Here is a 288,358-nt window from a genome sequence, read left to right as displayed (position 1 = left end):
ATCCCATGGGAAGTCTCCCTACTCACCCAAGTGACTCAAGAATATAGACAGCACATACGTAAGTGACATTTACACAAACAGGGCAATAAACAACATACCCAAGAAATATCATAACAACATAATATTATAGGATTTAATACCTGAAACCTAAATGTTCCAACAGAAAAAGATTGCAATATACATCTACCTAGTCTGTAGACATGTTATAAAACAAAGTTATGGCTAGTAGGCTAAGATATAAATTTGATTAAGTTATTATAGAAACAAAAACTGATATAATATGTATTAGGTTCCTATCTAAAGTTCACCTTGCTAGCAAAGTTATGAATAGTTACTATAGAAAGAAAAATTCTGTACTCACATGCTTTCTAATGAAACCCCAAACTTAGATACTGTCTATTGATATCTATTAAAAAAAGTTTAAACTGAAGAACCATTAAAAATCTACATCATGTAAAAGAGTATAAATCCCAAAAGTTGGCTAACTATAGCCAGAACAGCTACCGTAATTTAGCCTATAACTAGCCTAGCGCATATTGCTGACCAAAAAGGCTAAATAAAGCCGATAATAGAGTATAAGGCACAATAGTGTCACTACACCCTACAATAACAATCGTAGCAACCAATACATATAACAACAAATGTAAACAAGTGTCTATTAACGTTAAGAAACGATAAGCTGACATTAGCAGCTAAGTTTAGCTAATTATACCCCACTTCTCCCTGTTTATTAAAAAAATGGTTAGTATATATTCACAACCATAAAGCGTACAAGATATAATTACCGCAGTGAAAGGATACAGAGGTAGAATAGCTCCCGGCTAAGAAAAGCTCAGGGCTGGCGGACGCAGTGACATGTATATCTACTTTTACATTTATATTCTGGTGTGTCAAGCATGCAGCGGATGCTTTGGCCCTCTGATGCCTTTCATTTATTACTTCCGCCAAGGAGGTTATGTTTTCGGTCGTGTCCGTTTGTTTGTTGGTTGGTTGGTTTGTTAGCAGGATTACTCAAAAAATCCTCAACGGATTTCAATGAAATCTTTTACCAGGGGTGTATCTTGGCCTAACTTAGAAGTCATTAAATTTTGGTAATGATCAGGAACACGATCAGTAATTTTTTTAAAAGATTCTTTATCATTGTAGGATAGGTCCAGTTTCAACATTTTTGCATCTAACTTCATGAAGACGGGTCACAAAGGCTGAACAAAAATTAAGTTACGACACAACAATAATTTAGCATTTGTTTCTCCTCATTGAGTAAACTTATTAGAAAATAAAAAAAACTTGTGTAGTTCATGAGGTTTCTCTTTATAAATACATCTGCTGAAGATCTAAGGGTTTAACCACTGAATCTGAAACATGACAGTAGATGCGTCAAACGACGTAGAATAAGTCTCTTTGCCAAAGGTTATTCCATGTGACGTCAGTGACCCTATGGCCTTGGCAGAGGTTTACGCGCTCTGAGTGCTTCTAGTTTAGAGATGGTTCTTAACTGAGGGAAGAGTAAAAGGTTTAATTTCCCTTAAACCTTTAGTCTTTGAGAAACTTGTAGAGAAAGTAGCTCAGTGGGATAAGGAGTTGGGGTTCCAATTAGTAGACCTGGGTTTGATTCCAGGTCATGCTACCTATCGTTATCCTTGGAGAAGACACTTCATTGCATTGTCTCAGTCCACCTTGACTAGGGGGGAAAAACCTGGAAACCTTTCCTGGATGAGTCGTAGACTCTCACCTGCTTCATGCTACGGAATCCAGTGCTGACAAAGGAACAGACATACTACTAGAAGGTGGTTCCAGTCACTTAAAATTTACCCTTTGTTCGAATTGGAAATCGGATTATAGGCAAATAAACCATGTTGAAATGAAACAGATTGCACATTTTCTGGGGGAAACATAAGGTCGGGTGAAGTAAGGTACCTGTGCCACAGCGGCTGTGTTGCACAGCTTGTGCGAGGCAGGGATAACCACCCTCAGGGATTTGACCGCCTTACACCTAACCTAGCAGTACTTGATATTATTCTACTACTTAATGCATGCAAAATTACAGACACCGAGCACACCAACACGGGCAAACAAGCATACAAAGAGCAGAGAAGTGGATGGGGGGTGGAGACTCGGGGAAAGGTGAGTGAAAGAAGAGGCATGGCACGAAAGAAACTGCTGCTTCTTGTGTAAATTGGCTGATGCTGCCTCCTCTTTGCCAGATTAACTCCACAGGGCAAGAAAGAAAAAAGGAGAGAAAAACGAGTGGGGGGCTGGGTTCAGTCCTTTCATCAAAGGCCTTCTTTCCGCCTTCTCCTTCTTTCTCCGTGAGGGAGTGCCAGCTCCAGACTGGGCAATCCATTCTGTGATAGCATGTCAAGAAGTAAAAGCTGCACTTTACACACTGGAAATCACACCTGACAGAAATAACAAGCTTTGCAAAACATTATGCATCAATCACAGCACCATCGCACCCGCCATTCGGCTCAACAAAAGCAGGCAGCACGTCGGGGAGTCCAACCGGCAAGCGTGCTCAAAGCAAAGGCAGAGCACTGGAATAACACTACGTCTCATCCTCCTGTCCTATTATTCTAATTCCAGCCGCTGCATCTTGTGTTTGGCCGTTTGCTTTCCAGGACCTGGAGCCAGGATGTTTTAATCATTTGTGGCTGGCCCGGGGCCATGAGGCCGACCCGAAGCCCTGAGAGACAGCTCTGTTGACACTCCTCAGACCTCCATTGTGAGGCTGTCACATCCTTCTCTCAAATCCTCAGCCCACTTCTGTCTGCTTCTCTGCTCTGAGTGGATGTAATTACATTAAGGAATCAATCTCAGCTCAACCTCCTTCACACTGATCTCTACCTACTGCTCATTTCAACATTAACTTTTTGCATCATCCTGACCTGAGGTGATAATAAAGACCTATGCAAATGAAGCTGCCGACCTCTACAAACAAGCACGTCCCGTCTCACCTGTTTGACAGGTAACAGCATGTAGCGTCTGGAAGCAGTTCAGTTATTCAATAATTGGCTACTCCAATGATGCTCATTGCCAGCTCGGGAAAGGGTGGGGAGGGGTGTTTGTTTTAGCAGGGCTACGGATTTTACGAGGGCTGTCAATAAAGTATAGGTCCTTTTTATTTTTTTCAAAAACTATATGGATTTCATTCATATGTTTTTACGTCAGACATGCTTGAACCCTCGTGCGCATTCGTGAGTTTTTCCACGCCTGTCGGTGACGTCATTCGCCTGTGAGCACTCCTTGTGGGAGGAGTCATCCAGCCCCTCGTCGGAATTCCTTTGTCTGAGAAGTTGCTGAGAGACTGGCGCGTTGTTTGATCAAAATTTTTTCGAAACCTGTGAGACACATCGAAGTGGACACGGTTCGAAAAATTAAGCTGGTTTTCAGTGAAAATTTTAACGGCTGATGAAAGATTTTGAGGTGATTCTGTCGCTTTAAGGACTTTTCAAGGTGCGAGACGTCGTGCAGCGCTCTCAGCCGCCGTCGTCAGCCTGTTCAAGCTGAAAACCTCCACATTTCAGGCTCTATTGATCCAGGACGTCGTGAGAGAACAGAGAAGTTTCAGAAGAAGTCGGTTTCAGCATTTTATCTGGATATTCCACTGTTAAAGGAGATTTTTTTAATGAAAGACGTGCGGACGGGTCCGCACGTCTTTCATTAAAAAATGACGCAGCCGACGCGGTGCGGCGGCACAGGAAAAACACCTCCGTGTTGATAACCATTTGTTAAAATCCAGGTGGCTTTTGATGGCTTTCAGTGGAGTGAGTATATGAGAAATTGTTTAACAGCAGGACATGTTCCAACTTGTCCTTAAGGCTTCCAACAGAGGTGTTTTTCCTGTGGCGGAGCGTCGCGGCGACGCGCGGACCCGTCCGCACGTCTTTCATTAAAAAAAAATCTCCTTTAACAGTGGAATATCCGGATAAAATGCTGAAACCGACTTCTTCTGAAACTTCTCTGTTCTCTCACGACGTCCTGGATCAATAGAGCCTGAAATGTGGAGGTTTTCAGCTTGAACAGGCTGATGACGGCGCCTGAGAGCGCTGCGCGACGTCTCGCACCGTGGGAAGTCCTTAAAGCGACAGAATCACCTCAAAATCTCTCATCAGCCGTTAAAATTTTCACTGAAAACCAGCTTAATTTTTCGAACCGTGTCCACTTCGATGTGTCTCACAGGTTTAGAAAAAATTTTGATCAAACAACGCGCCAGTCTCTCAGCAACTTCTCAGACAAAGGAATTCCGACGAGGGGCTGGATGACTCCTCCCACAAGGAGTGCTCACAGGCGAATGACGTCACCGACAGGCGTGGAAAAACTCACGCATGCGCACGAGGGTTCAAGCATGTCTGACGTAAAAACATATGAATGAAATCCATATAGTTTTTGAAAAAAATAAAAAGGACCTATACTTTATTGACAGACCTCGTATAGTAAATTACCAAAATATACATTTTAATGTAATTTTCAAGTTCCTAATCCTTAAATTTTGTTCATTCTCACATACGGTTCACACAGAACAAACAACAGCTGTTTAAAAAACAGTCACCTTTCCAACAGGAGAAGGAAATGGTAGAATTCCATTTTTCTTCATGGTTGTTGTTGTTGTTTTGCTCCCGTTTTGAGCAGGGTTGCCACAATGGATCAAGCACAAATCCGCATTGGGATTTGGCACAAGTTTTACATCACATGCCCTTCGCATGAAGCTTTATCCGAAGAAACACACACAGTCCCTAGTCTTTCTATGAGGTCTCCCACCCAAATACTAACCAGGACCCATTCTGCTTAGCTTCTGAGATCTGACAGGATCAGGCTTACACAGAGCAGAAATATGTCCTCTATTTTTAATCATGCTACCATATTTGAAATAAAGTCAACTCTGGGAGTATGCAATGGTAGTGTTTCCTTGTCCTTTTCCTGTTTCTGGGGTCCTCAACATGGGATCACAAAGCAAATGATGCTTCTCATCAAAGTTGGTCCAGTGGCACCGAAGGATCCTCTGAGGAAACCTACTATCAAAGACATCTAGTCCTCTCTTTAGGTCACAGGTTCACGTCCAAGTCTCAGAAACATATAGTAAGATGCAACTCACCACAGCCCTAAAAACAGAGACCTTCATTCTCCTCCAAAAGTATCAACGTCACCAAACACCTGCATCCAGTGTCCTCATTAATCAATAAACTCTATTTTATGTCACTTAATCTTAAATACCCAGAGACTTGAAAATCCTTGCTGAGATAAGTGAATCTCTCAGCAAGTTCAACACTGACTGCATGCAGATACACTTTGGTCCGAGCACAGGAAATCATTGAAAGCCTAGATCTTAGTCTTGATCCAGGACAAATGCAAACCTAGGCACTCGGACGCCTCACTTGGTTTCTCCAGTGCTGCAATCACAGTATCCGTCAATTCCACAAAGATCACAACATCATCAGCAAAGAGAAGTTCAGTAAATCTTTCCTCGCCAACTTTGCTGTGGACACGTTAACATCAGAAGCTGAGTTCAACCAACTGCTGTAACGAGTGACATAAATTATTTTAGCCATTTGTCTGTGGTAATAATGCATCAAATTTTAAAGTAATAACATATTTCTACTCAATGAAATCTCAAAATACTCTTCATGTGCCAAGATTTCAGCTTCTGTTAATCAAATCATACATTGGCTTCAGGTAAAGGAAGAGGCTCTGCTAATGTCATGACATCTGATACGATTAACTTACCTTGAGGACAGCACCAGCCTGATTTGATCTGTACATGCCAGATTATATTTGGGAGCTTGGGGATTTTGGGTTTTGGACCAAGTTGCACTCCAACGTTGCACTCCAATACATCCCCTTTGTGTTGTACATTGGTTTGGTATATACAGTGCACCCAAAAAGTATTCACAGCGCATCTCTTTTTCCATAATTATTTTAACCTAAAACATCTACTCACAATACCCCATAATGACAACATGAAATGTTTTTTTTTTTAAATGCAATTCTTTAAAAAATAAAAAACTAAGAAATCAGGAGTATATAAGTATTCACACCCTTTGCTCAATACTTGGTTGATGTACCTTTGGCAGAAATTACATACTCATCATACTCATTACTTGAGTATGATACCACAAGCTTGGTGCACCTATCTTTGGGCAGTTTTGCCCATTCCTCTTTGCAGCATCTCTCAAGCTCCATCAGGTTGGATGGGGAGCTTCAGTGCACAGCCATTTTCAGATGTCTCCAAAGATGTTCAATGGGATTCAGGTCTGGGCTCTGGCTGGGCCACTCAAGGACATTCATAGAGTTGCCCTGAAGCCACTGCTTTGATATGTTGGCTGTGTGCTTAGGGTCATTGTCCTGCCTAAACCGTCACCCCAGACTGAGGTCAAGAGTGCTCTGGAGCAGGTTTTCATCCAGGATGTCTCTGTACATTGCTGGAGTCATCGTTCCTTCCTTGTATCATGCAAAGTTTCTGATTAAAACTGATTTTAGTTTCCCATGAAAAGTGAGTTGTTTCAAGAAAGGGTTAGTGTTAGGGTGGCATAACTATTGAGAGGGGCTGGGCACTGTATTAGGTGGATGTAAATTCTATGTAAATGTTATGGTTACACTTATGACAATAAATTGTGATGAATGATACAAGTTTTGTTCCTGAGGGTTTTTTCCACTGGGGTTTTTATCCTACACCCCTGAAAAACATCCCCACGGCATGATGCTGTGAATACTTATGCACATGTGATTTCTTAGTGTTTTATGTTTAATAAATTTGCAAAAATCTCATAATACATTTTTCACATTGTCATTATGGGGTATTGTGTATATAATTTTGAGGGGAAATGAATTTCATCCATTTTGGAATAAGGCTGTAACATAAACAAAATGTGGAAATAGTGAAGTGCTGTGAATGTCGTGCTTGACCCTGGCTCTGGGTTTAGGTCAGGGTTTTGACTTTATGTCCTCTGTGGTTTTCTGGTTTTTGTTTTCAGGTGTTTATTCTTTCTCTTATAAATCTCAGTTTGGTTCTGTTTATTGCTTTGCTTTGCTTACTACGTAGTCTCTGGTTCCATTCTTTATCTTATCATTTTGTTTCACATTTATTTATTCTATAGTTGGTTTTTGTATTTGTTCAGTCATGGTCCTGTAGGTTTCTTTCATCTTAGTTTTGTTCTGTTTATCGCATTTACTATATAATGCTTATTTTCAGGTTGTTGTTATTATTTGTCTTTGATGTTGCTTATCAGATTACGTTACATTTGTCGTTTATTGTGTTATTCAGTTGTCACCGGTTTTGCTTTCTGTTCAATCAGTAGTTTGTTTTTCTGTTTTTATTGTACCAGTTTCTTGGTTTCCCCTTTTTGACTTCTCATGTTAGCTCTTAGGTTTGCCCCTTTTGTTTTGTTCACATTTATTAGTTGAGCATGTCATGTTTCTCAGTTAGTTTTTTGGTCACTCACTTCTCTTGTTTTGCACTGCTTTGTTTTGCCCTCCCGCACTCTCTTGCCTTTCTTCTCTCTTCTTTGTTCACTTAACCACACCCCTTTCCAGAACTTTCCACACACCTGCTTCACATCAACCTGATTAGTTTGTTCCTCATTAAAACCCTCACAGTTCCACAGCTCACTGCCTGATTGTTGACTTCGTTCACTTTCTCGCCTCTCGTTTTTGTCCAGTTTGCTCTTGTGTATTTTGACCTTGCTTTTGTGCGCCGACCTCCGCCTTGCCGTATCCCGAACTCCACCTGTATTTTGACTCTGCCTTTGTTTTTGCCTGCTTTATACCTCGACACCGTGTGAACGAACACTGCCTGGTTTATGGACCACGTCCCAGCCTGTACCATGTCTAATACCTCTGCTCCAATGTCTGACTACCTGTGTACCAAACCCAATGCCTGGTTTCAAGATAAAGCCTTTTATTCATCTAAACCAACCATGCCTGTGAGTCTGCATTGGTCTCCTATTGCTTCCGGTTCCAGCCCACCACGAGTCCTGACAGTGAATACTTTCTGGATGCACTGTAATCTGGTTTTTGCAATTCCTGAAGCTGTTGTGACTTAGGATCTTATCAAATGTCGTCTGCTAATACCTGTACAGTTCCAGCACAAGAAAATAAAAGAACAGATTGAACACTGTGTTAAAGAGGGATTTAAAAAAATAGATTTCAGACTGTCAATGGGAAAGGCAAGAGGAGGCGATGTGATGCTCCTTATACATAAATTACATCTGATTAAATTCAGAGGGGTTGAAGTTCACCAACCTAATCTGATTTGGGAATATTTACTCTTCTTGATAATTGTCTTAACACCCAATGTGTAGTTGTAATTACATCACTTTGTTAATATCAGCATTCAGCTATTGTGTTAATCTAATTCAGTGTGAAGTGGGTGAGCATTGTTCTGAAGCTGTCTTAATTGAGTTTCAGGCGATCATTTTCAGTGAATTTGTCCGGATCTGCTGCTTTAAATGGATGGTTTGGCGGAATTCAAAGTCCCTGAGGAAATTGGACCTGATCGGACATGAAACCAAAGTGACAGGATCGACGGATCAAAGGAAAACATCAATCATTTGGCTTTACAGCTACTACAATTGTAGCATAGAGTATGAATAATGTCCTCTTTGTTCTCGTCTTGACATGGCTTAATAGAAATTGAGTGCATTTGTTGCGTTCAGCAGCACCCTTTAATTTGTCACGCAATAAATTTGCACCAGTTTGACAATAACAGTTTGATGCATTTAGTTTATCCTCTGCAATTTATGCTGCTCTGATGTTCAGGTGGAGCATAGAGTTGGAACTTTTTCCATATCGTGTTAATTATATCTGTTTTAATAGAAACAAGAGCAATCAGATTTCTGACATCTGCCAGTCCAGATCTGGATCACCTCCAAAATGCAGTGGAGTCTTCCATGCCCTAATATCTGTGGTGCAAATTTGGTGAGAATCCATGAAGTAGTTTTGACGTAATACTTTAAAGCCTATATAAAGTGATATCTTGATCCAATATCTGGATCCAGATCTCTTCCAAAATTCAGTGGAGTCTTCCATAGGCTAATATCTGTCTGTGGTTCAAATTTTAGTGACAATCCATGAAGTAGTTTTCACATAATCCTTCAAAGTGTATATAAAGTAAAACTTGATCCAGAATCGGGATTCAGATGTTGCCTCCAAAATTTAATGGAGACTTCTATGGCCTAATATGTGTCCATGGTGAAAAATGTGGTGAGAATCCATGAAGTACTTTTGAGGTAATCCTTCAAAGCCTATATAATGTGAATCTGATCCAGAATCCGGATCTGGATCCGGATCACCTCCAAAATTCAGTGGAGTCTTCCATGCCCCTAAGATCTATCTGTGTTGAAATTTAGTGAGAATCCGTGAAGTAGTTTTGACGAAATATTTTAAAGCGGCTATAAAGTGAAATCTTGATCCAGAATCTGGATTCAGATCCGGATCACCTCGAAAATTTAATGGAGTCTTCCATGGCCTAATATGTATCCACGGTGAGAATTCGTGGAGTAGTTTTGACGTAATCCTTCAAAGCCTATATTAAGTGAAATGTGATCCAGAATCTGGATCCGGATCCAGATCGCCTCCAAAATTTATTGGACTCTTTCATGGTCTAATATCTATCTGTGTTGAAAATTGTGTCCAACTCTGTGCAGTAGTTTTGATGTAATCCTGCTAACAGCAATCCTTCAAAGCCTATATAAAGTGAAACTTGATCCAGAATCCAGATCTGGATCCAGATCAACGCCAAAATTTAATGGGTTCTTCCATGGCCCAATATCTATCTGTGGTGAAAATTTCATTAAAATCCGTGCAGTAGTTTTGACGTAATCCTGCTAACAGACAGATAAATAAACGCAGGTTATTTTATGATGTCCTTGGTGGATGTAAAAATAAGCTAAGAATTACACTGAATACTATGAAATATCTTTGATTTTTCATCAGAGAAGGCTTTTTTCAATAATGCTCAATCAGTCTTTGCTGGATTAGGACTGAGATCAATATTTCAGCCATCGGCTCTGTATTGCTGTAGTTGTGGGACGAGAAGAACTGAGCTAAGACATTCCTCTTGTAGAGATGCTGCATGCTTCAAAATATTTATCTATGCCTCATGGCTGCGCAGGGTAAAAACAATGAATTTTACATGGCTTCTCTCCAAAGACAAAATTGGCAGCATTCTAAGGAGTGCTGGCACACTGTGGTGCCCTCAGAATCCACTCCAGACCCCCTACAAGGAACCTCCTCTGAAGTTCCTTTGAGGAGAGAGGTATGTCTGCCTCATCCCTGTCCTGCTACATAGTCATGGGAGGTTTGGGGGACTGGGGGAGTTGGAACACTCATGAAATGTTCCAAAAAGTCCAACTGAAAGTATTTCCCGTTTTTTGTTTTTTTTGTTTTTTTAAATGATGGGTTTTATAATGTTGTTTGGCCGTGTTGTCATGGAAAAAATACAAAAAATATGACACATACCACAGCGTTTTCCTTTTTTGGTGGAGAGAATTTCATTCATGTTCTGTTGCTGATCTCGTTTTGAATAATCATAAAAAACATGTTGCTCTGATTTTGTGCACTCCAGGCATATTTTGCTTGTTTTGTTTTGTTTTCGACCAAATGGACATACTGCCACAAGGACCATGTCCATTAGTGTTTAGCTTCAGTGCACAAAGATCACAGTAACATTTTTTTTATTCCTTGTCTTTAAAAAAGAGTAACTAAATGAGTTCATCCCCTCCCACTTGTTTAGAGCTAGTCCACAGGATGCCATTCTACTACGATCACCTACAATCCAACAAAGTGCAAAAAATGGGATGAAACGACCTCATCCGGCTTCTTTATAAAGTGCAGAGTAGACCTGGCAACCCACCTCAAAACGAAAGTAAGGAGCCGCAATTTCAAGGATCAGGAGGAAATTTTTGAACAGCTCAAAAATTAGATCCAGATTTTAAATCTGGTGCCAGTGGCAGCCATAATTACAATCTATACCAAGTTTGTTCAAGATTGACAACGATGGTTCAAGAAGTTGCTTTAAAATGCACCTCAATTTGCTATTTGGGATTAAACGGGAAGGACTGGCGCTCTGTGGAATAGCCCCATTGCACAATAATACATAAACAACAAGAGTAATATGCGATTTCTGATGTTCACTAAGAGCTGACGAGGACTCAAAATAACAGATATGCGATTCACATCATGACCCGGACTTTATGGGTCCAACTGATCAAGATGTTGCAATGTGATATTTAATTCACAAGATGAAACAGAATAGCGTGTTCCTGATCTTAGTTTTACATCGCAATGTCGTATGCATGAAGTGGTAAGTCTACAAAGTGAAATCCTGGTCCAGGATCCAGATACAGATCACCACCAAAATTTAATGGAGACTTCCAAGCCCTAAAACCAATGTGTGGTAAAAATTTGGTGAAAATTCATTAAGTAGTTTTGACATAATACTCAAAATTCGACAAAGTGAGGCCCACAAATTGAAATCTTGATCCGGTGTAGCAGACCAAACGTTCCCCCCCTAAAAATCGGACCGCCTTTAGCATCCGTGCATGCATCATTTTCGAGTCTATTCACCCAAAGCAATCAAATGGATTAAAGGGATTATTAACCATCAGATGATGAATGTAAAACCTCTTAAATCATTCTAAAGTCAATTTTAAGCAGAAACAAGGCTGTTTTAAGCAGAAACGAGGTGAAATTCCATGATGCTTTGAAATGTCCGACACGCCGTGAATGCATCAGCTAGCAGCTTGTTTAGCAGCGGCGCTCTGATCGCTTCTGTCGCCTTTTATGATGAAATAATGCTTAATTTATGTGGAAATGATTGTTGTAGAAAAGCTTCAGATATCTGTTGCTGAGATAGGTGATGACTGGAGTGCAGTTTGAAGCGGAAATGAAGTGATAATCTGTGAACCATGTCATCAGGGGGTCCGATTTTTAGGAGGACCTTTCGGTCGGCAACACCAGATCACCTCCAAAATGTTCTTCCATGGCCTAATATCATCTATCTGTGGTGAAAATGACATCAAAATCTGTGCAGTAGTTTTGATGTAATCCTGCTAACAGACAGACAAATAAACACTGATGATTTTATTACATCCTTGGCTGATGTAAAATAAAAAGGCTACTTTAGGAGAACAAACCTATAGTGGGGGGGGGGGGGTATTTTGAATTTTTTTAAATTTTATTTTATTTTTTTTATTATTTCGAGCAATACAGTGATTAGCACTATTACCTTACAGCAAGAAGGTTCCAGGTTTGCTTCCAACCTGGTCCTTTCTGTGTGGAGTTTGTTCTCTGCATGGTTATGTGGGTTCCCTCCAGGTGTTCCAGTTTCCTCCCATTTCCAGAGCATGCAGTTTAGGTGAATTGGTGACCATAAATTCACTGTACATGTGACTGTTTCTTTGTCTGTATGTGTCGTCCCTTTGATAGACTGGTGGCCCATCCAGGGTCTAACCCACCTTTTGCCCAATGGCTTGCTTTCTCATAATTTCTTATCTGATCATATCAGAATCAGAATCAAATTTATTGCCAAGTTCTCACATACAGGGAATTTGATCTGGTGTCATTGGTGCATACACTACTTTTAGTCTTGACCTATTGCATTGTGGTTTCTCATAAAAGACAATAAGAAGAAGTCAGTCTTATGTAGGCCCTGTGGCCCGTTAGTGCTGATCTCTGGATTCCTTAGTGTAAATTGGTTGACAGTCTACGACTCCCCCGTACATGGCACTGGTCCATCGCAGACTATTTCTCCAGCCAAGGTTGGTACCCATTTGAAGCTGGATGTACTGGGACAATGCAGATGAAGAGTCTTGTCCAAGGACACAGACGGGTAGTGACCATTAGGGGTGTAACAATTCACCTGTATGAACTGGAAGACTGTTTCAAAGTAACTATGCAACTACATCGGTTTACAGACCTCTGGATTGACCTAAATGCACTATGAACTGATGGCCCAATTTTAACCTCATCAATCAGTTGCTACGTCGACATCTTAAAACTGTTGTAAAAGTTTAAGGTCTGCACAAGACGCTTGTGGGTTCAGACTGGAAAAGTCAGTTAAGTGCTTGTTAAATGTCATGGGGTTTTTTTGTCCTGTGATGCTGTACATCTGTGTTGCACCACTGCTTTGTCTCTGCTGCATGATGTTCTTGAATCTCAACAAAACAAAGAAGAAAAGAGCTTCAAACATCAAAAAATGCAGATGAATTTCAGCAAAAAGGAATTTAGTGTATACTAACAGGCTTTTTTTCTGGGCTTCCTCTGTGATGTATTTTCTGCTACTGTTTGTGGTGCTGCCCCTAGTAGTGAGCAAAAGTGAACAGAGGCAACTCCAATACGCTGCACCATCCATCCATCCATCCATTTTCTTCCGCTTTATCCGGAATCGGGTCACGGGAGCAGCAGCTCAAGCAAAGCCACCCAGACCTCCCGATCCACATACACCTCCCCCAGCTCCTCTGGGGGAACCCCAAGGCGTTCCCAAGCCAGCCGAGAGATGTAGTCCCTCCAGCGTGTCCTGGGTCTTCCCCGGGGCCTCCTCCCAATGGGACGTGCCCGGAACACCTCTCCAGCGAGGCATCCAGGGGGCATCCGGAAAAGATGCCCGAGCCACCTCAACTGACTCCTTTCGACGTGGAGGAGCAGCGGCTCGACTCCGAGCTCCTCCCGAGTGACCGAGCTCCTCACCCTATCTCTAAGGGAGCGCCCAGCCACCCTGCGGAGGAAACTCATCTCGGCCGCTTGTACTCGCGATCTCGTTCTTTCGGTCATGAGCCAAATCTCATGACCATAGGTGAGGATTGGAACGTAGATCAATCGGTAAATCGAGAGCTTTGCCCCCCTACTCAGCTCTCTCTTCACCACGAAGGTCCGATACAGCGACCGCATCACTGCAGATGCTGCACCGATCCGTCTATCGATCTCACGCTTCATCCGTCCCTCACTCGTGAACAAGACCCCGAGATACTTAAACTCCTCCACTTGAGGCAAGGACACTCCACCGACCTGAAGGGGGCAAAGCACCTTTTTCCGGTCGAGAACCATGGCCTCGGATTTGGAGGTGCTGATTTTTCAATCAGCACCTCCAAATACACTGCACCACAATAGTAAAAATCCGAAGAAGAATCCTTTTTATGAAATATATATCTGAAAGTAAGCATTCTAATGTATAATAAAAAAGGCACTCAGAGTTCATACCTCTGACATATTGCTCAAAACCTCTTCTGGATCCAACACTAGCTGAGATATGAATCATTAGTCGATCATGTCTTCATGCTCTTAACTGTAGAAAACAAGTAACATGTTCCTTTGTACTCTACGTGGTGTGTTTTGACTGGATGATGTGATATGTATGTTATTAGTTTTGCCCCATGTACATATACCATTTTTTTCTGGCTGCTAGCATCTTTTTTCAATTGCTTTATGTGAGAACAGAGCACATACTGCTGCATGCAGCTGCCTTCAGAAAAAAAAATGCAGCACCCAGCGTCTTCAAAGCGGACCGCTGAGCACTTTATTTTGAAAATCCCTGGCCTTTTCAGAAACATGATGTAATGTTACTGCAGTGTCTTTTAGGTTTGTTTTTGCTGCTGTGTCACTCAAAAGAGACATACAACAGATTGGACACAGGCTTGGTTCTTGCTGAGGGTGAGTACTTTTTATCACTGTACATTATGACCTAGTTGTTTTGTTTATTGATGTCATAGAAACATATCCCACATGTAGGCTTTTTTTCCCCCACCAAAACCAGTGGGATGAAGCATTTGTGGGCGTGGTCTCAGCGCTTTTCTGCCAGAAAAAAATGCTATATGGACATGGAACCTGATGTTGCACTGTTGGAAAACACTGCATTCAAATCAAGTTTTCGTTTTGTTCAGTTGAGTGCTATCTGCAACGCAAAACAGAAGACCATGGCTCAACAGTCTCAAACCGACCATCTATTCATCTGTCAGATTTCTACTGAGGAGCACAGACAGATAGTTTTTAACAGATGACGTTCTGCACTGAGCTTCACGGCTGCTTTCGTCAGAAAGGAGCTGAAAGCACCTGGCATCTGACAGACTGCGAAAAAGCCCTCAGTGCTCAGTCCAGCTGTTTTAAACACATTGCGCTTTTAATCCCGTCGTCCTCTTATCTTCAGAAGAAAGAAGGCGGAGGACAGATACATTTTTAACAAAAGGATATCTGGTCACATGCATTGGACCAATTTGACACACGTTCCATTCAAAGTCCGTATTGTGTTTGGGGATTGATCGCTTATTTCTATCATCGTGCTTAAAAATCATGACAGACCCAGTGGAACCGTGTGCCACACAGCGGAGAACAGCGGGTGCTGAGACTTTAATGTGTGCCTCATCTTTCTATTAGAAAACGTGTCTTTCCTCCTCAGAGCTGAGGAGTCGGAGTCTTCTATGAGTCTATTGCAGCTGTGCACGAGTGCCTGTCAACACCTCAGCCAAGATAAACTGTGTATGAGTGGAGCCGCATTCACACTTGTCACATGAGACATTTTAGGCTGTTATCGTGACGACACAACTGCAAAGCCACATAGCATCAAATCGAAGTGCGCGACATGCAACTCCCCAATAGCCCTCTGCTCAGGAAATGTTTGTCTTCGTGACTCCTGCTCGTTGTTATCATGTTACATTTCTTATCAGACCATTTGGAGGTTTTATGTTGATGTGATTTATGTGGGCTTGTGGCATGTTAATGATGCCAGGGAGCTGTGCCTGCCATCCATATTCATGAACAACTGTGTTTGGGGAGCTGTGGAGATGGAAGGAGGAGGAGAAGGAGGAGGAGGACCCGCCACACGTCCGCCAAAAGTCTCCCGAGCGCAAAGTCTGGATAGCGGTGCTGCTGAGGCCTTGAGTTCACATGCCTGCAGGCACAGTCCCACCTGTTCATCCAGACTCATCGCATTCCCAGAGAGCAGATCAATGGTTATGAATGAACAAAGAGACAACATGTTCAGATCTGGATATTCAATGCACAACCCCAAAATTTAATTTTTTGCCACGTTATCAGCATATTTTACTGTAATGAACATTCATTTCTAAGGGGAGTGTAATATTTTACAAAATTAGAAGAAAAAATCAAGATACAGTGTTGTGTAAAATTGAAAAGATGCCAAATCACCTAAGTGATGAAAAATATAGAACGTAATGCTAAACTACCCTTGGCCATATGAGCATGTAATTGTGTCCCACAAATACTCCTTGTGAATTTGAAGACCCTCACAGTAATAGGACTGGAGTTATGCTGAGTGTGTAGAAAGAATGTGACCTTTTGACCCCTCAGAATAGGTCAAGGTTAGTCTTCTTTGAACTTGTCCAAGGTCCGTGTCCCAAGTATGCTCCCTGTGAATTTGAAGACCCTGGCCATAATAGGACTGGAGTTATGCTGAGCACAGACAGAGGGACAAACGGACGCAAAGTCTTCACAATACCCAATGGCGATATATTGGCCTCGGGTAACTAAAATCTAAATGTATAATTTTCAAGTAATGAATGCTTATTAGTGCAAAATTAATATTTGCATGAGTTCAGTTTAACATTCAAACTTTGAACAAATTAAATTATTCTTTCCATTGCACAAATGGAGAACATTCATTATTTGTTTTATATGACACTTAAATAGATGCTTCCTGAAAATTAGGCATTTCTTTTCAGGAAGCAGTGTAGAGACTCTACATCTCCACATAATAGTTCACTCCACTTGGCAGGTGAGCCGCCGGAACGCTGCTGAGCACAGCGAGAAATGCTGAGGATGAAAGTGGAGCATGTGGAAGCTTGTCTGATTTCCTTAATCCAAGAAAAAAAAAATACACAATAGGAACTTGTCTAGTTTGTCATATGACAGCACTTCTATAGCCACTTCTAGCTTCTAACCTATTTATGGCGTACTGGATTTATCTTCCTCATACGAATGCATTTTGTGAAAATGCATTAAAGTCATTCTTTTAAGTGAAATGTATGTAACCAAAATGAACAGTAAAATGAACCAGATTGCACGAAAAATGACATCAGTCATACAATGTGCTATTTTAATGTAGATCAATGTCATGCAATACACCCTCACTGGCTACTTTATTAGGTACACCTGTTCAATTGCTTGTTAACACAAATAGCTAACCAGCCAATCACACGGTAGCAACTCGCTGCATTTAGGCATCTAGACGTGGAGAAGATGACTTGTTGAAATTCAAACTGAGCATCAGAATGGGGAAGAAAGGGGAATTTGGTGACTTTGAACATGGCATGGTTGTTGGCACCAGACGAGGCTGGTCTGAGTATTTCAGAAACTGATGATCCACTGGGATTTTCACACACCAACATCTCTAGGGTTTACAAAGGATGGTCCAAAAAAGAGAAGATAACCAGTGAGCGGCAGTTGTGTGGACAAAAATGCCCTGTTGATGTCAGAAGACAGAGGAGAATGGACAGACCGGTTGAATGGGCGACTATATGATGCCGTCAGGTCAGTATGGACCAACATCTCTGAGGAATGTTTCCAACACAATGTTGAATCTACACCAAGAAGAATTAAGGTAGTTGTGAAGACAAAAGGGGGTTCAACAAAGCATAGTGTACCTAATAAAGTGGCCGAGTGTACAATCCACCAAACAAATAAGGATCTGTTTAGGCATCATATAAATTGTAATATGCATAAATAAAAGTTTGCACCTGTCAAACTACCTGAGATATTTGGGTTGTATTTAATTAGATTTTTATAATCATTTTATAATTGAGTTTTCATGGATGATTGTGTGTTATAATGAACTGCACTGACTGCTGTATATTTAAAATCAGCATTTTCCTCCAGTTTGTCACACGGGGCCTAGTCTTAATATTTGCTAATTAGCAGCAGCCCACATTTTTCAGGAGACAGGTTAATAATGTGTCCTGTATCTATATAATTTGAAGCCTGTTTTTCTGAGGGCTTCTGCATCACACAGAGCCTAAATTTGGCACAATTACAGCTGATAGTTCCGACTGGACCATAGAGGAAAGCGGTTGGATGAAGACAGATGAGAAACGACACACAAAGTGTTGCTATTTTGTACAATAATTGTCAGCACAAATGCCGTACGAATCACACGAATTAGCATTGGGGTGCAGAGCAGGCTTGAATGATTCGTGCAGATGTCATGCGGCATAAATAACTGCAATGTTCTTATGTGCATTTAATTTAAAAAGTCTCTTATGTAGATCTAGCGTGTTGCCATGGGGATTCTAGATTGGTAGTTTTCATAAAATAGGTAGCTGACATTTTTCAAGGGTGGCAGTAAATTTTGCAAAATTTCTATAATGATTTGGAATGGTGTGCAAGTCCAGAATGTAGTTATGAGCATCCATTGTTCACTGTTACGTAATATTCGTAATTTCTCCAAAAATATTAGTCCCATCAACGGTCCGTTTTTGCATCGTTCATCCTTGACCCAAAATTCATAAGTATACCAAATGGCAAATGTCAGCTCTCTCCAGTTTGTGTGTGATCGAAGTTATACACACCCACGCATGCACACACACACGCATACATGTACACTAGACGTGAATCTCATCACTGACAACAATTCGATACACACCTCGATACGATACATATAGCGATACATGACAATACTGATGATACAATTCACCGCTGTTCCCGATTCGGTGTGATTCAATATGTATTTGATGGCGAATCACTTCTTCGCAATACGATGCAATGTGGTGCAATACTATTAATGATGGGTATTGATAAGATTTTATCTATCGATGCCATTATCGAGTCCACTTATTGATCTGATTCTTTATCGATTCCCTTCTCGATACCTATTGTGAATTTTCTGTGTACTAAAAGTAGGCTTTACAGGTTTTCTGTGTCAGCAATATTTTATTGAGTCTTAAAGTAAATAAATATGAAATTGGTCACTGGATTGTTGATCTCTGGACAGAAATAGAGATAAACAATCTGTAGTTTTTTGTCAAAAGTTTCCTTTCAGATATTAATGACACATATGTAACTCTGTAGACTCTGAGTTGAGCTCTTCAGCCAGCTGTGCTGCACATCAGGATGTAATTCATAAGAAATGAAGGACGTCTAATTTTGGAGCTGTGCACTTAGTCCCACAAAACAGAGGATATTATTATTATTTCCGTTACCTGACGGACAACTTTAGGCCTAGTTCAAAAATAATGAAGCCTAACTGCTGATTTGCATTGCATTTGTCATGAACAAGACATTATTTTATTTAGCACCATCCAGATTTATCTGTGAGTTGCCTATAGTCTCTTTGACAGGTACTGAAAATTTAATGGAAAAATTCCACACGGTTCCAAAGATATGCATGAACTTTTCCCCAAAAATAGCACTTTTTTCATCAATTTTGTGTGACATTGATATTAGTTTGTTTGTGCTTCATACACTCAACAAAAATATAAACGCAACACTTTTGGTTTTGCTCTCATTTTGTATGAGATGAACTCAAAGATCTAAAACTTTTTCCACATACACAATATCACCATTTCCCTCAAATATTGTTCACAAACCAGTCTAAATCTGTGATAGTGAGCACTTCTCCTTTGCTGAGATAATCCATCCCACCTCACAGGTGTGCCATATCAAGATGCTGATTAGACACCATGATTAGTGCACAGGTGTGCCTTAGACTGCCCACAATAAAAGGCCACTCTGAAAGGTGCAGTTTTGTTTTATTGGGGGGGATACCAGTCAGTATCTGGTGTGACCACCATTTGCCTCATGCAGTGCAACACATCTCCTTCGCATAGAGTTGATCAGGTTGTCAATTGTGGCCTGTGGAATGTTGGTCCACTCCTCTTCAATGGCTGTGCGAAGTTGCTGGATATTGGCAGGAACTGGTACACGCTGTCGTATACGCCGGTCCAGAACATCCCAAACATGCTCAATGGGTGACATGTCTGGTGAGTATGCCGGCCATGCAAGAACTGGGACATTTTCAGCTTCCAAGAATTGTGTACAGATCCTTGCAACATGGGGCCGTGCATTATCCTGCTGCAACATGAGGTGATGTTCTTGGATGTATGGCACAACAATGGGCCTCAGGATCTCGTCACGGTATCTCTGTGCATTCAAAATGCCATCAATAAAATGCACCTGTGTTCTTCGTCCATAACAGACGCCTGCCCATACCATAACCCCACCGCCACCATGGGCCACTCGATCCACAACATTGACATCAGAAAACTGCTCACCCACACGACGCCACACACGCTGTCTGCCATCTGCCCTGAACAGTGTGAACCGGGATTCATCCGTGAAGAGAACACCTCTCCAATGTGCCAAACGCCAGCGAATGTGAGCATTTGCCGACGAACTGGAGTCAGGTCGAGACCCCGATGAGGACGACGAGCATGCAGATGAGCTTCCCTGAGACAGTTTCTGACAGTTTGTGCAGAAATTCTTTGGTTATGCAAACCGATTGTTTCAGCAGCTGTCCGAGTGGCTGGTCTCAGACGATCTTGGAGGTGAACATGCTGCATGTGGAGGTCCTGGGCTGGTGTGGTTACACGTGGTCTGCGGTTGTGAGGCTGGTTGGATGTACTGTCAGATTCTCTGAAACTCCTTTGGAGACGGCTTATGGTAGAGAAATGAACATTCAATACACGAGCAACAGCTCTGGTTGACATTCCTGCTGTCAGCATGCCAATTGCACGCTCCCTCAAATCTTGCGACATCTGTGGCATTGTGCTGTGTGATAAAACTGCACCTTTCAGAGTGGCCTTTTATTGTGGACAGTCTAAGACATACCTGTGCACTAATCATGGTGTCTAATCAGCATCTTGATATGGCACACCTGTGAGGTGGGATGGATTATCTCAGCAAAGGAGAAGTGCTCACTATCACAGATTTAGACTGGTTTGTGAACAATATTTGAGGGAAAAAGTTTTAGATCTTTGAGTTCATCTCATACAAAATGGGAGCAAAACCAAAAGTGTTGCATTTATATTTTTGTTGAGTGTACTAACACACAGTGATACATTTTTGTAAAGGTAGAAATGTAATTTCCTAGAAAAAAACATCATGTTTCTAAAGCAAAGTAAAACTGTTGCAAGTGTAACGCTGAGAATAAGTCCTTGATTTATTTGTGTCAAAACCTTAGCTATATCTCCTACTCTGCTTCAATAGAATAATTATATTACTTGTTCAATAATACCAGGAATTAATGGACAGAATTTATTTGTTTCAGGCTTCTGCAGACTAAAGAAGATACCTCCAACTGTTGTAGTATATATGCACTAAGTTCTAGCAATGACTGAACCGAGACCAACAGAAATGTTGAAACTGATATATAGCTATACCTAAAATGATAACATTTCACATAAAAGACCACTTTTAAATTTTGATGGTTATGTCACACTTTGGCTTCATTATTTTTGAACTAGGCCTTTAGTTTACGCACCAGTTAGTGCTCACGCCAGTGAACCATTGTGTAAAACTCTGTTGTGGAATGGAGGATGACTCTTGTTTCTTGCCCACAACAAGACAAGAGTCCCAGTTTGTGACTTTAATCCACACAAAGATGACTCACGATTGACATCTTTAAATGGATTTGGGGGGGTTAATGAAGACATTGCAGACCTGCCGCTGGAAGTGAAGCAGAGAACCAGCGAACAGCGAGTCGAAGCGCTGCTTCGTTGCATCAAGCTTCAAGTAGACCTGCTGCAGTCTGCAATCAACATAGAAATGATCATTTCCTCATAAACACCCTCAAAAACCAGTTTCCAGAACTGAAGGACTGATAAGGGAATTGTTAAGCAAAAAGGCTATTTATGTCGTCATTTTTATTGTGGTAGAAATGTGCTTTCTGGCTTCCGTCCATGGTGCAATCAATGTGCGTTGGAAAAAAAATTCGATATAAGCAGGTAGCAAGCGATCCATTGCGATTTCTCCCGTCAATTGAATCGATGCACACTGAATGAATGAATGCACTCGCATCGTGCACGTTTGTATCTAGATACTGATTCATATCGATTAATCCCCTATGCCTAATGTACACCGAGGCCACTTGGCTTTTAATATATAGATGATTTACTGCCCCCTGCTGGAATGACATGTGAGTCCAGAATTTAATGTCCATTGTTCACTGTTGTTAATTAATATCCCTAATTTTTCCAAAAATATTAGTCCTATCAAGTTTCTGTTTTTGCTGCGTTCATCCTTGACCCAAAACACATAAGCATACCAAATGGCACATGTCAGCTCTCCCCAGTTTGTCTGTGATCGAAGCCATACACATGCATGCATACATACACGTACACAGAGGCCATTTGGCTTTTAATATATAGATCACGGAAAGAAAAAATCTCAAAGTGCGTGAACTCCCTTCAACCATCCCTTAAAATACAGGAACAATGCAGCATACTAAGATACTATGCCATTTGCCCTGTTGGACAGAAAACAATATGATGGCCAAATGGAAGACATCTACAGTGGCAAAAGATAGAAAGAGACATAATCATCAAGAAAGAGTAAATACCCAATAAATAAATGTAGACATATTAACAGATGAACCATTTTATGAGGCACTTGGTTTAAAATTTATCATCAAAGATTATAATTCACTGAAAGTGCTGAAACTGAATCTTAGTAAAAATGTCACCATTCCATTTGGCGTGATTTTAGGGCCCATTATCTATTTGTCTTTTCAAGTCTTAAACTGTGCACTCTGGTGCCGTTTAAAAACCCCCCATTCATTGTGCTCTCTATCAATATAGAAGGCGGCAGGATTTCACGTCCTATTAGCGATCATGACCTAATCAATGAGCTGTGCCTTAAAACAGCTGACAGCTAATTATGAGGGTAGCTCCGTGCGCGCCACACCGTTCAGGTAACCAGCAGTAATTAAAGAGGAGGAAGAAATATCTGCCAAATGTTGCTCGTCGCCAAACAGAAGCAGCGCGGAGCTGATTGCATGGACACTCGGGGGCGAGGCCTAATTTGCTTCTGAGCAAATCAATAAAACCATTTCATCTCGGTTGCTATGGAACAACATATACTAAAACACAATGAACATTACCGTGGGGAAATTGGCACCAGAAATAATCTCACAGCTGTTACTTTGAACAAAGTCTTGCTGCTTTTGGAGCCAAAGAGGCAGTGTGTTGTCAAGGACATTATTCTGTCCTCAGATTGGTTTCCGTCTAGTTTCATTACTGTAATAACAAGAAGAACCAAAGTCATATTAGTTCTGTCAGGAAAAAAACATGCTTTTGGTGGAAAAAGGATTCAGGACACAGCTAACAACAGAATAACATCAATCATAAAAACGAGGGCGGTTACAGTGATTTTAGTACAATAGGGTATCTGCAGAACTGTGCTGTCATCCATATGGGACCCATATAGAAATATAAAACAAAATAATTAGCGGCAGCCTCCTGGAGTATAAAAGTCGGCCATGAATCTTTTCACGTGCGTGCATTTAAACGTGCATCATAACTTTTTGCTCCGGTGGAGACCAGGGTTGCAGTGTCTTCAGGAGGGTAACGGAGAAGCTGCCATATGGTTTGTTTGTTTTTACAACTCAATTCTTTTTCTCCTCTAACTTGCCCATAATGAGTCACTTCACAAATCTGAGCTGTATTTTAGCACTTCTGCTCATTGCAGAGGGCGTTAAAGGTTCAAAACATAGACATTATAAAGAGTAGACGTCGCATTGGTTGATGAGGTGCAAGAAATGCATGCAAATTACATTACTTACATTAATTCAAATTACAAAAATAGTTGACTTTACTGCCAGTCTCTGCTTCTCTATCATATGTGTATATATGATAGAGAAGTGTATATATATATATATATATATATATATATATATATATATATATATATATATATATATATATATATATATATACACTCAACAAAAATATAAACGCAACACTTTTGGTTTTGCTCCCATTTTGTATGAGATGAACTCAAAGATCTAAAACTTTTTCCACATACACAATATCACCATTTCCCTCAAATATTGTTCACAAACCAGTCTAAATCTGTGATAGTGAGCACTTCTCCTTTGCTGAGATAATCCATCCCACCTCACAGGTGTGCCATACCAAGATGCTGATTAGACACCATGATTAGTGCACAGGTGTGCCTTAGACTGCCCACAATAAAAGACCACTCTGAAAGGTGCAGTTTTATCACACAGCACAATGCCACAGATGTCGCAAGATTTGAGGGAGCGTGCAATTGGCATGCTGACAGCAGGAATGTCAACCAGAGCTGTTGCTCGTGTATTGAATGTTCATTTCTCTACCGTAAGCCGTCTCCAAAGGCGTTTCAGAGAATTTGGCAGTACATCCAACCAGCCTCACAACCGCAGACCACGTGTAACCACACCAGCCCAGGACCTCCACATCCAGCATGTTCACCTCCAAGATCGTCTGAGACCAGCCACTCAGACAGCTGCTGGAACAATCGGTTTGCATAACCAAAGAATTCCTGCACAAAAACCGTCAGAAACCAGAAACTCAGAAACCGTCTCAGGGAAGCTCATCTGCATGCTCGTCGTCCTCATCGGGGTCTTGACCTGACTCCAGTTCGTCGTCATAACCGACTTGAGTGGGCAAATGCTCACATTCACTGGCGTTTGGCACATTGGAGAGGTGTTCTCTTCACGGATGATGCGAAGGAGATGTGTTGCACTGCATGAGGCAAATGGTGGTCACACCAGATACTGACTGGTATCCCCCCCAGTAAAACAAAACTGCACCTTTCAGAGTGGCCTTTTATTGTGGGCAGTCTAAGGCACACCTGTGCACTAATCATGGTGTCTAATCAGCATCTTGGTATGGCACACCTGTGAGGTGGGATGGATTATCTCAGCAAAGGAGAAGTGCTCACTATCACAGATTTCGACTGGTTTGTGAACAATATTTGAGGGAAATGGTGATATTGTGTATGTGGAAAAAGTTTTAGATCTTTAAGTTCATCTCATACAAAATGGGAGCAAAACCAAAAGTATTGCGTTTATATTTTTGTTGAGTATATATATATATATATATAGTGACAAAGTGACAAAGTTTTTTAATTCGGCACACAAAATATTCAAATAGAAAAAAATGAACAATTCCACAAACAAACACAGACAAAACTAGTGAGTCCGAAAGGGTGTGGGCTGAAGCAAAGCTTATTAGCGCCCACCCCTGCTAGTACAAGTCCAACAATTCTAATCAGTCATATTTACATAAATATAAATTCACTACTACATGTCGACACACAGACATACACATCAATATACTATTCACTTATATTTATATAGTACCAGATCATATATATATATATATATATATATATATATATATATATATATATATATATACAGTATATATATATATACAGTATATAAAATGTGTTTACAGTACGTGTCTACAGTCTAGGCTGTATCAGAATATTCTGATTGTTAATTCCACCATGAACATTAAAATACGGATGAGCCATTTGTCCTGTATCATAGCTACATGTATAACATTTGCAGGAAAAAAAAAACCCTGTGAAAATCAGTTTAGTATTCAGAGAGCTATGATGGATTAAATGCACCGCGCCTGCCACACAGCACTGAGTAGAGCGGGCCAGATGATCGGTCTAAGTTGGTGGCACCACGACTCGTCAGCACCAACAGAGTTTTGTATTTAAGTGTCAGTACTAAGACTGGGGGAATGCCCTGTGCCATTAATATTTGTTTAATCCAGTTATAAATGACAAAAACAGCTGAGTATCCAACCAGAACCCATCAAGAATCAAACCCTTGCCTGGCAGAACAGTTGCCTGATTCCTCAAACAGATGGCCACCAACCTGTCGATCATATAACAGATCTTCGTTAAGTGGATTGTGAAACATGGCGTGCATGACATCGCATTACTAAACAACTGCAGTCACACACATATTTTGTATATCATTTGGTCTTCATCCAACCATCAATCCAACCATCCGAGATAGTTTCAGAGCGGGAACATGCGGGTTGTAGATGGGAACTGTTGAGATACAGAGTGTGCCCATGGGTTGGGGACCATCATGTGGGAAAAAACAAAAAATTTGGTAATGTACTCTTTAATGACAGATCTGGCGTCAGTACAAAGGATTGCTCTGTCTCAATTCAGAGGTCGCATCCTTTTAAGGCTGCATCTGCCAGCTTTCTTTCCACTGAAAATGAAAGTTACAACTGGTGCATCTTTCACGGCCCAAACAATCCTAAGCGCAATTGCACAATTTTTTAAGACAAAGTGGTGGGAAATTTAGAAGAAAAGCTCCATGGACAATTATAAATAAGTAATGTGTGCATGAAAATTGTAAATAAGCATTAAAAAACTTATTGCTAAACTACAGGTTACACACACTACGCTAGCTCGTCGTGTGCAGCTGTCAAGATTGCTTGGTGGCATGGGGTAGGGGTGAAGCTAATACAGGTTGGTGTATTTTTATGAAGAAAAAGGAAGTAAATCCTATGTAAGCTCTGAGGTCCACTGGTGCCCATGCATATCTACAGATTCCATATCATGAAACGGATGAGAGTCAACAACTCCCTCTGGATGGGATGCCAGTCCAATACAGGTTACATCCTCAGCTAAGGCCAGTACCTATTTATATCTGGGTGAACTGAGACGATGCAGACAAAGTGTCTTGTCCAAGAAGAGAGGGTGTTGGGGAATCAAACCCAGATCATATTCACTAAGCTACCTGCTCGACACTGTGTTTTCTTGGAAAGAATTGAGTTATTTTGGCGTTTCTACACATGGCTGAGAATCTTTTGTTGAGTTGAATACAATGAAGATCAATCTGAGGCATCGTGTCACAATCTCCAAAACGGCTTTTATTATCTCTTTTTAAACGGTGAAGTATTTTAAGACATCCTTCAACTGAATGTGGCTGATTTTGGAGGAAACTGAACCAACATTGGAATTGTATGCATGGACCCTGTTGGTAATAATAATGAAATGTTCATATGTATAAATGCTCAAGTTACTTAGATTTTTTTTTTTAATTTCATGTTCAATTAAACATATGTCGTGTAGTTCTTCCTTTGACAGTTAATTAAAAAAGTTACTGTATTTTCTAGAGCAGGGGTAGGCAACCTGTTCCAGAAAGAGCCATGAGGGTGCAGGTTTTCTTTGCAGCCGCTGACTCCACCAGGTGATTTCACTGATTAACTGATTCCATCTGCTCAAAGTGATATTAATCAGTAAAATCACCTGGTGGAGTCAGCGGCTGCAAAGAAAACCTGCACCCTCATGGCTCTTTCTGGAACAGGTTGCCTACCCCTGTTCTAGAGTGTAAGTCACTTTTTTCACAATTTGGGAGGTCCTGTGACTTATACTCCAGTGTAACTTATATACTGGTATATAAGTGCGATTTATATACCAGCAACTTATACCGGGGCGGCAAATAGCTCAGTTGGTAGAGTGGATCGTCCTATGACTGAAAATTCAGCAGTTCAAATCCAGGCTCCCAAAAAGTAAAAAATCTGCATATTGCCAATCCTGCCATTGTGTCTTTGGGCAAGACACTTAACCCACCTTGCCTATGCATGAATGTGCACCATGAATGTACGAGTGAATGGAAAATGCAATTTGTGAAGTGCTTTGGGTATCTTGAAAGGTGCTCTATAAATCCAAGTTATTAATATATACCCCAAATAATATCAAACTTTCCAATGAATCAAAAGGGGAGGTGATGGTCTAGTGCAGGGGTGGCCAGGTTCAGTCCTCGAGAGCCACCTTCCTGACACACCTGAATCCAATGAAAGGCTCATTAAAAGTCTGCTAACGAGTCTTTCATTGGATTCAGGTGTGTTGGAGCAGGGAGACAACTAAGAGTGTCAGGAAGGGCGCTCCCGAGGACCAAACTTGGCCACCCCTGGCCTAGTGGTTAAGCATTGGGCTTGAGACCAGAAGATCCTCTGTTCAAATCCCACCCTGACCGGAAAATCACTAAGGTCCTAAATCCCCTAGTTGCTCCCGGTGTGTCGTGAGCGCCTTGTATGGCAGCAGCCTCACAGCGGGGTGAATGTGTGGCATCGATACGTAAAGTGCTTTGAGCATCTGATGCAGATGGAAAAGCGCTTTATAAATGCAGTCCATTTATCTAAACATGAAACAAAATAAACTCCAGTGATAAAAGAATAAATAGCAAAAATAAAATTCACAAAATTCCAAATTAAAGAGCTGATAATACAAAACAAAAGCACGTGGTTTTTCTTTTTTCCTCTTCTGCTTTTTTATGACAGGTGCCTCTTATATTCTGAAAAATACATTGTGTATTAATAAATAAATAAATACAATACAGACTATTGAAGCAGGAGCCAGACGGGTCTGAATGATCCAGTCCTCCAGCTGATCAGACGTTCATTCTCAGCCCTTTTTTTTTATTATTTAACTGTGAATAGCTGTAGAAGTGAGGGGACTGTACCAGCCTGCCAGCCAACTCAAACCAGCGAACAGCAGGATGTTCTGTCCCTGCCAGACACGCTATCTCGGCAACTGTTACCACGGCAGAGCTGTCGGCCCACGTTTGTTTGATTACCGAGCGTCTCGGATGCAATTGGCTTGGGGATGAATGGCGAGACAAAGACGGGTCTTAAATGTTGTGTAATTAACCTCTTCGAATGCACATATTCCACTTCAGACATGACAACTAAGTGACAGGCTCCTGTCAGGAACCTGCACCAATCGAGCTCTAATCTGTGAGGCGGCGGCGGGGGGGGATACAAAGACGGTGTTTGGGCTGTCACAGCCACGGCGCCGCTGCAACTGTCTGAGACAATGCACAGAATGTCAGTGTTGACAGCGCCAAGGCCCCTTATTGCTGCATTTGAAGCACCTGACGCAAAAATAAATAAAACCCTCACAGAAATAATCATTATCTAAATCTTAAACTAAAAACAGCAGACAGTGGGAAGGAAGTGTGAGCGAGGTACAGATGACGATGGAACAAGCCTTTGTCTGACTGGAGTTCTTTTTCACAATGGTAAGAATAATTTGAAACATGCCGACTTCACCAAATCACCAAAAGTAGAACATATTTTGCACATCCTACTGTCGTTTTTTTTAAGAATAGATAAAACTGGAAGGATGTTCAACAGACAATATAACATCAAGACCTTCTATGTGTGCAGTAGTTCTGTATCTTTTGTTTGTTTGCAGTCAAATTCAGTGATGTGATTGCTAGACAGTCACCCAGCGACTATCAGACCTGAATCTGATTGAACATCTCTGGAGAGATCTGAAAATGGCTGTGCACCGACACTCCCCATCCAACCTGATGGCGCTTGAGAAGTGCTGCAAAGAGGAATGGGCAAAGCTGCCCAAAGATAGGTGCACCAAGCTTGTGGTATCATATTCAAGAAGACTTGAAGCTGTAATTGCTGCCAAAGGTGCATCAACAAAGCATTGAGCAAAGGGTGTGAATACTTATGTGTGATTATGTATGTGTGAAAAAAACAGCTTTTTATGTTGTCATTATGGGGTGTTGTGAGTAGAATTTTGAGGGGAAATATGAATTCGCTCCATTTTAAAATAAGGCTGTAACATAACAAAATGTTGGAAAAAGTGAAATGATATTAATACTCTCAGGATACACTGTAAATGCCAATAATAAAAATACACTACCGCAATACACAAAATCCTAAAATTAAAGAGACGATAATACACAAAAAATGTGTGACTTGCACTGCAAGAATATGCTAATAACTTCTTACCAGACCTTCTCCCTCACTGCATGCAGAAAAGGAATGAAGCCAAGCCTCTGCATGAAAGGACATTTTCTAACCAGCATTCTGGAACTGTGGGTGTTCTCCCTGTGTTTCCATGGGTTCCCTCCAGGTTCTCCAGCTTCCTTCCGCATCCAAAGGCATGCAAGTTGGGTGGATTGGAAACTTTAAAATGTCCATAGGTGAATGTGTTAGATTAATAGATTGGTGTCCTGTCTAGGGTGTACCCCACTTTACACCCTATGACTGCTATAGGCTCCAGAACCCCCCCAACCCCATGACCCCTATTTGGAGTAAGCGGGTATAGAAAATGGATGGATGGATTCTGGAATCACCATCACAACCTGGCACATAGCACTAACATATTGACAATGCTAGCGCTTGTCAGACATGCTTTTTATTTTATTATTTGTCTGTGTTGTATTTCCTGTGTCTAAAAATAGAATTATTTGAATGAACTGTGTTTATCTGGGATTAACCAGAGTTCATATGGAGCTGGTCTAGCTGAAGGAGATCCAGCAGGAATTGGTCCGATAGGCCAACTTGGCTAAATTCATCACTTACATCCGCACCATTGGAAGGGTCCACATGCAAGATGTATTTTATTAGGGAATAATCCCAGAAAACATCACATCAAAATCTGCAAATAACATGAAAGACATAAACAACAAACAGTTATACAAAAAAATCTGCTGAACTTTCTCACAGCTGTGGTGTTGCACCATGTATCTCCCCATGTATGTCCATGGGGCATTAGTTCTTCTATCAAACTTTACAGTACCTCAGTCTTGCCTGAAGACTGAATCCTGACAGATTTAATTTGTTCTTCAGCAGTCATGATTACAAAGCAACTATCCGACATTGGCAAGAACAGCCTGTCTTCGGTAATAACAGTTACAGTTGTATTTACTTTTATGTTAACTTTTTACGTACATCTTCTGTTGAGTGCCTGAGGCCTGCAATCTACAAAAGATTGCATTTAAGTGTCGCCAATTTCAGAGTGAGCCAAACAAATGGTTGGTTTTATTAAGATATTGCTTAAGAGTCATGCCTGAATGTTTAACTGGATAAATCTCGTGTTCTCAGAGGGGAAAAATACAGTAGCTGAACTCAGGGGAAACACATTTCTGAGAAAGTATTTAAGCCCACAAAATCAGATTAACTTGTTCAAGAAAATAGTTTTAAATGAAGTCAAACACTTGGGAATAGACTAAAATCCATTTTTTCTTACTGTGGCCATCATTGTGGCAATCCTTCAGTGGCAAGAAAGCTTGTCTCTTGATCGATTCGCAGGCACTCTGTGGAAAATCTACATCCAGGGTTGATCTAGAGATGCCTGTGCATGGGTTTGTTTATACTGGTTGCACGCTGACAAACACACAGATCACCTCCTCTGCCTGATCTGCCATTGTGTACTTCTTGTTTCACCAGAGCCTCATTAGCCATTTTGTGTTAATGGTTCCTGTTGGACCTTCATGGTCACCATAGTGGCCAGAGGGCACACGAGGTCCCCACCGTATTTCACCCTAAGGGGCAGTCTCCTACTTGATGATACCCCTTGGTATCACAACACGGACGAGGGGTTGGATTGCACCCTTATGGCCCTCTGTGCCCATAACTGGTTCCTAAAACATTAACTTTTGTATTTCAAGGGTTCATCAAAGGCTTAGAATGAAGAATTTAGTGGTGCACTTCAAACTCGTTTTGATCCAGCCACCAAAATGTGCAGGTTGTAAGATAAATAAGATGCCAATCAAGCAAACTGAGTATGAAATCATCAGCGTAGAAAGAAGATGCTTTACAGTCACGCTCTGAAATGCATCCTGCAATCTGCTGATGCAAACTTTTTTTCATGCAGCTCTTCAGAATACAATCCCTCGGTGGTAATCTCTCTGAAAGGAGATGCTATAAAATTACAAACATCTGTTTTTACTGAAGTAAAGCGGTCGCGAGAGAGAAATTTGATTAGATTTGTAAAGCTGGGATAGTACCCTGGGGTTGATTTTTGAAATAGGGTCCAATAAACCTTGCAGGTCATTTAGATAGGAACAGTTGCAGTGCTGCGCTTATCATTTTACTCATGCATGTGGATCCACAATCACAGCAACAGCCCTCACTTTCGCTACCATTTCGCCATTATGTTCCTCTGGGCCTGGTTGCTGGTTTGATTTCCAATTCCACCACAGAATACAAAGGTGTGAGTGGTGCAACAATTTACTGCTGAATCAACAACATCGACAGTACGTTTTCTGGACAAACCCTCCTTGACGTCACCTATAGATTTTCTGAAGAGTGGGTTTGAAGTTCAAGCAAGGCAGACCCAAATTTCGCCATCCTGACAGTGCCCAACTCCACCTAACCTCCAGCAAACCTATAAAGAGGGAAAAGAAGGGGAGTGTGGACAAGACCAGTGTGGATTTGGTGGTACAAATGAAGTCCCTGTACACAGTTGTGCCGTGAGATCTGCTCTCTCCCCGAGTCTTGGCAATTAAATTATCCCATGCCACACAGAAATAAAACAAAATAATGTTAAAATTAGTCTGTTTTGTTTGTGTTGAGTGGACAGTAGCAGTGTAACCTCCAAAGTGAACCTGAACTACACTACCCACAATACTCCGGCGACCGGCCAATCACGTCTTGCGCTTAATGATGATGTCATCAGCAAACAACATCCAGTCTGCCATAATCCACTGATCTACACATGACAGGCATTAAAATGTTTGATTTTAGGGTTTGCAAATGTTTTGACTGTTTTGACTGTTAAACTTTGCTCACTTTACCAGCAAAATAAATGTTAGTGGACTGAATGTTATCGGAGCTAAATTTATCTGAAGATAATTGGTCCGATGATGATTTTAAAACCTATCTGAAAAGCTAATCTGCTAACAAAAACTTCGATAGTTGGCTTCGATAATTCTAAGTTATCGGATTAGCTGAACTGTGTTCACCACTGTCGAGTCCACAGCAGCTAGCATCTACTGCTTGCAGGGCACTAACTCTGGCATATAGCCATCACTTTTAGCCACCACGCCCCTTGTTACTCATCACTTTATGGCTCAAAATTGCTTAACCCTCTGGGGCCGACGCCGTCGTATACGATGGCTAAGACCAAGCTTTACTAGTAAGTCCCTTTGGCTGCTTCCTTGTTTGCACGCGGGGTCACCACAGCAAATCCAAGGTGGATCTGCATGTTGAATTGGCACAGGTTTTACGCCGGATTCCCTTCCTGACGCATAACTTTTTAATGATATGAGATAGAAACATACTTTTTTTGCTGAAAAGTTAACTCCGCAGACTTTTGAGCCAGCCATCGGCCATCTTTGTACTCCTCATAGAAGCTGTGTGATGACATGTGCAATGTGTGTCCAATCGGAATTGGTTCACCGTCACATGGTTTTCCAAAATCCAATTGTAGGGCAGATTTACTTCACGTGAAAAGCCAAAGATCATTTTCAGGAGTGATATGTTACTAGTTGGCCCGTTTGAATAGCCCCCTGGGTGCTGCAATGAGTACATACTATTAGTTCATACTCAGTGCGCCCTGCACCATTACGCACAGGGCGCACTGAAAGCAGAGGAGCAGACAGAGAGCCTCTGATGACAATCGCACATGCTCAAACAAAGAGTGTGTAACTATCAGGATTGCTCCAATACTTTGCATGTGAATGTTACTGGATAACTCTGTTGCTTTCTCTGCGTAAAGCACTGTTTACCATATCAGTGGACAACAAACCGCATAGACCATTTTTTTATATATTGTTCAAAATGTGCATTTGTGTTGTTTGAACTTTTTTGTTGTACAGTCTTTCACACAAGACCTCAAATTACCTTTATAAAGTGTCAAAACAGTTGTTTATTATAGTTTGCTGTGTGTTTTTGAGTAAATGTGTGGAAAATTATTTTTCGCTTTATTTTTTCATTGCCTATTTTTGATTGTAAACCTTTATTACACTTATAAAACACAACAAAAACACATATATTCTGAAAGCACAGGTTGTCCTGAAAAAAGAGACATAAAACCTGATTGTGGGATGCAGGGAGAGCTGTTAACAGCAATAATAAAACATTTATGCCAGGTGAGTGAACTGTCCAAAAAATGCCCTTGGACCCCAGAGGGTTTAAACTGATGAGTTCTATTAAAAAAAATTCCCCTAGTACACTTATCATGAAGAGGGAAACTAATAGCAGGCTGTAAGCATGTTTAGTTATGCTGTAAAGATGGAGATTTTAACATGAAGCTGTCAAAGGTTGAATTGCTTGAGCCAGCCTCAAGTGGCCAATTGATGAACTGCAACATTTGACACTTTCGCACTGGCATCATTTTTTTTTTTTTTTAGGCATTGGAGGTTTTCGCTTGAATAAATCAGACTGATGGTCTTTCAGCTTGAGCCTTTTGTTTGTGGCCTCCGGCACAGTGTCGGCTCAGAGGAACGGGAGAACCACCCTGTAAAGTCCGGTTCTGCTTTCTACCAGATGGTATCTGCTGGGAGCCTGCCTGGTGTCCACAGAAACTTAAATGTAAGAGGGGGGCTGATCCGTTATTAACACACACGTTCAGACACACTCATTAAAAAGCTCTTTTTTTATATCACGCCTGCCCATCTGTTAGAAGAGCTCAAACGGATGGAATGGTTGGCCAGTTAGCTGCTATATCTCGGTGAGCACCTTTTTGGGAATTGCATTTTTTTTTAAGTTCTTCTCTGGGAATAATAATGCATTTATAGCGGCAGTCTTCTGAGTGCCGTTTGAAGAGCGGGATGCTTTATCAAACTAAAGACCTGCGTGACAACACCAAGTCATTAACCTGCCTGTATTGTACTGTGACCAATCCAACACCTGATCTACTCCAGCCCGTCACGCCGCGTAGTTTGTTTCTGCATAATTGTGTAGAACTTCTTCTCAACACTCATGAATATTCATTGCACATTATCTCATCACATCAGTATTCCAAAAACATTTTGAAAGAGGTGTTTCCAAAAGCACCTAATTTATGTAAATTAGAGGTTTATCACAAGCAATCTAGATCGAGTGACTCCAGGACAACAGATCGAACAAGGTCAGCGCACGTGGTTCAGGAAAAAGCTCTTCTCATCTGACAAGGTCGGAGCATCAAACAAGATAAGTTGTGCGCTGCAGCCAGTCGATTCCTTTGCATCTGCAACAAATGTATAAATATAAAGGGTTGTTTTGGGGGGGGGTTTGCAAGAAAAATGAAACATTTCCAGCATCAGCTGCATAATAAACAGGATGATGCTGCCAGCTCACAGAGGAGCAGCGTCTTTCTTCATTAGCATGCCAACAGGCCATCTGAACCCATGACCCGCATCCTGCTCCTCATTACTGCCCAAAGCAAAGAGCACGAGAGCCGAGGGATCTCAGTGACAGTCATACAAGACGAGATGATTTATGTTCCAGTTTGTACCATGAACGTGCATTTATTATCTATATTTGTAATGTCTTCTCAGCAGACTCACTTAAACCCACTGTTTTCCAGATTAACACAGTAACTCAAGCTAATTTAATGGAAATAGAAACTTGGGGTCCCTGAGTAATTTACTCAGATGTTACAGATCTGCAGTGGTGAATTTCTGAAAGTAAAAATCACATTTTCAGGAAAAATGTTCAACTTGGGGTCCCTGAGGAATGCAGCGCAACGTGTCTCTATCCTCCGTGGTTACAGAGCGACAGGGGTCACGCTGTGAACAAAGGTTTCTTTTCATTCATTAATTTTCTGCAGCTTCTCCAGCTTGTGGTGGCAGGAGACCAAGCAGTTCATCTTATGCCACCTTGGCACTTGCACGAATGTGATCCCTGCACTGGCGCGCAGTCTTACGTGCCAGTGAGTAAACTTGTAAACTGTGCGTCAACTGTGCGCGGCTGCATACCAGTGCACAAAGAAAATTTTGAAATGTTCAATATTTCTGGCAAGCATTAATTTTGTGCCAATCGTGTGAAGTAGTCGTGAACATTATGCAACCTGTCCAAGAACACTGTGTCACTATGTGCCACTGCGTGCTACTGCGTGCCACTGTGTGCCACTACACACAGGGCATCTGAACCTGATATTAGATTATGACGAGATGTTACAGCTACAATAAACATAACTTTACAGATACATTATCTAACTCATAAGAAGGAATGAAAATGCAACTGTTTTACTATATATATATATATATATATATATATATAGTAAAAAACTGCCTTTGAGACGAGATTCCAAATTCTTCCTACATCACATGATGAACACGAGACAACCTGTAGCTGTAGATAAGTTCTCTGTGATTCTGGGAGATATGAGAGGATGGTTTCATCATCAAGTTCGCTGGCTATGAAATGATATGGCACAGGCTTTATTTTGAATAGTGTGCCATCAAGTGAGACAAAGCGGGACGCACTGGCATGACTAATTGCACGGCAGTGCGGGGATAAAATTTGTGCAAGTGTCAAGGTGCCTTTGCACTTCCCTAACCTCAGCCAATTCCATCCAAAGGCATTCCCAAGCCAGCTGGGAAATATAGTTCCTCTAGCTTGATCCAGGTCTTCCCTGGGGCCTCCACCAAGTTGGACGTGCCTGGACAACCAGTGGATATCCTCACCAGATAACTGAACTACTTCATGCAGTGGCTTTTACAACGTTGTTGTGTTTTTGACTCATCCCACTCGCTCTCCTCGGAATGCAAACTCTCAATCTGCAGCATGGGAGGCGGACGCGCTGTCCAGTCAGCTAAAACCGGACCTGAGTATCCTTGTGGCTGTAAGGGGAGTGAGGCCCATTGACACTATTGCACAGTGTCTCCGTCACACTCAGCTGCCTCTTTCCAATGCATAGAAGTAGCGGCTCTACTCTGAGTCACTCCCAGATAGTTGAGCATTTCCAGACACTGGGGTCCTCAAAACTGTCCTCAATAAGTCTCTGTCTTTAATTGGGTGATTTTATCCTTTGAATTTTAAACAGACATTCCATTGCTATTCATTCTCAGGAAAAAAATATCATTTGGAGAAAATGGAAAGCTGTGCTCTCAAGCCTCAATGGTTACAGATTTATAGTCATAATTTTATCATTTTTAGCATCGTAAAAATTCAAAACTGGCAATTCCAGTCAGTCAGTCAGGAAAAATAGTCAACATTAGAAAATGGGAACTTGGGGTCCCTGACTAATGCAGCCCAGCATGTCTCTGTCCTCAATGGTTACAGAGCTACAAAGGTGTGTACAAAGTGAAAATAAACATTTCTAGTCATTGTCAGGAAAAAAAGGTCAATCAAGAGAAAATGGAAACTTTGGGTCCCTGAGTAATTTAGCACAACATGTGCTCTCCAGTCTCAGTGGTTACAGATCCACAGTCATGATTTTATCAAAGTGACTGGCAGGAAAAATCTTCAGTTGCATCCAATAGAAATTTGAGTTTCTGTGTAATTTAAGACCAAAATCTGCCCTCTAGATTTTGTTGGCCGTCTCCGTGGTGCCACTTCATTTTCTGACTGGTTTCCACTAAAGCCTATAGAAACCTTTATATTTCTATGAATGTACCACCAAAATTAAGACCAGATGACCAACATTTCCTGAGATATGACTGTGGAAGCGTGCACAGAAATGGAATTTCTCCTTTAACTAAATGCATTTTTTTTTATTCCACCTTCAATCTAATTTTTTTGTTGGTGCAGGAGTCGTGCAATGAGGTTCTCTGTGGTCTATCATTCCAAGTTGTCTCTGGAAGGTTAATTAATTGACTTTGGTGCTATAGATTGGTGTGGTTTGATTTAGTGCACGTAGTGTTATCTCGGCTCGGAGGCACACTGTTGGAGTTGTACGGCCACACATCCGGAATTTACAGTGCATGTGTGCAGGAAAGCCTTCAGGACTCTACCTCTTAAAGCTTTCTGTCTTGGTGCAAAACTCCTCACAATCAGTTTTGGGGCTGGAGATGTCAATAGTTACGACCTCCCCGGAGCACAAACATGCAGGCGCAGAATGTGTTCGAGTCTTAGATCTCGCCGAGCCGCTGATAATTTAAGGACCGTTCTCCACTCCAGCTTGTTTTAATTACTGAGAATAAGTGGCAGCATTTGGTCAGGTTTATGGGTCTTCTTCAAAAAGCAAGCTTGGTTCAGGCAGACCAATCTGTGGGCCTGCAAAGCTGTAAATCCAAAAATGAGCAACTACTGCAGCTAATAACGCAGAGGGCAGACGTTGGGTAGCTAGAGCCGGGCCACAGGGAGGGTCTGAAAACGTATGTCAGCCGAAAACTGACTTTACAGAGTAACTCCTCAAATATTGTAAAAACACCATAAAAATGTTCATGGGAAATGCAGCTTTGTGGAATTTGTTTCAGTAATCAAAGGATTTAAATCATCTGAAATGGAAAAATCATGAAACTCAAATAAAAGGTACTTTGTGTAGGATTTAGGGGAGTTTATTACCAGAAATGGAATGTGGTGTTCACAACAGGTAAATCCGCAAACTGAAAAGTTAATTGGAATGATGCTAAACTAATAAACCGCTACCACATTTTGAAGCTAACACTAACATTAACGTTAGTGCTAGCACCTCCATCTCCTCCAGGTGGTGCTTGTTGATTTTGCTCATTGGATTATGGAATAAACTCCATCACCAACAAATGTATTTTTTAGGGTTTACAAATGTATTTAACTATTAAACTTTTTTTTAAGTTAGCTTTGGTAATTAGCAAAGCTAACTAGATTGTGGCCACCACTGAATGTTATTCAAAAAGTGTTAGCTGACTTAAAGTTAGCCGAAATAAATTGAATGGAAGATAATTGGTCTACTATTGGTTTTCAAAATTATCTGAAAAGTTAATCCCTGAATTAAAAAATTTGCTTTGCTAATTAGCTGTTAGCTGTTTAACTAGACTGTGGCCACCATTGAATGTTATTCAGAAAGTGTTAGCTGACTTAAAGTTAGCCGAAACAAATTGAGTGGAAGAAAATTGGTCTACTGTTCGTTTTCAAAATTATCTGAAAAGTTAATACCTAAATTTATATAAATAGCTTTGCTAATTAGCTGTTAGCTGCTTAACTAGACTGTGGCCACCCACCACTAAATGTTATTCAAAGAGTGTTAGCTGGTTTAAAGTTAGCCAAAATAAATTGATTTGAAGATAACTGGTCTACAACTGGATTTCATAATTGGCTTTTAGTTGATTAGCTGGACTGTGGCCACCACTAAGCTTTATTATAAAAAAAAAAATAATAATTTGTTGACTTTAAAAGAAAAAGAAATCAGTTTCTCTATTATGCTCGTACATGGTCTACAGGTTGCTAGTGCAAGCTAACAAGTTTAAGAAGCCTCACTTATGTGAACTGCAGGACCATAAATAATGTTTATCACAAGAAAAGGCAAGGCAGCATGAATCTCTGTCACCAAAGAAGCAAAAATGGGAAAATAAACAAAATTGTGACTAGTGACAATGTACAACCTCACCACTAGATGACACTAAATCCTACACACTGTAGCTTTAAATGTACAATATGCTCGGAGTCAGTTATCAATATAGACCCTCTTCCAGAGTGCAAACACTAAAATCTAATGAGATAATAATGGTATCTAAAGACACAAACAAGTCAAAGATATCAAAGAGAATTCGAGTGGATTTAAAGTTTAAAAGGCTGCAAAAGAAAAATTGGAGAGAAATTAGAAATGCATGAAGAGGAAATGGCCTTGAGAGCCAGCGGTGGATGAGGACATGGAGAGGAGCAGAGGGTCAGTGAGGAGGAGAAATCCTGATTCCTCAGTGAGCTCATTTATTCATCCAAATGCACTAATGATGAGCGCGCCCTGAGGCAGACAGGCCTGGGACCGACTGGCATGACTCAGAACACTCAGCAGCCATCAGATGTCCGCAGCCAAATGGTTCCACTCAGACAGCAACTTCCTGAAAGGGACGAGGTACAGTCAGAGCTGACACGCTCCAGAATCAGTTGTCAAAAGGCTTTTTACCATCTGTCAATCAGTGCAGACGGAACAACTACTGAAAACGAAACAAAAAAATAAATAAATAAATAAATAAACAGTTTTTCACTGGTCAGGGTCCTGTTTACACATTTATTTACTGTAGAATATTAACTGTATGTACATCTTAATTTTTATTTTTTGTTCTATGTAACACTTGCTTTGTAAACATGTTTCCCATGTCAATAAAGCTCCATTGAAATTGAAAATTTAAATTGAAGTGTGGGATGAGCTGCAAGGTCCTCTGCCATACAGACCTGAACCCGGATAGGCGGCAGAAAATGAATGACAGTTGACCCAGATGAAATCATCCCTCTTTATTTTTGTAACCACTTAGAGAGCAAAGTTTGGTCTTAATTAAACAGAGACCCAAATTTTGTATTTGCACACATTTTCTCCAGAAATGACCATAAAGAGGTGTTTCGAGTTTGGTCCTGCTGAAATGGATCCTTTGACAGACTAACACTAGGGAGCAGATTGTGGGCTTTAATTGCGAATAGACCCCAACTCAAATGTGCTTCATTGAAGAATGACACTCAACAGGAACCTAAAGAATCAAAGTTCACTTCCCATCTTTCAATTTACTTTGATTTAAAGCAGAAAGGAAGTCATTTTGTATGATGTTGGAAATATGTGCAAACCAAATCAAGACTATAGAACAAGACCAAAAACATGCTTAGATTAGAATAGATTACATTAGATATAATTTTTTATTAATCCCTTGGGAAGACTCCCTCAGGGAAATTGAGGTTCCAGCAGCATTGTATAGCAGCACACAGGGTAAGAAGCACACAGAGTATCAAAAGTAGAAACGAAAAACTGTTTGCAAAATGTAAATACAAATAAAAATACCAGAAGTACTGCTCGCTACTGGCTTACTCGCTACTACTGTTCCTCTCCTTCCCGTCTCCTGTCTTCCTGTTGCTCCTCGTCCCCCCAAGTGAGGATTTGTACAGTCTGCCGGTACCAATCTACATGCCAGCTTGGGGCTGGCCTGCAGCTTTTAGTCGGTCAAACACAACAGGAAGACTTTGTCTGGTGTTACACCTTGTGTTATGAGAAAGTCGCTTCTATACATCAAAGACGACCAGAAACCAATAAAACCCAAAACAAAATCAGCTCGCCAATATGATGCCAAATAAAATGACCATCCAGCTGGTCTTGCAAGCTCACCAAATTAACCTTTTTATCCAAACAAAATTAGCAAGGGGAGCCAAAATGTTATTACACAGCATGGATTAAATTCTGGCCGTACGCATCTACTCATTCAGAGTATATTACACAACAGGACGTCCCGAATCACACTGAGCACAAACGCTTCATGACACACGGTGTAATTAATCATGTTTGACTTGTAGTGTCGAAGACTAAAATCCACTAGGTGGGAAAAAAAATTCAGCCATGAAAAATTAGTAAGAAGTAATGTTTTATTTACAGGGACTGTAAAACACAAGCTGCCATATCATACATTTGTACAGAGGGATTGAAAATCCTTTACAAAAACAAAGATTTTCAAAAATATGAGTTTGATATGAAATATGACATTACATAGAATAGAAAAAAAGGTCTCCGTTTGGTAATAATTGCTGTATTTAATCCATGAGCCCAACCCCCACATCAGTGAAAACTGAATTTATTGTAAAAAATCAGAATGGTAAAAATGGAGTAGAAATCATTCTTAAAAATGACTTAGAAGTCTCATGCAGCATCTTCAGAGAGGGCCTGAGAAAGTACATCTTTGTAAAAGACAAACAAAAAAAAAAGTCATATTTGTCATTGATATAGAAATCTAACACGCTAAAATACAACAAATCCAGTTTGTTTTTCTTAATCATTTTCACCAAACATCTCCGCGTGTCAGCTGTTTGATTCGTAATAAGCACATTCCGGGCAGCCACAAAGAGCTGACATCATGATTGATTCTGCTCAACAATAACGCCACCGTTTGTTGTGTTCTGACGACGTCGTTTCACAGAAATCCAACGCCGCTCATGTCTTCTCGAGACACTGCATCCGTTTTGTGAATTTGTGTTCCCATGTGACAAAAACAGTAGTAGGGGATGAAAGAGGGCAAACTGTATTGTGCCTGTAGGTCGGGATTGAGGTTTTTGTAGGAATTGTGAGAAATGTATAGACAGTTTTCACTCAGCATCACCAATCACATGATCTGTTGTGTGGCTGCCATTACACAGGTTTGCGTTTTGTTTTGTTATAAGCTAAGAAACTGAAGGTGGGTAATTATAAAACTCAGTTGCTCAATGAAATCAGTCAACAGATGATGGAATCAAAAGGTGTCACTGTGAAACCCAAGGAGCTATCAAGTCAAGTGAAATCCAGTATTGGGCACAGTTCCGCTAATCTGCTAACTGCTAATTAGCAAAGTGAAGATTTTCATTAGCAGATTAGCTTTTCAGATAACTTTGAAAACCATCAACGGTCCAATTAGCTTCCGCTGAATTTAGTTCATCTAACTTTCAGTTCCACCAACATTTTTTTTGCTGGTAAAGTGAGTGAATTTAACAGTTAAAAAGATTTGTAAACCCTAAAATCATACATGTTCCTGTTTTTAAATTCAGAGAACTAGCTAACACTAGAGGTGGGCGGATTGATCCTAATATCGATAATATCAATACCAACGCTGGTATTGATATTCAACGATCCTCATATAAAAAGATCAATACTCAAGCTTTTTTCCTGTCCCGCACGCACTGACTGCTGCGCACGCAGATTCATCAAAGTCTACTCTCTGTCTGTAAAAGCAGCGCTGCGCTGTGTCACACAACACAGCGCGCGCACCCTCCCCCCTCTGGTCTTTTGTTATTGCGCCATCACGTGGCTCAGCGGCACCAGCCAATTTTGTTGTGGTGTGTTAATTTTGTTGTATTGTGGTTTGTCAGCCCTCTACCTCAGGATATTTTGTTTTAAGTTGGTTTGAGTGATTTTTTTTAAACAAAAATGTTGATTGTGGTAATAAAGTATTTTGTTGTCACATACAATGTTTGGCGAAATTCTATCCTAGGTCTTTTGGATCCTTTGGAACTATGAAGCTTAAATATAAAAAAGTATCGGTATCAATATCGGCAATACTGGGCCTGTATTCCCGGGATCGCCCACCTCTAGCTAATACTTCCGGTTCACAGATGGAAGCACGCAAGCACTGGTAAGAAGACAAGAAGTTACACTGTGGACAAAAACACTATGTAAGCAGCTCAAAAGTCAGTATTTTTATTTATTTCTTTTTCGTGCATTTGTTTTGTGTTTGTGAACACAATACAGGTGAGCCATAGCTCCATTAATGGTTTATAAATATATAGAGATAAACTGGAACTTCTAGTACTGCGATTTACTAGTAAGACCCTTCGGCTGCTCCCTTGTTTTCACTTGGGGTCCCCACAGCAGATCTGAGGTGGATCTGCATATTGATTTGGCACAGGTTTTACGTCGGATGCCCTTCCTGATGCAACTCCACATTACATGAAGAAATGTGGCAGGGGTGGGATTTGAACTGGGAACCTGACGCACTGAAACCAAGCGCACTAACCACTTGGCCACCACCCCTGCTAATACTGCGACTTACTGCTTTATTTATTTTATTTATCTATTTTTTTTGTGTTTGTTTTGTGTTTGTGATCACTTTTGAATTTACTCAGCAACGCTTGCGGCACTTAAACTCAAAACTGGCTTATCAGTAGCTGAGACTGTACCGGGTCAATAGTAAAAGTTAGCGGTTAGGGGTAACTTCTGCTAACTTTTTTTTAGCATTTTTTTTAACAGTTAACTTTTCAGTTATTGTTTTAAATGGTTATCGAAGCCAACTTTTTGGTTAGCTGTGCCCACCACTGGTGAAATCTGAGAACATGCCCCAATGTTGCACGTCACCGCATCCTCAACACCATTGAACTGTCTTGGGTCCTTGATGGGCAGCCACACAAGTAGACAACAGGTCCATTCCTAAATATCGAAAGTAATCATCTATTTACTGCAAGCAGGTGAAAAGTCCATCCCCTTGGGTTTCTCCACCCACTGAGGTCCTCAGCACTGCGCCACATGGCCATAATGTCAATGGTGACCCACACTCACATTGTAAGTGATACTCCTCATCTGAGTCCCACTAAGTAACCTTTCGCTTGACAAAAAGTCATTCCTGTGGTACCCAAGGATCCTCTGAAAAGACCTGGTGCCAAAAACATCTAGTCGTCAATTTGGCTCACAGTTTAGCATCCAAGTCTCATAACAATACAGTAAGAACAGTTCTTCCAGGAAATCGAGAGTCTGGATCTTAGCCTTGATCCAGGACAATCATGCACCCAGACACATTGATTCCTCACTCAGGTTCTAAAGTGCTGCAATCAAGATATCCACTGATTCCGCAAAAAGCATTGTCTGTAAAGTCATGGTCCTCACCAACAAAACCATCCAAGTTTCTGGTTTCCATAACACCCACTTCCAAGCATGCGTTGAACACAATAGGAGCTATCAAAACCGGACCCGGCGCCACGAGGGGGCGTTTGGGGGCGACGCCCCCTCACATCATCAATCCTGCCCCCTCGGATGTGAAAGTTATCAAAAAAATAATAAGAAAAAAGAAAGAAAAAGAAATACTGGAAAATATAGCAAAATATTAGTTATTCAATATTATTATCACTTTACTGGGGCGTTGCTGGGCCGGTATCGTAGATTTATGTCGACGGTACCTGGCTATACCCGCCCGCTATGCGTAAAGAAATGATGTCATAGCGCACACGCAGCCCAAGAACTGTCCGCAGAGGAAAAGATGAAAATGCGAGAAGTGTGTTTTGGTCCCAATATGGATATTCTGGATGATTTTCTCATGGATAGTACGACAATGAACAGCAGCTAAAGCAGCCAGCTTGATGAGGACGCACTGGGTAAATTGGAGAGCAGCGCGCCAGCTAGCCGAGAGCCGACACAACAAAAGTTAAGTGAGCCAACTTTTTATGTACGTGTTACGTGTTGTGTATCTCAGTAAAAAGTGATAATAATGCAAATAACATGCTGTTGTCGTGCGGTATGCATTTTCTTAGTCCCTCCGTTCACGTCCAGTCGCCCGCAATGACAGATATTAAAGTTATGTATTGTTGTAAATATATCTACATGAAAGGTTTATCTTTGACCCGTTGTGTGACTGTCATGCCCAATTGCGCTGTGTTGGAGGGCTGTATGTGGGGTTAATCTACTGTCTCGTGTCATTTCTCAGATCAGTTGTTGGTTTGGTTTTGTGGTATGCAGATCACTTGACCGAGGGTCTATACATTCAAATAATAATTAAAAAATACTGTCATCACTCTTTACTCTTACTCAGTCAGTCTCTTACAACGGTGTAGCCTAAATACACGAGCTTTCCAGGAGCGCACCCAGTTCATTACGCATGCTCAGAGGCACGTCCCCTCTGGTGCGCACTTTTTTTTGGGGGGGGGGGGGGGGTGTGCCCCCTGTGATAAACTCATCGCCCCCTTAATTTTTTTTTTCTGGCGCCGGGCCTGATCAAAACTACGAAAAGTTTGAAATTTTTGTGCCATTCAGAACAGGTAGGAGCAACTACATATTTAGAACTTTTTACTTTCCATATATTTACACTGTGCATGCACGATTTTGCATGTGCTAATAACTGAAAGGCATAATGCGCTTTACAGCCCTGTGCTCCTCGAGGAATCAATAAGAACCACACTAAGAATAATCAAAAAAGACAATTGATTTTGGTGATGCATAGATAACTTTTGGCATTCATGCAGTGTGCTTATATGAGCAGCTAGCAGGCTTATTTGATAGTCAGATCAGGTCTAGAAACATGCTGGTGCTGCACATCGCCACATCCACCGTATCACGGAACTACCTTGTGTCCTCGATGGTGTTAGATAATTCTTTATTTTATGTTAGTTATCAAATATTTGCCTTTGCTATTTGATTGGAAGTCTCTGGGATCTGGTTTAACGTATAAACATAAGAGTTAAGTTTCACTTCCATCACTCATGTCTAAGTTTTAGATACAGGGAGGGCTCCCCCTATCTGTGAGAGCCAGTAACATTAGAAATGTGAGACTAAACCACACCCACTGTAAATACCCACGTTGTATGCTGCTCCCCTCCACAGCATGTCTTTTTCCTGGTTCTCTCCCTCAGCCCCAACCAGTCCCAGCAGAAGACTGCCCCTCCCTGAGCCTGGTTCTGCTGGAGGTTTCTTCCTGTTAAAAGGGAGTTTTTCCTTCCCACTGTCGCCAAGTGCTTGCTCACAGGGGGTCGTTTTGACAGTTGGGTTTTTCTGTAATTATTGTATGGCTTTGCCTTGCAATATGAAGCGCCTTGGGGCAACTGTTTGTTGTGATGTGGCGCTATATAAATGAAACTGATTTGATTTGTATAAAAAATGGTGTATAACCCATTTTCTGGGCCTTTCACAAGATGGACACTGTCTGTGAGGGATCCCGGTCTGGTTTTCATTGTGACCTTTAATAAATCCAAAATGAGGAATACAGTGGTTTGGTTCTTGGTAAGGGGCAGTAAATTACATAAAAAGCCGGGAGAAATTACAACGGGAACCACTCAGGTAGCCAATGTTCCCTCACCATTCAACTGATACCCCTCATCTGAGTCTCCCTAAGTAACCATTCGTTTAACTAAGTCATGGTACCCAAGGATCCTCCCAGTAGACCTAGTACCAAAGACATCCAGTTATCGGCTTAGTTCACTATTAGCATTCAACTCACAACCATACGGTACGATAGGAAACACCAAGACCCTAAGGACTTGGACTTTCATTCTCCTGCACAGATGACATCACGAAACACCTCTGTCCAGAGAACCCATTGCAGCCATAGTGGTGTATCTATCTGATATCTTCTAACGCTGTCGGGTCACTCTCTGTGTCCACCTATACTACACTTGTCAACTAAGTTGTATCAAAGTCAACTCTTTCTTTAAATGTTTTCTACAAATTCACAATTTTGTATGTGACTTCCTATGTGTCAAGTCTAAAATTACTAGGGGACTATGACCACTACCTTTGCACCCCCCAGGACTAAACCAAACCAACTTTTTAGGTTCCTTAGATGACCCCAAAACACAATCAGGATGTTCCCAAAATAAAAACTGGTCTCAAGCCAGTTATCCAAGATGGTGTCCAAGATGGCCACCAAAATGGGGTTTTTCACTAAAACACCTTTAAACAACATATAAGCAACTTAAATATCGCTGAAATTCAATGGGAAGACCATTGTAGGTCACAGCAAACTCATTTGTGCCTAAACTAAATTCATTCATGGGTTTAAAATTCAAAATGGCGCCCAAAATGGCAGCCAATAGACCCTTATCATTAAAATACATAGTAGAAGTTGTTTATATGGTGTTTAAAGGTGTTTTAGTGAGAAAAACCCTATTTTGGTGGCCATTTTGGATGCCATCTTCGATAACTGGCTTGAGGCCAGTTTTTATTTTTGGGTACATCCTGATTGTGTTTTGGGGTCATCTAAGGAACCTAAAAAAGTTGGTTTGGTTTAGTCCGGGGGGGGGGGGGGGGTGCAAAGGTAGTGGTCGTAGCTCCCCTAGTAAATGCTTGCTAACATCACTTGCTCTTGAACAATCCATCTTAGAACATGAGTCTGTATGATGGTATGTTAGTGGTATTTTATGGAACAAGATTCCACGTTCCACCGTTAAAGTCTTGGAATTTCTTGTCGTGTTAAGTTTATTTCACCTGCCGTCTCACTGGACCTGTGTAATAGCAGCCTGGTTACCAGTGATGATGGTGCAAACTATCTAATGGAATGCATAGACCTTCACCGCACTTGCACTTGAAAGAGTACTGCGTTGGCGATCAGTAGTTTTTGTGCGTTCTCTGTTTGCATTTTGGTTTTATTGTGTGTAACTCGCGCCCCGTTCAAGCCCATTTGTAAAGAAAGTGGGCTGAAGGAGCAGCGCTATCGATGCTTTTCCATTCATTATGCTATCCTCATAGGCAAGCATCGGGAACAGTTGGATCTCTCAGGGTTGCGCGAGCGCATCCTGAAGCACCAGAGAGAATGGCTAATCCAGAAATAATCACAATCCATCACAGTGGCCCCTCTGATTGATATGTTTTGGCTTTATCACTCGTCTTGAAACACGGGTAAGCTTAAATACACTCTCTGTCCCCCGAATAACCGCCGCTCCACCTCAGTACATCTGCTGAGACCGTTTTTCGATCAAGGCAACTGGAGGGAGAAAACACTCACTCAACCCCGCGAGCCTGCGCAGGCCAGCTGGCAGGAGATGAGCGACGACGGCAAAACACATGCAGTAACACAGTCCAGTTTGAAAATCCTAGAAAAACTACACAACCAGAGAGAACAAATAAGGCGCAAGAGGCTGAATGAACATGGATAAAATGCTGACTGAGGTTTGAAAGGAGAGAAAAGGCAAAGTCGGGGAGCGCAATAACATTAGCTTATTGCTTTTCTTTTTTCCCCCCTCTTTTATTTTTTTTTTTTTTACACACCAAATAGTCATATAAATACACTATACAATGCAATATAAAATATTTTTTCTTAAAAGCAATATGTTCATGGTTCGCATCGGTATGTTAACCTGCACCATATGAAAAATGACGACTCAAACAAAGAGAATAATAAAGGCACTTCCAGGTGTTGCTCATTGACTCTTGGGTAAATGATGGCCACTGTCGTGCCGTACGGGCAACAGCACTTGTGCTCACGTTTTGTTTCTCTCCCATTCAAACAAGTTCTGGACAAGGAGGCACTGTTAGCTCGGTGGTTTTAAGGTTACCTTTGTATTCGTGCACTGTTCTGGACTCTCATTTCATCCGTCTTTTGTCTCTTTGTTCCAGCAATATCTGTAAACTGGTTGCTACATTTCCACCACCCTTCCGTCATCTCACGTCCACATTTCTTCACCTTCTACTTTCTTCTGTCTTCAAACTTCGACTTCACGCAGTCCCTCCTGAGTGCCAGACGTCGGCATGCTGATGTCGAAGCAGGTTACCATCATGACACGGGACTTGCAGAGGTTGACGCAGAATTCCAGCTCCTCTGTGACCTGTGCCAAAGCCTCCAGGTACTCCACGGAATCTTTATCCAAACTCTGATCCACCTCGACTGTTGTAAAGGATGAGATGGGTTTGTCATGTAAGATCTTTTGAAATTCAGGCAGACTAATAGCAGTCGCATAGTGACTTACACTCTCCTCTCCACTTGCTGGGTTCCATCATTAGTCGGGACTTGGTATCTTCCAGCTCCTCCAACAACACCTCATGCTTTGCTCTCAGCTCTCTCACTTGCTGTTGCCTTCTCTCCAGCATCTTCAACTTACTGTTAAAATACAGCAGGCCCTGACCAAAAACAAACAAAGAAACAATAATTTATATATACAAGGTCTATTAGAAAAGTATCCGACCTTATTATTTTTTTCAAAAACCATATGGATTTGAATCACGTGTGATTACATCAGACATGCTTGAACCCTCGTGGGCATGTGAGAGTTTTTTCATGCCTGTCGGTTACGTCATTCGCCTGTGGGCAGTCTTTGAGTGAGGAGTCGCCCACCCTCTCGTCGATTTTTTTCATTGTTTAGGAATGGCTCAGAGACTGCTGCTTTGTTTGATCAAAATTTTTTCAAAACTGTAAGGCACAACTGAGTGGACACCATTCAATAAATTCAGCTGGTTTTCAGTAAAAATTTTAACGGCTGATGAGAGATTTTGGTCTGGTAGTGTCGCCGTAAGGACGGGCCACGGCGCCTGACGGCGATCTGCGCTTCAAGGCGGCAGCGTCTCGCCGTTTCAAGTTGAAAACTTCCACATTTCAGGCTCTGTTGACCCAGTAAGTCGTCAGAGAACAGAGAACTTTCAGAAGAAGTCGGCATGAGGAGTTTATTCGGACATTCCATTGTTAACGGTCATTTTGTAATGAAAGAACGTGCGGGCAGAGTCGCATGTCGGGCTGGACCCGACCGCGGGGGGTCGCGACAGGAAAAACACCTCCGTTGGAAACCTTAACGGGCAAGTTGGAACATGCCCAAGCTGTTAAACAATTTCTCAGTTACTCACTTGTTGAAAGCCATCAAAAGCCGCCTGAATTTTACAAATGGTTTTCAACACGGAGGTGTTTTTCCTGTTGCGGCGCACACAGATTCACCGAGTCGTCACGGAAACGACTCTGCGACTTTGCGCGCACGTCTTTCATTAAAAAATGTCCTTAAACAGTGGAATGTCTGCATAAAGTCCTCATGCTGGCCTCTTCTGAATCTTCTCTGTTCTCTCATGACATCCTGGGTCAACAGAGCCTTAAATTAGGATGTTTTTAGGTCAAAACAGGCCGACGACGGCGCCTGGAAGCGCTGCATGATGTCCCGCTCCGTGGGAAGTCCTTACAGCGACAGAAACACCCCATAATCTCTCATCAGCCATTAAACTTTTCACCGAAAACCAGCTGAATTTCTCAAATAGTGTCCACTCGGATATTCCTCACAGGTCCAGAAAAAAGTTTGATAAAGCAACGCGCGCCATCTCGAGCAGTGTGTGAAACAAAGAATTCAGCCGAGAGGGCTGAACCACATCTCACTCAAGGCCTGACCACAGGGAAATGACGTCACCGACACACGTGAAAAAACTCACGCATGCGCACGAGGGTTCAAGCATGATTGGTGTAATCGCATGTCATTCGAATCCATATAGTTTTTTTTTTTTATAAAACTGCTGGTTAGTTTTATAAGATACCTCGTATAAAATAAAATATCTAATCATCTCAAGGAGCCGAAAATAAACTGGCTATTCCACGATCTTTAAAAAATTCTACATATATGAGAACGAGATGGACCTGGGCAGATGGATGCTACATACAACCATTGACAGGATCAGTTGAATGGACTACTGGTTTCATCTGACATCACAATGCCCCAGTTTCTATGTGTTAAACACAACCCAGTCTCACGTTTTTTTGTCGTCCTCCCATCACGAAATGATTCAAATTTTGGTGGCTGTGTTTTTTTTTTAAACTAACTATTACTAAACCCGCCGGCTGCACCATTAATTACGTGCACCCGTCACGGAATGAATTAGAATACATTTATGCTCCCGTGATGAAAACTTTGCACTTTTCGTGACAATATGACGGACCAATAGATTAATGTATATTTTGTGCTGCTGAATCACGACATGCCGTGACACTGGGTTGGTTAAACATAAGCAAATTGCTAAAGGTTCCCCCATCCAACCCTCCTCCCAGATATTTAATGTATCAATCGTCATTTTGGTGAGCGATTTTTAACTTATTTCACACCTGGAGCAGTTGCAGACTCACTATGCACAAAGGGATTTATGCTGTTTTCAGGGCAGAGTGATGCCGTGGGGTTACACCGCGACACAAGCACTCACTATAGAGTTATGGTACTTTTATGTGCACATATTCCTCTTCATGCACACCACAGTGCCATCAAATGTCCTAAGGACCTAGTTCTTCAACAGATCTATCTACACAGGGGGAAAAAAAAATGCGCTTTGTAGTTGCATAACTGACGGAGGAGATATATATATATATATATATATATATATATATGGTGACAGGCCTTGTCTTGTTCTATATATATAGTGTGGCCAGGAATCTAACCCAGGTTCACATATTGATAGCTCAACTCCTATCCCACTGAGCTACCTGCTGTGCAGTATAATTTATTATATAACGACTGAATGGATCCTTGTCATTTGATTGGTAGTTTGTATGCCATGTGACATGGATTATTCTTACCATTTACCATGCAATAGTGCTTTTTAGCGTGCACTTTTTGTTGGGAAAGTGTAGGAACACGGACCCACAACAGGGGGCGCAAATGAACGGACAATGGAGGAAGTCAAATAACAACACTTTACTGTTGTGAATAAGCACAACAAACACAACAGATTACAACAATAGACAAAGAAGTCAATTCACAAAATGTGTCACATGGGCAGGCTCGAAGATAAGAGACGTCTGTCCAAAGCTTAACCGGAACCATACGATTTCCTCCGCCACCGAACCCCGGGAATACTGGAGCCGCCAAGTCCCGAACTCCCAGGTGGCCACTGCCTCCGCGTGTCGGATCTGGTACTGCTGGCGAGGAACAAAAACAGTTAAATGTGGGTGCGTTTGCACCCAGCAACCCGTATGGCGGGAAAACCACCTCCACCTCTCGTCGGAAGAATGTCTGCTATTTAACGCACAAAGTAACAAAGTGTTAATGTCAAAAAGACAACACAGTCGGCTGAGTACTGTACCTCCTAGGTAGAGCGATATCTCGGCAAAGAGGTGGAGATGTCGTCTTGCTGATATACCACTGCTGATCAGATGATTGGTGACGGCTGTCGTAGGCGATAAGTGACAGCTGTCACCCCGGCTGCTCCTGTGAGGCGGCAGCGCCCTCTGGTGCCTGGAGCCCGCACTCCAGACAGGGCGCCCTCTGGTGGTGGTGGGCCAGCAGTACCTCCTCTTCAGCGGCCCACACAACACTTTTGCTACTATATGAAATGTGCTATTGCATGCCCCGACCACCACGCGCGCTCAGACTACCGGGGATGGCGTTTAGCTAAACATGGTGGAGTTTGTTTTGCTGGTGGACAACGATTTGAAGGAGCTAACTGACGGTGCTAATTCTTCTAACACAAAAAACAAATCCACTTTGCTGTAAGCAGTCTGGAGACATGAAGAGCTGTTAGGATGAAGAGGATGAAGTTAAGATGAAAAGCTGGACAAATTTCTGATGCGATTTTTCGCTGGAGTGAGGGAAGCGCAGACGGCAGTCTGTACACGACGTCAGCGCACGGCATCACTGACTACATCATCAGGATAGTTTTTTGCAAGTTGACTGAGAACAATTTTGGACTCATAAAGTTTGTGTTCGACGGCTGACGTCAAAGCACCAGTGATACCAAAATGTAAGTCTTTTTTTCTGTTTATAAATGAATAAAATATCAAATGACAAGGATCTATTTCTGCCATAAAATAAAATACATAATGAATGTTTTTACATTTTTTCAATGGAATGAATATTTCATTTGGTGAAAGATGGGACGTACCATTCAACGAGCGAAATATTAGTACCATTGAACTCATAAACATTCATTATTTGTGTACTATAGCACTGCCCTTACAATAAAAAAGTAACTGCATTCTGCTTCTTCTATAAAAATTCCTATAATTAAATATTGGACTTGTAGTTGTGCCTCAGTCATGAGTAAAAATGAGCTCACCTTGTCAACATCCTGGAATGGGTACTGAAGACAGGATTGGGAGAAACACGACAAAATAAAAGTTAGCATTTTGCAAAGGTGAGGTAAAATCAGTGATGGGCACAATCCAGCCAACCAGCTAACAGCTAATTAGTAAAGCTAACGTATTCATTCGTGGATTTGTCTTTCCGCTAACTTTGAAAACCATTAGTAGACCGATTAGCATCCAGAAAATTTAGTTTTGCTAATTTTAAGAGAAATCAAAGCTAACTTGTAGGTTAGTTGTGTCCACCACTGGTTACACTTGTGATTGAAATAGACAAAATGTTACACAAAAACTCAATGACATTACAAAGTTACTACATGTGACTATGCACAAAGGCCTAAAATTCTAGTACGACTGATAAAATTGTGCAGCAAAACAATTAAGCACTTGTCATTCAGGCAGGAAAGGCTGTCAGGGAGCGATTAAAGGTAGATTTGCCAAATTAAAAGTAAGTCACACCACCATTCAGCTGATTTAATATCTTCTCTTAACGAATCCCTCTCGGGCTGCCCCTAACGTGCCGCGGCAGTTAATGATTCATAGACTATAAAAAGCGATTGGCGTCAGTGATGAGCACTGGCATTGGGGTTACGCACCCTCACATTCATCACACTTCATTCAACCAACCTGCCCATGTTGAACCACCAACATCAGCAGTCATAGCTAAACTACTTAACCCTTGTCCAAAGTGCCTCTTGATCTCATGGCATTCTTGGCGAGCCTCCCAAAATACTGAGCTTGGGGAATCCTTCAAGACATTTTCACTTCTGCATTTGCCACTCAGCAAAGTGAAGGTCAGGCGTCTGAGACATATTATTCCTGTCTGGGCTTTAAAAAGAAACTGAAAAGACATGAGCTAAGACCTGCCCACAACATTGAGGCATGTGGCACATTTTGAGAATGTGCACGATCTGTGTCGCACATGCAAAACATTGCTGAGGGCTGGCAGTGTGAAGGAACCTTGACCCAGAGCGTGCAGACACTGAAATAAGTTCATCATCATGTAGAACGTGTAGAGTGACCCTCCGCTCACCTCTGTGGTTTCCTCCTGACGATGCCTATGAAGCCGCTCCACGTCGTCAATCTCATACACCTTGATCTCAAAGGGTTCTTTCATCGGGCCTGACATAGGGGGCAAGTCCACCCACTGGCCTGCTGTGGCCACCTTCTTCCCCAGGGAAGAAGTGTCTGGCAGAGGCGCCGGAATAAGCCGTCTTCTCTGGAAACCTGCATACCCAATGTGGACAGTCTCAAAGGTACCAGTTACACCAATAACTACCAGTACAACAGCAGCGTTCTGTGGAATCTCTGAGTAAATATGTATGAGTCTCACTCTGAGATGCAAAGTGATGCAAATCTTTATACAGGCCGTACAGCTGTGGTGACTGCATATTTATAAGGCCTTCACAAGTTACTATTCTGAACATTCACAGCACAAATCCATTTTAAAGGTTGGTCTAACCACCCATGAATTCAAATGGATGTATATACCAGGTTACTGTCCCTCATGTTCAATTCATCTCTTTTGATCATAACTGAGTTTGAAGTCACCTTGGTCAAAGCATTCATTACTATTTTCCCGCATATGTATGAATAATGTATGCTGCTGATTCAGAGGGAGAGAAAATCTAATGAAATTCCAATACATGAATGCAATAAGAGCAGATTCATAAAATTATATGGTTCTTTTCTTGGGGTGGGGGGAAGCACCAACTGGGTGCAGTTTGACTTCCAAGCACATTCTGATAGATCTATACAGTCCACCAGTATGACATACACCAGTGGAAATATCTTGGAGAAACCATTGATATGCGTTGGTCTGTGTAGAAAAACTCAAGGCGGTCTATCCAACAAGGAAAACAAGGTTCTTACTATTTTTTCATCTCCAGCATCTTCAACTTACTGTTAAAATACAGCAGGTCCTGATCACAAACAAACAAAGAAACAATAATTTATATGTATACATTTAAAAAAATCATCTCATGGAGCCTAAAATAAACAGGCTATTCCATGATCTTTAAAAATTATACATATACTGTAACTAGATGGACTATTGTGCTACGTAAAACTATTGACTGGATTGGGTGGTTAGTCTAGATGACCGGATCAGTTGAGTGGAGTATTGGTTTAATCTCATATCACAATGCCCCAGTTGCTACGTGTTAAACATTAGTAAACTGCTAAAGGTTCCCCCTCCAAATCTCCTCCCAGATATTTAATGTATCAATCATCATTTTGGTGAATGATTATTAACTTTGTTCACACCTGGAGCAGTTGTAGACTCACTATGCACAAAGGGATTTATGCTGGTTTCAGGGCAGAGTGATGCCGTGGTAAACCCTTGATATTGTGTTGGTCTGTGTAGAAAAACTCAAGGCGGTCTATCCAACAAGGAAAACATGGTTACTATTTTTTTTATCCCAAAGAACTTTGATTTATGGCAAGATTTCACTGAAATCTAAGTATGCACTCTTCAATGCTGAAGTAAAGCTGTGTGCCAGATTTCAAGAAGATGCATCATACAGGAGTGACGTTGGACTACGGAACCCTATACAGTAGATCTAACATGGGAAAAGTGGGGTTTTGCAATTCTTGGTATGCCCTGACCAACAAAGCAGTAAATCTATCTGCTAAAATTTCCAGGAGGTGCATTATGCAGGAGAAATGTGGGGCATTGGACAACTACGCATTCTATCTAGGATCTATAGGGGAAAAGTTAATTAAAGCTAAGACTTAGATGGGCCCTGAGGTCCGTTGTTGCCCGTACTCATCCCCGGATTCCATAGCACAAGGTGTATAAGAATGTAGGATCCCCGAGGGCAGGACAACAGTCCAACACCGAGTTAAAGCTGTTTACTAATTTCAAGGTGATGAAGTGATGGATCATACAAGAGAGAAGTGGAACTCCAGAAACTTATGCTTTGAGATAAGAATGCTGAATTCTGGAAAGATCTCAGTGAAACTTAATGATGTGCTAGCTAACATTGAGGTAAGGCTTTGTGCCAGATTTCAAGTAAATGCATCATACTTGAGTGAAGTTGATTTTCAGATGTACAGCATGTCTAATAGGTTCAAATGCTGCTGCCAGACTTTTAACAAGAAGCAAAAAGTTTGACCACATTACACCCATTTTGGCATCTCTTTACTGGCTTTCTGTCCCTGTGAGATCAGATTTTAAGGTTCTGCTACTAGCCTATAAAATTGTTCACGGACTGGCACCTCCCTACCTAGCTGACCTAATTAACCCTATGTACCGGCCCGGGCTTTGCGTTCTCAGGGTTGCAGGACTACTTCACCCTAGGGTGAATAAAAGTCTGCAGGTCACAGAGCTTTCTCTTATCATGCCCCTGTTCTGTGGCATGATCTCCCTGCATCAATAAAAAAGATTCTGTGGAGACTTTCAAGTCCAGACTTAAGACGCACTTATTTTCCCTTTCGTATGGCTAGCATACTGGCATAGTATAGTTCTGCACGTTTTACTATTTTAATTCATTTTATTAGGAAACGGAGCATGCTGCGGCCTCAACTTTACCTAAATTCTGGGTCTTTTAGTGAAGCTTAGGGCTAGTGGCCGGCGATGACCTTAGTATTTCTTGTTTTTCTTGTTGATTAATGCTGGCAAACTATACTGTATTTCTTGTCTTTCTGATGTCTGATTCTGTTTTTTCTCTCTGTTTAAGGTTCTGTAGAGACTTTTAAGTCCAGAAGACGCACTTATTTTCCCTTTCGTATGGCTAGCATACTGGCATAGTATGTTACTATGGTTTTTACTCTTTTAAATTCATTTTATTAGGAAATAGAGCAGGCCACTGCCTCAACTTTATATAAATTCTGGGTCTGTTAGTGAAGCTTAGGGCTAGTGGCCGGCGATCACCTTAGTATTTCTTCTGATTTCTGTTGCTTAATACTCACAAATGACACTGTATTTGTTGTCTTTCTGATGCCTGATTCTGTTTTTTTCTTTTCTCTCTGTTTGAGGTGCAGCTCCATCCAGAGATGGGTGTGGTAGCTGTTCCTGAAACCCTCCTGTCCTGTGCACCGGCAGCATTTCCTGTATATTCATTTAGTGAATTGTTTTGTAACTTATGTCTGTAGCATGGCAAAGCAGAGGGTCACCCCTTTGAGTCTGGTCTGCTTGAGGTTTCTTCCTCAGAAGGGGTTTTCCTTACCACTGTCACCTGTGTGCTTGCTCTAGGGATTAGTAAGGTTAGAACTTACTTGTGTGAAGCGCCTTGAGGCAACTTTGTTGTGATGTGGCACTTTATAAATGAAATAAATTGAAATTGAAAGTGGATTTGCCCAACTTGCAATAACTTTTAGTCTTTCAGGTTGGTTTCCAGGATATAGGAAATTTGTACAACCAACAATTCCAAGCTGAGGAAATTCTCACCATTGACTCTTTTTTTTGGGCACTTGGAGCTCCTTGTCCTGCCCGAAGACGACAAGCCGCTCTCACTCATGGAGTCGTGTGCAGAAGACGCACTGCCTGTGGCTTCACTGTCACGGATCATGCTTTCATACCCACTGCTGCCACCACTGTGGTAGAAAAGAGCTGTGCGGCCCATAGCAGGAGGCAGCTCCCCGCTCAGCACACTGCTGTTGTCACTGCCATGGCCGCTGCTGTAGCGCTGAGGCCGCCTGGGTGCTGTAATTTTGCTGTAAGGAGAGGGAAGCATGGTGATGGAGGATTTCTCCTCACTCACGTTCACACCACTGTCATTACCACTGTCGGAATCTCCTGAACCTCTTGTGTGTTTTCCTGATGCATTGCCTGTTGCCAGTTCGCTCACGCGGCTGTTGGCAGCTCTCATGGCCTGTTTAGTACCCATGATAGTTCCTCTCGCCGGTTTACTACTGACTGCAGCAGTGGCACGTGGAGCTGATGGTCTTCCTGAAGGAGGGAGGTTAGCATTGGTATTCCTAGCTGCAGGAGTAGCTAGAGATTTGGTGGAGGAACTAAGGCCCTTGGAGTTGTTGGCTGATAGTGAACGAGCCTTATTGCCAGTGACTGCTCCCAAAGCTCGGGAATTTACTGAAGCTTTAATCTGTCCAGGTTTGCTGATGCTTCCTCCACATGGAGAGGATGGGCAGGTAGCAATAGGAGAGCTGGAGGAATTAGGAATTCCAAATCTTGGAATGGACCGGCTTGATTTACCACTGCTACTCCCGAGACTTGCCCCACTATTTTCCCGACTAAGTGCAGCTCTGGAACCAGATAAGGACAGGCTTTCACACCTCTCTAGGGACATTTGACTCCCATAATGCTGACCAGCCTCACCTTTAGGGCCTCTAGCCTTCAGACTGGAGGTAACTTTGGCTGTGGTGAGGTCAGATTTGAGGCTGGATGTTTTGAAACTGGTAGAGTCCACTCTGTGTCGTACCTCAAGCTCATCCTCTGATAGGGTTCCTCTTGCTCCACATATCCTCCCTCCATCTCCATATGCTGACTTTAAGGCACTTTGGGGCAGCAGTGTCTTGTTCTTATGGTCAAGACTGGATTTTCTCACTGGAGGAAGAGGAGGTGAGGCACTGTCAGATTTAGGGAGACTGTTCACTTTCTGTGAGTTGGCCTTGTTTTTCCCCAGAGATGAGAAATTAAGGCTTGCTGCAGTAATATCTTGGGTTCCCTTGGACTCTGTTGATGAATGGATAACAGGCACCGTTCCCAGTGTGGTGGCACCTCGTCTCAGCTGAGGCATTTTGCTGGGTCGGTCAAAATTCTTACTGGCTGATTTCTCACAGCCATCAACCACCCTCTGAGATGAGGTAGACGCCTGCACCTTTGGTGGGCGAGGTACACTGTTGCTGTTGCTGGACAGTTTACTTGAAGGGATACCACTTGGGATATTTCTGAGAAACTTGCTGGTGTTGCTGGAGTCAGAAAACTGAGGTTCTGAGTGTTTGTCCATGCAATGCCAAGGATCCTCCTGCTTTGCTTCTTGTCTTGTTTGCTCTTTACTACTGCTGATGCTACTGCTGCTACTATGGGAGATGGATGAGGTAGGTTTAATCTTCCTGGGAAGACTGGTGTGATCTATGGATGGGCACTGTGGTAGTTGAGAGGAGCTAATGGACTGAGCTTTAGTTAATTTTGATGTGAATCTGAGGGAAGCTTTAGCTGATTCCGGAGATGGGGGGTACTTTGTCAATGATAGTTTGCTTGAGGCAGCACTGTCACTATCCTGTTCGGAAAAACTAAATCCGCTATCATTTAAAGAGTTCTTGTTTTCTCTGGAAGAGGATACACAATGAAACAGATCCAAAGATTCAAAGTAAAAGGTAGCCTCTTGTCCCATGTGTTTGACCGGTGGAAGAAAGACATCTGTGGAATGAGTTCCTTCACTCTCCAATGTGCAGACGCTTGCCTCACTAAGCCAAGAGCTGACAGATGAACCCCGGCTAGCTATGTCCTCCATCGCCCCTTCTTGGAGGGGTGTGACCACCGCAATGTTGACTTCTGATCCTCCCATGGCTGAGGTGTAGGCATCAAATTCATCATTGATGCTGCTAATGATACTGACAGGCCGGGAGCCAGAGGCCAGAGCCTGAAGGGAACAGTCACTGTTAAAGCTGACAATGCTCGATGGCCGACCTTTATCTACAATACTGCCTATAGACAACTCCTCCACCACAGTGAACACCAGCTCATCCTCCCCATTCAGCTCCACTGGTTGCTGTAAGGTCACAGTAGCTCTAAGAATGTCCCGATCCATACACCTTTCCCTCAGTGTAGGTCGTACTTGACATACCTCCACTGGAGCTCTGACCATAGGGGATAGACAAGGATCCCTCCGTTTCACAGCTTGGTGACTCATTCCAACAGGAGGCATTCTTGTGCTCGATCTTCCCTCATCTGTACTTTGCTTGCCAAAGTCTTTCTGTTGTGAAGGAGGAAGGGCTGTTTTAGGCAAAGATTTCTTGTTGAAATAGACCTTCTCCCTCACCACAGGTTCAGAGTTAGGTGCTGCAACAGTTCGTAGTTTGTTTGTGCTAACTCTACAATCAGTTGTCAGGGCCTTCTCGCCATCTGCGCTGGTTCTGCAGATGTTCCGAATAGTGTCCGATGGTGGTTTTTCTGCAGGTGTGCATTGTCTTTTGCTGCTGTCTAGTATAGATTTAGAATTGGGACTGCAGGATGGCTGAATGGCAACCGATTTAGGCGATGGTCTTGGTGAGAGGCCATCTTGGGGGTAAGAAATATTTGCTACACTCTTTGGTGAAACAGAGCCTTGGCTCTCCTTATATTTGTCCATCTTGGGGCTCATTTGGATCCGCTTGCCCTCACCAACAAAGGCGGTGGGCTCTTCACTGCCATCTATACATTCCAGTCTCTCCTGAAGCTCAGCAAATGTGTTGCATTTGAAGAAATGGTCTTTGTCCAGAGGGCCCTCTTTTGCGGACTTCTTCTTATTCAGAGAGGGGATGATTGGAACAAAGGCAGGTGGGCCTTCATTGTCACTGAGCTCCCTGTCTGAGATCGCAGTTCCCCCGGGGCCCACATAAATCACAGTGTCACAAGACTGTTCACTACTTGAGGAGTACTCAGGATCACTGAGTAGAGAGGGCAGGTCTGGGTCCAGCGCTACTGTCCGAGGGTGGAAGGGTCTGAGATGGGGTGGCCGGCGGATCCTCCCTTCCTCGCAAGAACTTTCCCCCCCGGAAGAACTGGATGCATACTACAAAGCACAGAGATATCAAGGTCTTTTGTAAAATAATAAAAAAGATGCATTTATGTTTTGACATTCATACCAGGATAATCATAGAACAAGTTATATACGCTTTCCACTTCCTAATGAATCAGGCTTGAAGCAAATAATTCCTATAAAATTCATGTTAATACTGTATATATCAAAAGATTACAAATGCAGCAGTCACAGAAATTAATAATGTGAATTATTGTGTGAGGAATGTATTATAATTAGGACCAGTAACAAATAAATACACGCTGTCATTCCGCCTAATTATCTGGATCATATATTTCCCTAATATGGGGAAATGCATTATACACATCCTTGGGCACTAATATTGATTACATGATTATGTGTCAAGGAGCTGAGAAAAACTAGCTCTGATGTATTACACTAACAATTTTTCATTTGCAGAAGCATTCACACAATCATTTGCTTAATAACTCCAAAACTGAATTAGGAAGAAAAATGAAAAATATAAGGATTTTAGTCATGCTATGATACATGATGAATACAATCAAAGCTGCACATGCACATACCACTTTAATTACTTACAACAGCAATAATTTACATTAAATAACAAGTAATCTGTGTTCATCAGTGTCATGCAACATCACATTTCATACATTCCTCATTTATATTATATACACATTTTTTCCCCAGATGGTACCTTAGATTTCTTTTTTCTCATGCGGTGGATACGGGAGGCAAGCTGGATAGTGTTGAGTGAGTCCGCGTAGTTTGCAGGAGAATCTGAGATATGGGCAATCATAGTGGTTCTGCAGTTGATGTTCCCAAGAGACTCCCTCAGCAACATTGTCAATTTGCTGTCCCTACGTGGCATAATTACATCATGAGCGAATAACGCAGTCATATGTCAAAAATGACAACAACTTGTTGCAAATAACCTCAAATGTTAAAGTCACAGATCGTTTCATAGTTGCGTAACTGTAATACATCCTTATGCAACACAAGTGAAAGCTACTGAACAAACTAGTCACACAGCAAACCTGCCGCGACCTGCCTGATGCAATTCCATATCGTCATAAAACTGTAGAAAGCTAATGGTCTGTTACCTGTAAGGTACGTGTTTTGCTCCATTCGTTAAAGTCATGATGACGTTTCCCAGAGCATTTAGAGAAAGACACAAGCCTCCCCCTCCATCTCGACTTTTGCTCAGAATCTTTTCGCAACTGCCCAGGTCAATGAGGTGGAGCCTGCTCCGTCCGCCCGACACTATGCCAATGACAGAGGAAAAACCAGGTGAGGTTATAGCGTGGCTCAGACACTCCCTCGCGGAAACCAGTTCCTGTCTATGTGTGAAGATAACAGGAGAGGCACCACTCAAACCAGACTATAAGAATCACATAGAGGTGACTCAAGCTGAATCAGGCTGCTCAACCGCCTACAGATGTATAAATCATAGCATCAACAGTGAAGAGTTCTTTTGTTGCACAAAAACAAAACAGCTGGTCACTAAAACCGCAAACACCATGACTATGGAGACTTGCATGCTCATCTTCTGGCAAAGGTATCTGCATTGCCACACACCTCCTTCCACTGGCCTAATGACAGTGTTAACCAGAGGTAATTACACAGTTGTGGCTAATAATTGTAAAACACTCATTCACCAAATGAGTCTTAATTGGAATTTGACTTTTTAATGGAGTTTAATTGACTTTATCAGCCATATGTTATTGTGAACATCCCCTATAGTGAATATGAACATTGAGTTATCTGTGTGCTTTGCATTTTAACATTTATTAATAACACTGTCATATTGGGGAATATCTCTGAAATTGATTCACATGATTGAGGGTCCAGTCACACCGGGGGTTACCACCACTCTGCCACAGGTTCTTGACAAAATGTCACAGGAGTGCACACCACAGTCTCGAATATTGCAGAAAAAAGTGAGTGTTGTGATGCGTCACAGGCAGGTAATCAGTCCCAGAGCATATCTTGAACATGTTCAAAATATGCTCGGTAAGTCTAAAATGCAGCGACTGGTTTTTAAGAAGTGCATCACTGTGGGCCTGAGATGCATATGTTGGTGCCTTTTGGTGGGAAAAACAGCCTTATGGCATAAGTACAACAGTCTTGCCACAGTCATTTGATTTCAGAAAAAGGAAGATGGTCTTATAAATTCGTGACACACATGCACAACCATCCCACAACAGTGGTGCCACCATCACGCATACATATTATACATATGATGTGTCACAGTGCCTTTGCAATCATTATCTCAATCATTGTCTTATGTGACTGCAACTTAATTTTTTTTCCCCAAAACAACAGCAACCATATTGTTGAGGGAGCTGTGACGGAGACTGTCGGCAACTCTCCTAAATCACCAACAGTATTATCTTCCTGTGACTGGGGTTTATACTGATCAGTAATGTAGCAGCATTGATTTTAGAGAACTGATTGACCTGTAGAGGAGAATGTGTTGATGCTGTTTATGCACCCACCACCTCACAGAACTGGTTTGGGTTCCAACTGGAAACCACCCAAAGAGATCTGTGGTGCATCTTTGGCATCACATGTGCAAGGACAAATTCGACATGGACACAGGCAGCCTGTTGTCCTGCTCCAATCACTGGAGTTATGAGCAATGATGCACTTGGATCACGCTCAAGACAACACGCCAAATGGCTGTAATTGTGCAGCAGATAGGCAAAATAATTTTGCATTTTTGTGACTATTTGGCACACATATTCTAAATTAACTGTTTATTTTCAGATGGAGCCATCCTGGAGTTGACCTCTAATGACCTACAGGGGTCAATGAAGAATTACACAGGGGCCAAAATTTAAGTGTTCCAATCATATTGAAAGGTATATCATATTGTGTGTCTGATCATAATGATTCCAAAAAGGTATAGTTTAGACGATCTTTGACTGTTATGGAATTATGGGGTAAAAACAGCAAAAACAATGACAAAGGTCAATTTCAGTATTCAGTTTGTACAGGGACCAAAAGTTAAATCTGCTCCAATTTTGGCAATAAAGTGATGCAAACTATTGGTTGAGCTAGTAGGCTTCATAAATGGAATAGTTTTGTCTGTGTTGAATGTTTGGTCTCCAAAGTAAAGGTCAAACAATGTTAACATCCATTGGATTCTATGACATATGACATAAGTTACGCCCGTAACGTGACAACTAAGCATGGCAGATGGTGAAAACTATACATTTTGAAAACTCTTTTAACTCAACTTGTAATTTGCATCACTTTATTGCCAAAATTGGAGCAACTTTAACTTTTGACCCTTGCACAAACTGAAATTGACCTTTGTCATCCTTTTTGCTGTTGTTTTTACCCCATAACTCTATAACATTCAGTCACAGATAGTCCAAACTATACCTTTTTGGAATCTTTATGATCAGGCAAACAATGTGGTATACCTTTCAATATGATTGGAACATTTTTCAATTTTGACCCCTGTGTAATTCTTCATTGACCCCTGTAGGCCATTAGAGGTCAGCTCATGGATGCCTACTCATCTGAAAATAAACATGACTAAATTTAGAATATGTGTGCCAAATGTGGTGCTTTAGTCACAAAATAAGCAACTGTTATGGAAATTTCAGTTAAGCTGCACCACTATAAGTATGGCAGCTGATGCTCCCTGAGGATAATAGTCCTCATCACAGTCTCCATAAGTAACACTCATATGACACAAAGTCATTCAAACGATACAAAAGAGATTTAGCACTAAAGACATCCAGTCATCATTTTAGATTGCTAGTTAGCATCTATGTCTCACAGCTGGTCACTTAAACTGCAAACACCATGACTATGAAGACTTGCACGCTCATCTTCTGGCAAAGGTATGGTCATTGCCACACACCTCTTTCCACTGGCCTAATGAATCTCTCAACACGTTCAGTGCCCTCCTCACATATAGAAAAACACAACTGATGGCTGAGTCCAAGAAATTGTTGACAGCCTGAGTCCAGGAAGCTGTTGACAACCTGGATCTTGGCCAGAACTCCTGGAAGACTCGACATTCTGTCTCCTCGCTCAGCCTCTTTAGAGCCACAGCCAGGACATCCATTGATTGTGTATTCCATTGGTGCATGTAGTGCTGGTTGGAAATAACTGCCACCCTGCAGTCGCATATGTTTAAAAGCTTTACATTCTGACAAGCACAGTCAAAGGGGCAGTCTTCCAACAAATTGTTTTTGGGTGGGATGAAACACACTGTGATATTGGTCCACAGTTTCAAGAGCTTCCTCATCATTGTGGTCCTTTTACATTATTGTCTTGTGTGCATCTCTGTCATGAAGAATATCAATAAAGTTGCAGACAGGCGTGGAAGAGAGACAAACATACACACACACACACACAAAATGCACCCAGCCCCCTAATGCACCGGCACATATGGAAAATCAACACACAAGACTGTTGCAGCTGTTGAGTTGTCAAAATAGAAAGTTACAAGTTCTATCCGTTAGTATTGTCACAATGAGACGTTTTGGTCCTTTTCCGTAATTACGTCCACCAAGGACACAATAAAATCATCTGCGTTTATTTATTTGTCTGTCTGTCTGTCTGTCTGATTTTCACCACAGATAGATATTAGGCCATGGAAGACATATTCTGGAGGTGATCTGGATCCAGATTCTGGATCACGTTTCACTTCATATAGGCTTTAAAGGATTACTTCAAAACTACTTCACGGATTCTCACCAAATTTTCACCACAGATTGTATTAGGGCATGGAAGATTCCACTGAATTTTGGAGGTGATCTGAATCTGGATTCTGGATCAAGATTTCACTTTACATTTGCTTTGAAGGATTACGACAAAACTACTTCACAGATTTTCACAAAATTTTCACCACAGATAGATATTAGGGTATGGAAGACTCAGATGCATTTTGGATGTGATCAGGATCCATATTGGCGGACGTCAGAAATCTCTGATTCCTCTTGTTTTGATCAGCAGTCAATTGAAGTAAACCCTAGGCTAAGGATTCAGTGTGTGGTGGTAATATGTACTGCATAGTATTTTAAGCAGTATAGTAATACTAACTTCCACCCTTGCCACTCTTCTCCATGCGGTACTGGTAAATGTGCAGTGTGAACAGCATGTGAGAGTTGCGCCGATCTTCCTCGTCCGCGCTGGACCTGCTTGTGCTGCGTGCGGCGATGGCTGCATCCAAGAAGAAAGCGGCTTTGTCAGCTGTCGGGGCGCGAAGCTCACTCTGATTCTGAAGCTGTGGGAGAGGAAGGGATGGAGAACAAGGTGAGGGCCAGAAAGAGGACAGATGTGAAAAAGATCCACAAGGCGAGCCAGTTAATTGGACCCCAACACACAATTGTTGCCCATTAGACTGGGTCTCGGGGGCAATTAATGCCTGAGATATGCACGCAGAGGGAGGAGGATTAGGAGAGGTAACGGTGGGGCAGGAAGCAGGGGCACTTCTCTCAGCATGGATGTGATGATGGTGCAATGGAGGAAGACAGGAAGGGGGGAGCAGGAGGCAGAAGAGAGAGAGAGAGAGAGAGAGAGCAGGAGTGTAGGTGGGGGGGATTTGTGAAGCGAGCCCACATGTGGCTGCTGTGAGGAAAAGCACGAAGGAGGTTCACAGAGCTGCACAGCCTTTGAAGTTGGAGTCCATATAGACCCCTACCCTCCCACCCCCACAACCAAAAGCAACATCTGACAGCAACACCTGTGAGCATCTACAGACTTCCACCATCCCCCAGTTATAGTACGCCTCCATTGTGCCAGCACAGGGTAATAAACGCTGACAGATGCTGACACAAGAGTCAATACAAAGGTAGGAAGAAAGCCATCAATACCACAGATGGGTTTGGTGGAAATATAAAGAAAAAAATTCAGAGGCCGGTGTGACAGAGCAAGATAGACTCTGTAATCCTGGGACACTAAAAACGAAACAAAAAAACCATAAAGAGCAAACATCTTTAGGATGGGAAGAGGTAGATCATAGAGAGAACGAGATCAATACCCAGGTGCAGTAATACTGCATAAGCCCCAGAGAGAATGGAAGGATCAGCAAACAAAGGAAGCGTGGAAAGGTGGAATGCCATCGACCTCCTGTGTGTTCTCACCTGAGTGCCACAGATGGGATCCTCTCTCAGATAGATACCAGGGGACTGGCCTTCCTGCAGGCTGCCCGAGGACACTTCAGACAGCAGGTCCGTCAACTCCTCATCTTTCCCGTGGATTTCCACCGCGGACACACGGACGGAGAACCGTGTGCCTGTCTTCTCCTTGCGCTCGTTGATGAGCTTGAAGAGCCAGGAAATGGCACAAGGTACGATGCCAAGGCTCTGAGTGGAGCTGTCTTTGCCAATCATGGTGTATGTCTTCCCTGGAGATGTGCAAAAGAAAAAAGGGATGAAAATTGAATATTGCCATGTGTCTCAAAGGTAGCTGCAGTCAGGTCTATAATAATTGGACAGTGATACAATGTTTGTATTTTTGCCTCCCTACGCAACCACAGTGGAGATGAATTGAAACAATCAGCTTGTGTTTACAGTGTTGACTTTCAGTTTTAATTCAAGAAAGAAATGAGTCCCATAAAGGCCCTGATGCCCATTGATGTCAGTGCTTATCACTGGATTCCATGGCATTAGAGTCTACAACTCCCCCTGGATGAGATGCCGGACTGACACAAGTTACTTCCCAAACCAAGGCTGGTACACATTTACAGCTGGGTGGATGAGGACAATGCACACAAAGTGCTTTCTCCAAGATAATTTGTCCAAGGTAACTGGTTCCCTGTTACATTGTATCTATCTATATTATAAGAGCCAAGTGGCCTCTATTTGCATGTATGTGTGTGTGCATGTGTGCGTGTGTATGGCTTATGTGGAGAAACTGGGGAGAGCTGACATTTGCTGCATAGTGTGCTTCTGTATTTTGGGTCAAGGATGGACGCTGCAAAAACAGAAAGTTGATGGGACTAATATTTTTGAAGAAATTAGCAATTTTAGATAACCACGAAACAATGGATGTTGTGCTGCAATGCACCATGGGAGTTCGAGGTTTTGTGGTTTTAAATGTTATTGTGGCTCATGTTAGTTTAACAGTGTTGTTAGTGTTATTGATTTATTGTGTTTTGTAGTTCAATTGGTTTAGTCAGTTTAGCTAAGTGTCATGTTGCCGTTACCATGAGTGAGAAGTGTATTCCATTTCATGTCTACCGCCACCGACTCTGTTTGTGCATATCTAAAAATAGAAGCACCTGCTTGCGGCAGAATGTGGAAAAGATAAAAATCAGGGTGTTGCCATGCAAGGCGCTCACTACACACGGGAAGCAACTTGGGGATTAAGGACCTTGCCCAAGGGCCCTTCGCAATTTTCCGGTCAGGCTGGGGTTTGAACCGAGGATCCTCTGGTATCAAGCCCAACGCTTAACCACTAGACCTCCCCACAGGGAGGTGATTGCTTGCTAACAGGGAAGCAAACCCAGATCTAAATATTGGTAACCCAACTCCTTATCCCACTGAGCTACTTGATATGTCCATTTGTACACATAGTCCCTCTATTTTAAGAAGCCTTTGGACAAACTGAATATGTGTTACTGTTAATGCAAATCATCACTCATGCCATCAGATTTCTTTAGACAATTTAGAGAATGGATACATGAAGACTTTAAAGTCACTGAATGTGTTGGATTTCTTTTACATCAATCACTTCTCCATCCAACAATGGTACCCACTGACATTTGAATGGACTGGGATAATTCAGATGGAATGCACAAACCTGGAATTGAATCCCTATCTAGATATTGGTAATCCAACTCTTTTCCCTTGACCCACCTACAGTGCAGAACAAGGGCTGTATCTACTGGCCTCTCTTCTAGACCTGTTCCACATGGCTAAAGTTGATTCCTCAGATTTTAATTACAGACTGAACTCTAGATGCCTGATGCAGAACTTCCAACCTCCACCCCAGGCACGCCAACGTTCCTTCAATCTCCCACTTCCTAACTCACGCCACTGCACTTCTAAGCCAACTGTGGACATCAAGTCCAGTTAACAAAGGCTTTGAGATAGTAGAGAAGCTTGAATCTTCGACTGGACTGGGTTGCTTGACATGAGGACGTTTCGCTTCAAATCACAGAAGCTTTCTCAGCTAAAATTCTTGCTCTGGTAGTCTGACTTCTGTCTTGACTCTTGTGGAGAAGAATAAACCAGAAGCCAACAAAAGCTGGAGTTTTTAACCTAACCAGACCCCTCCTACCGAGAGGCCGACTGCTATAGGCTAGTGACTAAACAACAGCTCTAATTAGCACCTATTGTGCACTCTCCTAATGATGGGATGGAAGCCTCCCCTGATGGCTCCGTTGACGACTCTCCTGATGACGTGAATGACTCATTACCATGAACAAAAGACTGAAACTGCTTAGACCTGAGTACCCCATTGTAAACAGGGGACAAAGCGTGTCTGAGACCCGCCCCCCGGTTAAGGCTGGGTTTCAACTGTTTTACAAAGAATGCTTCCTTGACACCTCTCTCAAACCATTTCTTCTCTCTGGCTAAGATTTTAACTTCCTTGTCCTCAAACGAGTGGTTAGTGTCTTTCAGGTGGAGATGAACTGCAGACTGAGGTCCACTGGCGACCTCTCTGCGGTGCTGGTATAGCCTCTTGTTTAAAGGTTGCTTAGCCTCACCTATGTAGTGTTCATTATAGTTTTCCTGACATCTGATATAATACACTACATTGCTCTGTTTGTAACTAGGGATCCTGTCCTTAGGGTGAACTAATTTTTGTCTCAAGGTGTTAACCGGTTTAAAGTAAACTGGGATTTTGTGCTGTCTGAAGATCCTCTGTAGTTTTTCCCCTACTCCTGCTAAATAAGGGAGAGACACTCCTCTTCTTCTTGTCTCCGTCTCCTGTCTATCTGGTCTCTTTGTTTTCTGGGACTTCATTGTTTCATCTGCCTTGGATGAAACTATGGTGTCATTTGATGTGACTTCGTTGTTCACCTGCATCCCCACCGCTGAGGCCATCTCAGCTGTGAGGCAGAGACTGCTGGAGGATGTGTCTCTAGCTGAAAGGACCAAACTCACACCAGACCACATCTGCCAACTCTTGGAGATCTGTCTTAACACCACGTATTTCCTGTTTAGGGGGAATTACTACAGGCAGATCCATGGTTGTGCAATGGGGTCCCCGGTATCCCCCATTGTGGCCAATCTGTACATGGAGCGAGTGGAGAAGACAGCCTTGACGTCGTTCACGGGCATCTCTCCCAGTCACTGGTTCAGATATGTTGATGACACATGGGTTAAAAATCAAGCAACAGGAGGTCGAGGACTTTACAGAAGACATCAATTCGGTGGATTCCAATATCAAGTTCACACGTGAGGATGCCAGAAACAACCATTTAGCCTTCTTGGACTGTGATGTTACGATTGGAGAGAACAGGCAGCTCCAGACAGGTTTACAGAAAACCCACTCACACTGACCAATATCTGCTCTTTGGCTCAAACCACCCCCTTGAACACAAGCTCAGGGTGATCAGGACTCTTCAACACAGAGCCCTACAGGTGCCCACAACTGCAGAGGGAAGGACTAAAGAACAACAACTTGTACGGAAAGCCCTCACAGTATGTGGGTACCCACGATGGTCCCTGGACAAAGTGCAGAAGTCCCAGAAAACAAAGAGACCAGATAGACAGGAGACAGAGACAAGAAGAAGAGGAGTGTCTCTCCCTTATTTAGCAGGAGTAGGGGAAAAACCACAGAGGATCTTCAGACAGCACAAAATCCCAGAGCAAGAATTTTAGCTGAGGAAGCTTCTGTGATTTGAAGCGAAACGTCCTCACGTCAAGCAACCCAGTCCAGTCGAAGATTCAAGCTTCTCTACTATGGAAACCACCTGGACAACTGAGAGCCTACACAGAAACGCTTTGAGAGTTTTCTTTGGCTAAGAAAGGCTCTTGTTTAATCTCTTCCCAGTTGAGGGGCTTACCAAGCTTGACATGGCCGAAGCAGAAGATGCAACCATCTGCACCGTTCACCACCGACTGAATGACCTCAGCCACTGTCCCTGAGCACACCTCAGCCTGCAGAAAACACACAAAGACACAAAGATGTTCACACCTAATTCATATTTCAGGCACATTGGAGAAATAATAACATCTTACCAAGAACAATGAATCCAAAAATAGCATTGTATAAACTAAAGGGTTATTTGCAGTTGGTTACACCAAATCATATTAAAGGTTTAAATATTTTTTATCACCAGGGAGGGTATGAGTTAATGCGTTCGTGTGTTGCAACGTGTGCTTCATTTTTACAATCTGTTTCAGCATGGGTCCTCTGGGGGCGAGGCTTCTGCAGCAGAGGCCCCATCCCATACATCACCCAGCAAACAAGGCCTCTAACAGCGGAACAGCTTGCTATTACTGTTAGCCACCAGCAGCGACGTCCCAGCGGCGCAATCGAGCAGCTCGGCCACGGCTCTTCAACAGCAACATTCAGGCTTCGGTTATCAGCAGCTTTGGAGGAAACACTCAAACGGTGAAAAACTCAAAGCAGCTTTTCATCAGTGCTTGAGGGGGTTCCCTCAACGTTCCTCCAGAGTCTGGAAGTACCTGATACCACTTCAGGAGCAGGAGTGTGAACCTTTTCGCACTAGCGATGGTTAAATTTCCCTTTTTGCTTTAGAGTAAAAACTTGGCAACTATTTTCAAAATCATAAAGTTGAAATGATGTTGCTTTTATCTGCTTGTCATGAGTGCCGTTAGCATCAGTGCGTTCTGTCGCGACGTGAAACTCAATGCGCTGATACTTGAAACAGTCTTCAGAGGGGTAAATCATCATAGAAACCAATGTGTCTGATGATATATTTTTATTCCTAATGCACATCTATTATATGTGCTGCTCTAAAAGTCTGGCAAAAGAGGCTCAATGTAACGGTTCAAGGAACAAGAATGAAACCTGAAACTTTATATAGTTTAATGTGCTTGAACAGAATCATTTATGGGAAACACTTGTAATGGAAAGGTTATATTATGATTTTCTTATTACAAATTTGACTAGTTTCTGCTGATAATAACTTGGTGCTGAGGTCACTTCTTGTCTTACAATGAATGTCATTTACGTCTTTGAACGGTGGAGAAACATTTACCAATAGCGGGCAATTAAAATAAAATGTGGTGTGACCTCACGGGTTCCAACCACAGGATGTAAATATTGTGTTATCTGCCTTATAAATGTTGGTCGATGACTTCAACTTCATCAATTAATTGACAGGCTAGGTAAAGAGAAATAATGTACAGAAATAGCTAGCTAGCTCCAGCTAGCACAGCCTAGCATGTTAACTGCAGCATTAGTGACTTACTATAAAGTAAAATATAGCCTGTATCAATATACATTTTATCTAAAAGATATATATTATGTCACACAGATTAACCAGCGTTTCTTTTGGTTCTAACCTGTTCAGGAAAAATAATTTTAAGGTGTAAAATCGATTGTGTTCAGAATCAACCAGCTGGAAAAAAGTTTTGGCTAGAAGCCTTTTATTCAGTTCTTTTTGTGAATCTGTTTGATGATTGCTGTTATTCTGCGTTCAGTTTCCAAATGTGACTCTAATGCAGGTTAATGTGAATGTTGTGTAGTGTTTTTACCAAAACCAGTGCTAGCATCAGTTCAGCTGTTTGTTTTGCATTGCTAGACATTGTTCACTCCAAGTAAACAGCTAAACAAGATTAGACATTCAGAGAATTTCTGCTCCTTAATTATTTCACTATGTTTGCTCTAAATTGGATCAAATCTCTTTAAGTTGGTCATACATTGGATGGACAGACGCACAGTGCACATAGGGCTAAATTTGTGCATGAAGAGAAAGCTTTAGCCATATTGTTTTCTATGATGGGTTACTTCTGAGAATATTATTTCAAGTATCAGCAAGTGGGTTTTAATCAAGTCTAGTTTGGGAGCATGTGCTAGTGTCCTGCATTGACACATCCACCGTGCCAAGGAACTGCTGTCCTGGATGGCAACCAACCAGGCAGACAACCAGTCCATCCCTACTTCTCAAAAGTAGCCATCTATCTGCTGCAAATAGGTGAAATGTGGGAGTTCCCTTGATCTTCTTCAGATGCTGATGTCCTCAACAATGAGGCACCTACATGCTGAATCATATAAAAGAGAAATGTGCCACATGGCCATAATGTTGAAGCTGATGTTCATCCACAATGCAAATAGTGCTCCTCTTCTGAGCTCTATCACCAAAGACATCCAGTCGTGGTCTGAGGTCACTGGTTAGTGTACAGGTCTCACAACCAAACAGTAACACAAGAAGTACCAGGACCCTAAAAACCTGGACCTTCATTCTTTTGGAAAGAAATCAACATCACCAAACATCTCTGTCCAGCGACCTCTTGACTCCATAAGCTCTTTCCAGGTATCCAGCCTAGATTTTAATTTTGATCTAGGACAATTGCAAACCCGACTGAAATGAGTTGAAGCCAACTGCACCCTTACAGTTTTATGGTTTGGAACACTTCACAGAAACATACATTATAGTTCCATATTTCTGCTCAAATGTCAAAATGAATGGTACTATTCTTTATTGGGACACTCCATCTTTAATAAAGACCAAAATGGTGCTAAAGCATGTAGCTGAACACTAAGATCTGGAGGTACTTTTTTGCACTTGAACCTTTATGTGAAGCAGAACATCCCTTTAAGTCACTGTAAACGTGTACGTGACCTGTTTGATCTCAGCGGGTAACGCCGGCTGCAGACAAAGCTGTGCTATGAAAGTAGAGGTTCGATATAACTGGAGTGGATTCACATCATTCTCCAGAGAGCTTAAAAGGCCCAGCTGGTTGGCTCACACGGGTAAGAATGCCCCCTGACCCAGCGCAGACATTTTTTCTTTAATCCTCCAGACACGCACTGCCGGCAAAAAAGACATCCCTCTGTCCTTGAGATGCAACACCTTAAAAACACAACATACATCACACACGGAGGCATTGCACACATGCAGATAATGACCGGGACCGGTTCTTACTTGTGAGGCATCCTGGGTAAACACGGCGTCAAAGGCGAATATCTTTGGGACGGCCACTGTGGCAGATTTCCTGTTCCCTGAACTGGAGTGCGGTGGGCTCGACGCGGGGTCGTAGAGGGTCAGCTGCTTTTTCCGACTGTCCACTTTCAAAAAGGACTGAGACTCCGAAGAATCTGCATCCTCCAGGGACGGGCAGATACGCATCATCACTTTTACCTGAGAGATGCAGACAAGGTGGGATGGAAAATGAGGCCATCAGAAAATATTAAAACATCGTTTTAAAAATAAAAAACAGGATAAGCCTCAACTTTGCCCCATGACTTCAGACCCCATGGCTGAGCATTTTGCACTAACATCACATCCTCTATATTAGAACTGATGGACACTGAGTGTTGCTATGGAAACACCCAGTCTCCCATTGACTGGTGAAGTCGATGAGTCAACACATTATCTCACGTCACTGAGAGGTGGCAAGGTGGGCACTGAAAGTCGTAGCAGAAAATGGTGGAATTATCGTGTGTGAAGCACTGTGATGAGCGATTACTAAGCCAGTGGGTTGATTTTTGGACCAAAAGTAGAGGGCCAGCATGGGAGTGCAAGACTGTGTGCAACCTCCCCTTAGCCCTCTGAATCAGTTGTTCTCCTGCTCCCCATTGCCAGTCTTTGCACCCTGTTACATTCTGTGGTTTGACTTCCATCATGTAAGCTTGAAACTTTATGACTCATATCGTCAATGCCCCATAATTCTCGTCTAAACAAATTACACCCTGCCACGAGCTAAATGATGTCTGTTTTTAACTTTCTTCCATATCTGAATTCATGCTGGCTCTTGGAGACATACCCACTGTGCCAGTGCAGGACACCCCCGCAGCAGAGTGGGTGTGGCCAGCAGCAGCTTCTCTTCTTTTAAAGTGACAGGAACACAAAAACAGGCTGCTTCTTATTTTCCTGATTTTGCTTAGTCGGCTTTAAGCTTTTAAGCAGGGGTGGTGAAGTGGTTAGTGCACTTGGTTAGAGTGCGGAAGGTTCCTTGTTCAAACCCCACCCCCTGCCACATTTCTCCATGTAATGTGGAGCTGTGTCAGGAAGGGGATCCGACGTAAAACATTTGCCAATTCAACATGCAGATCTGCTGTGGCAACCCCAAGTGCAAACAAGGGAACAGCCGAAGGGTCTTACTTTCCTCTTTATTCAGCTTTAATGTATGTCTGTAGTTTTTAGTAGTAGTAGTAGTATTGTTGTTTGCTGCAGGATGCATCACCTGTGACATTTGGACTACAAAATCTAGCATCTATTTTTCATAGAACATCATATCTATTATTTAAAAAAAAAAAAACTAAAATTCCTAATTTGTTAAATTTAACATGTTGCGTGTGCGTGCTGGTCCTGATGAAGCACCTTTTCAGATATTTGACAACTCTCTATGGCAGTATAACCTGATCTACTGTTTCTCCAGAACGTGCTTTGGGAAGTGATTGACAGGCGGCATAAACAGGTCTTAGAATATTTATAGCAGTCCCTGTAAACTCCCAGAGTGTTTAGTGTTACACCGAACATTACACATCTGAACAGCTTCTCCATCCGATACTAGACAGGAAACCCAATCCAGAACCCTTTCCCCAGCCTCCAAACACTGCCTGTTATCCCTCACGGACAATGAAATTAAAAACAAAAAAGACTCTGCCACCCTACTGTTCTTTGATAGTGGACTATTTCAGTCTCTCACACCTACACAAAGGGTCCATTCTTTCTTTCACTTATGGATAAACATTGGTGCAGATCCAGGCTCCAGGACTCTGAAACAATGTCACTGGAATTACATTCTTTCAGTGAGCAAATTTATCTTGGATTCCACGGGCCAAGTGGAAACTGTCTTCATACTCCACAGGGGGCCGTTATCATGACTGACATGTGCACATGTTGAGTAAATCACTTTTGCAATGACCTTTAAACTGGACTTACTCATACGACTGCAGACCCTCTTGTCTCGAAGATAGAGACTACCAGGCGAGTTAAGTCTGGGTTTTATTTATGCTGGCATAGATCGGACAGTACAGGCCGCAGACGACTGGCTGAAGTATTTTCACACCTCTGACTCCTGCACTCATGGCCCCTGTTTTCTGTCCCTTGATTCCCCCCAAACCACCACCACACACACACAAATCCATTAGTAGGACTTGGCATTTCTCCATCCACTCCACTGCCTACGCCTTAAGAGCCAAGTGGAGGTCAAAGGTGGAAGTGGAAAATTGATATAATGGTGTATATGGAAAAGGCACACGCGAAGGTTAAAGCTTGTCAACTAATAATGTGAAGCACTTAGTGTCCTCTACACATCAAATTATTGTTAAAATTATTGTGAATAATGGTGCTGGAGGACACACAAGAGAAGGACTGGACAACTGGTGAAATCTAAGAGTGCACATCTGTCCAAACCAAGCAATCATGGAATTGTGAATTTGAATAATATTACATTTTTGTAGCCCTTTTTCTTTCCAGATCTGCATGAAATTCTACTTTTTATTGTCTGCCAAGGTATATGAATGACATTGGCTTCATGAAGATCAATACATTACTTTTTAAAGACATTTATCATGGGTAAGGATTTGAGCTACTTATATGTAGACCTGGGTTTGATTCCCAGTCACTCTTTGTCCTTGCACAAGACCTTTAATCTGCACTGTCCCAGTCCAAAGCCAAGTCAAGTCTGGGAGTATGTCCTGGTGTCACCCATCATCACATCCACCACACCATGGAACCATCATGGGCTCTGGGTGACAACCACCCATCCCCAACTCTTGAAAGTAAGTATCCATCTACCACACATGGGTAAAGCTTGGACATTTCCTTGGCCTTCTCCAAGTGCTAGGGTCCTCAACACTGAGGCACCTGTGAGCTGGATCATGCATAGATAAATGGCAATAATGTTGACGTTGACCCTCCCTCATAATGTAAGTGATACTGCGCATCCTCCAAAACAGTTGATCCTAAAGGCTTGAACTTTCGTTCTCCTGCAAAATTATTGGTATCACCAAACACCTCTGTCCAGTGATGTTATAACTCCATCAGCTCTTCTCAGGCATCTCTCACCCTTTAAAACCAAAGACGGAGACCGGAGACATCAATGCCACGGCCAAGATAAGTAATTGTCTCTTTAAGTTCAACTCTTCGTTGCATACAAGTACACTTCTGATGGCGGACTCTAGGCAGCCATTGAAAGCCTGGATCATAGTCTTGGTCCAGGGCAATCACAAACCCACTCCACCCAGCTGTAAATGGGAACCAGCCTTGGCTGTGGAAGTAACCTGCAGACTGGGGTCCCATCCATGTGGAGTCATAGACCCTCAACCACTTCACACTATGGAATCCAGAAATACGCACTGGTACCAATGGGCCTCAGGACGTACATAGCACTACTTCTACTTCTTTCATTCCAAGTTTCGCAGAAAATGTTTGATACTCACGGCTGACGTAATAAGTAAAGCAGAAAAACTGGCATCATAGACTGAAAACAACATCATAAATCACAATTTTCCCTTTCAAGCAGCACAGCTGTACAGTCATCCTCAGATGTGGGCTTGATGAAGCTTGTTAAATACACAGATTTTTATCATGTTTTGTGTGTCATGGCAGATTTACAACACATGACACAATCCAGACCGTCTGGATACCTGGTAACAGAAGCCAGCGCTTCCTATCCAGATAGGATCCAATGTTGTGGGGAGACTTCTTCATCTTAATAAATACAGGATGTCAGCCCAGACAAACAATACCCAATAAACCACAAAGGAAGAGCTGTGTGTTTAGACAGCTTTGTTTAATGACCGTGCTCCCGCTATCAGCCTAACTCGTCCTCACACACTGAATCAGGAGTCCTACTGTAACGTAAGAGCAGATTTGTGATTTAGAGCTCTCACTGTGTTTCAGTATTCAGGAAGAGGAACGCTGATCTAACAGAACAAATTCATCACATTCCAGCTCGCTTATCTGACTGCATCAGCACGGGTTGGATTAGACGGCATGACTGGTGGCTGGAGGCGGCTAGAAATTTAGGTCGCCCTTACCCAACCCACCAGAAAACTGTCATCTGCCATTCAGGATCCTTTTCCATGTTTTGTCATCAACCATAACGTAAGGCATTGCGACGCAGCGGCGGTCTGTGCGTCCGCAATTGTTGGGAGAGTTCCAGTTTGAGTTTACCTTGATGTGGATTCACATTTTCAATGCTACACAGTAAAATCACCAGTGTAAAACTAACACTGACAGTGTTAAATTAACATGGCCAGTGTATGTATGGTCCTACTCTGGTCAGAGTGGGACCATACGTACACTGTCAGTGTTAATTTAACGAAATTGTTGGTGACAGTTCCAATTTGAGTTTACATTGATGTGGATTCACATTTTCAATGCTACATAGTAAAATCACCAGTGTAAAACTAACATTACAGGTGTTACCAGTGTAAATGATGATAATTGATCAACATATTGATTTATTCTGCCTTACAGAAACATGGTTACAGCAGGATGAATATGTTAGTTTAAATGAGTCAACACCCCCGAGTCACACTAACTGCCAGAACGCTCGTAGCACGGGCCGAGGCGGAGGATTAGCAGCAATTTTCCATTCCAGCGTATTAATTAATCAAAAACCCAGACAGAGCTTTAATTCATTTGAAAGCTTGACTTTTAGTCTTGTCCATCCAAATTGGAAGTCCCAAAAACCAGTTTTATTTGTTACTATCTATCGTCCACCTGGTCGTTACTGTGAGCTTCTCTGTGAATTTTCAGACCTTTTGTCTGACTTAGTGCTTAGCTCAGATAAGATAATTATAGTGGGCGATTTTAACATCCACACAGATGCTGAGAATGACAGTCTCAACACTGCATTTAATCTATTATTAGACTCAATTGGCTTTGCTCAAAATGTAAATGAGTCCACCCACCACTTTAATCATGTCTTAGATCTTGTTCTGACTTATGGTATGGAAATTGAAGACTTAACAGTATTCCCTGAAAACTCCCTTCTGTCTGATCATTTCTTAATAACATTTACATTTACTCTGATGGACTACCCAGCAGTGGGGAATAAGTTTCATTACACTAGAAGTCTTTCAGAAAGCGCTGTAACTAGGTTTAAGGATATGATTCCTTCTTTATGTTATCTAATGCCATATACCAACACAGTGCAGAGTAGCTACCTAAACCCTGTAAGTGAGATAGAGTATCTCGTCAATAGTTTTACATCCTCATTGAAGACAACTTTGGATGCTGTAGCTCCTCTGAAAAGAGAGCTTTAAATCAGAAGTGCCTGACTCCGTGGTATAACTCACAAACTCACAGCTTAAAGCAGATAACCCGTAAGTTGGAGAGGAAATGGCGTCTCACTAATTTAGAAGATCTTCACTTAGCCTGGAAAAAGAGTCTGTTGCTCTATAAAAAAGCCCTCCGTAAAGCTAGGACATCTTACTACTCATCACTAATTGAAGAAAATAAGAACAACCCCTGGTTTCTTTTCAGCACTGTAGCCAGGCTGACAAAGAGTCAGAGCTCTATTGAGCCACGTATTCCTTTAACTTTAACTAGTAATGACTTCATGACTTTGTTTGCTAATAAAATTTTAACTATTAGAGAAAAAAATTACTCATAACCATCCCAAAGATGTATCGTTATCTTTGGCTGCTTTCAGTGATGCTGGTATTTGGTTAGACTCTTTCTCTCCGATTGTTCTGTCTGAGTTATTTTCATTCGTTACTTCCTCCAAACCATCAACATGTCTATTAGACCCCATTCCTACCAGGCTGCTCAAGGAAGCCCTACCATTAATTAATGCTTTGATCTTAAATATGATCAAGCTATCTTTATTAGTTGGCTATGTACCACAGGCTTTTAAGGTGGCAGTAATTAAACCATTACTTGAAAAGCCATCACTTGACCCAGCTATCTTAGCTAATTATAGGCCAATCTCCAACCTTCCTTTTCTCTCAAAAATTCTTGAAAGGGTAGTTGTAAAACAGCTAACTGATCATCTGCAGAGGAATGGTCTATTTGAAGAGTTTCAGTCAGGTTTTAGAATTCATCATAGTACAGAAACAGCATTAGTGAAGGTTACAAATGATCTTCTTATGGCCTCAGACAGTGGACTCATCTCTGTGCTTGTTCTGTTAGACCTCAGTGCTGCTTTTGATACTGTTGACCATAAAATCTTATTACAGAGATTAGAGCATGCCATAGGTATTAAAGGCACTGCGCTGCGGTGGTTTGAATCATATTTATCTAATAGATTACAATTTGTTCATGTAAATGGGGAATCTTCTTCACAGACTAAGGTTAATTATGGAGTTCCACAAGGTTCTGTGCTAGGACCAATTTTATTCACTTTATACATGTTTCCCTTAGGCAGTATTATTAGACGGCATTGCTTAAATTTTCATTGTTATGCAGATGATACCCAGCTTTATCTATCCATGAAGCCAGAGGACACACACGAATTAGCTAAACTGCAGGATTGTCTTACAGACATAAAGACATGGATGACCTCTAATTTCCTGCTTTTAAACTCAGATAAAACTGAAGTTATTGTACTTGGCCCCACAAATCTTAGAAACATGGTGTCTAACCAGATCCTTACTCTGGATGGCATTACCCTGACCTCTAGTAATACTGTGAGAAATCTTGGAGTCATTTTTGATCAGGATATGTCATTCAATGCGCATATTAAACATATATGTAGGACTGCTTTTTTGCATTTGCGCAATATCTCTAAAATTAGAAAGGTCTTGTCTCAGAGTGATGCTGAAAAACTAATTCATGCATTTATTTCCTCTAGGCTGGACTATTGTAATTCATTATTATCAGGTTGTCCTAAAAGTTCCCTGAAAAGCCTTCAGTTAATTCAAAATGCTGCAGCTAGGGTACTGACAGGGACTGGAAGGAGAGAGCATATCTCACCCATATTGGCCTCTCTTCATTGGCTTCCTGTTAATTCTAGAATAGAATTTAAAATTCTTCTTCTTACTTATAAGGTTTTGAATAATCAGGTCCCATCTTATCTTAGGGACCTCATAGTACCATATCACCCCAATAGAGCGCTTCGCTCTCAGACTGCAGGCTTACTTGTAGTTCCTAGGGTTTGTAAGAGTAGAATGGGAGGCAGAGCCTTCAGCTTCAGGCTCCTCTCCTGTGGAACCAGCTCCCAATTCAGATCAGGGAGATAGCTCCCTCTCTACTTTTAAGATTAGGCTTAAAACTTTCCTTTTGCTAAAGCTTATAGTTAGGGTTGGATCAGGTGACCCTGAACCATCCCTTAGTTATGCTGCTATAGACTTAGACTGCTGGGGGGTTCCCATGATGCACCCAGTGTTTCTTTCTCTTTTTGCTCTGTATGCACCACTCTGCATTTAATCATTAGTGATTGATCTCTGCTCCCCTCCACAGCATGTCTTTTTCCTGGTTCTCTCCCTCAGCCCCAACCAGGCCCAGCAGAAGACTGCCCCTCCCTGAGCCTGGTTCTGCTGGAGGTTTCTTCCTGTTAAAAGGGAGTTTTTCCTTCCCACTGTTGCCAAGTGCTTGCTCACAGGGGGTCGTTTTGACCGTTGGGGTTTTTCCGTAATTATTGTATGGCCTTGTCTTACAATATAAAGCGCCTTGGGGCAACTGTTTGTTGTGATTTGGCGCTATATAAATAAAATTGATTTGATTTTTTAACACTGACAGTGTTAATTTAGAGAAATTGTTGGGAGAGTTCCAGTTTGAGTTTACCTTGATGTGGATTCACATTTTCAATGCTACACAGTAAAATCACCAGTGTAAAACTAACACTGACAGTGTTAAATTAACAGACAGTGTTAAATTAATATGGCCAGTGTACATATGGTCCCATTCTGACCAGAGTAGGACCATATGTACACTGTTAGTGTTAATTTATCACTGACAGTGTTAAATTAACACAGCCAGTGTACATATGGACCCACTTTGGGTCCTACTCTGGTCAGAATGGGACCATATGTACACTGTCAGTGTTAATTAACACTGGTGATTTTACTGTGTAATAATTGCTATTTTAAGATCATCAAGGCTGGGGAGACTGTCAGTAAGGCTAACTGCAGCTGTCAGTTTTGTTTTCTTTGAGTACTCAAGGAATGACCACATTAACTCTGGGAAAAGAGCACAGCACCAAACTGGAATTTTTTCCAACGATTTTGCGCACATAGTACACTGTTATGTAGTTATATGGAAAATTACAGGTAGTGACAAAATAAAATAGTAGGTGTGCTTGTGTTGATCGCCCATAGACGTGTTGATCATGAAATTAGGCATGGTCAGGTCTAGAGGCGTGGTCAGGTGTAGAGCCAGGCGGATTGCGATCATGAGGCAACAGACTACAAATGCACCCATATGCCACCAAAAATCTGACTGAAAGTTGATCGCAAAGTTTTCCTGTAATTTATACACTCCAGTTTTTTAGGTACGCCTTACACAGGTGGGTACACAATGCGCGTACACCCTGCATGTCCACAAGGGAGCGCATTAGTGCTCATTATCATCAATCATCAAACTCTAATAAACCTGAAATGAAAAGAAAAATATACAAAAGCACAATCTTGTAAAAAAAAAGACAGCATTTCTGCAAACTGTGCAATATGTAGATGGACACACCCCAAATTCATTTGCATAATGTGCAGCAGGATTGTTAGATTGTATTTGTTTGTTTAATATGTATTTTGCTTTGGCATTAAAAATGAATCCTTGCCCAAACAATTCAATCCAAGAACCAGAACCTCAGGGAAATGACGGATAAACATTCAGAAAGAGTAAAGAAGAATAGCGCCACCTAAAGGCAACCTTAACTCTGCCTGTTTGTTGTGAACTAGAAGATTTGTTGTTGTCCTTGTAATTTTTTTTTTTTCCTTTCAAATTCATATTTGTGTCCTTTCAGACATGATTTTTAAATGCAAATTTGTACATTTTGTACTAAAGATTTTGTTGCCATACTCCTAAATAACTGTGCCTCTACCGAGCCCCACTCAGAAGAAATCAGCCAGAGCCAACGCTGGGACCCGCACAATATTCTCCCCTTGAAATAAAAGTCTATGTGTTTGGGTGTGAACTTTCTACGTGTGTCTGTATCTTACCTTTCCCATCCCTGGGTTCTCTTTGACTTTGGACACAGCCCGCAGCAGGCATGGCGGGGCAGGTGGTGGCGAGACCTGCAGGATCCCGCTGAAGTTGGTGGGGTAGATGGGAGGGTTCTTGAGGGTGGATCAGTGAAGGCTGCTGCTTCTTTCGCTTGGAGGACAGATTCAGCTTCTGAGCTGCCCTGGAAGAGATTTAAAAAAGAAAAGTTTTGAAGGTTGAGTGAAGCTTAGAACCAAACAGTGAGCCAAAAATCTGTCTGCATAAGGAACCTTTTTTTGTTTGTTTGTTTGCTCCAAAGTTAGCCTGACCATTTTTCAGCATATGCTGCAAACCCTTCGAAATCACACAGTGAAAGTATAATATAAAGGTTAACAAGCTCCTTTGAGTTTGCCAAAGCAAACAAAGTCAGCAGGAAAGCTGCTCTTCGCCAAGACTTCCGACCATTACTCGCTCCAAATCTGCTTTCTTCACCAACTCCCAGCTCGCGCTCCCCTACCAGGCCGGCTAATGCTGCAGCCTCCATCCTCTCCACACAAACTCCACAACTACCCTCAGCCTCGTCACGCGTCCAGTACAACTCGTCGGGATAGAAATGCACAACAAATGCATGAATTCTGCTTGAAAATATGCAAAAGTGTCACAGACAGATGAAGACTGCTGCAGCAGGAACGTCAGTCGTGTCGGGAAGTAAATCTGCATTACGACTCGCTGCCATATGTTTGCTTTAAGATCATTGTTGAGTTCTCACTGGTTGATGGTGGTGCACTCTCTCGAGATCTTATTGGTCTATAGTGGGACAAACGGCTGGCTGAGCACTCCTGCCTTGCTGACATCTTGTAACTGAATCCAGTTTTTTTGCCAGGCCTCTCATTAAAATCCGCTGCCATCCTGCTCTCTTTTGTTCTAGAGTTGCGGCTGAGAAGACAAGGACTTGGTCACAGAGCCAAATGTGCCATTTCCTCCTCCATGGCAGCAGTACCTCTCCCTCAGCCTGCAGGGAATCCAGCCAGACTTGGTTCCAGGTAAGGCATCGCCCGGGATCAGTTACCGCTTCGCCTCATGGAGATATTCAAGGTCATGGAGGAAAGTAATACTGCAATGAATTTCAAATGCTCTCAGAGAAATACACCAGGGGAAACAGAGTGACACAAAGAATGGGGGAAGAAGAAAAAAATTGGCCTGAGTGAACAATAGTGGCACAGAAAGAGATTTGAGAAAGAAAAGAAGCAGACCACATTTTAAAAAAAGGAAAGATCGACATCACTGGGCATCTTGATGTGAGCTGATGATGGCATTTCCACGAAAGCAGAACTGTTCCAATTCAGAAATGCCATTTTTCTTACTACTTCTGCACGTTTCTGATGCAGTGAGGAGGTTTCTCACTACCAACCACACCTGCTCCTAATTCATCATCAATCTTGCATCCACTAACCATCCAGCAGGTGGCATTTATCTGATTATATGCCAGTTTATTTTTGATGAGTTATACGTAGGATTGCATGGTATCACATTTGTATGTCCAATGCAATACAGATACTGAAATCTTCAGTATTTGCGGATAGCGCTACCAATCTGATACATTTTTTCCTATCTTAAATCAACTACTATATTTTCAAAAAAATGCAGCATGATGTGGGAATATATATATATATATATATATATATATATATATATATAATATATATAGTATATATATATATATATATATATATATACACACACACACACACACTCAACAAAAATATAAATGCAACACTTTTGGTTTTGCTCCCATTTTGTATGAGATGAACTCAAAGATCTAAAACTTTTTCCCTCAAATATTGTTCACAAACCAGTCTAAATCTGTGATAGTGAGCACTTCTCCTTTGCTGAGATAATCCATCCCACCTCACAGGTGTGCCATATCAAGATGCTGATTACACACCATGATTAGTGCACAGGTGTGCCTTAGACTGCCCACAATAAAAGGCCACTCTGAAAGGTGCAGTTTTGTTTTATTGGGGGGGGATACCAGTCAGTATCTGGTGTGACCACCATTTGCCTCTCCTTCGCATAGAGTTGATCAGGTTGTCAATTGTGGCCTGTGGAATGTTGGTCCACTCCTCTTCAATGGCTGTGCGAAGTTGCTGGATACTGGCAGGAACTGGTACACGCTGTCGTATACGCCGGTCCAGAGCATCCCAAACATGCTCAATGGGTGACATATCGGTGAGTATTCCGGCCATGCAAGAACTGGGACATTTTCAGCTTCCAAAAATTGTGTACAGATCCTTGCAACATGGGGCCGTGCATTATCCTGCTGCAACATGAGGTGATGTTCTTGGATGTATGGCACAACAATGGGCCTCAGATCTTGTCACGGTATCTCTGTGCATCCAAAATGCCATCAATAAAATGCACCTGTGTTCTTCGTCCATAAGAGACGCCTGCCCATACCATAACCCCCACCGCCACCATGGGCCACTCGATCCACAACATTGACATCAGAAAACTGCTCACCCACACGATGCCACACACGCTGTCTGCCGTCTGCCCTGAACAGTGTGAACCGGGATTCATTCGTGAAGAGAACACCTCTCCAACGTGCCAAACACCAGCAAATGTGAGCATTTGCCCACTCAAGTCGGTTACGACGACGAACTGGAGTCAGGTCGAGACCCCGATGAGGACGACGAGCATGCAGGTGAGCTTCCCTGAGACAGTTTCTGACAGTTTGTGCAGAAAATCTTTGGTTATGCAAACCAATTGTTTCAGCAGCTGTCCGAGTGGCTGGTCTCAGACGATCTTGGAGATGAACATGCTGGATGTGGAGGTCCTGGGCTGGTGTGGTTACACGTGGTCTGCGGTTGTGTTGCTGGTTGGATGTACTGCCAAATTCTCTGAAACGCCTTTGGAGATGGCTTATGGTAGAGAAATGAACATTCAATACACGAGCAAACAGCTCTGTTTGACATTCCTGCTGTCAGCATGCCAATTGCACGCTCCCCTCAAATCTTGCGACATCTGTGGCATTGTGCTGTGTGATAAACTGCACCTTTCAGAGTGGCCTTTTATTTGTGGGCAGTCTAAGGCACACCTGTGCACTAATCATGGTGTCTAATCAGCATCTTGATATGGCACACCTGTGAGGTGGGATGGATTATCTCAGCAAAGGAGAAGTGCTCACTATCACAGATTTAGACTGGTTTGTGAACAATATTTGAGGGAAATGGTGATATTGTGTATGTGGAAAAAGTTTTAGATCTTTGACTTCATCTCATACAAAATGGGGAGCAAAACCAAAAGTGTTGCGTTTATATTTTTGTTGAGTGTGTGTGTGTGTGTGTGTGTGTGTATATATATATATATATATATATATATATATATATATATATATATATATATATATTGCATTGGAATCTAAGCTGCATTTATTTTTGAAGCTCATATTTCAGAAGAATTCAAGAAAACATTTTGTAACAGTATGGAAACACCATTCAGCCACTTGCTTCCCTAAAGAACATAGGCTAAATATCATCAATGTAGCATTTGTTTCCACTACACTGAAAACGTGCTGTGATTTTTGTTGTTTTTGTTTGTTTGTTTGTATGTTTTGTACCATTAACATATTTCAGAATATACGTCATAGGACTTCCCAAACTAGTTTTTTTTTTTTTACTGGATTAATACTCAAGAAATAGTATAAAAAAATAATATCAAAATACTTTGATAGCCAAGCTGTCTAACAAAATGTCAACTCAAACAGCAAAATAAATACTCTGCATGTCTGATGGAAAACATGCAAAGACCACAACACCACCCTGATGTCCAATAGATCAGAATTTGTTTCTTTGTTTGTTTGTTTTTCCCAATATTTGATCCAGTAACCAGTGTGACCAATATTGGGACTGATACCAATCCAAAAATCCCTATTCACAAGATGACGGCATTCATGTTTTTGCGTACTGTGTTGATAAATTGGAAGGGATGGACTCCTCTGTCTATCTGTTGTTTATCTGTCTGTCTGTTTCTCCTCTACCTGTCTGTCATCCTGCAATCACATTTTACAAGGTGCATTACAATAAGGCACAAGACTTCAGCATGTTCAGTGTTACTGTCCTGTCTGGATGAAGACGCCACAGGAGCTTTTCTTTCTTTTCAGCCAGTGCACCGTCCCTGCTATGCCTGTGCACGGTTACTTCAACCTGAAACTTGGCCTCGCTCAGTTGGCTGTGACAACGTTCGAAACTGTTGGACAGCCAACAACCGCCCGTATGTCTGCGTGTTTTAATGATCAGCAGCAGCATCGATTTTCATGTGTTGCATGCAGGTGCAGCACACACACACAGTGCATAAACACCACATACGTAAGTAAGAGTGAAATAAAAGGCTTTTCTTGCAATTTGGTGAAACTGACACTTTGGTTTGCATGTTGAAACGAAGGTGCACGAACGGTGAACCAAACGATGCAATTAGTGATCAGAGCCTGAGCTAGCTTGTTAGTCCGGTCTAGGCTCCTGCAGACAGAACTGGCGGACTGCTGCCTAAAAGCAACCCTCCCATACCTCCCCTCATCCCTGCATCCTGGAGTGACAACCCCTCCACCCCTCCTCTCCACTGCAACGCCCCCCCTGCAGCGACAACCCAAGCGCAAAATCAGGGAACACACTGTCGCTGATGGAATAATTATTACGACCAAGGAGGCTACGGGGAGCTTCTCCCCGGGGAGGCTGCCGAGGTGTGGATAGCATGTGACTGAAAGAAATAAGGCGAATGGAGAGAAGAGGACCTAATGCAGAGCGCACGTGGCCGTGCAACAGTGTGAATTCACATTTATGGGGAGCATCCACAGCACATTTATTTCATGACAAGGTTTGTGTTTTCTGCACCTCAGCAAAGACACAGAAGAAGCATAAAATGAAAGATGAGTAAGAGCTCGAGATTTGATTCACGTTTGTGAATCAAGGCGTAAAAGCAAAGTAGAAAAAAGGATTATGTTGCTGTTTTGCCACTTTCATGCTCTCTCTCTCTCTCTCTCTCTCTCCTCTCTGCCTCACCCAGCTACTACTCGCACAAATTAGAAAAATGCACAGATGTTCCTGTTTGTTGCACACTTGAGTTGCATTCAGTTTTCTACATTCTGGTATTTTGATGCTTAAACAAAAGCAACATGCACCAAAAGGAAAACACTGCAGTGTACTTACAGCTCTTTCCAATCCATTATCTAGTTCATAGTCAAAAACCACACAACTGATGGAGTCCAGCTTTGTGATCCTGGTGCGTCGCTGCTGCCGCTGTCCATCACTTCCACGCTGGATACGCCGGCACAGTCGCCGAGACCGGGGGGCGAGGCGGGGCTGCTTCACGAGTCCAGGCACGGGGGGTCCTTTTTGCTGTGGGCACAATCATCGAGGTTCCACTTGATTTCACAGTGGTTTGTAAGAAGCTGGAGAGCTGGAAGGAGGAGGAGGAGGAGGAGGAGGCGTGGGAGTCGCCGGATGGAGGTACTAGAGAAGAGGAGCAGGAGTAATGACAGCTTCTTAGGATGAGGAGAGGGAGGAGCTCACCCTCTGATCTTCTCCTCACCAGCAAAACTTCAGCAGCAACAGCTTGTTCTCCGGCTCTCCTGCTTTCCTCTTTTCTGTCTCGTCCAGTTGTGCATTCATGTTTTCATCCGCTGTGACAGCTGCGGGTTCTCCCCGGAATCTCCGCAAGCTTCCAGCCAGGAGTCAGAGATGGAGAGGAGGAGAACCGGCACCCCTGGTTGGTCTTGAAGACTTTCCCCGGTGTAGGCTGAGAAGGAGGAGTATTCCTACTCCTGCTCCACCTCCATCAGAGAAATGCTGGCAGGCGCATTCCCTCTCTCTCTCTCTTTCTCTCTCTCTCTCTCTTCCCCCCACCCAGTCCCCTTTTCCCTCCAACGACCAGACGAGGTGTCGATTGCTGGCTGCTCGCGTGCAATTTGCCAACGCTCCCTATCTCTGTGTACGCACGCTCGTGCGCGCCCTGGCGCACGTCACATGAATACTTAATGCGTGCAGGAGCCCTCTCTTCTTTTAGGGCCCCGCACTTCAAACAGATTTGTTAGTATGCCTATAGTGCACACGTGCACGAGCCCTACGTGCACGGCGGGGTTGTGGCCTTTGTTGGAAGATGTAATTAGGCAGATAAATGATTATTAATCAGGAGTGGCAAGCAGATAAGGAAGGATATACTTAAGAGATTGAGCAGGAAGGTTTTAAAAAAAAAGGAGAGAGGGAGAGCAGACAATGAACAGATCCTCAGATTGATGCTCAGCCAGTAAGAAAGAGTGCAGTCAGTCATTGGTCAAGGGTAAAAAGGGGAATGAAAGGCATGTGAGTAGGCGAGCACCGGGGTGAGAGCAGCCTGTATTCCCCGGGCTGCCAATTTACCAGTAAAGCCCTTTCAGCCCGTGATCATCCAGCCTTGTTTGAAAGGCTGCTGCTCGGGCTGCAGAGCGCCGACTGCAACACAGCAGCAGACAGAGTGGGTGTGAGACTCCAACAGATGAAAGTGCATTCAGCACAAACACACTGCGCGCTCTCTCAGCCTCTGCTTCTGGCACAGTGCCCCTCATGTGAACTCTGCTGCATTCAATTCTGAGGCAAAAAAAAAAAAAAAAAAAAAAAACAACCAACAAACCAAACCGAACAGCGCCTACCACTTTGGAATCCGCAGTACAGTAATGAAGCAGTTTGATAGATCACATGACCTTTACCTTCGTCCTTCTGCACGCTTAGCTCTGCTGTTTTTTTTTTGCAGTATAAATTGTGCCTGGGGTGGGCTTGTTGTTTAAAGTGCACGAGCCAAACTCCCGATGCTCGCCTTGTCGTGTCCCGAGTCCCTTTGCATCAACCACCTGCGACTGTCAAAGAGGACAGAACGGGTTTTGAAATCTGCAGTATTCCCACAAAAAAATATACAAATGCGCATCCTGACAAAAGTTTAATCTGCCTCAGCAATGCTGCAAATTTGATTTTGTGTGGTTGAGCCCAATTAAAACCCTTTAAGTAAAATTCACATTCTATTTGTAACATTGAAATATTGCGAGGACTGCAGTATTCAGGGGTTTCCCACATCTTGCATTCTACACAATTTTTTATGTAGTGATTAAAGATGCCCCAAATTGTACAAATTTTACTGCTGATTGATGGAGGCGGCAAAATATCTAAATATAAATAAAAATAGATGCAGCCGATGAGGACATACTACACACATCAGGGTCCAGCAGTATTGTATCAGAAATGGTACCAAAGTGATTTGATTTTAAGACCTCGATTTTTTCCTTTTCCTCCATTTTGTGCTCCAGCTTTAGAGGCAAAATGCAATTATAGAACGTGCATGTCTTCCGTCCACCTGGGCAAGATCTCAATAACTGCCCAGTAGATTTCCTGTACTTCAAGTATGTTAGCACCAGATCCTGGAATGAGTTCGTCATAAGAAGTTAGTCACAACAGTGACTTTCTCAGCTCATGTTAGAACCTTTGTTTCTGTTGTGATATGTGACCACACACCATGTCAATTGTAAGGTGGTTGAAAAATTATATACTGGTTGCTTTAACACAGGATACAAATCTGATCAGATATATCTGATCATATATCAGGGAAGGTGATGGTCGAGTGGTTAAGGCGTTGGGCTTGAGACCAGAAGATCCTCGGTTCAAATCCCAGCCTGACTGGAAAATCACTGAGGGCCCTTGGGTAAGGTCCTTAATCCCCTATTGCAGCACCCTCACATATGAATGTGAGGCATTATTATAAAGTGCTTTGAGCATCTGGTGCAGGTGGAAAAGCGCTATATAATGCAATATTAAATCTGTATAATATCAAGTCAATTTTACAATTTTGGTATCAACAGTTGCAGAAACAAGTTTTTTTTTTTTTCTCTCTTTTGCAGATTCTTCTTCTTCAAATTGTAAAATTGTAAAATTGTAACTTACACATGGGTCAAAAATTTAAAACGCTCCAATCATGTTGAAAGCTATACCACATTATTTTTCTGATCATAACGATTCCAACAAGGTATATTTTGGACAATCTATGACTGAATATCTGAAGTTATGGGATAAAAACAGCAAAATGGTGACAAAGGTCAATTTCAGTTTGTACACGGGTCAAAAGTTAAAGTTGCTTCAATTTTGTTAAAAGGTGATGCAAATTATTGGTTGAATAAAAGGATTAATAAATTGAATAGTTCTGACTGTGTTGAATGCTTCTGACTGTGTTGAATGCTTGGTCTCCAAAGCAAAAGTCAAACAAGGTCGGTGTCCATTGGATTCTATGATGTATGACGTATGTTACCCTGTAACATGATAACAGCATGATACATGGTGCAAACTACTCCTTTTAAAAATGCTATTAATTTAACCAATAATTTGCATAATTTGTTACCAAAATTTTAGTTTAATTTTTGACCCCTGTACAAACTGAAACTGAACTCTGTCACCATTCTTGTTGTTTCATAGATAGTCCAAACTATACATTTTTGGAATCTTTACAATCAGACAAATAATGTGGTATAATTTTCAATATGACTGGAACATTTTTATATTTTGACCCCTATGTAATTCTTCAATTGACCCCTATGTGGCTGCCTATTGAAACTTCAAGTGGCCCGTCGGTTTTTTCAAAAGAGTAATATCTATGGTGTACTTTGCCAAATTTGGTGCTTGTATCACCATTTGAAGGATTCCTCCGTAAATATTCTGTTAACTGCTGCACTAATAGACATTCTGACAAATGTGGGTGATTGTGGTGGATGTTTTGTCAGGTCCAGCTGAGATTGTGGTGGTTTCTCACAAAGCTGCTGCATTGTACATTGTAGTAACAGCGCTGCAGTGGGTGTCGTGACTACGTGGTCAAATCATCATGGCGGTTCACCTTATAAATTTTGGAAACCATTGGCGAGAGAAACTGGATGCCACAACATTTGATGTAGTTGGTGGCTATTTCACATCCATGGTTGGACCAGCCTCCTTCATATGAACAAGGTCAGACCATCCACCCACAACCATTACACTTTGGAGAGGTTATTGATTATTGGTCAGTTTGCATCCAGATATATCTTCCAACTGATGATGATCATTGTAAGGTTTACTTCAGACTCTAGGATCATTAGGAAAACTGATCCTGAGATTAAGTTATAAGGAAAGCCATCCTCAGTCATAGGCCTAGAAGACAATGCTAATGTGAACATTGGTCACCCCGACGCTTGTTTTTGTCATGCCTTTTGCTGCCTTTCACCGCGAGTCGTTCCTTTATTTATCAAAATGAAACAGTAACAGGGAACAGATGGGTTGGAACTGTGCAGATAGCCCTTCAGCTCCATCACTGCCCTCCTTTGAACAGACTGCTCAGACAGATAATGATTGAAATATGAATAATAAGCTAAAGGGAGACAAGTATTGTGTTTTTTAAAAAAAGAAAATCTAGATTTTGACCTCATCTATGGTGAAAGTGAGGGAGGAAGACAAGAGAAAGGAGGAGGAGGGACAATCTTCAAAGCTTCTCTTTGGCCGGCTGTCAATAAAGGCTTTGCGAGCTTTGTCAAACTAACAAGAGAAATAACTACACCCCAGAGAATTATTAGTCAGTGCATCCATTAGTTTGTGCAAATTTGTCTCTGTGCACTGCACCAACACCACAGGTCTTTAGGTATGACTGCTCTGTGGCTAATTACCATGTTGGCCACATTTACTAGCCTTGACATTTCCATTCTGTGAGTCCCCTTTTTTTGTCCAGAGACAAGATACGGCTGCTCTGGCCGTACGTGCAGTGATCAGATCACTGGGTCTGATATCGCACTGCCTCCCACTTTACACCCCCCCCACCCCCCCCTTCCCAACACACAGTGTTTCTGCTGCACACTGTTGCTGATTAGGGGTGAGCGGAGCTCTTCATTAATGGAGGTGGGAATACTGGACTCCAGCCAGCTTCAGCGCCAAGCAGTGATGATGAATACAGCACAATGAGACTGGCGGGCAACTGAACATTTCAGGAATGCACAACCCACATGCTAAACTGACTAATTCATCATCCCAAGTAACCAACTTGACTAGGAAGAAGTCGTGATGCATAGTGGACTATCCATCCATGAATGTGTCAGCAGCCATTATGCCATATCACAGGAACCACTGGTGGTACTGTCTTTATTTTGGTGTCAAATTACAATCCAGATGTATGCTTCTATAGGCTGTACTGAGCATTACTAGCGTAATAGCTGAAAACACAAAGGAAATTCTCCATGCCTCTGATCAGTGACCTCAAGTGTCTATTTGCTCCAGAAACACACTGCTTGAAAATGACCCCAGATCCTTGTTTTAACTTTTCATTCCAAATGAAATGAGCACTGGCTGTATCTCAAGAACTACTAAAACTAGAAACCAAATGCCCAAGTTTCTATTTGATCCAATTGAAAGTTTTTCCTGAAAATATCCAAAAATTATCCAGATTTGCGCTTTTATACCAAATGACCGATCGCTGCATTTCAGGTCCACTGAAGACATAAACTTAAAGGTGCAATTAATGACTTTTGCCACAAGATAAAATAAAGCTTCCCTCCTCGGCCACTCCTCTTCAACCCTCCGTCCTCTGCATCGAAAATCAAGTACATAGACTCTGTGGGCTCTTTGCAACATGTGTTGTTGGGAAAATTTACCTGAATGGGAATTGTGTGATAGTTTGAGTAGATACAAACACATGACACATCAAAGGAAAAATCTGAATTAGTGCATTGAGAAAGACAGTCAACGCCCTCATCCACAGGTGTCACTGAATGGTTTGATGACTATGAAAGTGATTAATCCCATGCTATGTTCTTTACAGTCACCAGATCACAACCCTGTGGAACACCTGTAAGAGATTTGGACCCACATGTTAGACACCACCATTATCAAAACACTAAACTAACTTCCACCCTTGCCACTCTTCCATGCGGTACTGGTAAATGTGCAGTGTGAACAGCATGTGAGAGTTGCGCCGATCTTCCTCGTCCGCGCTGGACCTGCTTGTGCTGCGTGCGGCGATGGCTGCATCCAAGAAGAAAGCGGCTTTGTCAGCTGTCGGGGCGCGAAGCTCACTCTGATTCTGAAGCTGTGGGAGAGGAAGGGATGGAGAACAAGGTGAGGGCCAGAAAGAGGACAGATGTGAAAAAGATCCACAAGGCGAGCCAGTTAATTGGACCCCAACACACAATTGTTGCCCATTAGACTGGGTCTCGGGGGCAATTAATGCCTGAGATATGCACGCAGAGGGAGGAGGATTAGGAGAGGTAACGGTGGGGCAGGAAGCAGGGGCACTTCTCTCAGCATGGATGTGATGATGGTGCAATGGAGGAAGACAGGAAGGGGGGAGCAGGAGGCAGAAGAGAGAGAGAGAGAGAGAGAGCAGGAGTGTAGGTGGGGGGGATTTGTGAAGCGAGCCCACATGTGGCTGCTGTGAGGAAAAGCACGAAGGAGGTTCACAGAGCTGCACAGCCTTTGAAGTTGGAGTCCATATAGACCCCTACCCTCCCACCCCCACAACCAAAAGCAACATCTGACAGCAACACCTGTGAGCATCTACAGACTTCCACCATCCCCCAGTTATAGTACGCCTCCATTGTGCCAGCACAGGGTAATAAACGCTGACAGATGCTGACACAAGAGTCAACAAAGGTAGGAAGAAAGCCATCAATACCACAGATGGGTTTGGTGGAAATATAAAGAAAAAAATTCAGAGGCCGGTGTGACAGAGCAAGATAGACTCTGTAATCCTGGGACACTAAAAACGAAACAAAAAAACCATAAAGAGCAAACATCTTTAGGATGGGAAGAGGTAGATCATAGAGAGAACGAGATCAATACCCAGGTGCAGTAATACTGCATAAGCCCCAGAGAGAATGGAAGGATCAGCAAACAAAGGAAGCGTGGAAAGGTGGAATGCCATCGACCTCCTGTGTGTTCTCACCTGAGTGCCACAGATGGGATCCTCTCTCAGATAGATACCAGGGGACTGGCCTTCCTGCAGGCTGCCCGAGGACACTTCAGACAGCAGGTCCGTCAACTCCTCATCTTTCCCGTGGATTTCCACCGCGGACACACGGACGGAGAACCGTGTGCCTGTCTTCTCCTTGCGCTCGTTGATGAGCTTGAAGAGCCAGGAAATGGCACAAGGTACGATGCCAAGGCTCTGAGTGGAGCTGTCTTTGCCAATCATGGTGTATGTCTTCCCTGGAGATGTGCAAAAGAAAAAAGGGATGAAAATTGAATATTGCCATGTGTCTCAAAGGTAGCTGCAGTCAGGTCTATAATAATTGGACAGTGATACAATGTTTGTATTTTTGCCTCCCTACGCAACCACAGTGGAGATGAATTGAAACAATCAGCTTGTGTTTACAGTGTTGACTTTCAGTTTTAATTCAAGAAAGAAATGAGTCCCATAAAGGCCCTGATGCCCATTGATGTCAGTGCTTATCACTGGATTCCATGGCATTAGAGTCTACAACTCCCCTGGATGAGATGCCGGACTGACACAAGTTACTTCCCAAACCAAGGCTGGTACACATTTACAGCTGGGTGGATGAGGACAATGCACACAAAGTGCTTTCTCCAAGATAATTTGTCCAAGGTAACTGGTTCCCTGTTACATTGTATCTATCTATATTATAATAGCCAAGTGGCCTCTATTTGCATGTATGTGTGTGTGCATGTGTGCGTGTGTATGGCTTATGTGGAGAAACTGGGGAGAGCTGACATTTGCTGCATTTTGGGTCAAGGATGGACGCTGCAAAAACAGAAAGTTGATGGGACTAATATTTTTGAAGAAATTAGCAATTTTAGATAACCACGAAACAATGGATGTTGTGCTGCAATGCACCATGGGAGTTCGAGGTTTTGTGGTTTTAAATGTTATTGTGGCTCATGTTAGTTTAACAGTGTTGTTAGTGTTATTGATTTATTGTGTTTTGTAGTTCAATTGGTTTAGTCAGTTTAGCTAAGTGTCATGTTGCCGTTACCATGAGTGAGAAGTGTATTCCATTTCATGTCTACCGCCACCGACTCTGTTTGTGCATATCTAAAAAGAAGCACCTGCTTGCGGCAGAATGTGGAAAAGATAAAAATCAGGGTGTTGCCATGCAAGGCGCTCACTACACACGGGAAGCAACTTGGGGATTAAGGACCTTGCCCAAGGGCCCTTCGCAATTTTCCGGTCAGGCTGGGGTTTGAACCGAGGATCCTCTGGTATCAAGCCCAACGCTTAACCACTAGACCTCCCCACAGGGAGGTGATTGCTTGCTAACAGGGAAGCAAACCCAGATCTAAATATTGGTAACCCAACTCCTTATCCCACTGAGCTACTTGATATGTCCATTTGTACACATAGTCCCTCTATTTTAAGAAGCCTTTGGACAACTGAATATGTGTTACTGTTAATGCAAATCATCACTCATGCCATCAGATTTCTTTAGACAATTTAGAGAATGGATACATGAAGACTTTAAAGTCACTGAATGTGTTGGATTTCTTTTACATCAATCACTTCTCCATCCAACAATGGTACCCACTGACATTTGAATGGACTGGGATAATTCAGATGGAATGCACAAACCTGGAATTGAATCCCTATCTAGATATTGGTAATCCAACTCTTTTCCCTTGACCCACCTACAGTGCAGAACAAGGGCTGTATCTACTGGCCTCTCTTCTAGACCTGTTCCACATGGCTAAAGTTGATTCCTCAGATTTTAATTACAGACTGAACTCTAGATGCCTGATGCAGAACTTCCAACCTCCACCCCAGGCACGCCAACGTTCCTTCAATCTCCCACTTCCTAACTCACGCCACTGCACTTCTAAGCCAACTGTGGACATCAAGTCCAGTTAACAAAGGCTTTGAGATAGTAGAGAAGCTTGAATCTTCGACTGGACTGGGTTGCTTGACATGAGGACGTTTCGCTTCAAATCACAGAAGCTTTCTCAGCTAAAATTCTTGCTCTGGTAGTCTGACTTCTGTCTTGACTCTTGTGGAGAAGAATAAACCAGAAGCCAACAAAAGCTGGAGTTTTTAACCTAACCAGACCCCTCCTACCGAGAGGCCGACTGCTATAGGCTAGTGACTAAACAACAGCTCTAATTAGCACCTATTGTGCACTCTCCTAATGATGGGATGGAAGCCTCCCCTGATGGCTCTCGTTGACGACTCTCCTGATGACGTGAATGACTCATTACCATGAACAAAAGACTGAAACTGCTTAGACCTGAGTACCCCATTGTAAACAGGGGACAAAGCGTGTCTGAGACCCGCCCCCCGGTTAAGGCTGGGTTTCAACTGTTTTACAAAGAATGCTTCCTTGACACCTCTCTCAAACCATTTCTTCTCTCTGGCTAAGATTTTAACTTCCTTGTCCTCAAACGAGTGGTTAGTGTCTTTCAGGTGGAGATGAACTGCAGACTGAGGTCCACTGGACCTCTCTGCGGTGCTGGTATAGCCTCTTGTTTAAAGGTTGCTTAGCCTCACCTATGTAGTGTTCATTATAGTTTTCCTGACATCTGATATAATACACTACATTGCTCTGTTTGTAACTAGGGATCCTGTCCTTAGGGTGAACTAATTTTTGTCTCAAGGTGTTAACCGGTTTAAAGTAAACTGGGATTTTGTGCTGTCTGAAGATCCTCTGTAGTTTTTCCCCTACTCCTGCTAAATAAGGGAGAGACACTCCTCTTCTTCTTGTCTCCGTCTCCTGTCTATCTGGTCTCTTTGTTTTCTGGGACTTCATTGTTTCATCTGCCTTGGATGAAACTATGGTGTCATTTGATGTGACTTCGTTGTTCACCTGCATCCCCACCGCTGAGGCCATCTCAGCTGTGAGGCAGAGACTGCTGGAGGATGTGTCTCTAGCTGAAAGGACCAAACTCACCACCAGACCAACATCTGCCAACTCTTGGAGATCTGTCTTAACACCACGTATTTCCTGTTTAGTGGGGAATTACTACAGGCAATCCATGGTTGTGCAATGGGGTCCCCGGTATCCCCCATTGTGGCCAATCTGTACATGGAGCGAGTGGAGAAGACAGCCTTGACGTCGTTCACAGGGGCATCTCTCCCAGTCACTGGTTCAGATATGTTGATGACACATGGGTTAAAAATCAAGCACAGGAGTCGAGGACTTTACAGAAGACATCAATTCGGTGGATTCCAATATCAAGTTCACACGTGAGGATGCCAGAAACAACCATTTAGCCTTCTTGGACTGTGATGTTACGATTGGAGAGAACAGGCAGCTCCAGACAGGTTTACAGAAAACCCACTCACACTGACCAATATCTGCTCTTTGGCTCAAACCACCCCCTTGAACACAAGCTCAGGGTGATCAGGACTCTTCAACACAGAGCCCTACAGGTGCCCACAACTGCAGAGGGAAGGACTAAAGAACAACAACTTGTACGGAAAGCCCTCACAGTATGTGGGTCCCCACGATGGTCCCTGGACAAGTGCAGAAGTCCCAGAAAACAAAGAGACCAGATAGACAGGAGACAGAGACAAGAAGAAGAGGAGTGTCTCTCCCTTATTTAGCAGGAGTAGGGGAAAAACCACAGAGGATCTTCAGACAGCACAAAATCCCAGAGCAAGAATTTTAGCTGAGGAAGCTTCTGTGATTTGAAGCGAAACGTCCTCACGTCAAGCAACCCAGTCCAGTCGAAGATTCAAGCTTCTCTACTATGGAAACCACCTGGACAACTGAGAGCCTACACAGAAACGCTTTGAGAGTTTTCTTTGGCTAAGAAAGGCTCTTGTTTAATCTCTTCCCAGTTGAGGGGCTTACCAAGCTTGACATGGCCGAAGCAGAAGATGCAACCATCTGCACCGTTCACCACCGACTGAATGACCTCAGCCACTGTCCCTGAGCACACCTCAGCCTGCAGAAAACACACAAAGACACAAAGATGTTCACACCTAATTCATATTTCAGGCACATTGGAGAAATAATAACATCTTACCAAGAACAATGAATCCAAAAATAGCATTGTATAAACTAAAGGGTTATTTGCAGTTGGTTACACCAAATCATATTAAAGGTTTAAATATTTTTTATCACCAGGGAGGGTATGAGTTAATGCGTTCGTGTGTTGCAACGTGTGCTTCATTTTTACAATCTGTTTCAGCATGGGTCCTCTGGGGGCGAGGCTTCTGCAGCAGAGGCCCCATCCCATACATCACCCAGCAAACAAGGCCTCTAACAGCGGAACAGCTTGCTATTACTGTTAGCCACCAGCAGCGACGTCCCAGCGGCGCAATCGAGCAGCTCGGCCACGGCTCTTCAACAGCAACATTCAGGCTTCGGTTATCAGCAGCTTTGGAGGAAACACTCAAACGGTGAAAAAACTCAAAGCAGCTTTTCATCAGTGCTTGAGGGGGTTCCCTCAACGTTCCTCCAGAGTCTGGAAGTACCTGATACCACTTCAGGAGCAGGAGTGTGAACCTTTTCGCACTAGCGATGGTTAAATTTCCCTTTTTGCTTTAGAGTAAAAACTTGGCAACTATTTCAAAATCATAAAGTTGAAATGATGTTGCTTTTATCTGCTTGTCATGAGTGCCGTTAGCATCAGTGCGTTCTGTCGCGACGTGAAACTCAATGCGCTGATACTTGAAACAGTCTTCAGAGGGGTAAATCATCATAGAAACCAATGTGTCTGATGATATATTTTTATTCCTAATGCACATCTATTATATGTGCTGCTCTAAAAGTCTGGCAAAAGAGGCTCAATGTAACGGTTCAAGGAACAAGAATGAAACCTGAAACTTTATATAGTTTAATGTGCTTGAACAGAATCATTTATGGGAAACACTTGTAATGGAAAGGTTATATTATGATTTTCTTATTACAAATTTGACTAGTTTCTGCTGATAATAACTTGGTGCTGAGGTCACTTCTTGTCTTACAATGAATGTCATTTACGTCTTTGAACGGTGGAGAAACATTTACCAATAGCGGGCAATTAAAATAAAATGTGGGTGACCTCACGGGTTCCAACCACAGGATGTAAATATTGTGTTATCTGCCTTATAAATGTTGGTCGATGACTTCAACTTCATCAATTAATTGACAGGCTAGGTAAAGAGAAATAATGTACAGAAATAGCTAGCTAGCTCCAGCTAGCACAGCCTAGCATGTTAACTGCAGCATTAGTGACTTACTATAAAGTAAATATAGCCTGTATCAATATACATTTTATCTAAAAGATATATATTATGTCACACAGATTAACCAGCGTTTCTTTTGGTTCTAACCTGTTCAGGAAAAATAATTTTAAGGTGTAAAATCGATTGTGTTCAGAATCAACCAGCTGGAAAAAAGTTTTGGCTAGAAGCCTTTTATTCAGTTCTTTTTGTGAATCTGTTTGATGATTGCTGTTATTCTGCGTTCAGTTTCCAAATGTGACTCTAATGCAGGTTAATGTGAATGTTGTGTAGTGTTTTTACCAAAACCAGTGCTAGCATCAGTTCAGCTGTTTGTTTTGCATTGCTAGACATTGTTCACTCCAAGTAAACAGCTAAACAAGATTAGACATTCAGAGAATTTCTGCTCCTTAATTATTTCACTATGTTTGCTCTAAATTGGATCAAATCTCTTTAAGTTGGTCATACATTGGATGGACAGACGCACAGTGCACATAGGGCTAAATTTGTGCATGAAGAGAAAGCTTTAGCCATATTGTTTTCTATGATGGGTTACTTCTGAGAATATTATTTCAAGTATTAGCAAGTGGGTTTTAATCAAGTCTAGTTTGGGAGCATGTGCTAGTGTCCTGCATTGACACATCCACCGTGCCAAGGAACTGCTGTCCTGGATGGCAACCAACCAGGCAGACAACCAGTCCATCCCTACTTCTCAAAAGTAGCCATCTATCTGCTGCAAATAGGTGAAATGTGGGAGTTCCCTTGATCTTCTTCAGATGCTGATGTCCTCAACAATGAGGCACCTACATGCTGAATCATATAAAAGAGAAATGTGCCACATGGCCATAATGTTGAAGCTGATGTTCATCCACAATGCAAATAGTGCTCCTCTTCTGAGCTCTATCACCAAAGACATCCAGTCGTGGTCTGAGGTCACTGGTTAGTGTACAGGTCTCACAACCAAACAGTAACACAAGAAGTACCAGGACCCTAAAAACCTGGACCTTCATTCTTTTGGAAAGAAATCAACATCACCAAACATCTCTGTCCAGCGACCTCTTGACTCCATAAGCTCTTTCCAGGTATCCAGCCTAGATTTTAATTTTGATCTAGGACAATTGCAAACCCGACTGAAATGAGTTGAAGCCAACTGCACCCTTACAGTTTTATGGTTTGGAACACTTCACAGAAACATACATTATAGTTCCATATTTCTGCTCAAATGTCAAAATGAATGGTACTATTCTTTATTGGGACACTCCATCTTTAATAAAGACCAAAATGGTGCTAAAGCATGTAGCTGAACACTAAGATCTGGAGGTACTTTTTTGCACTTGAACCTTTATGTGAAGCAGAACATCCCTTTAAGTCACTGTAAACGTGTACGTGACCTGTTTGATCTCAGCGGGTAACGCCGGCTGCAGACAAAGCTGTGCTATGAAAGTAGAGGTTCGATATAACTGGAGTGGATTCACATCATTCTCCAGAGAGCTTAAAAGGCCCAGCTGGTTGGCTCACACGGGTAAGAATGCCCCCTGACCCAGCGCAGACATTTTTTTCTTTAATCCTCCAGACACGCACTGCCGGCAAAAAAGACATCCCTCTGTCCTTGAGATGCAACACCTTAAAAACACAACATACATCACACACGGAGGCATTGCACACATGCAGATAATGACCGGGACCGGTTCTTACTTGTGAGGCATCCTGGGTAAACACGGCGTCAAAGGCGAATATCTTTGGGACGGCCACTGTGGCAGATTTCCTGTTCCCTGAACTGGAGTGCGGTGGGCTCGACGCGGGGTCGTAGAGGGTCAGCTGCTTTTTCCGACTGTCCACTTTCAAAAAGGACTGAGACTCCGAAGAATCTGCATCCTCCAGGGACGGGCAGATACGCATCATCACTTTTACCTGAGAGATGCAGACAAGGTGGGATGGAAAATGAGGCCATCAGAAAATATTAAAACATCGTTTTAAAAATAAAAAACAGGATAAGCCTCAACTTTGCCCCATGACTTCAGACCCCATGGCTGAGCATTTTGCACTAACATCACATCCTCTATATTAGAACTGATGGACACTGAGTGTTGCTATGGAAACACCCAGTCTCCCATTGACTGGTGAAGTCGATGAGTCAACACATTATCTCACGTCACTGAGAGGTGGCAAGGTGGGCACTGAAAGTCGTAGCAGAAAATGGTGGAATTATCGTGTGTGAAGCACTGTGATGAGCGATTACTAAGCCAGTGGGTTGATTTTTGGACCAAAAGTAGAGGGCCAGCATGGGAGTGCAAGACTGTGTGCAACCTCCCCTTAGCCCTCTGAATCAGTTGTTCTCCTGCTCCCCATTGCCAGTCTTTGCACCCTGTTACATTCTGTGGTTTGACTTCCATCATGTAAGCTTGAAACTTTATGACTCATATCGTCAATGCCCCATAATTCTCGTCTAAACAAATTACACCCTGCCACGAGCTAAATGATGTCTGTTTTTAACTTTCTTCCATATCTGAATTCATGCTGGCTCTTGGAGACATACCCACTGTGCCAGTGCAGGACACCCCCGCAGCAGAGTGGGTGTGGCCAGCAGCAGCTTCTCTTCTTTTAAAGTGACAGGAACACAAAAACAGGCTGCTTCTTATTTTCCTGATTTTGCTTAGTCGGCTTTAAGCTTTTAAGCAGGGGTGGTGAAGTGGTTAGTGCACTTGGTTAGAGTGCGGAAGGTTCCTTGTTCAAACCCCACCCCCTGCCACATTTCTCCATGTAATGTGGAGCTGTGTCAGGAAGGGGATCCGACGTAAAACATTTGCCAATTCAACATGCAGATCTGCTGTGGCAACCCCAAGTGCAAACAAGGGAACAGCCGAAGGGTCTTACTTTCCTCTTTATTCAGCTTTAATGTATGTCTGTAGTTTTTAGTAGTAGTAGTAGTATTGTTGTTTGCTGCAGGATGCATCACCTGTGACATTTGGACTACAAAATCTAGCATCTATTTTTCATAGAACATCATATCTATTATTTAAAAAAAAAAAACTAAAATTCCTAATTTGTTAAATTTAACATGTTGCGTGTGCGTGCTGGTCCTGATGAAGCACCTTTTCAGATATTTGACAACTCTCTATGGCAGTATAACCTGATCTACTGTTTCTCCAGAACGTGCTTTGGGAAGTGATTGACAGGCGGCATAAACAGCTCTTAGAATATTTATAGCAGTCCCTGTAAACTCCCAGAGTGTTTAGTGTTACACCGAACATTACACATCTGAACAGCTTCTCCATCCGATACTAGACAGGAAACCCAATCCAGAACCCTTTCCCCAGCCTCCAAACACTGCCTGTTATCCCTCACGGACAATGAAATTAAAAAACAAAAAAGACTCTGCCACCCTACTGTTCTTTGATAGTGGACTATTTCAGTCTCTCACACCTACACAAAGGGTCCATTCTTTCTTTCACTTATGGATAAACATTGGTGCAGATCCAGGCTCCAGGACTCTGAAACAATGTCACTGGAATTACATTCTTTCAGTGAGCAAATTTATCTTGGATTCCACGGGCCAAGTGGAAACTGTCTTCATACTCCACAGGGGGCCGTTATCATGACTGACATGTGCACATGTTGAGTAAATCACTTTTGCAATGACCTTTAAACTGGACTTACTCATACGACTGCAGACCCTCTTGTCTCGAAGATAGAGACTACCAGGCGAGTTAAGTCTGGGTTTTATTTATGCTGGCATAGATCGGACAGTACAGGCCGCAGACGACTGGCTGAAGTATTTTCACACCTCTGACTCCTGCACTCATGGCCCCTGTTTTCTGTCCCTTGATTCCCCCCAAACCACCACCAACACACACACAAATCCATTAGTAGGACTTGGCATTTCTCCATCCCCTCCACTGCCTACGCCTTAAGAGCCAAGTGGAGGTCAAAGGTGGAAGTGGAAAATTGATATAATGGTGTATATGGAAAAGGCACACGCGAAGGTAAAGCTTGTCAACTATAATGTGAAGCACTTAGTGTTCCTCTACACATCAAATTATTGTTAAAATTATTGTGAATAATGGTGCTGGAGGACACACAAGAGAAGGACTGGACAACTGGTGAAATCTAGAGTGCACATCTGTCCAAACCAAGCAATCATGGAATTGTGATTTGAATAATATTACATTTTTGTAGGCCCTTTTCTTTCCAGATCTGCATGAAATTCTACTTTTTATTGTCTGCCAAGGTATATGAATGACATTGGCTTCATGAAGATCAATACATTACTTTTTAAAGACATTTATCATGGGTAAGGATTTGAGCTACTTATATGTAGACCTGGGTTGATTCCCAGTCACTCTTGTCCTTGCACAAGACCTTTAATCTGCACTGTCCCAGTCCAAAGCCAAGTCAAGTCTGGGAGTATGTCCTGTGTCACCCATCATCACATCCACCACACCATGGAACCATCATGGGCTCTGGGTGACAACCACCCATCCCCAACTCTTGAAAGTAAGTATCCATCTACCACACATGGGTAAAGCTTGGACATTCCTTGGCCTTCTCCAAGTGCTAGGGTCCTCAACACTGAGGCACCTGTGAGCTGGATCATGCATAGATAAATGGCAATAATGTTGACGTTGACCCTCCCTCATAATGTAAGTGATACTGCGCATCCTCCAAAACAGTTGATCCTAAAGGCTTGAACTTTCGTTCTCCTGCAAAATTATTGGTATCACCAAACACCTCTGTCCAGTGATGTTATAACTCCATCAGCTCTTCTCAGGCATCTCTCACCCTTTAAAACCAAAGACGGAGACCGGAGACATCAATGCCACGGCCAAGATAAGTAATTGTCTCTTTAAGTTCAACTCTTCGTTGCATACAAGTACACTTCTGAGGGCGGACTCTAGGCAGCCATTGAAAGCCTGGATCATAGTCTGGTCCAGGGCAATCACAAACCCACTCCACCCAGCTGTAAATGGGAACCAGCCTTGGCTGTGGAAAGTAACCTGCAGACTGGGGTCCCATCCATGTGGAGTCATAGACCCTCAACCACTTCACACTATGGAATCCAGAAATACGCAATGGTACCAATGGGCCTCAGGACGTACATAGCACTACTTCTACTTCTTTCATTCCAAGTTTCGCAGAAAATGTTTGATACTCCACGGCTGACGTATAAGTAAAGCAGAAAAACTGGCATCATAGACTGAAAACAACATCATAAATCACAATTTTCCCTTTCAAGCAGCACAGCTGTACAGGTCAATCCTCAGATGTGGGCTTGATGAGCTTGTTAAATACACAGATTTTTATCAATGTTTTGTGTGTCATGGCAGATTACAACACATGACACAATCCAGACCGTCTGGATACCTGGTAACAGAAGCCAAGCGCTTCCTATCCAGATAGGGATCCAATGTTGTGGGGAGACTTCTTCATCTTAATAAATACAGGATGTCAGCCCAGACAAACAATACCCAATAAACCACAAAGGAAGAGCTGTGTGTTTAGACAGCTTTGTTTAATGACCGTGCTCCCCGCTATCAGCCTAACTCGTCCTCACACACTGAATCAGGAGTCCTACTGTAACGTAAGAGCAGATTTGTGATTTAGAGCTCTCACTGTGTTTTCAGTATTCAGGAAGAGGAACGCTGATCTAACAGAACAAATTCATCACATTCCAGCTCGCTTATCTGACTGCATCAGCACGGGTTGGATTAGACGGCATGACTGGTGGCTGGAGGCGGCTAGAAATTTAGGTCGCCCTTACCCAACCCACCAGAAAACTGTCATCTGCCATTCAGGATCCTTTTCCATGTTTTGTCATCAACCATAACGTAAGGCATTGCGACGCAGCGGCGGTCTGTGCGTCCGCAATTGTGGGAGAGTTCCAGTTTGAGTTTACCTTGATGTGGATTCACATTTTCAATGCTACACAGTAAAATCACCAGTGTAAAACTAACACTGACAGTGTTAAATTAACATGGCCAGTGTATGTATGGTCCTACTCTGGTCAGAGTGGGACCATACGTACACTGTCAGTGTTAATTTAACGAAATTGTTGGTGACAGTTCCAATTTGAGTTTACATTGATGTGGATTCACATTTTCAATTGCTACATAGTAAAATCACCAGTGTAAAACTAACATTACAGGTGTTTACCAGTGTAAATGATGATAATTGAATCAACATATTGATTTATTCTGCCTTACAGAAACATGGTTACAGCAGGATGAATATGTTAGTTTAAATGAGTCAACACCCCCGAGTCACACTAACTGCCAGAACGCTCGTAGCACGGGCCGAGGCGGAGGATTAGCAGCAATTTTCCATTCCAGCGTATTAATTAATCAAAAACCCAGACAGAGCTTTAATTCATTTGAAAGCTTGACTTTTAGTCTTGTCCATCCAAATTGGAAGTCCAAAAACCAGTTTTATTTGTTACTATCTATCGTCCACCTGGTCGTTACTGTGAGCTTCTCTGTGAATTTTCAGACCTTTTGTCTGACTTAGTGCTTAGCTCAGATAAGATAATTATAGTGGGCGATTTTAACATCCACACAGATGCTGAGAATGACAGTCTCAACACTGCATTTAATCTATTATTAGACTCAATGGCTTTGCTCAAAATGTAAATGAGTCCACCCACCACTTTAATCATGTCTTAGATCTTGTTCTGACTTATGGTATGGAATTGAAGACTTAACAGTATTCCCTGAAAACTCCCTTCTGTCTGATCATTTCTTAATAACATTTACATTTACTCTGATGGACTACCCAGCAGTGGGGAATAAGTTTCATTACACTAGAAGTCTTTCAGAAAGCGCTGTAACTAGGTTTAAGGATATGATTCCTTCTTTATGTTATCTAATGCCATATACCAACACAGTGCAGAGTAGCTACCTAAACCCTGTAAGTGAGATAGAGTATCTCGTCAATAGTTTTACATCCTCATTGAAGACAACTTTGGATGCTGTAGCTCCTCTGAAAAAGAGAGCTTTAAATCAGAAGTGCCTGACTCCGTGGTATAACTCACAAACTCACAGCTTAAAGCAGATAACCCGTAAGTTGGAGAGGAAATGGCGTCTCACTAATTTAGAAGATCTTCACTTAGCCTGGAAAAAGAGTCTGTTGCTCTATAAAAAAGCCCTCCGTAAAGCTAGGACATCTACTACTCATCACTAATTGAAGAAAATAAGAACAACCCCTGTTTCTTTTCAGCACTGTAGCCAGGCTGACAAAGAGTCAGAGCTCTATTGAGCCACGTATTCCTTTAACTTTAACTAGTAATGACTTCATGACTTTGTTTGCTAATAAAATTTTAACTATTAGAGAAAAAAATTACTCATAACCATCCCAAAGATGTATCGTTATCTTTGGCTGCTTTCAGTGATGCTGGTATTTGGTTAGACTCTTTCTCTCCGATTGTTCTGTCTGAGTTATTTTCATTCGTTACTTCCTCCAAACCATCAACATGTCTATTAGACCCCATTCCTACCAGGCTGCTCAAGGAAGCCCTACCATTAATTAATGCTTTGATCTTAAATATGATCAAGCTATCTTTATTAGTTGGCTATGTACCACAGGCTTTTAAGGTGGCAGTAATTAAACCATTACTTGAAAAGCCATCACTTGACCCAGCTATCTTAGCTAATTATAGGCCAATCTCCAACCTTCCTTTTCTCTCAAAAATTCTTGAAAGGGTAGTTGTAAAACAGCTAACTGATCATCTGCAGAGGAATGGTCTATTTGAAGAGTTTCAGTCAGGTTTTAGAATTCATCATAGTACAGAAACAGCATTAGTGAAGGTTACAAATGATCTTCTTATGGCCTCAGACAGTGGACTCATCTCTGTGCTTGTTCTGTTAGACCTCAGTGCTGCTTTTGATACTGTTGACCATAAAATCTTATTACAGAGATTAGAGCATGCCATAGGTATTAAAGGCACTGCGCTGCGGTGGTTTGAATCATATTTATCTAATAGATTACAATTTGTTCATGTAAATGGGGAATCTTCTTCACAGACTAAGGTTAATTATGGAGTTCCACAAGGTTCTGTGCTAGGACCAATTTTATCACTTTATACATGTTTCCCTTAGGCAGTATTATTAGACGGCATTGCTTAAATTTTCATTGTTATGCAGATGATACCCAGCTTTATCTATCCATGAAGCCAGAGGACACACACGAATTAGCTAAACTGCAGGATTGTCTTACAGACATAAAGACATGGATGACCTCTAATTTCCTGCTTTTAAACTCAGATAAAACTGAAGTTATTGTACTTGGCCCCACAAATCTTAGAAACATGGTGTCTAACCAGATCCTTACTCTGGATGGCATTACCCTGACCTCTAGTAATACTGTGAGAAATCTTGGAGTCATTTTGATCAGGATATGTCATTCAATGCGCATATTAAACATATATGTAGGACTGCTTTTTTGCATTTGCGCAATATCTCTAAAATTAGAAAGGTCTTGTCTCAGAGTGATGCTGAAAAACTAATTCATGCATTTATTTCCTCTAGGCTGGACTATTGTAATTCATTATTATCAGGTTGTCCTAAAAGTTCCCTGAAAAGCCTTCAGTTAATTCAAATGCTGCAGCTAGGGTACTGACAGGGACTGGAAGGAGAGAGCATATCTCACCCATATTGGCCTCTCTTCATTGGCTTCCTGTTAATTCTAGAATAGAATTTAAAATTCTTCTTCTTACTTATAAGGTTTTGAATAATCAGGTCCCATCTTATCTTAGGGACCTCATAGTACCATATCACCCCAATAGAGCGCTTCGCTCTCAGACTGCAGGCTTACTTGTAGTTCCTAGGGTTTGTAAGAGTAGAATGGGAGGCAGAGCCTTCAGCTTTCAGGCTCCTCTCCTGTGGAACCAGCTCCCAATTCAGATCAGGGAGATAGACTCCCTCTCTACTTTTAAGATTAGGCTTAAAACTTTCCTTTTTGCTAAAGCTTATAGTTAGGGTTGGATCAGGTGACCCTGAACCATCCCTTAGTTATGCTGCTATAGACTTAGACTGCTGGGGGGTTCCCATGATGCACCCAGTGTTTCTTTCTCTTTTTGCTCTGTATGCACCACTCTGCATTTAATCATTAGTGATTGATCTCTGCTCCCCTCCACAGCATGTCTTTTCCTGGTTCTCTCCCTCAGCCCCAACCAGGCCCAGCAGAAGACTGCCCCTCCCTGAGCCTGGTTCTGCTGGAGGTTTCTTCCTGTTAAAAGGGAGTTTTTTCCTTCCCACTGTTGCCAAGTGCTTGCTCACAGGGGGTCGTTTTGACCGTTGGGGTTTTTTCCGTAATTATTGTATGGCCTTGTCTTACAATATAAAGCGCCTTGGGGCAACTGTTTGTTGTGATTTGGCGCTATATAAATAAAATTGATTTGATTTTTTAACACTGACAGTGTTAATTTAGAGAAATTGTTGGGAGAGTTCCAGTTTGAGTTTACCTTGATGTGGATTCACATTTTCAATGCTACACAGTAAAATCACCAGTGTAAAACTAACACTGACAGTGTTAAATTAACAGACAGTGTTAAATTAATATGGCCAGTGTACATATGGTCCCATTCTGACCAGAGTAGGACCATATGTACACTGTTAGTGTTAATTTATCACTGACAGTGTTAAATTAACACAGCCAGTGTACATATGGACCCACTTTGGGTCCTACTCTGGTCAGAATGGGACCATATGTACACTGTCAGTGTTAATTTAACACTGGTGATTTTACTGTGTAATAATTGCTATTTTAAGATCATCAAGGCTGGGGAGACTGTCAGTAAGGCTAACTGCAGCTGTCAGTTTTTGTTTTCTTTGAGTACTCAAGGAATGACCACATATAACTCTGGGAAAAGAGCACAGCACCAAACTGGAATTTTTTCCAACGATTTTGCGCACATAGTACACTGTTATGTAGTTATATGGAAAATTACAGGTAGTGACAAAATAAAATAGTAGGTGTGCTTGTGTTGATCGCCCATAGACGTGTTGATCATGAAATTAGGCATGGTCAGGTCTAGAGGCGTGGTCAGGTGTAGAGCCAGGCGGATTGCGATCATGAGGCAACAGACTACAAATGCACCCATATGCCACCAAAAATCTGACTGAAAGTTGATCGCAAAGTTTTCCTGTAATTTATACACTCCAGTTTTTAGGTACGCCTTACACAGGTGGGTACACAATGCGCGTACACCCTGCATGTCCACAAGGGAGCGCATTAGTGCTCATTATCATCAATCATCAAACTCTAATAAACCTGAAATGAAAAGAAAAATATACAAAAGCACAATCTTGTAAAAAAAAGACAGCATTTCTGCAAACTGTGCAATATGTAGATGGACACACCCCAAATTCATTTGCATAATGTGCAGCAGATTGTTAGATTGTATTTTGTTTGTTTAAATATGTATTTTGCTTTGGCATTAAAAATGAATCCTTGCCCAAACAATTCAATCCAAGAACCAGAACCTCAGGGAAATGACGGATAAACATTCAGAAAGAGTAAAGAAGAATAGCGCCACCTAAAGGCAACCTTAACTCTGCCTGTTTGTTGTGAACTAGAAGATTTGTTGTTGTCCTTGTAATTTTTTTTTTTTCCTTTCAAATTCATATTTGTGTCCTTTCAGACATGATTTTTAAATGCAAATTTGTACATTTTGTACTAAAGATTTTGTTGCCATACTCCTAAATAACTGTGCCTCTACCGAGCCCCACTCAGAAGAAATCAGCCAGAGCCACCGCTGGTGACCCGCACAATATTCTCCCCTTGAAATAAAAGTCTATGTGTTTGGGTGTGAACTTTCTACGTGTGTCTGTATCTTACCTTTCCCATCCCTGGGTTCTCTTTGACTTTGGACACAGCCCGCAGCAGGCATGGCGGGGCAGGTGGTGGCGAGACCTGCAGGATCCCGCTGAAGTTGGTGGGGTAGATGGAGGGTTCTTGAGGGTGGATCAGTGAAGGCTGCTGCTTCTTTCGCTTGGAGGACAGATTCAGCTTCTGAGCTGCCCTGGAAGAGATTTAAAAAAGAAAAGTTTGAAGGTTGAAGTGAAGCTTAGAACCAAACATGAGCCAAAAATCGTCTGCATAAGGAACCTTTTTTTGTTTGTTTGTTTGCTCCAAAGTTAGCCTGACCATTTTTCAGCATATGCTGCAAAACCCTTCGAAATCACACAGTGAAAGTATAATATAAAGGTTAACAAGCTCCTTTGAGTTTGCCAAAGCAAACAAAGTCAGCAGGAAAGCTGCTCTTCGCCAAGACTTCCGACCATTACTCGCTCCAAATCTGCTTTCTTCACCAACTCCCAGCTCGCGCTCCCCTACCAGGCCGGCTAATGCTGCAGCCTCCATCCTCTCCACACAAACTCCACAACTACCCTCAGCCTCGTCACGCGTCCAGTACAACTCGTCGGGATAGAAATGCACAACAAATGCATGAATTCTGCTTGAAAATATGCAAAAGTGTCACAGACAGATGAAGACTGCTGCAGCAGGAACGTCAGTCGTGTCGGGAAGTAAATCTGCATTACGACTCGCTGCCATATGTTTGCTTTAAGATCATTGTTGAGTTCTCACTGGTTGATGGTGGTGCACTCTCTCGAGATCTTATTGGTCTATAGTGGGACAAACGGCTGGCTGAGCACTCCTGCCTTGCTGACATCTTGTAACTGAATCCAGTTTTTTTGCCAGGCCTCTCATTAAAATCCGCTGCCATCCTGCTCTCTTTTGTTCTAGAGTTGCGGCTGAGAAGACAAGGACTTGGTCACAGAGCCAAATGTGCCATTTCCTCCTCCATGGCAGCAGTACCTCTCCCTCAGCCTGCAGGGAATCCAGCCAGACTTGGTTCCAGGTAAGGCATCGCCCGGGATCAGTTACCGCTTCGCCTCATGGAGATATTCAAGGTCATGGAGGAAAGTAATACTGCAATGAATTTCAAATGCTCTCAGAGAAATACACCAGGGGAAACAGAGTGACACAAAGAATGGGGGAAGAAGAAAAAAATTGGCCTGAGTGAACAATAGTGGCACAGAAAGAGATTTGAGAAAGAAAAGAAGCAGACCACATTTTAAAAAAAGGAAAGATCGACATCACTGGGCATCTTGATGTGAGCTGATGATGGCATTTCCACGAAAGCAGAACTGTTCCAATTCAGAAATGCCATTTTTCTTACTACTTCTGCACGTTTCTGATGCAGTGAGGAGGTTTCTCACTACCAACCACACCTGCTCCTAATTCATCATCAATCTTGCATCCACTAACCATCCAGCAGGTGGCATTTATCTGAATTATATGCCAGTTTATTTTTGATGAGTTATACGTAAGGATTGCATGGTATCACATTTGTATGTCCAATGCAATACAGATACTGAAATCTTCAGTATTTGCGGATAGCGATACCAATCTGATACATTTTTTCCTATCTTAAATCAACTACTATATTTTCAAAAAAATGCAGCATGATGTGGGAATATATATATATATATATATATATATATATATATATATATATATATATATATATATATATATATATATATACACACACACACACACACACTCAACAAAAATATAAATGCAACACTTTTGGTTTTGCTCCCATTTTGTATGAGATGAACTCAAAGATCTAAAACTTTTTCCCTCAAATATTGTTCACAAACCAGTCTAAATCTGTGATAGTGAGCACTTCTCCTTTGCTGAGATAATCCATCCCACCTCACAGGTGTGCCATATCAAGATGCTGATTACACACCATGATTAGTGCACAGGTGTGCCTTAGACTGCCCACAATAAAAGGCCACTCTGAAAGGTGCAGTTTTGTTTTATTGGGGGGGGATACCAGTCAGTATCTGGTGTGACCACCATTTGCCTCTCCTTCGCATAGAGTTGATCAGGTTGTCAATTGTGGCCTGTGGAATGTTGGTCCACTCCTCTTCAATGGCTGTGCGAAGTTGCTGGATACTGGCAGGAACTGGTACACGCTGTCGTATACGCCGGTCCAGAGCATCCCAAACATGCTCAATGGGTGACATATCCGGTGAGTATTCCGGCCATGCAAGAACTGGGACATTTTCAGCTTCCAAAAATTGTGTACAGATCCTTGCAACATGGGGCCGTGCATTATCCTGCTGCAACATGAGGTGATGTTCTTGGATGTATGGCACAACAATGGGCCTCAGGATCTTGTCACGGTATCTCTGTGCATCCAAAATGCCATCAATAAAATGCACCTGTGTTCTTCGTCCATAAGAGACGCCTGCCCATACCATAACCCCACCGCCACCATGGGCCACTCGATCCACAACATTGACATCAGAAAACTGCTCACCCACACGATGCCACACACGCTGTCTGCCGTCTGCCCTGAACAGTGTGAACCGGGATTCATTCGTGAAGAGAACACCTCTCCAACGTGCCAAACACCAGCAAATGTGAGCATTTGCCCACTCAAGTCGGTTACGACGACGAACTGGAGTCAGGTCGAGACCCCGATGAGGACGACGAGCATGCAGGTGAGCTTCCCTGAGACAGTTTCTGACAGTTTGTGCAGAAAATCTTTGGTTATGCAAACCAATTGTTTCAGCAGCTGTCCGAGTGGCTGGTCTCAGACGATCTTGGAGATGAACATGCTGGATGTGGAGGTCCTGGGCTGGTGTGGTTACACGTGGTCTGCGGTTGTGTTGCTGGTTGGATGTACTGCCAAATTCTCTGAAACGCCTTTGGAGATGGCTTATGGTAGAGAAATGAACATTCAATACACGAGCAACAGCTCTGTTTGACATTCCTGCTGTCAGCATGCCAATTGCACGCTCCCTCAAATCTTGCGACATCTGTGGCATTGTGCTGTGTGATAAAACTGCACCTTTCAGAGTGGCCTTTTATTGTGAGCAGTCTAAGGCACACCTGTGCACTAATCATGGTGTCTAATCAGCATCTTGATATGGCACACCTGTGAGGTGGGATGGATTATCTCAGCAAAGGAGAAGTGCTCACTATCACAGATTTAGACTGGTTTGTGAACAATATTTGAGGGAAATGGTGATATTGTGTATGTGGAAAAAGTTTTAGATCTTTGACTTCATCTCATACAAAATGGGAGCAAAACCAAAAGTGTTGCGTTTATATTTTTGTTGAGTGTGTGTGTGTGTGTGTGTGTGTGTATATATATATATATATATATATATATATATATATATATATATATATATATATATATTGCATTGGAATCTAAGCTGCATTTATTTTTGAAGCTCATATTTCAGAAGAATTCAAGAAAAACATTTTGTAACAGTATGGAAACACCATTCAGCCACTTGCTTCCCTAAAGAACATAGGCTAAATATCATCAATGTAGCATTTGTTTCCACTACACTGAAAACGTGCTGTGATTTTTGTTGTTTTTGTTTGTTTGTTTGTATGTTTTGTACCATTTAACATATTTCAGAATATACGTCATAGGACTTCCCAAACTAGTTTTTTTTTTTTTACTGGATTAATACTCAAGAAAATAGTATAAAAAAATAATATCAAAAATACTTTGATAGCCAAGCTGTCTAACAAAATGTCAACTCAAACAGCAAAATAAATACTCTGCATGTCTGATGGAAAACATGCAAAGACCACAACACCACCCTGATGTCCAATAGATCAGAATTTGTTTCTTTGTTTGTTTGTTTTTCCCAATATTTGATCCAGTAACCAGTGTGACCAATATTGGACTGATACCAATCCAAAAATCCCTATTCACAAGATGACGGCATTCATTGTTTTTGCGTTACTGTGTTGATAAATTGGAAGGGATGGACTCCTCTGTCTATCTGTTGTTTATCTGTCTGTCTGTTTCTCTCTACCTGTCTGTCATCCTGCAATCACATTTTACAAGGTGCATTACAATAAGGCACAAGACTTCAGCATGTTCAGTGTTACTGTCCTGTCTGGATGAAGACGCCACAGGAGCTTTTCTTTCTTTTCAGCCAGTGCACCGTCCCTGCTATGCCTGTGCACGGTTACTTCAACCTGAAACTTGGCTCGCTCAGTTTGGCTGTGACAACGTTCGAACTGTTGGACAGCCAACAACCGCCCGTATGTCTGCGTGTTTTAATGATCAGCAGCAGCATCGATTTTCATGTGTTGCATGCAGGTGCAGCACACACACACAGTGCATAAACACCACATACGTAAGTAAGAGTGAAATAAAATGCTTTTCTTGCAATTTGGTGAAACTGACACTTTGGTTTGCATGTTGAAACGAAGGTTGCACGAACGGTGAACCAAACAGATGCAATTAGTGATCAGAGCCTGAGCTAGCTTGTTAGTCCCGGTCTAGGCTCCTGCAGACAGAACTGGGCGGACTGCTGCCTAAACGCAACCCGCCCATCTCCCCTCTCCCTGCATCCTGGAGTGACAACCCCTCCACCCCCTCCTCTCCACTGCACGCCCCCCCTGCAGCGACAACCCAAGCGCAAAATCAGGGAACACACTGTCGGCTGATGGAATAATTATTACGACCAAGGAGGCTACAGGAGGAGCTTCTCCCCGGGGAGGCTGCCGAGGTGTGATAGCATGTGACTGAAAGAAATAAGGCGAATGGAGAGAAGAGGACCTAATGCAGAGCGCACGTGGCCGTGCAACAGTGTGAATTCACATTTATGGGGAGCATCCACAGCACATTTATTTCATGACAAAGGTTTGTGTTTTCTGCACCTCAGCAAAGACACAGAAGAAGCATAAAATGAAAGATGAGTAAGAGCTCGAGATTTGATTCACGTTTGTGAATCAAAGGCGTAAAAGCAAAGTAGGAAAAAAGGATGATGTTGCTGTTTTGCCACTTTCATGCTCTCTCTCTCTCTCTCTCTCTCTCTCTCTCTCTCTGCCTCACCCAGCTACTACTCGCACAAATTAGAAAAATGCACAGATGTTCCTGTTTGTTGCACAACTTGAGTTTGCATTCAGTTTTCTACATTCTGGTATTTTTGATGCTTTAAACAAAAGCAACATGCACCAAAAGGAAAACACTGCAGGTGTACTTACAGCTCTTTCCAATCCATTATCTAGTTCATAGTCAAAAACCACACAACTGATGGAGTCCAGCTTTGTGATCCATGTGTGCGTCGCTGCTGCCGCTGTCCATCACTTCCACGCTGGATACGCCGGCACAGTCGCCGAGACCGGGGGGCGAGGCGGGGCTGCTCACGAGTCCAGGCACGGGGGTCCTTTTTGCTGTGGGCACAATCATCGAGGTTCCACTTGATTTCACAGTGGTTTGTAAGAAGCTGGAGAGCTGGAAGGAGGAGGAGGAGGAGGAGGAGGCGTGGGAGTCGCCGGATGGAGGTGACTAGAGAAGAGGAGCAGGAGTAATGACAGCTTCTTAGGATGAGGAGAGGGAGGAGCTCACCCTCTGATCTTCTCCTCACCAGCAAAACTTCAGCAGCAACAGCTTGTTCTCCGGCTCTCCTGCTTTCCTCTTTTCTGTCTCGTCCAGTTGTGCATTCATGTTTTCATCCGCTGTGACAGGCTGCGGGTTCTCCCCGGAATCTCCGCAAGCTTCCAGCCAGGAGTCAGAGATGGAGAGGAGGAGAACCGGCACCCCTGGTTGGTCTTGAAGACTTCCCCGGTGTAGGCTGAGAAGGAGGAGTATTCCTACTCCTGCTCCACCTCCATCAGAGAAATGCTGGCAGGCGCATTCCCTCTCTCTCTCTCTTTCTCTCTCTCTCTCTCTCTCTCTTCCCCCCACCCAGTCCCTTTTCCCTCCAACGACCAGACGAGGTGTCGATTGCTGGCTGCTCGCGGTGCAATTTGCCAACGCTCCCTATCTCTGTGTACGCACGCTCGTGCGCGCCCTGGCGCACGTCACATGAATACTTAATGCGTGCAGGAGCCCTCTCTTCTTTTAGGGCCCCCGCACTTCAAACAGATTTGGTTAGTATGCCTATAGTGCACACGTGCACGAGCCCACGTGCACGAGCCCACGTGCACGGCGGTGTTGTGGGCCTTTGTTGGAAGATGTAATTAGGCAGATAAATGATTATTAATCAGGAGTGGCAAGCAGATAAGGAAGGATATACTTAAGAGATTGAGCAGGAAGGTTTTAAAAAAAGGAGAGAGGGAGAGCAGACAATGAACAGATCCTCAGATTGATGCTCAGCCAGTAAGAAAGAGTGCAGTCAGTCATTGGTCAAGGGTAAAAAGGGGAATGAAAGGCATGTGAGTAGGCGAGCACCGGGGTGAGAGCAGCCTGTATTCCCCGGGCTGCCAATTTACCAGTAAAGCCCTTTCAGCCCGTGATCATCCAGCCTTGTTTGAAAGGCTGCTGCTCGGGCTGCAGAGCGCCGACTGCAACACAGCAGCAGACAGAGTGGGTGTGAGACTCCAACAGATGAAAGTGCATTCAGCACAAACACACTGCGCGCTCTCTCAGCCTCTGCTTCTGGCACAGTGCCCCTCATGTGAACTCTGCTGCATTCAATTCTGAGGCAAAAAAAAAAAAAAAAAAAAAAAACAAACCAAACCCAACAGCGCCTACCACTTTGGAATCCGCAGTACAGTAATGAAGCAGTTTGATAGATCACATGACCTTTACCTTCGTCCTTCTGCACGCTTAGCTCTGCTGTTTTTTTTTTTGCAGTATAATTTGCCTGGGGTGGGCTTGTTTTTTAAAGTGCACGAGCCAAACTCCCGATGCTCGCCTTGTCGTGTCCCGAGTCCCTTTGCATCAACACCCGCGACTGTCAAAGAGGACAGAAAGGGTTTGAAATCTGCAGTATTCCACAAAAAAATATACAAATGCGCATCCTGACAAAAGTTTAATCTGCCTCAGCAATGCTGCAAATTTGATTTTGTGTGGTTGAGCCCAATTAAAACCCTTTAAGTAAAATTCACATTCTATTTGTAACATTGAAATATTGCGAGTGACTGCAGTATTTCAGGGGTTTCCCACATCTTGCATTCTACACAATTTTTTATGTAGTGATTAAAGATGCCCCAAATTGTACAAATTTTACTGCTGATTGATGGAGGCGGCAAAATATCTAAATATAAATAAAAATAGATGCAGCCGATGAGGACATACTACACACATCAGGGTCCAGCAGTATTGTATCAGAAATGGTACCAAAGTGATTTGATTTTAAGACCTCGATTTTTTCCTTTTCTCCATTTTGTGCTCCAGCTTTAAAGGCAAAATGCAATTATAGAACTGTTCATGTCTTCCGGTCCACCTGGAGCAAGATCTCAATAACTGCCCAGTAGATTTCCTGTACTTCAAGTATGTTAGCACCAGATCCTGGAATGAGTTCTGTCATAAGAAGTTAGTCACAAACAGTGACTTTCTCAGCTCATGTTAGAACCTTTGTTTCTGTTGTGATATGTGACCACACACCATGTCAATTGTAAGGTGGTTGAAAAATTATATACTGGTTGCTTTAACACAGGATACAAATCTGATCAGATATATCTGATCAATATATCAGGGAAGGTGATGGTCGAGTGGTTAAGGCGTTGGGCTTGAGACCAGAAGATCCTCGGTTCAAATCCCAGCCTGACTGGAAAATCACTGAGGGCCCTTGGGTAAGGTCCTTAATCCCCTATTGCAGCACCCTCACATATGAATGTGAGGCATTATTATAAAGTGCTTTGAGCATCTGGTGCAGGTGGAAAAGCGCTATATTAATGCAATATTAAATCTGTATAATATCAAAGTCAATTTTACAATTTTGGTATCAACAGTTGCAGAAACAAGTTTTTTTTTTTTCTCTCTTTTGCAGATTCTTCTTCTTCAAAATTGTAAATTGTAAAATTGTAACTTACACATGGGTCAAAATTTTAAAACGCTCCAATCATGTTGAAAGCTATACCACATTATTTTTCTGATCATAACGATTCCAACAAGGTATATTTTGGACAATCTATGACTGAATATTCTGAAGTTATGGGATAAAAACAGCAAAAATGGTGACAAAGGTCAATTTCAGTTTGTACACGGGTCAAAAGTTAAAGTTGCTTCAATTTTGTTAAAAGGTGATGCAAATTATTGGTTGGAATAAAAGGATTAATAAATTGAATAGTTCTGACTGTGTTGAATGCTTCTGACTGTGTTGAATGCTTGGTCTCCAAAGCAAAAGTCAAACAAGGTCGGTGTCCATTGGATTCTATGATGTATGACGTATGTTACCCTGTAACATGATAACAGCATGATACATGGTGCAAACTACTCCTTTTAAAAATGCTATTAATTTAACCAATAATTTGCATAATTTGTTACCAAAATTTTAGTTTAATTTTTGACCCCTGTACAAACTGAAACTGAACTCTGTCACCATTCTTGTTGTTTCATAGATAGTCCAAACTATACATTTTTGGAATCTTTACAATCAGACAAATAATGTGGTATAATTTTCAATATGACTGGAACATTTTTATATTTTGACCCCTATGTAATTCTTCAATTGACCCCTATGTGGCTGCCTATTGAAACTTCAAGTGGCCCGTCGGTTTTTTCAAAAGAGTAATATCTATGGTGTACTTTGCCAAATTTGGTGCTTGTATCACCATTTGAAGGATTCCTCCGTAAATATTCTGTTAACTGCTGCACTAATAGACATTCTGACAAATGTGGGTGATTGTGGTGGATGTTTTGTCAGGTCCAGCTGAGATTGTGGTGGTTTCTCACAAAGCTGCTGCATTGTACATTGTAGTAACAGCGCTGCAGTGGGTGTCGTGACTACGTGGTCAAATCATCATGGCGGTTCACCTTATAAATTTTGGAAACCATTGGCGAGAGAAACTGGATGCCACAACATTTGATGTAGTTGGTGGCTATTTCACATCCATGGTTGGACCAGCCTCCTTCATATGAACAAGGTCAGACCATCCACACCACAACCATTACACTTTGGAGAGGTTATTGATTATTTGGTCAGTTTGCATCCAGATATATCCTTCCAACTGATGATGATCATTGTAAGGTTTACTTCAGACTCTAGGATCATTAGGAAAACTGATCCTGAGATTAAGTTATAAGGAAAGCCATCCTCAGTCATAGGCCTAGAAGACAATGCTAATGTGAACATTGGTCACCCCGACGCTTGTTTTTGTCATGCCTTTTGCTGCCTTTCACCGCGAGTCTGTTCCTTTATTTATCAAAATGAAACAGTAACAGGGAACAGATGGGTTGGAACTGTGCAGATAGCCCTTCAGCTCCATCACTGCCCTCCTTTGAACAGACTGCTCAGACAGATAATGATTGAAATATGAATAAATAAGCTAAAGGGAGACAAGTATTGTGTTTTTTAAGAAAAGAGAAGAAATCTAGATTTTGACCTCATCTATGGTGAAAGTGAGGGAGGAAGACAAGAGAAAGGAGGAGGAGGGACAATCTTCAAAGCTTCTCTTTGGCCGGCTGTCAATAAAGGCTTTGCGAGCTTTGTCAAACTAACAAGAGAAATAACTACACCCCAGAGAATTATTAGTCAGTGCATCCATTAGTTTGTGCAAATTTGTCTCTGTGCACTGCACCAACACCACAGGTCTTTAGGTATGACTGCTCTGTGGCTAATTACCATGTTGGCCACATTTACTAGCCTTGACATTTCCATTCTGTGAGTCCCCTTTTTTTGTCCAGAGACAAGATACGGCTGCTCTGGCCGTACGTGCAGTGATCAGATCACTGGGTCTGATATCGCACTGCCTCCCACTTTACACCCCCCCCCACCCCCCCCTTCCCAACACACACAGTGTTTCTGCTGCACACTGTTGCTGATTAGGGGTGAGCGGAGCTCTTCATTAATGGAGGTGGGAATACTGGACTCCAGCCAGCTTCAGCGCCAAGCAGTGATGATGAATACAGCACAATGAGACTGGCGGGCAACTGAACATTTCAGGAATGCACAACCCACATGCTAAACTGACTAATTCATCATCCCAAGTAACCAACTTGACTAGGAAGAAGTCGTGATGCATAGTGGACTATCCATCCATGAATGTGTCAGCAGCCATTATGCCATATCACAGGAACCACTGGTGGTACTGTCTTTATTTTGGTGTCAAATTACAATCCAGATGTATGCTTCTATAGGCTGTACTGAGCATTACTAGCGTAATAGCTGAAAACACAAAGGAAATTCTCCCATGCCTCTGATCAGTGACCTCAAGTGTCTATTTGCTCCAGAAACACACTGCTTGAAAATGACCCCAGATCCTTGTTTTAACTTTTCATTCCAAATGAAATGAGCACTGGCTGTATCTCAAGAACTACTAAAACTAGAAACCAAATGCTGCCCAAGTTTCTATTTGATCCAATTGAAAGTTTTTCCTGAAAATATCCAAAAATTATCCAGATTTGCGCTTTTATACCAAATGACCGATCGCTGCATTTCAGGTCCACTGAAGACATAAACTTAAAGGTGCAATTAATGACTTTTGCCACAAGATAAAATAAAGCTTCCCTCCTCGGCCACTCCTCTTCAACCCTCCGTCCTCTGCATCGAAAATCAAGTACATAGACTCTGTGGGCTCTTTGCAACATGTGTTGTTGGGAAAATTTACCTGAATGGGAATTGTGTGATAGTTTATTTTGAGTAGATACAAACACATGACACATCAAAGGAAAAATCTGAATTAGTGCATTGAGAAAGACAGTCAACGCCCTCATCCACAGGTGTCACTGAATGGTTTGATGACTATGAAAGTGATTAATCCCATGCTATGTTCTTTACAGTCACCAGATCACAACCCTGTGGAACACCTGTAAGAGATTTTGGACCCACATGTTAGACACCACCATTATCAAAACACTAAATGAGAGAATATCTTTCAATTAAATGGTGTTCTATTCCTCTTCAAAAGTCAAAAAAGCTGTTCTGGCAGTGGTTCAATACCTTACTGAGACAGTTTGTTTTTCTTTTGTTAGGGTGCCTGTATATGGACATAATGCCATGATGTTGCATGCTGGAGCCACTGCCAAACTGAAACACATGACTGATTACACTGAACATATGTTGACATATTAGGTAAGGTGCTATGTTTTTGTGTCAAGATACATAATCAATAGGAAACCCCCTTCCAGCAAAAATCACTACAGACTGTCTTATTGATGGGCTGCCCCAGACACGCTCAAACAGCCCCGTGCCCCAAAGGTGTGCAAGAATACCATAAATCTACCATCTGAGCATTCTGAAGAGTAGGAAAAAAACAGGTTTTGGTTTCGTCACCAGACTGTGCAGGAAATGTTGGATTAAACATAATCTGCATACATGTAGCAGAGCAGGTGGCTCTATGGGTTAGAAATTAGAGTGTGGGGTTCGATTGCATGTCTTGAGTCACACTACGTGTCTATATCCTTGGACAAGGCATTTCATCTGCATTGTTCCAGTCCACCCAGCTGGTTGGGGGAGGCACCTGTCATGGACTGGCGTTCTGGCGTTCATAGACCCTCATTTGCTTCACGCTGCAGTATTTGAGGATAAGCACCCGACCGATGGGCCTCAGGGCCTGTATGGGGCTTATCTCTTCTTACTGGTCCTAATGTCCATGATCATGTGTCACACATTTAGATTTGCTGGTAATTTAAGCCACTCACTCACTACACGATGATACAACACAATCACGTCTTATCACTGTTACACAGCACCGCATCAGTGTAATACAGAAACATATTTCACAAAAAAAAACACAGAACACAGTGTACACACAACCGTGCAACACCATCTTTGTAGCGCTTCACAGGTTCTCCCACAAGCAGAGCTCCATTGTGAAAGAGACATAAATATGCAATGAGGTCAGATTCTGTTCAACAGTCACAAAGCTATAATTATTTCCTGTTAGATTAGTTCCTGCACACATAAGCATCTGCACTGCACCGAATTGCCAAGTGTGCACAGAAAGTTGCGACAAAAAAAAACACATCCTGCAAAATAGACATTTATGTGAATCATAACAAACATGGAAATACATTTACTGAGCACAGAAAACAAAATTTGTTTGCTGAGAGAAACATGCATATGCATGTGCAACTTTCCCAATGGCCCCATTTAAAAATAAATAAATAAAGAAATAATAATAATAATAATACTTTTGGGCTTTCAACAGAAATGTGCATCTCCATTTCCTACAGTCTTTATGGTAGTTCAGTAGACTTTGGCCACAGGTGCATGTGCGTAAGTATATTTTTCCTTTCCTTTCCTTATTTTGCTTGGATGCAAATGTGTGTATGTGAGCACATGCACCTGTGTACCCCTTTATGCGTCTCTCCATTTGTCATCACACCTGTGTAACAGCGTGCAATGTGCATTATGATGTAATATGGGAATTACACCACTGGCTGCATCACAGAAGCTTTGAACATGCTTCATCTGCTGTATTGTGGCTGATTTCACCGCTGCACACACCTTGCAATAACACTTGCGTTTCTGTGTAGTCGTGGCAAAGTATTTCTTCATAAGCAATTTTAACATCAGCCCGTGCGCCCACATATGATGCAATACCCCGCCATTCAGCGCCGGCAACATGTACACCCACCCACAGAAGATTAACAAGCGAGGTCATGATGGCGATCATTAAGTAAGAGGCAAACCTTCCCGCACCATAAAGTCAGTCAGAATAACTAAAGGAAGATGGGAAAACGTTTGGGTAACCTGAGGCCAACCGTGCGCCGATGTAGTGGTGCAGCTTAGCTAAAAGTTCCATGAAAATTGTTCATTTTGTGATAAAAGCATGGAATTTGGCACACATATTCTAAATAACTAATGTTTATTTTCAGATATGGAGCCATCCTGGAGCTGACCTCTAATGAGCTACAGGGGTCAATTCAATTTCTAGGTCACCAACTTACAACAACGTCGCCCCATGTCACTTTACGCAAAACAATTCAAAACAGTTCAAATGGGTTAAAAAAGCATAATTAAAAGATTAAAACCAAAACACAATAAAAAATAAAGAAAATGCTTCAATTACAAATTAGACCAAACCTTTTCAATTTACTATTTGGAGTTCCAAGATTATGTTCCATTATTACCTTTATAATTCATGTGTATCTGCAGCAAAAACACTGAATCTTAACTTTAACAAGAAAATAAAAAGCTTCAGCTATTTGAACTTTGGTACTTGAAGCTGTAGTACTGAAGACTGGCTACATTCACATTATTGGCTGAAGTGACTCAAATCAGATTCTGTGACAGGCACGTCAAACAAAACACAAATCCAATCTGATGTCAGCCTGCCAGATGAGAATTTTCTTTTCCCTTAGATTTGGGTCACTTGCACCTGTAAAACTTGATCTAGATTGAATCTGGTGACACAATCCACTGTGAGAACGATCAGACTCAATAAAGAATTACACAGGGGTCAAAATTTAAAAATGCTCCAATCGTGTTGAAAAATATACCATATTATTTGTGTGATGATAAAGAATCCAGAAAGGTATAGTTTGGACTATCTATGACTGAATTCCATGGAGTTATGGGGTAACAACAGCAAAATGGTGACTAAGGTCAGTTTCAGTTTGTACAGGGGTCAAAATTTAAAGTTGCTCCAGTTTTGGTAACAAATTATGCAAATTACTGGTTAAGTTAATAGCATTTTTAAAAGGAATAGTTTGCACCATGTATCATGCTGTTATGATGTTACGGGGTAACATGAAAACATGTCATACGTCATACAACCCCTGGCAAAAATGCTTGAATGCTTGGTCGCCAAAGCAAAAGTCAAACAAGGTCGGCGTCCATTGGAGAGGAAAAAAATATGGAATCACTCAATTCTGAGGAAAAAATTATGGAATCACCCTGTAAATTTTCATCCTCAAAACTAACACCTGCATCAAATCAGATCTGCTCATTGACATTGACCCTGTGCCATGACATTGACCCTACGTGTCTTCTTGCAAGGAATGTTTTCGCAGTTTTTGCTCTATGGCAAGATGCATTATCATCTTGAAAAATGATTTCATCATCCCCAAACATCCTTTCAATTGTCCAAAATATCAACATAAACGTGTGCATTTATTGATGATGTAATGACAGCCATCTCCCCAGTGCCTTTACCTGACATGCAGCCCCATATCATCAATGACTGTGGAAATTTACATGTTCTCTTCAGGCAGTCATCTTTATAAATCTCATTGGAACGGCACCAAACAAACGTTCCAGCATCATCACCTTGCCCAATGCAGATTCGAGATTCATCACTGAATATGACTTTCATCCAGTCATCCACAGTCCACGATTGCTTTTCCTTAGCCCATTGTAGCCTTGTTTTTTTTCTGTTTAGGTGTTAATGATGCCTTTTGTTTAGCTTTTCTGTATGTAAATCCCATTTCCATTAGGCGGTTTCTTACAGTTCGGTCACAGACGTTGACTGCAGTTTCCTCACATTCGTTCCTCATTTGTTTTGTTGTGCATTTTTCGATTTTTGAGACATATTGCTTTAAGTTTTCTGTCTTGACGCTTTGATGTCTTCCTTGGTCTACCAGTATGTTTGCCTTTAACAACCTTCTCATGTTTGTATTTGGTCCAGAGTTTAGACACAGCTGACTGTGAACAACCAACATCTTTTGCAGCATTGCATGATGATTTACTCTCTTTTAAGAGTTTGATAATCCTCTCCTTTGTTTCAACTGACATATCTCGTGTTGGAGCCATGATTCATGTCAGTCCACTTGGTGCAACAGCTCTCCAAGGTGTGTTCACTCCTTTTTAGATGCAGACTAACGAGCAGATCTGATATGATGCAGGTGTTAGTTTTGGGGATGAAAATTTACAGGGTGATTCCATAATTTTTTCCTCAGAATTGAGTGATTCCATATTTTTGTCCTCTGCTTGGTCTAAAAAAGTAACCATTACTGACTGCCACAATCTTTTTTCTTGATTTCTTATAGTGTTTCTTAAAGCCAGAAAGTTGCCATTTGAAATGACTTTAGTTTTGTGTCATGTCTGTGATCTGCTTTTTTTCTACAAAATTAAACAACTGAATGAACATCCTCAGAGGCCGGTGATTCCATAATTTTTGCCAGGGGTTGTAGAATCCAATGGACGCCGACCTTGTTTGACTTTTGCTTTGGCGACCAAGCATTCAACACAGTCAGAACTATTTAATTTATTAATCCTTTTATTCCAACCAATAATTTGCATCACCTTTTACCAAAATTGAAGCAACTTTAACTTTTGACTCCTGTACAAACTGAAATTGACCTTTGTCACCATTTTTGCTGTTTTTATCCCATAAATCCAGAATATTCAGTCATAGATAGTCCAAACTATACCTTTTTGGGATCATTATGATCAGACAAATAATGTGGTATAGCTTTCAACATGATTGCAGCATTTTTAATTTTGATCCCTTTGTCATTCTTTATTGACCCCTGTAGCTCATTAGAGGTCAGCTCCAGGATGACTCCATATCTGACAATAAATATTAGTTCATTTGAAATATGTGTGCCAAATTCCATGCTTTTATCACAAAATGAACAATTGTTTTGCTGTGCCGCCGCACTACTGGAGGAACAGGTAGATCATGACGAAGCAGATCCAACCTTCCTGTGTTGCTCTGAGCTTCAGTCTGTTAATGAGTCTGTCTCCTTTCTAACGTTTCCCTGCAATCAAGGGAACACTTGTGTAAACATTCATTTGGTTTCTCTCACTTCCTCTCTCACATTCTTAAAGCACTCAAAGCAACCGAAACCCAAAGCTGTGAACATCTCAAACGCAGCAATTAATCTTGGAATTCACTTCGTTGAAGTGAATTCCAAGCAAAAATGTGCAGTGGGGCTTTGCAGAAAAATTTGTCCACTGAAAGTAGACATGATCCCGTATTTTTAAAATTCCGTTTCAGATTAGCATCAATCAAAAACAGGATCTTTTTGGGTTTTTTTCTTTTTTCTTTTTTGGAGAAACATGCTTTCCATCTCCTTCAGTATGCAAAGCATTTAAAGGTAAGAAGCTTATCTGCTTGTCAGTTAAATCTTATCAACCAAGCGCTCTGCCGCTCGTTTCCTCCATCCCGGCTCTTTTAAATGGAGTCGGAAAGTCAAGCTCCTGTTCCTTGTGTTATTTTTACGCGGCAGCAGTTTGCACGAGGTGGACACCCTCCTCCAGGCTGGGATTTATAGACTTCCTATAAATCCTAAAGAAACGGCTAAACACTTCCCAGTGAAAGCAGGTGGGAATGAGTGTGACGTCCAGTTAGATGAGTGATATCCTGTCTGGCACGTTCCAAACACATCGGACCAAAATCTAAGGATAAAATAAATAAATCTCTCTTTGTTCCAACAAGGTGTTGAACAAGCCTTTTGTTGCTGCTCCGCGCCTGACCTTGGATACAGAATGGCAAATGGGGCATCATTTGTGTGCCGACTGCTGACAGCCCAAGGCTGCACACGTTTCTTCACTGCACCAAATCCCCGGCCAATTAGGAGAGGCCAAACACATTCATGTAACACCTGTGAATATGCTGCCACCGAAAAGGAAAATCATCCGCACCCTTATCCAGCTGACGTGTCACTTATGTGCCATGTTGAAAATTCAAACACGTCTCAGAGAAAGAAAAATGTGCATCTTTTTTTTCCCTCCTCTCCATCCCAGTAATTCCTAAATCTAAACTCTGAGCTACTTTTGAAACATTGTGTTGGCTGAGGTGGAAAATGAGTGGCATCCTCTGGAGAATATGTCGGAATAACGGTGGTGGTGGTGGGGGGGGGGGGGGGGGGGTCATTTAAAATGCTGACAGGAAAAAGTGCAGGACAGGAGAGATGAGAAATCCACCCAGAACTGAGGATGGCGAATGAAAAAAAAAAAGAAATTAGGAGATCATTCAGACAGAGTGGGAGACAAAAGCAATCCCAGAATATGGACAATAAAAGAAGGGAGAAAGACAAAAAGACAGGGACAGAGAGAGAGGGAGCAGTCGGATGTCTCTTCGATCATTTTAGTTCCTTTGTGCTGCTGACAGGTGCGCATGAGGAGTTCAGTCATTTTCTGCCTGAAAAAGTGATTGGTGGAACTCTGCCGGCTCACAGCTGGATTGGAATTGTTTTTTTGGGAACTCCCAGTTGGGTAAGAATAAATGTAACAGCAAAACAGCAGCAAAATTTAAATCCTGTCGCAGTACATCAAGTGAACAACAGTAGATGAGTATCTGTAGGGAGACAAACTGTGCTTTGTTGTGTACTTTGATTTCTGTATAAAATAAACTTTATTTTGTTGGTTCAAACAAAACAGAAACCTCCAGTGCTGAAAAATTAAGCCAAAGTGGAAGTGCCAGTTGTTGCAGTTATTTCAGGGGCCACTCGAGGCTGGCTCCAAAAGTGAGATGCTCCCCTTTGACGTCCATCTGCAATTTTTCAGTAGAGTGTTCACAACCTCATCCAAGTTTTGGTCTCTATAACAACAGAAGTTTCTCCATTCATGACAATTGTATGGAGGATCAGATTTTGTTTATAACTTAATAGCTCAACTTTTGTACACGACTCCACCAAGATGCTCAACCCTTTGACCATGTGAATTTTTATATATATATATATATATATATATATATATATATATATATATATATATATATATATATATATATATATATATATATATATTTTTTTTTTTTTTTTTTTTTTTTTTTTTTCAAATTTTAGCACTAATTTCCTTGTTCGCCCCAAACTGTGCAATTTGAAGTAGCAAAGAGAAACAAATGTATTTCAAAAAAATCCTCAAATGTTCTATAAAGGTTGTTACGCTGGCGTGAGGTGGTTTTTCGAGTAATTCAAAAAGCCCTATTTCACATGTGACATGCACAAAGATCACATGACAGTCTAAAATACCCAATGCTGTAAGTGTGGATATAGTAAACCTTATATGTCATGATGATACTGCGATATTGAATTTTTTAAACAACAAAATGGCAATATTTAGCGGGACTTACCCATTTGTCGCTGTAACTATTCCAATTCAAGTTGTTACGAGATCATCAGTAGAATAGTAGTTATTGCTAGTGGTCCAAACCAAGCCATTACACTCCATCCATGGAAACGTTGTCATTTTGCTATAATGTTTTATTGACATTCTGAAAATATCGCTAATTTTTGCAGAAATTGTATGTATTTTAATAAGATATCTAAGAATCCCTAATCAGATTTCAATCAAATCTTGGAGGTACATTGGGTTTAGGAATGAGAATAAGTGATTTTATTTAGGATTTGTCAACAATTAAGGTCGGAGGCTAAAGGCAAGTTTCTGGCTCCATGCTAATGTGAAGAAAAATGGCTAATCTTATGGAAATTGCTATGCTCTCTGGGCACGTCTGAGTAAGTTCATTTCTTTTTACACATGCTGTCATGTTAATGAAAGTGAAAAAGATTTCAAAGATCCACCTCTTGATTTGGGTCCGCACCAATGGACCCCACTCTAAATCCAACCACAAAATTTCCAAAACCCCCATTTGGAGGTCTTTGAGTAGTACTGATGAAAAACAACCAGACAGACATGGTTTGAGACACACACAGTCAGTCTGACAGCTCGTCTAATGAAGCATGCTGCAGACTTAATCCTCCACAGGCCTACGTGCAAACCCCCTTCTTTTCGTAATGCTGACTTTCTTTGCGTTTAATTTGTTGAACCTTCACAAGCAACTTATCCAAGTCATGCCCCATTAATCCCCCTCACTGTCCCAGAGCTGAAAGGCCACAAAGCTCTTTTACAAAACTAGATGCTTGAGTAGGGCTTAAGCAAACAATGGAGATCTGGGGCTAAATGGCAGGTGCTATAAGTCCATTTACAGTTATTGTCAATGTTTTGCCCATAGGATGCAGGATCACATCTTGCTAATATGGCCTCACCAATCATTAAGCCACAGGAACGTGGACAAAGCACGATGCTTTAGCTCTGCAGGACCCATTTGTCAGTCAATGATCTTAAGAGCCCCCTAGAGGAAAAGGACTCAAAAGACCATTGAAAGGACTGAGAGTTGTTTTGTCCTATGAACTCAAGACAATGTCCAAGGTATCAGGTCTTCATGTTGTCCAATCACACATGAAGCACACAACACAAGACTGTCCATGTCAGACACATAATTATCCGCTGGAAACAGTCCGTTTGGTTTAGTCAGGGGTGCCAGTAGAGTAGGGCATGCATGAGGCAGGACAGGATGGAAAACACTGTTGCAACCTTTGAATTTGTCTTACAGACAAGTAGTAGTAGTAGTAGTAGTAGTAGCAGTAGTAGTGAAATATAGACCCTGGGGGCTTATACCGCATCCTGTAGCATGACATGGATATGAGTCTGACTCCCGCTGGAAGACGCACCACTCTGACACAGGTTACTTCCCCAACCAAAGCTGATCCCCGTTTACAATTGAATGGACTGAGACAACGCAGATGAAGTCCCTTGTCCAAGGACACAAACAACCAGGAACTGAGCCCAGGTCTACTTGTTGGTACCAACGACTATATATATGCTGTACAAACCATTACTTTGGATCACAGATTTACTGAAGAGACCTGAAAGAGTCATTTTAGAGCTTGAAACGTGCTGCTCTGGGTATCAACACATCGGCAGTGCTTACTAAATCCTAGCTAATCCATAAATGGGTAAAGAGGTGAGGCATGAGCAAGACCTTCCATGGCCTGTGAGGGACTAATGAAGCCGACCTACCCCATCCTAGAGTCACCAAACAAGCAAAAGCTAACAGGCTAACCTTGGTTTGGGTTTTTTTAAGCATATTTTTGTGGACTGGGTGGTAGTTTCCTTAACGGGTGGCTTGGGTGTAAGTATAAAAAATTATGACTGCCTTATTTCCTCACTAATTGTGGATTAACTGGACCAAACGTCATCAAGTTATTGATAGCTGCTAAATGTGCTAATGCTGTTGGCATACCAAATTAAATAATATGAAAACTTCACTTGATGGAAATACTGGAGCACAGACATCTTACATGATTCATTCAGACAAATGACCACACAACAAGTTATACTATGACAAATATGTAATAAAATGCTGAGAAAGGACAGGCACAGTCTACCACAACAACTAGTAGTCATTGCTAGTGGCCTACGTGCAACCGGAGCTCTGAACTCTGAGCTCAGTTCAGCAGCATCACACTAGCTGTCACTCAAAGTGAGCACACCCCTAATTATGCATACCTTTATAACTTATAATAGCTTAAATTAATGAGTTATTAGAAAAAAAAAAGATTCTAGCTATAACCAAAACCACTTTTAGTACCACGCGGTAAACATATTTGTTTCTGCTCTAAAGTTGGGCAATTTAACATGGGATTCTACAGCAGTTGGCTCAGTCTCAAGCGGCCATTCAAGGAACTGAAACATTTTCTTCTTCTTGGTGGGCCTCATTTTTGGCAGCTGTAGGTTGGGTATCCCAATTCCTTATCCCACTTGAGATACCTGCTCTATACGGATAGAGGTTCCCATATCTTGTCCCTGCAATGATACATTTTCTTTGTTCTTTGTTGTGTAAATGGACAATAGAACCATCAGTGACACGTCCACTTCCCTGCTGGGAATCCCCTGGAAAACAACCTGTACTAGTCACACATGGGCTCAATTACTAGGGGAGCTACGACCACTACCTTTGCACCCCCACCCCCCAAGCCATGACTAAACCAAACCGACTTTTTTAAGTTCCTTAGATGACCCCAAAACACAATCAGGATGTTCCCAAAAATAAAAACTGGCCTCAAGCCAGTTATCCAAGACTGCTGCTAAAATAGGGTTTTTCACTAAAACACCTTTAAACAACATATAAACAACTTAAATATCACAGAGATTCAATGATAAGGGTCTATTGGCGGCCATTTTAGATGCCATTTTGAATCTTAAACCCATGAAAGAGGCTTTAATTTCTACACATGAAGTCCAAGAAGCTGCAGCTCTTATATGAGCTGGGAAGCTGCTGCGCTATTACATCCAGAAAGGTTCACGCAGCAAAAAAAAAATTAAATAAATAAAGGTGTCAGAGGAACGTTCACTTTTGAGTTGATAGGTGACAGATGATAATGAAGATGTGTTCTTGGTTGCTCTGCAGACTGCAGCCTCCTCACTCCTGGCACTGCTGACAAAGATTAACAGCTGCTTTCATCTCATCCGGTGCATTTTCACTCCTCTGCTTCCCTCCAGGCGCTACTGCGTTCTCCGAAGCTGCAAAGAATTTGGAATAACTTTCTCTAAAATACACATGTTGAACTTGTATTCACCCGTAATCCCACCCACACCTTCGAATGAGGGCGGCTGATGTGCAACAGGGCTCGCATCCTCAATAAATGACAACTTTGGCATGGGGCGCGGGAAGGATAGGCGATAGACGAGAGCCAGATGAGCAATTTTAATAACCTCTGACGTCCTCTTAGATTAACACGTAACGCGGCCGCCGTCTGGAACGAGTAATAAGTCGGAAGCATGATGAGTGTGAAAGAGACAGATCGAGGGGAAGTGAGCAAGCATACTTCTGCTCCACTCCTCTGCTTCATTAATCACTTCCTGCCATGGTAAGACACCTAGCGATTATTTATTTGCACTTCACATAGAGGCTATCACAACAAACAGGCCCGCAGGCTGCCGAGAACATTTGGGAGTGATTAATCAGCGGGCACGGGCAAAGCGCAGGGGGAGGAGGGAGCGCAACATGTGTTTCTTAATCGTTCATCTATATTCAAGTCAATAGACTACCTAGCAAAAAACTACAGGGGTCCTGGTCAGGTTAAGTGAAAATGGCGGCGTTTTTCGTGAGAGGGTCACAAATGTGGGATGAAAAGATTAGAAATGCTTTTAGATGGATGAAAAGAAATGGTTATTTGGATCAGCGAGATGGGATATGATTAATAAACACATCACAGGTGCGTATGTGCTGGAGTTGGCTGGCGGTGGGGGAGGGGGAAGGTAGCGTCCTTCTTTCTGGCAACAGCCTCGGCAAAATAATCTCACTGAATCTTGTTTGGAAAGAATGTCGCCTGCATGGAAAACAGCAGGATTTATCTTCATTCTAGCACGGCACATGCAAGCAGATTTTTGCTAATCGCCCAAATGTTCACAAAAAGCAGCTTCAGGAAGAGCCACAGTTACTTTAACAGTCTTGACAACAACAACGACAAAACGCAGCTAACATCGAGACTGTTGAACTGGAGTCACAATTGTACAAATAGTCGGACTGGCAGATTGGAAGAACGACTGCAAAACACAAGCAAGATCATAATATGACTATTGTAATACTGCTAACTTATCAAGATACCTGAGGTTTATATTACTGGATCGGTCAGATCAGGTCTGGGAGTGTGCGTTTGTGCCATGCATCAAAGTAGGAATACAGTATGCAGGGTTCTCGCCAACACAGATGAGCATGGGGGGGACCTTTGCTGTGATTTGGGCCCCTATGCTGTGATTTAACCAGCACAGGGGGGCTTTTCTGTTTTGTTTTTTACAGGACACGTTGCACGTTATTTAACGTCCCAGTTAGCAACACAAAGTGGCCCTCAAAATGCAAGAAATAGGGGAAACTGGGGCACGGTGAATCACAGGGCACAGTGAATCAGTAGCTATATCTGCAAAACTACATATATATTTGCAGCAGTTATGCCATATTTTTATGCATAAAGACATCCCCTTTATAAATTAGTGTTTTGTTTTTGGATACATTAAGGGTAAAACTAAGTGGCAAGTGACACCAGTTTTTTCCCTATCAAAAGTAAATTTTGTGAATGTCAGTGTCTTTGTATTTATTTCTCACAACAGAGAAAAGATGGACCAAAAAAAATATTAGTTAGAAGACCACCCCCTCCAACTGATGAGCATGTGTTATGTTTTCTCCAGACTATCAGCTATTTGATAACATGAACCCGGGGCACAGTGAATCAGTCTAGAAAGTAATTTACTAAGCCCCAGTATAAAGTGGATGGCAAATATTATTTGTTGAAGCTTATACATTTATTTTTCCATGAATTATTTCTATATTTTGTGTATATAAACAACTGTTTTCATGTTTGAACAGAAATGATGATAGCTGTATTCATAATAGTTTCTAAAGGACGTATATCACTATATAAGACAATCACACATTACATAGCTGGTTTGCTGGATTATAGTTTGTATAACCATCAGTATATATTTAATAATTTTGAAGAAATCTTTCTAATCATACTTATTATTATAAGTCATTGTAGTAGTGTCCAAAGATCCTCCAGAATGACCTAGAACCAAAGACATCTAGTTGTTGCCTTAGATTACTGGTTAGCGTAAGACGGGAGGCACCAGAGCTTTAAAGAGTTGGACGTTTGGGCTCCTGCAAAGACGTTGGCAAACCATGAGTTAACCACACTTCCTAGATCTGTGACAAATCATTAGCAGAATGGTACATGCGGATATGAACCTCATACTTCCTTAAGATTATAATCTATTAACCTGATTCCACGACTCTGGACTCTCAGCTCAAGTCATGTTTGATTCTTGGTGGAACCTTAATTTGGTTTAAGGGTTTACATTGAAGCTGCTGTTTCTTCCGAATAACAGTAACTGCTCTTTTGAGAGTCATGCCAGATGTACTGCAGGTTTCCCTGAAGAGACCTGGTACAAATCAGTCATCACCTGAGGTCACGGGTTAGTGACCAGATCTCACGTATCCACAGTGGTGGACACAGCTAACCAAAAAGTTAGCTTCAATAACCATTAATCCGATAACTGAAAAGTTATCTTTTATGACACTAAACTGATAAACTGCTTAAAAATGTTTCTTTATTACAGATAACTGATAACTTTTAGTACTGATTTGGACGCGGTCACATCAGATTACACTGTCGGCATCTGATAAACCAGTTAAGTGCCACAGGGGCTGCTGGGTAAATTCAAGGATCACAAACACAAAAAGAACTCATGAAAAAAATGAATGAATAAAAAAATAAAACCCCAAACACTGTCATCATCTTTCAAAAGCAGTAAAACACAGTATTAGTAGTAAGTTTATCTCGGTATTAGATACACTGTCATTTACGAACTAAAAGCTGCTGCTTTTTTCACACGCTTTGAACCTTGCGGCTTAAACAACCGAAATACGCCCATTAATGCATTGATTGGCAGAATAAAATATACGTAGTAAATATAAATTTTTACCTGTTCGTTTCAGTGGGGTTCATTAAATTCTGAAGAAATAATCCACATAAAGCGTCCTGATTATCCAAAACAGTGTCTTAGAAAAGTCTCTGTGTGTCACAGCTATCTATCTATCTAGCTATCTAGATAGATAGATAGATACTTTATTGATCCCAGAGGGAAATTCAAGGCATCCAGCAGCTTCAGACACACACATTACACCAGACACACAAAATAAGGTTAAGTAAATAAAAGAAAAATGGACTAATCAATAAAAGCTACTAACTAAAAATAAAAATAAAATTTGTGTGCAAGTGCAGCATCCAGTCTCAGAGAATATGACGGAGGAGTAAATGTAGTAGTGCAGTAGTGAGGAGGTAGCACAGGTGTAAACAGTACACAATGTGAACAGTGTAGGTTGTGCAAAGAAGTAAGCAGTGTAAACAGTGTTGGTAGTGCAAAAGAAAGCAATAAAAGGTCAAACAGATGTGTCACAGGATTATTTCTTACTGAGATGGGAAGAGTTGAACAGTCTGATGGCCTGAGGGACAAAAGACTTCCTGAATCTGTCCGTGTGGCAGGGCTGGGACAGCAGTCTGCCGCTGAATGAGCTCCTCTGCCTGATGATGGCACTGTGCAGAGGGTGCTCAACATTGTCCATGATGGCCAGCAGTTTACTGAGGGTCCTTCTCTCTGCCACTGATGTTATTGTCTCCAGCTCTGTTCCCAGCACTAAACCAGCTTTCCTCACCAGCCTGTCCAGTCGCCCGGCGTCCCTCCTCTTCATGCTGCTCCCCCAGCAGACCACCACAGAGAAGAGGACACTGGCTACCACAGACTGGTAGAACATTCGCAGGAGTTTATGGCAGATCCTGAAGGACCCTAACCTCCTCAGGAAGTACAGTCTGCTCTGTCCCTTCTTGTAGAGAGTGTCAGTATTGGCTGACCAATCCAACCTATCGTCCATAAGTGTCCCCAGATATTTGTAAGTCTGGACCACCTTCACTGATTAACATCACTTGGAGCAGGTGGGATGAGTTCATCAGTGAAATCACCTGCTGGAGTCAGTGGCTGCAAAGAAAACCTGCACCCTCTCTGCCCTTTCTGGAATAGTTTGGAGACCACTGCACTAAAGACTTGGACCGTCATGCTCCAGCAAATCTATCGGCATCCCCAGATACCTTTGTCCAGCAACCTCATAAGTCCATAATCATGTTGCAGGTGTCTCTCAGTTTCAAAGGTGGGAGAACCTGCTGAGTTGGTGATGCGATAAAGGGTAAAACGCCTTTGAAGACAATGGTCTTGTCCTTACTGATCATTTCAGTCACATCTGTAAGAGATGTCCCTTTATATCAGTACACAAACAGATTTTGAACCATGGTGGGGTTCTTCAAAAGAAAGCCTACGAATCAATCAACAGATTGTTATAATCCAGATTTGCTTATTCATAAAGATGTAGCAGCCAGCACTGCAGCTGCCACTGACAAAGTCATCTTTGTTCTTCTGGACTTTAATGACATTAGGAGCAAAGGCCACAGGCTTTAATCTGCTTCTGCACAAAATGGGCCATAAAATTCCACGGCACACATTCCCCGCCATCAGCTATTGCAGTTCCCTCTTTCTTATTCCTCCAGTGCACTCAAACTGTGTCCCAACCCCAATGCATCAGAGGCTGTGGCTGTAATGACAGTGATAATAGTCGATTTGCATGACATCTTTCACTGAGGAACACTAAAGAGTTTTCGATGTCATCCCTCGGTCCCGTTGGTATGACGTGTATTATCTCTTCAACGGTCTCGGGGTTAGAGATTTTCACAGAGTCAAGCATGATAACTGAACACTAATGTGGTGATCTCAGAACCCCTTGAGCCATAATCCAACTGAACGGGGAACATTCAACATGGGCGGGAAAAAGGAGTTGAAATTCTTTGGAGTGATGGTGATGGATCGTCACCTCCAGCCCACGCACAACGAGACGCACACAACCTGCCCTTTTTGGTCATTACTTCCAACCTGCTGGAGGAAAAAAGGCGGCTTTATCATCCGTAATAAACCCACGGGACAGACGTCTGCATTCCACATCCTCTCATTTTCCCCGTGTGTGAAAGGAGTGCGTCAAGTCGGATGGTAGCACTTTTCCCTTTGCCCGTGGGGCTTAGACCGCGGACCCAGGGTGAGCGCACAGCCTTGAGTCAGCAAGTCAGGCTTTTGTTTGTCAGCTCTGACACCCCCCTCCGCTCTGTGAGTGGGCCAGACAGACTTCCTGACTCAGGGATTTATTTAGGAGAACAAGAGAAAGGGCACAGGGTTATCCCTCACCCAGACTCCACTTTTTCTTTCCCTCCAACCCTTGAGATATTTGCAATCCGTCATGACAAGCGCAAGTGTTTCTCCACTGCCCATCGCGCTGGTGCCGCGAGGGGCACGGCACCAACACATTGTGTTATCATGTCCAAGGCGATAGACAGACAGCCCAAAAGAGGCGAGACAATACACCGCGGGAGGCTCGCTGTTTCTGCTGTGCAGCAGATCTGCACAAAAGGCACCGAACATCGATTCGGAGAAAACAAACCCCAGCACACAAATCAGATACAGCTCGCTGTAAAGAGTTAGTCAGGCTGATCAAACATGCCTTTTCTGAAACGGTATTCAAAGGTGTTACATTTTTAATTTAAAGGCTATACTGTATATTTTAGGAGTGCAACAAATCACAAAACTCATGGTTTGCATTGGATCAATGGTTCTTAGTCATGGATTGGATGAATTTTTTTTAGATTTGCCAAAAAGGGGGATGTGACTTTGTTTTGGCTTCAGTGGACTCCCTGTCCCCTCAGCCTTTTTGGAAGTGTTCCACATGACTTGTGGCAGCAGGTGTATATAATTAAAGCAGCCTCCTCAATGTGTATGTAGAACGGCAGCGCGTGTGCACAAAAAAGCAATTTTGTAGACATAAACGGACAAACACAAAGTTAAAATTGGGATCACGGTATGAAAATGACTGTGTTTAAAGCTGCAGAAGAAATCAAGCCAGCGAGCCGCAGATGGAGCTGGTCTGGTGCATTACAGGTGGACAGCAGCCCAGCGCGCGGCACACACCCGCGGGACTGTACTGGAGCGTCTATTTTTGGAGGTGTTTAAAAAATGTGACATCTTTAAATCCTGCTGTGAATTGAAAACACACACTTTAAAGGGACCAAGTATGGGAGAGCTGGAGGTTTGGACCAAGCCCATGTCTAAACGTGTGCCAATGTTGCGTTATCATGGCGCTACATGGATCATATAGAGGCGCCTTAGTAATGGATATGTGATGGTTTAAAACGTGGATCATTCTTCAAATAATCACTGACACATCCATGCGTGGCTCATGATTCATGGTTTATTATTTGGTGGGACCCAGGCATTACCTGCACTTGGCTCAGAATGGCAAAGGGAAGGCGCAGTGCACACTCCATCCTTAGTTCTTGATGTTTCGTAGTGGTTGTTCTCATGCTTTGACCCTGATGTTCGTTGACACTGCACTAGACTGCCTCGAGTTGAGGTTATCCATTTTTATCATCCTGCACTTCCTGAACTGAGAGTTGCATAATTGTTACTTGAAAAACAAATCACCATCACAATACAGGTGTATTTCACTCTATTATGTACAATGTAGAATTAATTCAGTTGATATGTGTGGTAAACCGTGGGGGCAATCCTATGGATTACAGATCAACTACTGGTCTGTTACATCAGTAGTAAAGTGGTTGTATTTGATGCCTTTTGCAATGCTAATATAGCTGATAGGCACTGATGGTGATGCATCCTAACAATATTCAGGTATCGAACAAACTTGCTCTTTCTGTGTCACTTTAATTTGAAAGGAGCTGCTTGTTGTGTGGGCTGCTGAAGAGGAGGTACTGCTGGCCCACCACCACAAGATGGCACCCTGCTTGGAGTGCGGGCTTCAAGCACGAGAGGGCGTCGGAGCAACCAGGAGTGACAGCTGTCACTCATCATCCATTCCAGCTGTCACTCATCCACTACTCATCACCACCACCATAAAGGCCGGACTGCAACTCCACCTCCCCGCCGAGAAATCAGCTACCATTCAGGTAATTTCTCTGCTGACTGACACTTTGTGTGTAATAACCTGAACTTCTTTTGCAGCCGTTATCCTGTGGTGTTCTGCCTTATCTGTGGGATTGGCGTTTGGTGTGATCAGCGACGGCTTCGCCTCACACCCCAAACCAAGATAAGTGGTTAAACAGGAGCTGCACGAGTGTGTGATTGGAGGTGGAGGTTCTCCCTCCTTTACTGAACACTGACTGTGGGATTACTGAGTGTGCGAACTCACACTCATCAGGACTGTCTCTGTTTTCTGCCAGCAGTACCAGGTCTGACTGCTGAAGACAGCGGCCACCTGGGGCGCAGGGCTTGGCGGCTCCGGTGTTCTTCAGCTCCGTTGGTGGTGGAAGCTGTGTGGGGATCCAGCTCTTCTCTCGCCAGGCGTCTTCTATTGTCGAGCCTGCCCACACGTCACCTGGTGTATGATTGACAGTCCACCATATTGTTATTGTCTGTACGTCGTTGTGCGATTCACAACATTAAATTGTTACTTTTGGCTTATCCATTGTCCGTTCATTACCGCCCCCTGTTGTGGGTCCGTGTCACGTCACTTTCACAACACTGCTGATCCTGAGGAGACGCCCGTTCACAAACTGCTCAGGCGTGTCATAAACATTGTCCTCATTACTGCGGCAAAATATATGTTGCATGCATCTCCTAATTGGAGTGACGTCTAAATTTGTCCTGTGTGCTTGCTTGGGGGGGGGGGGGGGGGCGGCAGCATTGTTGTGACTATATAAATAAAATTAATTGAATCTTTTCATCTTCTGTTGAATTACAGAGAGAAGTAGGTCCTATCCAGGCCCTGGGTTATACAGTATCTTATGTGCTTATACATGGTTTCCGTAGCATGAAACGGATGTATTCAAAGGGACACAAGTCCATCACAGGTTATTAACCAAACAAGTGGAGGTACACGTTTACAGTTGAGTAGACTGGGACAACACACATAAAGTGACTTGTCCAAAGACATAGTGGGAATTGAACCCCAGTTTTTTGTGTGTGACAATGCAGCTCTTTCTGTTATGAGCCGCCACGATCCAGAAAAAGTGAAAAAACCAGGTTGAAACGGCTTACTCCGGCTTGCCTCCCGTCAGGCTGGTTTACAAAGCGCACACCTGGCAACCTGCTCAAAAACGAAAGAAAAAGATGCACCCACCAATGCCTTCCTGCAACAAACGCTGCTTGTGCTTCAAATTTTTACCCTGATGGACCATGAGCAAACACGTTTCAAGCTGTACTAATCTCGTTTAAAGATGTTTGAACACAACTGAAGCTGTTGAGACCACGAACACCCGGAAGTGACCGAATAATGATGCAGATTTGGTGAATCAGGATGAAATTTTTGAACAACTAGAAAATTTCACCCCGATTTCAAAAGTGGTGCCGATGATGGACATAACTACTGCCTATATCAAGTTTGTTCAAGCTGGATAAAGACGTTACTGTGATCCTTCAAGACGTGCCCCGATTTGCTATTCGGGATGAATTCTGTAGAATAACCCTGTTACCAATAAACTACCTGGTCTGTCAAAGTAAAAGGAAAGGACTTTAAAATTTAAAACCCTCCAAAATGTGATGTGAGATAGCTACATTTAACCCAAATGTTTGTGATTTTGTTGGACTTGACTTGGAATTGTGGTGCCAGAAAAAAAAAAAAATACTGGGCCCAGCACTAGTCTGTTTCTCTTTAACTGTAAATGATGGGTACATTAACATAACTGAGAAATATGGAAAGTTATGAATGAGTGAGGCAGAATACGTCAATTTGAGGGTGAGGACGGTGTGATATATTGCCTCTAATGAGAGTTGGGTGAAAATAAGGAGATGTTGCTTTACACCAGGAGGCCAAACTGGATTTTCATTAACACCTCCGATGTGACAGGTTTCATCTAGATTCAGACCTGGTCTTATCGTCAGACTGCGTCTGCTTCATGGCCTCAGGTGGTGCTGCCACACAGAGGCAACTGTCGTCCTGATTATGGCAGGAAAATACCAGCTGGTGTTTTATCCCACAGTACACAAAGAGAAATACCACAAAGCAGCTCAGCCATCTTGAATACCACCCACTCAATACTTCTGATGAGCCATTCACTGCCCCGGGCATGTGTTGCTCAGATTCAACAGATTGATATGAATCAATTCTCATTTGTCAGGCTCCGGAGGTTGAGGTAAAATTTGCATTTCAGCTCCAATGTGAGCGTTTCCTAAAACTGAGCCAAAGCCCCCACGAGCCTGTAGTTCCAAAGCTCACGCACTTAAATTCAGCTCACACTCTGGTTGTGGTGGACAAATCCATCTCACTGTGGCTTGACAACAAAACCATTACCCTCTCACCTCCAGGGAGCAGACAGTGCAAGTCCGGCTGCACAAAACTGCACGTTCCACAAAGCGGAAAGGCAAGTGCAACACAGACAGAAACAGAAACCGGCAGAAAAAAAGTCAAACATTATACTGCACAAATAAGGCAGGAACGTGCATTTGGGTTCACATGCACCCTAAACACAGCAGAGTGAGCTCATTGTTGTCTTCCTGTGATATCACTTAAATTGCCTTGATACTTGCACGCATTTTGGCTCTGCACTCCTGCAGAATTCGTCGTGACAGTCTCACCTGCTATGTTCCCAGCTGGATGCTGCACGTTGTGTGCTGGATGCTGCGTATATAAAATAATTATTTCATAGCCGATTAATCATTTTCTCTCAGAATTTGGCTGTTGAAAACATGTCTAATCACTTCCGGAATCACAGAGGACTGTTCCAGCTCTGCTTTTTTCTCTCTCTCTCTCCTGCGCTTCATGAGGTGGAGAACGCATTTGGAACCGTCTAAAAGGTAATATTTCTAATGTTTATATTGGCATGGCTTGGTAAAATAGTTGGATGTTCATTCCTTCTTATGAGGAGCTGTAAAAGTATGTTTATGATTAGGGGTGTAACGATACACAAAAATCATGGCTCGATACGTACCTCAGTTTTGAGGTCACGGTTCGGTTCATTTTCGGTACGGTATGGGAACAAACCTAAATTTGCTTGTTCTTTAATAATAGGTCAATACTTGCCTCTACTGGTGGTTGGCTCTCACTGCGGTATTGTATCACTTTCTGTTCCGGAGCACAGCGGTGTTTTGCTGTATCTGTTAGCTGTTTAATCTGCGCAGTTAGATTGATCTAGTTAACTAGATAACGATTTGTTTCACAGTGTAATCTTCACATGCCTTAACTAAAGCACTCCCTCTGCTGAATCACCTCTAAATTATTTACACATTATTCACTTTGTGTGTTTTTAGGAATCCGCTAGCTTAGCGCAGCTACTAGCTCTTAGCCGGTTTAGCATGGTGGCTTCTCCTGTCTCTCCCACACTTTTCTGCTCTGGGTGTGAAATGTTTAGTTATTCCTCGGCCTCCTTTAGCAGTAATGGTACTTGTAATAAGTGTAGCTTATTCGTAGCTTTGGAGGCCAGGCTGCACGAATTGGAGACTCCGCTCCGCACCGTGGAAAATTCTACAGCTAGCCAGTCCCCTGTAGTCGGTGCGGACCAAGGTAGCTTAGCTGCCGTTAGTTCCCTTCCAGCAGATCCCGAGCAGCCGGGAAAGCAGGCCGACTGGGTGACTGTGAGGAGAAAGCGTAGCCCTAAACAGAAGCCCAGTGTACACCGCCAACCCATTTCTAACCATTTTTCCCCACTCGGCGACACACCCACCGAGGATCAAACTCTGGTTATTGGCGACTCTGTTTTGAGAAATGTGAAGTTAGCGACACCAGCAACCATAGTCAATTGTCTTCCGGGGGCCAGAGCAGGCGACACTGAAGGAAGTTTGAAACTGCTGGCTAAGGCTAAGCGTAAATTTGGTAAGACTGTAATTCACGTAGGCAGTAATGACACCCGGTTACGCCAATCGGAGGTCACTAAAATTAACATTGAATCGGTGTGTAACTTTGCAAAAACAATGTCAGACTCTGTAGTTTTCTCTGGGCCCCTCCCCAATCGGACCGGGAGTGACATGTTTAGCCGCATGTTCTCCCTGAATTGCTGGCTGTCTGAGTGGTGTCCAAAAAATGAGGTGGACTTCATAGATAATTGGCAAAGCTTCTGGGGAAAGCCTGGTCTTGTTAGGAGAGACAGCATCCATCCCACTTTGGATGGAGCAGCTCTCATTTCTAGAAATCTGGCCAATTTTCTTAAATCCTCCAAACTGTGACTATCCAGGGATGGGACCAGGAAGCAGAGTTGTAGTCTTACACACCTCTCTGCACCTTCTCTCCCCCTGCCATCCCCTCATTACCCCATCCCCGTAGAGACAGTGCCTGCTCCCAGACCACCAATAACCAGTAAAAATCTATTTAAGCATAAAAATTCAAAAAGAAAAAATAATATAGCACCTTCAACTGCACCACAGACTAAAACAGTTAAATGTGGTCTATTAAACATTAGGTCTCTCTCTTCTAAGTCCCTGTTAGTAAATGATATAATAATTGATCAACATATTGATTTATTCTGCCTTACAGAAACCTGGTTACAGCAGGATGCATATGTTAGTTTAAATGAGTCAACACCTCCGAGTCACACTAACTGCCAGAACGCTCGTAGCATGGGCCGAGGCGGAGGATTAGCAGCAATCTTCCATTCCAGCTTATTAATTAATCAAAAACCCAGACAGAGCTTTAATTCATTTGAAAGCTTGACTCTTAGTCTTGTCCATCCAAATTGTAAGTCCCAAAAACCAGTTTTATTTGTTATTATCTATCGTCCACCTGGTCGTTACTGTGAGTTTCTCTGTGAATTTTCAGACCTTTTGTCTGACTTAGTGCTTAGCTCAGATAAGATAATTATAGTGGGCGATTTTTAACATCCACACAGATGCTGAGAATGACAGCCTCAACACTGCATTTAATCTATTATTAGACTCAAATGGCTTTGCTCAAAATGTAAATGAGTCCACCCACCACTTTAATCATATCTTAGATCTTGTTCTGACTTATGGTATGGAAATTGAAGACTTAACAGTATTCCCTGAAAACTCCCTTCTGTCTGATCATTTCTTAATAACATTTACATTTACTCTGATGGACTACCCAGCAGTGGGGAATACGGTTTCATTACACTAGAAGTCTTTCAGAAAGCGCTGTAACTAGGTTTAAGGATATGATTCCTTCTTTATGTTCTCTAATGCCATATACCAACACAGTGCAGAGTAGCTACCTAAACTCTGTAAGTGAGATAGAGTATCTCGTCAATAGTTTTACATCCTCATTGAAGACAACTTTGGATGCTGTAGCTCCTCTGAAAAAGAGAGCTTTAAATCAGAAGTGCCTGACTCCGTGGTATAACTCACAAACTCGCAGCTTAAAGCAGATAACCTGTAAGTTGGAGAGGAAATGGCGTCTCACTAATTTAAAAGATCTTCACTTAGCCTGGAAAAAGAGTCTGTTGCTCTATAAAAAAAAGCCCTCCGTAAAGCTAGGACATCTTACTACTCATCACTAATTGAAGAAAATAAGAACAACCCCAGGTTTCTTTTCAGCACTGTAGCCAGGCTGACAAAGAGTCAGAGCTCTATTGAGCCGAGTATTCCTTTAACTTTAACTAGTAATGACTTCATGACTTTCTTTGCTAATAAAATTTTAACTATTAGAGAAAAAAATTACTCATAACCATCCCAAAGATGTATCGTTATCTTTGGCTGCTTTCAGTGATGCAGGTATTTGGTTAGACTCTTTCTCTCCGATTGTTCTGTCTGAGTTATTTTCATTAGTTACTTCCTCCAAACCATCAACATGTCTATTAGACCCTATTCCTACCAGGCTGCTCAAGGAAGCCCTACCATTAATTAATGCTTCGATCTTAAATATGATCAATCTATCTTTATTAGTTGGCTATGTACCACAGGCTTTTAAGGTGGCAGTAATTAAACCATTACTTAAAAAGCCATCATTTGACCCAGCTATCTTAGCTAATTATAGGTCAATCTCCAACCTTCCTTTTCTCTCAAAAATTCTTGAATGGGTAGTTGTAAAACAGCTAACTGATCATCTGCAGAGGAATGGTCTATTTGAAGAGTTTCAGTCAGGTTTTAGAATTCATCATAGTACAGAAACAGCATTAGTGAAGGTTACAAATGATCTTCTTATGGCCTCAGACAGTGGACTCATCTCTGTGCTTGTTCCGTTAGACCTCAGTGCTGCTTTTGATACTGTTGACCATACAATTTTATTACAGAGATTAGAGCATGCCATAGGTATTAAAGGCACTGTGCTGCGGTGGTTTGAATCATATTTGTCTAATAGATTACAATTTGTTCATGTAAATGGGGAATCTTCTTCACAGACTAAGGTTAATTATGGAGTTCCACAAGGTTCTGTGCTAGGACCAATTTTATTCACTTTATACATGTTTCCCTTAGGCAGTATTATCAGACGGCATTGCTTAAATTTTCATTGTTACGCAGATGATACCCAGCTTTATCTATCCATGAAGCCAGAGGACACACACCAATTAGCTAAACTGCAGGATTGTCTTACAGACATAAAGACATGGATGACCTCTAATTTCCTGCTTTTAAACTCAGATAAAACTGAAGTTATTGTACTTGGCCACACAAATCTTAGAAACATGGCGTCTAACCAGATCCTTACTCTGGATGGCATTACCCTGACCTCTAGTAATACTGTGAGAAATCTTGGAGTCATTTTTGATCAGGATATGTCATTCAATGCGCATATTAAACAAATATGTAGGACTGCTTTTTTGCATTTGCGCAATATCTCTAAAATCAGAAAGGTCTTGTCTCAGAGTGATGCTGAAAAACTAATTCATGCATTTATTTCCTCTAGACTGGACTATTGTAATTCATTATTATCAGGTTGTCCTAAAAGTTCCCTGAAAAACCTTCAGTTAATTCAAAATGCTGCAGCTAGAGTGCTGACGGGGACTAGAAGGAGAGAGCATATCTCACCCATATTGGCCTCTCTTCATTGGCTTCCTGTTAATTCTAGAATAGAATTTAAAATTCTTCTTCTTACTTATAAGGCTTTGAATAATCAGGTCCCGTCTTATCTTAGGGACCTCATAGTACCATATCAACCCAATAGAGAGCTTCGCTCTCAGACTGCAGGCTTACTTGTAGTTCCTAGGGTTTGTAAGAGTAGAATGGGAGGCAGAGCCTTCAGCTTTCAGGCTCCTCTCCTGTGGAACCAGCTCCCAATTCAGATCAGGGAGACAGACACCCTCTCTACTTTTAAGATTAGGCTTAAAACTTTCCTTTTTGCTAAAGCTTATAGTTAGGGCTGGATCAGGTGACCCTAAACCATCCCTTAGTTATGCTGCTATAGACTTAGACTGCTGGGGGTTCCCATGATGCACTGTTTCTTTCTCTTTTTGCTCTGTATGCACCACTCTGCATTTAATCATTAGTGATTGATCTCTGCTCCCCTCCACAGCATGTCTTTTTCCTGGTTCTCTCCCTCAGCCCCAACCAGTCCCAGCAGAAGACTGCCCCTCACTGAGCCTGGTTCTGCTGGAGGTTTCTTCCTGTTAAAAGGGAGTTTTTCCTTCCCACTGTTGCCAAGTGCTTGCTCACAGGGGGTCGTTTTGACCGTTGGGGTTTTTCCGTAATTATTGTATGGCTTTGCCTTACAATATAAAGCGCCTTGGGGCAACTGTTTGTTATGATTTGGCGCTATATAAATAAAGTTGATTTGATTTAAACCAACAATTTATTGTAACATTATACAAACACGAAAATAAAATAATTGTAAAGTTCTGCCTGGTAATAAGTTAAATAAAATGTTCTCAAATAAATGACAAATGTATGAAATATTATTAAAAAATACATTCCTAGTAAACAGCTTTTAATAAAACCTTTCCACAAGTAAAGAGCAGCACAAGGGTTCCAGCATGAAGCCCTGTTCAATTTTATTCAACCTTCATATTTTTTGCCAGAAAAATGAACTTGTCCAAAACTGTCACACTCTGAGGGATTTTTAAATAGAATTAATGAAGAATCCCTTTGCTTTTGTACAATTTATTTTATTTTCTATCTCTTTCTATACCTGATCGTTTAATGTTCATTAATATATATTTTTAAATAAAGTTTTGAATACAAAAACATTGTGGGAGAGGCAAAAAACTGAGTAAAACCACCTTAAAAATATTTAGTACCACAAATAAACTTGATTCTTGGCTTGCTTATTTATTTTGCCATTAAAATTGGCCATCACTTATTAAAATAAAATAACTTCTCAAGGCCAGGGCTTCTCAAAGTCTGGGGACTGTTTAATAACAGTGCACCAAATGAGGTCAGGAGGCTGAGCGAGTCTGAGTGGGGAGGATTGTAGATATCCCTCTGCTCAGCGCTTTACAGGCTGCTGCAGTGGAGGAGGGGGAGACCCGCTGCTGTTTGGTGACAACAGAGACTTTCACTCTGAGTCGCCAAACATCAGAAAAATCTCTGGTAACGTCATGAAAAGTTGTTAGATTTATCACTCGTTGCTTTTGAGAAAATAAGTCGTCAAGAGGGTTTGGAATGTTGCCAGATTTAGCAAGAAAGTCGCTAAGTTGTCAACACTGAATGTAAACACACGCAACGCAAACAGCCGTGTACCAAACCGAACGTCCCGTACCAAAACGGTTCAATGCAAATACATGTACCGTTACACCCTCATTTATGACAGATTTAACATTTCATTCTAATTGTTCAGACGAGCTGCACTGTGATGCGGTGCGCTGACGCAATCACTCGCACTCACACGTAGTGTTTTTTAATTGTTTGCACATTGTTCACGTGAAGTTCACAAAATGAATGCGTGACAGAGATTTTGAACATTTCAAAATTTTCTTTGCGCACTTGCACGAAGTCGTGCCCAATTTGCAACGATTTGCAACAAGTTTACTCTCCTGCATGGCAGTTTGCGTGCCAGTGCGGGGATCAAATTTGTGCACCTTTACTTGACTCTCCTGGTAGTGAAACTCATGTTCATTTCGAGAATTCATCCCCAGCTGTATCTGCACCTGCACAGCACACCCTACGGATCCATCCACTCCACACAATCCACCCTGTTTGTCTGTGACAAATATCACCGCCGTCTCTCACAATACAACTAAACAAACACAAAGCCGAGCTGTTCAGCATCTTTAAGCTGCATGGTAGCGTGTGCTAACAACATTATCTCATTACATTAATATCAAACATTTCTTACTTTTGACGAGAAACACAAGCAAGTACTTGCAAAACTGCAGCATTTCCCTCCGCCTAAATTACAGTCCAGTGAAGTGGAGAGGCCTATTTCAACTTCCTGATTTCCCATCTCCACTTTCAAAAGGAAATCAGTCACATTTTATTCTGCAGGCTAATTACTTGTTTCTATGGTTACTCGCTCTGCGCGGCCTTGGGGATGAAGGGCGGAGTGAGTTTTGCTGGCACAAAAGCAGGGTCATGTGTGTGCAAGAGGCTAAATGGTCCTGCTGCTGCAATTACAGCACAATTCCTTGCTTGCGATCCGTCATTACTGCACAAACACTCACCTGGGCAGCAGCTGCTTGGTGGCCGTGGACCATCATAAAACAACTACCTCCTCACACTGCATTCCTGCAAACAGCTGTCTGATTGGCAAACCAGCGGCCCGCCTGCCAGACTGTGTGCCACAGCCTCTAGTGCGCTCTAGCTGTAGCGCTCTAGTGGTGAACTCCATCCGCTTTTCTATGTCTGTGTGTTTCTCAGATTGTGCAAAAGCCTGTTCTTGAGCGCCTTGGGGCAACTGTTTGTTGTGATTTGGCGCTATACAAGAAAAAAGTTGATTGATTGATTGATTGTTCTTCTTTCATGGCCACCTTTGGGGGAAAAAAAAATACCGGCACATATATGTACTTTGTCCGTCAGGCCATCAGACTGTACAACTCCTCACTCAGGGGGAGGAGGAGTAACAGGAAGACAGAGGTCAGTAATGAGAGGAACAGTAGTAGCCAGTAAACCAGTACTGATCAGTATGTCTGGTATTTATATTGTGTATTTATATTGCAAACAGTTTTTCGTTTTTACTTTCACTTTTGATACTCTGTGTGCTTCTTACCCTGTGTGCTGCTATACAATGCTGCTGGAGCCTCAGTTTCCCTGAGGGAGTCTTCCCAAGAGATTAATAAAGTTCTATCTAATATATATATATATATATATATATATATATATATATATATATATATATATATATATATATATATATATATATATATATATATATATATATACACACACACACTCAACAAAAATATAAACGCAACACTTTTGGTTTTGCTCCCATTTTGTATGAGATGAAGTCAAAGATCTAAAACTTTTTCCACATACACAATATCACCATTTCCCTCAAATATTGTTCACAAACCAGTATAAATCTGTGATAGTGAGCACTTCTCCTTTGCTGAGATAATCCATCCCACCTCACAGGTGTGCCATATCAAGATGCTGATTAGACACCATGATTAGTGCACAGATGTGCCTTAGACTGCCCACAATAAAAGGCCACTCTGAAAGGTGCAGTTTTATCACACATCACAATGCCACAGATGTCGCAAGATTTGAGGGAGCGTGCATTTGGCATGCTGACAGCAGGAATGTCAACCAGAGCTGTTGCTCGTGTATTGAATGTTCATTTTTCTACCATAAGCCGTCTCCAAAGTTGTTTCAGAGAATTTGGCAGTACATCCAACCAGCCTCACAACCGCAGACCACGTGTAACCACACCAGCCCAGGACCTCCACATCCAGCATGTTCACCTCCAAGATCATCGGAGACCAGCCACTCGGACAGCTGCTGAAACAATCGGTTTGCATAACCAAAGAATTTCTGCACAAACTGTCAGAAACCGTCTCAGAGAAGCTCATCTGCATGCTCATCGTCCTCATTGGGGTCTCGACCTGACTCCAGTTCGTCGTCATAAGCGACTTGAGTGGGCAAATGCTCACATTCGCTGGCGTTTGGCACGTTGGAGAGGTGTTCTCTTCACGGATGAATCCCGGTTCACACTGTCCAGGGCAGATGGCAGACAGCGTGTGTGGCGTCGTGTGGGTGAGCGGTTTTCTGATGTCAATGTTGTGGATCGAGTGGCCAATGGTGGTGGTGGGGTTATGGTATGGGCAGGCGTCTGTTATGGACGAAGAACACAGGTGCATTTTATTGATGGCATTTTGAATGCACAGAGATACTGTGACGAGATCCTGAGGCCCATTGTTGTGCCATACATCCAAGAACATCACCTCATGTTGCAGCAGGATAATGCACGGCCCCATGTTGCAAGGATCTGTACACAATTCTTGGAAGCTGAAAATGTCCCAGTTCTTGCATGGCCGGCATACTCACCGGACATGTCACCCATTGAGCATGTTTGGGATGCTCTGGACCGGCGTATACGACAGCGTGTACCAGTTCCTGCCAATATCCAGCAACTTCGCACAGCCATTGAAGAGGAGTGGACCAACATTCCACAGGCCACAATTGACAACCTGATCAACTCTATGCGAAGGAGATGTGTTGCACTGCATGAGGCAAATGGTGGTCACACCAGATACTGACTGGTATCCCCCCCAATAAAACAAAACTGCACCTTTCAGAGTGGCCTTTTATTGTGGGCAGTCTAAGGCACACCTGTGCACTAATCATGGTGTCTAATCAGCATCTTGATATGGCACACCTGTGAGGTGGGATGGATTATCTCAGCAAAGGAGACGTGCTCACTATCACAGATTTAGACTGGTTTGTGAACAATATTTGAGGGAAATGGTGATATTGTGTATGTGGAAAAAGTTTTAGATCTTTGACTTCATCTCATACAAAATGGGAGCAAAACCAAAAGTGTTGCGTTTAAATTTTTGTTGAGTGTATATATATATATATATATATATATATATATATAGCAATCCATGGTTAGGGTGCAGTCTGCAAGAAATATCTTCAAAATGCAAAGATATGTTTTACTCAAACTTGGTGGATAAGTCCAGTGGACTGTCCTCCCACAACACAGAGCATGGCAAGGTCAATGGTAAAGGTCAAATCACGTCATTGTCTACTATAGGCAACAGTATCTTCAAAATGACAAACCTGGCAGAAATCAGTGGAGCATCCTTTTGTAGTACTGGTCATGACAAGGTCACAGGCCAAGGTCAAATTAGAGGCCATTTTCTCCTGTCTGCATCAATCTTTAAAATGCAAAGTGCAATGCTAATTAAACTTAATGAATAAACTCTTTGGACCACCTCTTGCAACACAGGTCATGTCATGGACAAATCAAATGTTATCATTTACTGTCCATGGCAGTATCTTCAAAATCCAAACAGCAATTTCAATCAAACTTGATGTACAAACTCGGCCGATGTTCGTCTTGCATTGCAAGTTATGTCAAGGTCATATGTCAATATCAAATCAGAGATCTGTGGTCTGCATAGATATCTTTAAAACACAAAACATAATGTCCTTCAGATTTGGCACAAAAACTCAGTAGACCATCCTCTCACAACACAGGTGAGGTCAAGGTCAAATCAGAGGCCATTGTCTGCAATGCATTTATGAGCATATGTCAAAAACCAAATGACACATTGAATTTTTGTTTGTTTTTTTGTTTTTTTTCATGGCTGTCTGCTCTCTGATGACAAATCACTGGACCAGACCTGAGACATCAATGACATCATTTGATAAAGTAAAGCAAAGTTGAAACAATTTGAAACAATTAGCTGGCAGTCTGGATGCCTGTTATTATTATTATCGATGTTCCACATTATAATTTGTGTGTCTGAGCTGAGAAAATCACTGGCAGCTGCTGCACACGGCACATTTTTACATTCTGCCAAGAAGATTTGTTTGTTCATCATTGGGATTACTCAAATACAGATGGATTCATTTTCATGAAGCTTGTTGGCTCCCTTTTGATTCATTGGCCATGAAAGAACCCAATTAGGTGCAGATGTGGATCCAGAGGCAGAACCAGTTCATTTCTTGAACTTTTCTCAACATTTTTTTCTGTATTTTCAACAGTTTTTTAGAAAATATTACGAAGACTTGAAGTAAAACATGAGGCAATTGAATCGTCTAATATCGCCATTCATATTCAAAAATCTAGCGGTTGCAGTCAGAACCGCAATGAGCATATTGCAAGCAGTTATATTTTTTAAATTTGTTTTTCAGTTATGTCAATGTCTCAATAGCAAACATTACTATGTGAGCAAGGCTTCACCAATCACAGGTCATAACAGGGGAGTTGTTACTTACAGCACCACCATTTTTGTGCTTTTATGGAGAGCATTTAGGCAGAATACCATGGTGTACATTTGTTATTTCATAGAATATTTATGCCCAATTGCTCAAGTGACCGTCTGAGTAGAACAGAATAGCCGTCAGGTAATTTAAGTTTAAGACCGTTTTCTATTCATTATATTCAGTGGAACCTCCTCCAGAGACGTTGGGGTAGTAAAGTGACATCTCCCCGCCATTTAAAAACGAGAAACACCAATCGGCTGTGGATACTGTGACACGCTGCACTGCAGAAATGATTATAGTGGACAAAGCAGAGAGCAGCAGCTGAATGCAAACTGAGCAGTCTCCTCTCAGCAGCGTGCACTGAGAAATCCCACGGGCATGGTGGGCTATAAACACACCATCGCCATCAGCAGGTGTTAATGGAACAGGAAGATGGGTAGATGGAACGGCGAGGCAGCAGTTAGCCGCATAGCCTAGACCCTGCTGTGAGCCGCGCCTGGTTTCATTACACAACGGCGTGTCAATACACTAATCATATGCTCCGTCACAAGGCAATCAGTGCTTAACGTGCTTGTCAGCCGAGCACATGGCTCTAAATTCATTATGCCCCCTCACAATGAGACTCACAAACACATACAACATATGCACGCATGCACGCGCGCGTACAATCCAGTCAGAGCTTGACCCTTGACTCCTGCTGTCTCTGTGTAGCCGTACAGTCTGTCTTACTGCCAGCCTGTCAATACTGACCTCATCTGCTGCAGAATACCTTCAAAACTCAAAAGATTTACAATCAGCAAGCAGCAAGATTTCATGAAAGAAATTTTAAAAAGTAAAATAAAAAGTATATACTGTATTGTCACAGTGGCGTATAAGTTGCACCTGACCAAAAATGCAACTTGAAGTGGAAAAAAGCACAAGTCACACCGGAGTATAACTCACACTTTTTCTGTATTATCAGCTGTTTAATTTGGATTTTGGTTTTTTGTTTTTTTGTTTTGTTTTGTTTTTTTGCATTACTGTAGTGTAATTTTTATTATTGGCATTTATTCTTTAATTACTTGAGTTATTATCCTTAATGCTTTGATTACTGGGAAAGTGGGGTGGTGGACAAGTGGTTAGTGCGCTTGGGCTCAGTGCGGAAGGTTTCTGGTTCAAAACCCACCTATGCCGCATTTCTCCATGTAATGTAGAGTTGCGTCAGGAAGGGCATCTGGTATAAAATTCAACATGCAACTCCACCTTGGATCTGCTGTGGCACCCCAGAGTGGAGAAAAAAACAAGGGAGCAGCCGAAGGGTTTTACTTTGATTACTGGGAAAGCCCTATATAAATAATTACTATCATTAATAATGAACGTGTGATTTGTCAGGATGTAAGTCACACCAGATTATAAGTTGCAGGATCTCACAAACTACTAAACTAGAGTGCCAAGGGCCCTGTGGGTTACCGGCTCAATTAAAGCCCAAGGCAGAATGGCCATTTTTGGCATAAAAATGGCCGCCATTTCCAAGTGAATGAATCTATGCAAATACTTTTTGGACGGGAACAATGTCAATGACCAGTATTGTGCCTTTGTTCAATTAAAAGGAAAGTTATTAGACAGTTTTTGAGAGTCCAAATACCCAAATTTGTTGTTTTTGGCATAAAAATGGCCGCCATTTCCAAACAAACGAAGCTGACTATAATTTTTTGACGTGAAATATGTCAACAACCCATATTACACCCTTGCCAAATTAGAAAAAAGTTATCAGTTTTTGAGAAAATTGTCTTTAAGTGCTCAAAATGGCTATTTTCTGCATAAAAATGGCTGCCATTTCCAATCGAACGAATCTATGAATATGATTTGTAGACAGGAACAATGTCAATGACCCATATTATGCTCTTGCCAAATTAGAAAAAAAGTTATCAGACAGTTTTTGAGATATCACAATAAAATAACAACAACAACTACGACGGACGCCGCGCCACAATATAGGGTTTGCGGCCTATCAGCCGGTAACCCAACAAAATATGTGACTTATACTGTGGAAAAAATAAAGTGTGGTGCATTTTTCTTCTATGTGAACATTTTAACACAATTAAAAACATATATTTTGTTTTAACAGATATAGAGATTTTTGATCATTTATGCGCAAAAAACCAATTCTGAACTCATTACCGTAAAATAATAATTCTTAAAATAATGACGTGAAAAACAAATTTTATATATATATATATATATATATATATATATATATATATATATATATATATATACCAACATGATTCATATCAAGTCCAGTTTATTATACAGTATTACATATTTATGTATATTATATTTATCTTCATGTGTCAATGAAAATGTGTTTTGTGTGAGTGTATCTGTTGTGTGGGCCGCCAGAAGAGGAGGTACTGCTGGCCCACCACCAGAGGGCGCCCTGCCTGAAGTGCGGGCTTCAGGCACGAGAGGGCGCTGCCGCCTCAGGAACAAGCCGTGGTGACAGCTGTCACTCATCATCCGTGACAGCTGTCACTAATCATCCAATCCACATCTGGAATAAAAGCAGGAAGACACCTCCACCACACTGCCGAGATATCATCTTCTACCAGAGGTAATATCCTCAGCCTTTTTGTGATATTTTGTAAATCAGTTTATTGTGAGTGTTTGCAGGAGTACCGGTCCTTTTTGTGGAGGCTGTGCAAGACGGCACTCTTTTTCCTCTGAGGGATCGCTGCAAGTATTGAGTGAGAGGTGGAGGTGGAATTCCCACCAGGATTGTTACTGGGTGTTCACACACCCACCCTTGACTGTCTTTGCTTTCTGCCAGCAGTACCAGATCCGACACGCCGTGAAGGTGGCCACCTGGGGACTTCGGGACTTGGCGGCTCCAGTATTCCTCGGGTTCGGTGGCAGTGGGAATCGTGTGGTTCCGGTTCGTTTCCTGACGGGCGTCTCCTATCGTCGAGCCTGCCCACACGACACCTTATTGATTGACTTTTGCACATTCTGTAATCTGCTGTGTTTAGTTGTGTTATTCACAACAGTAAAGTGTTATAATTTGACTCCTTCCATTGTCCGTTCATTTACGCCCCCTGTTGTGGGTCCGTGTCACTACACTTTCCCAACAGGATATCTCGGCCAGCGTCATGGACTCCGAGGGGCGTCACCAGGCTGTTGAACAACCAATGGGAGAGCAGGGAGCGCAGGCGTCTGCAGGAGGCGTGATTGGTGAGCTACAGCATATTCTCACCGCCTTTACGGCTCGGATGGATCAAATAGCCGAGCAAAACATCCTCCTGAAACGCAGGGTGGAGGCTCTCTCCGCGCAAGTGGCGGCGAGCGCTCAGGGCGCTGCTGCAGCTCCTCCTCCTGCCGACCCTGTGCTGGATATAAATGTTCCAGTGGTGGTTCAACAACCCCTCCCACCATCCCCTGAAGCATACATAAGCCCTCCTGAGCCGTACGGAGGTTGTGTGGAGACGTGCGCGGACTTTCTTATGCAGTGTTCGCTCGTCTTCGCACAACGGCCCGTCATGTACGCTTCAGACGCAAGCAAAATAGCTTATGTGATCACTCTGCTTCGGGGAGAGGCACGCACTTGGGCTACAGCGCTTTGGGAGCAAAATTCACGGCTCCTTCACACGTACACTGGGTTTGTGAGGGAGTTCAGAACTGTGTTTGATCACCCTAACAGGGGAGAGACCGCTTCAACTGTGCTGCTGTCGATGAGACAGGGACGCCGAAGCGCAGCTGCTTATGCAGTCGACTTCCGCATCGCGGCTGCGAGGTCCGGCTGGAATAACGCTGCGCTCCGCGCCGCCTTTGTAAACGGACTGTCGTCAGTCCTAAAGGAGCACCTAGTGGCCAAGGATGAACCGCGGGAACTAGATGGGCTTATTGATCTCGTTATACGGTTAGACAATCGGTTGGAGGAACGCCATCGGGAACGAGACGAAGGACGTGGCCGGGCGCGCGCAGTCCCTCTTCCTTCCGGGTCCGAGAAAGGTCCGCCCTTCCCACGCTCCCTGGCCTCTACGTCCCGTGGGGCGACAGCTCCCCCTGCTGACGAAGCTATGGACACGAGCAGGGCCACATTTAGACCACCTAATAGACAGAGGAGGTTTCCTCTGTTTTGTTTGTGGCTCAATGGAGCATCAATTGAGCAATTGCCCGAACGGTTAAACACCAACGCCCGCCCCTAGAAACTGGGCTTAGGGTGGGCCAAGAAATTCACGTGGGACACACACACATTGCCACACGGCTCCCAGTTACAATCCTTAGCGGGGATTTAACCCTTCAGGCCCCAGCACTGGTAGACACAGGGTCAGAAGGGAATCTGCTAGACAGCAGATGGGCCAGGGAGGTAGGGCTCCCTCTGGTGGCGCTACCTACACCATTGCAGGTGCGAGCACTAGATGGCACCCTACTCCCTTAATCACACACAGGACACCACCAGTAACTCTGGTAGTGTCAGGGAATCATAGGGAGGAGATTGAGTTTTTTGTGACTCCTTCTACCTCCCGTGTGATTCTGGGGTTCCCCTGGATGTTGAAACACAATCCCCGGATTGATTGGCCGTCCGGGGTGGTGGTACAGTGGAGCGAGACCTGCCATCGGATGTGTTTGGGATCCTCGGTTCCTCCCGGTTCCCAGGCTAAGGAGCAGGTCAAAGTTCCCCCCAATCTGTCGGCGGTGCCAGTTGAGTACCACGATCTTGCTGACGTTTTTAGCAAGGATCGGGCACTCACTCTCCCCCCGCATCGTCCGTACGATTGTGCCATCGATTTGTTGCCAGGTGTGGAGTTCCCGTCCAGCAGGCTGTACAACCTCTCCCGACCTGAGCGCGAATCAATGGAGACCTACATCCGGGACTCCTTAGCTGCCGGGCTGATCTGTAACTCCACCTCTCCGATGGGAGCAGGTTTCTTTTTTGTGGGCAAAAAAGATGGCGGTCTTCGTCCATGCATTGATTACCGGGGGCTGAACGAGATCACGGTTCGCAACCGATACCCGTTGCCTTTGTTGGATTCGGTGTTCACCCCCCTGCATGGAGCCAAAATCTTCACAAAGTTGGATCTTAGGAACGCATACCACCTAGTTCGGATCCGGAAGGGAGACGAATGGAAGACAGCATTCAACACCCCGTTAGGTCATTTTGAGTACCTGGTCATGCCGTTCGGCCTCACTAACGCCCCCGCGACGTTCCAAGCTTTGGTTAATGACGTCTTGCGGGACTTCCTGCACCGATTCGTCTTCGTATACCTGGATGATATACTCATCTTTTCTCCGGACCCTGAGACCCATGTACGGCATGTACGTCAGGTCCTGCAGCGGTTGTTGGAGAACCGGCTGTTTGTGAAGGGCGAGAAGTGCGAGTTTCACCGCACTTCTTTGTCCTTCCTGGGGTTTATCATCTCCTCCAACTCCGTCGCCCCGGATCCAGCCAAGGTCACAGCGGTGAGAGACTGGCCCCAACCTACGAGCCGTAGGAAGCTGCAACAGTTCCTCGGCTTCGCAAATTTTTACAGGAGGTTCATTAAGGGGTTATAGTCAGGTAGTTAGCCCCTGACGGCCCTGACCTCACCAAAAGTTCCCTTCACCTGGTCGGATCGGTGCGAAGCCGCGTTTAGGGAGTTGAAACGCCGGTTCCTCGACTGCACCGGTCTTGGTACAGCCCGATCCTAGTCGCCAGTTTGTGGTTGAAGTGGACGCCTCTGACTCAGGGATAGGAGCCGTGCTATCCCAGAGCGGAGAAACCGATAAGGTTCTTCACCCGTGTGCCTATTTTTCCCGCAGGTTGACCCCAGCAGAGCGGAACTATGACGTGGGCAATCGAGAGCTCCTTGCGGTGAAAGAGGCTCTTGAGGAGTGGAGACACCTGCTGGAGGGAGCGTCAGTGCCTTTCACGGTTTTCACGGACCACCGGAACCTGGAGTATATCAGGACCGCCAAGCGACTGAACCCCAGGCAAGCCCGCTGGTCACTGTTTTTCGGCCGTTTTGACTTCCGGATCACCTACCGCCCCGGGACCAAGAACCAAAGATCGGATGCCCTGTCCCGGGTGCATGAACGAGAAGTCAAGACCGAGCTGTCGGATCCACCGGAACCCATTCTACCGGAGTCCACTATCGTGGCTACCCTAACCTGGGACGTGGAGAAGACCGTCCGGGAGGCCCTGGCACGAAGCCCGGATCCCGGAACAGGACCGAAAGACAGATTGTATGTCCCACCAGAGGCCAGAGCTGCCGTTCTGGACTTCTGTCACGGGTCCAAGCTCTCCTGCCACCCAGGGGTGCGTAGGACCGTGGCAATGGTCCGGCAGCGCTTCTGGTGGGCGTCCCTGGAGACTGATGTCCGGGCTTACATCCAGGCCTGCACCACCTGCGCCAGGGGCAAGGCGGACCACCAGAAGGCACAGGGACTCCTACAGCCACTTCCTGTGCCTCACCGCCCCTGGTCCCACATCGGTCTGGATTTGTCACGGGCCTCCCGCCGTCCCGGGGACACACCACCATCCTCACGATAGTGGACCGATTCTCCAAGGCGGCCCACTTCGTGGCCCTCCTGAAGCTCCCGTCGGCCCAGGAGACGGCGGATCTCCTGGTCCACCATGTTGTCCGGCTGCATGGGATACCAACAGACATCGTTTCGGATCGCGGGTCCCCAGTTCTCCTCGCAGGTGTGGAGAAGGTTCTGCCGGGAACTGGGGGCCACCGTAAGCCTCTCGTCTGGGTATCACCCACAGACTAACGGACAGGGTCGAACGGGCCAACCAGGAGTTGAGCAGGCCCTTAGGTGCACGACCTCCGCACACCCGAACGGCTTGGAGTGAACATCTGGCCTGGATCGAGTACGCTCATAACAGCCAAGTGTCCGCTGCCACCGGCCTCTCCCCCATTCGAGGTGTGTCTGGGGTACCAACCCCCTTTGTTTCCTTTGGTGGAGGGAGAGGTTCGGTGTGCCCTCGGTCCAGGCCCACCTGCGGAGATGCCGTCGGGTGTGGCGCACCGCCCGTTCGGCCTTGTTTGAGGGCCCGGACAAGGGCAAAAAGCCCATGCAGGACCTGTCGACGGTCCCCGGCCCCCGCATACCAGCCCGGGCAGGAGGTAGGCTTTTCCACCAGGGACATTCCACTACAGGTCGAGTCTCCCAAACTGAAAGACCGCTTCATTAGACCCTTTCCCATCCTCAAGGTTCTCAGTCCTACCGCAGTGAGGCTCCAACTTCCGGCCTCACTGCGGATCTATCCGGTTTTCCATGTCTCCAGAATCAAGCCGCATCACACCTCACCCCTCTGTGCACCCGGTCCGGCGCCGCCTCCTGCCCGTATTATCGACGGGGAGCCGGCTTGGACAGTTTCGCCGGCTCGTTGGACGTCCATCGAATGGGCCGGGCTTTCAGTATTTGGTGGACTGGGAGGGGTATGGACCCGAAGAACGCTCCTGGGTGAAGAGGAGCTTCATCCTGGACCTGGCCCTCCTGGCCGATTTTTACCGACGCCACCCGGAAAAGCCTGGTCGGGCGCCAGGAGGCGCCCGTTGAGGGGGGGGGTCCTGTTGTGTGGGCCGCCAGAAGAGGAGGTACTGCTGGCCCACCACCAGAGGGCGCCCTGCCTGAAGTGCGGGCTTCAGGCACGAGAGGGCGCTGCCGCCTCAGGAACAAGCCGTGGTGACAGCTGTCACCCATCATCCGTGACAGCTGTCACTAATCATCCAATCCACATCTGGAATAAAAGCAGGAAGACACCTCCACCACACTGCCGAGACATCATCTTCTACCAGAGGTATATCCTCAGCCTTTTGTGATATTTTGTAAATCAGTTTATTGTGAGTGTTTGCAGGAGTACCGGTCCTTTTTGTGGAGGCTGTGCAAGACGGCACTCTTTTCCTCTGAGGGATCGCTGCAAGTATTGAGTGAGAGGTGGAGGTGGAATTCCCACCAGGATTACTGGGTGTTCACACACCCACCCTTGACTGTCTTTGCTTTCTGCCAGCAGTACCAGATCCGACACGCCGTGAAGGTGGCCACCTGGGGACTTCGGGACTTGGCGGCGGCAGTGGGAATCGTGTGGTTCCGGTTCGTTTCCTGACGGGCGTCTCATATCGTCGAGCCCTGCCCACACGACACCTTATTGATTAACTTTTGCACATTCTGTAATCTGCTGTGTTTAGTTGTGTCATTCACAACAGTAAAGTGTTATAACTTGACTCCTTCCATTGTCCGTTCATTTACGCCCCTGTTGTGGGTCCGTGTCACTACCCTTTCCCAACAGTATCTGTGTGCTTGCATTACACTTATGAGATTCAAGTTTGTACAGTGAGTGTAAACTGTGTGAAGAAAAAGATCTAATGTGGCAAAATAAATAAATAATAAATAATGGCTTCAGAGGGCTATATCTACTGGGATATATCCATGTTCAATAGTTCATATTACCAATCAATCAATATAAACTTTAGATTATCCGTCCTGCCCTACTGATTGCTGAGATATAACAGAAAATGTGTTTTCACACCATGTATTCATTGACCTTTATCCAATCCTCTTGAAAAGTCAATCATCTTGAGGTATCTGTCCAAGTAATAGTCCATCAAGTTTGGGGAAATCAGTGCGGGCATTTTTTTGTTATTGCTGAATCCATGCCATTTACAAGACCCTGCTTTGCTGGTGTGCAGGGTAGGAAGACTAAAATCACTTTGTCACATTGCAGAAGTCTAAAACGAGCTATTTCTGACCAAAACTTTGCTTGTAACAACTGATTTTCTGAATGTACAGTCACAGAATTGTGGGAGTTTGTCAACGTTTAACACAAAACTCCAACCACATGGAATTGTGAGAGGTCGACTAAAAACAAAAGGCACAATATGTCCCCTTTAAAGCTGTTAAAGAAAAGGGGTTTTCTTATTCAGGCTCCATTTCAGGGTTTCCTCACATTCACTGTCATCAATAACTTGTAAGTTCAATTATTACAACTTCATATCAGTTTTAGGGAATTGCGTAATTTAAGTGGACGATTAAACGCAAGCTCGTAATACAGAGGAACGAATTATTAATACAGGCTTATTATTTTTTATATAAATTGCCAGAAACCGGCACGGCTGTGTTGTTATCAAACCCACATTTAGAGGAAAGTGATTTTTCAATTCAGTAGGCATCCTAAATGAAACAAATTAAATGCTTTTTTAAACCAGTTCAACGCTTGACTTCTTTTTCCAATGAAAAATTAAAGAATAAATGACTTTTGTTCGCTCCCGTCTCTCTAAACACCAGTGTGAATACAACAGCTCCACTCAGGCTAATTTCATTCTAATTCAAATTTCATCTTGGAGTGTAACGGTGTTCAGGAATGTCAAACAAGTGTCTAAGGAACCGCCTCCATGCCGTCGGGGTAGAGAATGGCTGTTTGGTTATTCCGCTCCGATACGGGCTCTCTGGAGTCGTGTGCAACCGGCTAATTGTATTTTTTTCGAGGACAAAGAAGAATACTAATCAGATCTGAGTTTTCAATTAAGTCCGGAACCTGAAGGACAAAAATTTACACTCCAATCGTAAAAATGTTGATTAATTCACTTGTATCGCACGGTTAGAATTCAATCAGCAATAAAGTGCAAAAAGATGAAACAAAGACAACAAGGTGATGACGACGACGACGATGATGGTATTTCTGTTGTAGGCAACAGCTGCAGAAGGTCAGGAAGTGGGCGTGCATCAGACACATTTCCACCTCCATTTTCTGTTGAAAGTCGCCGTTTCTCCAGGCCAAGTAAAACACCAAACACTGCGTTCTTGGCAGCAAATTATCTTTGGGATGAAATGAAAGGTGGGACCCGTTTGCTATACTTACACCCCCTCCTCCCCTGTAGCCCCACCAGGACCTGTTATGGGGGAAAAAACAAGTCATCCTCCCGCCCTCCACCCTGTGATTAACCTACACATGCCAGCTAGGAGGAGCTACATTATGTGTGTCATTTCGTCTGCGTGTGTGTCTTTTGGGATGGGGGGAGGGGTCCAAAGAAAACAGAAGAACTAATAAATCAGTGTTGAGCATGAACCCTGTCTCGCAGCGGGCCACACCTCACTGTGACTGGAAGCAGGATGCACAGGAAGCTCCAGATCCAGAGGATCTGGAATGCTGATATACTCTGACATGTTTAAACTTGGCGAGTCCATTTGGGGGTGCACGGAGCCAGCCTAAGCTCCTCGGTGAGCCCCTATTTAAGTTTCCTGTCACACTCCGTGCGCCTCCTTGCCGGCTTCCTCCACCTCCTGTGGTGAAAACCTCCAGCAGTCCTACGCATCACTCTCAGCCAGCTTCCCTTTCACCAGCATTCATTACAGCATTCCGCTCCTCTGAGAGCGGCAGTCGCAGAGTGTTTTCGCTGACCGGCATGCCAAAGAATCTATTGGTGACAGTGCAGCACACTGCACCCGCTATGTGCCCGCGCAGAGAGGGTGGGCGATTCTCCGAGGTAATGCACAGCGCCACGGCCAAGTGGAGCAAAAAAAACACCTGACATACAAACAGGTCCGCTGCTGCAAAACAAAATACTCACACGGAACGTGCTCAGCGAGCAGATGTGTGAGCTGGAAAATGAGAAGAAGAAAAACTAAACAAGGAATACCTCAGAAAACTACTCTGCTTTAACCTAAGCCCCCTTCGTGAGATGTTCCATTTTCAGGTCGAATTATGTAATTCTATAATCCAGTCATAGTCACTGGTGCCTGTAACGAAAGGTTCATTTAGTCCCATCATGGTGCGTGTCCTAAGGCGCTCTATAACTCAACCAGAGCAACAACAACAACTCCTCCATGGACTTAGCGCCCCCTCTTCGGAGTTAAGAGCATGAACCTTCAGCAGACATCTGAGACGAGTCTGTGCACATCTCCTTCCAACGGTGCATGCAGGCGTGTACGCACACAAACTAAACACTTCATTAAACTCCTCAATCTTACTTCAAAAGCCTGATAAGGGAGCTTTGCCACCACCACAGCACCGTACGCCTTTGATACTCCAAATCAGTGCCGCGTGAGATGAGTCATGGATGCAAAAGAAGTCTGCAGTATGACAAGACATTTATTTTGCACCTAGAGTGTGAAATACACTAAGAGTACCAAATACAGATGTGCAAAATAAGACGTCGGCTGTTGTTTATCATCATGCGATGCTCATCTTGACTTTTTATTCACTAGGTTATGTTTTATGTTTTAGGTGAAAGGTCAGGGTAGGTGAAAACCATTTTATGCGTTTTTCCAAGAAATGAGGGCTGTTGCAAGTTTTGGAAGGCAAATTTACTTATGTACTTGGAAAAGCTAAAAGAAACTGTGATGAAGATAAACGAGAAGTTCAGTTATTTTAATGTACACCAGTATGTGTGTCAGTGGGGTTACCATTGGTCACAGCAGATGGTCACCCAACTGAGTCTGGTCTGTTTAAGGTTTCTTTGTGGAAAATACAAAATGCTGAGTTTTTTCTTACTACTGTTCACCAGTGTGCTTGTTCACGGGGTGGGTAAATTCTACATGGTACTTGAGGTAATTTATGTAATGAAGAAGAAGAAGAAGAAGAGCCTATATTGTCATTGTACTTACCCATGTATGTGCAAGGAGAAAGGAGCAGGGTGCTGTATAAATAAAATAGATGGCACAACCATTAAGAATATTTGCTAGTCCAGAAGGATTCCGTGAATGGAATATGAATTACTCACTCACTCATCTTCAACTGCTTATCTGCAACAGTTCCAGTAGGGGACCCCAAACTTCACCACATTAACCACCTCTGACTGGGGGATCACGAGGTTTTCCCAGTCCAGTGTGGAGATATAATCTCTCTACCTAGTCCTGGGTCTTCCCCGGGGTCCTTCCAGCTGGACATGCCTGGAACACCTCCCTAGGGAGGTGCCCAGGGGGCATCCTTACCAGATGCCCGAACCACCTCAGCTAGCTCTTTTCAATGTGAACGTGCAGTGGCTCTACTCCGGATGGCCGAGCTTCTCACCTTATCTACAAGGCAGACACCAACCATCCTCCTGAGGAAGCTGTTTCGACCGCTTGTACCCGTGATCTAGTTCTTTCGTTCATGACCCAACCCTCATGACAGTATGACCAGATTGACCAGTTGATCAAGAGCTTCGCCTTTTGGCTCAGCTCCCTTTTTGTCACAACAGTACGGTCGAGTGAATGCAGCATCACCCCAGCTGCACTGATTCTCCGTCCGATCTCATGCTCCATTGTCCCCTCACTTGCGAACAAGACTCCGAGGTACTTGAACTCCTTCACTTGGGGCAAGACCTCATTCCCTACCTGGAGAAGGCAATCCATCGGCTTCCTGCTGAGAGCCATGGCCTCAGATTTAGAGGTGCTGATCCTCCAAATATTCATTAGATGGAATATTAATTTCATTTAATATTACATTGTCCCAGTGCCTACATCTTAATCAAAATGCTCAAGTTTCCCCCTTCTGGAGTTGGGACAGGCTCCCCCGCTGGACTTCATTCATCCATCGCTGCACGCTCCCCGGATGTACAGTATCATCATACTCTAAATTTCTTGGGAGAGCCCTGGGATCCTTTAAATGGAATATTGATTTCATCTGACATTACTAAACAGTGGGCCCATATCAATTAGGTTACATCATAACATAGTGTGCAGTCATCATGACATTTTTACAACCTCCCAGGTGTATAGAGTTCTGAGGTGTAGTATCACATATCCATGACAACGCTCAATCTGGTTGTACCCGATCTTTTCAAAATGGTCATTTTGTATGTTGAAGATTCAGTCTGTGCAGAAAGTGTGGACTTTTTCATCCTTGTGTACAGCTGTGATGGTGTAAACAAATAAAGTTGGTTATTTTTCTACACTCAACAAAAATATAAACGCAACACTTTTGGATTTGCTCCCATTTTGTATGAGATGAAATCAAAGATCTAAAACTTTTTCCACATACACAATATCACCATTTCCCTCAAATATTGTTCACAAACCAGTCTAAATCTGTGATAGTGAGCACTTCTCCTTTGCTGAGATAATCCATCCCACCTCACAGGTGCGCCATATCAAGATGCTGATTAGACACCATGATTAGTGCACAGGTGTGCCTTAGACTGTCCACAATAAAAGGCCACTCTGAAAGGTGCAGTTTTGTTTTATTGGGAGGGGGATACCAGTCAGTATCTGGTGTGACCACCATTTTGCCTCATGCAGTGCAACACATCTCCTTCGCATAGAGTTGATCAGGTTGTCAATTGTGGCCTGTGGAATGTTGGTCCACTTCTCTTCAATGGCTGTGCGAAGTTGCTGGATATTAGCAGGAACTGGTACACGCTGTCGGATACGCCGGTCCAGAGCATCCCAACATGCTCAATGGGTGACATGTCCGGGAATATGCCGGCCATGCAAGCACTGGACATTTTCAGCTTCCAAGAATTGTGTACAGATCCTTGCAACATGGGGCCGTGCATTATCCTGCTGCAACTGAGGTGATGCTCTTGGATGTATGGCACAACAATGGGCCTCAGGATCTCGTCCACGGTATCTCTGTGCATTCAAATGCCATCAATAAAATGCACCTGTGTCTTCCTCCATAACAGATGCCTGCCCATACCATAACCCCACCGCCACCATGGGCCACTCGATCCACAACATTGACATCAGAAAACCGCTCACCACACGACGCCACACCAACCGCTGTCTGCCATCTGCCTTGGACAGTGTGAACCGAGATTCATCCGTGAAGAGAACACTCTCCAACGTGCCAAAACGCACAGCGAATGTGAGCATTTGCCCACTCAAGTCGGTTACGACGACGAACTGGAGTCAGGTCGAGACCCCGATGAGGACGACGAGCATGCAGATGAGCTTCCCTGAGACGGTTTCTGACAGTTTGTGTAGAAATTCTTTGGTTATGCAAACCGATTGTTTCAGCAGCTGTCCGAGTGGCTGGTCTCAGACGATCTTGGAGGTGAACATGCTGGATGTGGAGGTCCTGGGCTGGTGTGGTTACACGTGGTCAGCGGTTGTGAGGCTGGTTGGATGTACTGCCAAATTCTCTGAAACGCCTTTGGAGACGGCTTATGGTAGAGAAATGAACATTCAATACACGAGGAACAGCTCTGGTTGACATTCCTGCTGTCAGCATGCCAATTGCACGCTCCCTCAAATCTTGCAACATCTGTGGCATTGTGCTGTGTGAAAAAACTGCACCTTTCAGAGTGGCCTTTTATTGTGGGCAGTCTAAGGCACACCTGTGCACTAATCATGGTGTCTAATCAGCATCTTGATATGGCACACCTGTGAGGTGGGATGGATTATCTCAGCAAAGGAGAAGTGCTCACTATCACAGATTTAGACTGGTTTGTGAACAATATTTGAGGGAAATGGTGATATTGTGTATGTGGAAAAAGTTTTAGATCTTTGAGTTCATCTCATACAAAATGGGAGCAAAACCAAAAGTGTTGCGTTTATATTTTTGTTGAGTATATATTTAACTGAAGTACTAGTAGATTCCATGCTATGCACAAACCTTTACGCTGGTTTTACTGCATTTTACAGCACTATATCTTAGCTTGGAGCTGTATTACTTGTTTGTACAGTATATTCTCCTTGACACACATCCCACCATCTCCAAAATGTCCTAAGGACAGACACATCAACAACTTGAATTAAACTGAAAAATGGCAACTGTAGTTGCAAAACTGAGGAAGGAGATACGGAACAAGACCAGAGCTGTTGCCACATGTAAATATGGATTCAATTGAACTGAATAATCAGTTCACCTGTGGTCCATGAGAAATGCTCAAAATTAATTGTATGGACAAAGAAGGTTGACATTTTGTACAACTAATAATTTACAAATGTAGCGACTTATTCAACAGGAACATGACCTTTGTGCACATCAACTGAGCGTGTTGCATGCATGCACATTTGAGCATTGTTGAATTCTCCTAGCGCTGACTCATTTCCTCTAACAATGGTAGTGGCAGCTTTCTGTTACCTCGAGTTCCAGTTCAGTTTCATTTCTCTGTTCAACACATCGGACCTGCGAGAGCTGATCGTTGATTGGTTACACCCCTTTGCGTGTCACTGCAGGGACTCTGCAGAGCATTTATGACTACTGTAGCATTTTTACTTGCTGGGAGAAGAAGTTTGGATATTTTGCATTCTCTAAAAATCAAGTAATGAATAAAATAGCAATGCCTTAGGCTATCAACGAGGTAAAAGCCTAGTTGGAGGTTGACATGCACAGTGAAGGAGCATGAAGAGAATGAAAAGGTGTTCAGGAAGCTCGGCTACCAGCTTAAACTAAACAACAGTCACCAGAAGATGACATATCCCCCCCTGGCCCCCACAAATCACTGATACAAAGTGTTGGGGGATGACCCAAGTGCACGCTTATGCTAAATATGAAAATTGGTCAACTGGTTCTTGAGATGTTGCGCTAACAAGGGTGGCAATGAGATTACCTTGAATATCTCGCTGTGACTCTGAAATGGGCCCCTAACCCAAGGGCACCCTTATGTGATATATGAAAAATAATTGGTCGACTGGTTCCAGAGATATTGCAGTAACAAGCGAAAACGGACATGATGATCGCTAGTGATAATGGTGTGCAAAAACAAAGAAACATGGGGTGTGGTGTGGAGATGAAAGTCAACAGTACGAGCTCTTCAAATGTTGAACTTTGTGGAAAGTTGAACGTCGAACATGGAATGCCAGCAGTGAACTGCACAGTAGCTACACTGTCTGATCTGTGGCGGCTTTTTGTTCTACTGACTCTACATTAATCTGTTATGATGAAAGACGTGTCACATGTTGTCGTTTACTGATAGCTACACCTGTGACACAGTTTCTACTCAATCTGGTAGAAGCGAAAACCACAACGACATCTGCGTCCAGTGCTAAAGGGGCCTGGTTCTTGTTGCTAGTTATAGTTCCTGTTGCAGTGGAAACACTCAAAAGGTGCACTGACACATGCATGACTCTGATTAATGCACTTGCATGCACGTCATTGTAATGATCCCACCTGCTGTGTTCCCAGCTGGACGCCGTGCTTTGTTCCACCGCCTGTCATGCGGTCTATGCTGGACCCTGCGTATATAAAATAATTTTTTCGCAGTGGATTAATCATTTTTTCTGCAAGTTGTCTGTTGAAAACGACTCTAATCGCTTCCTGAACCACAGTGGCTGAATGAGCTGGAGAAAGCATTTGGAGCCATTTAAAAAGGTAATTATTTGTCATGTTTACATTATCATGGCTTGGTAAAACAGTTGCATGTTCTTTCCTTCTTGTCTGCAGCTGTTATAATCATTCAGATGAGCTGTGCTCTGGTGCGAGCCGCTGACGCAACCACTCGCTCTGTTCACTTCTTTACTCCACTTGACGAGCTGCATGTAGTGTTGGAGAGCAAATTGCGCCATGTAGCACGACATTAATGTATGAAGGATATTTTGAACATTTCAAAATTCTCTTTGCACAATTGCACGCACCGGCACCCCTCTCACGTTCCGTGTACACCTGTTAAAGACAAGTTTACTCTCCTGCACAACACAGGGTGTGCAAGCACGTGAATCAAAGTCATGCACATGTCAGTGCACCTTAAGTTTGTGACAGACCCCCTTGAGGTGTAATGTACAGGCCGGGGGGGTGCCTTACCTAATGAAGAAGGATGTTGCTGCAGATGAACTCTGCCCTGATGAGGAAGATGCGGGGGCGACGGACACACTAGTGATAGATGCTGGAAGTCCAACCACACCCTGTTCCGGCTGGCTGGCACTCCTCTGTCGGCTGGGCATCAGGGTGCTGCTGGCGGTGGCGGTTATCGCAGCGAGTGGGACCGCCGAGCTGGCAACATCCCCGTCTGTGTTTTCCATCAGACCCTGAGCCTGTTAGAGAAACAGATACAAAGATAAACTGATAGCTCCTGCCCAACTTCCTTCCACTCCATTTACTTCTCCTCGACGCCCCCTGCCACAAACGGAGGGACAGCTGCCGCAGCCGGCGCTGGTTACAAGGAGTCAGCAGCATCCACAGCAGACAGCTCTGCTCAAATGCTGCACCTCTCAAGGTTGGCCTGGGATTAGCCTTATTTAATTAAATGAAACCAGTGTTTAATTAGTTTTTAAATGACTAGTAAGTTACTTTGCGCTGCTACCGTTTGGTTTATATGGTGTTTTACTCGTCATTGCAAGAGCAACATGTTATCCTGCAGCTTCAGTCATCAGCAGGTTTTATCATTTCAATAATATATGAGGCAAACATATAGAGCAAAAAGCACAACAGGCCCTCAGGGGTGAAGCCAGGAGGTCATTTTAGGAGGACGGGGGATTGTCCTGCCCAGTAGACGATGCCCGTGCAGTGTGGTAACACTGAAGCGTTTTCTGAAGCGAGTGTTTCAATTCCTCCCCTTTGCATTTTAAACGAGTGGATCATTTTCTTGACCAGCTGTTTCATTAACTGCTTCAAGCACTGCAAAATGGTGAATCTTTGCCTTAAGCAACTGATTTATTTGATTCATTTGGCAGCACAGTGGATTAGTGGTTAACACTATTGCCTCACAGCAAGAAGTTCATGGGCTTGATTCCCATCTGTGGCCTTTCTGTGGGGAGTTTGCATGTTCTCTCCGTGTTTGTGTGGGTTTGTGCTCCGGTTTCCTCCCACATTTAAGGACATACAGGTTAGGTGAACTGGAAACTTTATAATTATCCAGGTCCCCTTGCAAAAGAGGTCTTGATCTCAATGGGACTAACCTGGTTAAATAAAGGTTTTTAAAAAAAAGCCTAATTCCTGCCAGCATTATCTGTGCAATATTTCTGGAGGGGTTCAAACTGAAAGCCATCTAGTTGATCTACATATGGAGGCCCCCCCTATAAATACTGATTTACAAACACGATTCCATAAGTTCTGTATCTTGCCATGTTGATGAAAGAAAGTGACAGTGAAATGTACAGTGACAATTTTTGAAATTTTACTTTTGTGCTTCACCACAGTGGAGTTGAAATGAAACATCAAGATGTGCTTGTTGTGTAGACCCTCAACTTTAAATCTCGAATTAGAAATTACATCCATTGTTATGCACTCCTCGTTTTTACATCAGCCATACGTATGTACGTATGTCAAGTCTGGGAGTGTGTGCTGGTTCCACAACACAATGGAACTACCCTTGGTACTGCATGGCAACCCACAGGAAGATAAAGTAATTGGAAAAACTAAACATAAAGATGATTATTAACACAAATCATCACTTTTACAACCAATTTTTTTGAGAAGAGAGATTCTATTTCAAAAGAACGTGAAATTTCATCTAAAGTACACGAAAGACATTTTGGCCATATACTGTGTTTCTCTGTGCGTGACCCAGCTGCTGGTAGCAGGATACAAACCCAGGTCTACATAGTGGCAAACCAGTTGACTTGAATTACTCATGGGCTCTGAAAACATACAGCCTGAGCATAAAAATGGCAGTAAATCTTAAATGGTCAATGTTATATATGAATTGCCCTTTTAGGGATCAATAACGTTGTTTATTCTTGACTCTTGAATCTTGAATATCCTCTGTGATGATGCATAGAAGCAAAAATCACAAAAACATGTCTGTCCAAATATTTACAAACCCGTCTATATAAGATCCTTATATGCACGGAGTCAGCTGCTCCGAGCATGATTACCATTATTGAGATTATTGTCTTGCCTGGAGGACAATGACACCTTCAACAAAGAATGAATAAAATTCAAAGTATTTCCAGACTCTGAGCGTGGAACCAGTTTATCTGGCTGCAGTGATTATCTCGGGTTCATATCAGATCTGGACTGGGGGCGGACTTGGCATGTCTTAACGGGTTGGAGCAGAGGGGTTCAGCTGGAGACCTGCAGTGAGCAGAATCACTGATTGCTGATAATCCAACAGGAGACCTGCAGAGTGCACTAATTAGTTTGACCAACAGGCAGCGCTGAGGCTTCAGATGGAGTCATGATAACGACAAAAGCTTAGCCCTCAGTGGAGCTGCTGGTTTTGTCCAACAATCAATAGAGGACCATCACAAATTAAACAAATGACACTCTTATTTTCAAAAGACATCACTGTACGAGCTTCAGTGCAATTTGACAGGAGGCACAATTTGACAGGAGGCGCAATAAACACATCAGGATGTCTGCGTATTTACCACATCGGTGTTTGTCCGACATTTATGTTTGACAGCTAAAATAACAGCATTCACAACCTATTTTATAGCGTATACCTTCTTTTCACTTCCTGCCATGTGTCAGCGCAGGCAGGTGGAGCTATTTATATGGCGAGTCTGACATGTGAACGCTGCACGTCAGGCTGTGAGGATATACTTATATTCTGACATTACAATTAGAGTGCTGTCACTGCTAGTTTTGCAGGGATACGACAGTGGACATCAAACTTTTGTGCCACTAAAGCTGGAGCTCAATGTAAAACGTCCTATTTTTGAACTTCAGCCTTAATACTGAAGGAAAAAAATGACAATTTGCACCTTTTTTCAAACAAAAATAAAGGAATCAGTTCCCAGATTACGGTTACAAAACAAGCAAAGCTAAGGCTAACAAGCTAACTTTGATCAACACATATTTTTGTTGACCCGCCAATTAGCCCTATCTTGGTGCTAATGATGCTACCATATAAGAGAAGCAATACTAAAATTTCACTCAACAGAAATACTGCAGCACCAGCTTCTTTAAAGGTGTGTTCACAAAATTAACCACACAACAAGCCATATTCTTTCAGATATTTGTAATAAAACGCTCAGAAATGCCAAAAAGTCCATTTGAATAGTTCTAGTCCACAGCAGGTAGCACACACTGCTAGCGGGATCCTGACTCTGACACACAGCTGTCAAACAAAGTGTGCCCCTAATTATTTACACCTTTATGGGTTAAAATAGCTTAAACTGATTAGGTTTTTTTTATACCCGCATATAGTTGTCAAAATGGAGAAACTATCTATAGTGAGAACAACTATTTTTTGTGCCACGCTGTAAACATGATTGCTTCTGCTCTACATTTGGGAATTTTAACATGGGGCTCTATGGGGAGTGATTATCTTTCACAGTCAGCCTGAAGTGGTCATTCAGGGAAGAACAAGATTTTCCACTTCCGCACTGGCTTCGTTTTTCAGCACTGGATGTTGGGGCTTGGTTATTATGGTGTTTAAGTCATATAGGTTATGTAAGTGTGTGCCTCCAAAGTGAAATGACCAGATCCTCATGCAGCCATCAGAACATAAAAGTTAGAAATTCTGCACAGGCCAAATTTCACTTTGGCACGAAAGACGAGAGCACTTCACACGCACATGTACCCGAAACCAAAGCGAGTTCCTCATCAGACTTTGTCACTAATTGCGCCTGTGTAGTGTCACATGTACATAAAATCAAGTGGCGGCAAATTGCGGAAGCGCACAGATCCAGCTGGTCCAAAGAAGAGAAGTGATCCTCACACCCAGACACACACGCTGCAGGAATTCACAGCGTGTATATATATCCCGGTTGGTCGTGAGTATCAGGACAGCCGGGCTGCTCTCTGCAGCCTTGGACCTGCACCGGTCCTGATCCTGGCTGAAAAGTACAATCTATCCCCTGGTCAGCTAATTAGGCTGTGTCAGTGAGCCATGTGTGCTCAGCGGCTCGTTCCAGGAATCAGTAATGAGATGGCCTTCCACCCTTTAACCCTCAGCCCTCCGTAATTCTTTTGCCTTGGATTGCCACTTGGGGGGGAGAGAGAAGGAGCATCATGGAGAAAAAGGAGGAGTGATGACAAGAGACAAAACGGAGAAACAAGAGCTCTGTAGAGTGCTTCCTGTTGAGTCTGACTTCCTATCAGCACACGTTGACCTTTGACCCCAGAAGTCAAGACAGGATTGGTGCTAAAGAGAAAATAGGCTTTGTTACTCTGAGTGAGGTGAGACTCATGGAACAGCTTTATGTCTTCAGAAAAAAAATGGCGAAACATAATTTCACACATTTTAAGCTGTTCCCTAATTTTACAGAAGGGAGGAATTATCCCAGACTCTCTTTTTTTTTTCTTGTATTGTGGCGGTCTGTGGCGCACTGCCATGTGGGCCCAGCTGCACCAAAGGCAGCAGCAGCCAAGATCATCTGCTGGGCATCAAATCGGTGGCGGCGGAGCGTGCCATGGCAGGAAGCTACCAGCAGGACAATAATGCAAACCCTCGTGGGTCAAGAGCACTTGGAAATTGTAGATTAGTGCACATGTGGTTGTGGAGTTCATGGAGGAGAGAGAGACAATCAGAGATTTGGGTTTAATTCATTTGGCAATTTGAGTGGGCTTGTTTCAAGACAATAACCGTACTTGTAAGTTACAAGCACGGTTATTGTCTTATCGGGAAATACAGTGTGCAGGCAGATGGACTGCATTTCTGTGACACTTTTCTATCTGATGCACATACTCAAAGTGCTTTACATGGATGCCTCACATTCACCTTGTACACCAGAAGGAATTTAGGGATTAAGAACCTTACTCATGGGCACATTTGTGATTTTCCTTTCTGACAGGGAAGTGAATTAAGGGTCCTCTGGTAACAAACCCACAGCTCTAACCTGTAATCCATACTCTCCCAATGGTGGTGATGCAAGCAGTGTTAAAAGATGAGATTATCACATTCGGGCTATTCCACAGTGTGACGTTCTACTACGATCACCCAAGAACCACAAAAGTACAAATAAAACAGGATGGAACATTTTAATCTGGCTCGGCTCTGTACAGGCTGGCTCATAAAGTGCAGACCTGGCAACTTGGCTGGCTTATAAAGTGCAGCCCTAGTAACTGGCTGTCTTATAAAATGCAAACCTGGCAACTGGCTGGCTTATAAAGTGCAGACCTTGCAACAGGCTGGCTCATAAAGTGCAGACCTAGTAACTGGCTGTCTTATAAAATGCAGACCTGGCAACTGGCTGGCTTATAAAGTGTAGATCTGGCAACAGGCTGGCTCACAAAGAGCAGACCAGGCAACAAGCTGGCTCATAAAGTACAGACCTAGCAACTAGCTGGCTTATAAAATGCAGACCTGGCAACTGGCTAGCTTATAAAGTGCAGACCTGGCAACTGGCTGGCTTATAAAGTGCAGACCTGGCAACCTGCCCAAAAATAATAGGAAAGAGCTCAAGATGTTCAACTTTGAACAGAAATTTTTAAATGGTTCAAAAATTAGGACCTGATTTGAGCTCTGGTGGTGATGACGGCCGTAACTACTACGTATACCAAGTTTGTTCAAGATTGACAGAAGATGGATCAAGAAGTTACTATGGTGCTTCAAACCATGTCCCGATTTGCTATTTGGAAACAAACGAGAAGGAATAGCCCCATTAAATCAGCTTCTGGAGATGCCAGACCAGTGTCAACGTAGGTCCACATGCAACAAGTCTCTTTTGTGTATCCACGAGACAGAGGAGAATGCAAATGTCCAAATCAGGTGGACCAGATATTAAACAGACTTTAACCTGCCAGCTCTCAAGTCCAAATCCATGTCATGTCCAGTAGAGCTCATGAGAAAAGCACAGGTGAGGTTCAAAGGATTCGGTGACAACGAATAGGTGTGTAGATACTGTTTTTAGTGACATAAAACTGGACAAATACAAACATCCAAGAGTGAAGAAGAGCCATTTATATAAAGCAATAATAAGCGTGTCTGACTGGAGAGATGATGAGGTTTGGGACCTTCTGTGAGTAACGACTGAATCCAGTGTGCTTATAAAACCGTACGCTACCAGTCTACGAGGTCTGTTAGAAAAGTATCCGACCTTTTTTTTTTTTTTCAAAAACCTGATGGATTTGAATCACGTGTGCTTGCATGAGCAAACCTTGAACCTTCGTGTGCATGCGTGAATATTTTCACGCCTGTCGATTGCGTCATTTTCTGGTAAGCAGTCTTTGTGTGAGATGGGTATGTCACAGCATGTCCTGTGAGACTTCAACGCGAAGGTGCTTTTGCTGCGCCGTCAGCAGCAGCATGAATTTCGCCGCCACTCTTTTCATGGCCAAATCTTCTGTCACAGTGGAATGTGCCGAAAAAGTGCTGATGTCCACCTCTTCCGCAATTTCTCAGATAGTCACACGACGTCCCGCATCACCACAGCGTTCACTTTGGAAATGATCTGGTCATTTCAGCATGTTGATGGCCGACCGGAGCATGGCTCGCTCTCCACCGTTGTGCGGACGTCTTTAAACCGGTTGTACCGCTCCTTAATCTGTGTGATGCCCAGAGGATCATCATCGAAAGCCGTCTGAATCTTCCGAATGGTTTCCACCTGGCTGTCGCCCAGTTTCTGGCAAAATTTTCCTTGCAATGAAAATCCGACGAGAGCTCAACACACGTCCTCACACAAAGGCTGCTTGCCAGCAAATGACGCAATCGACAGGCGTGAAAAAATTCACGCCTGCACACGAAGGTTCAAGGTTGGCTCACGCAAGCACACATGATTCAAATCCATCAGGTTTTTGAAAAAAATAAAAAAGGACCGATACTTTTCTAACAGACCTCGTATATACACGGATTACGATATGGTTCAGGAATGTTGTTGCGGGGGGGTGTTATTATGGAGACCTATTATGAGACTTGAACCCCTGCGTGATATCCGGGGAAAACCTGCCATTGTGTAACACAAACACAGCATCACTTCACACGGAGAGACGGTGTACTGTTTTGTTTTTGGCCGTAATCACCAAAGCAGTTGGGAAAAGTGTCTTTTTTTTCTGATTCCCAGTGGAGAAGGGAAGACGAGGCAAATGGGAGATGTCATGTCGGTACGTTTTAGCGAGATTTAATGTGAATAACGAGGAGTTGAAGTTGATGGGGACAGACGAGTGACCGGGTGATAATGGGGGCTGTCCCCGGAAGTAGAATTCTTGCGTCATATGCTCTGTAATTTTAACTCTTTATCGTCCACCCTCAAACAAGGCTACAGTACCCTATGACTTTAAAATTCGATTTGTATCAGTTGGACAGTCTCCTGTTGAGCTTCAAGTGTGAAAAAAGAAGTCTGAAAAATGTCTAGACCTGATTCTCTGGACATTGTCCACAGTTCATATCAGACATCACCTCAGAGAGATGGTATCAGTTCCATCAGTTGCAGGCATGGATTTGGTCATATTCCAAGTTTGTGTGGGAGTTCCCCATCTCTACTTTGAACACTCAGCTTCTCCCCCACAAAGGAACCGAGCTGGACTTGTGAATTAAAGCTGTTACTGTCACAGTGCAACTCCCAATCCACAAGAGCCACCGTGGGCTTCTGTCCTTCTGAATGATCTCATTTTAATGAAATAAACCAGCATGGGAACATAAGACCAGACCCGCTGATGCTTTATTTGTAACTTCATGTCCTGAAGGGACATTTCTCTTTGTCCAATCGGGCCCAGCCTCAGCTGTGTGGCATTGAGCAAGTCATCCCGGCTTCAAGAGCCGCTAATTGCTTTTAGACACGTAGATGGAAAACACAAGGCAGCGCCTGTTGTCTGCGCCGGGCCGTTAGATTTGCTGCAGATTGCATACAAGCAGTTAAAAGCTTTTGATGACCTCCAATAAACCGTCTCTAAAGGCACTTGTTGACATTAAAGGCAGAAGTGAAGATGTTTCTTTAGTTTTCATGCACAAAAGGAAGAAATGCAACCACTAAAAGCCATTGCGCACAGCGGTTATCCACGCGGCTAATAGAGATACGGTAAATGATGTGTTTGATGGGAAATATCTGACTAAACGTGTCATCTGATTATTGAAATCTGTGATAAGCACTAAATCTGACAACCTAAAGGGAAGGGGATGCGCCCGACAAAATTTGCAATTTCCCATTATTTAATAAGTGCACATAAATCATGTAAATTGCACCAATGAGCTCATCTCTCAACTCAAACCAGCGCTCCCGTGGCTGCACCCTCGTGGCTCCTCAATCGCTGTACCAACCCCGCTGCATACAGACTTCAGCAATTACTTCTTCCTTCATCAAACTACAAGAATGACACTTCGATCACAACGATAAACTTGCCAAAGTTTTCCATGAGGATCCTCGTTTATATGATTAATCTCAAGATTCACCCACATCTGAGTGCAGGTGATTAAAGGAACTACAGACACAGAAGCTTTGGGTAGATTATATGATGCTTTTCTGTTTTATATCATGATGCAACATCACCATCCATCCATTTCTATCCATTTTCTAAACCCGCTTGTTCCACTAAGGGTCATAGGGGGTTAGAGCCTATCCCAGTGGAAAGACTTCATCATGCTTGGAATAAGTAATGGGTTTTCCTTCCATATTTGATACCATGTGCTGGCTCAAAAAATATGGATAGTTCACTATGTTCTGTTTTTTTAGTCCACTGACTTGTACTTCTAACAACCCTATGCCATATTGTGGGAACACATCATCATTATGGTCTTTATTGTGGTGTCAAATAATGTACAAGTACTATGGGTTCTACTATGGTACGACCGCAGCAGGAGCTTGGTTTGCATTGCGGGTAGTAAGTCAAACCTGTTTCCAGTGCACGTTGGCCTCCACCAGGGCTGCCCTTTGTCACCGGTTCTGTTCATTATTTTTATGGACAAAATTTCTAGGCGCAGCCAGGGTGTAGAGGGGGTCTGGTTTGGGAGCCACAGAATCTCGTCTCTGCTGTTTGCGGACAATGTGGTTCTGTTGGCTTCATCAAATCAGGACCTTCAGCGTGCACTGGGACGGTTTGCAGCCGAGTGTGAAGCGTCCGGGATGAAAATCAGCACCTCCAAATCCGAGGCCATGGTTCTCGACCGGAAAAAGGTGCTTTACCCTCTTCAGGTCGGTGGAGTGTCCTTGCCTCAAGTGGAGGAGTTTAAGTATCTCAGAGACTTGTTCACGAGTGAGGGATGGATGGAGCGTGAGATCGATAGACGAATCGGTGCAGCATCTGCAGTGATGCGGTCGCTGTATCGGACCTTCGTGGTGAAGAGAGAGCTGAGTAGGGGGGCAAAGCTCTCGATTTACCGATCGATCTACGTTCCGATCCTCACCTATGGTCATGAGATTTGGCTCATGAAAGAACGAGATCGCGAGTACAAGCGGCCGAGATGAGTTTCCTCCGCAGGGTGAAACTGGGCGCTCCCTTAGAGATAGGGTGAGGAGCTTGGTCACTCGGGAGGAGCTCGGAGTCGAGCCGCTGCTCCTCCACATCGAAAGGAGTCAGTTGAGGTGGCTTGGGCATCTTTTCCGGATGCCCCCTGGACGCCTCGCTGGACGCCTCGCTGGAGAGGTGTTCCGGGCACGTCCCACTGGGAGGAGGCCCCGGGGAAGACCCAGGACACGCTGGAGGGATTACATCTCTCGGCTGGCTTGGGAACGCCTTAGGGTTCCCCCGGAGGAGCTGGGGGAGGTGTGTGTGGATTGGGAGGTCTGGGCGGCTTTGCTTGAGCTGCTGACCCCGCGACCCGACTCCGGATAAAGCGGAAGAAAATGGATGGATGGATGGATGGATACTATGGGTTCTAAATACTTTCTTAGAAACTGATGAGATACAATACAATACAATGGGAATGGCCAAAATGCTGTTGTTGTCGATTCGGCTGCTCCCATTTTGTCCGTGGTCGCCACAGCGGATACAGCCAGATCCACACTTGTCAGATGCCCTTCCTGATGCAACTCCAGTGTTACCTGGAGGAAAAACACACAACCACTAGTGTTCCAAAGAGGTCTCCCATCCAAGTACTAACCAGATGCTGCACTGCTTAGCTTCTGAGATCTGACAGGATCAGGCTGACACACAGCAGACCGGCTGCGGGAATGACCAAAATAAATACATTAAAAAAATTAATTGCCTAAGATCTCGGTAACCATGAAGACAAGAGAACTAGAGACTAGAATTGGTTTTCTCTTTTATCCAATTGAACAGTTTTCCTTGAAATCATTAAAAACATCATGTTTTGATCTTGGAACCAAATGAAACAACAAAAATCCAAGATTTCTGACATCCGCCAATCTGGATCCGGATCTCCTCCAAAATTCAGTGGAGTCTTCCATGGCCTAATATCTATCTGTGGTGAAAATTTGGTGAGAATCCATGAAGTAGTTTGACTTAATTCTTCAAAGCCAATATAAAGTGAAATCTTGATCCAGAATCTGGCTACGGATCCAGATCACCTCCAACATTTAATGGAGTCTTCCATGTCCTAATATCTATCTGTGGTGAAAATGTCGTCAACATCCAAGCAGTAGTTTTCACATAATCCTGCTAACAGACAGACAAATAAATAAATGCCAGTGATTTTATTATGTCCTTGGTGGGCGTAACAACTCCATGTTATAAGAGAAAATAAACGAACAGCATCTAAAGAGTCTCAGTCAGAATCTTTTTTGCCAAGTTTGAATAATTTATCAACCAGAGCAAAAACCATGTTTTCTGGTTCCACCTCGTTAAGACTTGGCCCACTGGATGTTTCTGAGCAATTTCTGCCAAAATAAAGACTATCAAACAAATATACGGGGATAGATATGGGGAAACGATGGTTTAGACTAGACGTTAGACAGAGGGGCTTGTGATCAGAGGAACTTGGGTTTGATTCCCCATGAGACTGGAAACTCCCTAAGGTCCCTTGTGGAAAGACCTTAATCTCCAAGTTGCTCCTGGTGTTCCAGCTGAGCACCTCACATGAATGAATGGGTGAACTGTGAAGCACTTTGAGCATCAAATGGAAAAGCGCTAAAGAAATCCAGTCCATTTAACACAAGTCATTTACTTTCCAAGTGACAGAGTGAATTTTAAACTTTCTGAAAAATGAGATCAGACATTCTCGGGCTCAAGAATAAAATAAAAAAAAAAACTAATGCATTTTATGATGGTTATTTGAGCTCCTGGGATGTTTGGGATCTTTGTGATGTTGCTAAATTTGGCAATAAGTCAATGTCTCAGCACTTCCACCATTTATTTTAGATATGTGATGATGGACTGGTTGTCTGCCTGGGTGGTTGCCATCCAAGACCCATGGAAGTACTGTGGTGTTGTGGATGTGGTGAGGCACAACACCAGCACATGCTCCCAGACTTGGCTTGACTTTCAAAATTAGTAAATTATTCCAATAAAATTTATTTGGAATTACAGAACTCATGGGAAAAAATACTTTCTTGCATTTTGCACCACCAGGTGTAGAATGTCCCAGAGACGTGTATGCTTACTCATCAGAATTACATGCTGTGAGGTGGTTGTTCCAAATGCCCTTGAGGGGGGGAGGTCATCAGATTACTGTTGTGATGACCTGTGACCCCAGATCACTTAGGCTCCTTCACTACTCAGGAACAGGAAATCAACACTTCAGCTTCTCTTCAAACGTCTGATAACCTGATTGTGCTTCACCATCTGGATGTGCCCAAACATGACTGACATGTTCATTCCAGCATTACGTTTATGAATGTGTAATTCATGAATCTGAGATTAGAGCACATTAGATTAAACTGAAGTTTCACAGCAGCATTGTATAGCAGCACACAGGGTAAGAAGCACAGAGTATCAAAAGTGAAGGTGCAAAACAATCTGCAAATATAAATACATACTTAAATAAATACTTTAATCTCCAAAATGAACATAGAAATCCACAACATAACAGCAATGTGTGTGCATAGCAATGCACAAACATTGCACCAAATTAATCTGAGGAGTTGATCTGCCCTGCTGTTTAAGTTTTTCTTCGTAAGGAAGACTATCAAATGGCTTCGCCAAAATCCGGTCCACAACATTCAAATTGTCTGCCATTATGTGCAGCTTTCTACCTAGGCTAGTGTGAAGTGTGTCCGCCTGTGAGTGCTTTGTGACGTTGGAGGAGCTCAGCAGCACCCGCTGCTCGGTAGGGACAGAAACTGCGATAGAAGTCAGAAAGAGTGATAGAAGTCAGTCTCCAAACACAAGCAGCTACAAAAAAAAAAAAAAAAAAAAAAAACAGAAATAGAAGCTCGATTTGTCGCTAGTCATTTATAACAAAGAAAATGCTGCTAAGAGGATTAGGAAAGTCTCCGGTTCAACTCAGAACAGAATGAAAATGCTCCCACGGATGTTTACACCAAAAGATCGCCGATTCGCTCATTTCACTGTCAATCAAAAAGGGATTCAGCCTCAGACAGATTATCCAATCATCATGCAGAAGCTGAGCGTCCGGGCCAGCCGAGGCCCGCCCACTGCCCCATAGACCCCCAGACACGCTGAGCGTCCGATGGGCGGGACAAAGCCCAGCATTTATCCAATGACTCGTCTCGTTTCGCTGCATGCTTTGTGTCGCTACACTGTTTAAAGCGCTGTGAAGCTGCGGGTTTGAGTGAGAGGAAAGCCGCGTCGTTACCAGTGATAAGAAGCTGATTCTGAACAAAAGTTGCGCGCGTTGTAGCGCATATTTAGTCAATGACATGTACACACAACAGTATGTATTTGATCACTTATTTTTTGACATTTTCGGGGAAGCTGACCTTGCAGTCTTAGAGCAATCGCCTCTGACTTTAAGACACCTAAAGCACTTTACACTAAACGAACGAAGCATTTCGCAAATAATGACAACAAAAATTGTAATATTGGACATGCAAACCTACCTTTGTCTTGTTGTTTTTTTTTCTCGTCTTCCAACTTCTTTTTTCTTTTCTCCGCTCCAGAGGGATCATTTCTTTTCTGAGACATGATTTAGACTCACTTCGTTCCTCACGATTAGTCAAGCGGTGCATCTAAATTTGCCCAACGGTGGCAGCAGCCAACAGGAGGCATCAATTAACCTAGTATTGGTATTTTGTCAAAATTAATTAATTTTTTTCGGGTGTAATACAATTTCGTTTAAATTATTCGATATTATTTTAATTTCATGTATATATTTTCTTTTTTATCACAACGTCTCGGTGCTCTCGGGGCCCCCTGGTGGCGTGGAGGCCCTAAGCGACCGCGTAGTTGGCGTATGCCTTGGGCTGGCTCTAGGTACAAATACAGTCACCATTTCGGTCATTTAGAATGCAGTGCACTTGCAGTGCACTGACTTTTGAATATCTGATTTACTTTCACATCTGCATGTGGCCCAAATCTAGTATGAGAATATCTGATTCTATTTGCTTTTTTGTTGATTACATATGGATGGTGCATATCCGATATGTGTATATCCGATACGTGTGAGCAAAAGATCTAAGTCAGGTTCCTCGTACGCGGCTGTTTAAATGTAAAAAAAAAAAATCCTTCAACCAAACGCACTAAAAAAATCTCTTTAAAAGGACTTTCACATAACTAGATCTTCATTCTGTGTTACATTCTGCTTATTTGAACTAAAGGCTATTCGACTGCTGAGCTGTTTTAAAGTCTTAGTCCTAGTAGCTGTTTGGTAAAAACATACCGGCTTGGGTTGAGGGAGGAAGTTGTTGACCTTGGAGATGCTCCACATGCCCTCGAGGTATTGTTGTGCCTGGATGGTGACCGAGCTCAGGGTTCCCGTCAGTTGTCCTCCTGCCATTGTCACTTGAACACTGGTTTTAGGCCTTGAGGAAACTGAAGGGCTCGGCGACCAGCCCGGTACTCTGTGGCGCTCTCCCACCGGCACCACAGAGTGGGCGACAAGTTGGCCTTTGGAGGGTTGTTTCGTATGGATGCCAGAGGAAGATACAGTGACTCTAGAGGACGGAGCAGGTAGCGGTGCTGCATCTGAGCTGATGGAGAGGACAGGAAAGTGGAGCGTCTGCAGGGCCTCCTGCCTTAATTGATGGAGAGGTGTGGAGCACACCTGACAAATGCTGACACCACCTTTAAGGCTCCCGGGTGCTTGGAGCTGCTCGAACAGGAACGTTGCATATCCAGCATCCTGCAGAACAAACACAGACAAATAATTAGAAATATGTCAAAAATAAATAAATCCATGCATAGTGTATCATGGTGACTGCAGAGTGACGTTATCTCTGGTCGTGGAAGCATGTGCACTGACAACACAACAGAGTTACTTTGGATCGTTGATGGCAACCGCCCGCCCCCTTTTCCAGTTTCTGGGGTCCCCGCCACTGAGACGCCTGTCTGCTGGCTCAGGCCCAGAGGATCGTGTCACAGCTGACACTCCCTCAGCGCGAGTGATACTCCTCCCATGAGTCCTTCCAGGTAACTTTTTATTCAAAATAGTTATTCCCAAGAATCCTCTAATTTTTTGGTGGATGATTAGCGTTATGTCTTCACTTAGTTAATGTCCAAACCTCACAAGACAGCACCAGCATCCTAAATCATGGACCTTCATTCTACTGCACCGTCTGGGCTTTTTGTGAAGATCTCATGGGTGTTCTTCACATTATCAAGACTCTTTTGTGGTCTCCTGATGCAGTATGGTATCGAACGTGACTTTTAGTTGAAGGTATAATAGTCCAGTAGGCCTAATTGGTACCACTTACAGTCCAACCTCAGTATATCATGGCACGCGCAAATATATGGTGGCCATCCCAGGCGTCAGCTTTAGCCAGGCAGGGGTTAATGAAGGATTACATACATATACTAAGTGGAAGAGTGTTGACCATGTTCAATGCTTGATCTCCAAAGTAATGGCCCGGCTAGATCAACGTCCACTGAATCAGATGGCATATTACCTCATAGCAGAACTATGTCTAACAGATGATGCAAACTATTCCTGTTTAAAATCAACAAAAACCAACCAACCAACAAAATCACTGGTCAACAAAATGTTGTTTTTTTTCTTGCATGGACTTTGAGAACTGATTTAGGGTAATTTTGGGGTGCTGAATCCGAATCTCATTTCGTATTTCCTCTATCACATCACGTTTTTTTTGCAATCTGCATGTTCCATATTGATGGATTACACAAGTTGCTCATTCACTCACGAGTTTGATGCCACTAATCATGCACAAAAGCAGCTTCTTAAGCACAGTTTTTAAACCAGGTTTGTGAAATGTGTACAAAGAGCCATAATATTGTTCACGGTGCCAAAGAGGTGTGTGAGTGTGCAGCATTTGCTTCGATGCTTGATACAAGAAATATGTTTTTATATCTCAAAAATGTGATGTGATTGACAAAAACGAAGAGATTCGGATTCAGCACCACCAAATTACCCAAAATCTGTTGGAAAAACTCCATGCAAGAAAAATAGTATTGACCAGTATAATTTGACTTTTGTCATATTTTTGCTGATTTTACGACATAACTCCATAACATTCAGTCATAGCTCATTTAAACTATACCATTTTGGAATCTTTATGAACAGACAATGTGATATACTCATCAACGCGATGGCATCCATACGTGTTTATGTAGGCCATGGCATACTGAAGCTGGATTGGGAGTGTTGTTTAGTCCATTTATGAACTATTAGCAGACAGTTCCAAAGAGAAATTCTATGAAGGCTGGTTAGATTTCAGCATATTGCTGCTTGTAGAGATGGTGTCCAGTGGAGTTGTATTTTCACTTTGTGAAAGCCTTGTTCCCTAGGGTGTCTGTATCATCTTGGGAGGAATGACAAAAGAACACAACAGCTGAAGGGACAGCGGTGCCCAAAGCCAAACAATTTACATATGATAAGTGTCCCAGCATGAAAACGTAGTGAGCCAACAAATGTGAAAATAACTAGCTCCTTCAGGAAGCTGGAGGCACACGGCGCTCCCAGTGAAGTCTTCAAACCCTAAGTGAGCACAGAAGATAACTTCTTTTTTCTATTTTACGGACGCAAACATTTACACAAACACACACAGAGAACAGAGTCTCTTAAGAGGCATAAAGGGGCACTCGGCGCCCGCCCGGTGGAGTCGTGGGCTGAGACGGGAGCTCGAGGCCTATACATAAATGTTTATGATGCCTTTGCTCTGTGAACCCTCGGAGGTGATCAGGAAGAGTGAAGCAGCATGGCAACAACAATCAACTGCCCTAATGTAGTGTCACTTAATACAGATAATCCAACAGAGTCAGAAACCACAGAGACAAGCAAGGGCACTCAAATCTTCTCTTTGAGAAACAGCTCGATACCAAGACTTTTAGATGACCTTTATCTGCACACATCAATACCATCATTATTATTGTTATCAACCAAACTCTGTGCAGCCGTACTGAAAATGATAGACACTAATCATCCACCAAAAATACAGACTGATCTATATTCAGTGAATCCCTTTTCTTCTTTTATTTTATTTAATAGACATTCATGCACTATGTATTGGTGAACAATCTGCAGAAATGAAGATGTTGCTTTGGGCAGTTTTGGCAATTCTCTCCATTTAGCAAGTCAGTTAACATTCCAGTCCTCACCTGCATTCATGAGCATGTTAAGATTGCTGTTAGAAGAGGCAAAAATAAAGGCCCCCTGACACTTGCACGACTTTGATGCACACACTTGCACGCACATCGTTGTGACGATCCCACCCATTGTGTTCCCAGCTGGACGTCATGCTTTGTTCCACTGGCTGCCATGCACTGTGTGCTGGATGCTGCGTATATAAAAATAATTATTTTGTAGCCGATTAATCATTTTCTGTCCGAGTTAGCTGTTGAAAATGCCCCTAATCGCTTCCGGAATACACAAAGGAGCGCTCCAGCTGCTGCTTTTCTCGTGTGCATGGAACGAGGTGGAGAAAGCATTTGGAGCCATCTAAAAAGGTAATTATTTGTCGTGTTTACATTGTCATGGCTTGGTAAAACAGTTGCATGTTCTTTCTTTCTTGTGTGCAGCTGTAAAAGTATGTTTGTGATAGATTTAACATATTATAATCTTTCAGACAAGCTGCACTGTGATGCGGTGCACTGATGCAATCACTCGCATTGTTCACTTCTTCTTTACTTGACTTGACGAGCTCCACGTAGTGTTGGCGAGTAGATTACTCAACATTGCATGACATTTATGTGTGAAAGATTTTTTTGAACATTTCAAAATTTTCTTTGCGCAGTTGCACACACCGGCACCCCTCTCACGTTCAGTCTACACCTGTTAACGACGAGTTCACTCTCCTGCATGACACAGTGCGTGCAAGTGCACGCATCAAAGTTGTGCAAGTGTCAGTGGGCCTTAAGTTTTCTTAGAAGGGAGGATGGCGAGGAGCACTTATAGCAAGAAGAAGCTCTGAGCAGTATTTCTGCACCTTCAAAAGAAAGCACTTGAGGTGGTTCAAGCTTCTGGTCAGAACGCCCACTAAGTCCAGCAATAGCAACATCTTGAGATCCAGAATTTGGCAAAGGAGATGATTATCTGGGTAATCTCACTTCAGGCTATTGTATAGCCTGTAAAATGTCCTGTCCAGGGATGAAGACCATCTAGAGCAGGGGTGGGCAATACTGTGCCATCAAGGCAGAGGTGGGATGAAGTCACTGTCAAGTCATTCTTAAGTCATCAATCTGCAAGTTCCAAGTCAAGTCTCAAGTCAGCTTGCAAACAAATGATCATTATGACTTGAGGCTTGACTTGGGACTTCCTGATTCATGACTTGAGAGTGACTTGGTGGTGACTTTGTCCCACCTCTACCTCAAGGGACAAGTTGGTGCAGGTTTTCTTTGCAACCTGTCTCCTCAGCAGGTGGGTTTTACTGATGAGCTCTCCCCTTAAACTTCAAGTCCCAATCATCTGGCATTATGTTTTCACCCTGTCCAGGTGCCTGCACTATAAAGGAACATCTTGTCTGATTGAACCCACTCCTTGGTGGTGTATTGGGAGAGGTTAGAGGAAGGCTTATTTTCAAAATGGCTGTCATTTGTTATTCAATATAGCTGCTATGGATGCCATCTTGAATTTTCTTTCAGCGCAGTAACAAAAGAACACCTCATCTGATAGAAATTATTTCTTGGGTGTGTATTGGGGGAGAATAGAAGAAGTTTCCTTTCAAAAATGGCCACCGTCCATTATCCAATATGGCCATTACAGTCACTAACTTGACTTTAGTTTCCATGCAATAACTTAAAAACACCTATTCTCATTGGCAAATTGTCTTGGTTGTGCACAGCACATGCCCCAAGATGTGACCCAAAGTTACACATTGATCATGCTCCAATAACCATCGCTACAAAACAGAGAACCTGATCATTTGACTACTAGCAGAACAGCTGCAGTGATGGTATGCTGAAGTCAAAGCACATCTAAAAAAGAAAAGGATTTATATGTATCGTAAGAAGCTTATAACAAAAAAAGATAGACTTTGAGAAGTGGTATATACTGTATATCCCTACAGGAAGCCGACATGTGAATGATTTCTACTATTATGCTTAGAGGAAGATATTACGCATAAGACAGGACAGTTCCGCTGAAATAAGATGAAACAGGCCAATGCAAAATCACAGCCAAATGTGAAGCACAAAAAAAAAAAAACCACCACTGGCTACCATTTTCAAAGTGTGGACTGGTTTCATGTAAAGGCTTCCTAGACAAGAAATTGAAGCAAAGTCATAACCAGTCAGCTCCACCCTTCCATCACCCCTCACCCTTTACCCTCCAAACACCCCTTACCCACCTCAGGGCACTGGTAGATGGAGGAAATCAATTCCCTTCCTTCTCTCCATGCTTTGTTAGGTGTTGATTTAGGGGAGCTAATAAAAGACACACAAAGCTGCGCCCATCTGCTATTCAGTTAGGATTCTAGAGGTTAGGGAGTAGGCTTCTCCTGTAAAACTGTCTCTAAGCTTTATGCCCAGTGGAGTGAATAAAGGGTCACGACCACATAATTCATGAGGATGACGTCGGTGATGATGAGGAAGATTATGATGTTGTGGATATGAAGAAGAATGATGTGGGCATGAACAAACTGGAGGCCAGGTAGTCAGTCTTTATACTGTACAGGACAACAAACTGGACAAAAAGTGCAATAAATTTGATTTCAATTCAAATGTTTTAGTGGAGGCTCACCCTGAGAATTAGCAACACAAATTGTATTTGTAAATCTAGCATAGCTGAAACGTCGTTAACTGACGTTTCTTGTGGTGCTGCCATAGCTATCATGGTATCGGCCCTGATTAATCATTTTCTCTGCGAGCTGGCTGTTGAAAAACGACTCTAATCACTTCCTGAATCACAGAGGAGCGCTCCAGCAGCAGCCGTTCTCGCACGCACGCGCTGAACGAGGTGGAGAAAGCATTTGAGCCGTCTAACAGGGTCATTATTTGTCATGTTTACATTGTCATAGCTTGGTATAACAGTTGCGTGTTCTTTCCTTCTTGTGTTCAGCTGTAAAAGTATGTTTGTGATAGATTTAACATCTCGTAATTGTTCAGGCGAGCTGCGCGGTGATGCGGTGCGCTGACGCAATGACTCGCGCTGTTCACTTCTTACTCGACTTGATGAGCTGCACATAGTGTTGGCGAGTAGATCGCGCAATGTTGCACAACATTTATGTGTGAAAGATGTTTTGAACATTTCAAAATTCTCTTTGTCCAATTGCACCGTTAATGACAAGTTTACTCTCCTGCACAGGGCATGCAAGTGCATGCATCAAAGTCATGCAAGTGTCAGGGGGCCTTAAGGCACACCTGTGCAATAATCATGCTGTCTAATCAGCATCTTGGTATGCCACACCTGTGAGGTGGGATGGATTATCTTGGCAAAGGAGAAGTGCTCACTAACACAGATTCAGACAGATTTGTGAACAATATTTAAGAGAAATGGGTCTTTTGTGTATATAGAAAATGTTTTAGATCTTTGAGTTCAGCTCATGAAAAATTGAAGCAAAAACAAAAGTGTTGTCTTCATATTTTTGTTCAGTCCAAATTTAACACTAACTGAATCCATGCTCGCAGTTGCAAACTGAAACCGTTTTTCTTGTGCTTGAGAAGGTTTGCATAAGCAGAAAGTGGGAAAACATGAAACAAACAATGCATGAGTGCACGCAGCCCCAAAGCCATATTGTTCTTTTTATTGTCTGTATGATCTACTGCTGACAGGTGCAAGTGGGTGTGAAGAGTAGGTCTCTTTCAGAAAAGAATGTAATGTACGGCATCAACACAATGTAAATGTTCAAAGCATTCCTGCAGGCACAGAGAGGTGGTGCGACTTCAGGGTTGTCCTTCCTATAGCCGTTGTTCTGCACAACTGAGAGAGGGCGTCAGTTTTCAACAAAAGTTCAGCAGACAACTGAAACTATCGTACAAATGGTGATACAAGCACCAAAGTTGGCACACATACTTCTTAGACATTACTCTTTTGAACAAACCGACTGGCCACTTGAATTTTCAATAGGCGGCCAGGTAGGGGTCAATTGAAGAATTACACAGGGGTCAAAATTAAAAATGCTCAAATCATTTTGAAAACTACACCACATTATTTGTCTGATCGTAAAGATTCCAAAAAGGTATAGTTTGGACTATCTATGACTGAATGGTCAGGAATTATGGGGTAAAAACAGCAAAAAAAAATGGTGACAAAGGTCAATTTCAATTTGTACAGGGGTCAAAAGTTAAAGTTCCTTCAATTTTGGTAAAAAGTGAAGCAAATTATTGGTTGAGCTAATAGGATTAATGAATGAACTGGTTTTGATTGTGTTAAATGTTTGGTCTCCAAAGTAAAGGTCAAATAAGGTCAACATCCATTGGATTCTATAACATGTGACATATGTTACCCCATAACATGATAACATGGTCCAAACTATTCCTTTTTAAAACCCTGTTAACTCAACTAATAATTTGCATCATTTTTTACCAAAATTGGAGCAACTTTAACTTTTGACCCCTGTACAAACTGAAACTGACCTTTGTCACCATTTTTGCTGTTTTTACCCCATAACTCCTGATCATTCAGTCATTGATAGTCCAAACTATACCTTTTTGGAATCTTTACGATCAGACAAATAATGAGGTGTAGTTTGTAAAACAATTTGAGCATTTTTAATTTTGACCCCTGTGTAATTCTTCAATTGACCCCTACCTGGCCGCCTATTGAAAATTCAAGTGGCCAGTCGGTTTTTTTTCTCTCAAAAGAGTAATGTCTACGGAGTATTTGTGCCAACTTTGGTGCTTGTATCACCATTTGCATGATTTTGCTCCAAATATTGTCTTAGCTGCTGCACTACAAGTAAAGGTTGCAGGAGTGAGAGAGTGGAGGCTGAAACAGGAGGAAGGCTGAGGTTGTGCCCCTTAGCCTGGAGGCTTATGGATGCATGTGATGGTTTACTGCCTGACAGTGCTGATCTGTATTAAACTCTATGGACAAATGCAGTCATATGCTATAGCCTTATTATGGAAAAGGAGCACAGTGGGGGAGAAAAGTCTGCCAGTGGAATGCACCCATCACAGCCCTCTGAGAGTCAACTTTGTCTCCGTTCCTCACACTAACTGTGATGAAAACCAGGGCAGCAGCAACAGGACCAACTGACTGTCTCGGTGACATGATGGAGAGTGTCATCCCAGACAACCCATGCCCAGAGGCTGATAGAAACAAGCTCAGCCGTAACCACTTTGAATGAGGGGACAGGGAGAAAGATGTGCATGATTTCTCTCCCGTGCCTCCTCGGGGGCGCAAGGAGAACTGGGCAAAGTCACACACGGGATTGTATTCAAATCACACCTCATTACCTCGTCTCGTCGGTACACCTTTTCCCTAAGCAGACAAAGTGAATCTGCCATGTCACCGTTTCCATAGTCAGCGTCTGATATACCTCTGCTGCAAGCACTGGGCCAGATATAGCAAGCTGACTTCAATCAAGAGAAGGTCATAGTGATTTGAAATGCATGAGGCTCCTCGCTAGCCAAGAGACTTTTAGGCACGCTCCATTGAAAGTAAAATACTCTGGGAAACTATATTTTCTATTCCAGTTGAGCCCAACTGATGTTTCCCAGACATAAAAGCTCCCCACGCGCCACTGCTGCAGTGGCAGAAGAAGAAATGAAGCAAAATTGTATCAACATGCATCCGTGATGAGATAGTGAAAAGTTCAAGCACAGCCTGTGGCTTATCAGCTCATCTCTAAAATGTTTTAAAGTTGCCAGCAGTCTGCGGCATCCCGTCGAGTGTGATTTAGTTTCTTTTTTTTTTCTAACTTTAGTCAAAGTGAAATTTCAAAATCTGATGCCAAGAAGTAGGCCAGAATGTCCCGTTGATCCTCCTCGTGTGGTTTCGTGTTTTTCGTAATTGGAAACATAAGTGACAGTTTACTGAAGTTGGATTTTTTTTTGATTGGTTGGTTGGTTGGTAGTTAAATGGTAAATGGACTGCATTCATATTGCGCTTTTCCATCTGCATCAGATGCTCAAAGCGCTTTACAGTGATGCCTCACATTCACCCATTCACACAGACACACAAATACCGACATCAAACTCACTACACATCGGGAGCAACTTGGGGATTAAGAACCTTCCCCAAGGGCCCTTAGTGATTTTCCAATCAGGCTGGGGTTTGAACTGAGGATCCTCTGGTCACAAGACCTACGCTTACCCACTAGACCATCACCTCCCCAAGGTAGTTATAGATAGATGGTTCATAGATAAGGTGGTTGGTTGGTAGGAAGGTAGTAGGGCTGCACAATTAATCATATCGTAATCATAATCACAATATTGCCCTCCGTGATTATAATCATTAAACGTGCACCCCTGAAACCCCTTGAATTAAGGCTGTAAGTCAACAAGAGAAGAATATCTGAATGGTTCATTTCTGCTACGTAGCAAAATTCCAAACACCAGAACATTGTGTAAATGCCTTTGGACCTGCCTTAAATTAGAAAACCCCTACATTTACCATATTGCAATCACAGTCACAGTATTTTTCACAATAATCATGTTTTCTTGAAATCGTGCAGAACTTGTAGGTAGGGTATATATGTTACAGGCAGATGGATAGATGAATTCTATGCAAACAAGGGTTTCCTGCTCATTGTTTAGTTCGTTGTTTATTACATTTATTATTATTGTGTAGGTTTCCTGTCGGCACCCCGGTTTCCTCCCACAGTCAAAAAACATGCTTATTTACAGTCTGTTCCTTTCTCTACTCCCGACCAAGGCAACGTCTCTACATCTGGAGTTGGTCCCCGGGTGCCGGACTGTGGCTGCCCACTGCTCCTAGTGGTTGGATTGTGTATAACTGTAACTAGGATGGGTTAAATGCAGGGGACAAATTTCATTGTATGTGTGTATATGTACAATGACAATGAAGGCTCTGTTCATTCATTCACTCATTCATGAGTCAGCATCAAGTGGCCATTCAAGGAACTGCAGGTTTTGACACTTCCATGTTGGCTTCATTTTTCATCACAGGAGGTTGGGGCTTGGGTTGGACTGACACGCCAGCCAATTTCAATTTCAATTTTTCAATTTATTTTCATTCATATAGCGCCAAATCACAACAGAGTTGCTTCAAGGCGCTTCACACGAGTAAGGTCTAACCTTACTAACCCCCAGAGCAGCAACAGTAAGGAAAAACTTCCTCTGAGGAAGAAACGTCAAGCAGACCAGATTCAAAGGGGTGACCCTCTGCTTGGGCCATGCTACAGACAGAAATTACAGAACAGTTCACAAAACGACTGCAAAAACATTCGGATGTCATCTTCAAGACGTGCAGCTGAAAGCACAACTCTGATTCTCTGGTCTTATTCTACCAGCACGGAATGACTGCATTGAGCTCGTACAGCTCTGCGCTGCTTTATGTCCAACCTCTCTAAACACTGCTAGTCCTGTTTACACATTACAATGCCTAAGTACTTCCTGTGAGTGCATTTCTTGTAAAAACCAAGACCACACAGTGGCTGCTATATCTTGTTCCTTTTTAGGCTGCTTCAGCTTTCCCATCAGGATCTGACTGAGCCATCTCTGTTTACTTGGCCTGTGCAATCGTTGACACTGTTTACGTAGGTCTCAAAGGGATTGCAACTCCCCACGTCCCATAAAATGCACAGCTCCAGATCTCAGGGTGAGGACGAGAGATTCCAGCGGGCCTGCTTTCTCACAGGTAGCCCGGCTTACTCTGACAGCCAAATCGGAGAAAACGAGCACAGCTGCTGGCCTTGCCCCAGGTGAGTTCAGGGCATGAAGGCAGATTACATTCCCGGGATAAAAGGAACACATCCAATGGTGTAATCCCACTCATGGCCTCTGCTGCTTCTCAGCTATTCCCAGCACCTCCACCTCTCTGACCTGCCAGTAAACACAATTCAGATCCCCTGAAGGAACAGAGATCCTGAAGGACTCAGTGTTGTAGCACCAGCGGTAGATGGTGGATAGAGCCTATTAAATTTAACCACCGCCTGCTCACACACACAGAAGACAATGACTCAGGATGTCACACTAGTGTGTTATTTGTGGGAACACCGTCGGTAGAATGCAAAGGGAGAGGGCTCAGCAAATCACATCAAACAGATGTTTGCCACCTCTACTGACTTGACAAGCTTAAACAAACCTATAATAGGACTTTCCCCAAAACAAAGCGGCAGTATGTGCAGAAACACAAGTGCACTGTCATTACCTCCCAGATAATCCTCCCAGAGACAGAAAGTGAACAACACAAATGAAACTAGAAGGGCACTCCGTAGAGCGCATCCCTCCGCCAAGCCACATATCAATATCAAAGCATGTGGATTCACAAAAGGGCAAACTAATACATTATGCTATATTCCAGAGTTTAATTCGGATCATCACCAAATTTTAATCGATTGATCCTGGACATATTGCCCATCATTCCACCAAATTTGGTTCAAATGCATTCAAAACTTTTTGAGTTATCCTGTTAACAGACAGACAGACAGACAGACAAACGCCGGTGAAAACATAACTTCCTTGGTGGAGGTAATAAGAACAAATTTTCCAATATACCACTGCTTATTTTTGGATTCCATAGCATGAAGCAGATGAGAGTCCACAGCTCCCCCTGCACAAGATGGCAGTCTGACGCAGGTTACTTCCCCCAACCAAGGCTGGTGCTCATTCCCACTAGTCCTTGGGTCCGCTAGTCCTAGTCCTAGTATTTAGGACAGCATGTTGAAGTTGTTTTTACATTTATGGTAGGCTATATATTGCACTAAAGTAGGTTAAGTAATGCTACAATGTGTGACCATGACAAAAAAAATTTCATCTTGGTGAATTACCAGACAGCAGTACAATTAAAGGTAATTAATGGTGTATGTCAACAGAATCCTATGTTTTATTTTTGTAAACGGAACAAAACTGGACCTGGTTTGTTAGCTTTTTGAAAGTATCATAATACTGGGGAGACCTGACATTTGCCGTTTGGTGTGCTTATGTCTTTTGGGTCAAGGATGAATGTTGTGAAAATGGAAAGTTGATAGGACTAATATTTTTGGAGAAATTAGCAATATTAGACAACAACCGTGAACAATGGATATTGTGCTGCAATGCACCATGGGAGTTTTGGGTTTTAAATGCCATTGTGATTCATGTTAGTTTAACAGTGTTGTTTGTGTTATTGATTTGTTGCATTTTTGTAGTTCAATTGATTTAGTCAGTTTAGGGAAGTGTCATGTTGCTGTTACCATGAGTGAGCAGTGTAGTGCATTTGATGTCTTCCACCACCGTCTCTGTGGGTGTGTGAAAATAAAAGCACCTGCTTGCGACAGAATGCAAAAAAGACAAAAAGCTCTGCATGCATGCACAACCTCAAACATGGACAAACTGTGGACAGCTGACATTTGCTGTTTGGTATACTTATGTATTTTGGGTCAAGGATGAACGCCGCCAAGGACTATTACTTTTGGAGAAACTGCGGATATTAGCTAACAACAATGAACAATGGACGTTGATAATTACATTCTGGACTCACACATCATTCCAGCAGGGGGCTGTAAATCATCTATATATCAAAAGCATGCATGCATACTTGCGTGTGTGCATGTGTATGTGCCTAATTTTATTTACTTCAATGTAATTACATAATATAATCGTAACTACGTTAAAAATACATGGATGACACAAGAAATAGAAAACACTTAATTCCATTGTTGTCCATTTAAAAATCAAATGACAAAATAGAAGTAGAAATAAATTAATAGTAATAATAATAGTAATAATAATAATAATAATAATAATATAATCATGTGTATATGATAACAAGAACCTAAACACTTTAGAAATACATTAAGACGGTAAATTAACATTAAAAGATTACGTAATCAACAGGAAATAAAAGGGTTGAATTCTTCCTCTAAAAATTGGTTCTAAAACATTCTGGACTCACACGCCATTCCAACTTATTATAGAAACTTTGCAGAATTTATTACCTCTCTTGAAAAACGTCAGGTACTTATTTTATAAACACTACCCAATCTTGAGCCCATGGATCCCCACGGGCAACACGCTAGTTACATTTATTTGTGAACTTTAAAATCAGTTTGGGGTTGTAATATACACCATCAAATAATATAAAGACGTTAGGACCAGTGGACCCTCTCCTTTCCAGCTGGACTGGGACAATGCAGATGAAGTGTCTTGTCCAAGAACACAGACAAGTAGTGCGACTTGGAATTGAACCCAGGTCTAAATACTGACAGCCGGACTCCTTATCCCACAGATCAAACCTGCTCTGCACGATTTTCCACTGCTGTAAGAAAAACAAAAGCTCATTTTTCTCAGATTCTTTGTGCTTCTTATTGGGCACAGCCAGATATCATCAATTTATGATGAAATACCGCTCTGCGTATACTAGATTTCATCTTTCGTCTCAGAGCAGCTACATTTAGACTCCATTATCTGACTTTAAAGCCTTTGTACGAGATATGGTTGCAAAATCAATTAGAATGTGCCTCTTGCTTTTATCATTCTACATTCTCCGTGCTCCTCTTCTCACCGCATTTTCTCACCATGCAGTTACGCATTCAGAACTCGGCATTTTTGTTGCATGTTTTGTGTATTGTATATTTTAATAACAAGGGAACGTCAGATTTAAATGGGATGTTAGATTCTGAAAGAAGAAGGGAATATTACATTTTTCAGACAGACTGCTTGCTTTCAGTATCAACAGCCCATCAGCCCATTTCAGTTTATTTAGAAATAAATAAATGAGAAAACGGCACTTTGGCATCGGTGTTCCACAGAATAAACGTGGTAATGTTGGTCCGTCATACCCAGTGGTGGGCACAGATAACCAAAAAATTAATTTCGATAACAGATAATCAGATAACTGAAAAGTTATCTGAGATAACGATAAAACAATAAACCACCCAAAAATGTATCGGAAGTTACAGATAACCGATAAATTCCAATATTATCTCTGGCACATTTACAACTACTAGTAAAACAAATTTAATAGCTTCTAATAATATTAAAAATAACAACAGACCCAAACAATGAGACCACACTTTTTTCTTTCAACATTCGGCCTCTGCTGGAAGCTCTTGTTTATTACAGCCCTCCCTACACAGAGGTACCCTGAGAGCAGCCGTAAAACCAGCTCTCTATCAATGAAAAAAGCTCTGGTCATGCGGAAGTCTTGAAAAATCAGTCATATTGAGTTATGGTGTTGATTTATAAATAACATTAATACTGATAGAATAACTCCATTAATGTCAATTCTGTCATTTGTACAAAGTTAAAATATAACATATATCTTTTAATGTTGCATAATGCACTAATTCTGACATTTTGTAACAGAGAGAGATCGCAAAGGATTCTGGGTAAACGTGCCTCTGCTAAACACTGATTGGTTCAGTCATTCATTATGTAAACCAACACGTTAATGTGACGTCTGTCGTGTGTTGGTGTTTAAATGTGCTTTTGTAAAATATTCCATTTTTTTATTTGTAAAAACAGGCATTTTTACGGAGCCCTGGAAGTGTCATTGCAAAATGTTTGCGCACATTCTCTCCACATTCTCTCTTTACAACATTCATTTGATGTTGTGAAACGTGCTTTACAGTGTGTGAGATGATTTTTCATGCAGGAATTTTTTGGACCAAGTTTCAGGTTAAATTCACCCATTTTGGCATAGTCGTTAGTACGCGGCTTTTTCTCGCTCTCAGCTAACAGTGCCATTATGACATCTACGTAGGAGTGTGTGCGACTGATCAGGATGCAGAGTAATACATCCAAATGTGAAATGGTTGACTATTTGCCACCGTTACCCCGATATTATATGGTCCGAAATCTCACACGATTAACCAATCAGATTTGCGGAAAAAATGTAATTGGATTAGAATGGATGTTTTTTGTGTTAGTGCCAACTTGAATATCAAATTTCAACAAAATGTAATTATTATAAATATTATTTGTGAATCCCTGAATGACTTTGGAATAAACTAAAATTTGCCTTGAAACAGTGTAGCTATTATTCTAAGTCTGACTGGTCCCTTTGGCGTAAAGCTGTTGCACAGGTCAGTGTAGACAGCAGGAAAGCCGGCAGCTTTTCCTGTCATTCGTAAAAACACATGTTGCTGTCCATCAAAAATAAAAACCGCCACAGATCCTGCCGACCCTCAGGTTAAACATAGATCGATGTAATCAGTCATGAATCTTTGCAGAAGCGCCCGGCAACCATTGATGGCTTCACATCGTGAAGGGATACCATTCCACACCGTGAACTATTTATCAGGACGTATGTTTGTAACTCCTCAGATTACAGGCAGAAAGAAATGGCACCAACAACAAAAAAAAAATCTGCTCGGCTGGGAAGCAATGGGCAAACCATAAATGTGCGCACATGCACGTGTTGTGTCTCGTGTGGCTGTCTGACTCTTTACACCATCACCATCCATCACACCAGTCTTTTGCCACTTGGCCGGTTAATTACCTTTTCCTGTTCACTCACGCTCACAAAGAAAACAAGCCCCTTTCATACTGTTTGGACAGACTTCATTCTCCATCTGCCCCCAGCACCCCACCACCACCACCCTTTTTCAACATCTCTCTTTTTTTTTCTCTCCTCAATGGATCTAGGCCAACCTTCACCGTCTGAGCCCCAGATCTGTCAAGCTTTCATCAGCTTTGGCCAGGGTCAGACTGCTAGAAGGGCCACGCTGGACTCAACCATAATAGAATGAGGGACTTTAACTGCCAGGAAGACCTCCTCATTAGACATCTAGACATCTGCCGGTGAATGATGATGGCTTCAACTTCTACCTCTGGACTCTGCGGAGCTCTACGGGAAATTACAACAGACTGATGATGGGGGAAATCTCATCATTTTCAGGATTTTCATCATTGTTGTAATCTGTTTTTCATTGTAGCTGACATTTTGTGTCCATCTGATGATAAACTAGCATAAATAAAGTTCAGCATAGACTTGGCAGAAAACACAACTTGGCCAGCCCAGCTGATGCCAATGACGTCTACCGATTCATACACAACAAAGTCAACATTTTGTTTGGAGAGGGCTTGTTTTAAATAGTTTGTGACATGGACATCCACACCTATCCACAGTGTGCTCTCTTTGTGATCCATCAACACAACCTGTTGGAGTCAAAGATCCCCCTTCCGCCTTTCAGCACCTCCTTTACGTTTAAAGCAGGGGTGCTCAAGTTCCTGACACTCTTAGTTGTCTCCCTGTTCCAATACACCTGAATTCAATGAAAGGCTCGTTAGCAGGCTTTTAATGATCCTTTCATTGGATTCAGGTGTATTGGAACAGGGAGACAACTAAGAGTGTCAGGAAGGTAGAGCTCGAGGGCTGAACTTGGGCACCCCTGGACTTTAAAGCAACTGCACCAAATTGGTTAGTTTTTGATTGATCTCTGGATCTTTTTTTTTTTTTTTGCAAAGGAGGAATGCTCTATCTCAAGTCTGCTTTGTTTCTGACTCGTTTCCATGTTTGTGTGGACTTGGATTTGGGTGGAGTTGTAGAGTCCAGCAGTTTAGGGAAATTGTAGGTGAGGAATGGTTTACTGACCTTGACTTCGCAGACCTGTGATCTTTGTGGAATCAATGGATGGCCTGATGGCAGCACTTAAAAAGCAGAGTGAGGACTTGGAATGTCTGGGTTTATGATGGTCCTGGATCAAGATTAAGAATCAGGCTTTCAATGGCTTTGTGAACTCAGCCATCACAAGTCTAACTGTAGATTCACATATCTTGGCAGTGACATTTGTGTCTCTGGGTTCACAGTCTTTGAGATGAAGACAAGCCTGGGAAGAGGTTATTATGGAGGCAGAGGTCATACTTGTAGGAGAACAAAGTCTTTAATGTCCTGGTGCTTCCTGTCTTACTGTATTGTTGTGAGACCTGGATGTTAGCCAGTAGCCTGAGGTAATGACTGGATATCTGTGGTACCAACAATATGTAGATCTGGGTTTGATTACGGGTCACATTGCCCATTTGTACCTTAGACAAGACTCAACATCTGCATGAGGCCTGTTTCCACTGCAGGAACTGGAAGGACGTTTTAGGGCACCTAACACCTTTACATGTGTCTCCACTGCAAGGGCCCACCACTGAAAGGCGCTTACTGGTCTGGAATAGGTCATTCTGAGCAGTCCCAAAAATAGACTGGGCAGGGCCCGATGCCAAGCGGTCATTAACTCATGCAAGATGAAAACAACCAGCACTGAGCCAGACAGGCAAAACAGGCAGAGGTCATACTTGCAGGAGAACAAAGTAATGTCCTGGTGTTTCCAGTCTTACTGTATTGCTGTGAGACCTGGATGTTAGCCAGCAGCCTGAGGTAATGACTGGATATCTGTGGTACGAGGTCTTTTCAGAGGATCCTCAGGTAATGCTTGAATGCCTTTGTTTTAAAACAGTTATTTTGGGAGACTCAGATGAGACGTACTACTTACAATCTGATGTAGCATCATATGACATTTTGACCATGTGGTCTGCTTCTCTGGGTATGATCTAGGGATGCCCACATATCACATGGCTGAGCCAGATAGTTAGGTACTTTCAGGAGGTAGGGATGGACCAACTGTCAATCTGGGCAGTTTGCTTTCAAAGGGCCCAGGATGATTCTGCGTTGTGATGACCACAGTGACATATGACACATGTGCATGGTCCCAGACCTCATTGTTTGTGTGGACTATTTGGGGCTGCAAACATTTCTATCTGTTTTTAATACCCCTGGATATCCTATACTGCAGGGGTGGCCAAGTTCGGTCCTCGAGAGCCACCTTCCTGACACTCTTAGTTGTCTCCCTGCTCCAACACACCTGAATCCAATGAAAGCCTCGTTAGCAGACTTTTACTGAGCCTTTCATTGGATTCAGGTGTGTTGGAGCAGGGAGACAACTAAGACTGTCAGGAAGGTGGCTCTCGAGGACCGAACTTGGCCACCCTGCTATACTATAAGGCTCTGCCTCCATTGATTTGTACTGATTTGCTTTCTCTGTTTAAGTTTTTATGGGAATGTGTATTATGTTGAAACTGCCCCATTTTACCTGCAGGTTTCCAAACATTTTTCATTAATTAAGATCTTATTTTCACAGAGATGAAATAATGCTCTGTGACCATGTTGCAGATATGTCAACTCGTTTTCTCCCCTGTATTTCTTATTAGTAAAAGAAAACCATAATGTTCAGCTGCATTACCACAAAAACAAGCAGAAAAAAAGACAGAATTTTCTTTTAAAATCACGCATTTCTTTTCCTGTTCATTTGCCCAGAGCTGCTCTGAAGGAAATCAGGCCGCACTACCTTCACCAGGGGACACCGTGTTTGTGAGCACAAACAACCGTGCACCTCTAATTACAACGGTTGATTATTTTTTGGCTCTGGCAAACTCAGGCTACTTTTGTTTCTGCACACGGACTTGGCTGAGGAAATGAGAATAAAATGAAGAATTCAACAAGCGAACCAGGTGCTGTGGTAAACCGCACAGGTGAAAGGAAGCACAGACTCGACGACGGGAATGTGGCACAACGGGCGACGGAACAAACACAAAGGAAGCGTGTTGAAAAGTGTGTTCATGACAATATTAGCCTGTTTTACCAATAAGTTCTTGTAGAAGGGGCATAAAAATCAGCATTTGCATTGAGAATGCAAATTTTGCCCGTTTCAGCACCGTTTTATGTTGTGTTTGTGCAGAATCCACAGTCCTACTGAACTGAAACAGAATTGTCAGCCACCCAGTGGAGGTTGTTGAGAGATCTATTTTAGTACAAGAGCCCACTCCAAAACACTACATAGCAGAGGGTCCTGATACAATAGTTGCTTCAAAAAAGCTCCAACACTACTTCACTTGCATTTCAAACCACTACTGGGCCTATATGCAGTGATGACAGCCACCTGCTCCTACTCTGTCTGAACTGTCACACCACCAGAGTCGAATTCACCGCAGTTTGTTCTGCAGGAGGCTTGTTGGTTTTGACTGGGAAACACAATACTCCCAGTTCCCTGCAGTTTATTTAGAGGAGAAAAACAGCTGCTCGGGGCTTATGGCAACTAATCGCCATCTCAGTACTCGCTCAGCCACTGGGAGGGTAAAATGTGACGGCAGTGAAAAACACACACACACACATGCATGCACATGCACGCACATGCACGTCTGCACGCGAGTGGTTAATTGCTGAATAAAAATGCAAAAGGAGTTACTCATGCTCAAACAAAAGTAATTGCATATGCAATCTCTATAACATCCTTCAGATCCCATAATAAAAAAAACAGTCTACACATCACCTTCATGATTAGAATTAATTACTTTTAGATCGACATCAAAATGCTTTTTCTTACCAGAAAGTGGATTTCAAATGTGTTTAAGATCAAAGATGGATGTGCAGATTCTGTGTTTTTCTCATGACCCAAGGCCATCAATTATGGTCATCGGGTATTGCAAAGGCTTTTCAACCTTCCGTCCTTCCATCTGTCAGTCTGTCTGTGCTCAGTATAGGTCCACTCCGATTACTGCCAGAGTCTTCAAATTCACAGGGAACATCTTGGGACACAGATCTTGGAAAAGTTCAGAGATGGCTAACCTTGACCTATTTTAAGAGGTTATAAAGTCACATTCTGTACTTAATTTTATGGACATTAGTGTGGCGATGTCACTTCCTGGTGTCACTTGCTGCTAGAGGTGGGCGGATCGATCATAATATCAATAATATCGATACCAACGCTAGTATTGATATTGAACGATCCTCATGTAAAAAGATCGATACTCAAGCTTTTTTCCTCTTCCGCACGCACTGACTGCTGCACACGCAGATTCATCAAAGTCTACTCTCTATCTGTAAGAGCAGCGCTGTGCTGTGTGCACCCTTGTATTGTGGTTTGTCAGACCTCTACCTCAGATTTTGTTTTAAGTTGTGTTGAGCGATATTTTTTTAAACAAAAATGTTGATTGTGATAATAAAGTATTTTGTTGTCACATACAATGTTTGGCGAACTTTTATCCTAGGTCTTTTGGATCCTTTGGATCTATGAAGCTTAAATATGAAAAAGTATCGGTATCAGTATCGCCGATACTGGGCCTGTATTTACTTGGTATCGGATCAATACCAAAATTCCCGGCATCGCCCACCTCTGCTTGCTGCTAACTTCGCTTCATTTATGCCTAGAAATAACACCTTCCTCATATATTAGGTAAACGGTAGCGAGAAATAAACACTTCTAAAACTGAAAATGTTGTTTTGGTAACCTGATAACACCTCTGGAAGGATTTACAAAACATTTAGCAGACGTTAGCGTGGTGACATCACTTCCTGGTTTCACTAGCTGCTAACTTTGCTTTGTTTTTGACTACAAATAACACTTTTCTCATATATTATGTAAACGTTAGCGAGAAATAAACACACCTAAAACTGAGAACACTGTTTTTGGAACCTAAAAACACCTCTAAACTGATTTACAAGACAATTTGTGGATGTTAGCATGCATGCTAACTACGGCTAACTCAGAGCTCTTTCTACGGAGTTAAATTTGTCTCAATAATAGCTGCGGATGCACAGAGGGTGATCTACAAATATTCCTTGATTTGCACAACTTCCGCTCTTGTCAAAACTCATATAAGCGCGCACACAAAGCCTCCTGCAGACACCATTTAAACGTAAATATTGTTTTTGATTGATTGGTTGGTTGATAAGGGGCTTTGAACATGTACAAATTGTACCTAAGACAAGAGGATCTTAATAATTAATTAAACAACTGCAAATTATAAAGAACACATACACCGAGGGTATTTTAGCATTGTTATATTTTTATGTTTATTGGGACAGGCTATCTTAATGGACAATGGGTTGCGTGTAATAACAGTACTTGTACAACTACATAGGATGAAAAAATATGGAATTTTATTCCACCGCAGTCACAGAGGGGGAAAAAAGGTTATAAATATCTATGTAATCTAACTACAGATGATTTTGTGCACAAGAACACAACAGCTTCAGCAGCATTCAGCTCCCAGTTGAAGCAGCGTGAAAGTGGCACAGGACATGGGCTGCCTGCAAGCTACGAGACTGGTGACTGGTGACTTCTGAAGCCACTTCTGAAGTTTCATAGCTGGATGAGTTACTAATTTTGTCTTTCATAAGTGTAGTTTGTGACTAAACAATACAGATCCATTGATTATAGTAATGGAAAAAGCATCAAACCATTATTACAGAATGCAGCCAGCTCAGTGTGATAGGAATTGGACCACCAATATGCAGATCTGGGTTTGATTACGGGTCACATTACCCATTTGTACCTTAGACAAGACTCAACATCTGCATGAGGCCTGTTTCCACTGCAGGAACTGGAAGGACATTTAGGGCACCTAACACCTTTACATGTGTCTTCACTGCAAGGGCCCACCACTGAAAGGTGCGTACTGCTCTGGAATAGGTCATTCTGAGCAGTCCCCCAAAAAAAGATTGGGCAGGGCTCGATACCAAGTGGTCATTAATTCATGCAAGATGACAACAACAAGCACTAACCCAGACAGGCAAAACAAGAGCAAGAGCAGAAAAGATGAAGCATATGCATAGCAGAGGTGACAATTGTTGGTTTTCTTCTTGAAGATGAGGTCCAACAAAGATTGAAGTCCTTGAGGAGGAATGAGAAAATGTACTTTGCAGCTAAAACTATTGCAGAAGTACTACCTTGCTTCATAAGTAGCTGCACAAGCCTGGTTGGTCTTCAAGGCAAGGGAGACACAAAAGCTGACAAGGCCAGTTATGGAGCCAATCCTGTAAATGTTCATGACATCTAGAAAAAAGGGTGAGTTCCAGACAGTTTGTTCCAGTCCAACCGGCTGTACATGGGTACCGGCAACCTGTGATGGACCTTCTATCCAAAGGGAATCATCGACTCTCATCCACATCACACTACAGGATCTGATTAGACCACATAAGCAGCAGCACCAGTGGGCCTCGAGCCTGTACAGGACTTACTTCTTCTACTTCATTATTCATTTGCTATTTGTAATATCTGCTTACAAAACCACGAGGCATTTTTTTTTTTTTTACTACATCTTTTATTAATTCTGTTTTGCCTGCAAAAACAAATACAGGTTAACTCCAAACTGAAATTTATTCCACAAATAGAGGGAAATTGCACACATAAACTCCATGGAACCCCCGGTGGAAATCACTGGATTGTGACTTTGATTAAATCTTTTACTAATTCCACATCGTCCAATAAAATAAACATGAAAACAATTGAAACACAACGTATACGCTGTGCCATCAGGAGAACTGCAAAGTAATTTAGATTCCAATGCCTTAGCTTGGCAATGTTTGCCCTTATTTTATATTTTTAATTCTGTGTATATTCTTTCATACATTTATCCTATATTATAATGGTTGATGTACTACAGATTACACCCCAGTAAAAGTCACTGTGTGCCATCCGATTTGGCTCAGCACAATGCAGTCCAATACAATTCTTTGTTTAAAGTAGAAAGCAATTTTCCAATATAAATTAGACTAAGGCAAAAGTGGCATTGCTTACCATCAAATACATATTTCATGAAAAACCAGGGACTGTCTTCAGGTTTTTGCTCTGTTTTAGCACACTGGTAAAATGTCTGCTTTCCCTTTGTTCACCACTGGGGCAGCACCACATACAGCAGCAGAAAGCGCAGCACAAAGGAAGCCCAGAAGAAGAAGCCAGCTGGTGTTAGCATAGCATAAATACCACAGCATCACGACGACAGTATTGACTAACATTTATCCGTTATACCACCAGCCACTATCAGACATGTTGATTTTGTTTGACCTTGCAAAGCTCACCTTCTGCTAGATCCTGGTGCCAACCTTTGAACTTTAGGAGTTTTGAAGATGCAGACGTAGCTATGACATTTAGATTGATTCCGTGTATGAGTGCAGTCCAGGCTTTCTTGAGCAGTGGTTCGCAGACCACTCGTGGTCATGAGCGACCCCTAGTGGTCCGCGAGTATATCGCAAAAATATTACACTTTTAAATTAAGATTGTATTCAAACTGAAATTTCGAACTGTTTACAAGTGACTCCATAGTCCTTTTCGATAGTAGCATATATCAGGGTTCCCGTTAGTGTAGCTGAGCATAGGGGAGCCCTACGCTGTGCTTTAGCTAGCATAGGGGGACTTTTCTGTGGGCTTTTTTTCACCTTTTTTAAAGGACATGTCACACTTTATTTAACACAAAGTGGCCCTCACTACTGTTTCAAAGTTATAAATTTCAACATTTCCTGGGAGGATGCCCCCAGACCCTCCTACAATACTCGCGCCTGTAATGCTCGTCACGAGGCTATGCCCCGCTACGTTCCCCCTATACTGTGAAAAAATCCTGGTGAGAACCCTGCTATATGTATTACTCGCATTATTAACTCAACTTGTATATAAATTATTATTGTTTTTTGTTATTTGGGGACTTGGGTAGTCTGTGAGATTTTTTTTTTTTTATTTATTTTTGTTTTTGTTGGGTTTTTATTTTATTTAGTGGTCCTTGGTCAACACTGGTGTACTCCTATCTGTACTAGAAAATTGATTTTCGTTGCATATCGGGTAATTGTTACACTCCAAGTCCCCAGCCTTCAAATTACATGAGTATAAAAGTAATGTCAAAGTTAAATGCTGAGTACCCTACTACTATTTTTCTCTCCATATTTTTCCTTGTAATGGATGGTACCATAATTGTGCTGGCAAGCTTCCATATGCATAAATATTCAACTTTTCTGTTGCTGCTGGAGTTTGACGCTTCCTCCCACTCACCCTCTCCACACACGGTGTGACTCTATAGTTTGGGCCTGTGAGGGGAAAGCACATAATGAGGCGCGATAAGTGGTCATTGTGGAGCACAGAGCTTTTTATTTGCCCATATCTCCATTTTCATTTGTCGGCACATGTGCCAGTGCGGATATGTGAGCAAAAGCCGAACCGATTAGCGTCACAACGCTGGAGTAGCGACGGAATAACCTCCATACAAATGTTAGCGTGCACCAAACCCTTATCTGTGTTCGTACGGCAGAGCACAAATAACCCTAAGCCAAGGTGAGCTCCCCCGTCCCATCCGCTCCCAGTCTGCAGCACATTATCTCAGAGAGTGACACGCTTTGTGTCTCACAAAGCGGCGCCGTGTTGGCAGAACAATGGAACAACAGAGTTGCAAACGGCAGAATAAGTCTGGTGCAACAGCCGAGTGTAGGTACGGAGGAAAGACGCGGCAAATACCAATTTATCATGAAGATGTCATTACCATGTCAATGACTTCTCACAGAATACATTATGACTAATAATAGAAATTTAAACATCAGCCCAAGGCTATCAGTCAGGAAGGGTTATATTAATGGAAAAAAAATGTTTGTGAGAATTAAGCATTGAAAGCTGGGGAGAGAACAGACAGGAAAAAACTGCAATAAGCACTTGCCAGAGTTTTTCTTTTCTTTTCCTTGCTAATTGAGATGTCTAGACATATTCAATTAAATCTCAAGGAGATAAGGAAGTAGGCCAAACTGTATCGGGAGAGAATAGAATCCACTTAGTGAATATGAGAATTTTTTTTCAGCGTACAAGAAAACAGAAAGCTTATCATTTTTTTGTTCCTATGAACAAATCTACTTTGTCTTTTCGGAACAATAGTATCTTGAAAATGGCGTCGTGGATAACCATGCCCTCCGAGTTAATTTATACCGTCACACTTGCACAGGTAGAGTAATGACTGCAAATTGTAACAGTGGGGGGGGGGGGGTATCGTTAATTATTGGGGTCCTTAGCCATACTGTAGGTAATAAAATGTCAGCTTTCGCTAACTAATGTTAGTCAAACTGTCACTTAAGCCAAACATTTTATACTTGCTAATGTTACTTTTACTGCCATAATTTTGGTTTATTTTATTTTCCAATATGCATATTTACATGGAATTAGGACTTTTATTTTGAAAATTCCCAGGTAGGAACTATTGTTTGTTTGGTTGGTTCCGCTGGTGCACCTAATTGGGATGCACGCCCATGGAGAAGTAAAAGAAGAAAAGCCAATGTACGACGGCGTATTAGGGCAATTCAAAGACGGGGGGATAAAATGGAGATTACATTTTCGAGTTAAAGTCACAAATATACGAGATAACATGCAAATTTGCGAGATTATAAACATGTATATTTGCGGAGAAAAAGACAATGCGAGATTAGAACACGTAAAACTACAGGTACATAAATGCACAGGCAAATGCAGCCTGTTGGCGCCTTATAACGATGGAATGACAATGGCTTCATCATGTATGTTTTTACAGTCAAAAAGGATTAATACATGGGCAGCGGTTTCAATATTAATGTCTGAGAGATAAGAGAAATAATGCTATGCTTGTGTTTGCAGTTAATGCAAATGTAGGTAACAGCTAGCCTGGATGTTAGCTATGTTGATTTGGCTATTTAGCAAGTTATAAGTTAATGTAGCTAGCGTTAAATGTGCTACTTTTTTCCTCACAGATTTGCATGTTTATAATCTCGAAAGTGTGCGTGTTTATCTGGCAAATTTGCTAAATTTTCGTGCAAATTTGCTGCTTTTTTCTCACATATTTGCATGCTTATAATCTCGAAAATGTGTGTGTTTAATTGTGGCAAATTTGCTGCTTTTTTCTCACATATATTTGTGTGTTATTTCTCGTAAATTTGCATGTTTATTCTCGTATATTTGTGACTTTAAACTAAAAAATTGAATCTCCTTTTTTTTTCATCCTGTCTTTGAATGGCCCTAATACGCTGTCGTACGTTGAACTATACTTAGTGCATACAAGTGCATAAATATTTAAGTAAGACCTCATTCTGCCTCAGGGATTGCGTCAGTCAGTGAGGTATGTTGTTTATGTTTTTCTGCAATTTTATGTCTTTATTTAGCATTTTGACTTATAGTGTAATATGTTTATTTTAGTTCACCGGTGGCGTCGTATTGTGGTCAAGGTGATACCAAGTACAACATTGTAAGCTATGAATAAAGTCCACTTCATGCCATCAGTGAAAGAACATTAAGAAGAGGCAGAAGGGATAGTTAGCTTTCATCTGCAAACATCTGACACAGTCTAAACCTGTGAAGGTAAAGCCACTTTGGCACTTGCACGAATTTGATCCCCGCCCTGGCGCACAATCTTGCGTGCCAATGAGTAAACTTGTTATAAACTGTTGTAAACTGTGCGTAAACTGCGCGAGGCTGTGAAATATTCAAAATTTCTGGCTCTTTGCACTCGAGACAGTGGCTCGACATGTTTGCGAATAGGTTGTGCAATGTTCACAACTAGCTCACGCAAGTGGCGTGAAATTTATACATGCCAGAAATTTTTAACATTTCAAAATTTTCTTTGCACATAATTTGCATAATTGATTTTTTTTCATCTATAACAGAGTTAAATGTATTTGCAGTTTTATTTTAAACATCCCCATAGTTTCATAACTTTGCCTCTATACATGTATAAACTTCTGTAATCAAAATTTAGGCCAAAAATGGTTTGTTTTAGAATTCAGTGACATTTGTGAAAGTCTTTCTCTGTGATTCACTGATTCTGTAGTATTTGGTTGTGTGTGGCCTTCACATTTGACCAATTCTGTTGAAATTAAACCACTTTATCCTCATCTAACACACAACCTTTTAACCGTTTTTAATCCGTATTGGGTCCAAACAGAGTTGCCTTGACTTTGATGTTGATTTGATGTTCATGTCAGGTGACATTGGGAAAGCCAATAGAAGACTTCATAGAAACATTATAAATGTATCTTTAACCATTGTTTTGAACTGGCCATTCTAAATATCACGTGTACTTGTATGTACACGTGGCCTGTGGCATTGACTTTTTAAACCATTTTTCTCCAAATCAAATCCCTTTACGCTTGGCTGGCCCTCAGTCGTTCCACCAAATTTGCTCTAAATTGAAACAAAGTTGTGTTGTTCACAAGACATAATTATTAAAGACATGGATTGAGGACTGAAATTGAAATTGTCCTTATTTCCAGCATATTTGATGACCAACTACACATAAATCCTGACAGGTGAACGTGAGCTTCTTTTGGCACACAGCCTCTGTGTTCTGCTCCTTTTCTCCCAAGACACGGCATATGTTGCCTTAATGGGGTTGATGTCATCAGCAGGAAGGTCAGAGATCATATGACAGACCTTCAGGTGGTGTCGCGGCGCTCTGCCACAAGGCCACGCCGAGGCTGACCTCCCACGAGTCGCACAATTAGTTACCCTTTGACCCCAGAGTCTCCCAATCAAATCAGAAGCACGAAGCACGGCGTGGATCTGCATCTCCAAACACACTTTTTGTTGAGTCGTGTTTGTGTGTGTGTGCAGCTCTAAGAGTTGGCGATGATTTAAAGCTCTTATTGCTTCATTATAAATCATGAAATTGGCAAAATAATAGTAATTGAAATTTAATTTTACATGTCAAACTTAAAAAGCTTACGTGACAAGCTAATATCAGTCAGACATCATCTTTAAAGGTGATATAAGTTATATAAGTTGTAAGCACCATTAATAAATAAATCTAACATTTTGGGTCTCTATGAAACAATCGACTGCAGCACCTCTCGCTTTAAATGGTAAGAAGCTGAAACAGGGAAGGAGCAGTCCAGCTGTTTTCCAGACGTGGTGTGGGCTTGTCAGCTGCAGAACAAGCAGGACTTCAGATATGGACCTTCTGTGACTTATTTCACATTTAACTGTCAAAGGTGGATAAAAGTTCCACCCAAACTCCGGTATGTGGATATAGAACAACTGAACTGTCCTTAAAGGTTAATCTTCCAGAGTTGCCACAGTTAGTACTTTGAAAAATTACTTTATTAGTTACTTTTTAGCTACTTTATACAGCTACTTTACTAGCAGCTGCCGCCAACTTGCAACTAATAAGTAATGTAACTAATGAGGTATGTAGTAATGTAACTTGGTTACTCTTATGATGAAGTAATCAGCAAAGTAATGACGCTATAACTATAGGATGCTGTTGCAATAAATATTCTTCTATGTGAGTTGTCTGAATGAACTATTCTTTATCGACATTCTGGAAATATCACTAAACTTTTGAACAAAATTTGTAGTGGAAACCCAGCAAGCGAGTGAAGAGAAAATCATGCCGCTTACCCGACTGGGAATGTGTGGAAGGACAAATAGTTAAGCGACATCTAGAACTGCTCCAAATGTGCTCTTCAGAAGCATCTATGAACTGTTGTCTGAAGCAGTGAATCAAGCTGTGAAGCAGTTTGGTTTGTGTTCATTTGTTCAAAGTTTCTAAAAGCCTTTTTTTTTTTTTGTCTGCCCTCGCTGTGTAGGTATGAGGGCTGTAAAAAAACGAACAAATATGTGCAATGGAACGGTAAAAATCACATGACATCTGCTGCCTGATGGAAAAGCTTTTGTGATTGGAGGTCGAGGGATCACCCAAAGAAAAGAAGTCTCGCTTTCATGATTAATCAAATGTCAAAAAGGATTTCCTTTGCTAAACAGAGGCTGCAGTCGTGCGGAGTGAGCCAACAAAGGGGATACCGCCAAGTAGGACACTCTCTCTCTCTCTCTCTCTCTCTCTCTCTCCTCTCTCTCTCTCTCTCTCTCTCTCTCTCTCGTATCTGCAACAGTTTTGTAGGGGGAATACAAATGATCCAGATTCTGTCAACAGCTGGCGTAAGCATCCCTCGTGCTGCTTTGTGAAAATGACAAAAATAAACCATGTAGCAGCACGCCAGGGGTTACACCCTTCACAGGTTTGTTTTTCCTGACCAGGAGGGTCGCTGTCAGGCAGCGCTTTCCGAGCCTCCATTTTTGCCCCTGACTTTTCCTGTTTTGACAGGAAACAGGCTATGATAACATATTTTCTTGCCTCAGACAAGCTGCCGGACTGTCCTCATGCGGCAGCCATTGAAACCACATACGTACGAGCAATACTAACACAAGGTATCAAACTTTGGCTGTGTCTCAACTCAGGACGCATCCTCTGAAGTTTGCATCCTACAAAGTTTGGCCTCCGAGACCAGGATGTCAGTGAGTGGCCAACATCGGCACTGGTGACTACAACCTGTAGGTGCAACCTTTGGCTATGTCCAATTCAGGGACTGCATCCTTTGAAGGTTGCATCCTACAAAGATCTGGTGCTCCGAGACCAGGATGTCAGTGATGGCCAACTCAGCATTGGTGACTAGACCGTCTTGGTGCAAACTTTGGCTATGTCTCAATTTAGGGACTACACTTTGAAGGTTGCATCCTATGAAGATCTGGCCCTCCAAGACCAGGATGTCAGTGATGGCCAACTCAGCACTGGTGACTAGACCTCTTGGTGCAAACTTTGGCTATGTCTCAATTCAGGGACTGCATCCTTTGAAGGTTGCATCCTATGAAGATCTGGCCCTCCAAGACCAGGATGTCAGTGAGTGGCAAACAGCATTGGTGACTAGACCTTCTCGGTGCAAACTTTGGCTATGTCTCAATTAGGGACTACATCCTTTGAAGGTTGCATCCTATGAAGATCTGGCCCTCCAAGACCAGGATGTCAGTGAGTGCCAACATCGGCATTGGTGACTAGACCTTGGTGCAAACTTTGGCTATGTCTCAATTCAGGGACTGCATCCTTTGAAGGCTGCATCCTATGAAGATCTGGCCCTCCAAGACCAGGATGTCAGTGAGTGCCAACATCGGCATTGGTGACTAGACCGTCTTGGTGCAAACTTTGGCTATGTCTCAATTTAGGGACACATCCTTTGAAGGTTGCATCCTATGAAGATCTGGCCCTCCAAGACCAGGATGTCAGTGAGTGGCCAACATCGGCACTGGTGACTACCCTGTAGGTGCAAACTTTGGCTATGTCTCAATTCAGGGACTGCATCCTTTGAAGGCTGCATCCTATGAAGATCTGGCCCTCCAAGACCAGGATGTCAGTGAGTGCCAACATCGGCATTGGTGACTAGACCGTCTTGGTGCAAACTTTGGCTATGTCTCAATTTAGGGACTACATCCTTTGAAGGTTGCATCCTATGAAGATCTGGCCCTCCAAGACCAGGATGTCAGTGAGTGGCCAACATCGGCACTGGTGACTACCCCTGTAGGTGCAAACTTTGGCTATGTCTCATTAGGGACTACATCCTTTGAAGGTTGCATCCTATGAAGATCTAGCCCTCCAAGACCAGGATGTCAGTGAGTGGCCAACTCAGCATTGGTGACTAGACCCTCTTGGTGCAAACTTTGGCTATGTCTCAATTCAGGGACTGCATCCTTTGAAGGTTGCATCCTATGACGATCTGGCCCTCCAAGACCAGGATGTCAGTGAGTGCCAACATCGGCATTGGTGACTAGACCGTCTTGGTGCAAACTTTGGCTATGTCTCAATTAGGGACTACATCCTTTGAAGGTTGCATCCTATGAAGATCTGGCCCTCCAAGACCAGGATGTCAGTGAGTGGCAAACAGCATTGGTGACTAGACCTCTTGGTGCAAACTTTGGCTATGTCTCAATTTAGGGACTACATCCTTTGAAGGTTGCATCCTATGAAGATCTGGCCCTCCAAGACCAGGATGTCAGTGAGTGCCAACATCGGCATTGGTGACTAGACCTTCTCGGTGCAAACTTTGGCTATGTCTCAATTCAGGGACTGCATCCTTTGAAGGCTGCATCTTTTGTCATATTTTTGCTGATTTTACGACATAACTCCATACATTCAGTCATAGCTCATTTAAACTATACCATTTTGAATCTTTATGAACAGACAATGTGATATACTCATCAACGCGATGGCATCCATACGTGTTTATGTAGCCATGGCATACTGAAGCTGGATTGGGAGTGTTGTTTAGTCCATTTATGAACTATTAGCAGACAGTTCCAAAGAGAAATTCTATGAAGGCTGGTTAGATTTCAGCATATTGCTGCTTGTAGAGATGGTGTCCAGTGGAGTTGTATTTTTCACTTTGTGAAAGCCTTGTTCCCTAGGGTGTCTGTATCATCTTGGGAGGAATGACAAAAGAACACAACAGCTGAAGGGACAGCGGTGCCCAAAGCCAAACAATTTACATATGATAAGTGTCCCAGCATGAAAACGTAGTGAGCCAACAAATGTGAAAATAACTAGCTCCTTCAGGAAGCTGGAGGCACACGGCGCTCCCAGTGAAGTCTTCAAACCCTAAGTGAGCACAGAAGATAACTTCTTTTTTCTATTTTACGGACGCAAACATTTACACAAACACACACAGAGAACAGAGTCTCTTAAGAGGCATAAAGGGGCACTCGGCGCCCGCCCGGTGGAGTCGTGGGCTGAGACGGGAGCTCGAGGCCTATACATAAATGTTTATGATGCCTTTGCTCTGTGAACCCTCGGAGGTGATCAGGAAGAGTGAAGCAGCATGGCAACAACAATCAACTGCCCTAATGTAGTGTCACTTAATACAGATAATCCAACAGAGTCAGAAACCACAGAGACAAGCAAGGGCACTCTAAATCTTCTCTTTGAGAAAACAGCTCGATACCAAGACTTTTAGATGACCTTTATCTGCACACATCAATACCATCATTATTATTGTTATCAACCAAACTCTGTGCAGCCGTACTGAAAATGATAGACACTAATCATCCACCAAAAATACAGACTGATCTATATTCAGTGAATCCCTTTTCTTCTTTTATTTTATTTAATAGACATTCATGCACTATGTATTGGTGAACAATCTGCAGAAATGAAGATGTTGCTTTGGGCAGTTTTGGCAATTCTCTCCATTTAGCAAGTCAGTTAACATTCCAGTCCTCACCTGCATTCATGAGCATGTTAAGATTGCTGTTAGAAGAGGCAAAAAAAGGCCCCCTGACACTTGCACGACTTTGATGCACCACTTGCACGCACATCGTTGTGACGATCCCACCCATTGTGTTCCCAGCTGGACGTCATGCTTTGTTCCACTGGCTGCCATGCACTGTGTGCTGGATGCTGCGTATATAAAATAATTATTTTGTAGCCGATTAATCATTTTCTGTCCGAGTTAGCTGTTGAAAATGCCCCTAATCGCTTCCGGAATACACAAAGGAGCGCTCCAGCTGCTGCTTTTCTCGTGTGCATGGAACGAGGTGGAGAAAGCATTTGGAGCCATCTAAAAAGGTAATTATTTGTCGTGTTTACATTGTCATGGCTTGGTAAAACAGTTGCATGTCTTTCTTTCTTCTTGTGCAGCTGTAAAAGTATGTTTGTGATAGATTTAACATATTATAATCTTTCAGACAAGCTGCACTGTGATGCGGTGCACTGATGCAATCACTCGCATTGTTCACTTCTTCTTTACTTGACTTGACGAGCTCCACGTAGTGTTGGCGAGTAGATTACTCAACATTGCATGACATTTATGTGTGAAAGATTTTTTTGAACATTTCAAAATTTTCTTTGCGCAGTTGCACACACCGGCACCCCTCTCACGTTCAGTCTACACCTGTTAACGACGAGTTCACTCTCCTGCATGACACAGTGCGTGCAAGTGCACGCATCAAAGTTGTGCAAGTGTCAGTGGGCCTTAAGTTTTCTTAGAAGGGAGGATGGCGAGGAGCACTTATAGCAAGAAGAAGCTCTGAGCAGTATTTCTGCACCTTCAAAAAAGCACTTGAGGTGGTTCAAGCTTCTGGTCAGAACGCCCACTAAGTCCAGCAATAGCAACATCTTGAGATCCAGAATTTGGCAAAGGAGATGATTATCTGGGTAATCTCACTTCAGGCTATTGTATAGCCTGTAAAATGTCCTGTCCAGGGATGAAGACCATCTAGAGCAGGGGTGGGCAATACTGTGCCATCAAGGCAGAGGTGGGATGAAGTCACTGTCAAGTCATTCTAAGTCATCAATCTGCAAGTTCCAAGTCAAGTCTCAAGTCAGCTTGCAAACAAATGATCATTATGACTTGAGGCTTGACTTGGGACTTCCTGATTCATGACTTGAGAGTGACTTGGTGGTGACTTTGTCCCACCTCTACCTCAAGGGACAAGTTGGTGCAAGTTTTCTTTGCAACCTGTCTCCTCAGCAGGTGGGTTTTACTGATGAGCTCTCCCCTTAAACTTCAAGTCCCAATCATCTGGCATTATGTTTTCACCCTGTCCAGGTGCCTGCACTATAAAGGAACATCTTGTCTGATTGAACCCACTCCTTGGTGGTGTATTGGGAGAGGTTAGAGGAAGGCTTATTTTCAAAATGGCTGTCATTTGTTATTCAATATAGCTGCTATGGATGCCATCTTGAATTTTCTTTCAGCGCAGTAACAAAGAACACCTCATCTGATAGAAATTATTTCTTGGGTGTGTATTGGGGGAGAAGAAGAAGTTTCCTTTCAAAAATGGCCACCGTCCATTATCCAATATGGCCATTACAGTCACTAACTTGACTTTAGTTTCCATGCAATAACTTAAAAACCCTATTCTCATTGGCAAATTGTCTTGGTTGTGCACAGCACATGCCCCAAGATGACCCAAAGTTACACATTGATCATGCTCCAATAACCATCGCTACAAAACAGAGAACCTGATCATTTGACTACTAGCAGAACAGCTGCAGTGATGGTATGCTGAAGTCAAAGCACATCTAAAAAAGAAAAGGATTTATATGTATCGTAAGAAGCTTATACAAAAAAGATAGACTTTGAGAAGTGGTATATACTGTATATCCCTACAGGAAGCCGACATGTGAAATTTCTACTATTATGCTTAGAGAGATATTACGCATAAGACAGGACAGTTCTGCTGAAATAAGATGAAACAGGCCAATGCAAAATCACAGCCAAATGTGAAGCACAAAAAAAAAAAAACCACCACTGGCTACCATTTTCAAAGTGTGGACTGGTTTCATGTAAAGGCTTCCTAGACAAGAAATTGAAGCAAAGTCATAACCAGTCAGCTCCACCCTTCCATCACCCCTCACCCTTTACCCTCCAAACACCCTTACCCACCTCAGGGCACTGGTAGATGGAGGAAATCAATTCCCTTCCTTCTCTCCATGCTTTGTTAGGTGTTGATTTAGGGGAGCTAATAAAAAGACACACAAAGCTGCGCCCATCTGCTATTCAGTTAGGATTCTAGAGGTTAGGGAGTAGGCTTCTCCTGTAAAACTGTCTCTAAGCTTTATGCCCAGTGGAGTGAATAAAGGGTCACGACCACATAATTCATGAGGATGACGTCGGTGATGATGAGGAAGATTATGATGTTGTGGATATGAAGAAGAATGATGTGGGCATGAACAAACTGGAGGCCAGGTAGTCAGTCTTTATACTGTACAGGACAACAAACTGGACAAAAAAGTGCAATAAATTTGATTTCAATTCAAATGTTTTAGTGGAGGCTCACCCTGAGAATTAGCAACACAAATTGTATTTGTAAATCTAGCATAGCTGAAACGTCGTTAACTGACGTTTCTTGTGGTGCTGCCATAGCTATCATGGTATCGGCCTGATTAATCATTTTCTCTGCGAGCTGGCTGTTGAAAACGACTCTAATCACTTCCTGAATCACAGAGGAGCGCTCCAGCAGCAGCCGTTCTCGCACGCACGCGCTGAACGAGGTGGAGAAAGCATTTTGAGCCGTCTAACAGGGTCATTATTTGTCATGTTTACATTGTCATAGCTTGGTATAACAGTTGCGTGTTCTTTCCTTCTTGTGTTCAGCTGTAAAAGTATGTTTGTGATAGATTTAACATCTCGTAATTGTTCAGGCGAGCTGCGCGGTGATGCGGTGCGCTGACGCAATGACTCGCGCTGTTCACTTCTTTACTCGACTTGATGAGCTGCACATAGTGTTGGCGAGTAGATCGCGCAATGTTGCACAACATTTATGTGTGAAAGATGTTTTGAACATTTCAAAATTCTCTTTGTCCAATTGCACCGTTAATGACAAGTTTACTCTCCTGCACAGGGCATGCAAGTGCATGCATCAAAGTCATGCAAGTGTCAGGGGGCCTTAAGGCACACCTGTGCAATAATCATGCTGTCTAATCAGCATCTTGGTATGCCACACCTGTGAGGTGGGATGGATTATCTTGGCAAAGGAGAAGTGTTCACTAACACAGATTCAGACAGATTTGTGAACAATATTAAGAGAAATGGGTCTTTTGTGTATATAGAAAATGTTTTAGATCTTTGAGTTCAGCTCATGAAAAATTGAAGCAAAAACAAAAGTGTTGTCTTCATATTTTGTTCAGTCCCAAATTTAACACTAACTGAATCCATGCTCGCAGTTGCAAACTGAAACCGTTTTTCTTGTGCTTGAGAAGGTTTGCATAGCAGAAAGTGGGAAAACATGAAACAAACAATGCATGAGTGCACGCAGCCCCAAAGCCATATTGTTCTTTTTATTGTCTGTATGATCTACTGCTGACAGGTGCAAGTGGGTGTGAAGAGTAGGTCTCTTTCAGAAAAGAATGTAATGTACGGCATCAACACATGTAAATGTTCAAAGCATTCCTGCAGGCACAGAGAGGTGGTGCGACTTCAGGTTGTCCCTTCCTATAGCCGTTGTTCTGCACAACTGAGAGAGGGCGTCAGTTTTCAACAAAAGTTCAGCAGACAACTGAAACTATCGTACAAATGGTGATACAAGCACCAAAGTTGGCACACATACTTCTTAGACATTACTCTTTTGAACAAACCGACTGGCCACTTGAATTTTCAATAGGCGGCCAGGTAGGGGTCAATTGAAGAATTACACAGGGGTCAAAATTAAAAATGCTCAAATCATTTTGAAAACTACACCACATTATTTGTCTGATCGTAAAGATTCCAAAAAGGTATAGTTTGGACTATCTATGACTGAATGGTCAGGAATTATGGGGTAAAAACAGCAAAAAAAATGGTGACAAAGGTCAATTTCAATTTGTACAGGGGTCAAAAGTTAAAGTTCCTTCAATTTTGGTAAAAAGTGAAGCAAATTATTGGTTGAGCTAATAGGATTAATGAATGAACTGGTTTTGATTGTGTTAAATGTTTGGTCTCCAAAGTAAAGGTCAAATAAGGTCAACATCCATTGGATTCTATAACATGTGACATATGTTACCCCATAACATGATAACATGGTCCAAACTATTCCTTTTTAAAACCCTGTTAACTCAACTAATAATTTGCATCATTTTTTACCAAAATTGGAGCAACTTTAACTTTTGACCCCTGTACAAACTGAAACTGACCTTTGTCACCATTTTTGCTGTTTTTACCCCATAACTCCTGATCATTCAGTCACAGATAGTCCAAACTATACCTTTTGGAATCTTACGATCAGACAAATAATGAGGTGTAGTTTGTAAAACAATTTGAGCATTTTAATTTTGACCCCTGTGTAATTCTTCAATTGACCCTACCTGGCCGCCTATTGAAAATTCAAGTGGCCAGTCGGTTTTTTTTCTCTCAAAAGAGTAATGTCTACGGAGTATTTGTGCCAAACTTTGGTGCTTGTATCACCATTTGCATGATTTTGCTCCAAATATTGTCTTAGCTGCTGCACTACAAGTAAAGGTTGCAGGAGTGAGAGAGTGGAGGCTGAAACAGGAGGAAGGCTGAGGTTGTGCCCCTTAGCCTGGAGGCTTATGGATGCATGTGATGGTTTACTGCCTGACAGTGCTGATCTGTATTAAACTCTATGGACAAATGCAGTCATATGCTATAGCCTTATTATGGAAAAGGAGCACAGTGGGGGAGAAAAGTCTGCCAGTGGAATGCACCCATCACAGCCCTCTGAGAGTCAACTTTGTCTCCGTTCCTCACACTAACTGTGATGAAAACCAGGGCAGCAGCAACAGGACCAACTGACTGTCTCGGTGACATGATGGAGAGTGTCATCCCAGACAACCCATGCCCAGAGGCTGATAGAAACAAGCTCAGCCGTAACCACTTTGAATGAGGGGACAGGGAGAAAGATGTGCATGATTTCTCTCCCGTGCCTCCTCGGGGGCGCAAGGAGAACTGGGCAAAGTCACACACGGGATTGTATTCAAATCACACCTCATTTACCTCGTCTCGTCGGTACACCTTTTCCCTAAGCAGACAAAGTGAATCTGCCATGTCACCGTTTCCATAGTCAGCGTCTGATATACCTCTGCTGCAAAGCACTGGGCCAGATATAGCAAGCTGACTTCAATCAAGAGAAGGTCATAGTGATTTGAAATGCATGAGGCTCCTCGCTAGCCAAGAGACTTTTAGGCACGCTCCATTGAAAGTAAAATACTCTGGGAAACTATATTTTCTATTCCAGTTGAGCCCAACTGATGTTTCCCAGACATAAAAGCTCCCCACGCGCCACTGCTGCAGTGGCAGAAGAAGAAATGAAGCAAAATTGTATCAACATGCATCCGTGATGAGATAGTGAAAAGTTCAAGCACAGCCTGTGGCTTATCAGCTCATCTCTAAAATGTTTTAAAGTTGCCAGCAGTCTGCGGCATCCCGTCGAGTGTGATTTAGTTTTCTTTTTTTTTTCTAACTTTAGTCAAAGTGAAATTTCAAAATCTGATGCCAAGAAGTAGGCCAGAATGTCCCGTTGATCCTCCTCGTGTGGTTTCGTGTTTTTCGTAATTGGAAACATAAGTGACAGTTTACTGAAGTTGGATTTTTTTTGATTGGTTGGTTGGTTGGTAGTTAAATGGTAAATGGACTGCATTCATATTGCGCTTTTCCATCTGCATCAGATGCTCAAAGCGCTTTACAGTGATGCCTCACATTCACCCATTCCACACAGACACACAAATACCGACATCAAACTCACTACACATCGGGAGCAACTTGGGGATTAAGAACCTTCCCCAAGGGCCCTTAGTGATTTTCCAATCAGGCTGGGGTTTGAACTGAGGATCCTCTGGTCACAAGACCTACGCTTACCCACTAGACCATCACCTCCCCAAGGTAGTTATAGATAGATGGTCATAGATAAGGTGGTTGGTTGGTAGGAAGGGTAGTAGGGCTGCACAATTAATCATATCGTAATCATAATCACAATATTGCCCTCCGTGATTATAATCATTAAAAGTGCACCCCTGAAACCCCTTGAATTAAGGCTGTAAGTCAACAAGAGAAGAATATCTGAATGGTTCATTTCTGCTACGTAGCAAAATTCCAAACACCAGAACATTGTGTAAATGCCTTTGGACCTGCCTTAAATTAGAAAACCCCTACATTTACCATATTGCAATCACAGTCACAGTATTTTTCACAATAATCATGTTTTCTTGAAATCGTGCAGAACTTGTAGGTAGGGTATATATGTTACAGGCAGATGGATAGATGAATTCTATGCAAACAAGGGTTTCCTGCTCATTGTTTAGTTCGTTGTTTATTACATTATTATTATTGTGTAGGTTCCTGTCGGCACCCCGGTTTCCTCCCACAGTCAAAAAACACTGCTTATTTACAGTCTGTTCCTTTCTTAACTTCCCGACCAAGGCAACGTCTCTACATCTGGAGTTGGTCCCCGGGTGCCGGACTGTGGCTGCCCACTGCTCCTAGTGGTTGGATTGTGTATAACTGTAACTAGGATGGGTTAAATGCAGGGGACAAATTTCATTGTATGTGTGTATATGTACAATGACAATGAAGGCTCTGTTCATTCATTCACTCATTCATGAGTCAGCATCAAGTGGCCATTCAAGGAACTGCAGGTTTTGACACTTCCATGTTGGCTTCATTTTTCATCACAGGAGGTTGGGGCTTGGGTTGGACTGACACGCCAGCCAATTTCAATTTCAATTTTTCAATTTATTTTCATTCATATAGCGCCAAATCACAACAGAGTTGCTTCAAGGCGCTTCACACGAGTAAGGTCTAACCTTACTAACCCCCAGAGCAGCAACAGTAAGGAAAAACTTCCTCTGAGGAAGAAACGTCAAGCAGACCAGATTCAAAGGGGTGACCCTCTGCTTGGGCCATGCTACAGACAGAAATTACAGAACAGTTCACAAAACGACTGCAAAAACATTCGGATGTCATCTTCAAGACGTGCAGCTGAAAGCACAACTCTGATTCTCTGGTCTTATTCTACCAGCACGGAATGACTGCATTGAGCTCGTACAGCTCTGCGCTGCTTTATGTCCAACCTCTCTAAACACTGCTAGTCCTGTTTACACATTACAATGCCTAAGTACTTCCTGTGAGTGCATTTCTTGTAAAAACCAAGACCACACAGTGGCTGCTATATCTTGTTCCTTTTTAGGCTGCTTCAGCTTTCCCATCAGGATCTGACTGAGCCATCTCTGTTTACTTGGCCTGTGCAATCGTTGACACTGTTTACGTAGGTCTCAAAGGGATTGCAACTCCCCACGTCCCATAAAATGCACAGCTCCAGATCTCAGGGTGAGGACGAGAGATTCCAGCGGGCCTGCTTTCTCACAGGTAGCCCGGCTTACTCTGACAGCCAAATCGGAGAAAACGAGCACAGCTGCTGGCCTTGCCCCAGGTGAGTTCAGGGCATGAAGGCAGATTACATTCCCGGGATAAAAGGAACACATCCAATGGTGTAATCCCACTCATGGCCTCTGCTGCTTCTCAGCTATTCCCAGCACCTCCACCTCTCTGACCTGCCAGTAAACACAATTCAGATCCCCTGAAGGAACAGAGATCCTGAAGGACTCAGTGTTGTAGCACCAGCGGTAGATGGTGGATAGAGCCTATTAAATTTAACCACCGCCTGCTCACACACACAGAAGACAATGACTCAGGATGTCACACTAGTGTGTTATTTGTGGGAACACCGTCGGTAGAATGCAAAGGGAGAGGGCTCAGCAAATCACATCAAACAGATGTTTGCCACCTCTACTGACTTGACAAGCTTAAACAAACCTATAATAGGACTTTCCCCAAAACAAAGCGGCAGTATGTGCAGAAACACAAGTGCACTGTCATTACCTCCCAGATAATCCTCCCAGAGACAGAAAGTGAACAACACAAATGAAACTAGAAGGGCACTCCGTAGAGCGCATCCCTCCGCCAAGCCACATATCAATATCAAAGCATGTGGATTCACAAAAGGGCAAACTAATACATTATGCTATATTCCAGAGTTTAATTCGGATCATCACCAAATTTTAATCGATTGATCCTGGACATATTGCCCATCATTCCACCAAATTTGGTTCAAATGCATTCAAAACTTTTTGAGTTATCCTGTTAACAGACAGACAGACAGACAGACAAACGCCGGTGAAAACATAACTTCCTTGGTGGAGGTAATAAGAACAAATTTTCCAATATACCACTGCTTATTTTTGGATTCCATAGCATGAAGCAGATGAGAGTCCACAGCTCCCCCTGCACAAGATGGCAGTCTGACGCAGGTTACTTCCCCCAACCAAGGCTGGTGCTCATTCCCACTAGTCCTTGGGTCCGCTAGTCCTAGTCCTAGTATTTAGGACAGCATGTTGAAGTTGTTTTTACATTTATGGTAGGCTATATATTGCACTAAAGTAGGTTAAGTAATGCTACAATGTGTGACCATGACAAAAAAATTTCATCTTGGTGAATTACCAGACAGCAGTACAATTAAAGGTAATTAATGGTGTATGTCAACAGAATCCTATGTTTTATTTTGTAAACGGAACAAAACTGGACCTGGTTTGTTAGCTTTTTGAAAGTATCATAATACTGGGGAGACCTGACATTTGCCGTTTGGTGTGCTTATGTCTTTTGGGTCAAGGATGAATGTTGTGAAAATGGAAAGTTGATAGGACTAATATTTTTGGAGAAATTAGCAATATTAGACAACAACCGTGAACAATGGATATTGTGCTGCAATGCACCATGGGAGTTTTGGGTTTTAAATGCCATTGTGATTCATGTTAGTTTAACAGTGTTGTTTGTGTTATTGATTTGTTGCATTTTTGTAGTTCAATTGATTTAGTCAGTTTAGGGAAGTGTCATGTTGCTGTTACCATGATGAGCAGTGTAGGCATTTGATGTCTTCCACCACCGTCTCTGTGGGTGTGTGAAAATAAAAGCACCTGCTTGCGACAGAATGCAAAAAAGACAAAAAGCTCTGCATGCATGCACAACTCAAACATGGACAAACGTGGACAGCTGACATTTGCTGTTTGGTATACTTATGTATTTTGGGTCAAGGATGAACGCCGCCAAGGACTATTACTTTTGGAGAAACTGCGGATATTAGCTAACAACAATGAACAATGGACGTTGATAATTACATTCTGGACTCACACATCATTCCAGCAGGGGGCTGTAAATCATCTATATATCAAAAGCATGCATGCATACTTGCGTGTGTGCATGTGTATGTGCCTAATTTTATTTACTTCAATGTAATTACATAATATAATCGTAACTACGTTAAAAATACATGGATGACACAATAGAAAACACTTAATTCCATTGTTGTCCATTTAAAAATCAAATGACAAATAGAAGTAGAAATAAATTAATAGTAATAATAATAGTAAAATAATAATAATAAAATATAATAATATAATCATGTGTATATGATAACAAGAACCTAAACACTTTAGAAATACATTAAGACGGTAAATTAACATTAAAAGATTACGTAATCAACAGGAAATAAAAGGGTTGAATTCTTCCTCTAAAAATTGGTTCTAAAACATTCTGGACTCACACGCCATTCCAACTTATTATAGAAACTTTGCAGAATTTATTACCTCTCTTGAAAAACGTCAGGTACTTATTTTATAAACACTACCCAATCTTGAGCCCATGGATCCCCACGGGCAACACGCTAGTTACATTTATTTGTGAACTTTAAAATCAGTTTGGGGTTGTAATACACCATCAAATAATATAAAGACGTTAGGACCAGTGGACCCTCTCCTTTCCAGCTGGACTGGGACAATGCAGATGAAGTGTCTTGTCCAAGAACACAGACAAGTAGTGCGACTTGGAATTGAACCCAGGTCTAAATACTGACAGCCGGACTCCTTATCCCACAGATCAAACCTGCTCTGCACGATTTTCCACTGCTGTAAGAAAAACAAAAGCTCAATTTTTCTCAGATTCTTTGTGCTTCTTATTGGGGCACAGCCAGATATCATCAATTTATGATGAAATACCGCTCTGCGTATACTAGATTTCATCTTTCGTCTCAGAGCAGCTACATTTAGACTCCATTATCTGACTTTAAAGCCTTTGTACGAGATATGGTTGCAAAATCAATTAGAATGTGCCTCTTGCTTTTTATCATTCTACATTCTCCGTGCTCCTCTTCTCACCGCATTTTCTCACCATGCAGTTACGCATTCAGAACTCGGCATTTTGTTGCATGTTTTGTGTATTGTATATTTTAATAACAAGGGAACGTCAGATTTAAATGGATGTTAGATTCTGAAAAGAAGAAGGGAATATTACATTTTTCAGACAGACTGCTTGCTTTCAGTATCAACAGCCCATCAGCCCATTTCAGTTTATTTAGAAATAAATAAATGAGAAAACGGCACTTTGGCATCGGTGTTCCACAGAATAAACGTGGTAATGTTGGTCCGTCATACCCAGTGGTGGGCACAGATAACCAAAAAATTAATTTCGATAACAGATAATCAGATAACTGAAAAGTTATCTGAGATAACGATAAAACAATAAACCACCCAAAAATGTATCGGAAGTTACAGATAACCGATAAATTCCAATATTATCTCTGGCACATTTACAACTACTAGTAAAACAAATTTAATAGCTTCTAATAATATTAAAAATAACAACAGACCCAAACAATGAGACCACACTTTTTTCTTTCAACATTCGGCCTCTGCTGGAAGCTCTTGTTTATTACAGCCCTCCCTACACAGAGGTACCCTGAGAGCAGCCGTAAAACCAGCTCTCTATCAATGAAAAAGCTCTGGTCATGCGGAAGTCTTGAAAAATCAAGTCATATTGAGTTATGGTGTTGATTTATAAATAACATTAATACTGATAGAATAACTCCATTAATGTCAATTCTGTCATTTGTACAAAGTTAAAATATAACATATATCTTTTAATGTTGCATAATGCACTAATTCTGACATTTTGTAACAGAGAGAGATCGCAAAGGATTCTGGGTAAACGTGCCTCTGCTAAACACTGATTGGTTCAGTCATTCATTATGTAAACCAACACGTTAATGTGACGTCTGTCGTGTGTTGGTGTTTAAATGTGCTTTTGTAAAATATTCCATTTTTTTATTTGTAAAAACAGGCATTTTTACGGAGCCCTGGAAGTGTCATTGCAAAATGTTTGCGCACATTCTCTCCACATTCTCTCTTTACAACATTCATTTGATGTTGTGAAACGTGCTTTACAGTGTGTGAGATGATTTTTCATGCAGGAATTTTTTGGACCAAGTTTCAGGTTAAATTCACCCATTTTGGCATAGTCGTTAGTACGCGGCTTTTTCTCGCTCTCAGCTAACAGTGCCATTATGACATCTACGTAGGAGTGTGTGCGACTGATCAGGATGCAGAGTAATACATCCAAATGTGAAATGGTTGAATATTTTGCCACCGTTACCCCGATATTATATGGTCCGAAATCTCACACGATTAACCAATCAGATTTGCGGAAAAAATGTAATTGGATTAGAATGGATGTTTTTTGTGTTAGTGCCAACTTGAATATCAAATTTCAACAAAATGTAATTATTATAAATATTATTTGTGAATCCCTGAATGACTTTGGAATAACTAAAATTTGCCTTGAAACAGTGTAGCTATTATTCTAAGTCTGACTGGTCCCTTTGGCGTAAAGCTGTTGCACAGGTCAGTGTAGACAGCAGGAAAGCCGGCAGCTTTTCCTGTCATTCGTAAAAACACATGTTGCTGTCCATCAAAAATAAAAACCGCCACAGATCCTGCCGACCCTCAGGTTAAACATAGATCGATGTAATCAGTCATGAATCTTTGCAGAAGCGCCCGGCAACCATTGATGGCTTCACATCGTGAAGGGATACCATTCCACACCGTGAACTATTTATCAGGACGTATGTTTGTAACTCCTCAGATTACAGGCAGAAAGAAATGGCACCAACACAAAAAAAAAATCTGCTCGGCTGGGAAGCAATGGGCAAACCATAAATGTGCGCACATGCACGTGTTGTGTCTCGTGTGGCTGTCTGACTCTTTACACCATCACCATCCATCACACCAGTCTTTTGCCACTTGGCCGGTTAATTACCTTTTCCTGTTCACTCACGCTCACAAAGAAAACAAGCCCCTTTCATACTGTTTGGACAGACTTCATTCTCCATCTGCCCCAGCACCCCACCACCACCACCCTTTTTCAACATCTCTCTTTTTTTTTCTCTCCTCAATGGATCTAGGCCAACCTTCACCGTCTGAGCCCCAGATCTGTCAAGCTTTCATCAGCTTTGGCCAGGGTCAGACTGCTAGAAGGGCCACGCTGGACTCAACCATAATAGAATGAGGGACTTAACTGCCAGGAAGACTCCTCATTAGACATCTAGACATCTGCCGGTGAATGATGATGGCTTCAACTTCTACCTCTGGACTCTGCGGAGCTCTACGGGAAATTACACAGACTGATGATGGGGGAAATCTCATCATTTTCAGGATTTTCATCATTGTTGTAATCTGTTTTTCATTGTAGCTGACATTTTGTGTCCATCTGATGATAAACTAGCATAAATAAAGTTCAGCATAGACTTGGCAGAAAACACAACTTGGCCAGCCCAGCTGATGCCAATGACGTCTACCGATTCATACACAACAAAGTCAACATTTTGTTTGGAGAGGGCTTGTTTTAAATAGTTTGTGACATGGACATCCACACCTATCCACAGTGTGCTCTCTTTGTGATCCATCAACACAACCTGTTGGAGTCAAAGATCCCCCTTCCGCCTTTCAGCACCTCCTTTACGTTTAAAGCAGGGGTGCTCAAGTTCCTGACACTCTTAGTTGTCTCCCTGTTCCAATACACCTGAATTCAATGAAAGGCTCGTTAGCAGGCTTTTAATGATCCTTTCATTGGATTCAGGTGTATTGGAACAGGGAGACAACTAAGAGTGTCAGGAAGGTAGAGCTCGAGGGCTGAACTTGGGCACCCCTGGACTTTAAAGCAACTGCACCAAATTGGTTAGTTTTTGATTGATCTCTGGATCTTTTTTTTTTTTTTTTGCAAAGGAGGAATGCTCTATCTCAAGTCTGCTTTGTTTCTGACTCGTTTCCATGTTTGTGTGGACTTGGATTTGGGTGGAGTTGTAGAGTCCAGCAGTTTAGGGAAATTGTAGGTGAGGAATGGTTTACTGACCTTGACTTCGCAGACCTGTGATCTTGTGGAATCAATGGATGGCCTGATGGCAGCACTTAAAAAGCAGAGTGAGGACTTGGAATGTCTGGGTTTATGTTGGTCCTGGATCAAGATTAAGAATCAGGCTTTCAATGGCTTTGTGAACTCAGCCATCACAAGTCTAACTGTAGATTCACATATCTTGGCAGTGACATTTGTGTCTCTGGGTTCACAGTCTTTGAGATGAAGACAAGCCTGGGAGGTTATTATGGAGGCAGAGGTCATACTTGTAGGAGAACAAAGTCTTTAATGTCCTGGTGCTTCCTGTCTTACTGTATTGTTGTGAGACCTGGATGTTAGCCAGTAGCCTGAGGTAATGACTGGATATCTGTGGTACCAACAATATGTAGATCTGGGTTTGATTACGGGTCACATTGCCCATTTGTACCTTAGACAAGACTCAACATCTGCATGAGGCCTGTTTCCACTGCAGGAACTGGAAGGACGTTTTAGGGCACCTAACACCTTTACATGTGTCTCCACTGCAAGGGCCCACCCTGAAAGGCGCTTACTGGTCTGGAATAGGTCATTCTGAGCAGTCCCAAAAATAGACTGGGCAGGGCCCGATGCCAAGCGGTCATTAACTCATGCAAGATGAAAACAACCAGCACTGAGCCAGACAGGCAAAACAGGCAGAGGTCATACTTGCAGGAGAACAAAGTAATGTCCTGGTGTTTCCAGTCTTACTGTATTGCTGTGAGACCTGGATGTTAGCCAGCAGCCTGAGGTAATGACTGGATATCTGTGGTACGAGGTCTTTTCAGAGGATCCTCAGGTAATGCTTGAATGCCTTTGTTTTAAACAGTTATTTTGGGAGACTCAGATGAGACGTACTACTTACAATCTGATGTAGCATCATATGACATTTTGACCATGTGGTCTGCTTCTCTGGGTATGATCTAGGGATGCCCACATATCACATGGCTGAGCCAGATAGTTAGGTACTTTCAGGAGGTAGGGATGGACCAACTGTCAATCTGGGCAGTTTGCTTTCAAAGGGCCCAGGATGATTCTGCGTTGTGATGACCACAGTGACATATGACACATGTGCATGGTCCCAGACCTCATTGTTTGTGTGGACTATTTGGGGCTGCAAACATTTCTATCTGTTTTTAATACCCCTGGATATCCTATACTGCAGGGGTGGCCAAGTTCGGTCCTCGAGAGCCACCTTCCTGACACTCTTAGTTGTCTCCCTGCTCCAACACACCTGAATCCAATGAAAGCCTCGTTAGCAGACTTTTACTGAGCCTTTCATTGGATTCAGGTGTGTTGGAGCAGGGAGACAACTAAGACTGTCAGGAAGGTGGCTCTCGAGGACCGAACTTGGCCACCCTGCTATACTATAAGGCTCTGCCTCCATTGATTTGTACTGATTTGCTTTCTCTGTTTAAGTTTTTATGGGAATGTGTATTATGTTGAAACTGCCCCATTTTACCTGCAGGTTTCCAAACATTTTTCATTAATTAAGATCTTATTTTCACAGAGATGAAATAATGCTCTGTGACCATGTTGCAGATATGTCAACTCGTTTTCTCCCCTGTATTTTCTTATTAGTAAAAGAAAACCATAATGTTCAGCTGCATTACCACAAAAACAAGCAGAAAAAAAGACAGAATTTTCTTTTAAAATCACGCATTTCTTTTCCTGTTCATTTGCCCAGAGCTGCTCTGAAGGAAATCAGGCCGCACTACCTTCACCAGGGGACACCGTGTTTGTGAGCACAAACAACCGTGCACCTCTAATTACAACGGTTGATTATTTTTTGGCTCTGGCAAACTCAGGCTACTTTTGTTTCTGCACACGGACTTGGCTGAGGAAATGAGAATAAAATGAAGAATTCAACAAGCGAACCAGGTGCTGTGGTAAACCGCACAGGTGAAAGGAAGCACAGACTCGACGACGGGAATGTGGCACAACGGGCGACGGAACAAACACAAAGGAAGCGTGTTGAAAAGTGTGTTCATGACAATATTAGCCTGTTTTACCAATAAGTTCTTGTAGAAGGGGCATAAAAATCAGCATTTGCATTGAGAATGCAAATTTTGCCCGTTTCAGCACCGTTTTATGTTGTGTTTGTGCAGAATCCACAGTCCTACTGAACTGAAACAGAATTGTCAGCCACCCAGTGGAGGTTGTTGAGAGATCTATTTTAGTACAAGAGCCCACTCCAAACCATACATAGCAGAGGGTCCTGATCCAATAGTTGGCTTCAAAAAAGCTCCTAACACTACTTCACTTGCATTTCAAACCACTACTGGGCCTATATGCAGTGATGACAGCCACCTGCTCCTACTGTCTGAACTGTCACACCACCAGAGTCGAATTCACCGCAGTTTGTTCTGCAGGAGGCTTGTTGGTTTTGGACTGGAAACAATACTCCCAGTTCCCTGCAGTTTATTTAGAGGAGGAAAAACAGCTGCTCGGGGCTTATGGCAACTAATCGCCATCTCAGTACTCGCTCAGCCACTGGGAGGGTAAAATGTGACGGCAGTGAAAAACACACACACACACATGCATGCACATGCACGCACATGCACGTCTGCACGCGAGTGGTTTAATTGCTGAATAAAATGCAAAAGGAGTTACTCATGCTCAAACAAAAGTAATTGCATATGCAATCTCTATAACATCCTTCAGATCCCATAATAAAAAAAACAGTCTACACATCACCTCATGATTAGAATTAATACTTTTAGATCGACATCAAAATGCTTTTTCTTACCAGAAAGTGGATTTCAAATGTGTTTAAGATCAAAGATGGATGTGCAGATTCTGTGTTTTTCTCATGACCCAAGGCCATCAATTATGGTCATCGGGTATTGCAAAGGCTTTTCAACCTTCCGTCTTCCATCTGTCAGTCTGTCTGTGCTCAGTATAGGTCCACTCCGATTACTGCCAGAGTCTTCAAATTCACAGGGAACATCTTGGGACACAGATCTTGGAAAAGTTCAGAGATGGCTAACCCTTGACCTATTTTAAGAGGTTATAAAGTCACATTCTGTACTTAATTTTATGGACATTAGTGTGGCGATGTCACTTCCTGGTGTCACTTGCTGCTAGAGGTGGGCGGATCGATCATAATATCAATAATATCGATACCAACGCTAGTATTGATATTGAACGATCCTCATGTAAAAAGATCGATACTCAAGCTTTTTTCCTCTTCCGCAGCACTGACTGCTGCACACGCAGATCATCAAAGTCTACTCTCTATCTGTAAGAGCAGCGCTGTGCTGTGTGCACCCTTGTATTGTGGTTTGTCAGACCTCTACCTCAGATTTTGTTTTAAGTTGTGTTGAGCGATATTTTTTTAAACAAAAATGTTGATTGTGATAATAAAGTATTTTGTTGTCACATACAATGTTGGCGAACTTTATCCTAGGTCTTTTGGATCCTTTGGATCTATGAAGCTTAAATATGAAAAGTATCGGTATCAGTATCGCCGATACTGGGCCTGTATTTACTTGGTATCGGATCAATACCAAAATTCCCGGCATCGCCCACCTCTGCTTGCTGCTAACTTCGCTTCATTTATGCCTAGAAATAACACCTTCCTCATATATTAGGTAAACGGTAGCGAGAAATAAACACTTCTAAAACTGAAAATGTTGTTTTGGTAACCTGATAACACCTCTGGAAGGATTTACAAAACATTTAGCAGACGTTAGCGTGGTGACATCACTTCCTGGTTTCACTAGCTGCTAACTTTGCTTTGTTTTTGACTACAAATAACACTTTTCTCATATATTATGTAACGTTAGCGAGAAATAAACACACCTAAAACTGAGAACACTGTTTTTGGAACCTAAAAACACCTCTAAACTGATTTACAAGACAATTTGTGGATGTTAGCATGCATGCTAACTACGGCTAACTCAGAGCTCTTTCTACGGAGTTAAATTTGTCTCAATAATAGCTGCGGATGCACAGAGGGTGATCTACAAATATCCTTGATTTGCACAACTTCCGCTCTTGTCAAAACTCATATAAGCGCGCACACAAAGCCTCCTGCAGACACCATTTAAACGTAAATATTGTTTTTGATTGATTGGTTGGTTGATAAGGGGCTTTGAACATGTACAAATTGTACCTAAGACAAGAGGATCTTAATAATTAATTAAACAACTGCAAATTATAAAGAACACATACACCGAGGGTATTTTAGCATTGTTATATTTTATGTTTATTGGGACAGGCTATCTTAATGGACAATGGGTTGCGTGTAATAACAGTACTTGTACAACTACATAGGATGAAAAAATATGGAATTTTATTCCACCGCAGTCACAGAGGGGGAAAAAAGGTTATAAATATCTATGTAATCTAACTACAGATGATTTTGTGCACAAGAACACAACAGCTTCAGCAGCATTCAGCTCCCAGTTGAAGCAGCGTGAAAGTGGCACAGGACATGGGCTGCCTGCAAGCTACGAGACTGGTGACTGGTGACTTCTGAAGCCACTTCTGAAGTTTCATAGCTGGATGAGTTACTAATTTTGTCTTTCATAAGTGTAGTTTGTGACTAAACAATACAGATCCATTGATTATAGTAATGGAAAAAGCATCAAACCATTATTACAGAATGCAGCCAGCTCAGTGTGATAGGAATTGGACCACCAATATGCAGATCTGGGTTTGATTACGGGTCACATTACCCATTTGTACCTTAGACAAGACTCAACATCTGCATGAGGCCTGTTTCCACTGCAGGAACTGGAAGGACATTTTAGGGCACCTAACACCTTTACATGTGTCTTCACTGCAAGGGCCCACCACTGAAAGGTGCGTACTGCTCTGGAATAGGTCATTCTGAGCAGTCCCCCAAAAAAAGATTGGGCAGGGCTCGATACCAAGTGGTCATTAATTCATGCAAGATGACAACAACAAGCACTAACCCAGACAGGCAAAACAAGAGCAAGAGCAGAAAAGATGAAGCATATGCATAGCAGAGGTGACAATTGTTGGTTTTCTTCTTGAAAGATGAGGTCCAACAAAGATTGAAGTCCTTGAGGAGGAATGAGAAAATGTACTTTGCAGCTAAAACTATTGCAGAAGTACTACCTTGCTTCATAAGTAGCTGCACAAGCCTGGTTGGTCTTCAAGGCAAGGGAGACACAAAAGCTGACAAGGCCAGTTATGGAGCCAATCCTGTAAATGTTCATGACATCTAGAAAAAAGGGTGAGTTCCAGACAGTTTGTTCCAGTCCAACCGGCTGTACATGGGTACCGGCAACCTGTGATGGACCTTCTATCCAAAGGGAATCATCGACTCTCATCCACATCACACTACAGGATCTGATTAGACCACATAAGCAGCAGCACCAGTGGGCCTCGAGCCTGTACAGGACTTACTTCTTCTACTTCATTATTCATTTGCTATTTGTAATATCTGCTTACAAAACCACGAGGCATTTTTTTTTTTTTTTACTACATCTTTTATTAATTCTGTTTTGCCTGCAAAAACAAATACAGGTTAACTCCAAACTGAAATTTATTCCACAAATAGAGGGAAATTGCACACATAAACTCCATGGAACCCCCGGTGGAAATCACTGGATTGTGACTTTGATTAAATCTTTTACTAATTCCACATCGTCCAATAAAATAAACATGAAAACAATTGAAACACACGTATACGCTGTGCCATCAGGAGAACTGCAAAGTAATTTAGATTCCAATGCCTTAGCTTGGCAATGTTTGCCCTTATTTTATATTTTTAATTCTGTGTATATTCTTTCATACATTTATCCTATATTATAATGGTTGATGTACTACAGATTACACCCCAGTAAAAGTCACTGTGTGCCATCCGATTTGGCTCAGCACAATGCAGTCCAATACAATTCTTTGTTTAAAGTAGAAAGCAATTTTCCAATATAAATTAGACTAAGGCAAAAGTGGCATTGCTTACCATCAAATACATATTTCATGAAAAACCAGGGACTGTCTTCAGGTTTTTGCTCTGTTTTAGCACACTGGTAAAATGTCTGCTTTCCCTTTGTTCACCACTGGGGGCAGCACCACATACAGCAGCAGAAAGCGCAGCACAAAGGAAGCCCAGAAGAAGAAGCCAGCTGGTGTTAGCATAGCATAAATACCACAGCATCACGACGACAGTATTGACTAACATTTATCCGTTATACCACCAGCCACTATCAGACATGTTGATTTTGTTTTGACCTTGCAAAGCTCACATTCCTGCTAGATCCTGGTGCCAACCTTTGAACTTTAGGAGTTTGAAGATGCAGACGTAGCTATGACATTTAGATTGATTCCGTGTATGAGTGCAGTCCAGGCTTTCTTGAGCAGTGGTTCGCAGACCACTCGTGGTCCATGAGCGACCCCTAGTGGTCCGCGAGTATATCGCAAAAATATTACACTTTTAAATTAAGATTGTATTCAAACTGAAATTTCGAACTGTTTACAAGTGACTCCATAGTCTTTTCGATAGTAGCATATATCAGGGTTCCCGTTAGTGTAGCTGAGCATAGGGGAGCCCTACGCTGTGCTTTAGCTAGCATAGGGGGACTTTTCTGTGGGCTTTTTTTCACCTTTTTTAAAGGACATGTCACACTTTATTTAACACAAAGTGGCCCTCACTACTGTTTCAAAGTTATAAATTTCAACATTTCCTGGGAGGATGCCCCCAGACCCTCCTACAATACTCGCGCCTGTAATGCTCGTCACGAGGCTATGCCCCGCTACGTTCCCCCTATACTGTGAAAAAATCCTGGTGAGAACCCTGCTATATGTATTACTCGCATTATTAACTCAACTTGTATATAATTATTATTGTTTTTTGTTATTTGGGGACTTGGGTAGTCTGTGAGATTTTTTTTTTTTTATTTATTTTTGTTTTTTGTTGGGTTTTTTATTTTATTTAGTGGTCCTTGGTCAACACTGGTGTACTCCTATCTGTACTAGAAAATTGATTTTCGTTGCATATCGGGTAATTGTTACACTCCAAGTCCCCAGCCTTCAAATTACATGAGTATAAAAGTAATGTCAAAGTTAAATGCTGAGTACCCTACTACTATTTTTCTCTCCATATTTTTCCTTGTAATGGATGGTACCATAATTGTGCTGGCAAGCTTCCATATGCATAAATATTCAACTTTTCTGTTGCTGCTGGAGTTTGACGCTTCCTCCCACTCACCCTCTCCACACACGGTGTGACTCTATAGTTTGGGCCTGTGAGGGGAAAGCACATAATGAGGCGCGATAAGTGGTCATTGTGGAGCACAGAGCTTTTTATTTGCCCATATCTCCATTTTCATTTGTCGGCACATGTGCCAGTGCGGATATGTGAGCAAAAGCCGAACCGATTAGCGTCACAACGCTGGAGTAGCGACGGAATAACCTCCATACAAATGTTAGCGTGCACCAAACCCTTATCTGTGTTCGTACGGCAGAGCACAAATAACCCTAAGCCAAGGTGAGCTCCCCCGTCCCATCCGCTCCCAGTCTGCAGCACATTATCTCAGAGAGTGACACGCTTTGTGTCTCACAAAGCGGCGCCGTGTTGGCAGAACAATGGAACAACAGAGTTGCAAACGGCAGAATAAGTCTGGTGCAACAGCCGAGTGTAGGTACGGAGGAAAGACGCGGCAAATACCAATTTATCATGAAAGATGTCATTACCATGTCAATGACTTCTCACAGAATACAATTATGACTAATAATAGAAATTTAAACATCAGCCCAAGGCTATCAGTCAGGAAGGGTTATATTAATGGAAAAAAAAATGTTTGTGAGAATTAAGCATTGAAAGCTGGGGAGAGAACAGACAGGAAAAAACTGCAATAAGCACTTGCCAGAGTTTTTCTTTTCTTTTCCTTGCTAATTGAGATGTCTAGACATATTCAATTAAATCTCAAGGAGATAAGGAAGTAGGCCAAACTGTATCGGGAGAGAATAGAATCCACTTAGTGAATATGAGAATTTTTTTTCAGCGTACAAGAAAACAGAAAGCTTATCATTTTTTTGTTCCTATGAACAAATCTACTTTGTCTTTTCGGAACAATAGTATCTTGAAAATGGCGTCGTGGATAACCATGCCCTCCGAGTTAATTTATACCGTCACACTTGCACAGGTAGAGTAATGACTGCAAATTGTAACAGTGGGGGGGGGGGGGGTAATCGTTAATTATTGGGGTCCTTAGCCAATACTGTTAGGTAATAAAATGTCAGCTTTCGCTAACTAATGTTAGTCAAACTGTCACTTAAGCCAAACATTTTATACTTGCTAATGTTACTTTTACTGCCATAATTTTGGTTTATTTTATTTTCCAATATGCATATTTTACATGGAATTAGGACTTTTATTTTGAAAATTCCCAGGTAGGAACTATTGTTTGTTTGGTTGGTTCCGCTGGTGCACCTAATTGGGATGCACGCCCATGGAGAAGTAAAAGAAGAAAAGCCAATGTACGACGGCGTATTAGGGCAATTCAAAGACGGGGGGATAAAATGGAGATTACATTTTCGAGTTTAAAGTCACAAATATACGAGAATAAACATGCAAATTTGCGAGATTATAAACATGTATATTTGCGAGAAAAAGACAATGCGAGATTAGAACACGTAAAACTACAGGTACATAAATGCACAGGCAAATGCAGCCTGTTGGCGCCTTATAACGATGGAATGACAATGGCTTCATCATGTATGTTTTTACAGTCAAAAAGGATTAATACATGGGCAGCGGTTTCAATATTTAATGTCTGAGAGATAAGAGAAATAATGCTATGCTTGTGTTTGCAGTTAATGCAAATGTAGGTAACAGCTAGCCTGGATGTTAGCTATGTTGATTTGGCTATTTAGCAAGTTATTAAGTTAATGTAGCTAGCGTTAAATGTGCTACTTTTTTCCTCACAGATTTGCATGTTTATAATCTCGAAAGTGTGCGTGTTTAATCTGGCAAATTTGCTAAATTTTTCGTGCAAATTTGCTGCTTTTTTCTCACATATTTGCATGCTTATAATCTCGAAAATGTGTGTGTTTAATTGTGGCAAATTTGCTGCTTTTTTCTCACATATATTTGTGTGTTATTTCTCGTAAATTTGCATGTTTATTCTCGTATATTTGTGACTTTAAACTAAAAAATTGAATCTCCTTTTTTTTCATCCTGTCTTTGAATGGCCCTAATACGCTGTCGTACGTTGAACTATACTTAGTGCATACAAGTGCATAAATATTTAAGTAAGACCTCATTTCTGCCTCAGGGATTGCGTCAGTCAGTGAGGTATGTTGTTTATGTTTTTCTGCAATTTTATGTCTTTATTTAGCATTTTGACTTATAGTGTAATATGTTTATTTTAGTTCACCGGTGGCGTCGTATTGTGGTCAAGGTGATACCAAGTACAACATTGTAAGCTATGAATAAAGTCCACTTCATGCCATCAGTGAAAGAACATTAAGAAGAGGCAGAAGGGATAGTTAGCTTTCATCTGCAAACATCTGACACAGTCTAAACCTGTGAAGGTAAAGCCACTTTGGCACTTGCACGAATTTGATCCCCGCCCTGGCGCACAATCTTGCGTGCCAATGAGTAAACTTGTTATAAACTGTTGTAAACTGTGCGTAAACTGCGCGAGGCTGTGAAATATTCAAAATTTCTGGCTCTTTGCACTCGAGACAGTGGCTCGACATGTTTGCGAATAGGTTGTGCAATGTTCACAACTAGCTCACGCAAGTGGCGTGAAATTTATACATGCCAGAAATTTTTAACATTTCAAAATTTTCTTTGCACATAATTTGCATAATTGATTTTTTTTCATCTATAACAGAGTTAAATGTATTTGCAGTTTTATTTTAAACATCCCCATAGTTTCATAACTTTGCCTCTATACATGTATAAACTTCTGTAATCAAAATTTAGGCCAAAAATGGTTTGTTTTAGAATTCAGTGACATTTGTGAAAGTCTTTCTCTGTGATTCACTGATTCTGTAGTATTTGGTTGTGTGTGGCCTTCACATTTGACCAATTCTGTTGAAATTAAACCACTTTATCCTCATCTAACACACAACCTTTTAACCGTTTTTAATCCGTATTGGGTCCAAACAGAGTTGCCTTGACTTTGATGTTGATTTGATGTTCATGTCAGGTGACATTGGGAAAGCCAATAGAAGACTTCATAGAAACATTATAAATGTATCTTTAACCATTGTTTTGAACTGGCCATTCTAAATATCACGTGTACTTGTATGTACACGTGGCCTGTGGCATTGACTTTTAAACCATTTTTCTCCAAATCAAATCCCTTTACGCTTGGCTGGCCCTCAGTCGTTCCACCAAATTTGCTCTAAATTGAAACAAAAGTTGTGTTGTTCACAAGACATAATTATTACAAGACATGGATTGAGACTGAAATTGAAATTGTCCTTATTTCCAGCATATTTGATGACCAACTACACATAAATCCTGACAGGTGAACGTGAGCTTCTTTTGGCACACAGCCTCTGTGTTCTGCTCCTTTCTCCCAAGACACGGCATATGTTGCCTTAATGGGGTTGATGTCATCAGCAGGAAGGTCAGAGATCATATGACAGACCTTCAGGTGGTGTCGCGGCGCTCTGCCACAAGGCCACGCCGAGGCTGACCTCCACGAGTCGCACAATTAGTTACCCTTTGACCCCAGAGTCTCCCAATCAAATCAGAAGCACGAAGCACGGCGTGGATCTGCATCTCCAAACACACTTTTTGTTGAGTCGTGTTTGTGTGTGTGTGCAGCTCTAAGAGTTGGCGATGATTTAAAGCTCTTATTGCTTCATTATAAATCATGAAATTGGCAAAATAATAGTAATTGAAATTTAATTTTACATGTCAAACTTAAAAAGCTTACGTGACAAGCTAATATCAGTCAGACATCATCTTTAAAGGTGATATAAAGTTATATAAGTTGTAAGCACCATTAATAAATAAATCTAACATTTTTGGGTCTCTATGAAACAATCGACTGCAGCACCTCTCGCTTTAAATGGTAAGAAGCTGAAACAGGAAGGAGCAGTCCAGCTGTTTTCCAGACGTGGTGTGGGCTTGTCAGCTGCAGAACAAGCAGGACTTCAGATATGGACTTCTGTGACTTATGTCACATTTAACTGTCAAAGGTGGATAAAAGTTCCACCCAAACTCGGTATGTGGATATAGAACAACTGAACTGTCCTTAAAAGGTTAATCTTCCAGAGTTGCCACAGTTAGTACTTTGAAAAATTACTTTATTAGTTACTTTTTAGCTACTTTATACAGCTACTTTACTAGCAGCTGCCGCCAACTTGCAACTAATAAGTAATGTAACTAATGAGGTATGTAGTAATGTAACTTGGTTACTCTTATGATGAAGTAATCAGCAAAGTAATGACGCTATAACTATAGGATGCTGTTGCAATAAATATTCTTCTATGTGAGTTGTCTGACTGAACTATTCTTTATCGACATTCTGGAAATATCACTAAACTTTTGCACAAAATTTGTAGTGGAAACCCAGCAAGCGAGTGAAGAGAAAATCATGCCGCTTACCCGACTGGGAATGTGTGGAAGGACAAATAGTTAAGCGACATCTAGAACTGCTCCAAATGTGCTCTTCAGAAGCATCTATGAACTGTTGTCTGAAGCAGTGAATCAAGCTGTGAAGCAGTTTGGTTTGTGTTCATTTGTTCAAAGTTTCTAAAAGCCTTTTTTTTTTTTTTGTCTGCCCTCGCTGTGTAGGTATGAGGGCTGTAAAAAAACGAACAAATATGTGCAATGGAACGGTAAAAATCACATGACATCTGCTGCCTGATGGAAAAGCTTTTGTGATTGGAGGTCGAGGGATCACCCAAAGAAAAGAAGTCTCGCTTTCATGATTAATCAAATGTCAAAAAGGATTTCCTTTGCTAAACAGAGGCTGCAGTCGTGCGAGTGAGCCAACAAAGGGGATACCGCCAAGTAGGACATCTCTCTCTCTCTCTCTCTCTCTCTCTCTCTCTCTCTCTCTCTCTCTCTCTCTCTCTCTCTCTCTCTCTCGTATCTGCAACAGTTTTGTAGGGGGAATACAAATGATCCAGATTCTGTCAACAGCTGGCGTAAGCATCCCTCGTGCTGCTTTGTGAAAATGACAAAAATAACACCGTGTAGCAGCAACGCCAGGGGTTACACCCTTCACAGGTTTGTTTTTCCTGACCAGGAGGGTCGCTGTCAGGCAGCGCTTTCCGAGCCTCCATTTTCGCCCCTGACTTTTCCTGTTTTGACAGGAAACAGGCTATGATAACATATTTTCTTGCCTCAGACAAGCTGCCGGACTGTCCTCATGCGGCAGCCATTGAAACCACATACGTACGAGCAATACTAACACCAAGGTATCAAACTTTGGCTGTGTCTCAACTCAGGGACCGCATCCTCTGAAGTTTGCATCCTACAAAGATTTGGCCCTCCGAGACCAGGATGTCAGTGAGTGGCCAACATCGGCACTGGTGACTACAACCTGTAGGTGCAACCTTTGGCTATGTCTCAATTCAGGGACTGCATCCTTTGAAGGTTGCATCCTACAAAGATCTGGTGCTCCGAGACCAGGATGTCAGTGAATGGCCAACTCAGCATTGGTGACTAGACCGTCTTGGTGCAAACTTTGGCTATGTCTCAATTTAGGGACTACATCCTTTGAAGGTTGCATCCTATGAAGATCTGGCCCTCCAAGACCAGGATGTCAGTGAGTGGCCAACTCAGCACTGGTGACTAGACCCTCTTGGTGCAAACTTTGGCTATGTCTCAATTCAGGGACTGCATCCTTTGAAGGTTGCATCCTATGAAGATCTGGCCCTCCAAGACCAGGATGTCAGTGAGTGGCAAACAGCATTGGTGACTAGACCCTCTTGGTGCAAACTTTGGCTATGTCTCAATTTAGGGACTACATCCTTTGAAGGTTGCATCCTATGAAGATCTGGCCCTCCAAGACCAGGATGTCAGTGAGTGCCAACATCGGCATTGGTGACTAGACCTTCTCGGTGCAAACTTTGGCTATGTCTCAATTCAGGGACTGCATCCTTTGAAGGCTGCATCCTATGAAGATCTGGCCCTCCAAGACCAGGATGTCAGTGAGTGCCAACATCGGCATTGGTGACTAGACCGTCTTGGTGCAAACTTTGGCTATGTCTCAATTTAGGGACTACATCCTTTGAAGGTTGCATCCTATGAAGATCTGGCCCTCCAAGACCAGGATGTCAGTGAGTGGCCAACATCGGCACTGGTGACTACACCCTGTAGGTGCAAACTTTGGCTATGTCTCAATTCAGGGACTGCATCCTTTGAAGGCTGCATCCTATGAAGATCTGGCCCTCCAAGACCAGGATGTCAGTGAGTGCCAACATCGGCATTGGTGACTAGACCGTCTTGGTGCAAACTTTGGCTATGTCTCAATTTAGGGACTACATCCTTTGAAGGTTGCATCCTATGAAGATCTGGCCCTCCAAGACCAGGATGTCAGTGAGTGGCCAACATCGGCACTGGTGACTACACCCTGTAGGTGCAAACTTTGGCTATGTCTCAGTTTAGGGACTACATCCTTTGAAGGTTGCATCCTATGAAGATCTAGCCCTCCAAGACCAGGATGTCAGTGAGTGGCCAACTCAGCATTGGTGACTAGACCCTCTTGGTGCAAACTTTGGCTATGTCTCAATTCAGGGACTGCATCCTTTGAAGGTTGCATCCTATGACGATCTGGCCCTCCAAGACCAGGATGTCAGTGAGTGCCAACATCGGCATTGGTGACTAGACCGTCTTGGTGCAAATTTTGGCTATGTCTCAATTTAGGGACTACATCCTTTGAAGGTTGCATCCTATGAAGATCTGGCCCTCCAAGACCAGGATGTCAGTGAGTGGCAAACAGCATTGGTGACTAGACCCTCTTGGTGCAAACTTTGGCTATGTCTCAATTTAGGGACTACATCCTTTGAAGGTTGCATCCTATGAAGATCTGGCCCTCCAAGACCAGGATGTCAGTGAGTGCCAACATCGGCATTGGTGACTAGACCTTCTCGGTGCAAACTTTGGCTATGTCTCAATTCAGGGACTGCATCCTTTGAAGGCTGCATCCTATGAAGATCTGGCCCTCCAAGACCAGGATGTCAGTGAGTGCCAACATCGGCATTGGTGACTAGACCGTCTTGGTGCAAACTTTGGCTATGTCTCAATTTAGGGACTACATCCTTTGAAGGTTGCATCCTATGAAGATCTGGCCCTCCAAGACCAGGATGTCAGTGAGTGGCCAACATCGGCACTGGTGACTACACCCTGTAGGTGCAAACTTTGGCTATGTCTCAATTCAGGGACTGCATCCTTTGAAGGCTGCATCCTATGAAGATCTGGCCCTCCAAGACCAGGATGTCAGTGAGTGCCAACATCGGCATTGGTGACTAGACCGTCTTGGTGCAAACTTTGGCTATGTCTCAATTTAGGGACTACATCCTTTGAAGGTTGCATCCTATGAAGATCTGGCCCTCCAAGATCAGGATGTCAGTGAGTGGCCAACATCGGCACTGGTGACTACACCCTGTAGGTGCAAACTTTGGCTATGTCTCAGTTTAGGGACTACATCCTTTGAAGGTTGCATCCTATGAAGATCTAGCCCTCCAAGACCAGGATGTCAGTGAGTGGCCAACTCAGCATTGGTGACTAGACCCTCTTGGTGCAAACTTTGGCTATGTCTCAATTCAGGGACTGCATCCTTTGAAGGTTGCATCCTATGACGATCTGGCCCTCCAAGACCAGGATGACAGTGAGTGCCAACATCGGCATTGGTGACTAGACCGTCTTGGTGCAAATTTTGGCTATGTCTCAATTTAGGGACTACATCCTTTGAAGGTTGCATCCTATGAAGATCTGGCCCTCCGAGACCAGGATGTCAGTGAGTGGCCAACTCAGCATTGGTGACTAGACCCTCTTGGTGCAAACTTTGGCTATGTCTCAATTCAGGGACTGCATCCTTTGAAGGTTGCATCCTATGAAGATCTGGCCCTCCAAGACCAGGATGTCAGTGAGTGGCAAACAGCAGTGGTGACTAGACCCTGTAGGTCAGGGGTGGGCAACTTGTTCCAGAAAGGGCTAAGAGTGTTGTGTGGGCCGCTGAAGAGGAGGTACTGCTGGCCCACCACCAGAGGGCGTCCTGCCTGAAGTGCGGGCTTCAGGCACGTGAGGGCGCCGGAGCACTGGGAGTGGCAGCTGTCACTCATCAACAACGCCAGCTGTCACTCATCACCATCATCCACACCTCCATAAGAGCCAGGCAGCATCTTCACCTCACTGCAGAGAAATCGTCTACCGACAAGTAAACATCTCAGCCTTTTGGTGTCATACAGTGGTAACGTTTTTACTTCTGTGCCCGACTGACATAATTCTGAGTTTGCAGACTCTGTTCAAGTGTGACTTCAGGATCTGTACAAGCTCCGTGTGCATTGTGATTGAGAGGTGGAGGTGCTTTCCACCTTTAGGTTGAACTGTTTGCTGGGTGTTCACGCACCCACCATCACCTGTCTGTTCTTCCTGCCAGCAGTACCCGATCTGACAGCCGGAGGCAGTGGCCACCTGGAGACCCAGTGCTTGGTGGCTCCAGGATTGCTTCAGGTCCGGTGGAGTGGAAGGCGTGTGGGATCCAGCTCTTTTCTGGACGGGCGTCTCCTATCCTCGAGCCTGCTCACACATCACCGTAACTTATTTGACTGTTGATCTCAATTGTGTTGTCTGTTGCTCTGTTGTGCACATTCACAACATTAAATTGTTATATTTGGCTTATTCCATTGTCTGTTCATTTGCGCCCCCTGTTGTGGGTCCGTGTTCCTACTCTTTTCACAACAAAGAGGGTGCAGGTTTTCTTTGCAGCCACTGATTTCACCAGGTGATTTCACTAATTAACTGATTCCATCTGCTCAAAGTGATTTTAGTTAAAATTTAATCAACTTTACCTTTATAACCGTCTCTCAGCAATCGTTCACCTAAAGCCATCCTCACTTTTTGACATATCTTTCCTCATGACAGTCAGACAGACAGACTCACTCTATACTCTATCACAGTGCTAAATCAGTTCTATCACAGGGTAAAATCAACTCTATCATGCTGTGAATGACTCTTATTGGAGTTGAAAAATGTGATTTGAAAGGCGGTAGAGCTGATTTCACTCTGTTTGGACTGGGACTAAATGTTATCCTGGTAGAATATATTTTACTCTGCAAAATTTACTGTGTAGGTTAGTTGGCAAAGGTAATAAGCCAGCAAAGTTCCTCCAGTCATTACAAACAAGGCTTAAATTAATTAAATGATAAATGTATTCTTGCATTGTTCAAAAGGCTCATCAAGTTTCAAGACATCCACTAGGTGTCACCCTATTTTATTACAAAAAACTTTAACAAGAAAACTTCACGAGGCTTCATGTGACGTCCCCTTTGGTTTGTGTTTTGCAGACACAGACCTTATTTTTCCTAGATGTCAGATGCTTTGATACGTGTCAGATGACTGCATTAAGCACCAGAATGTTGCAGTTGCAAGGCGTAGAGGTGGTGGAGGTGGATAAGTTCAAATACTTGGAGTCTACTATTCAAAGTAATGGAGAGTGTGCTAGAGAGGTGAAGAAGAGACTGCTGTCGGGGTGGAGACGAGTGGCAGGAGTGATTTGTAATAGAAGGGTATCTGCAGGTGTGAAAGGGAATATTTACGAGATGCTAGTGAGGTAACCTGTGTTGTATGGCTTGGAGGCAGGAGGCGGAGGTGAAGACAGCAGAAGTGGAGATGATCCAGTTTTCATTGTAAGTAACAAGGATGGGCAGAATTAGAACCTATCAGCAGTGTGGGGTATATACAGAAAAGGATGGTGAGGATGCAGATGTCAGGCAGGAGAATAAGTCCACAGATGAGGGTTATGGATGTCAAGTCAAATTTATTTGTATAGCACAAAGGGCTTCAGGTGTGGTAAGGGAAGTCATGCAGGAGTTTGGTGAGACACAGATGAACGTAGAGGACAGGGTGAGATGGGTCACTGTGGCGACCCCTAACGGGAACATGCGAAAGAGCTACACTATGGAGCCAAACGCCTCCTTTAAAACATCACATTCACAGTCCTCCACTTCCTCCTCACAAGCTCACAAGAGTATGCCAAGTCAACATCAAACAAAGACAACACAATAAAGCAGACCACCAAAGTCATGGACACAAGAATGAAAGGGGAGATGAAAACCCCCAATGGACGCCAAAGAGGTGAGCAAAGGAGCAATGTCAATATCTTGCAGAAAGAGGAAGGGGTGGGGTAGAGAGTGTGGCTTTGAAGGCCAAAAGAGGTGTAGACGGGTACCGCCTCTAGTCCGAGGCTGTTTTTGGAATGTGGGCCTTTTATGTCGTCAGGAAGCACCTTGCCGTGAGACACAACAAGTGGAGAAACGAGGCCATTAGGGAGGCTTTGTTGATGTCGAGAGAAGCTCAAAAGAGCGAGACACAGTTCTGATCCCCCACTAGCAACTGTTTATGAGCTAATTAAGCATTGTTCCGCTACTCCGCGACCTTCACATCCTCCATCACCATAACACCACCGTTACTTCAAATTGCTACTGTAGGGCTTTTTACAACATCCTCTATGAACAAACAACTTATTGTAGTCAGGGAATCAACCGCCACCAGGGCAGCAGTTGCGACGGTCAATGTTGCGTTCATGCACGCTTGTGATTTTGTGTAAAGGCAAGAAAACACAGAGATCACAGGTTAAACTGAGCAGGTCTCTGGTGACCGATTCTGTGGGAGTTCAAGTGTGCCCTGGCTTCACCTTTCCATTGGACACTGCAGTCAAAACAGCTTCTCGCACACAAAGACATGAAGACAGAAGAGCCCAGCGTGGGATGGAGGGAGGCCAAGGGGTCAGCGGATGGACAGATTGGGGGAAGGAGCCGTATCTCGCTACATGGATGTGGTAATGACCGTGTAGCAGCAGTGAGCGTATGTCAGTACAGCTATGCCCTCAAAGAGTGAAGGAGGGTTTAGAACTGAATACACAGTATGTGTGTGTCTGTGTGTGTGCAAATGTCATCACGAGATAGACAACAGATGTCAAAACTGAGGCACATGCCATTTGTAAAAATCTGAATTTAGATAAAATAATCATAGTTCTGCCATCCAGCTGTCGCAAAAATTACAGGATAACCAAACGTGCTGTACTTTCATTTGTGTTTCTCTATTTGTTAGCGAGGCACCTCATGGACCCATCTTCAAAATTAGTCGAAAGGCTGAAACATAGACAGAGAAAAAACCTATTACATTTGATTGGGTTCCAGCAACAGAGGCAAAACCATGACATTTTGGGGAGGTGATGGTCTAGTGGTTAAGCGGTGGGCTTGAAACCAGAAGATCCTTGGTTCAAACCCCCATCAGACCAGAAAATCATTAAGAGCTCTTGGCCAAGGTACTTAAAACCCCAAATTACTCCCAGTGTGTAGTGAGCACCTTGCATGACATCACACTGACATTGGTGTGTGAATGTGAGGCATCATTGTAAAGCGCTTTGAGCTTCTGATTCAGATGGAAAAGCACTATATAAATGCAGTCCTAAATGCATACTTGTGACATCACAAAGCTTTTTGTAATCAATGCTATCATGGAATAAATGTATATAAGATTAACATAAACCTAAACTGATGAAGTTTTGCTGGATGAAGAAAGAGCAAAACATCTTGAAGGAACTAAACAAGTCCAAGTGGCCTCACTCAACCTACTTGGAAACCGTAAACAAAACTGCACCTTACTGCCTATAAAGGCATAACGGTCATAACAGACCTGACATTCTTACACTGTAATGTCATTTAAAAAAAAAAATAACGTTCTTGCTTCATAGTGTCATAAAGGAAAGACTAAATTTTCTTTTTCGTGTCATATAGGCATGATGTCATTACAAATGTTTGATTATGAAGTTAAACACACTGAAGACATCACACAGCTCTATAACCTCCATAAGAGCAATCAGAGATGTCTGATGTCTGCCAATCCGGATCCAGATCACCTCCAACATTTAATGGAGTCTTCCATGGCCTAATATGTGTCCATGGTGAAAATTTGGTGAGAATCTGCGAAGTAGTTTTGATGTAATCCTTCAAAGCCTATATAAAGTGACACTTGACTCAGAATCTAGATCCGGATCCCGATCACCTCCAAAATTGAATGGTGTCTTCCATGGCTTAATGTGTATCTGTGTTGAAAATTTTGTCAAAATCTGTGTGGTAGTTTTGACATAATCCTGCTAAAAGTAATCCTTCAAAGTCTATATAAAGTGAAACTTGATTCAGAATCTGGATCCAGATGTGGATCACCCCCAAAATTTAATGGCGTCTTCTATGGCTTAATGTGTATCTGTGTTGAAAATTTTATCAAAATCTGTGCGGTAGTTTTGACATAATCTTGTTAACAGTAATCCTTCAAAGTATATATAAAGTGACACTTGTTTCACAATCTGGATCCAGATCTGGATCGCCTCCAAAATTTAATGGAGTCTTCCTTGGCCTAATGTTGATCTGTGATGAAATTTTCATCAAACTCCATGCAGTAGTTTTGATATAATCCTGCTATCACTAATCCTTCAAAGTCTATATAAAGTGACACTTGTTTCACAATCTGGATCCAGATCTGGATCACCTCCAAAATTCAATGGAGTCTTTCTTGGCCTAATATCTATCTGTGATGAAATTTTCATCAAAATCCATTCAGTAGTTTTGATATAATCCTGCTGTCACTAATCCTTCAAAGCCTATATAAAGTGAAACTTGATCCAGAATCTGGATCCGGATCCTGATCACCTCCAAAATGTAATGGAGTCTTCCTTGGTCTAATATCTATCTGTGATGAAATGTTCATCAAAATCCATGCAGTAGTTTTGAAGTAATCCTGCTAACAGTAATCCTTCAAAGCCTATATAAAGTGAAACTTGATCCAGAATCTGGATCCGGATTCCGATCACCTCCAAAATGTAATGGAGTCTTCCTTGGTCTAATATCTATCTGTGATGAAATTTTCATCAAAATCCATGCAGTTGTTTTGACGTAATCTTGCCAACAGACACACAAATAAATAAGTAAAAGCTGATGATTTTATTACGTCCTTGGCGGATGTAATAATCCCGAAGAAAAGCCACAGCTTTACTCTGTTTATGACATCTCACACAATATCCCAAGTACAAGTACACACAGCATTAATGAGAAATACCTTCCTGCCTTATGTTGTCATAAACCAAGACCACTTGTCAACTGAAGCTGTCCTACTCATGACATCACAAAGCTCATTGATCACCACTATGACAGTCCATAGATGTCCCGGAAAACAGAATTCTGACCGTCCTCGTGTGTCGGTGGGAGGACGTTTGTGCTTTTTTGACCTGCTGATCTGGAGGGCAGAGATGCGGCGGGTAAGACGGGCAGCACATTTCATCGGGCCGCGTCCACCAGATGCTTCCACTGCTGCAAACAATGTGCAAGAATTTACGAAGGCCACAGGCAAAGGTGTGCTCCCTGTGTGCATTTCTGTTTCCCACCAGGCGTCTGAAGAAGCGAAGCATTTCCGTGTTGCACAGACACGTTCAAAGGCATTCCAGCAATGTTTTTGTTTGATGCATAAATTTCGACCTGTAAACAACAAGCTACCATCTGAGTTGATTTAAATGCTTGCGAGAGAAGCGAGTGAAAAGCTGCCAAACAGCCTGCGGCGGCGAAACCTCAACAGCGCTGAAGTACCTGAAACATTGTGTCTCATGATGCAAAATTCTAGAAATACTTAGAAGCTAAAAGTGAAAACCTAGTAGCTGTGACAGAAAGACGCGTCGAGTCAGAATGGATCGCACGAATCCGAGAAAGAGACTGATTTTTTTTTTTTTTAAACAACCAAAAGTTTGAGGTAGACACACACACATGCATGCAAACCTATTCCTCTAAAATTAAGCAGCTTCCCAGAACTGATACTGAGAAGCATTTACCGCGAGCAGAGCGCCAGTTTGGGACGTATAAAGGAAGACGCTTAAGTGGGCAACAAACGCAAAGGAGATAAAACAGCCTAAAGGTCTTCAACGGGGAAGTGACATCATAAAACCGAGAGGGAACGCGTAAATGATGCATCTGTTAGAGAGTCACTTCCTGGGAGAAAAGACAGCAAAACTCTACTGGTGGGAACCAGAACCACAGCTAATGGTTATTACCTCCGCCAAGGAGGTATCCGTCTGTCTGACCTTACTGACAAATTCAACAACCAAGTTTCCAGTCGGTATTAAAGCAGATTTATCAAGAAGCAACCTCTGGTGCTGAAAAAGGAAGCCAGTATGGAAGTGTCAAAACCTGCAGTTCCTTAACTGGTCACTTGACTCTAAAAGCAAGTCAAACCCCACAGAGCCCCATGTTAAAATATCCAACTTTACAGCAGAAATAAACACGCTTACAACCTGGTACAAAAAGTGGTTTTGACCTCTATTCCTAGCATCCTGGTTCTTGACAACCTTATTGGATTGGCCGGATATTTGTGTCAAATATTTATATAACTCACCTGTTGAAGTGGTTGTTTTGACTGACAGCTAGTGTGCCTGTTCCAGCCATTAGCAGTGGTCGCTAGCTGCTGTGGGTGTGACCTTGCTGGTGACAAGTATCTGAGAAAATGTGGCTTTCTGGATGGGTAATTGTACTAATGGACCATCTAAGAAGTCTGTGCTCCGGTATTTCCATTAAGTGAAATTTTCGTGTTATTTAATTTGTATATTTGTGCTGTTAGCACTAATCACCAGGTATTGATAGTTCGATGACATTAGCTACATTGATGGTGCCACGGTTAGTGAGGCAATATGCTAAATGTAGCTTTTAATAACTACAACCGAGGTACCCGTTATGAAAACCCCACTTTGTAAAAATATACATTAATCAAATACCTGAACCAAGGTTAGCCTATTAGTTTTAGCTAGCTTGCTAATTTCAAGATAGGTGGGCATGTTTGGGCTTCATTTGTCCAGGCTCCACCCCTTTACCCATTTATGGGCTAGTTGGGAGTTAGGCGGAGTCAGGCGCTGCCAAGATGGCCACATTTAGAGCCGCCCCATTTCAGCTTCAACGCCGCTCTTCACAAAACCTATAGGTGATGTAACGGAAGGTGTGTCTAGTCTAAGTAAAGTCTACAGATTTTATAGTTTATCTTAAAATGTCGGCAGTTCTTAATGAAACCAGAACACTCCTTCTGGTCCTTCTTTCCACAGACGGGTTACACTCAACTGCGTATTTGGGTATTTAACTGATGATGTAGTGATTGAGGCCAAAAATTCTTATAGTCTCATCTTATTCATCCTAAAGCAAACCCTGCCCCCACCCCACCCCCGCCTGCCAGAGTAATGGCACTGGTCACCTTCTCCATTAACTGGCGGGCCGGCGTGCGGAAGCGAGGATAAAACACCGACTGTAAGAATCATAAATTGGTGGCAGTTAAGTTCAGAAAGATGGATGACTTCTGCATCAAAGTGGAAAAGATGAAGAGAAGGTGGTTCATTTCTCTCTTTTCCACCGGCTGCTTACACGCACCTTGGCGCAGCCATCGTCACGGCGATGGAGGCGGCACCATGAAATGAACGTGAGCGGCGTGAACTTTGACTGACACTTTCACAGTGCATCTGGATTTATGGAGCGCTGTGTGCGCAACTGAGCGAGCAATAAAGAGCAAACTGACGCGCAGACGGGAAGCTCAGTGAGACGAGATCAGGGAACCCGTCCACCAATCGCAGGCTCGCTACAGAATCTCACCTGCACACATAGGACAAGTCATTAAAGGGGCGGGATCATGCAAAATTATGAGTAAGGTTGAAATTTTTTCAAACTCTCACAATTCTGTGCAACTGGAAGCTGCAGCATCGAAGCCAGCTGGAACTCTGGAGTGACTCCTTTTAGAGTTCCGTGATATATGTCACGCCTTCACTCTGCGTGTGTGTATGTGTGTGTGACACGCTCACAAGACCTGTGGGAAAGCGAGAAGAGCTCGCTGTCTGGGGAGGAGGCGTGGCCAACAGCAGCTGTTTCCATTTAAAGCAAAAAGCACGTAAAAGAAAGGAACATATGGTTCGGTCAAAACCTTTAAAAAAAATGGTGCTTCAGTGTCTTTTGGGGAGGATATTTATTTATTTATTTATTTATTTACTTTGAATATATACAGAAATCTTTTAAGTATTTTGCTCAAGATAACACTTTGGTAACACCCCTTTTCCACAGGGCAGTAGAACGGCGGTTCTACTACGATCACCCATGATCCAAACAAAGTGCAAAAATGGGATGAAACAGCTTGCCTCCTAATCGGCTGGCTTATAAAGAGCAGACCTGGCAACAGACTGGCTTATAAAGAGCAGACCTGGCAACAGACTGGCTTATAAAGTGCAAACCAGGCAACAGACTGGTTTATAAAGTGCAGACCAGGCAACAAACTGGCTTATAAAGGGCAGACCAGGCAACAGACTGGCTTATAAAGAGCAGACCTGGCAACAGACTGGTTTATAAAGTGCAAACCAGGCAACAGACTGGCTTATATAGTGCAAACCAGGCAACAGACTGGCTTATATAGTGCAAACCAGGCAACAGACTGGTTTATAAAGTGCAGACCAGGCAACAGACTGGCTTATAAAGAGCAGACCTGGCAACAGACTGACTTATATAGTGCAAACCAGGCAACAGACTGGCTTATATAGTGCAAACCAGGCAACAGACTGGCTTATAAAGTGCAGACCAGGCAACAGACTGGCTTATAAAGTGCAAACCAGGCAACAGACTGGTTTATAAAGTGCAAACCAGGCAACAGACTGGTTTATAAAGTGCAGACCAGGCAACAGACTGGCTTATAAAGAGCAGACCAGGCAACAGACTGGCTTATAAAGAGCAGACCTGGCAACAGACTGGCTTATAAAGCGCAAACCAGGCAACAGACTGGCTTATAAAGAGCAGACCTGGCAACAGACTGGCTTATAAAGCGCAAACCAGGCAACAGACTGGTTTATAAAGCGCAAACCAGGCAACAGACTGGTTTATAAAGTGCAGACCAGGCAACAGACTGGCTTATATAGTGCAGACCAGGCAACAGACTGGCTTATAAACTGCCAGACTTGGCAACTTGCCCTTTGAACAAAACTGCAAAAAAAGCTGCTTCGGCTTTGACTTCTTCCACCGATGGAGAAGGATCAAACAGGTTTCAAGTGGTACTCACTAGGAATACTCCGTTTAAAGATGTTTGAATATGATTGGAGCTGTTAAGACACAAACACGCGGACGTGACCGCGTAATGATGCAGATTTTGCGAATAGGGATGAAATTTTTGAACAACTTGAAAATTTGACACCGATGTCAAAAGGAGTGCCGATGATACCACGTTTGTTCAAGACTGAGTTTTCTGATGTTTCTGTGATTTTTCAAAACAAGCCTGATTTTCTATTCGGGATTAAACGGGACTGTTTGGGGATCAAAGAACCTCCAACTCTGAAATTTTCTATTTTGTTTCATTATGAAGCTTAAAACTATAAACTAAAGGTATTAGATTGGGGCGGGGGGCTTATGACCACAGGATGTTTGGTTCAACACCCCAACAGACATGAATTATCCCAACATCCCTCTGATCCCTTTTTTTTTTCCAGATATAAACTCATCTCATGACCCTCTCACATGAGTTCAGATCCGATTAGTTTTTCAGGGTCAAATCAAGGAGGAGGACGAAGCAGTATTGATTATTTTCATCATAGATCATCATCACAGATTAATTGCAGAGTTCTTAAGAAAAACATTCAGAGTTCAGCTCTGACGTGATGTTGTTAAACGCTGGCGACCACCTGAACCGAAGCACCAACAGCCAAAGGAGACAAATCAAGCCGGGCTAAGTCTAGCCGGGTTTAGCCGCCATTCTCTCCGCTGATCCAGTGTTTGCTGTGAGCACAGGAGCCACACCCGGACAGCCCGGAGCTTTCTGTCTGCATATCCATCTTGGCAAGGCCACGCAGCGCTGGCATTCTCTTTCAGCATGACATTGTAAGCCAGACGATTTGTCTGCAACCACAAGGCCTTCTGTCAATTGAATCGGTTTTATGGAGCCAGTGGGAGATTACCTCCAACTCACTGCCGCTCGCTCTCTGGGTACCGACTTGGAAATTTATCTCAGCAACTATGTTTTTGCAGCGCTCTGAATCAGCCTCACTAACGGGCTGCAGCCCCATCCGGATCGTCTCAGCTCACCGCAGCATACGGAGCCGAGCGAAACAAACAAACACAAATTCACGCGCTGGCAGCTCGCCCTGAATGATGAACACACTGAGCCGATTCATTTGCACTGCTTACATTTCTTGTTGTGTTTGCACGCTGACATTTCTGCCTTTTGTAGCTGCTGCGCCGCTGTAACACATCACCCTGTCAGCCGTGCCTGTTTCAGCTCTGTGGGGCTGAGAGCAGCACTCACGACTTCTCTAAACCCAAATAAACTCATGCACACAGGTGCCATTATACAAGAAGCCATTAGTTTCAAATGCATTAAATAAAAGTATATATATGGACCTTGAGTTTTAACCTTTCAACTTCACCCAAAGTCAAAAGATCAGGTCACCAATAGAAAGATGATATATGAGTTTTTATATAACGGCTGAGTGGATCCTTGTCATTTGATTGGTGCTTTGTATGTCACGTGACATGGATTATTCGTCCCATTTGTGTTGCATTGCATTTAGAGTGCAATGTGCTTCCATTAGGGTGGAAATTTGGTTACATACATTTGGTACCATTGCACTCCGCGCACGTGCACACACACAAAACCAATCCACTGCGCTCACTGTAAGCCATCTGGACGCATGAAGAGCTGTTAGAAGGAAGTTAGAATGAAAAGTTGGACTAATTTCTGATGTGATTTTTTTCACTGCACTGAGGAAGTACACAGTCTTTTGGGGGGGGGAGTACACGAAGTTGGTGGACAGCATCGCGTATGACATCATCAGAATTGATGTCAGATGTGATTTTTCGCTGGAGTGAGGATCGTACACAATTTCAATTTATTTCAATTTATTAATTTATACGAGCACCAACTCACGACAAAGTCACCCCAAGGCGCTTCACACCATTCACAACAACACAAATTAATCTACAATCAAAATTAAAAGCAAGAAAAGCACATTAAAAGGATAAAACACAGAAGAATAAAAGGAAATTACAAAGCAAACAAAAAACAAATTAAGTTAATGATAAGACAGTCTGAAAAAAGTGGGTCTTCAGTCTTGATTTAAAAGTCTCCACTGTGTCAGACTGCCGAATAACAGCAGGTAGATTGTTCCAAAGAGTCAGACCACGGTAGGAGAAGGCTTTATACCCCACAGACTTCTTGTTCATCCTCGGAACACACAGAAGCCCTGCGCCCTGCGAACGCAAGGGCCTCGCAGGTACGTAGGGCTTAACCAAGTCCGCCAGGTAGGAAGGTGCCAGTCCATGAACAATTTTATAAACCAACAATAAAACTTTAAAATCTGATCTGGCAGAAACCGGTAGCCAATGAAGGGATGCCAGAATGGGAGTAATGTGGTCAAACCTTCTACTTTGTGTCAAAAGTCTGGCAGCAGCATTCTGTACCAAGTCCTCGAATGCTAGACTGCGGCAGGCCAGAAAATAAAACATTACAATAATCCAATCTAGAAGAGACAAATGCACAAACACAAACGCTTTTTCTTTTTTTGTGAAAGTACATAAACTCAGTGCAGTGATGCACCAAATATAAGTCCCTTTTCTGTTGTTTATAAAGTAATCTATCTTTTTCTATTTTAGCTGTTATATAAAACAAATAATGAATGTTTTTTCATTCTTTCAATGGAACGAATATTTAATTCGGTGAAATATCCATACTATTGGACTCATAAACATTCATTAATTGCATAATATTGTGTATAATAGTAACCATATTAGGGCAGCACGGTGGCTTAGTGGTTAGCACTGTTGTTTCACAGCGAGAAGGTCACATGCTCAATTCCCGCCTGTGTCCTTTCTGTGTGGAGTTTGCATGTTCTCCCCGTGTTTGTGTGGGTTTCCTCCGAGTGCTCCAGTTTCCTCCCACATCCAAAGACATGTGGGTTAGGCGGATTGGAATCTTTAAATTGTCCGTAGGTGTGCGCGTGGATGTGACCGTGTTTGTTTGTCTGTTTGTGGCCCTGTGACAGACTGGCGTCCTGTCCTGGGTGTACCCCGCCTCGCGCTCTGTGACTGCTGGGATAGGCTCCAGCCCCCCGCAACCCTTAATTGGACTAAGCGGTTGAAGATGAGTGAGTGTGAGTAATCATATTATTGGAAGCATTGTTTATCTACTGGATAACCGATGCTTTCCAATAAGCCATTCCAAATGTTCCATTTATATTTTGACCTCAGACTGTGACATTGACTTTTAACTGATTTAACTTAAAATCAAATCACTTAGTTGTAATTTGACCCTCAAACATCCCACCAACTTTGATACAAATTGAATCAAATCTCTTCAAGTTATTTTATTCAGACACACAGGCCTAAAAAAGCAGCAACTACCACTGCACGCAGGTCTAATAGAAGTGATCAAAGGTTACATCCATGCTTTGATCCGTATCTGCACCAAAGTTTAATCAGCTCTTCCATAATCCATGCTCTACCTTTCCACCACATTTCATTGAAATAGTATTAAGTCTGTTTGAGAAAAGTTGCTGACAACCAGTTAGACAATCTAACAGCAGCAAAACCATAAAGTCCTCAATGGAGGCAACAATGAAGAAGAAAATATGTTTTACAGTAACATGACCATAGTTCCAGCTTTGCTGTGAGGAACTACCCTGCTATATGCAGTTTGTGAGACAGACTTCTTGCGTCTCCTCCCCCTCGAGAGCCAGCAGCTCCTTTCCATTTAAAGAGACAGACATAGAAATATATGTAAATATTTGCCACCTCAGCATCTGTAATATGCTCCCTTTAAATCCGTTAATTATGTTATTATTCTTTTTCTAGAGAACATTCATGACCGTTTCCTTGCTTCCACATTTTCTGAAGGCCACCTTTCACCGTTCATTTTTAATCTTCTGACCTCAAGACTGCTGTGGAATGAAGGTCAGCTCTTCACCATATCTGCCGCCATTCTTTTTACATCTCTAATTTGGTAAAGCAAAAGCGACCTGACCCCAACCATCACTGTCCGGTTCACCACTCAGACCAATCTACCAGGACAAATTGCACTTTGCCATGAAGCAAAGTGCACGAAATGGAAATGGGCTCAGCGTGCGCAGATACGAGGGCTGATGGGCCTGCATAGGGTGTGGAGCAGATGGATCTGGGGGGGGTTGGGGAATTCTCCACCTGGACTAAACGCCGCTCCTTATGCGTGCGCCGTGCAGCTCGCTGAGCAGATCCAAAGCAGGCGAGACGAAACAGAAGCTGACTGCACCTCACAAACACACACACACACACACACCACATGCACAAGGATGAAGTCATGCGTGAACAGGAGTACGCACACATACACACATACGGATGGCGTTAACATGCATGTGTCCTCTTCTGGCCATCTGGTCGCTTCCCACTCTAGGGTCCGTGGAGGACCGTGCAGATGTTCCCTGAGTCACCTGTCAGGATGAGCAGCGCTATTTAGAGGCACCAAAACCTGAAAACAGACTGCGCCACCTTCACTTCTTATTACGGTCGTAGCGTCTCATCCACAAAGTCGACCTCTTGTCACCAAGAACAAACACTCAGAAAAGACGTCCAGCAGAAATATTTGCTGTAGACGAGCTGCACTTTACAGTGAGCTCGTTAGAAGACAGTAAGAGGCATTAAGGCTTCTGAAGTGTCTGTAAGTCCTGGAGTGAAGTGAGCAAAACATTCAGCTCTGTATTAGAACAAACAAAGGTTTTGTTGAAAGCCTTCGGGCCTGTAGAATATAAAATGGAATTGCAACAGTGGGAAAAAAAAACTGGGATGCAACAGCAGTTATGGGCATGCAGTTATAGTGGTTACGGAGGCCATCACGGCCCAATGGTGGTGTTGCAAGCAGTGTTCAAAGAGGAGATTATCATGTTTGGGGGTCTTACGGGGCTATTTCACAGTGCACCGTTCTACTACGATTGCCCGCAATCCAAAAAGTACAAAAAACCAGGATGAAACAGCTTCATCCAGTTTGCCTCCTTACAGACTGCCTCATAAAGTGCAAACCTGGCAACTGGCTGGCTTATAAAGTGCATATCTGGCAACTGGCTGGCTTATAAAGTGCAAACGTGGCAACTGGATGGCTTATAAAGTGCACATCTGGCAACCCGCCGCAAAACGGTGGCATGGTGACTTAGTGGTTAGCACTGTTAGCACTGTTGCCTCACAGCAAGAAGGTCATGGATTCAGTTCCCACCTGTGGCCTTTCTGTGTGGAGTTTGCATGTTCTCCCCATGTTTGTGTGGGTTTCCTCCCACATTTAAATACATGCAGGCTTGGTGGATTGGAAACTTTATAATGTCCAGGTCTCCCTTGCAAAACAGGTCTCGACTTCAATGGGACTAACCTGGTTAAATAAAGCTAACTGAATAAAATTATAACGAAGGACAGGAGCTCAAGGTGTTTAAGTTTGAACAGAAATTGCGGCAAACTTTGCTTCAGCTTCAAATTGTTACCCAAACGGAGCACGTTTCAAGCCGCAGTCTTTACGAATACCCAGTTTAAAGACGTTTGAACATGATTGTGGGGGCTGAGAGATGAGGCTGGAATGGTTTAAGGTGTGCAGATACTGACAGTCAGAGCTGCAGTTTCATTTAAGGTCCTTAATCCCCTAGTTGCTCCCAGTGTGTAGTGAGCACCTTGTATGGCAGCACCCTGACATCGGCGTGAATGTGAGGCAATATTGTAAAGCTCTTTGAGCGTTTGATGCAGATGGAAAAGTGCTATATAAATGCAGCCCCATTTATGTATTTATGGTTGAAGCGTTAAGCCTATGAATACCTGGAAGTTACCACGGGCTATCAACGATTTCAAGAATTGGGATGGAATTTTTGAACGGTTCAAAAATAGATCCCAATTTCTAATCTGATGCGATGATGGTTATAATGCTGCTGTACGTATACAAAGTTTATTCAAGATGGACAAAGATGGATCAAGAAGTTACTATGATCCTCCAAAACGTGCCCTGATTTGCTATTTGGGATTAAACGGGAAGCAGCGCTGCTCTGTGGATTTATGATTGACCGTTTCTCTCACACATATCCGCATCTGTGTCTGAAATACACCGACTGGTCATTTCATCCCAATGAAAGGTCAAAACAGGTGATTCTGGTCATTTCAGGAAAACTCGAGATCTCCAAGTTATTTAAGCCCACGATCGGGTGCCTCATGTTAGCAGGAGCATTTAGTGCCGAGTGCTTCCAAAACAGGAGAAACATTTAAGTGGATCAAACAGAAACCTGAAAAGTTGTAAAATTTGAACATTTTTGGGCTGCTGCCATAGTAACAGCAGTTTGTGACAAAGTGTTCCCTTAGAGTCCATTAACTTGTATCTTGCAAATAACTAAAATAAACACCCAGAATGAACAGGTTGCCCGCGAAAACTCTTTCTCTCTCTTCTCTTAATGAAGTCGTGTAATGAGATCTCACGTGCGTGTTTGCTGGTTGAACTGAACACAGTGCATGAAAGTTTTTTAAAAACTGGTCCCACGATGAGATGTTCGACAGTGGAATGAGTGTTGTAGTGCAGCAGCTGTGCACAGCTGCACACACATACTCTGCAGAAGAGCTGTGAGTGATGTCTGCGGTCACTGCACCACTTGACACCAGATTATTGCTCTGCGGGTTTAATGCAGCACATGCCATAAAGCAGAAGTGGCGCTGCACGAGGAGACGAGCTCAGCGCCGAGGCTTCGGTCTCCTGTCTCGTCTCTCATCTTCTCCTGAGCTCTCCGGAGTGCACCACGCTGCTGAGCAGACACACAAAACCCCACGCGAGGGCTCAGGTGCTCACAGGTGAAGGGAATAATACGACCACGCTCTGTTTTAAGTCTGCAGCACTCGGGTTTCACAGCCGGAGGGGTCTTTCATGAAATCCGTCCCCTTCCAGGCTCCTCGGGCCCGTTGTCTGGCCTCCTACCGTGATCCCAGCACCTGTTCCAGCCCGCATCGTCTCCCTGAAACACAAACCCACCTTAAAGACCTGCCGAAAAGGTCAAAGCTCAGTCAGCAAAGTGCAGGTAACACACCCTCGCAAATGAGGCTGCAGAACAGTAGCCATGCAGGCAGATCTTTGCCCAGGATCCCTCAGACGAGCACGTACAACCCCTGGCAATAATTATGGAATCACCGGCCTCGGAGGATGTTCATTCAGTTGTTTAATTTTGTAGAAAAAAAGCAGATCACAGACATGACACAAAACTAAAGTCATTTCAAATGGCAACTTTCTGGCTTTAAGAAACACTATAAGAAATCAGGAAAAAAATTGTGGCAGTCAGTAACGGTTACTTGTTTAGACCAAGCAGAGGGAAAAAATATGGAATCACTCAATTCTGAGGAAAAAATTATGGAATCATGAAAAACAAAAGAACGCTCCAACACATCACTAGTATTTTGTTGCACCACCTCTGGCTTTTATAACAGCTTGCAGTCTCTGAGGCATGGACTTAATGAGTGACAACAGTACTCTTCATCAATCTGGCTCCAACTTTCTCTGATTGCTGTTGCCAGATCAGCTTTGCAGGTTGGAGCCTTGTCATGGACCATTTTCTTCAACTTCCACCAAGATTTTCAATTGGATTAAGATCCGGACTATTTGCAGGCCATGACATTGGACCCTATGTGTCTTTTTGCAAGGAATGTTTCACAGTTTTTGCTCTATGGCAAGATGCATTATCATCTTGAAAATGATTTCATCATCCCCAAATATCCTTTCAATTGATTGGGATAAGAAAAGTGTCCAAAATATCAACGTAAACTTGTGCATTATTGATGATGTAAGACAGCCATCTCCCCAGTGCCTTTACCTGACATGCAGCCCATATCATCAATGACTGTGGAAATTTACATGTTCTCTTCAGGCAGTCATCTTTAGAAATCTCATTGGAACGGCACCAAACAAAAGTTCCAGCATCATCACCTTGCCCAATGCAGATGCGAGATTCATCACTGAATATGACTTTCATCCAGTCATCCACAGTCCACGATTGCTTTTCCTTAGCCCATTGTAACCTTGTTTTTTTTCTGTTTAGGTGTTAATGATGGCTTTCGTTTAGCTTTTCTGTATGTAAATCCCATTTCCTTTAGGCGGTTTCTTACAGTTCGGTCACAGACATTGACTCCAGTTTCCTCCCATTCATTCCTCATTTGTTTTGTTGTGCATTTTCGATTTTTGAGACATATTGCTTTAAGTTTTCTTCTTGATGCTTTGATGTCTTCCTTGGTCTACCAGTATGTTTGCCTTTAACAACCTTCCCATGTTGTTTGTATTTGGTCCAGAGTTTAGACACAGCTGACTGTGAACAACCAACATCTTTTGCAACATTGCGTGATGATTTACCCTCTTTTAAGGGTTTGATAATCCTCTCCTTTGTTTCAATTGACATCTCTCGTGTTGGAGCCATGATTCATGTCAGTCCACTTGGTGCAACAGCTCTTCAAGGTGTGATCACTCCTTTTTAGATGCAGACTAACAAGCAGATCTGATGTGATGCAGGTGTTAGTTTTGGGGATGAAATTTACAGGGTGATTCCATAATTTATTCCTCAGAATTGAGTGATTCCATATTTTTTTCCCTCTGCTTGGTCTAAAAAAGTAACCATTACTGACTGCCACAATTATTTTTCCTGATTTCTTATAGTGTTTCTTAAAGCCAGAAAGTTGCCATTTGAAATGACTTTAGTTTTGTGTCATGTCTGTGATCTGCTTTTTTTCTACAAAATTAAACAACTGAATGAACATCCTCCGAGGCCGGTGATTCCATAATTATTGCCAGGGGTTGTAGAGTCCTGTTCACTCCCTGGTGACGGAAACAAAACATTTGGATTTGGAAGCATGGACGCCACATTAGGAAGCACAGAGCACTCCTGCTGTAAAACAGTGGCCAAATCATCAACCTTTACTTTGAAAAGAAATAATTTTTCTAATATTTGTAGTATTAAATGTTTGAATAATTCCCAATGAGGTGTAATTAGACATATTTGCAATTAGCAACATACATTGGGCAAATCAGTGGGGAAAAACAACAGGCAATAGCGTCCTCGCACTGAACTATAACACTCCCCAAAAAATGTGGAGCGAATCGATGGATAAATGAGTCCTTCCCCTCAATGTTGTTAACACAGTAACTTAAAAGCAATAAATGCTGCCATCGTGTAACTCAACAAATTAAACTGGCATATAATGAGGATAATCTGGTTACGATTTTGTTTACTTAGAAGCACGAGATCAATACAAAAAGCAAGTTTGATTTGCTGATGTAATAGAACCTACCTGTCTGCCATCTGCTGGACATGTCTGAGATTGTTGCAGGATCACATGCATGGTGGAAATTAGGAGCAGGTGTGGTTGGCATTACATGTAGCTAGCTCAGCTGCATTCATTTCTAAATCATATGTTTGGTGGCCCATCAAAGCCACCGCTGGCTGTGTGACAGTTCGTGTCGCACAAGACTAAAAATTTTAAGTAAGGACACCACAGTAAAGACACAGGCACAAAGCAACTAGCATCACAAAAAGGTATCATAATCATAATCACTAATTAACATGCAAAACCTGTGGTCCACTAGATGGCAATAAGGTGCTTAAATATAACATCTGAGTATTGAGCTTTCCTTTTTAATCGAGGTCATCAAATATGGTCATCGGGTATTGCAAAGACTTTGCGTCTGTCCGTCTGTCTGTCCGTCTGTCTTTGCTCAGCATAGGTCCAGTCCTATTACTGTCAGAGTCTTCAAATTGACAGGGAACATTCTTGGGACACAGACCTTGGACAAGTTCAGAGATGGTGAACCTTGACCTATTTAACCTCTTTGTCATATAATATGTAAAAGCTAGCAAGAAATAAACACTTCTAAAACTGAAAATGCTGTTTCTGGATCCTAGGAACACGTCTGGGGTCATTCACAAGACATTTCATGGATGTTAGCGTGGTGATGTCACAGGCTCGCTGCAAACAGTTTCGTTTGTGTGTAAATATTACCTCTTTGTCATATAATATGTAAAAGCTAGCAAGAAATAAACACTTATAAAACTGAAAATGCTGTTTTTGGATCCTAGTAACACGTCTGGGGTTATTTACAAGACATTTCGTGGATGTTAGCATGGTGATGTCACAGGCTAGCTGCAAACAGTTTCGTTTGTGTGTAAATACGAGGTCTGTCCATAAAGTAAGGTACCTTTTTATTTTTTTCAAAAACTTTATGGATTTCATTCATATGTTTTAACGTCAGACATGCTTGAACCCTCGTGCGCATGCGTGAGTTTTTCCACGCCTGTCTGTGACGTCATTCGCCTGTGAGCACGCCTTGGGAAGGAGTGGTCCCGCCCCCTCGTCGGATTTTCATTGTCTGGAAATGGCGGAATGAAAAGGACTTTTTTTCCATCAGAATTTTTTCAGAAGCTGTTAGCGACTGGCACCTGGAAACCATTCGAAAATTTATCTGGCTTTCGGTGAAAATTTTACGGGCTTCACAGAGAATAAGGACTTTAACTACAGCTTTAAGGACCCCTTTAAGGACGGTCAGTGCGCCGCTCTCCGAGCTGCGACAACGAGGCACAAACCACTGGATCATTTCTAAACGGATCACTTTGTGGATACGAGACCGTCGTGTGTTCTTTCTCTGGTTATCACAAGAGCTGGACATCAGCCATTTTCCAGCAGATTTCACTTTTAACAAGAGATTTTGTCATGGAAAGCCGAGCGGAGGCTTCGCGCGTCACGACCGATTCACTTTGGAAGCGAGACAAAGAAACACCTCCGTTTCAGAGTGTTAGAGGACAAGTTGGGACATGCCTATCTCGGCTTTCAGTGCTTACCAGTCGAGTGAGTATAAGAGAAATTGTGGAGAGCTGGACATGTCCAAACTTGTCCTCTAACACTCCGAAACGGAGGTGTTCCTTTGTCTCGCTTCATCAGTGAATCGGTCGTGACGCGCAAAGCCTCCGTGCAGCTTTCCATGACAAAATCTCTTGTTAAAAGGAAAATGGCTGATGTCCAGCTCTTGTGATAACCAGAGAAAGAGCACACGACGGTCTCGTATCCACAGAGCCATCTGTTTAGAAATGATCTAAATGAGGGGGCGGGACCACTCCTTCCACAAGGCGTGCTCACAGGCGAATGACGTCACCGACAGGCGTGGAAAAACTCACCCATGCGCACGAGGGTTCAAGCATGTCTGACGTAAAAACATATGAATGAAAGCCATATAGTTTTTGAAAAAAATAAAAAGGACCGTTACTTTATGGACAGACCTCGTATAACCTCTTTGTCATATATTATGTAAAAGCTAGCAAGAAATAAACACTTCTAAAACTGAAAATGCTGTTTTTGGATCCTAGGAACACGTCTGGGGTGATTTACAAGACATTTCGTGGATGTTAGCGTGGTGATGTCACAGGCTAGCTGCAAATAGTTTTGTTTGTGTGTAAATATAACCTCTTTATCATATATTATGTAAAAGCTAGCAAGAAATAAACACTTCTAAAACTGCAAATGCTGTTTTTGAAACCTGATAACATCTCTGGAGTGATTTACAAGACATTTCATGGACAAAATGCTGTTTTTGAAACCTGATAACATCTCTGGAGTGATTTACAAGACATTTCATGGACATTGGCATGGTGTCATCACAGGCTAGCTGCAAACAGTTTTGTTTGTGTGTAAATATAACCTCTTTCTCATATAATCTGTAAAAGCTAGCGAGAAATAAGCACTTCTAAAACTGAAAATGCTGTTTTTGGATCCTAATAACACATCTGGCGTGATTTACAAGACATTTTGTGGATGCCAGCATGCACGATAACTTCGGCTAACTCAAAGCTAACTTCCACTCTTGTCAAAAGTAAATAAATGTAAATATTGCTCATAACTGATTTACTGATTGATTGATTGAGTGCTTTGAACATGTAAAATTTGTAAGTAAAACAGTAGGATCTTTTAATGCACGTAAATAACAATAAATGTATAGTTTTATATATATATACGAGGTCTATTAGAAAAGTATCCAACCTTATTATTTTTTTCAAAAACCATATGGATTTGAATCACGTGTGATTACATCAGACATGCTTGAACCCTCGTGGGCATGCGAGAGTTTTTTCACGCCTGTCGGTTACGTCATTCACCTGTGGGCAGTCTTTGAGTGAGGAGTCGCCCACCCTCTATATATATATATATATATATATATATATATTGTAATAAGAAACACATCATACAATCTTGTGGTTTCAACCATATGTTAGATGTTTATTTTTTCCTTCTTGATGCAGAGCTTTTGAAAATAAAAAAATAGCTGTAATATATACTCATGAACAACTCTGCATTTTACACAGTTCAAAGGACAAATGAGGAAAATAAATGTATCATGAAGAGGTGTCTGATTTCATGTTGCTGCAATTTATAAATACAACATGAAAGAAACAAGTTTTTTTTTTTTTTTTTTTGGCCTCATCACACAAGCTGATTGCGGTGATGCCATTCATCGTCACGTTCACGTGTACAAAAACAACTCTGGAATTATTATGCGCATGTCATTCCAGCAACACTGATCAAATTCGCACACCTCATCCTGGGAATAAACCTTGTTGCCCTGTGGCCACGGGGCAAAGGTCATCCGAAAGGTGATACCTGGCTGTAACTGACCTCAGTCGACAAATGCTCAACTTAATCCTAATCCTCTAGATCTCGAGCCCCTGCAGGGTATTTTGTGTTAATGGGTCAGTGGAGCCGTGGAGCTCTGGAGGTCCGGCGGTGATTTTACACGCAGTTATTTATGAGTGAGTTCTCTGAGTGACCACACCTGGTGTTTGAAACATCTCCAGGTTGAGTGTGATCACTTAATGATACGATGTTCGAGGGTTCCAAGCTGCATAATCAACATAATCCGGTAGATTTCACTTCGCTTCTCCCTGCCTGTCATCACTCTAAACAATTAAGGTTCCGTCTTTCTTAAAATGCTGTATCGAGTGACGGTAGCTGTCTAAGCTCAGACTGAAGGCTGGAAGCGCTCCAGTGTGGCCCGCGGCCAAAGAATCACAATCCTATCAAACCGCAATGACTCCAGTCTGCAAGGTCTCTGTAGTCGAGGAGTGCTGTCACAAGCTCTTTACATTTCTATGCGATGGCTGATGACACAAGTATTACAACAAGAGTGCGTTCTTGCACACAGACAACATTTTAAGTCACTCTATCAGGAGGTAATGACTAGTCAACAAAACAGTACACTTAGAAAATCAGTAGGGGTGTGCATGTATCCCCTATGAAAAGATTTGATATGAATCTAGATACATGGTCTCATTTGGATACTAATGGCATTTTTGAAAAATTTCAGTCTGGCTTCAAATCACTTCGTAGTACTGAAACAGCACTGTTGAAAGTTTTTAATGATCTCCTTTTAATTGTTGACTCTGGTTGCTCTGGGATTTTAGTTTTGCTGGATTTGACAGCAGCCTTTGACACGGTTGATCACTGTATTTTACTGTCCCGTCTGGAGTATTATGCAGGTTTTAAAAGCACAGCACTGGAGTGGTTCAGATCTTATCTTAGAGACCGTAGTTTCTCTGTGCACCTTGGGCCACACCAGTCCAGCTCAGCACCCTTAAATTATGGTGTTCCACAAGGCTCTGTTTTGGGTCCCGCTCTTTTTTCACTGTATATGCTGCCACTTGGCACCATATTCAGAAAATACAACTTGGCCTTTCATTTTTATGCAGATGACCTGCAAATATATCTCCCACTTAAGCTCCCATCAAATTCTTTTACTAACCTGGTAAATTGTCTGCAGGAAGTGAAAACTTGGTTGGCCCAAAACTTTCTAATTCTCAATGAGAATAAAACTGAAATAGTTAGTTTTGGCCCTGCATGGTCATCTGGTTCATATGATGTGCTTGGTCCTTTGTCTTCCTGTGTGCATGATTCTGTCAGAAATCTGGGGGTCATTTTTGACAGCTCCTTCAAAATGGACAAGCAAATTAATTCTGTGGTAAAGGCCAGTTTCCACCAACTCAGAATCTTGAGAAAAGTGAAGGCTTACCTCCCAGCGTGTGATTTTGAGCGAGTTATTCATTTGTTTATAACATCCCGTCTAGATTATTGTAACTCACTCTATTGTGGACTGGACCAGTCGTCTCTAAAGCATCTGCAGCAGGTCCAGAACGCTGCTGCACGACTGCTCATAGGGACGAGGAAGCGAGAGCACATCACCCCTGTGTTAGCCTCGCTCCATTGGCTCCCAGTCACATTTAGGATTGATTTTAAGATTCTGCTGCTTGTGTTCAAGTGTTTAAATGGTTTAGCTCCCGATTATCTCTCTGAGCTTTTGACTCCTTATGTTCCGGTCAGATCAGTGAGGTCAGAAAGCCAGCTTTTATTAAATGTGCCCAGATCTTGATTAAAAACTCGAGGTGATCTGGCTTTTTCGGTGGCTCGCCTAAACTTTGTAACAGTTTGCCTATGCACATCAGAGCTGCTCCAACTCTAGAGTCTTTTAAATCTGTTCTTAAGACTCATTTTTATGCTTTGGCTTTTAATACAATTTAAGCTGTGTGTGTCTGGTCTTATGTGTCCTTGTATATTTTGGAATTTTAATGCTTTGGGGTTTTTTTGTGGTATGGTTTTTGATATTGTTTTTACTGTGAAGCACTTTGGGCAGCTGCTGTTGTTGTAAATGTGCTATATAAATAAAATTGACATTGACATGGACTATGATACAATTCAGGGACAATACATTTAAATGTGATGCAATATAATCTGTTACAATTCTTTGTTTAATATCAACATTTATTTTGATTATACAATATACAATTAGAGACTTTTGATTTCGGTGTACCTGTGATTATGCAGACCTGGTCAGGGTGGGGTTCCATCCTGGGTTCACCTCAGCCTTGGCCTCGGTGAATTATTACTGTCATACTGCACCAACTGACATCTAGAGGTGGGCGATACCAGGAATTTTGGTATTGATCCGATACCAAGTAAATACGGCCCAGTATTGCCGATATCGATACCGATACCAATACTTTTTCATATTTAAGCTTCATAGATCCAAAGGATCCAAAAGACCTCGGACAGAATTTCGCCAAACATTGTACGTGACAACAAAATACTTTATTATCACAATCAACATTTTTGTTTAAAAACATATCACTCAACACAACTTAAAACAAAATCTCCTGAGGTAGAGGGCTGACAAACCACAATACAAGGGTGCGCTACTCCATGTTGTGTGACACAGCGCAGCGCTGCTCTTACAGACAGAGAGTAGACTTTGATGAATCATGAATGCATGAGAGAAAAAAGCTTGAGTATCGATCTTTTTACACGAGGATCATTCAATAATACCAGCGTTGGTATCGATATTATCGATATTAGGATCGATCCGCCCACCTCTACTGACATCCCATCATTCGACTGGAGATGCCTGTTAAGTCCGTGACGAAGAGTCATCAGGCTTGTTTTCTTATAAAGTTCGCCATTCGCCTGTCTGGCTTCCACGTAAAATCGACCGAGTACTCTGTCAAGCATCCGTCTGTAAGTTTCAAAGTTGGCGCATGTCCCTTTTCAGTGACGTACTTGTGAAACAGGTTGGCTGCTGACTGTGTATTTCAGCGGGTGTTCTTCGCATCTTTTTCGTGTAAAATTCATTTTAAGTCAGCGTTGCTAACAGACACAAACCTGTCTTCTGCCATCTTGTCAACAAACTGACAGCCAAAGTAGGCGTTGTATTGCGGTATATGATTGGTCGTTATCGATAGAAGGTGTCGTTTGATTAGCTAGCGCTACGCTGCACATGAGGTGTACTCATTTCGCACATGCGGTCTACTCGGCTCCACCAGCAGTCAACTCGGCATGTGGTACAGCTCAGAAAGTGGCGAATGGGCCAATCAGAAGTTGGCAAAATCCCATACCATTTTATAAAATGTGGCATTGCCTACCTTCAATTACATATTTCATGAAAAAAAAACACCTTCTTTGGGTTTTTACTACTGTGCTGCAGCAAAGTGGCACTGCCTCGGCTTGCATTTTGGTCACCACCGGGGGCAGCACTGCATACAGTAGCCGAAAGTGCAATATAGAAGAAGCCCAGAAACCAATTGTTTTTAGCTTGTTAGCATAGCTTTCTTGTTCTGATCCAGAATGGCAGTATTAACAAAATGTAAACTAAACGTAAAGTTCAAACAGGTCTGCCACACCTGCCAGATGGATGGATTGTCTTGGTAAAGGTGAAGTGGTCACGCACACTGATTTAAACAAATTTGGGAACAGAATTCAAGAAAAATAAACCTTTTGTGTGCATAGAAAAAACTTTGAGCTTTTACTCCAAATGCATACCTTTTTTTTTTTTACCTCTGCCAAGGAGGTTATGTTTTCGGTCGCATTTATTTGTTTGTCTGTCTGTCAGCAGGATAACTCAAAAAGTTTTGAAACGGATTTTGATTAAATTTTGTGGAGTGGTTGGAAATGACAAGAGGAACAAGTGATTAAATTTTAGTGGTGATCCGGATCACGATACTAACGTGTTAGCATGTCTATGGCATTTGCAATGTTAAAAGTTAGCATTAAGCAGTTGCAGCTGTCATCATGTTCGGGTGCATTTGTTTTCAAATTGTAATATTTCTTAAATTTATTTTTGTTTATATGTTAATAATCTAATGATTATTATATACAATTTTAGAGAAAGAGACAAAAAGAAATAGATCACTGTGCCAAGGAGGGAATCTCTTTAGGGTCAGTGACCCTATGGCCTTGTTTAGAGAAGTGTTTCATAAATGTTAAAAAATTCATATATTTGCAGTTTAGTTGAAAAATAAATTGAATTTTGTCTCTTATTTGTTTTTGTCTATAAGCACATGTAATTTCAATATCAGTGCTCAGATGACAGACAGTAGCTTCTGGGAAAGGTGCAAGTTGCAATAAACTGTGATGCCAAGTGCTAAGGATACATGCTATCCAGTCACAGCAGATGAAACTTTTTTTACTATGAGCAAACATCATTGTTAGACTTTTTTAGGTTCAGTGATTCCACGGCGTGTAGATGTTATGGCGTCAGTGACCCCGTGGCCTTGGCGGAGGTTTGCACTCTCTGAGTGCTTCTAGTTTTTTTTTTTTTTTTAGGCACCTATGATCTTAATCTCTCCTTCGGCCTCACAAACTAACAGGTCAGTCCTGTAAATCATTCAGTCTGAGTCAACACAACTGAAGTAACACTTTAAATTTTAAGCATTTAGGATCACAGAAATGGGTCAAAATCATCTGTCAATTTGAGACTGTTAACAACCAAAACTTAGACAGTTGATTACTTTAAAACTGAGGTTAGCCTTGAAGTTGGGGTAAGCCTTTGAGTAATCCTCACCCGTGTCCAGCCACAATAATCACAGTCTACAATTACTGAATCCAGACTGTCTGCGGCTCTCGACTGAAGGAATTCCTTACGGTAAGTTTTAATTATGCAAAGCGATTAGATCAAGTCTGGAGGTTGTCAGTGTCTCCACTGCTTGTCCTTTTACTAAAGAGGGCCTCTTTTGTCATCTTTGGCACAGAATAATACAAAATGTGCTCATGAAGCTCAAACATAAGGGCTGCAGCTCAAGAAGATAATTTAAGCAAAGTTAATACAGGTTGTGCCCTTCAATATACTGTCATAAATTATTTATACTTAGAAGCGCTGCAAATGAGGTGTGTTGAGGGAAGTACAATAATATATGGAATTTGAAACTGGAAGAAAAAAAAGTGCCAAACAGAAACTCAAGACAAGAAGAAGAAGAACACTTTGAGCTGAAATGACACCAATTTAAAAACAAGAAAAATGAAAAATATGTTGTGTGGATGTGACAGCATTAACAGGCCACAAAGAAACAATATACCATATTATTTAGTTTTTTCTAATATTCAACAGGGGTCATTTTCAACAGGGGTTTTTTGCCATTTCCATGTGGAAACTGCATATTTTAGTTATTCATCATGAATGTCATAATTATTGGTGACAACTGACTAATTTAGAATGAGCGATCTGAAAGCTTAATTTCAATTTTCAGTTCAGTTTATTCAATTTATAAAGCGCCAACTCACGACAGCTTTGCCCCCAAGGCGCTTCAAACAAAACAATTCAAAAACAGTTTAAAACTAGAAGCACTCAGAGAGTGCAAACCTCTGCCAAGGCCACGGGGTCACTGACGCCATAACATCTACACGCCGTGGAATCACTGAACCTAAAAAAGTCTAACGATGTTTGCTCATAGTAAAAAAGTTTTATCTGCTGTGACTGGATAGCATGTATCCTTAGCGCTTGGCATCACAGTTTATTCCTAGAAGCTACTGTCATCTGAGCACTGATATTGATATTGCATGTGCTTATAGACAAAAACAAATAAGAGACAAAATTCAACTTATTATTCAACTAAACTGCAAATATATGAATCTTTTAACATTTATGAAACACTTCTCTAAACAAGGCCATAGGGTCACTGACCCTAAAGAGATTCCCTCCTTGGCACAGTGATCTATTTATTTTTGTATCTTTCTCTAAAATTGTATATAATCATTAGATTATTAATATATAAACAAAAATAAATGTAAGAAATATTACAATTTGAAAACAAATGCACCCAAACGTGATGACAGCTGCAACTGCTTAATGCTAACTTTTAACATTGAAAATGCCATAGACATGCTAACACGTTAGTATCGGGATCCGGATCACCACTAAAATGTAATCACTTGTTCCTCTTGTCATTTCCAACCACTCCACAAAATTTCATCAAAATCCGTTCAAACCTTTTTGAGTTATCCTGCTGACAGACAGACAAACAAACGCGACCGAAAACATAACCTCCTTGGCGGAGGTAATCATTAGATTATTCATATATAAACAAAAACAAATTTAAGAAATATTACAATTTGAAAACAAATGCACCTGAATGTGATGACAGTTGCAACTGCTTAATGCTAACTTTTAATATTGAAAATGCCATAGACATGCTAAGCCGTTAGCATCAGGATCTGGATCGTGATCCGGATCACCACTAAAATTTAATCAATTGTTCCTCTTGTCATTTCCAACCACTCCACAAAATTTCATCAAAATCCGTTCAAAACGTTTTGAGTTATCCTGCTGACAGACAGACAAACAAACAAATGCGACCGAAAACATAACCTCCTTGGCGGAGGTAATGAATTAAAAACAAATGAATGAGCTTAACTTTTTTGTCACAGTCTAATAAAATTCTTTGTTTAAAGTAGACATTTATTTTGATTATAACTTAGAATAAACAAAATATGCCATTGCTTATCTTCAAACATATATTTCACAAAAAACAAAGAACCTTCTTAGGGTTCTTACTACTGTGCTGCAGTAAAGTGGCACTGCCTCTGCTCGCATTTTGGTCACCACTGGGGGCAGCACAGTATGCAGTAGCAGAAAGCACAGTACAGAAGAAGCCCAGAAGAAGAAACCAGTTGTTTTTAGCTTGTTAGCATAGCATAGCTTTCTTGTTCTGAACCAGTATGGCAGTATTAACAAACTGTAAACTAAACGTAAAGTTCAAACAGGTATATTTATCTGCGTCTTGGTCTCCCACACCTGCCAGATGGACGGATTGTCTTTGTAAAGGTGAAGCTCACGAACACTGATTTTAACAAATTTGGGAACTAAATTAAATAGAAATAAACCTTTTTGTGAGCACAGAAAAAAAATTGACTGTTTATGCCAATGCATGAAAAATGGGAATGAAAACACACTGGTGTAAAAGAATAGATTTGGTGTGAATGAAACGTGGCGGTGCCAGATTTTTTTTTTTTAGGAGGGGGTGATTATTTTGTGATGGGGAGAAAAATTTGTACTAAATATGCATTTCTAAATCAATCTTAAATGCCTTCTATATTCCTATTGTAATATATAAAATGTGTTCTGGGCTGTGAGGTCATTTTTAAACTTTTTAAAACGAAGTTTCCATTGGTATTTTTATAACTTCCTAACGACTTCATCATGACTTCATTTGTACAAAATTACGGAAGCCTATTTGCTGATCAATATGCACTTGAGATCACCTCTTTATTTACATTTCTTGTAGAGATATCACAGGAAGGGTGTTTGATTTTACCGTATGACTTCTTTTAACTTCATTATGAATTCACTTATACCAATCAATCACAAATGTTTTATTGATCAATATGAGCTTTTCATCAAATCTCTAGCCATTTGGGTAAACACATTCTGTGGGATGTTGTGCTTGACCTTGACCTTGGACCAGTCTGCTCCAAAAGAGAATCCAGATAATATTCCCACTAAGTTTGGTGAAAATCAGCCCAACTATTTATTTATTTATTTATTTATTTATTAGTTATTTTATTCACACACACACACACACACACACATAGGGCTGATTACAATACCCTGCTTGTGTGGCAGCATGCAGGACTAAAATGTTAATAAAGTAGACGGCTAACACCAAAATGAAATGAAATTCAGCCATGATGGATTTCAGGGGGAAGGAGGCAGCCGAGAGGATATTTCTGTTCATACTGAACTCCTGTGTGTCACAGAGCTTTTTTGGGGGGGATCCCTAAGACAATGTGAGCTTTGTGCAGCCTCATTGGCTCACAGGTCGTCTGCACCACCGCACCGTTCTCCACTTCCCCTGAATTTGACCTTTCCAGATGCAATCTGCAGCTCTGGCATACTCAGGTCCACAAGTATTTGGACAGTGATGCTGTTTTTTGTGGAATTTTGCCTCTATATAATAGAGTTCTGTTCAAATAAAACCATCATGATGTTCTTGTAGTGTGCACTGTGAGCTTTAATTCAGGAGTTTTACCAAAATTACTGCATTAACCCTCAAGTGACCAAGCTATTTTAGTGACTAACATGACCGAGTGGGGTAATTTATGACCCCATTGACTTATATTGGAATACTTCTATATAAATAATTGTTTTAGGGTGCTTCATCTTTATTTCACTCTCTAATATATTTGTCCATCATCTAATGCAATAAGGTATGGTGCAATGGTGCTATCAATGGAGCTATTTTCATCCTCACTCTCGGCTTCAAGAATCAGTCTCAATGCTTGTCCAGCTGTGAATCTTGCTATTCTAGGTCCGTTGGCCATACTTCCATGCAAAACAGTAAAATATAATGATTAGAGATGGCAAATTACAATACCATCTGAAGCAATAATGTCCAAAATCTCATAGAGCTTCCCGGGATCAAAAGTGACCCCATTTGGATTATCCTTGCCACACAGATCAGCTGATTCTTGCAATATTCTATGAACAAATGCAGGACAAATAGATTTACAAATTCATGATAGAAAACGTTTTTCCAATTAAAATTATAAAAATGGTGCACAGAAATATATACCTAGGACATAATTGACCCTACTCAGTCGCTTGAGGGTTTACTACAAACTAAATATGAAGAATTACTTTTACAAATTTTCAGTTTGACAGCCAGTTTTCTTTAAACGAGTTGGCGGATGAATACATGAACATGTTCAAGTCACTGAATATGTCTTTGAAAGAATTTACATCAATCATTAAGGAATACAAACAGTATTGTACTTTATACTAAGTCAGTCTGACGTAGGTGATTCTCAAAGCTGTGCCTCACTGTGCAAGAAGGAGACTAATGAGGGAAGCCACCAAGACACCAAAGACAACCGTGAAGGGGTTATAGGCTGCTGTGGCTGTGAATCGAGAAACTGTGTGGTGAAACTTTTGACTATTGCATCACCAATTATACATCTCCATGGTGAAGTGGCACAGAGATGGATTTCCAGAAAAAGAAGAGCTGAAATTTCAGCTACAGTTTTCCAGAAGGTACAGAGGAGCCTCAAGTCTGTTTTATGATATTAAAATCCTTCTCTTTGGTAAAACTTGCACTACTGTCCCTAGTTTCTCCAGATGCATCTACAAAAACATATACTTCCTCCAAAGTTTCCATTGGCGTCTTGGTGGCTTCCCTCACTAGTCTCTTTCTTGTAATTTTCAATTTATTTTTAGTTTATATAGTGCCAAATCACAACAAAGCTGCATCAAGGCACTTCACACAAGTAAGGTCTAACCTTACCAACCCCTAGAGCAAGCACATAGGTAACAGTGTTAAGGAAAAACTCCCTCTGATGATTTGAGGAAGAAACCTCAAGCAGACCAGACTCAAAGGGGTGACCCACTGCTTACGCCATTCTACTAAAAAAGTTTACAATACAGAACACAACACAACAATTGACGAGAGTCCATGCAGGCGTCCAGTCCACTTGCACATTAGGTTTTTGAGAAGTGCCCACTCCACACACATTTACAATACAGCATCATACTGTTGGTCTTTCTTACATCCAAGACATATTCAGTGACTTGGAAATATTCTTTATCCATCCTGTGACTTGTTAAAAGAAAAATGGATGAAAAAGTGATGACTTGTATTTAAGGAAACACAGTCTCCATTAACCCACATTGCCCTGGGCAAACATTGATCAACTTTATATTAACAAATGCCGCTTTTCTGCAGAAGGCTTTTACAAAGTACAGCTCAGCAATTTTGACTGTATATATAATTTAAGTTATATTAGTTTTTTGAAAGCCACGGTATATAACAACCACATTAAATGAGATAGCTGCGGGCTGTTAATCATAAATGGTTGACTTGAGCCTTGAATTGAAGCACAGAATCATAACTGTTTCAGCTCCATTGTGGTAAAATTACACACACAAGAAAAAACGATGTCCAAATACTTATGAACCCAACCCGTGTGTATGCGATGATTCGTAGTGTGGGACTTGTGGCAACTCTTAAATGAAAATTCAGCTCCAAACATCAGAACAGCAAAAGTCCATGTTTGGAAAAGAAGACACACTTTTACATTTTCATTATTTTAATTGAAAGCACTGCAAACACAAGAAGCTTTAATCCCAAACAGGAAAACACACAAAGTTCTCTCTCATGCTGAACTGTAAACTTTTCCCTGTGATATTCATGCATAAAAGCACAAAACACTTTTCCTTGAATTTGGATCTCCTCAGTCCTGGCACTGTGTTCAAACAATAAGTCTGCAGGCAGGCTGAGGGAGCGAGCGGCGTCTGGGGACCAAGCTGGCTTCCTCTACACAGAAAAAAAAAATGGGGTGGGGGGGAGCAGCAGGCGGATGGGAAAGGAAGGGAACTCTGGGTAAAAAGTCTCCGCTCTTGTTTTCGTCATGACAACAGAAGACATAACACCAACAGTAGCACAATCCCACCAAAAAGGCCACATGAGTTTGACCTATTGACCTTATTCTCTCTGTGGAAGGAAGCAATTTGGAAGTGATCATCCATAGCTGCGCCCCATCCAGGGAGGCTCAACAGGTGAGCAACCGAACCCGAGGAGACAATGGGTTTATTGTCCTACAAAAGCACCCTGACATCACTGTTTGCCACCCTGGAATTATGCCTCAATTTATCCATCAACAAGTCGAAAATAGAGGGAAAACAAGAGCTCTCAACCTGGCGGGAGCACCTGGAGGAGGCTGGAGGCGAAGTCGCTATAGAGATGATCTGCAAAGGTCAGATCGTGCAATCACATGTCAGACAAGTGCATGAGGATGTCCTTGTGCAACCCGACTTTAGGATTCTCTGTAAAACAATATATGAGCCCGTCACAACAGCGCTGCCGTCTCGGAGCCTATATTTAAACAGCGGTGGGAACCGTGGGAGCAGCCATACAGGAACACTTTCAATGCACAGTGAAGGTCGACTGGGACGCCACTTCCTCCTCAGACTCCAACACCAGCAGCTTACTTGTTTCAACCCCCCCCCCCCCCCCCCCTCCACACACACACACACCCTCCACGCCCACCAGGCAAAATAAGGAGATAACCATTGTTCAAGCCAAACAATGGGCCACTTTCAAAGTCTTTCACATTTTCACAAGTGTTTGAAGACAAAGACAAGAGGATGGTGAGACAACCTTGATAAGAAACCTGCAAAAGGATGCCAATCATGCATTTGGAGCAGGTGCAGCTTTAGATTTTGGTTTGCAATGATAATGGGACTTTGTGATGCACTTTCTTGAGTTTGAGTGTGAGATAAAGTGGAAAAAACTTGTTTCACGAACCTTCAGTGAGTTCTGATCCGTCACAGCCATCGCTTGCCTCTTCAGTTCTGACACTTTCTTTTGACATTGCTGACAAAAGCCTCCCTTCTCCTCCAACTCGGGGATGGAAACCGAGCCTGCGCCCTCGGGAGGAGGCCGGCTGCTGCACCGCGCGTTCTCCGCTGATTGAAGCCTCTTCCTCGGGCTTAACTCGGCAGCTGCCGGCGAGTCTCCACTCAAACATCCCTCCACCTTCAGGACAAGAGAAGACTTTGGTTTGTAAAGAAACAGGACAAGCTGCGCTGTGAAAACCCAACACAGAGCACCTGTCCAAATGCGTAAACGCGCACGGCACAGACGCTGCGTGCGCGCGTCTTAGAGCCGATACAACCAGCATGACTGACACCTAATCAACTTTTCCCCATTAACTGCGTGAGGTTAGCACTTACAATGATCCCGAGGTAGCTGGGGTCTCCTCCTCTTCCTCCTCCATCGGGAGCTGAATCGCCCCCGTGTGAGTTCATTCTCCCCTGGATCAGTTCTCGCCAAACTCAAATGCGGTGAAAAACGCAAAGCGGAGCCATGACTGAAGGGTACCAGTCATCAGGCAGCTCGGATTAGAAGCTCCTGACGGTGGGCAGCCGGTGAGCGCGTCCCAAGAGTGCGAGCAGCGGAGGAGATCGGGCGCAGGAAGAACGGGGTGCTCGGTGGTGCGCAGGAGGAGGCGGTGTCACTCCTGAAATGGGAGGGCTAAAGAAAACTTTTGTGGGCAGGGTGGAGGCGCTCCAGGAGGTCTCGAAGCAGAGAGCAGTGTGCATGAATCCTCTTCATTGTGGGAAATAAAGTGCCAAAATAAGTAGGTCTGTGGTGTTGTTTTAATTTTTTAAAGGGTACATTCATGCACTTGCGTGAATAAAAAAAAATAAAATAAAAATAATGCATAGAGTAAAAAACACTAATTTCACAAAATTCATGTGAATCAACTTTTCTGCAAGTGCAACTGAGAAAAACTGAGTTGAGAATAGAATAGAATAGAATTCGGATCTGCGTCTGCATTTTGTCTTTGCGCAGTTTCAGGACACAACTGTTGCCTCCTTGCAGGCGCAACACTGTGACTGAGCCGTTAGCGTTACTCTGGCGCCATCCTCTGGCTGAAACGTGGTTTAGCATGTCTTAAAATTTTGGCAGCGGGGAATATGGGGGTGCCAGATTAAATATTTAATTGGTAAACTTTGAATATTTCATGCGGGTGATGTCAGCGACATTGGCCACATAATGCGCAGAATATATCCACACCTCAGACTGGCTTTTTTGCGCCATTCTGCAAAACCATCTTGTTTTGGGGTTGCTGTTTTAATTTTTGTTTGTTTTTTGGTTTGTTTGGTTTTTGTCATTAAGGTTGGGAAGGTGAAGATGATTAATTGCTGTTTCAGATGATGAATCGTGTTTAAAAGAGCTTGAAATAAATCATTTTTTTTTCCTGCATATTTGCGCATCAGCTGTCCATCAGAGCACTTTGTTGAAAACTGAAAATTAGGGGCAAAGATATAGTTTTATTTTCTGCAACACTGGCACCAGTTTTGAAGTTTTGCCCCCGTGTTGGATAAAGAGCGCATATGAGGTGAAGTTTGGGGCGCTGTTTGTTATCAATCAACTGCTTGCTGCCACCTTTTCTGATTTCTCTGATAAATCCATCGCGCTTACCTTTGGTTTTCTCTTCAGCAGATGACTTGTAAATCCAAAGATGATGTCCGAGTCCACGAAGAACGTGCCCAGGTCGATGAGGCTGGGGTTGGTCTTTCCGGCTCCAGAGGAGTCCGATGAGTTTGGAAAAGCCATGCGGCCAGAAATAATATTCCGCTTATTAGAGGTGCACAGCCATCTAATAATTCGTGTTGTTTGAACCCTCCAAAGACAGCCGGCGAGTTTAATCCGGACATCCAGCGACGCACGACGGGCGCTCAAACCTGTGCGTAAAAATCACCTCCACGAGTCCAACAAGTCAGGAGAGCGATACGATCCATGTGGTGTATAATAATAGTAATAATAATAATAATAATAATATTAATAACGGTTTAGATCCAGTGGAACTCTTTTTGCGCCATCCTGAGGCTGGTCATGTCTGATCTGTCAGCGCTGCAGCACCTTGTGCGTCCACAGCATCTCTCTCTTTTTCTCTCTCTCTCTCTCTCTCTCTCTCTCTCTCTCTCTCTCTCTCTCTCTCTCTCTCTCTCTCTCTCTCTCTCTCTCTCTCGCGCACACTGACATCCAGGCCATGACCCCCATCATCACATGACGTGTCATATTCAATTAGGACCTTAAAGGGGTCATTTTATACACCTCACTTTTTTTTTTATTAATAATGATGACGAAATTCTTTGCAATTAAATCTCTGATTACATTAACTGGGAGAAATCCTTTTATGAAAAAAATTGTTTTGGAGATAATGAATGAGACAAAGGTGCAGCTGCCAAGGAAAGCATAAAAATACACTAAAAATATAACACAATGCTAAAATACCCTCGTCATATGAACATGGTGTCCTTTATAATTTGCCATTGTTTAATTAATTATTAATATCTTTTTGTCTTATGTACAATGTGCACATGTTCGTTAAAGCCCCTCTATCAATCAATTAATCAAAAACAATATTTACGTTTCAAGAGCGGAAGTTGTGCAAATCAAGGAATATTTGTACATCACCCTCTGTGCATTTGCAGGTATTCATGAGACAAATGTTAGCTTTGAGTTAGCTGAAGTTAGCATGCACACCAACATCTGCAAAATGTCTTGTAAATGACTCCAGAGGTGTTATCAGGCTACATAAACAGCATTTTCAGTTTTAGTGTTTATTTCTCGCTAGTTTTTACATAATATATGACAAAGAGGATATATTGAAACACAAATGAAATGGAGTTTTGCAGCTAGCTACCAGCCTGTGATGTTACCTTGCTAACATCCGCAAAATGTCTTGTAAATAAGTTCAGAGATGCTATTAGGTTCCAAAAAAAGCCTTTTCAGTTTTAGAAGTGTTTATTTCTCACTAGCTTTTACATAATGACCAAGAGGATATACTGAAACACAAACGAAATGGAGTTTTGCATCTAGCTACCAGCCTGTGATGTCACCGTGCTAACATCCGCGAAATGTCTAGTAAATAAGTTCAGAGATGCTATTAGGTTCCAAAAAAAGACTTTTCAGTTTTAGAAGTGTTTATTTCTCGCTAGCTTTTACATAATATATAATGAGGATATATTGAAACACAAACGAAATGGAGTTTTGCAGCTAGCTACCAGCCTGTGATGTCACCGTGCTAACATCTGTGAAATGTCTTGTAAATAAGTTCAGAAATGCTATTAGGTTCCAAAAGCATCCTTTTCAGTTTTAGAAGTGTTTATTTCTCGCTAGCTTTTACATAATATATGACAACGAGGATATATTGAAACACAAACGAAATGGAGTTTTGCAGCTAGCTACCAGCCTGTGATGTCATCATGCTAACAGCCGCTAAATGTCTTGTAAATAAGTTCAGAGATGCTATTAGGTTCCAAAAAAAGCCATTTCAGTTTTAGAAGTGTTTATTTCTTGCTAGCTTTTATATAATATATGACAACGAGGATATATTGAAACACAAATGAAATGGAGTTTTGCAGCTAGCTACCAGCCTGTGATGTCACCGTGCTAACATCTGCGAAATGTCTTGTAAATAAGTTCAGAAATGGTATTAGGTTCCAAAAGCATCCTTTTCAGTTTTAGAAGTGTTTATTTCTTGCTAGCTTTTACATAATGTGACTCCTAACTTTCTCTCGATCTGAAAGATGAAAGATTCAGAGACATTAAAGTCACTGCTGAGACCTCAGTGACATACAGTATGCTAGAAGTTACCATAAAATTCCAGAATGCATTAATAAAGACACAGTAGAATTTTAACATTTGTTCAAATGCAGTTTGAGTTTGTTTCGCGCTCTGCAACAGGTGCACAGTTGACATCCATGTATTTCCTTTTCAGCAACTTATTGTGGATAAAGGATTTCTGTGATTCAGCATGTCTGTAAATTGTGATTATAGAAAACCCAGAGGGTTGCTTGGCAACAGTGTTTTAATATGACTGAGGTTATTTAAAAAACTGAATTTGTCCTTTAATTAAAAGACTGTCACTGCAAAGTGAAAACATGAAACATGTCTCTAAACATGTGTCAACATGCTAGTTATTTATTTACGCTTCTAAATCTGCAGCTCTGCTTGCTTGGGAATGAATCTGATTACGGGATCACAAGTGCTGTTACAACTGTCCCGGTCTCCCCTATTCATCATCATCATGTCTGACTGGGCAGGGGGGAAATAAGTAGATGTGTATAATTAAGAAATAATTGTTTTAAACCTTATAAGGTTTAAAACAATTATTATAATCTTAATAATAATTAAGATTCTCGCTTGGGGTGTGAGAGGTCCCGGGTTCATATCCCGGACGAGCCCCCACTCTTGTCACGTGCCCGTGGCTCAGACGACAGTGACAAGGAGGAGACACAACCGAGAGGATTAGAAAAATAGAAGTATTTATTTACAATAGTTTAAGTCAGTAAATTAAAAGGTGCAAAGATGTGCAGCTGTGCAAAAAGGCGCTCTGTTACCGGTCGGCGCAGCGAGACATCCTAGAAAGAGAGAGGGAGAGAACAAAATGAATTAGTTGGGCCCACTTAAATAAGAGGCAGGGACACCGGGCCCAGGTGCCCCTGATTATGGGCCCGCCCCGCTACAAGATGGCAGGGACCGTCACAGCGCAAACACAAAAACTCTGAGGGGCTTAAAGGCATGCGCTGTTGCCTCACAGGACAAAGGTCATGGGTTCACTTCCCACCTGGGCCTTTCTGCATGGAGTTTGCATGTTCTCCCCATGTTTGTGTGGGTTCTCTCCGGGTGCTCCGGCTTCCTCTTGCATCCAAAGACATGCAGGTTAGGTGGATTGGAAACTTTAAAATATCTGTAGGTGTGCGTGCAGGTTTGAATGTGTTTGTTTGTCTGTGGCCCTGCGACAGACTGGCGTCCTGCACAGTGTGCACCCCACCTCATGCCCTATGACTGCTGGGATAGGCTCCAGCATCCCTGTGACCCTTGGAGTAAGTGGTTGAAGATGAGTGAGTGAATAAGTAACCATGCAACTTTTTTGTTTTATGCCAAAGAACTAAGCTTGTTCATTCCAATCCATAGTAAATATGATTTACCACGTGTTTCAGATGACCCCGCCCACAGGAGGAGCTTCAGGTCTCCGCAGGCCGCTGATGACATTCTGGGGTTGGGGCCCCTTGGGACCCTGCTGCGACATCTGCTGTCCTTGTGCACGTAGTGGGAAATGGCTCTAGGCTTCTCATTAATCGCCTTCCCTATGTGCGCGGTATCCGCGCCGAGGAGACCCGAGCAGTTTCTCGGGGTGCATGGATAGACTTTGAGAAAAGCGTTTAGCAAATATTGATTGTTCTTGGCATACGAATGAGATCAAAGAGGAGAAGGTGGGGCCTGTGTGAAAGGGAAGTGGGAATAATCTGTGCAGAGTGCTTTCATGAATGATTTATAGAATATCAAGTATTCCTTGGGTTTCCCTACTGGACTTTTTTTTAAAATCAGGATCCCCCTTTAAATCAGTTTTCTAGTTTTGTATTCAAGCCTGCGTTTCATGTGTTTGATTTCAAGTATCTTTGGCAGTAGTGGAAACAGAATCTGCTTCACAGAAGTAATGAGTGCTCAAAATATGACATCAGTAAAAGTGGAAATACACAGGCGTAGCTACGGGGTGGGATTGCGGGTTCCGGCCCCCTCTCAAAATATTCCATAGTGGAGAGAGAAATTCTTTAATCAAACGAACCAGTTGTTTCATAAAATGATTATCACTGGAAACAGTAAATTAACCATCTGCTTCAGACAGTGATTCATTGTTTTGAAATGTTTGACAGCAAACGAACTCACTGTCTCAAAATGTTTTCCCAAACCAAAAGGTTCAAAACAGCTAATAATCCAAAATCTTCACACAGTGATTTACCATTCCATGAAGATGACAACACTAAATAAGCAGGTGGTTTATTCACTGATTCAGTGTTTTGAAACCTGTGAAACAAAATGTTTCATAAAATAATTAGCTTTTTGTAAACACTCAATGAAACTAAAATAATTTGGAAAACCATTCAGGTTTGAGACAGTTCAGATTCTTCTGAAAATGAACCAACTGCCTCAAAACATTCACATTCTACAAACAAAACAGGTCAAAACAGGAAATTTAAAAAATAATAAAAATCTTAATACTAATTGCCTCAGAAAATAATTCCATTTCAAAACCTGTGAAAGAAATGAATGTACATCAGAAAATGATTCACTGTTTCAAAACCCTTGAAATACTAACTGAAACAATTGCATCAGGAAGGGGGGACGCTGCTGTCACATCACTCGAAACACTAAATGAAACAGCTATGACAGAAATGCTTTGAAACACTGTTAAGGTGAGGTTCACTGGGTAGAAAGTGGCACCACCCACCATGCCCCAAACTGAATTCCTGGCTACACCCCTGGAACAGAGTCAGATTTTTTTTTTTTTTTTTTTTTCTGCTCCACAGGAATGATTTTAGTCATCATGTATCTCTGCAATATAAATAATACAAATCATACAACTGCACATATTTCTGCACTTTCAGGACTTTGGACAGCGACCGTCCCTACAGACCCGTTCCACACTCTCTCACACACACACACACACACACACACACACACACACACACACACACACACACACACACACACACACACACACACACACACACACACACACACACAGACAAATGGTTCTTTATTGACTTGTTTTAATCAGTAGTTCTGAATAGTGGCAACAGTAAAGCAGCGACACAGCAGCAGAAGAGCTGTTAAAAATTGTACGAGTGCCAGCAGAATAAAATTACTGAACCTTTATAATTTTACAGCCCCTGCAGAACATGGACGGCTTTGACATTGCAACACAAGGGGGCATAACGACACACACACACACACACACACACACACACACACACACACACACACACACACACACACACACACACACACACACACACACACACACACACACACACACACACACACACACACACACACAGGGAGAGATGGGCTCGGAAACAATCAAAAGTCAGGCCTGAGCAGACTTCAGGTCCAAGAGGTCCATCCCCTGCAGGCCTGGTGGACAAACAGCAGCTCGGCAGCATTTGTCTGACTGGTCAAGTGGTCCTAAACATTTCACAATTTTGTCAAAGAACTGTTGAACTGTTGAGAACCACTTCATCAGAGAGACTACACGTCTTCAGGGCAAAGTTCTCCCTCCGAGCAGCTTCACTGGCAAAAAAGAAAGTTACAGTTTGAAACAATCTGGCACACGACTGCAGACGAAAAGTAGCGTTTGAGCGTTCCCTCTCGGTGTACCTGTCCTTGTCGCTGTGTGTCCCCGGTGTCTTCTGTGCTCACGGCGGTGTCACAGCTCTTATATACTGTTTTGGGGCTTGGTTCATACAAGCTTTCATTCAGGCAGGAATGAGGCTTGTGCTGGTCCGACCGGATGAGCTGGGTTCCACCAGCACAGAGTACCACGGTGCATCCGCCCTCGAGACAGATAACAAATACCAGCTCCTGTCCACATCACGAGGCCGTACGAAGCTTCGTGTCTTTTGAATTTACACCAGTTTAACAGGCAAACAGCTTTAAATATCTGAGTTTAAGTTTTCTCCTAAGTGGTTCTTGGAGACACTCAATCCAATTACGAGTCCAAATTACAATCCAAATACAATTTTCATATAAATAAGAACGTATTTAAATCTGAACACCAACAACTATCAGTAGGAAGATTTTCCTGAGCTACAAATCAGTGTTGATAATGTCTGGCTGCAGCAGTAAATGTGCAGTGAGCAAAAAAAAAAAAAATCAGGCACAATTACACAAAAATATATAAATAAAGACACCTCGGAAATAATCACGTTTATATCACAGAATTTCCAATCGACTGCTAAGCTGTAATTACAGTGCATCCAGAAAGTATTCACAGCACTTCACTTTTCTACATTTTATGTTACAGCCTCATTCCAAAATAGAGGAAATTCATTTTTTTTTCCTCAAAAATCTACACACAATACCCCACAATGACAATGGGAACAAGTTTTTATATATATATATGTTTGCAAAATTATTTAAGAAAACAACAAAAAAAAATCACATGTACATAACTATTCACAGCCTTTGCCATAAAGATCAAAATTGAGCTCAGGTGCATCCTGTTTCCACTGATCATCCTTTAGATGTTTCTACAGTTTAATTGGAGTCCACCTGGGGTAAATTCAGTTGACTGGACATGATTTGGTAAAGCACACACCTGTCTATATTTAAGGTCCCACATTTGACAGTGCATGTTAGAGCACATGCCAAGTGTGAAGTCAAAGGAATTGTCTGTAGACCTCCGAGGCAGGATTGTCTTGAGGCACAAATCTGGGGATGGGTACAGAAATGGAAGAAGTTCAGACCCACCAGGACTCTTCCTAGAGCTGGCCGCCTGTCTAAACTGAGCGATTGTGGGAGAAGGGCCTTAGTCAGGGAGGTGGCCAAGAACCTGATGATCACTCTGTCAGAGCTCCAGCATTCCTCTGTGGAGAGAGGAGAACCTTCCAGAAGGACAACCATCACTGCAGCAATCCACCAATCAGGCCTGTATGGTAAAGTGGCCAGACAGGTTGGATGAGACAAAAATTGAACTCTTCTGTGTCCCTACAGTGAAGCATGGTGGTGGCGGTATCATGCTGTGTTGATGTTTTTCAGTGGCAGGAACTGGGAGACTAGTCAGGATTGAGGGAAAGATGAATGCAGCAATGTACAGAGACATCCTAGATGAAAACCTGCTCCAGAGTGCCCTTGACCTCAGACTGGGCCGATGGTTCATCTTTCAGCAGGACAATGACCCTAAGCACACAGCCAAGATAGCAAAGGAGTGGCTTCAGGACAACTCTGTGAATGTCCTTGAGTGGTCCAGCCAGAGTCCAGACTTGAATCTGATTGAACATCTCTGGATAGATCTGAAAATGGCTGTCCACCAACACTCCCCATCCAACCTGATGGAGCTTGAGAGGTGCTGCAAAGAGTAATGGGCAAAACTGCCCAAAGATAGGTGCACCAAGCTTGTGGCATCATATTCAAGAAGACCTAAGACTGTAAATGCTGCCAAAGGTGCACCAACAAAGTATTGAGCAAAGGGTGTGAATACTTACGTACAGATGACTTTAGTTTATTTTGAATACATTTGCAAAAATTTAAAACTAAAAACTTAGTGTCAACATAGTTAACTTAGTGTTAACATAGTGTCATTATGGGGTGTTGTCAGTAGAATTTTGTGGGGAAAAATTGACTATTTTGGAATTAGGCTGTAACAACAAAATGTGGAAAAGCAGAAGTGGTGTAAATACTTTCTGCATGCAATATATGCAGTGCTGCACAAAACGTTTAGGTACAATTACAATAAATAAAAAAATAAAAATAAAGACACTGCAGAAATAATGGTCATCAATAAGAAATATATCTAAAAATAAAGGTGCTGCAAAAATGTGAATAGTTTCTAAATATCAAACTACAAGAGTGCCAGGCTGATCAAGTACATAATGCAGTGCTAAAATTTTAGGTATAATTACAAAAAAAGAGAAATGTCATCGAAATAAGAGTTTATCGGTATCAAAAAAATTACAATAAAGAGCTCTAAGCTGTTGCAGCAAATGTGGAGTGTAAAAAAATTAGGGACCCTATAGATATAAAGAAAACTTCTAGATAGCAAATAATTTACACTAACCAGAGCTAAACATTATATGATAACTAAAATAAATCTTATGTGATTACCTTTGATATTTAATGAATATTGAATTGGATGGATGAATTATCCTGTCAACATCTTTTTCATCATGGAGAAAAAAAATACAGTTTTATGACAAGACCCATATTATTATAAATCACAAGACACATTTCTGTCAGACAACAGATTTATTCAAGTTACTTTCTGAAAATGTGACGCAACTTAAACATTCCATTTTTAATGAAACAAGAAATTTCTTGTATCTTTTTTTTTTTTTTTAACAGCAGTGAAACAACACAACAAACACTTTTTCAAATCACTCCAGGTTCACATCACTGTAACTCCAAAGTCACGTGAAGGAATATTCGTTTACAGGTGATAAGATCACAATGTTTAAAACATACATTACAGTAAAGAAAAAGAGTAACACTGAACATTTACTGGGTGGCTCAACAAAGTCACCTGCATACGGGAAGACATTTCAAACACGTTAGAAACTACAGAACTGGTTTAAGACTTTGGCTCTCGTGATTGGCTAACTTTGATTTTGCTGTTTCAAAGAAAGCGCGAGGTATGCTACTCTTCCGGCTCGGCGCAGCAGCATGAGAAACAAGCCGGATGAGTCTGAATTGTGACTGAAACGTTTCTGTTTGAGCCAAAGACATAAACCAAAGAATGAAAATCAGCAGATTGAGGTCGTTGCTGCGACTGAAGAGAACAAGCGCCACATTATGACGACGGCGATATCTCAAGTGATGACAAGATATCGTGCATCTACAAAAATAACATCTGATGATACACCCTGTACTTCATCTTTGATATGCTGCTGTAGAAAAGTGACAATACTAGAACAAGATCTTTTGGTATTTTAAACAAAAGTAATCCTCCTCCACTTTCAATCAATTAATTAATCAATTAATTCCCTGATTGAGTCCGCTGGTCATATTTCTAAGTCAATAATTATAGTATTCACATGGTAAAATTCCACCCTACACTCTTCTTGGGATTTGTGCATTTACTCGTATATTAGTGATTGACATGATGCTCTCAGGAGGTCTGAAGGGTCAACCGTGGTACAGTTATGGCTTTAGGCTAACTTCAAAGGTGCAGGATGACGCTCAATGTGAGGCAGTGAAGAAATGTTTCTGATATTACTGAACTCTTGGATGTGTAGTGTACCAATATTTCTGACATTGTTATGCTGACGTCAGGTGTGTCCCCCTCGACACCGCATCCAGATCCCATACTTACAACCCCTGGCAAAAATTATGGAATCACCGGCCTCGGAGGATGTTCATTCAGTTGTTTAATTTTGTAGAAAAAAAGCAGATCACAGACATGACACAAAACTAAAGTCATTTCAAATGGCAACTTTCTGTCTTTAAGAAACACTGTAAGAAATCAGGAAAAATAATTCTGGCAGTCAGTAACTGTTACTTTTTTAGACCAAGCAGAGGGAAAAAAAATATGGAATCACTCAATTCTGAGGAAAAAATTATGGAATCATGAAAAACAAAAGAACACTCCAACACATCACTAGTATTTTGTTGCACCACCTCTGGCTTTTATAACAGCTTGCAGTCTCTGAGGCATGGACTTAATGAGTGACAAACAGTACTCTTTATCAATCTGGCTCCAACTTTCTCTGATTGCTGTTGCCAGATCAGCTTTGCAGGTTGGAGCCTTGTCATGGACCATTTTCTTCAACTTCCACCAAAGATTTTCAATTGGATTAAGATCCGGACTATTTGCAGGCCATGACATTGACCCTATGTGTCTTTTTGCAAGGAATGTTTTCACAGTTTTTGCTCTATGTCAAGATGCATAATCTTCTTGAAAAATGATTTCATCATCCCCAAACATCCTTTCAATTGATGGGATAAGAAAAGTGTCCAAAATATCAACGTAAACTTGTGCATTTATTGATGATGTAATGACAGCCATCTCCCCAGTGCCTTTACCTGACATGCAACCCCATATCATCAATGACTGTGGAAATTTACATGTTCTCTTCAGGCAGTCATCTTTATAAATCTCATTGGAACGACACCAAACAAAAGTTCCAGCATCATCACCTTGCCCAATGCAGATGCGAGATTCATCACTGAATATGACTTTCATCCAGTCATCCACAGTCCACGATTGCTTTTCCTTAGCCCATTGTAACCTTGTTTTTTTCTGTTTAGGTGTTAATGATGGCTTTCATTTAGCTTTTCTGTATGTAAATCCCATTTCCTTTAGGCGGTTTCTTACAGTTCGGTCACAGACGTTGACTCCAGTTTCCTCCCATTCTTTCCTCATTTGTTTTGTTGTGCATTTTCGATTTTTGAGACATATTGTTTTAAGTTTTCTGTCTTGACGCTTTGATGTCTTCCTTGGTCTACCAGTATGTTTGCCTTTAACAACCTTCCCATGTTGTTTGTATTTGGTCCAGAGTTTAGACACAGCTGACTGTGAACAACCAACAACTTTTGCAACATTGCGTGATGATTTACCCTTTTAAGAGTTTGATAATCCTCTCCTTTGTTTCAATTGACATCTCTCGTGTTGGAGCCATGATTCATGTCAGT

The 288,358-nt window shown here is 42.4% G+C and overlaps 1 protein-coding gene and 1 long non-coding RNA gene across 2 annotated transcripts; one reads left to right on the top strand and one right to left on the bottom strand.

Moving 5' to 3' along the window:
- Positions 1–47,544: 47,544 nt before the first annotated feature.
- kif26ab (kinesin family member 26Ab) lies at positions 47,545–278,027 on the bottom strand. The gene is made up of 16 exons (XM_034194848.1): positions 277,643–278,027; positions 275,960–276,190; positions 182,649–183,110; positions 168,956–169,185; positions 110,753–110,936; positions 101,621–101,836; positions 98,571–98,664; positions 94,715–94,977; positions 65,665–65,848; positions 61,704–61,863; positions 61,298–61,460; positions 57,330–60,615; positions 53,973–54,166; positions 52,915–52,938; positions 48,873–49,023; positions 47,545–48,790 (listed from the first exon to the last, which is right to left on the bottom strand). The coding sequence occupies exons 1-16, from the start codon at positions 277,775–277,777 to the stop codon at positions 48,609–48,611; spliced, it is 6,159 nt and encodes a 2,052-aa protein (XP_034050739.1). The 5' UTR covers positions 277,778–278,027; the 3' UTR covers positions 47,545–48,608.
- Positions 124,524–126,091, top strand: LOC117531732. The gene is made up of 2 exons (XR_004566716.1): positions 124,524–124,568; positions 125,934–126,091. It is a non-coding gene; the product is annotated as an uncharacterized LOC117531732 (long non-coding RNA).
- Positions 278,028–288,358: the final 10,331 nt, after the last annotated feature.

The sequence above is a fragment of the Thalassophryne amazonica genome, chromosome 19, assembly GCF_902500255.1.
Source record: "Thalassophryne amazonica chromosome 19, fThaAma1.1, whole genome shotgun sequence".
Classification (NCBI taxonomy): Eukaryota; Metazoa; Chordata; class Actinopteri; order Batrachoidiformes; family Batrachoididae; genus Thalassophryne; species Thalassophryne amazonica.
The sequence above is the reverse complement of the archived record's forward strand: the minus strand, read 5'-3'. Positions and strand labels throughout refer to the sequence as shown.

Bases quoted from the DNA above. Each gene is read 5' to 3' on its own strand.
- kif26ab (XM_034194848.1), bottom strand. From the start codon at position 277,777: ATGGCTTTTCCAAACTCATCGGACTCCTCTGGAGCCGGAAAGACCAAC. The intron at 110,937-168,955 runs GTAAGGCACCCC...AATCTCTTCCAG, and splicing joins GCAACATCCTTCTTCATTAG to GGCAGCTCAGAAGCTGAATC. The intron at 61,461-61,703 runs GTAACAGACCAT...TATGCCACGTAG, and splicing joins GCAAAACACGTACCTTACAG to GGACAGCAAATTGACAATGT.